This window comes from Erythranthe guttata, chromosome 10 (assembly GCF_056151865.1).
Source record: "Erythranthe guttata isolate IM_541 chromosome 10, IM_541, whole genome shotgun sequence".
In the NCBI taxonomy this organism is placed as follows: Eukaryota; Viridiplantae; Streptophyta; class Magnoliopsida; order Lamiales; family Phrymaceae; genus Erythranthe; species Erythranthe guttata.
The window spans coordinates 19,650,857-19,896,389 of NC_142542.1; the positions used below are offsets into that span (position 1 = coordinate 19,650,857).

At 35.8% G+C, this 245,533-nt stretch overlaps 44 protein-coding genes, 1 long non-coding RNA gene and 3 pseudogenes across 56 annotated transcripts; 32 read left to right on the plus strand and 16 right to left on the minus strand.

Moving 5' to 3' along the window:
* The first annotated feature begins 1,347 nt into the window (after positions 1-1,347).
* On the plus strand, positions 1,348-2,419 carry LOC105949379 (Integrase-type DNA-binding superfamily protein). The gene has a single exon (XM_012972679.2). It carries the CDS (start codon positions 1,459-1,461, stop codon positions 2,320-2,322), a length of 864 nt encoding a protein of 287 aa, XP_012828133.2. The 5' UTR covers positions 1,348-1,458; the 3' UTR covers positions 2,323-2,419.
* A 54-nt stretch (positions 2,420-2,473) lies between these two features.
* LOC105949378 (DNA-binding protein) lies at positions 2,474-9,025 on the minus strand. Its single transcript, XM_012972678.2, has 15 exons — positions 8,734-9,025; positions 8,403-8,507; positions 8,195-8,263; positions 7,530-7,619; positions 7,350-7,433; positions 6,529-6,693; positions 5,841-6,028; positions 5,542-5,614; positions 5,050-5,103; positions 4,649-4,906; positions 4,107-4,313; positions 3,566-3,669; positions 3,291-3,435; positions 3,044-3,178; positions 2,474-2,947 (listed from the first exon to the last, which is right to left on the minus strand). The coding sequence occupies exons 1-15, from the start codon at positions 8,836-8,838 to the stop codon at positions 2,771-2,773; spliced, it is 1,959 nt and encodes a 652-aa protein (XP_012828132.2). The 5' UTR covers positions 8,839-9,025; the 3' UTR covers positions 2,474-2,770.
* Positions 9,026-9,643: 618 nt separating this feature from the next.
* On the minus strand, positions 9,644-13,040 carry ADSS (adenylosuccinate synthase). The gene is made up of 4 exons (XM_012972743.2): positions 12,633-13,040; positions 11,066-11,758; positions 10,237-10,548; positions 9,644-10,149 (listed from the first exon to the last, which is right to left on the minus strand). The coding sequence occupies exons 1-4, from the start codon at positions 12,960-12,962 to the stop codon at positions 9,979-9,981; spliced, it is 1,506 nt and encodes a 501-aa protein (XP_012828197.2). The 5' UTR covers positions 12,963-13,040; the 3' UTR covers positions 9,644-9,978.
* A 3,724-nt stretch (positions 13,041-16,764) lies between these two features.
* Positions 16,765-22,050, minus strand: LOC105965601 (uncharacterized). Its single transcript, XM_088824469.1, has 15 exons — positions 21,888-22,050; positions 20,847-21,321; positions 20,664-20,757; positions 20,208-20,394; positions 19,850-20,105; positions 19,291-19,506; positions 19,122-19,208; positions 18,900-19,034; positions 18,668-18,781; positions 18,206-18,453; positions 18,036-18,116; positions 17,642-17,873; positions 17,442-17,540; positions 17,185-17,370; positions 16,765-17,071 (listed from the first exon to the last, which is right to left on the minus strand). The coding sequence occupies exons 2-15, from the start codon at positions 21,228-21,230 to the stop codon at positions 16,973-16,975; spliced, it is 2,418 nt and encodes an 805-aa protein (XP_088680595.1). The 5' UTR covers positions 21,231-21,321; positions 21,888-22,050; the 3' UTR covers positions 16,765-16,972.
* Positions 22,051-26,019: 3,969 nt separating this feature from the next.
* Positions 26,020-39,956, plus strand: LPAT2 (lysophosphatidyl acyltransferase 2). 2 transcript variants are annotated; one of them, XM_088824473.1, is made up of 12 exons: positions 26,020-26,158; positions 36,062-36,214; positions 36,534-36,656; positions 36,986-37,025; positions 37,124-37,197; positions 37,573-37,632; positions 38,263-38,340; positions 38,484-38,642; positions 38,753-38,878; positions 39,204-39,296; positions 39,390-39,473; positions 39,558-39,956. In XM_088824473.1, exons 2-12 carry the CDS (start codon positions 36,134-36,136, stop codon positions 39,786-39,788), a joined length of 1,149 nt encoding a protein of 382 aa, XP_088680599.1. In that variant the 5' UTR covers positions 26,020-26,158; positions 36,062-36,133; the 3' UTR covers positions 39,789-39,956. The 2 variants fall into 2 exon arrangements, with proteins under 2 accessions (XP_088680599.1, XP_088680598.1); XM_088824472.1 differs by lacking the exon at positions 26,020-26,158 and having other exon boundaries at positions 35,788-36,214.
* On the minus strand, positions 26,424-31,865 carry LOC148767777 (putative glycosyltransferase At5g20260). Of its 2 annotated transcripts, XM_088824470.1 has the most exons (15): positions 31,646-31,865; positions 30,577-31,095; positions 30,373-30,466; positions 29,703-29,889; positions 29,343-29,598; positions 28,785-29,000; positions 28,605-28,691; positions 28,395-28,529; positions 28,163-28,276; positions 27,675-27,922; positions 27,511-27,591; positions 27,181-27,412; positions 26,989-27,087; positions 26,718-26,903; positions 26,424-26,604 (listed from the first exon to the last, which is right to left on the minus strand). In XM_088824470.1, exons 2-15 carry the CDS (start codon positions 30,958-30,960, stop codon positions 26,506-26,508), a joined length of 2,418 nt encoding a protein of 805 aa, XP_088680596.1. In that variant the 5' UTR covers positions 30,961-31,095; positions 31,646-31,865; the 3' UTR covers positions 26,424-26,505. The 2 variants fall into 2 exon arrangements, with proteins under 2 accessions (XP_088680596.1, XP_088680597.1); XM_088824471.1 differs by lacking the exon at positions 31,646-31,865 and having other exon boundaries at positions 29,703-29,893; positions 30,577-30,718.
* Positions 39,957-40,486: 530 nt separating the features above from the next.
* Positions 40,487-43,049, plus strand: LOC105955193 (small nuclear ribonucleoprotein SmD3b). Its single transcript, XM_012978895.2, has 5 exons — positions 40,487-40,885; positions 42,242-42,294; positions 42,378-42,444; positions 42,542-42,598; positions 42,710-43,049. The coding sequence occupies exons 1-5, from the start codon at positions 40,727-40,729 to the stop codon at positions 42,773-42,775; spliced, it is 402 nt and encodes a 133-aa protein (XP_012834349.1). The 5' UTR covers positions 40,487-40,726; the 3' UTR covers positions 42,776-43,049.
* Positions 43,050-43,752: 703 nt separating this feature from the next.
* NRPA1 (nuclear RNA polymerase A1) lies at positions 43,753-55,156 on the plus strand. Its single transcript, XM_012978896.2, has 21 exons — positions 43,753-44,035; positions 44,182-44,363; positions 44,479-44,638; positions 44,727-45,080; positions 46,234-46,518; positions 46,643-46,822; positions 47,081-47,240; positions 47,872-48,062; positions 48,696-48,959; positions 49,122-49,210; positions 49,310-49,457; positions 49,574-49,792; positions 49,937-50,236; positions 50,332-50,470; positions 50,929-51,146; positions 51,430-51,632; positions 51,987-52,185; positions 52,287-52,630; positions 53,023-53,163; positions 53,284-54,058; positions 54,324-55,156. The coding sequence occupies exons 1-21, from the start codon at positions 44,033-44,035 to the stop codon at positions 54,927-54,929; spliced, it is 5,160 nt and encodes a 1,719-aa protein (XP_012834350.2). The 5' UTR covers positions 43,753-44,032; the 3' UTR covers positions 54,930-55,156.
* A 4,326-nt stretch (positions 55,157-59,482) lies between these two features.
* NAP57 (NAP57 homolog) lies at positions 59,483-61,636 on the plus strand. The gene has a single exon (XM_012978898.2). The coding sequence runs from the start codon at positions 59,634-59,636 to the stop codon at positions 61,404-61,406; it is 1,773 nt and encodes a 590-aa protein (XP_012834352.2). The 5' UTR covers positions 59,483-59,633; the 3' UTR covers positions 61,407-61,636.
* Positions 61,637-62,680: 1,044 nt separating this feature from the next.
* Positions 62,681-64,513, plus strand: LOC105955196 (uncharacterized; annotated as a pseudogene). Its single transcript, XR_016033976.1, has 2 exons — positions 62,681-63,055; positions 64,283-64,513. The product of XR_016033976.1 is annotated as an uncharacterized LOC105955196 (transcript).
* Positions 64,514-66,669: 2,156 nt separating this feature from the next.
* Positions 66,670-69,479, plus strand: NTT (C2H2-type zinc finger family protein). Its single transcript, XM_012978855.2, has 2 exons — positions 66,670-67,416; positions 68,922-69,479. Exons 1-2 carry the CDS (start codon positions 66,814-66,816, stop codon positions 69,360-69,362), a joined length of 1,044 nt encoding a protein of 347 aa, XP_012834309.2. The 5' UTR covers positions 66,670-66,813; the 3' UTR covers positions 69,363-69,479.
* Positions 69,480-74,362: 4,883 nt separating this feature from the next.
* LOC105955197 (carboxyl-terminal-processing peptidase 3, chloroplastic) lies at positions 74,363-77,804 on the plus strand. Its single transcript, XM_012978900.2, has 11 exons — positions 74,363-74,991; positions 75,091-75,172; positions 75,382-75,512; positions 75,627-75,713; positions 75,848-75,926; positions 76,051-76,139; positions 76,266-76,418; positions 76,524-76,610; positions 76,711-76,860; positions 77,146-77,253; positions 77,328-77,804. Exons 1-11 carry the CDS (start codon positions 74,449-74,451, stop codon positions 77,571-77,573), a joined length of 1,755 nt encoding a protein of 584 aa, XP_012834354.2. The 5' UTR covers positions 74,363-74,448; the 3' UTR covers positions 77,574-77,804.
* Positions 77,805-79,675: 1,871 nt separating this feature from the next.
* On the minus strand, positions 79,676-83,638 carry LOC105955198 (serine/threonine-protein kinase Nek6). Its single transcript, XM_012978902.2, has 14 exons — positions 82,986-83,638; positions 82,761-82,884; positions 82,232-82,298; positions 82,064-82,129; positions 81,944-81,990; positions 81,749-81,794; positions 81,577-81,657; positions 81,447-81,489; positions 81,327-81,376; positions 81,165-81,243; positions 81,020-81,069; positions 80,829-80,902; positions 80,700-80,751; positions 79,676-80,610 (listed from the first exon to the last, which is right to left on the minus strand). Exons 2-14 carry the CDS (start codon positions 82,880-82,882, stop codon positions 79,894-79,896), a joined length of 1,494 nt encoding a protein of 497 aa, XP_012834356.1. The 5' UTR covers positions 82,883-82,884; positions 82,986-83,638; the 3' UTR covers positions 79,676-79,893.
* A 1,819-nt stretch (positions 83,639-85,457) lies between these two features.
* LOC105955201 (chaperone protein dnaJ 6) lies at positions 85,458-88,448 on the minus strand. The gene is made up of 8 exons (XM_012978906.2): positions 88,131-88,448; positions 87,212-87,310; positions 87,014-87,115; positions 86,465-86,524; positions 86,269-86,375; positions 86,105-86,187; positions 85,944-86,034; positions 85,458-85,837 (listed from the first exon to the last, which is right to left on the minus strand). The coding sequence occupies exons 1-8, from the start codon at positions 88,257-88,259 to the stop codon at positions 85,642-85,644; spliced, it is 867 nt and encodes a 288-aa protein (XP_012834360.1). The 5' UTR covers positions 88,260-88,448; the 3' UTR covers positions 85,458-85,641.
* Positions 88,449-91,735: 3,287 nt separating this feature from the next.
* Positions 91,736-94,570, plus strand: LOC105955199 (Leucine-rich repeat receptor-like protein kinase family protein). Its single transcript, XM_012978903.2, has 2 exons — positions 91,736-94,072; positions 94,149-94,570. The coding sequence occupies exons 1-2, from the start codon at positions 91,792-91,794 to the stop codon at positions 94,466-94,468; spliced, it is 2,601 nt and encodes an 866-aa protein (XP_012834357.2). The 5' UTR covers positions 91,736-91,791; the 3' UTR covers positions 94,469-94,570.
* Positions 94,571-94,769: 199 nt separating this feature from the next.
* On the minus strand, positions 94,770-96,236 carry LOC105955200 (beta-D-glucosyl crocetin beta-1,6-glucosyltransferase). Its single transcript, XM_012978904.2, has one exon. The coding sequence runs from the start codon at positions 96,224-96,226 to the stop codon at positions 94,838-94,840; it is 1,389 nt and encodes a 462-aa protein (XP_012834358.2). The 5' UTR covers positions 96,227-96,236; the 3' UTR covers positions 94,770-94,837.
* Positions 96,237-97,478: 1,242 nt separating this feature from the next.
* Positions 97,479-101,950, minus strand: LOC105955202 (uncharacterized). The gene is made up of 8 exons (XM_012978907.2): positions 101,534-101,950; positions 99,595-100,554; positions 99,222-99,498; positions 98,893-99,102; positions 98,607-98,780; positions 98,315-98,497; positions 98,094-98,207; positions 97,479-97,990 (listed from the first exon to the last, which is right to left on the minus strand). The coding sequence occupies exons 2-8, from the start codon at positions 100,527-100,529 to the stop codon at positions 97,661-97,663; spliced, it is 2,223 nt and encodes a 740-aa protein (XP_012834361.2). The 5' UTR covers positions 100,530-100,554; positions 101,534-101,950; the 3' UTR covers positions 97,479-97,660.
* Positions 101,951-106,034: 4,084 nt separating this feature from the next.
* LOC105955203 (uncharacterized) lies at positions 106,035-106,675 on the minus strand. The gene has a single exon (XM_012978908.2). It carries the CDS (start codon positions 106,596-106,598, stop codon positions 106,248-106,250), a length of 351 nt encoding a protein of 116 aa, XP_012834362.2. The 5' UTR covers positions 106,599-106,675; the 3' UTR covers positions 106,035-106,247.
* Positions 106,676-107,144: 469 nt separating this feature from the next.
* LOC105955204 (Pectin lyase-like superfamily protein) lies at positions 107,145-109,285 on the minus strand. The gene is made up of 3 exons (XM_012978909.2): positions 108,578-109,285; positions 108,075-108,406; positions 107,145-107,820 (listed from the first exon to the last, which is right to left on the minus strand). Exons 1-3 carry the CDS (start codon positions 109,174-109,176, stop codon positions 107,306-107,308), a joined length of 1,446 nt encoding a protein of 481 aa, XP_012834363.2. The 5' UTR covers positions 109,177-109,285; the 3' UTR covers positions 107,145-107,305.
* Positions 109,286-109,863: 578 nt separating this feature from the next.
* On the minus strand, positions 109,864-112,861 carry LOC105955205 (transcription factor bHLH48). Of its 2 annotated transcripts, none has more exons than XM_088824475.1 (8): positions 112,484-112,861; positions 111,779-112,192; positions 111,564-111,695; positions 111,397-111,462; positions 110,676-110,744; positions 110,496-110,564; positions 110,188-110,398; positions 109,864-110,086 (listed from the first exon to the last, which is right to left on the minus strand). In XM_088824475.1, exons 2-8 carry the CDS (start codon positions 112,187-112,189, stop codon positions 110,049-110,051), a joined length of 996 nt encoding a protein of 331 aa, XP_088680601.1. In that variant the 5' UTR covers positions 112,190-112,192; positions 112,484-112,861; the 3' UTR covers positions 109,864-110,048. The 2 variants fall into 2 exon arrangements, with proteins under 2 accessions (XP_088680601.1, XP_088680600.1); XM_088824474.1 differs by having other exon boundaries at positions 112,509-112,596.
* Positions 112,862-115,198: 2,337 nt separating this feature from the next.
* On the plus strand, positions 115,199-117,398 carry LOC105955206 (transcription initiation factor IIE subunit beta). The gene is made up of 5 exons (XM_012978911.2): positions 115,199-115,347; positions 115,807-116,073; positions 116,306-116,437; positions 116,544-116,660; positions 116,744-117,398. Exons 2-5 carry the CDS (start codon positions 115,807-115,809, stop codon positions 117,089-117,091), a joined length of 864 nt encoding a protein of 287 aa, XP_012834365.2. The 5' UTR covers positions 115,199-115,347; the 3' UTR covers positions 117,092-117,398.
* Positions 117,399-117,611: 213 nt separating this feature from the next.
* LOC105955174 (uncharacterized) lies at positions 117,612-121,377 on the plus strand. Of its 2 annotated transcripts, none has more exons than XM_088824476.1 (13): positions 117,612-117,926; positions 118,236-118,340; positions 118,416-118,559; positions 118,736-118,852; positions 118,961-119,068; positions 119,162-119,224; positions 119,309-119,435; positions 119,529-119,611; positions 119,702-119,918; positions 120,054-120,181; positions 120,352-120,426; positions 120,549-120,669; positions 120,788-121,377. In XM_088824476.1, exons 1-13 carry the CDS (start codon positions 117,834-117,836, stop codon positions 120,892-120,894), a joined length of 1,488 nt encoding a protein of 495 aa, XP_088680602.1. In that variant the 5' UTR covers positions 117,612-117,833; the 3' UTR covers positions 120,895-121,377. The 2 variants fall into 2 exon arrangements, 1 of the variants encoding a protein (XP_088680602.1); XR_016033979.1 differs by having other exon boundaries at positions 117,681-117,926; positions 120,562-120,669.
* A 776-nt stretch (positions 121,378-122,153) lies between these two features.
* On the plus strand, positions 122,154-124,475 carry LOC105955207 (Leucine-rich repeat protein kinase family protein). The gene is made up of 2 exons (XM_012978912.2): positions 122,154-123,606; positions 123,787-124,475. Exons 1-2 carry the CDS (start codon positions 122,310-122,312, stop codon positions 124,386-124,388), a joined length of 1,899 nt encoding a protein of 632 aa, XP_012834366.1. The 5' UTR covers positions 122,154-122,309; the 3' UTR covers positions 124,389-124,475.
* Positions 124,476-126,286: 1,811 nt separating this feature from the next.
* On the plus strand, positions 126,287-128,681 carry LOC105955175 (transcription factor bHLH130). Of its 2 annotated transcripts, none has more exons than XR_016033980.1 (6): positions 126,287-127,001; positions 127,337-127,623; positions 127,704-127,880; positions 127,964-128,034; positions 128,114-128,182; positions 128,411-128,681. XR_016033980.1 is itself a non-coding variant. In XM_012978878.2 (6 exons), the coding sequence occupies exons 1-6, from the start codon at positions 126,611-126,613 to the stop codon at positions 128,480-128,482; spliced, it is 1,062 nt and encodes a 353-aa protein (XP_012834332.2). In that variant the 5' UTR covers positions 126,287-126,610; the 3' UTR covers positions 128,483-128,681. The 2 variants fall into 2 exon arrangements, 1 of the variants encoding a protein (XP_012834332.2); XM_012978878.2 differs by having other exon boundaries at positions 127,969-128,034.
* A 2,763-nt stretch (positions 128,682-131,444) lies between these two features.
* Positions 131,445-132,994, plus strand: LOC105955177 (ras-related protein RABA4d). The gene is made up of 2 exons (XM_012978879.2): positions 131,445-131,947; positions 132,350-132,994. Exons 1-2 carry the CDS (start codon positions 131,718-131,720, stop codon positions 132,795-132,797), a joined length of 678 nt encoding a protein of 225 aa, XP_012834333.1. The 5' UTR covers positions 131,445-131,717; the 3' UTR covers positions 132,798-132,994.
* A 371-nt stretch (positions 132,995-133,365) lies between these two features.
* On the plus strand, positions 133,366-135,019 carry LOC105955211 (protein POLYCHOME-like). 2 transcript variants are annotated; one of them, XM_088823980.1, is made up of 3 exons: positions 133,366-133,584; positions 133,858-134,269; positions 134,464-135,019. In XM_088823980.1, the coding sequence occupies exons 2-3, from the start codon at positions 133,883-133,885 to the stop codon at positions 134,758-134,760; spliced, it is 684 nt and encodes a 227-aa protein (XP_088680106.1). In that variant the 5' UTR covers positions 133,366-133,584; positions 133,858-133,882; the 3' UTR covers positions 134,761-135,019. The 2 variants fall into 2 exon arrangements, with proteins under 2 accessions (XP_088680106.1, XP_088680107.1); XM_088823981.1 differs by having other exon boundaries at positions 133,883-134,269.
* A 246-nt stretch (positions 135,020-135,265) lies between these two features.
* LOC105955155 (cytochrome P450 93A3) lies at positions 135,266-137,373 on the plus strand. The gene is made up of 2 exons (XM_012978857.2): positions 135,266-136,221; positions 136,747-137,373. Exons 1-2 carry the CDS (start codon positions 135,325-135,327, stop codon positions 137,371-137,373), a joined length of 1,524 nt encoding a protein of 507 aa, XP_012834311.2. The 5' UTR covers positions 135,266-135,324.
* A 633-nt stretch (positions 137,374-138,006) lies between these two features.
* On the plus strand, positions 138,007-138,996 carry LOC105955210 (polygalacturonase inhibitor). Its single transcript, XM_012978916.2, has one exon. It carries the CDS (start codon positions 138,007-138,009, stop codon positions 138,994-138,996), a length of 990 nt encoding a protein of 329 aa, XP_012834370.2.
* A 927-nt stretch (positions 138,997-139,923) lies between these two features.
* LOC105955209 (cytochrome P450 93A3) lies at positions 139,924-142,421 on the plus strand. Its single transcript, XM_012978915.2, has 2 exons — positions 139,924-140,864; positions 141,624-142,421. Exons 1-2 carry the CDS (start codon positions 139,968-139,970, stop codon positions 142,251-142,253), a joined length of 1,527 nt encoding a protein of 508 aa, XP_012834369.2. The 5' UTR covers positions 139,924-139,967; the 3' UTR covers positions 142,254-142,421.
* A 505-nt stretch (positions 142,422-142,926) lies between these two features.
* On the plus strand, positions 142,927-148,007 carry LOC105955212 (uncharacterized). The gene is made up of 12 exons (XM_088824480.1): positions 142,927-143,063; positions 143,757-144,044; positions 144,142-144,506; positions 144,775-145,008; positions 145,091-145,649; positions 145,903-146,002; positions 146,089-146,160; positions 146,825-146,890; positions 146,971-147,036; positions 147,097-147,236; positions 147,334-147,572; positions 147,658-148,007. Exons 2-12 carry the CDS (start codon positions 143,762-143,764, stop codon positions 147,820-147,822), a joined length of 2,289 nt encoding a protein of 762 aa, XP_088680606.1. The 5' UTR covers positions 142,927-143,063; positions 143,757-143,761; the 3' UTR covers positions 147,823-148,007.
* Positions 148,008-148,532: 525 nt separating this feature from the next.
* On the plus strand, positions 148,533-149,191 carry LOC148767778 (uncharacterized). Its single transcript, XR_016033981.1, has 4 exons — positions 148,533-148,632; positions 148,721-148,775; positions 148,853-148,938; positions 149,053-149,191. It is a non-coding gene; the product is annotated as an uncharacterized LOC148767778 (long non-coding RNA).
* A 5,212-nt stretch (positions 149,192-154,403) lies between these two features.
* Positions 154,404-157,034, minus strand: LOC148767779 (PKS-NRPS hybrid synthetase cheA-like). The gene is made up of 4 exons (XM_088824787.1): positions 156,835-157,034; positions 155,726-156,450; positions 155,130-155,636; positions 154,404-155,037 (listed from the first exon to the last, which is right to left on the minus strand). The coding sequence occupies exons 1-4, from the start codon at positions 156,859-156,861 to the stop codon at positions 154,404-154,406; spliced, it is 1,893 nt and encodes a 630-aa protein (XP_088680913.1). The 5' UTR covers positions 156,862-157,034.
* A 1,754-nt stretch (positions 157,035-158,788) lies between these two features.
* LOC105955156 (polygalacturonase inhibitor-like) lies at positions 158,789-159,969 on the plus strand. The gene has a single exon (XM_088824482.1). The coding sequence runs from the start codon at positions 158,838-158,840 to the stop codon at positions 159,831-159,833; it is 996 nt and encodes a 331-aa protein (XP_088680608.1). The 5' UTR covers positions 158,789-158,837; the 3' UTR covers positions 159,834-159,969.
* Positions 159,970-166,107: 6,138 nt separating this feature from the next.
* LOC105955213 (polygalacturonase inhibitor) lies at positions 166,108-167,277 on the plus strand. The gene is given in 2 exon segments (XM_012978919.2): positions 166,108-166,662; positions 166,664-167,277. Coding segments are annotated over 2 exon segments (1,002 nt in total). The 5' UTR covers positions 166,108-166,149; the 3' UTR covers positions 167,153-167,277.
* An 8,184-nt stretch (positions 167,278-175,461) lies between these two features.
* Positions 175,462-176,783, plus strand: LOC105955214 (polygalacturonase inhibitor). Its single transcript, XM_012978920.2, has one exon. The coding sequence runs from the start codon at positions 175,549-175,551 to the stop codon at positions 176,548-176,550; it is 1,002 nt and encodes a 333-aa protein (XP_012834374.2). The 5' UTR covers positions 175,462-175,548; the 3' UTR covers positions 176,551-176,783.
* A 1,062-nt stretch (positions 176,784-177,845) lies between these two features.
* On the plus strand, positions 177,846-178,920 carry LOC105955216 (polygalacturonase inhibitor pseudogene; annotated as a pseudogene). The gene has a single exon (XR_016033983.1). The product of XR_016033983.1 is annotated as a polygalacturonase inhibitor pseudogene (transcript).
* A 160-nt stretch (positions 178,921-179,080) lies between these two features.
* On the plus strand, positions 179,081-180,249 carry LOC105955178 (polygalacturonase inhibitor-like; annotated as a pseudogene).
* A 723-nt stretch (positions 180,250-180,972) lies between these two features.
* LOC105955158 (polygalacturonase inhibitor) lies at positions 180,973-182,060 on the plus strand. The gene has a single exon (XM_088824574.1). It carries the CDS (start codon positions 181,034-181,036, stop codon positions 182,018-182,020), a length of 987 nt encoding a protein of 328 aa, XP_088680700.1. The 5' UTR covers positions 180,973-181,033; the 3' UTR covers positions 182,021-182,060.
* A 1,190-nt stretch (positions 182,061-183,250) lies between these two features.
* On the minus strand, positions 183,251-188,225 carry TGA10 (bZIP transcription factor family protein). Its single transcript, XM_088824484.1, has 11 exons — positions 187,868-188,225; positions 187,650-187,750; positions 187,034-187,119; positions 186,777-186,914; positions 186,515-186,583; positions 186,283-186,342; positions 186,088-186,165; positions 185,868-185,949; positions 185,432-185,703; positions 184,675-184,914; positions 183,251-183,654 (listed from the first exon to the last, which is right to left on the minus strand). Exons 1-11 carry the CDS (start codon positions 188,035-188,037, stop codon positions 183,505-183,507), a joined length of 1,446 nt encoding a protein of 481 aa, XP_088680610.1. The 5' UTR covers positions 188,038-188,225; the 3' UTR covers positions 183,251-183,504.
* A 6,613-nt stretch (positions 188,226-194,838) lies between these two features.
* On the plus strand, positions 194,839-197,434 carry LOC105955218 (outer envelope pore protein 16-3, chloroplastic/mitochondrial). 2 transcript variants are annotated; one of them, XM_088824485.1, is made up of 4 exons: positions 194,875-194,960; positions 195,086-195,135; positions 195,810-196,172; positions 197,052-197,434. In XM_088824485.1, the coding sequence occupies exons 3-4, from the start codon at positions 195,833-195,835 to the stop codon at positions 197,195-197,197; spliced, it is 486 nt and encodes a 161-aa protein (XP_088680611.1). In that variant the 5' UTR covers positions 194,875-194,960; positions 195,086-195,135; positions 195,810-195,832; the 3' UTR covers positions 197,198-197,434. The 2 variants fall into 2 exon arrangements, with proteins under 2 accessions (XP_012834378.1, XP_088680611.1); XM_012978924.2 differs by lacking the exon at positions 195,086-195,135 and having other exon boundaries at positions 194,839-194,960.
* A 328-nt stretch (positions 197,435-197,762) lies between these two features.
* On the plus strand, positions 197,763-199,269 carry LOC105955220 (Rhodanese/Cell cycle control phosphatase superfamily protein). Its single transcript, XM_012978926.2, has 6 exons — positions 197,763-197,878; positions 198,007-198,251; positions 198,338-198,488; positions 198,633-198,718; positions 198,827-198,931; positions 199,022-199,269. Exons 1-6 carry the CDS (start codon positions 197,832-197,834, stop codon positions 199,090-199,092), a joined length of 705 nt encoding a protein of 234 aa, XP_012834380.1. The 5' UTR covers positions 197,763-197,831; the 3' UTR covers positions 199,093-199,269.
* On the minus strand, positions 199,103-203,636 carry LOC105955219 (uncharacterized). 2 transcript variants are annotated; one of them, XM_012978925.2, is made up of 9 exons: positions 202,863-203,636; positions 202,180-202,320; positions 201,691-202,071; positions 201,051-201,155; positions 200,661-200,801; positions 200,196-200,399; positions 199,876-199,968; positions 199,654-199,765; positions 199,103-199,515 (listed from the first exon to the last, which is right to left on the minus strand). In XM_012978925.2, the coding sequence occupies exons 1-9, from the start codon at positions 203,358-203,360 to the stop codon at positions 199,475-199,477; spliced, it is 1,716 nt and encodes a 571-aa protein (XP_012834379.2). In that variant the 5' UTR covers positions 203,361-203,636; the 3' UTR covers positions 199,103-199,474. The 2 variants fall into 2 exon arrangements, with proteins under 2 accessions (XP_012834379.2, XP_088680609.1); XM_088824483.1 differs by having other exon boundaries at positions 201,691-202,089; positions 202,863-203,469.
* A 629-nt stretch (positions 203,637-204,265) lies between these two features.
* Positions 204,266-207,702, plus strand: LOC105955222 (CDK5RAP3 protein homolog). The gene is made up of 10 exons (XM_012978928.2): positions 204,266-204,499; positions 204,632-204,766; positions 205,112-205,206; positions 205,319-205,413; positions 205,500-205,635; positions 205,732-205,884; positions 205,962-206,492; positions 206,649-206,857; positions 206,955-207,087; positions 207,333-207,702. Exons 1-10 carry the CDS (start codon positions 204,439-204,441, stop codon positions 207,462-207,464), a joined length of 1,680 nt encoding a protein of 559 aa, XP_012834382.2. The 5' UTR covers positions 204,266-204,438; the 3' UTR covers positions 207,465-207,702.
* On the minus strand, positions 205,535-212,351 carry SRF2 (STRUBBELIG-receptor family 2). 2 transcript variants are annotated; one of them, XM_088824487.1, is made up of 17 exons: positions 212,172-212,351; positions 211,531-211,681; positions 211,141-211,273; positions 210,982-211,053; positions 210,839-210,904; positions 210,675-210,746; positions 210,523-210,594; positions 210,215-210,286; positions 210,064-210,129; positions 209,918-209,983; positions 209,499-209,836; positions 209,126-209,394; positions 208,764-209,029; positions 208,515-208,662; positions 208,295-208,437; positions 208,002-208,158; positions 205,535-207,910 (listed from the first exon to the last, which is right to left on the minus strand). In XM_088824487.1, the coding sequence occupies exons 2-17, from the start codon at positions 211,616-211,618 to the stop codon at positions 207,740-207,742; spliced, it is 2,199 nt and encodes a 732-aa protein (XP_088680613.1). In that variant the 5' UTR covers positions 211,619-211,681; positions 212,172-212,351; the 3' UTR covers positions 205,535-207,739. The 2 variants fall into 2 exon arrangements, with proteins under 2 accessions (XP_088680613.1, XP_088680612.1); XM_088824486.1 differs by having other exon boundaries at positions 209,126-209,399; positions 209,498-209,836; positions 212,172-212,350.
* Positions 212,352-213,206: 855 nt separating this feature from the next.
* LOC148767780 (Tetratricopeptide repeat (TPR)-like superfamily protein) lies at positions 213,207-216,560 on the plus strand. Its single transcript, XM_088824488.1, has 2 exons — positions 213,207-213,825; positions 214,003-216,560. The coding sequence occupies exon 2, from the start codon at positions 214,092-214,094 to the stop codon at positions 216,378-216,380; it is 2,289 nt and encodes a 762-aa protein (XP_088680614.1). The 5' UTR covers positions 213,207-213,825; positions 214,003-214,091; the 3' UTR covers positions 216,381-216,560.
* Positions 216,561-216,951: 391 nt separating this feature from the next.
* Positions 216,952-218,797, plus strand: LOC105955226 (D111/G-patch domain-containing protein). The gene is made up of 4 exons (XM_012978932.2): positions 216,952-217,239; positions 217,458-218,000; positions 218,400-218,465; positions 218,591-218,797. The coding sequence occupies exons 1-4, from the start codon at positions 217,162-217,164 to the stop codon at positions 218,648-218,650; spliced, it is 747 nt and encodes a 248-aa protein (XP_012834386.2). The 5' UTR covers positions 216,952-217,161; the 3' UTR covers positions 218,651-218,797.
* Positions 218,798-219,098: 301 nt separating this feature from the next.
* Positions 219,099-221,451, minus strand: LOC105955225 (squamosa promoter-binding-like protein 17). Its single transcript, XM_012978931.2, has 3 exons — positions 221,007-221,451; positions 219,869-220,008; positions 219,099-219,751 (listed from the first exon to the last, which is right to left on the minus strand). Exons 1-3 carry the CDS (start codon positions 221,336-221,338, stop codon positions 219,189-219,191), a joined length of 1,035 nt encoding a protein of 344 aa, XP_012834385.2. The 5' UTR covers positions 221,339-221,451; the 3' UTR covers positions 219,099-219,188.
* A 3,652-nt stretch (positions 221,452-225,103) lies between these two features.
* On the plus strand, positions 225,104-232,447 carry LOC148767781 (uncharacterized). The gene is made up of 7 exons (XM_088824788.1): positions 225,104-225,116; positions 226,950-227,091; positions 227,208-227,219; positions 227,317-227,564; positions 229,107-230,760; positions 231,032-231,637; positions 232,117-232,447. The coding sequence occupies exons 1-7, from the start codon at positions 225,104-225,106 to the stop codon at positions 232,445-232,447; spliced, it is 3,006 nt and encodes a 1,001-aa protein (XP_088680914.1).
* The last annotated feature ends 13,086 nt before the right edge of the window (positions 232,448-245,533 follow it).

A 245,533-nucleotide genomic window follows, 5' to 3' on the forward strand; every position in this document is an offset into this window, starting at 1 on the left:
GGAATGTACACATGTATGAGATAAACATCTACTCTTGTACAATAGTTTGCAAATTAAAAAAATAAAAATAAAAATAAAGAAAATTGCATACTTGTTAAATAAAGATTAAGAAATTAGTATGTGATAAATGTTCATATAATTAATAATTGATAGGTTCAAATAGCTCATTGAGACTATTATATTCTTGGAAAAGGAATATCGTTATATAAATATATAAAAACAAAAAAAAAACATAAATAAATTGTTTATTTTTGCAAAATTAGAGGAGAGGATGCATGCATGGGATAAAGGTGATATAGTCCGTAGACGAACATGTGAAATAAACTCGTGAATCCTCTCTTCTTACAATTCTGTATACATAAAATTTATTTATATAGTCCAAAAACCAAATTCCATACTTGCAATTTGCAATTATTAATTACATATATCAATATTCTTAGTTCTACTGTGCCACTGGTAAAGGTATCCGAGGAGGTACTAATTATTAATACATATATACCTGTGATTCTGTGAATACATTTAACTTAAATTAATTTTGTTGCATTAATTAATTGTTAATTATGCAGTAATTAGAAGCTTAATTAAGAGACATAAGTTTACGTTAAAAACCTTGGATTCTTAATTATGATGTAATGAGTTAAGATTCATACTTGTCACGTGTTTGTATGGCTGCACTTGCACTATTCCATTTTGTGAACTAAGTTATTACATTGTCGCCTATACTAAGACCAAAAATATTGCATACAAACCTGAATTATAAAAAAAATTGTCTTCTTATTTTATTAATATTTTGAATTTTGATATTGCGGATAATTTACGAGTGGTGTGTATATCAATGAATTAAATAGAATACGAGACGAAATATACCATTCTACGACCGGTAATCTAAAATACTAAATAAGAAATATATAATCGAAAAGTTAGCTTCGATGTTCATATACCATTAAAGTTGTATCGGCCTTTTCTTTAGTTGAAAAGTTAGTGTCTGCAATTGTACACCATTTCATAAGGCTAATTCGAAAGGGAAAAAAAAAAGAAAGAAATGATATAACGATAATTTATCAATATATACATAAACTTAAAAAAAAATTAAACAAAAATTAAAAAATATTAAAAATATTAAAATTAAAAAAGAAAAAAATCCTAGTGAAAAAATATAGAAAGAAACATGTGAGTTGTTGCACTGTAGTGAACACTTGAGTATTAGTAGTAGTACTAGTAAGTAGTAAGTAACACTCAGTGAGCACAACGGTCACATGTAGCTTCAAAATCAATTTCTCCAAACGTGAACACATTTAAACCAATATAGGCTCACTGTGTGTTTTGTGTGTGTGTGTGTGTATACATAACCCGCGCCAATCACTCCAATCTGTAGCCCAAAAAAGAAAAAGAAAAACACCCTCAACAATTCTACCCCACCACAGTACACTAAAGACTGAAGGATACACACTAACTAACATGGAAAACTGCAGAAAATCACCACTCAAGCCCTGGAAAAAGGGACCCGCGAGAGGCAAAGGCGGGCCCCAAAACGCCACGTGTGAGTATCGTGGCGTTCGACAGAGGACGTGGGGGAAATGGGTGGCTGAGATCAGAGAACCCAAGAAACGGGCCAGGCTATGGCTCGGCTCTTTTGCTACCGCAGAAGAGGCGGCAATGGCCTACGATGAAGCGGCGAGAAGATTATATGGACCGGAGGCTTACCTTAATCTCCCTCATTTGAGGTCAAATTTCAACCCTTTGAACAAATCACACAAGTTCAAATGGTTCCCTTCAAATTCGAATACGAATTCGAATAACTTGGTCTCGATGTTCCCTACAACAGGCTTGCTCAATCTGAATGCTCAGCCTAGTGTGCATGTGATTCACCAGAGGCTGCAAGAACTCAAGAAAACGGGAGTTTTTGGCCTTGATTCTTCGTCTTCGTCCAGCTCAGTACCCAAAAAAGACGTGCAAAGTGTGGAAATTCTTGAAAAGGAGAAGAAAGACAACGAAATCACGTCTGGAGTTAAAGCGGTTACCTCCGAAGAGAAGCCTCAGATTGATCTGAACGAGTTCCTCCAGCAGCTAGGGGTGCTGAAAAGAGACGAGCATCAGACTTGTGTCAGTGATGTGTCGAAAAGTTTTACGGAAATAGAATCGTTGTCATCTTTCAGAGATGATGAAGATGGATTCTGCAATTACGCGGAAAAGAATTTTAATTGGGATACGCTGAGTGAAATAGGTGGAGCAGATATTCATGTCGGAGCAGAATCCAGTACTTACCAGGTACATGATAGTAATGAAGAGCTGATCTTTTCACCATCCATCTGGAACTTTTAAGGAGTCGAGAAATTTATCTAATCACAGGAGTCGATACCATACGAATGTATCGCTTACCCATTTACATAGATTAGTAAACGTAAACGCCATGTAATAACAGCTGCATTTTTGTTACTAGTGTAAGAAAAAAAACTCTACAAAAGAAGAATACTTGAAGTGAAATATTCCTTTCACCTTAAGTAGCAATCGAACTTGTATGCCTAAGTTGAGAGACAAAGACAAAGACTAATTATTGGCATTCAAGTCAATATGGTCAAAACAGGTAAAAGACAAGATAAATAATTATAGCTTGTTTCCATTACACATTAGAACAATGTCAAGTAATCAAGCAACATATGTTCCATGTATTTCGCAAGTGTCAAATCAAAGGATCTAATCATGAGATGAGAATCCTTGAGAAGATGATTCCAGTTCACAGAAGAGAACCTTATAGAAGAGAATTTCCGATTTACTCAGTGCCGTACTCTGAAGCGCTTAAATATTCACCATGTTCCTCAAAGTACTCAATCAAGCGCTTCAAGAATTTATCGCCAGTAACAGTCTCGGTGTCACAAATAATGCAACATTGTCTCCTTGCTCGTGTCACAGCAACATTCATTCTCCTACGATCACTTAAAAAGCCAACCTGAAAATGAAGCAGTTTCCTGAATTATAACCTTCGTGCCAATACGAAGCTCAACCAATCTTAAAATGATTTATTATTCAGTAAGAATATTAGTACCTCTTTCTTCGAATTCGACCGAACCATTGAAATGATAATTGCTTCTTTCTCCCGGCCTTGAAAACCATCAACTGTAGATATTTCCACATTTTTTAGCTTGTCTTCTTTGCTTCTTAACATTTTGAGTAGCACAACCTGAAAAATAGCATAGAGATTATTAATCTTCTGTCACAATATATTCATCATAAACTAGACACAGTTTCACGATTTCATGTGTGTGTGTGTGTGTGTGTGTGTGCATATGTACCTGTGCAGCATAAGGTGTAATAATTCCTATGTTGGCAGCTTGAACTCCACTTTCGACAAGTCTCTTAGCATGTGCTACAGCAACTGCAGCTTCACCCTCGTTTAGCGTGCTATCTTCTTCATCCTTCTTCTCTTCCATATCACAGCTGATAAAAATACTTACATCAATAACTAGGGTACCCACTCAAACTACAAACTCCAAGGGTAGGACTGTAGGACCATGTACATGCTTAAAAAAAATTTAAAAAAAATTAAAAATTAAAAATAAAATCATACCCAGCTATGTCAATGAGAAGGAGCGTCGCCTCCGTAGAAGAGGACTTCTTGACATCCTCAAGCTCGTATAAAGTATGGGCTGCAACACTTGAATGAGCTTTAACCTGTTATTCAAGGTGGAATAAACCAAGTCAATGATGGAGTTCGCGGCATACTCCAGATGTCTGAACTACGACTAAATGTGTGGGGTCTTTTTTTTCTTTTTTAATGTTTCAGGGTCCTTTAAGTATCCTAGAAAACCCTAGTTTAAGATGAACATTTTTGCATTTTTACAAAGATTTCAGCAAGAACCTGCAAATTCATGTTTCTAGGAAGGGCTTTTCTTCAAAATAACGAATGACTATTAGTAACAGTTTCTCTGGGAGGCCATCAACAAAGAATTTGTCCATACGAAACCTTAGAGAGTTAGGAATTAATTCTTCTATAATGGATTGTTCCAAACAGCTCTCAAGTTCAAATCAACCAAAATTAAGAAAATAAGAAAGAGATAATGCTATTAATTACAAGCGAGAGAGAGAGAGATATTAGAATATCTGAGCACCTTGCCATGGTAGAGTTCTTCGGATGACCAATTCATGATAAGTTCATGCATGCGGTATTGAACGGTGAGCATAGACATGACGTCATCTCCATACAACTCAGCAAGGCGTTCAAATAGGGTTCTTCCTAATCCTTTCTTCTCAGCTTCAACACTTTGAATAGTTGGGGGAAGCTGGAGGTGATCGCCTGCTAATATACATCTTGAACCCTAGTAAGGGAAAACCACATATTTTAGCAACAATCCGAAAATAAAACTATGTTTGGTAACTAATCGGAAGTCAGAACTTGTGAGGTCAGTTTATAACTCTCAGGGAGCAAACATGGCTCGTGAAAAATGAATTTTGCAGAAATCTCAGGGTGTAAAAGTGATTGATGCTACGAGAACACTACATCTTCTGGAGTTACTATATCAAATATATATTGTTAAATATCTATCTCACTAAAAACTGTATATAGATATATCCATGTTAAGTCCCATATGCTCCCACCACAACCAGAAAAATAGTGTAATATGACTTCATTCACGTATAATTCGATCATTACCTTCAAAAGAGCAATCCAGCATGCTATTTCTAATGCCTGGGCGGCTTCATCAATAATAACCAAATCGAATGTAAAGCCTTCCAACTTCCTAGTCAACACACCAGTCAAGGTTGTCAATACTACATCAGCATTCTTAATCACATCAGTCACTGCCAGCTGTTGCCTTTTACGCTCTTCTTTGGATAGAGTCCTAAGTTCCTTTCTAATATCTCTCTTAGTATTTCTATCTTTGGCTTTTAAAAGCTTAGCATTCAAAGCCTGCAGAAATTCATCAAAAATATTTAAAAAAAATAAATATTTCACCGAAATGATCAGTGCATGAAAATGCATTATTGTTGTAAACAGAATTTAGATGGATGTGAGGCTATGCCATGGTAACAGAAATTGTTCATAGCATGTACCTTCATCTCCTTGCGAATGTCATTTGCTAAGGAACTATTATCTCCACGCAGAACCTACAGGAAACTAACAAAACTATAACTGGGAACTCAATTAAATCAAATTACTATGTAAAATATGGAAAAAAAAAAAAAAAAAAAAAAAAAAGATCAGACAGTCTTACTGTCAAAAAAGAGATGAAACATGTCAGTAACACAGGAGAAAAATACAACCAACTGTTGAAAATTCATTAAGAGAAGAAAAGTGGCGTCATGGGCGGAATAAATGAATACAAACAAGAGGCTTAAGGATACAAGCTTTCTGACGTGGTTTTGAGTAGAGAAAGGGATGTAAACATAGGAAAAGGGATGAAAAAGAGACCGATAAAGATATGTACAAACAGCAAATCCCATCAAGGCACCACCTTAATTTGAGATAGTTAATGGCATTATAAGTTACAAGAGAATAACATACTAGAATCCAAAATTTTGACAGTGGTCAGTAGAAAAAGTTACCTGTGCATCTAAAGCACTGTCCAATATTTGAGGAAGTAAGCGTGCAGGATGCCCCACTCTTACCAGCTTAACTCTGTTACAACCCGAGAGCGGTTACAATGATGTGAAAAATGTAATCATAAGTGATCATTTAACCTAACTTTAAACAGTGATATTTTTTTCTTTAGAAACATGATTTGTAGAACCAAATGAAGGCCAATAGAGAAAATAGCTACACCCTTTACACTTATTTTATTCCTGAGGTTATATGTAAAGTACTTAATTGAACGTAAAATGTATAAGTTGAAAATTTTTTGTACCTGTGAGGTACAAGTTTTTCCACGATGTTATCAACTGCAATATTAGAAGCAGCACAAGCAAGGATTTTAGATCCACGCTTGACTTCTTGTAAGATGATTTCAACCACAGTAGTAGTCTTCCCAGTTCCAGGAGGTCCGTGCAGCAAAAAGAGGTCCTTTGATGAAAGAGCCTTTGAAATAGCATCTTTCTTGAAAAAAATAAGCGAACTGTTTTAGTTTTTTATCATGAAAATATTATAAATGTGGTACAGTAAAGAAACATGAAATTAAGAAAGTATTTCCCTATATACATCAATGATGGTAGCGTCAGTAGCAAATGTAATACACAGGTAACTAAATACAAATCAAAAGGACAAATTATGTATAATTATCCACATAAAGAAGGCCGTCTATGTTAAATATTTCAAAGAAAAATCAGTTGAAAGGGCAAATTACAATGACCAAAGCCAGGATTTGAAGTGAATCTACTCCTTTTGTGTCAAAACTTTTTTCCAATACACCTACCTATAGCCTTTTTGAATTTGATCGAATTTACTAAAAGAATAACAAAATTCATTTCAGGAAATTGTAGTGTCTCATGACATGATTATGAGAACTATAATGTTCAGGCAATAGTCATGAAGCACAGCTCAGACTCACAGAAAATGCAAACAGATGAATTAGGGACTAAGAATATTATTTGGGAGACCTGTGAATGATCAAGGTTGGAGTTTACAGGAGTGAACTTGATATCTTTCTTGGACACTGTTGGTAACCTCTCGCCAAATAAGACAGGAACCAGATCGGCAGCAGGACCTTTCTGCACACCTTTACTTAGCTGAATCAGTGTGTCTTTCATCCGACGATAAGTGACCTACAAATCAATCACAATTCTGAAAATTTTATTGTGATCAAAGTATTTAAAGTTGTGTCTGGATTTAAAAGTATGGTAAAACTTAGATTGAAGTCGCAGCGTCCCTCATTTTAAACCCCTTATTATGTGAAGGTTCAATAGGAGAACTGTTTACTAAGCATATTACAATGGATTCACCCCCTCCAAAAACACCAAAGACCTTTAATATCGTTAGAGATTTGGTGAGGCCAAAAAGTTTCTAGAACAATGGGAGTCTATTTAGGGAAGATTTTGAGTAAATAGGTTGTTACTTTCCGGAAATGGAGACACTTACAGTTCAAATTACTATGTATTGATTTGTACGAGAAGAATAACCCGGTTACTTGAGGCATAATGACTTATTTTAGTTAAAGCTAGAAAAGAGATCAACCATGCCCACTACAATACTTGATTCTCTTCTTATAGTTTCGGGACAAAAGGGTTTTCCTATATTATTTGCTCGAATATATGGGAAACTTCAAATACTGGTAGAAAGGTATTTTCATGCATGATATGATTGACAACCTACTCTTATAACAAACTCAAATAAAACCAATCAAACAATACAATTTGGAGATTAAGGAAAAGAGATCTTCTTATTCGTTGCAGAAACCACATTAGCGAAACAGGCAATGTACCTCATTTGCCAATTTTTCAAGGCGTAGGGGACTGTTCAGACCTTCTTCCGGTATATCGTCAAAAGCAACAGTAATAGATGAATCCTGCTCAATACAAAAGATATTTATCCAAGAATCAAGATAAAAATTATAGGTATGTTGCACAAATGCTACTATTTCAAAAAAGATACAGTATAGTACCTTTATTCTGTAAACAACACCCTGCCCGAGGGGAGGAGACCCCAAATCAGATTTGTTTGGTTTCAGAACCACAACATCATGAGTTCCAAACTGGATGCCATTAAAAAAACGTGAGAAAGAAGAAAGGACAACAGTATCAAAGAGGAAGATGAAATGAATTATGTGCAAATGAATAGGTTACGTTGTTCCCACTGGAAACAACACTTGGAGATCACCTATTTGTAAATGATATCATGAACAAAAGAAATTTAAGGTCTCAAACAAGACAAAAAAAAAACGTCACGTGTTAATGTGTTATTATGTAACCAGGTTTTGTGAAAGAGGTAGCAAAAACGAAAAAGAAACAAACACCATTGCATCTCGACTGAGTTGTGTAAAACACTTGACTGCAAACACCAAAATGGCCCGTAAAAGTAGTCCAAAATCTACTACATTGCGAAATTTCCTACTGCAGTGGCAATGTCAAAGACTCTTCTTAAACAGTTCAAAGTAACGGAAGCACTTAAATTAGGAGATCGAATCATTATCAGAATAACTTAACTAAATAATAAACTTAAGAGTAGCATACACTTTTATATTTCATTCCTAGCAACATAGTTTAGCCGCACAGAATACTGAAATTCAATTAGCTCTTTGAAAAGTAATGCAATGTAGAAATCGTTTACCCTGTGAGGAGGGAGCACGTCCCCTTTATTCGATTGAAACTCGAGAAGACTTTTCCCCATCAATCCTGTCTATAAAATGCACCTTCATAAGAAACCATCCAAACAATATGATATAAAAATAAATAAATAAACACACACACACACACACACACACACACACACACACACACACACACACACACACACACAAATTCAAACTCCATTTTACCTGAGCATCAACACACTTCAAATTCAGAATAGTGGAACCCTTCTTTTGAGCAATATCCAAGCTTCTTGTGGCACCAGAGCTCATCGAAAGTGATATTTCGGCTTCCTATGACAATCACATCACATAAATTTCATTTACACCACAGAAATTTAGAATAAATTACTTGCGAATCTTATTAATCCAAACAACTCTTAATTAATTATTCTATTCCAAATTTTCCTTCATTTGAAGTACTTCGATTAGCGTAAGGGTTACAGCAATTCGAACACGTAATCTCGAGAAAATTCAAAGTGAATAAAGAACAAAAAATTAACCATCCGTAAAAGCATACTTTCTCCATGTCGATGAGCGGCGCCATTATGGAGACGAACTGTTCGAGGGTGATTTTGTCATTCGGAGATTTCATTTTCATGCTGTTTCCTTTCCCTTTCTCCATCGCCGCCACAGCAGCCGCCGCGTTCACGCTTCCCACTCTCTGTCTGCGGGCGACCAGAGACGGGAATTAGACGGCGAGTTTGTGTAGACGACGGAAGACCAGAAAAGCGCTTTTCAATTCAACCCGATTTCGTTACATGCTGCTGAATTCTACACACGACATTAAAAAAAGGCAAATTATGAAAAAACCCCTGAACTTAGGCTAAATAACAAAAAAAAAACCCACATATCCGTAGTAACCAAAATCCCCCTCCGATTAACTGTTGATGGAGTTTTTTTATCATAAAATGTGTACAGTCTATTATATATTCTGTTAAATAGGAGAAAAATAAAAGAAAATACCTGAAATTATGTAAAGTTTATTCCCGGGAACAAAAAAAATCCGTGAAAAGTCGCATTGTAAGGGGTTGGTGTAAGACAGAAACAAAAGTCACGAATTTTTTGGTAATTACAAATAGGTGGGGTGTTTTTCATTATTTAGCCTAAGTTCAGTAGAGTTTCATAATTTACCCTAAAAAAATCTGAAATTTTAGCATGTGAATTTTGGTAATTTTATTACTTATTATTTGACTTGTACTCGAATATTACTTGGACAATATTTTATTGCAATTTTAATTTCCTTGTAGATGTAACCGAATTGAGTCGAACAAGTGTTATGGGGTCAGTTCGACAATATTGGGCCGAATTCCCCATACCTAAAAGTAATGAGTATTGGGCCAAGGCCCAATGAATAATAAGAACCGAGTCCACCGAGCCGAGGCGCAGTGACTTAGTAAGCACCGAGGATGACTAAAGTATTCGCCACGAAAAAGCCCAAACGGCAAAAAGGTCACCGATAGACAAACTCGCATATAAAGTTCGCTAACACACATCAGATCGCCTAAAACAAACAGGAATACATGTACAGTCTACACATCAGTGCAATCCGAATCTCCGATAGACAAACACGATTCCTTACATCATAGAAAATCGCTATTAGAGATCTACTTCTAGAGCAGTGTCGTTTTCGATTAAAATTCTGCTCAAAATGAAACCTCAAAACTGGTCACGATTTTTCATTTGATCACCAACCCCACGAAACAAAAAACATGAAAAATTCGTTAAGAAAATACTATTTTAGGAAACTCCACGAACATGTTACTTATTTGTATATAAGGGCGTCGCGTCCTGGTCCAATGCCAATGTAATGAATTGGTACACCAACAATTTCTTCTATTCTTTCTACATAGTTACGCGCAGCCTTCGGCGGCTTAGAGTACTCTCTAATAGAAGAAATATCACACTGCCACCCTGGCATAGTTTCATACTCAACCTAAACAAAATCCACAACCAAATTAATAACTTGTGCGTGTGTGCGTGTGCGTGTGAGAGAAGGAGAGAGAAGAAAGTTAAAGCTTGCCTCGATTTGCTCTAGAACACATAGGTCCGAAGGGAATGATTGAATCAGAGTGCCATCGGTTTGCTTGTAAGAAACGCCTAACTGGATTTCCGGTAATTCAGACAAAACATCGAGTTTAGTAAGATTTAGAGACGAGAATCCATTTATCTGACAGCAATATTTCAGAGCAACTATGTCGAGCCAGCCACATCTACGAGGGCGGCCTGTTGTTGTACCGAACTCCTGTCCAGCAAACCGAAGCAGATCACCGCCTGTCCCCAATATTTCTGTAGGGAAAGGACCCGAACCAACTCGTGTGGTGTAAGCTTTCACCTGCATGTATAATTTGTCGATTAAGAAAAGATTAAACTATGATCTACGCACATAATAATAGAAGACATAAATCAAGAACGCAATCTCTGGAGAAGTATAAGGTGTTTCTTCTAAACCATGCCAAAATCAAATGTAAAAAGTTGCTTCAAAATTTTTCATGCAGCTAGTAAATAGCACGTGCATTTGCCCGTTATTTATGTGACTTTCGTAACTTTTTAATAAATTAAAAAAAAAATATAAGAATCTAGACAATACAGATTATTCCAAACCTTCATAATGACAATTTTTTGGTGAGGAAAGGAAGAAAAAAAAAAAAAAAAAAACCAGAAGCGCACAATGAGTGGTATTAAAATGATGATAGAAAGATGAAGAGTAGTATATCGAACTTATTAACTGTGACATCAAACACATTTTACCTATTTAACAATAATTAATCCATATTTTAACTCGAGTAATTATAGATATCACAAAAAAGTCAAGAAACATAAGATATTTTCGAACTTTTAAAGCCACTTACCACCCCGACAAGATCACCAACAACTCTCGGAGCAATACCAAGACCAGTACATATACCTCCAGCAGATGGACTAGAAGAAGTTACAAACGGATAAGTTCCAAAGTCAGCATCCAACATAGTAGCCTGACCACCTTCAACCAAAATCTTTTGTTTCCGAGATATAGCATCGTTCATGTAATGAACCGTATCGGTAATAAAAGGCTCCAATCTCTCCGCAAATCTCTTGTACCGCTCGACTTCTTCCCTGAGCATGTGCGGCCCATAGTTAAAACCCCGAAATCTCGATGCAGCGTCCGATAGTAAAAGATCGAGCTTCTCAGGAAACGTGTCCATGTGCCTTAAATCACTTACTCTTATGCCGTTTCGAATAACCTTGCTCGAATAGCAAGGCCCAATGCCTCTCCTTGTAGTTCCGATGAACGATTTTGCCAGCTCAGCTTCTCTAAGCCCATCAATGGATTGATGGAAATCGAATAGTAAGTGGGCCCGATCGGATACCAAGATCCTTCCTTCGCACGAAACTCCGTTGGATTCGAGACCATCGACTTCGTTAAAGAATCCAGGTAAATGGATTACAACTCCATTGCCTATTACACATGTGGTTTCCTCATTGAGAATGCCTGATGGAACAAGGTGAAGGGCGAATTTCTTGCCTTCTGAGTTGTAAATGGTGTGGCCAGCATTTGCTCCACCCTGAAATTAAACAATGTTAAAGGTTTCATATAGGGATGTGATAAATGTCATTTCAGTTTTAATATTATTGTTTCAACTTCAAACGTGATTTCGACCATTTTTGGAGTTTGAATTTGGCAAAACTCAAAACACGGAATATGTAGTTCCTAAAGTTAGCTTTCTAATCCAACTTGAATCACCAAAATTCGATGTCGGGTGAGAAAGATATGCATGAATCAAACATGAGTTATCTAAAATTCAAAATGTAACTCTATTCATGCATAACTTTGTCACCCGACATCCAATATAGCTGATTCAAAAGTTGCCCAAACTAGACTAGAAAGGGTCAAAATCACGTTGGACGACAGAACGGAATTGGTAAACTTGAATACACACCTAACATTTCAGTTTCGTATATGAGCAACCTGCGGAAACAAGACGAGATCTCCTTCAACTCAATGCAACCATTGAAGTATTTTAGCAACCCATGCCACAATCTATTTTAAAACTGAATGATATGATATATTTACCAGTCAACAATCTGTGTCTTTTTCGGAATGAGTTCATAAAGGTGGCAGAAAAATGTTTGCATAACATGAGCTTATTTTACATGTACAGATGAAAGGAGGCAACAAATTCATAAGATACAATCCTTGACATAATTCATCAAGAGAAACTGTTGTTTTCCACATTAAAATCCAAGTGAAACCCTAAGTCAGAAATGAATCAATCCAATTTTAATTATATATTATCCTACTGATTTGAGCATCTACCTTATGAAGAAAAATCACACGTTCTGCATTTTATACCACAGCCCTAATAAACTGTCAATGAACAGCGTTTACACTTGCAGAAACAGAAGAAGATTCAATTTATATTTACAGAAACTACTCACCTGGCAACGAGCGACGATGTCGAAGTGTTTAGCGAGAATATCGACGAGTTTTCCTTTGCCCTCGTCTCCCCACTGGCATCCGAGCACGCCGGAGACTTGACTCAGCGAACCGATTCGACTAGGAGCCGATTCGAGACGGGTGGCCCCTTGCTCTATCACGGCGGCGCCACTATTCGCGGCGGCGGAGCAAGTAATCGTCTTCTGCTGCTGCTTGTTGTTGGGGAGGGAGAGGTGGGGGTAGGTTCCGGAAAGCTTCCCGGTGTGGGTCGTCCCACTCCCATTCGAGATGAATGACGTGGAGGAGATGGAGGTGGCGGAGGACAGGCTCATGGCGGCGTAAAAACTACAGGGGCGGAGAGAGATGAGTTTTATTACTTCTTAAAGTAAAAAGTAAAACCATCAATTTTCATTTGATTTTGTTTGAGTAATTTGGATAATTACAATCAACCTCTCAACTATAAATCTTCTTATATGTTCACTCTTTTCAAATTTAGTGGAATCTTTTAGATTATATGGAATATTCTTAATTTTGTACCCATTTTATCTCAATCGAGCTCCACATTTTGAAGCAAGATGATCACAAGATGTGTTTTTTGTCTTGTCTTTATCAGATTGTGGTGCATCAAAAACTGTATTTTTGCACAAAACGAGTACAAACTAGAGAACATTCTACATAAGCTAGATGATTATGTTGAATTTGGCACCATAAGGATGGAGATGTATGAAGATTCATAGTTGATGGTAAATGTAATTATCCAAACATAAGAGGTTTTTTTACAATTTGACCATACCTTAGGAGTGGTTGTAATTTACCCTTAAAAAATAAAATTAAACTGAGTGGAAATAATATTAATTTATTTAATAGCGGTTTATAATTGTTTCTAAATAACTATTAATTCATAATAGCACTTTAAAATTGTTTGAAATAAAAATTACAAATATTGCAAATAGGATTTAGTTTATCTTAATATAATTTTTGGCGAATGGCAAAAATGTCCATCCCATGTGACTTAAATGCATTTTAGTCCAAAAAAAAACGATCTCTCAATTAAACCCCATGTCTTTAGTCCAAAATACCCTCCATAATATAATTCTTATCAATTCTATCAATTATGCTCTAACTTCCTTAATATTACACATTGACCCCGGATTTAAACAAATATATCACATTAACCCCCAAAAAAAAAATTCAGAAAATAATTTTTTTTTCTGATTTTGTTTTTTCCCACCAGATTCCGGCGTTGACTTTTTTTTTTTATTAAAAAAAAATATTTTAATTAATATTACTGTCTTGGCTAGGGGTGGGAACGAGCCGAGCTCGGCTCTTTTGGCCATCTCGAGCTCGAGCTCGAGTCCATGTTCCTGAGCTCGAGCTCATCGAGCCAACTTTTTTTTGCTCGAGCTCGAGCTCAGGCTTATTTATTTTTTTTTTAATTATTATTTAATTTTTTTATTAAAATCATTTTATTTTTTATTAAAAATTAGGGGTAATATGCCTCACACCCCTCAAACCAAACTTAATTAGATATGAGTGACAAACTCAAATAAAATATTTTAACTACATCCCTATTTTAAAATAAAAATTGATACACATCCTTTGATTTTTATTTAACCCAAAAATACCCTTACAATACCTAATAAAAGTCACGGTGTCTCTTCTTTTTCTTATTTCTTTCTCTCTCTTCCCCTCTCTTTCTCACGCTGCTCAACCGCTCAACATATCACGTTCTGGTTCTCTCTCTCTCTCTCTCTCTCTCTCTCTCTCTCTCTCTCTCTCTCTCTCTCTCTCTCTCTCTCTCTCTCTCTCTCTCTCTCTCTCTCTCTCTCTCTCTCTCTCTCTCTCTCTCTCCTGATCTCTTCTCCTCTTCTCTCTCACACACGTCCCCCCCTCCTTTCCTCCTTTTTTTTCTTTTCAATTGATGGTGGTTATGGCAGATGGCAGCGGTATGATGGCGGCGGTTATGGTAGGCGACGACGATGGCTATGGCGACGCTCGGCATAGGGATTGCATCGGGAGGCTATGTGATGGCAGGCTCATTGTTTGCTTGCAACCCACATGGATGAATCGTGAAGGTGGGTCTGGGTGTGGGGGGTGGAGAGGGGGAGTAGTGGCGTGGTGGTGGCGGTGGATCGGATTTAGGGTTTGTTGGGAAAAAAATAATATTTTTCGATTTAGTTGTCTACAGATGTCTATGAGTGTCTATGGGTGTCTATGGTGTTTGACGGCTAGGGTTGAAAGGAGTTAGGGTTTCAAGATGTCTATGGGTTACTACGGATTACTAAAGGTTTCTACATAATTCTTTAGATGTCTACGGCAAAAAAAAAATTTAAAAATCATAATTTTCAATTTATTTTGAAAATAAGGGGAAAAAATAGATTTTATATAATGAAAAAATACGAAAAATGAAAATAAAAAAGAAAAAAGTAACCATAATTTTTAATTTTATGTAGAAAAGGGGAAAAATAGATTTTTATATAATGAAAAATATGAAAGAGAAAGAAAAAAAAACGTGTTCTACGAAAAATTAAAAAAAAAATGGTAGATGCAAATTTAAAAATGTTAAATAATACCATAGTTCATCATAGTATATTTATAATCTGTTGTAATGTTGAATTTGTGAGTAGAGGGGCATTTTTGGAATAAATTTAATAAAGGATGTGAAGCAAATTTTAATTAGACTTGTCATTTAGTTCTAATACGGTTTGTCACCAAGGACTTATATCTTAAGACCCCTAAAAATTATTCATAGGAAAATAAAAAAATTATAAAATAAATAATGAACTCTAGTTATATATATTTTTTTATTTTTTCTATTATTATTATAATATTTTATATTATTATGAATTATTTGAGTAATATAGATTTGTTTCTATTTAAATACTAGATATATTTATATATATATATATATATGTAAAAAAAAAAAAAATAGAAGGCAGATCGCGAGCCGGCTCGCGAGTTGTCGAACAACAAATTTTGGGCTCGAGCTCGAAAAACCCGAGCTCGAGTTCGAGCTTTTTTCGAGCCGGCTCGTCGAGTTCGCGAGCCGGCTCGGCTCGTTTACCACCTCTAGTCTTGGCTACTAAATTACTGTCTCAGACAGTAATATTACTATTTGGAACAGTAATATTATGAATATTATTTTCCCGAACAGTAATATTATTAATATTATTGTCTAAGACAGTTAAATTACTGTCGGAAACAGTAATTTAGCAGCCAAGGCAGTAAATATTAATTAAAATATTTTTTTTTAAGAAATTAAAAAAAAATCAATTAATAGTTAAATTACTGTCTTCGACAGTTAAATAACTGTTGGAGACAGTAATTTAACAACGAATACAATAATATTAATTAAAAATATTTTTTTAAGAATAAAAAAATCAATTAACAGTTAAATTACTGTCTCCGACAGTTAAATAACTGCTGGAGACAGTAATTTAGCAACGAATACAGTAATATTAATTAAAAATATTTTTTTTAAGAATAAAAAAGTCATTTAAAAGTTAAATTACTGTCTCCGACAGTTAAATAACTGCCGGAGACAGTAATTTAGCAACGAATACAGTAATATTAATTAAAATATTTTTGAATGAAAAAAAGAAAAAAAAAAAAAAAGTCAATTTACAGTTAATTTACCGTCTCCGACCGTTAAATAACTGCTGGAGACAGTAATTTAGCAGCCAAAATAGTAATATTAATGAAAATATTTTTTTTAAGAAAAAACAAAATTATAAAAAAGAAAAAAAAGAAAAAAAAAAAGTTAACGCCGGTCAACGGAGGTCTCCGGTGGTGGCGGGTCAAAATTGAAATTATGGTTAAAATTGGTTAATTGATGAAATTTGGCTAAATTGGGGTGTAAATCATGAAATTGGAGTTGAATTGGGTTTCAATGAATTGGGGGTAATTTTAGTATATATAAAGGGATTTTCCTTATTCGCAAATAAGTTTGAATGTGCTGGATTTATTTGAAAAACAAAAAAGTTGAATGTCCCTCTTTTAATTAAGTACCCTCATCATGGGCCTACTTGCCATTTGCTCTATAATTTTCCACTTATTCAATTTTTTATTTTAAATTGACCCTTATAATATGGCCTCACAACGCACGCGCACACACAATAAACGCAGCCGAAAGGATTTTTTTCATTTCCAAACACTATCAATTTATTCTTCACTGAATAAGTAAGAATTCTTCGTATACAAAAACAAACAACGAATCTTCGAGTCACCTATTGCTTCTCAAGCAGCAAAAAATCACCTCCTATGGTATATATAAAATGCCATAAAAAATAGTAAATAAATTATATATATATATTAAAAAAAAAAAAAAAAAATCATCCGTTCACTATGGAGTTATCAAACATTCTCGAGGCAAACCGAAGTCTTTCTTCTTCGGTACAGACTCTCTTCTCCACGGATCATTGTGCAGCTTGTAATGTAAAACCTGGTCAAGTAACATCAAAAATCGATTTCAGGTTTCTACTATAATTTTTCATAATTAGCATTCTCGTACGGTTGTACGTATATATTATGTACGTCAGAGGAGCATAAAATTACCTGTACTAGTGTTGCGAAGGCATCGTCGCCATCAAGTTCCGAGAATCTTTCAGCCCAACTATCAACGAGACCAATTGTTCTATTTTGTCTCTCAGCTTCTAGAAGGATGGAGTCTCTGTACAAGAATCTCTGCCAAATCTTTTTCACGTTTGCCAGTTTCAATTCTACTTCAGTCTCGTTTATACTCTGGCAGCAATAAATAAATTGCATTAAGTCGAGATTTCACTAGTAATATCAAGCAGTAAGTAAGCGCATACCCTCAGAATATGTATCAAATTCGGAATCTCATCCTCACGAATCCGAACAGCAAAGCTATCGTAGTTTAGAATATTCTCATACGGCAGGTATATTCCATCCTAAAACCGTGAAGAATAGAATTTATTGATAGTCATTCGATTTGATCTTATGATGTAATAAAATATATTGATATCATAAATTGAACGGCTTAATACGAAACCTGAATAACCACAGGAATGCAGCCCTGTAGTATACTATCCTCCATTCGACCACTCCACCCATCTCCAGGCATGACCCCACAAAAGGTAGAATTCGCTATTTCTTCGTGATAATCATTGGCACGGACAGGTGTCACAACCACGTCGTCTGCATGCTGTTTCCCTAGCTTTCCTTCCTTGTTAGGGGTTGATGCAAACTCCTCAGCCACTTTCTGCCTTATTCCCATGCTATAACTGTAAAAAATAGATATAACCATTGACCAATCAAATACAAGCCTTAAAAATATCATGCTCCCTTTATAAGCATCGTGTTTGTTAGAGATAGTAATAGTAGAATCTAATTAATCAAACAGCTTTTGCAATTTTTTTTAATATGTTAGGCTGAACATCACTCACGTGGCTTCAGGCCTTCCATGTTCGAAAGCTGGTCCTAATTTTCCGTTGAAATAGAACAGTGTCTTCCTTTCTTCACGAGGTCTGCACATTATTTATTTCGTGATTTTTTTTTTAATATTTTTTTTAAATAATAGGAAATGAGACAGTTTGTAGATGAGCAGATTGCGAACCTAGCCCAGAGTTTGGCATTTAGAGAACGTTCGTCTGGATGTTTCCAGGCAGGAAGTACGAGATCTTTTTCTGGGTCAAAACACGGGTGGTTTCCTCTTCTGTCTGAAGAAATAGTGTCCCAATTATCAGCCCAATAAGCTGTTGTCGAATGATTGTGCTTCGAATTTGTGTTGCCCCAGTGGACTAGCATCATACTGTTCCATATCTCCTTTGGAGCATAGCATGCTCCTTCATCCCATGAAAATGACTGGCTTCAGATACAGGGAAATTTTCATTAGTTTTCCTGTGTGTGTGTGTGTGTGTGTGTGTGTGTGTGTGTGTGTGTGTGTGTGTGTGTGTGTGTGTGTGTGTGTGTGTGTGTGAGAGAGAGAGAGAGAGAGAGAGAGAGAGAGAGAGAGAGGGGGGGGGGGGGGGGGGGGGAACAGTATTTGGAATTCTACGTAGGTAGTAACATGATATACCCATATGTGATCTTTTCCAGATGATTGATTCCAGTAAGGATATGCCACCGTAATATGCTCGTATGCCTTCTTATACAAATCCAGAGTCAATGAACTCCTCAATCCTCTGTGATCCTGAATTATCAAATACCATCTATATATATGAGATATGAGCATATCTATTGTATCTAGCCAAAAAACTAATCACCCACACAGAATGTTGAATATGTCGAGATACAGATGGCATATTTACATTCATGGTCAAGTGAGGAGCATCATCAGCACGAGTAATAATACAAGAATCGAGCACAGGAACAAAAAAATAGTCTGCTTCATCTCCATTTAATGTCCGGTATGGGCTTGCTAATATACTTTCATAGACCGCCATCTGTGGAGGAGGAACAATTTCAGTCGATTCTATGAGCTTAACAAGAGATTATTAATTTATATAATACAAGGATGGGGTATATAATACCTGTGCACCGTATAGTTGGTCAGTCCATATTGTAGCATTTCTGTGATCGTATATTCTGTTTACGCACTCGAACTTGAAATGTCGTCCCTATAAGTATTTATTATTTTAAATATGATTGTTTGTACCAAAAATGGGGGGTGGGATTAAGGTTGTTCGGAAGCTTAGTTACCTCAAGTAGATGACTATTGAAATCAGGGGGCAAATCATAAACATATATAAGAGGTCTTTTCTTCTGAACCACAGCATTGAGACTGACAAGATTTCCTGTCAGTCTCTTAGAATCAGGAACACTAATGTGTGCTGGTCTGAGCCACTTGGGCCACTCTGAAATGGACGATAAAACCGAAGGAATACTACAATCTACTCCATACCAGCCATTTTCACACTGCATATACACCATTACATACCACATTACACGCATGAAATTGTGTTAGAAAATTTCCCAGTTCTACGTAAAGGGACACATCGTAACAAATGAAGTGCTTCTATGAGTGGAAAAAAATGGATATTATATATATGCAAAAATCAAACACAAAAAACCCGTTTTTCTGTTTTAACAATTCACATGTTTCATGTAGATTACTGAAAAATGAAAATCCTTTCGCTTGGTGAAAACGAATTATCAACTTCTCAATAACTGAAGGGTATGTCACTTCATGATTTCTATCGAGCTTTCAAGTATAAGTAAAATTGGTAACTATTGAAGCGTAAGTGCAGTTGTATTGTACCTGACAGAAACCGCCACGACAATGTCCATGGCCAGAGCACTGATTAATACAAACACTCGACACGGGCGTCTCACAGAATCGGCCAACAAGGCCATCATACTTGCAATCACAGTCTTCTTTGAAAGTGACATTTGAGGCATATGCTTCAGCGGGGTCCACATTACACCATCCTCTTTTACTACCGTTTGTAGTGAAAATATCCTGATCAGCTGTTGACCAATCAGTCAAACGTGGAGCGCCAGGTTCAGAAGGTGGGCTAAAATATTTGCAATACAGTTAAAAGTGTTAAAACGGTTTATAAAGTGTTGAAAGGGATAATATAATAAAAGTGTGCTTTCAAGAATATATGTGCGCTTACTTTATTACAAATCCACATGACTCGGGAACAGGGCGATTTGGGTATTTTGTCCCTTCTCCACAGAAGCACATAGCTCTGGATGTATCGCAATAAGCAGCACAAATAGAGACAACCCAGCGTCCATATGGTTGTGTTTCTGATCCAGGATAGTTGCAGTTCAATTGCAGTCTTTCTGAACATGCTTCCCCTGTCTCCAAGCATAAGAAATAGCAGATGTGAATCGGAAATACCTTTGACGTATATTTTTAAAAACATTTTTTTCATTCAAAAACCATAATTTGAATGACCAGAAGACTTTCTCGACACAATACACTACCTAGGCATGTCATCATGGAAAGAACATAAAAAGATCCAGGCAGATTTAATGAAGGTACTCAACATGTAATGTGATGACAGTTAGAATTAATGCTGCAGAAACAGGTGAATATAAAAATAAATAGGGTCAAGAAAACACACCATTATATCCATGAAAGCAGCGGCATTGACCCAAATCACGATTACAAATGCCTTGACCACTACATTCATTTTTGCAGCTTTCCCCTCCAATTTTCTGGTATATAAAAGTGGAATTTAAAAATAAACATCCAATTGTTAACCACAAAAGGAACGTTCATATTAGATTGCTATACAGTTCGTTACCTCAACAATTTGAACAGCCGAAAAGTTCGAGTCACAGCCAGATAACCACGCCCCAATTTCCGCCTTCCATGGAGCACCACGGTAAGTCACGGCATTATGCAAATCTGCTGTGTATCGAACATTTAAATCAACTATCGGATGAACATTTTCTTTAGCATTATCTTTTGTTCCTTCATTTGAACCCGTTCTTGGAAAATATCTTTCACCGCCTTCTGTGGATCCGTTAACTGCGATACAAGAACTCTGTGCTTGCCTAAGGCTAACATAGTCCATAGAAGGAATTACGGGATATAGAAACAAATGAATCACCGAAATCAATGCTAAAATGGAGGCAATAGTTGCAGCAAGGGACCATGAGCACTTCCATTTCTGGAGAGAGAACATGATCCCCGAAAAAACTTCTCGGGAAATTCAATCTGAATCAGACCATTAAGAAATTAAACCTTCCAATCTTTTCTTCAGAGATCCAACATTCCTACAAAAAAATCCAACATGTTTAAAAAAATCACAATCTTATCAAATTTTGAAATTCGGCATCAACAATGAAATAGCTTGAGAAAAAATCGAAAAAATCATAGACGCATTAAGGGAAAACCCTCACGAAAATCGTGTGGTTTTTGCACCTATCAGTATATCAGAATAAGTATACAGTCACAGACTCACAACATCCAATTTGTTAGCAAATAACATTCATGAGACAACAATGAACCTTCACAAAGTCAACATGGAAAAAATATTAGGGGAAGAAAAATCAACTATAATTTTTTTTCCTTTTTTTTTTTTTGCCAGGCAACAAGAACACATACATCACCCACCTTCAAACTGAAGCTCAGCTATAACGGCAAAAAAAATTCAACAAAATTCAATCGAAACAAAAACGGGTCACATTACCCTGATCCGCAATAACTGTAATTTTAAGGAAGAAGAGTAAAAAAAAAACAGTACGATTGACAGAAACACATACAGAAGAACAAAATCAAGAGTAAATTTCGGGATTTTCAGAGACCTTTCGTGCCAGATATATAGAGAGAGAAAGCTTACCAACTGATCGTGGAGCGAATTCTCGCACAAACCAGATTCCGGATGGAAATTCGCCTCAAGTGCAATCAGAAAAATAGAAAAGGGGAAAATCCTTAATTCACTGTGTGTGTGTCAGTGTGTGTGTGTGTGTGTGTGAATGTGTGTGTTTTGCTATCTTATAGAAGCCGCCAAGGTTTTTGGGCTGGAAACGTTTGAACAGAAGATCAACGAACCAACAGTTGTAAATTTGACTATTATCGAGTGCATTTATTGTAATTAATTAAGATATTAAATTACATGAAATTAATTAAGAATAGTATAATGGAATTTTAATTAACATGTAGGAAAATGACTAAAGGAGTTTTTATGTTGCCAAATAAACTTTCTTTTTATTTAAAGAAATAAAAATTGACAGAGTTTCCATAGTAATATACTCTTAATTTTCACATTTCACCAATTACTTTTTCTTTTTCTTTTTTGGGTAAATTACGGCGACTTCCCTGAGTTGAGGTCAAATTATGAAAAAATCACTTTTGTTTGAGTAATTACAACCATCCCTTCAACTATGAATATTCTTACATGTTAGTCCTTATGGTGTCAGATTCAATATAATTTTCTTGATTCCGATGAATGTTCTCTAGTTTGCACTCGTTTTGTGCAAAAATGCAGTTTTTGATATTTACAAGTCAAGAGATACGTCTTGTGATCATTTTTGTTTCAAAATCTGGAGCTGGAATGGGATAAAACGGGTACAAACTGGAGAATATGCCACATAATTTAAAAGATTCCACAAAATTTGACACCGCAAGGGTGTACGTGTAAGAAAATTCAAAGTTGATGAGTGGTTGTAATTGCTCAACACAAGAGGGGTTTTTCGTAATTTAACATTAGCTCAGATAATGACTTGTAATTTACCCTTCTTTTTTATAGCATTTTACCAATTACTTCACAATGATTAAAAAACTAAATAAAATTCAATTTTGGAGCGGTTTTTTTATCGAACGAATAAAGGTAAACAAATTAAATCCTATAATTTATATTATTCAAAAATAAAACGCTAATTTATGATCAGGCGTTGACCCTGAAATTATGGTAAAAATAGCAGAGAACTTTCAAGAATGGAATTGGATCTGATATATGAGTATACAAATTTTTGTTTTTATTTAATTGATAATTAATAATGACTTAATGAGTTAGGTAGCAAAATTCCAGCTCCTAGGAGAATCAATCGTGAACAATTGAACATGGCATGACGCAGTTACTTCGTAATATTTCATATTCCACTTGTTAATTATGTAAATAATTATCCCCACTTGTTTTAATGCAGTTAAATTAAATTAAATCAATATATTTAAATACGTATATGTGATTTTTTTTTTCTCGAGGACCTTCAAATAATTAATTTGTGACATACCAAGCCCATAAACATAAATGTTCAATGAAAGTTTCAACTCCTTTTGAGTTGACATAATCTATTTAATTACTAATTGAGATGATGAAGTACACTATTAGTGGCTAGCAACTTATACAGTTTGGCAATAACTGAACCAAGAACTTTCAAATTAAGATAATTATAATCTTTTAATCTTGCCATTTGTTTTAAACGAAACAATTATGTTCCAAAAAAAGTTGGAAATCGAAAAAAAAAAATCATAATTGCACATTTTCCGATCGCAATATATTTACTTAGCTGCGTAAACAAAAATACATAATAATATTCATATTATGAGTGTAATTTTAAGAAGAAATGGACTTTTCAAAGTGTAAAATTAGATTGGAAATCATAAACCTAATATATATTCAAATTTCGTCATGAGTTAAACTTGTAACGTTCTAAAACAAAAGTTGAAACTTGTCAAGAAGTTGTAAAATTTCTAGGAGCACCATATAAACTCTAAATTATAATTATCTTCTAGATAGTAGCTAGAATATATTTCTCTATAAAACCACTCTTAACGGTATCTTTAAATCAAAGCATATCATCACTTTGGAGATGGAGTGATATATAGGAGTAAAATTTTATTTGTAAATCAATCAAGTAAATTACGCACACACAAAAATTCACACGTGTGCGTTCAAAATTGAAATAGCTGGCGTTGATAAATTTTGTGCAACCATCTTTTTTAGCAAAGTTGTTCTTCAACTGGTGCTTCTACATCGGTTGATCAACAACATGATATACAATATGTATGCTTTGTAGAATTGGGCAATATACTTGGAAGAATCATATAATTTTTCGACATTGGTATGTGCTCAAAATCAAAACAAGTGACATGAACCGATCCACTATGCTCCTCGTTTCTCTTTCAAATCTTATTTTTTCGTCTGATCATGGAACCCCATTTATTGTTCGTATATATGCTTATCGAATTACATTATGTATCAAATTACATTATGGTTACCAAGTAAATTGTCGAAAAGATGTTTAACAATGTATAAGGAAGGTTCGAGACCTCTATACCCATCAAATACACCAAAAAGTGAAACATCTAAACCAGTGGCGGTACCACTAAGGGGCGGGGGCAGTTGACCCAAAAAAAATAAAAAAAAATTAGCTATTTTGACCTAATATTTTTTAAACATTACTTTTGGCCCCCCAAATATTTTGTAAATATGTGTCTTAACCCTTAATTTTTTGTTTATTCTCCATAATTTTATATAAATTATAGATATATATCATATTATAGATATGTGTCGTAATTTTTTTCGCAGTATAAACCTATTTTTTCAATGTCTTGTGAACCTAAATTTTTTTTCGGGGCGCTGCCCCGAACCCAGAAATTTTAGTTAACACCCCCTATTTTCTAATCCTGGTTCCGCCCCTGATCTAAACCCGTCTCTATTTTTGTCCGGACTTCACGGCTGATTTGGAAAACTGAACGAAGAATATTTATGGCAAATAAAAATCCCAACCATGCTCTAGGCCTTTTAGATTGTGTTGAATGGATATTATGTTTATTGGAATAACAAATTTGTAGTTCCTCCACACGTTATCTTATTAAACTTTCTAGCATTTTGTTGGAAATTTTTGGAAAAAATAAGAATTGTTTTTGAAAATTCCAATTATATCCGAATTTGGAACAAGCAATTATAAGTTAATGCAACTTTCAAGAAAAATAAAATTCCACCTATTTCGAGTCATTTTAAAATAGTAATTGACTTTTGAGTTCCGATATTTTTAGATCGGAAATTGGAATCCATTTTTACTTCCGAAGAAAAAATTATTTCCGATATGTTCTGTCCGATTTTGACCATGTAGCCAATGATCCAAATTTCTAGTTCACTGTATATTTAAAGTAAGAAATTAATTGCATATTTTAAAATTAACTCGGGCTTATTTTTTCATTAATAATGTTGAGATTGAAAGATCGGGCTTATTTGGGCTTACTAATTTGGATCTATGTAGCTTGAACATACTAACGTGAGCTCGTTTGGGCGGCCCAGCCCATCAAATAACTAATCACGCTAAAGATATATATATATTGTTCTTGTACCCTCTTGTGCCAAATATTTGTTATATTCTTAGTTAGGATAAATTGCACTCAACCCCTGTAAAATTCCTGAATTTTCACTTTGCCCCCAAAAGACAAATTTGTTGGTGTGTTTTGTTAATTGGTGAAGCTATTTAATTGACTTGGGAAGAAAATATTGCTTACCCATCAACAACTATTTGGTAGGAAAACTATGCCCGAGGACAGTGTGTACTCTTACAGTGTCAAATTCAACATAATCTTCTAAATTTCGTAAAATATTCTCTAATGTGTACTCGTTTAGTGCAAAAATGCAATTTTGATGCACCACAATCTAATATTTGCAAGCCAAGAGATACATCTTATGATCATCTTATTTCAAAATGTGGAGCTCGAATGAGGTAAAACGGGTACAAACTGAAGAATATTCCACATAATACTAAATTTGATGCAAGGGTAAACGTGTTAGAAGATTCATACTTGAGGGGAGTGATTGTAATTTTCCAAATATAATAAGTTTTTTCCTAATTTGACCCTACTTCAGGGGTGACCGTAATTTACTGTTATTTACATTTGTAGTTATTTATAGAGTTAAATTAAATGATATTAATTCTTTAACACCTTATTAATAGAAGTCGCTGTTTTAAAAACGTTTATACCAGCTCTAAAATTTTAAACCACACTCTCTCTCTCTAAAATCTCTCTCTAGAATCTCTTCGACTACAAAATCATTTAATTAATCAATTAAATGCAGCTGCAGCTGCAATACTACCATGCTCTGATAACCAGAAATTAATTGTCTCCATAAATTTACATATATACGTACAGTTTTACAGTCATCATCTGCTCATGAATTGGAATTTTTGATATTGTTTGTTTCTGCACATTTTCCCAGATTTTTTATTACCCTATTTAATTTATTGCTGCAGTTCCCTCTTATTTCTTCCGCTCCACTCTCCTTGAAGTAGGCAATTTTCTAACAAACACCTGAATTTTCTGGAATATATACGTAGTAAGAATTCTTCGTATACAAAACAAAACAACGAATCTTCGAGACACCTATTGCTTCTCAAGCAGCAAAAAATCACCTCCTATGGTATATATAAAATGCCATAAAAAATAGTAAATAAATTATATATATTAAAAAAAAAAAAAAAATCATCCGTTCACTATGGAGTTATCAAACATTCTCGAGGCAAACCGAAGTCTTTCTTCTTCGGTACAGACTCTCTTCTCCACGGATCATTGTGCAGCTTGTAATGTAAAACCTGGTCAAGTAACATCAAAAATCGATGTCAGGTTTCTACTATAATTTTTCATAATTAGCATTCTCGTACGGTTGTACGTATATATTATGTACGTCAGAGGAGCACAAAATTACCTGTACTAGCGTTGCGAAGGCATCGTCGCCATCAAGTTCTGAGAATCTTTCAGCCCAACTTTCGACGAGACCAATTGTTCTGTTTTGTCTCTCAGCTTCTAGAAGGATGGAGTCTCGATACAAGAATCTCTGCCAGATCTTTTTCACGTTTGCCAGTTTCAGTTCTACTTCAGTCTCGTTTATACTCTGGCAGCAATAAAATAAAATAAATAAATAAATTGCCATAAGTCGAGATTTCACTAGTAATATAAAGCAGTAAGTAAGTACGTACCCTCAGAATACGTATCAAATTCGGAATCTCATCCTCACGAATCCGAACAGCAAAGCTGTCATAGTTTAGAACATTCTCATACGGCAGGTATATTCCATCCTAAAACCGTGAAGAATAGAATTTATTGATATAGTCGTTCGATTTGATCTTATGATGTATTGATCTCATAATTTAAACGGCTTAATACGAAACCTGAATAACCACAGGAATGCAGCCCTGTAGTATACTATCCTCCATTCGACCGCTCCACCCATCTCCAGGCATGACCCCGCAAAAGGTAGAATTTGCTATTTCTTCGGGATAATCATATGCACGGACAGGTGTCACAACCACGTCGTCTGCATGCTGTTTCCCTAGCTTTCCTTTCTTGTTAGGGGTTGATGCAAACTCCTTAGCCACTTTCTGCCTTATTCCCATGCTATACCTGTAAATAGGTATAAGTTATAACCATCGACCAATCAAAATACAAGTCTCAAATATTTGCACCCTTTATCAAATTGTTGAGAGGAAAGTTTTACTTACGTAGCTTCAGGCCTTCCAAGTTCGAAAGCTGGTCCTAAATTTCCGTTGAAATAGAACAATGTCTTCCTTTCTTCACGAGGCCTGCATGTCATTCATTTTGTCAACCAAAAAAAAATATTTATAATAGGAAATGAGACGGCTTTATAGATGAGAAGATTGTGAACCTAGCCCAGAGTTTGGAATCTAGAGGACGTTCGTCTGGTTTTTTCCATGCAGAAATTACGAGATCTTTGTCTGGGTCAAAACATGGGTGGTTTCCTCTTCTGTCTGAAGAAATAGAGTCCCAATTATCAGCCCAATAAGCTGTTGTCGAATGATTGTGCTTCGAATTTGTGTTGCCCCAGTGGACTAGCATCATACTGTTCCATATCTCCTTTGGAGCATAGCATGCTCCTTCATCCCATGTAAATGACTGGCTTCAGATACACTGAAATTTTCATTAGTTTTCATAATGCAAATATGCGTGTGTGTGTGTGTGTGTGTGTGTGTGAGAGAGAGAGAGAGAGAGAGAGAGAGAGAGAGAGAGAGAGAGAGAGAGAGAGAGAGAGAGAGAGAGAGAGAGAGAGAGAGAGAGAGAGAGAGAGAGAGAGAGAGAGAGAGAGAGAGAGGGGAACAGTATTTGGAATTCTACGTAGGTAGTAACATTATATACCCATATGTGATCTTTTCCAGATGATTGATTCCAGTAAGGATATTCCACCATAATATGCTCGTATGTCTTCTTATAGAAATCCAGAGTAAATGAACTCCTCAATCCTCTGTGATCCTGAATTATCGAATACCATCTATATATATGAGATATGAGCATATCTATTGTATCTAGCAAAAGAAATAATCACCCACACAAAATGTTGAATACGTCGAGATACAGATGGCTTATTTACCTGCATGCTCAAGTGAGGAGCATCATCAGCACGAGTGATAATGCAAGAATCGAGCACAGGAACAAAGAAATAGTCTGCTTCATCTCCATTTAATGTCCTGTATGGGCTTGCTAATATACTTTCATAGATTGCCATCTGTGGAGGAAGAACAGTTTCAGTCGATTCTATGTGCTTACAAATTTATATAATAAAAGGATGGGGTGTTAATACCTGTGCACCGTATAGTTGCTCAGTCCATATTGTACCATTTCTGTGATCGTATATTCTGTTTACGCACTCGAACTTGAAATGTCGTCCCTATAATTATTTTAAAGAAAAACAGAGAAAAAAAATGATTGTTTATACAACAAATAGAGAGGGAAAACTAATGCTGCTCGGAAGATTAGTTACCTCAAGGAGAAGACTGTTGAAATCAGGGGGCAAATCATAAACATATATAAGAGGTCTTTTCTTCTGAACCACGGCATCGAGACTGACAAGATTTCCTGTGTCTCTTTTAGAATCTGGAACACTAATGTGTGCTGGTCTGAGCCACTTGGGCCACTCTGTAATGGACGATAAAACCGAAGGAATACTACAATCTACTCCGTACCAGCCATTTTCACACTGCATATACATCATTAAATTTCACATTACATGCATGAAATTGTGTAAGAAGTTTTCCCAGTTCTACGAAAAGGGACACATCGTAACAAATGAAGTGCTTCTATGAGTGGAAAAAAAATGGATATTATATGCAAAATCCAAACACAAAAAACCCATTTTTCTGTTTTAACAATTCACGTGTTTCTTGTAGATTACTGAAAAATGAAAATCCTTCCGCTTGGTGAAAACGAATTATCAACTTCTCAAGAACTAAAGGGTGTGTTTCACTTCTTGATTTCTATCAAGCTTTCAAGTATAAGTGAAATTGGTAATCATTGAAACGTAAGTGCAGTTGTATTGTACCTGACAGAAACCGCCACGACAATATCCATGGCCAGAGCACTGATTAATACAAACACTCGACACGGTCGTCTCACAGAATCGGCCAAAAAGGCCATCATACTTGCAATCACAGTCCTCTTTGAAAGTGACATTTGAGGCATATGCTTCAGCGGGGTCGACATTACACCATCCTTCTTTACTACTGTTCGTAGTGAAAATATCCTGATCAGCTATTGCCCAATCAGTGAAACGTGGAGCGCCAGGTTCAGAAGGTGGGCTAAAATATTTGCAAGACAGTTAAAAGTGTTATAAACGGTTTATAAAGTGTTGAAGGGGATAATATAATATAAGTGTGTTTTTCAAGAATATATGTGAGCTTACTTTATTACAAATCCACATGACTCAGCAGCAGGGCGATTTGGATATTTTGTCCCTTCTCCACAAAAGCACATAGCTCTTGAGGTATCGCAATAAGCAGAACAAATAGAGACAACCCAGTGTCCGTATGGTTCTGTGTCTGATCCAGGATGGTTGCAGTTCAACTGCAGTCTTTCTGAACATGCTTCCCCTGTCTCCAAACATAAGAAATGGCAGATAGAGTGAATCGGAAATACCTTTGACGTATCATTTCAAAGACGTTTTTTTTTGTGCAAAAACCATAATTTAAATGACCAGAAGATTTTCTCGACACAATACACTAGCTAGGCATTGTCATCATGGAAAGAACAGAACAAATATTCGGGCAGATTCAGTGAAGGTACTCAACATGTGATGTGATGACAGTTGGAATTAATGCTGCAGAAATATTTACAATCCTGGCATGCAGATGGAGGAAACGATACTTCAGATGCTACATAAACAGCTGGCAATTTCGTCCTAGTTAAAACATGTATTATAAAATTTACATTCACAATAACGTTCAAGGTCATTCTGATGGCAATTCGTCTTTCATTTTAATGTGTCTTTATAAATATGAAACATGCACATAAACGAATAAAACAAGCACAAAAACAGGTGACTATAAAAATAAAATAGGGTCAAGAAGACACACCACTAAATCCGTGAAAGCAGCGGCATTGACCCAAATCACGATTACAAATGCCTTGACCACTACATTCATTTTCGCAGCTCTCCCCTCCAATTTTCTGGTACATAAAAAGTGGAATTTAAAAACAAACGTCCAATTGTTCCCAAGTGCAAAATCAGGTTAACCACAAAAAGGACGTCGGTATTAGATTGCTATACAGTTCGTTACCTCAACAATTTGAACAGCCGAAAAGTTCGAGTCACAGCCAGATAACCACCGCCCAATCTCCGCCTTCCATGGAGCACCACGGTAAGTCACAGCATTATGCAAATCTGCTGTATAACGAACATTTAAATCAACTACCCGATGAACATTTTCTTTAGCATTGTCTTTTGTTCCTTCATTTGAACCCGTTCTTGGAAAATATTTTTCACCGCCTTCTGTGGATCCGTTAACTGTGATACAAGAACTCTCCGCTTGCCTAAGGCTAAAATAGTCCATAGAAGGAATTACGGGATATAAAAACAAATGAACCACCGAAATCAATGCTAAAATGGAGGCAATAGTTGCAGCAAGGGACCATGAGCACTTCCATTTCTGGAGAGAGAACATGATCCCCAAAAAAATTCTCGAGAATTCAATTGGAATCAGTTTAATATAACAATATTTCCCTCTCACTCGGATAATTCTTGACAGACCATTAAGAAACTAAACCTTCCAATCTTTTCTTGCAGAGATCCAACGTTCCTACAAAAGTTCAACATGTTTAAAAATCACAATCCTATCAAATTTTGAAATTCAGCATGAACAATGAAATAGCTTGAGAAAAAATCGAAAACCCATAGACGCATTAAGGGAAAACCCTCACGAAAATCGTGTGGTTTTTGCACCTCAATATATCAGAATAAATATACAGTCACAACATCCAATTTGCTACCAATAACATTCACGAGACAACAATGAACCTTCACAAAGTCAACATGGAAAAATTATTCCGGGAAAAAAAAAAATCAACTGTACTTTTTTTATTGGTCATTTCAAGTTTTCGGTTTTCGGGCAACAAAAACACATATATCACCTACCTTCAAACCCCACCTCAGCTATAACAGCAAAAAAATCAACAAAATTTAATCGAAACAAAAACGAGTCACATTACCCTGATCCGCAATAACTGTAAATTTAAGGACGAATAGTAAAAAAAAAAAACAGTACGGCCGACAAAAACACACACAGAAGAACAAAATCAAGAGCAAATTTCGGGATTTTCGTGCCAGATTGATAGTGAGAGAAAGCTTACCAACTGATCGCGGAGCGAATTCTCTCCCAAACCAGATTCCAGATGGAAATTTACCTAAAATGCAATCAGGAAAAAAACAAAAAAGGGGAAAATCCTGAATTCACTGTATGTGTGTGTGAATGTGTGTGTATTCTTCTATCTTATAGAAGCCGCCAAGGTTTTTGGGGTGGAAACGTTTGAACAGAAGATCAACGAACGAACAGTTGTAAATTTGACTATTATCGAGTGCATTTATTGCAATTAATTAAGAAATTAAATTACATGAAATTAAGAATAGTATAAATGAATTTTGTACCAACTTAACATATATAGGAAAAAGGATAAAGGGGTTTTTAAGTTGCCAAATAAACTCTATTTAATTAAAGAAGAAAGAGAAAAAAGTTTTGACAGGGTTTCCATAGTTATAAAATAGATACTCTGAATTTTCACATTTTACCAATTACTTTTTCTTTTTCTTTTTTTTGGTAAATTACGATCCCGAGGTATCAAATTACGAACAAAAATCTTTTTTTTTGGTAATTACATCATCTTTCAACTATGAATCTTTTTAAACGTCCATTCTTATGATGTCAAATTCAATCTATTTTTTTAGGTTTCGTGGCATGTTCTCTTGTTTGTACTCGTTTTTGTGCGGAAATCCAGTTTTTGATGCACCACAGTCTGATATTTACAAGTCAGTAGACACGTCTTATGATCATCTTATTTCAAAACGCGGAGTTCAAATGTGATAAAACTAATAGAGAATATTCGCATAATCTAGAAGGTTCCACTAAGGCGGTGTTTGCAAATGATTATTTAAAAGCAGAAGTTAGTGATTGTGATTTAAGTTAGTTTTAAGTGCTTATTTCTAAAAGTTGGGGGTGTTTGTAAATATTTCGGAAAATGAACTAAAATTGAAAAAGCAGGGTTAGGGGTGCTTTTAGAAAAATAGCTTAAAGCAGATTATTTTAAGAGAAGCAAAAGCAAAAGTTGATTTTGCAAACACCTAAAAACAGATTATAAGCAAAAAAAAAAACCGCATAATCACTTTCAAAAAGCATTTGCAAACACCACCTAAATTTAACACCGAAAGAATAGACGTTTGTAAGAAGATTAATAATCGAAGGAATTGTTATAATTACACAACCATGATGGATTATCGTAATTTAACCTTACCTCGTGGGTGGATGTACCTTTTTTTATATAGCATTTTACCAATCACTTCACAGTGATTAAAAAAAACTAAATAAAATTCAATTATGGATTGATTTTTTTTATTATTATTAAAGATAAACAAATTAAATCATACTATTTATATGTTCAAAATTCAAATATAATAAGCTAATTTAAGATCAGGCGTTGACCCTGAAATCATGGTCAAAATAGCAGAGAACTTTGAAAATTGGATTTGGATCTGATCTATGGGTATACATATTTTTATTTTTATTTAATTAATAACGAGTTAGGTAGAAATATTCCAGCTTGGAAAATGAATCAAGGGAGAATCAATCATGAACATTGGCGTCACGGAATTACATAGTAATATAAATATTTCATTTTGGACTTGTTAATTGTATAAATAATTATCCCCACTTGTTTTAATGCAATTAAATTGAATTAAATAGATATATTTAAATACGAATATGTGAATGTTTCAATTATTAGAAACACACAAGCTTTTCTCAAGGACCTTATAATAATTAATTTGTGATAAATGTTTCAATGAAAGTTTCAACTCTCTTTGAGTTGACATAATCTATGTATTTAATTAATAATTGAGATGATGAGAAATAATTAATTTGTGATAAATGTTTCAATGAAAGTTTCAACTCTTTTTGAGTTGACATAATCTATATATTTAATTAATAATTGAGATGATGAGGTACACTACTAGTGACTAGCAACATAAATAGTTTGGCAACAATTGAACCAAAAACTTTCAAATTAAGATAATTATTATAATCTTTTAATATTGCCATTTGTTTTAAGCGAAACAATTATTTTCCAAAAAAATCAGAAATCGAAAAAAAAAAATCATAATGGCACATTTTTTGATTGCAATTGGCGAATTTTTTTTATATTTTTTTTAGCTGCGTGAACCAAAAAATACATAATAATGTTCATATTATAATTGTTCTCATAAAAAATGGATATTTCGAAGTGTCAGATTAGATCGGAAATCATAAACCTAATATATATTCAAATTTCGTCGTGAGTTAAACTTGTAATGTTCAAAAAATAAATTTGAAACTTGTTTCCAAGTTGTTCTAGGAGCACAATATAAACTCTAAATTATAATTATCTTCTAGATAGTAGTTAGAATATATTTCTCTATAAAACCACTCTTAACCGTATCTTTAAATTAAAGCATATCATCAATTTGGAGATGGAGTGCTATATATAGGAGTAAATTTTTTATTTGTAAATTAATCAAGTAAATTATGCACACACAAAAATTCAAAAATTCATATGTGTGCGTTCAAAATTGAAATAGTTGGCGTTTGATAAATTTTGTGCAACCATTTTTTTTATCAATGTTGTTCTTCACCTAGTGCTTCTACATCGGTAGATAAACAACATGATATACACTATGCATGGTTTGCAGAATTGACAATATACTTGGAAAGATCAAATAATTTTTCGACATTGATATATGCTCAAAACAAGCAACATGAACCGATCCACTATGCTCCTCATTTCTGTTTCAAATTATGTTTTCAGATGACCATGGAACCCCATTTCTTGTTCATACATACGCTTCTCGAATTACATTATGCTTAACAAGTAAATTTCTGAAAAGATGTTTAGCCATGTACAAGAAATGTTCCGGACCTCCATACCTATCAAATACACCTAAAAAAACAAACATTTAGACATATCTCTACTTTGGTCAAGAAAGGTCCGGGACCTCCATACCCATCAAATACACTTGAAAAAGCAAACATCTAGACATGTCTCTACTTTGGTCCGGACCTCCATGGCTGATTTGGAAAACTAAACGAGAATATTTCTGGTAAATAAAAATCCCAACGTGGTTATCAACTTGTATATGCTCTTCGTGTTTTGGATTGTGTTGAATGTGCGCAATAAGAATTGTTTTTGAAAATTTCAATTATATCCAAATTTGAACAAACAATTATAAGTTAATGCAACTTTCAAGAAAATGAAAAATGGCCGATTCCAAAATAGTAATTGACTTTTGAGTTCCAATATTTTAAGAATGGAAATTGGAACCCATTTTTAACTTCCAAAGAAAAAAATATTTCCAATCCGTTCCGTCTGATTTTTTACCTGTAAGTATAGTGAATGATCCAAATTTCTAGTTCATTGTAAATTTAAAGTAATGAATTAATAATGTACTAATGTGTCATTGCATATTTAAAACCTGAGATTTAAAGATCGGGCTTATTTGGGCTTACTAATTTGGATTGAACATTCTAACGTGAGTTTTGTTTGGGCGGGCCCAGCCCATCAAATAACTAATGACGTTAAAGATGTATATATTGTTCTTGTACCTTCTTGGGCCAAATATTTGTTGTATTTTTATTTAGGATAAATTGCACTTAACCCCTGTAAAATTCCTGAATTTGCACTTTCCCCCCAAAAAGGACAAATGTGTTGGTGTGGTTTTGTTAATTGGTGAAGCTATTTAACTGACTTGGGAAAATATTGGTTACCCATCAATAACTATTTGGTAGGAAAATTATGCTCGAATACCCTTACAGTGTCAAATATTACAGAATCTTCTGATTCCGTATAATATTTTGTAGTTCGTACTCGTTTTGTGCAAAAATATAACCACAATCTAATGTTTACAAGCCAAGAAACACATCTTATGACTATCTTATTTCAAAATGTGGCGCTCGAATGGAGTAAAATGGATACAAACATGAGAATATTCTACATAATACTAAATTTGACAACGTAAAGGTGAGCGTGTTAGAAGATTCATAGTTGAGGGGAGTGATTATAATTTTCTAAACATAAGAATTTTTTTCGTAATTTGACATTAGCTTAAGAGTGGCTGTAATTTACCCATACAGTTGTATTTTTAAATTTTTTTTATAGAGTTAAATTAAATGTTTTAATTCTTTAACACCTTACAAACCAAAATCATTTAATTAATAGAAGTCGCTGTTTTAAAAACGTTTTATACCAGCTCTAAAATTTTAAAACTCTCTCTCTCTCTCTAAAATCTCTCTCTAGAATCTCTTCGCCTACAAAATCATTTAATTAATAAATTAAATGGAGCTGCAGCTGCAATACTACCATGCTCTGATAACCAGAAATTAATTGTCTCCATAAATTTTATATATACGTACACATATACGTACAGTTTTATAGTCATCATCTGCTCATGAATTGGAATTTTTGATATTGTTTGTTTATGCACATTTCCCCAGATTTTTTATTACCCTATTTAATTTATTGCTGCAGTTCCCTCTTATTTCTTCCGCTCCACTCTCCTTGAAGCAGCAATTTTCTAACAAACACCTGAATTTACTCGCTATGGCGATTGCGGCGGCGTTAGTGGTTGTGCCGTTGGGCGTTCTCTTCTTCTTCTCCGGCCTCGTCATTAATTTTGTTCAGGTTTTTTGCTTTTTTTTTACAGCATATGGATGAAATTTATTGTGTGTGTGTGTGTGTGTGTGTGTGTGTGTGTGTGTGTGTGTGTGTGTGTGTGTGTGTGTGTGTGTGTGTGTGTGTGTGACTGTGTGTGGTGGTGGGTGGGAGGGGTTGATTGGTTATGGAGATTTGATTTAATTTCTTCAGTTGATTATGAGCTGAACTAGGTGTTGTTTAGTGCTTAGCTGCTGTTTATTGGTTTATGCCTTTTGGTTTTTTGTTAATTCAGGTACAAATGGTTTTTGCATTTCTACATTAATTTTTGTTTTTAATGAAATTGCAGGCAATATGTTGTGTGCTAATAAGACCGCTTTCGAAGAACACTTACAGAAGGATAAACAGGGTGTTGGTCGAAATTTTGTGGCTGGAGTTCGTGTGGCTCATCGATTGGTGGGCTGGCATTAAGGTGAATGATTGAAGTATATTATAATGTAATTAAAGAAATTAGCACACAATACAATGCAATATAAGATGTTTGTGTGCATTGCACTTCACTCCGTAAATTTCTATCTTTGTTGGCTTATGTATTTAACTATAGTGTGGGCAATGCTTAGAATTTACAGCTTTCTATAGTTTTAGGGTAACGGTGATCTTGATTAAAACCTGTCAAAGAAGGGATTGAGTTACAACTCACCATCATATTGTTATTTGTTACATCTTCGTAAATAATGTGTGTGTGAGCGCGTGTGTGTGCTGAATCATTTGTTTCATACTGAACTAGCAATTTGATTGCAGGTTGAGTTATACACTGATTCTGAAACCTTTAAACTGATGGGTAAGGCCAAAAGTTTTGTTTGTTAAATATTTTGTTTTCGTGAAACTTCTGATATTGCTTGAGTTGTTTATATTTGGTTATGCTGGTTATTTTTCCAGGTAAAGAACATGCACTTGTTATATGTAATCATAAAAGTGATATCGATTGGCTTGTTGGATGGGTTCTGGCTCAGGTTCGATTTTCTACTTGATAACGTCCATCCTTATTAGTTATTACATGTCACTATTTCAACACCGAGAAAAGATTATATCTGTTATGATTAAGCAGGAGCACCAACGTGTCTTGTTTCTTCGATTCTCGTAAGTAAATGAACATCAAACATTATTTTGAATTGGAATATCTGTATTAGATATTAGTGACATGCTAGATGAACACACTATGTTTTACATTTCTTGTGGGATTGAGTTAGGCATGTAGACGAATGCATAAACAGGTTAGTGGCAGTTGCACAAGCGATGCCCGCGTCAAACATAAGTTGCACTTACCCTTTCTTTTAGGTTACTCTTTGAAGTGTCTATTAACTGATTTCTTGATCTACTAATTACAGCGTTCAGGTTGCCTCGGTAGTTCATTCGCTGTTATGAAGAAATCGATGAAGGTCCTTCCTGTAAGTAGCAAACATTAACTTGTTATAGTATTATAGCTGAAGCCTTCACTTTTGTCTCGGATCCATCTTCCTTTTCATGGTTACGTGATGCATATTTCAAGTTTTGGTAACTTAAGTGATTTAAATTGTATTTCAATGTGCTGAGCAGTTGTGTATACAATGTAGAGAATTTGTCTTCTGCAAGTCAATTTGTATGCTTAATCTAATATTAGTTCTTTATCTATCTTCTGTTTGACCACTGACCACTAGCCTGGCAATGTTATAACTTATAATTGTGATATCGTTCAAAAAAACAAACAAGTGAAACTAATGCTTTGAATTGTCGACACTAATAGTAAGTGGGGTTTTATGTTAATGAAGTCTTGTTTACTGACGGCTCTCACTTTGGAACATATTATTCTTTTAAGGGTTTTTTTTTTGGCCCCCATCCTTCCTATTCCCGACTATCCTTTCTGTCTTTTATTTGATTGTTTAAGTAAATCTCGATTTACTTAAAAAATTTGACCCATCAAGGACTATTATGTTTACCTAGCTATCTGTACTGTTCTATAGTAGTTCCCTATTATGCTCGTAGTTAGCATGCAGTAAGATATAAGTCAACAAGTGAACTATTGTTATCAATTTGTGAAGGTGATAGGATGGGCCATGTGGTTTTCCGAGCATCTCTTTCTTGAAAGAAGCTGGGCAACTGATGAAAGCACCTTAAAGGTATTCAGTTGCTAGTTACTATCAAACTTCTCTTATTTTATTCTGCTTAGCATATATTATAATCTTTCTTTTGCTTTTGTCCGCGTCTTAGTTAGCTGTCCTAATTTGAATGCTAATGCTAACGTGGGTAAAATCTATTGCAGTCAGGACTTCAACGGCTGAAGGATTTCCCTCAACCATTTTGGCTAGCTCTTTTTGTTGAGGGCACTCGCTTCACACATGCAAAACTTTTAGCTGCTCAAGAATACGCATCCTCAGTCGGGCTACCTGTTCCTAGGAACGTTTTGATTCCTCGTACTAAGGTTCCAATTTGACTTTCTCTTCTTGTGCTGCAATAAATTTGTTTGTCAAGATCATGATATGTTATTCTACCCAATGTTCGCTTATAAAATAAAATTGCAAAAAATTTCAGGGTTTCGTTGCTGCAGTAAGTCATATGCGCTCGTTTGTTCCGGTCATCTATGATATAACTGTTGCTATTCCCAAAACTTCTCCTCAACCGACCATGCTAAGACTCTTTAAGGGGCAATCTTCTGTGGTAAGTAAGCCTGCAACATTTTACATTTTCATCGAGAACTTGGTATTAGTGTCAAAATTGTGGCGAATTATATGCAAAATTGAAGGTCTAATTTTTACGTTTCCCCGTACATTTTAAGTACATACTAGTTAGGGACAAGCATATATTTGTAGCTTATATAGCAGGCAATACACTTCATCTTTTCCGATGGGCTGCAATGAAAGTTATCAAATGGAAGAAATGCAGAGTGGAAATTTTTCTCCCTAGATATTGATATGATTATTTAATTCCATGGAATAACATAATCTTGACACACATAACAAATGCTGATAATTTGATTCTATAGGTGCATGTCCACCTTAAGCGACACTTAATGAAAGATCTGCCGGATACTGATAGTGCTGTCGCTCAGTGGTGCAAGGATGCGTTTGTTGCCAAGGTACAACAATCGTATATTCCGATCTTCAACAGAAAGAAAATCACTAACTAGTAATTATCTCATGTAATGATTGTGGTACGATTGCATATCCAGGATAAGTTATTGGACAAGCATATAGCGGATAATTCCTTTGACGAGCAACTGCAAGACACTGGTCGACCCGTAAAGTCCCTTGTGGTAAATTCACATCAAGAAGTTCTTGTGTTTGTTTAGATTGCCTATCGAACAAAATTTATGAATCTGCTGATGTTGCAATAACAGGTTGTCTGTTCGTTGGCGATTTTGCTTATCTTGGGGGCATTGAAAGTCATCCAGCGCTTCTCGCTTCTCTCTACGTGGACAGGTGTCACAATCTCAGCCGTTGCTTTGGGAGTCATCACCGTTCTTATGCAGATCTTGATTCAGTTCTCACAGTCGGAGCGGTCAACTCCTCCCAAGGTGGGGCCTACTACGCCTAGGAATGGAGTAGAGTCCTCGGTTACTACTAGATAAGATAAAACCGAAAAGAAAAAAATCTGAAGTTTTCGTTATGGAGTTTTTAGCAGTTGATGCTTGCCTTTTGAAAATCAATCATCATATTTCGAGTTACATATATATATGCCTTGTCCAAAGTGTAGAACAAGGAAAAAAAGAAAAAAATAAATAAATATGTTGCATAAATTGTTTGAAGCCCTAATTTAGCTTGCATGGTAGATGATTTGAAACATAATGTTATGAATTACATACATATATTTAAAAACAAAATATATATAAACTTACTCTTAAGTACTAATTGGTTGATTAAGATCCACTTCTCATATGATTAATTTATTTTTTCTTCGATTTATCAATACCAACCTATGTTGCACGGAAACGGAAACGGACGATACATGGAAACGTGGAAACGACACGTTCGAAAAATAGGGATACGGGAACTTGGACAAACATGTAAATATTAAAAGTATAGGGATAAAATGTTTTAACTTTTGGAAAATTGCAAAATGACCCATAATGTGTCTGACAGGTGTTATCGACTTATCGAGTTTCCGACACAAGTTGCAAAATTACCAACTACCTCAATTTTGAATGCACACAAATATTTCGTTGTACCAAATTTGAAAATTCACAAACTAAAGGGGTATTTCAACAATTAAGATAAATTCAAAATGGAACTTCGGGTATATTAAACGCACCCCACCCCGCCCATCTTCTTTTCTTTCTCTGTTACCCGTCTGCCCTAATCTCTGCGAAACTGAAGTGTGAAGAAAATCAGAAAAACCCCAATCTCAAAAAACCCTCCTCTCCCTCTCTCTCTCTCTCTCTCTCTCTCTCTCTCTCTCTCTCTCTCTCTCTCTCTCTCTCTCCGGTTCTTTTCGATTTATTTGTTCAAGTACATAGATATATATACGTAGGTTCGTAGATTGTAAGTATCTGTGAGAAAATATACGATAATGAGTCGGAGCTTAGGAATTCCGGTGAAGCTTCTGCACGAGGCTTCAGGGCACATCGTGACGGTGGAGCTGAAGAGCGGCGAAGTGTACCGGGGAAGCATGATTGAGTGCGAGGATAACTGGAATTGTCAGCTCGAAAATATCACTTACACTGCTAAGGTTATCTTAATTACTGAATTAATTTTGGTGTAATTCTCCCACATTAACTGTGATTATTTACTGAATTAGGCGTCCTCTTTTTTTCTTTGTGAGCTAGCTTGTAGTTGTTTTAATTTTGGCTGCCATGATTTGTTAAACCCTAGATAATTGTGCTGGTAGAAGATGTAAATTGGAGGTAATTTGGTGTGAGATGATTTTGTAATTGATTTGTTTGGTAGTTGATGCAATTGTAGTTCGATACGTTCCGTAAACCCTAGGTGAATTTTGAGCCCTAGAGAAAGTGTAAAAATTTTAACCTGTTCCTTTTCTAATGTCTGATTATTTGTTGGGAGATTTTCATTTTATTGTGTTTACTTATTAAGACGTACTCTGAGGATACATGTTACCTTCGAATTGAATTAGTTTTTGTTTGTCTCGTCTTTTCTTCTTCCTCGTGTATACATTGCATATGCGTAAATTTAACTGGAGGGTTCGGTTGGTCCTCTACTTATGGTATCTATATCTGAACTCTGGGTGGATCTTAACTTTAAACAGTAGAAAAGATTATTAAGAGGTCACGCATATTTACTTAGCTTACCTCCCGGGATTGTAACATTACTCAGTAGGAGATAATTTTGAATTGTTTAGGCTTCTTTTTAAATCTTACTTATCCTTTGCACGAGAAAATGAATGCACATCTTTTGGTTGGAATACCTGCTGAAAATCTTAATTCTATAAAGCTCTCTCACTTTGCTGCAATGTTTTTTGGGATTTCTAGCTGTCTTTTTGAATATGCCCTTGTTTAATTATGTTTATTACCATTCGTTGCCACTTCGCTAGTAATAATATAAACAGTGAAGGCAGTGGCGGAGCAGGATAGGGCCAAGAGGGGGCCTTGACCCCCCACATTTCTTAAATTTCTATTAGTTTATATAGAAATATGAAAAATTTCGTGTATAATAGCATTAACGCCCCCCCCCCCCCCCCCCCCCCCCCCCCCCCGGACTGTAAATCCTGGCTCCGCTAGTGAGTGGAGGAATATTTGCACTAATTCTTCTTGGCCTTTAAAGCAGTTGTAGTTTGTAACTTTTGCACATTCTCTTCCGTTCAAGATACATAAAAGACATTGCAATATAAACTTATGATTTTGATGACAATAAGAGTTAATAGTCAAAGTATATGCAAACAGTAAACGCCGGTGGTTAATTCTTTTTGACAGTGGAGGGGGTTCTTCGGAGCCTTTATTCAAGATAATGAGTATATAAATATCAGTAAACTCGATGCACCGAATTATACCTTCCTGGAGTATTCCTATCCTGCTTGCATTTTTGCTTTCATACATACTTCGAATTGCTAATCTGGTCAACTATATTACAGGATGGGAAGCTCTCACAACTCGAGCATGTTTTTATTAGAGGCAGCAAAGTGAGGTGTGTACTTATTTATTTCTCCTCGTGTTTCCTTGCTATTGCGTTAACTTATTTGGATTCTTACTAACGTACAATTTTACCAGGTTTATGGTGATTCCAGATATGCTTAAAAACGCTCCAATGTTTAAGCGTTTGGAAGCAAGGATCAAGGTACCATTCTCCACTCCATCATATTTATGATTTATCCAATTCGGCTTTTCACCGTATACATTTTTTTTCTCATCTATTTAATTTTCTACGTTCGAAGGGCAAGGGTTCATCACTTGGAGTTGGACGTGGGCGTGCTGTTGCCATGCGAGCTAGAGTAAGTTCTTCTTCCTCATATTCCATGTTCGAGGAATTGAAGATATATAGCTATCATATTTTTTTTATGCATGTAGTGAATTTTTCTGATTATTGAATTCCCTGCTGACAGGCTCAGGCTACTGGCCGTGGAGCTGCACCTGGTGGTAGGGGTGTTGTGCCACCTGTACGGAGATGATTATACGATTATATTACTCTGATCCATTCAACACTCTGTTTCTTTTTTCCCCTGCTTGCAGCAAGAATTTTAGTGTGTGTGATGACAACTTATTTCCAGTTATTACATATATACCTGGGAAGTGACTATTTTTTCTCGAACGGCTGTAACTGCAACTAGTATTAATATTTTGAATAGCTGAAGTATGCAATTTACAAAAAACTATGTACTACCTTATGCAGATTCAGTGGTGTTTTTCATCAGGGCATATTGAAAATCCCAGACCTCTTCAAAACATCTTCATCATTTTACTGCCAAAAGTTGTGTATATTTCATGTTTGCTGGATGAACTATTGCGTGATTAAATTAGAATTATAGTTTCAAAAAAAATAAGTTAGGTATTAACTAAATTTTAATTTTTTTAAAGTTATTTGTGTAGATCAATGGTGCATGATCGCCCAATGTGTTTCATCAGGCGTAACATCTCATAGACATAAATTAGTTAAAACCGAAATACTAAATACATTTCCTTTTGTTGAAAAATGTTGATAGGATTTACAAAATTGATAGGTAGGATTATATCGTTCATATTTTTCTTTGTATTGTGTAAAGTTTATAATTTATTAAGGGTAAATATCACTTAACTCCTCTTGGTTTGAGGTTTGTGCACATGACCCTCTTTTACTTTCAATATAAGTACATGACCCCCATAGTTTGAACTTTATACACATGACCCTCTTGTATTTTTAATATTAACACATAATCTCCTATGATATTTAACTTGGTAAATAATTCATTAGAAAGAACAAGTTTTTTAAAGTACAAGAGGGATTATGTGCTATATTAAAAGTACAAGGGGTATTGTGAAAAAAGTTCAAACCACAGGGGTTCAAGTGCTATTTACTCTTTTGGGCCTCAATTTTACACGCAACTGGGTTTTCTCACAAGCCGACCCAACAATAAACCGGGCCTTCGGTCCACTAAAAATTTACCGCGGCGCACATATCTTATCGTGCACCTCATAACACACTAATTCTCCCCCACTCCATAAACCCTGCACCCGCTTTGCTAATAAACCTCTCGTCCGCCACTCGAGCCACCTGCCGCCCCACTCACCTCTCCCCTCCCCCGCCGTTAGTCTTCCACCGTCGGCTGCTCTCATCTTACCGCCCTCCGCCCCAAGTATTTCATACACAGCCGCCACAACTTTTCAGCTGCCCGCGACGGTGTTCAGTCTCTCCTCCCAGCCAAAAAAAGCGATTCTGAAGACGCGCCAAAATGGTAACAATATCACGTTAATTGTCGAATTGAGACTATTTGAATTTGAACACATGATTACTTCCAACGAACTTGATTGGGTTTTGCAATTTCATTCTCCATGCAAGATAATTTAATTTTTCGTTTTTTTCCTTTTGCGTTTAATTTAGGGCTCGACTGAGTGCACGACTGAGGTAGTAGAGGCGGTGCGTTTTGGGTTTTTTACTGATGAAGAAGCCAGAAAGCATAGTCTTGTTAAGATTACAAACCCAAATTTGGTTGACATACTTGGAAAGCCGTGTCCCGGTGGATTATACGATCCGGCGATGGGATCCCTTGACGAAAGATCTATGTAAATATGCTGATATTTCAATAGTTGATATTCTGCTAGTGCTTGTATGTTGTTCGAGCTTTCTGTTTTTCGATGCTTATTTGATTGACTTGTTTTTAACTTGTTGTGTATGCAGTTGTGAATCGTGTGGGCAACGTGCGTATCTATGCAACGGTCACTGTGGGCACATTGAACTCGTTTCCGTAGCCTATAACCCGTTGCTATTTAATACTTTGAGCAATATCTTGAACAAAACCTGTTTGTATTGCTTGCAATTCATATCGAGTGCTGAAGAGGTGAGTCTGTCTTTCTTCGCCCACTGTAATCTTCTGCTTCCGTGACATTGCAAATTTGTGATTTTACGACTTTTTATTTTTGTTATAGACGGAGAACTTTGTTTCTCAATTAGAACTGATTAGAAAGGGAGACCTCGCTGGGGCAAAAAAGTTGGCTTTGGGAAGCAGCTTTAAAGGCAAGAAGAAAATGGTGTTTGTCTCAACGGATGATGATACGGATGAACGGGAGGATAGTCAAGGGAGTCATATGTCACATTCAGCAGTATTATCAGATGGCGAAAATCACTTCAAGGATGATGAACAAGCATCTTGGAGTTCTGCTCAGCTCGCTGAAGCTATTTCGGTTATGAATGAATATTTGAGGAGAAAAGGAAAGAAGTGCATGAATTGTGAGATGAGATGTCCAAAGATCAGTAAGCCAACTTTTGGATGGTTTCAAGTGGTATGTTTAATATAAAGTTCATATGTGTTTTATTCATTATGGATGCCTCAAGTTTGCCTGGATGTATTTTAGCAATAATCCTTTTATTCCTTATATTGCATTATATTTCTGTCTTCTCTAAATATCTCGACCGTCTCCTAGGTTCCTTTTTAAAAAAAAAATTGAAATTTGTCTATCAGAAATTCTGATCGAAGTTGCACGACAGAAGCATGACTTAATACAACCCTTTGATCCAAAATTTAGGCTTAACCATGCTGAAAACGGGAGGAGAGTGTAACTTGAAAACTGGTGCATCCAATATCAATCAATACATACAGAGGGGTGAGATGAAATTACTAAAGAGTTCTTAATCCTGAAAAGAACACTCTAATTAAACTTCTGACTCCCACTGCGGCTGCATGTGAGCTATTGTCTAAGGGCTCTAATTAAACTTATCAATTCTAAGATCAAAATAATATAACTACAGTAGTTGGCTTTAAGTTAAATGGCTTTAAAATCAAAATATAGTAATACACTTCACTTATTGAATTTCACGAACATAATTTTGAAAAATGTTGCGTGCAGAAACAACTGGCAAAGTAAACCTGAGTCTTAAATGTGAAATAGAGAATTCAGGTTGTTTCTGCATTTTAGACTCAGGTTGAAATAGAGAATTCAGGTTGCGTGCAGAAACAACTGGCAAAGTAAACCTGAGTCTAAACTTTTTATGTGTTGCCACTGAGTGAAACTATGAGTTTTCACTCCAAAGTGTTGGTTGCTCTGCTTGAATTCAACATTTAAACAATTGTGAAAACAGATGAATTTGTGAAAAGAAAATTAAAGACTTCATCTGGCCAAATTGCCTTCTCAATGAGTCCATTAACCCCTTGAACATGTATGATTTTATATTATATTGCCTTGATATTAGATCCGATTTGCATGGAAGATTTACTGTGTGATTTTTTAGTTTGGGATCTGTTTAGTTAGTTAGATATGTAGTAGTGGCTGAAGCAGGTTGAGCCAGAAGGGAGGGGATGGATGTTCCATTGGGAAGAAACAATCAAACTTGATTGGAGATTTATGTATTTTAAATATCCATGATGCAATGTATTTTGTTTATATGATTTTGATGTTCTATATTAACTTTTTTATTCTTCATTTACTATTTTATTAGGGTGGAGCCACCTCTGCTAAAGCAATCCGAGAGAATGTCATTCGAAGCCACAAGTTGGATGAGTCAGACAGCGATGGAGGTGAAGATAACTTTTCATCGGAGGTGGTAAATGCTGGTGATCATTCGATGAATGATGACTCCGAGACAGTTGAATCAAATTCATTTATAGCCACTTCCAATAGCACAAAAAAGTCCAAGAAAAAAGGTGTAAATCGAGCAAAAAAATTGAATCCGGGGTCTGGGGATCCAAATTTCTATTTGTCAGGACCCCTCTTACCATCACAGGTGCTTGTTTAGTCGTTAATCCTCAGTATTATTCGTTACCATTCTTGTCATTCTCATTAGCCTTATGATTTTGGTCTTCAGAAAGTTAATTTGGTCTTGAATTTTTGTCCGTCATTAATGACAGGTTAGAGATATTCTGAAGCTCCTGTGGGAGAAGGAAGCTTCTTTTTGCTCATACATAAGTGATATTCAGAGGCAGAAATGTAAACCTTTTGGAAATAAAACAGGCTACTCTATGTTTTTCCTAGAGACTGTTCTTGTACCCCCAATAAGATTTCGACCCCCAGCAAAAGGTGGTGATTCTGTAAGTATTAAGAAAATTTAGGTTGATCTTTGTTTCTCTTCTTTTGGTTTTTCGTAAGGTTAGATATTATTGGGGCATATAAAGCAAAATTTTGAAATATATGCCGTCTTTGTTTGAATCCGTGTAAGTATTTCTCATTGTTTAAGTTGGGAGGTGAAGCTATGAGATAATTAGTGATTATTTGGCATAATGCTTTTAATTATGCATGTACAATGCTGTCATTGTGCCAACAATCATTAACTATGTTTTTCCCTTCAGGTGATGGAGCATCCTCAAACTGTTCTACTGGGAAAGGTGCTCCAGTCAAACATTGCTTTAGGAAACGCTCATGTTAATGCTGAAAAATCGAAGATTATTAGTCGCTGGATGGAACTTCAGCAATCTATCAATGTGTATTTCGATAGCAAAACTGCTACTAGTGAGTCCATTCCTCTTGTTTTAAGCTAATGGTTGCTCATATCCTTCATAAACAATGTCTATTTCAGCCTATACTTTCATGTTGCTATTAAATTTTGTGTGCGCTTTTTGGCAGAGCACAAAGTCTTGATTTTTTTGATATATTTAACATAAAATGAGTATAGTCTCTATAGGAAAACCCAATAAACATGATGTATATTTTTTAAATGATGGCATCACTTACTTCCCCTGTTTCGTATTCCTCCACATGCCATAGAATGCTGCTGAAAGTGTAAATTTTATGTTCACTTCTCTGGTACTCTAGGTGGAACTAGGTTTTCAGTGGATGAAGTAAAAAAGGAATAACAAATGTACAATTCTGTATTTTATAACATTTTCCTTCGACAAAAACTTTGTTTACACTAAACTTGAAAAAAATTCCAAGTGATTTTTAAGATTTCTATTGTATTTTGTAAATAGTTATATACCTTGGTTGGTCAAAGCATTTAAGATTCAACTTGTTCTTTTGGATGCTTCACCTTTTCAACTGTTCGATCATAAATGCTTATGTAATCCGCTTCTATGGTTTTGATTTCAAAATCTATCAATTTTTATTTCCCTGAACAAGTTTTCTCGCTATAATTTAATTTCAGGTCTAGCTCAAAAAGATAGTATTGCTGGAATATGTCAGTTTCTTGAAAAGAAAGAGGGTATTTTCCGTCAGAAGATGATGGGCAAAAGAGTTAATTTTGCTTGCCGGTCTGTTATATCTCCTGATCCGTATTTGGCGGTCAATGAGATTGGAATTCCTCCATATTTTGCATTGAAATTAACCTATCCAGAGGTATATATGAGAAATTTCATTTTGTTTGCAGTATGTCAGAGTCAAGTTTCTCTTGTACCAGTGTGTGTAGAATAGATGGAATAATTAGGTTGTATTCATTTGGTTGTACTGGGATGCTGTATGTGCAAGTGTCCGCTATATCCACAGTTTGTGAACACACACTTCTGTAAATTTCTCACTAACAAGGTTAAAGGTTTACATAATTGAAATTTCTTTTTTCTTGCAAAACCCTTGGAATTTTTTATTCCCTAGACCAGAAATTCATTAGTGAAAACAGGTCGTAACCATGCATGCTTTCGAGGTAGTGACTTCAAGATCTTTTGAATTAGACTGGATTTTGAGGGTTAGCAATTGTCTGTGATACAGCATTATGTTTTTTTGCCATGCTCGGAAGCTCTTAATCTTATTATTATGCCATGTAATAACAACTTCAAAATTGAGAGCATTGTCATTAATGGCACAAAATAGAACCATGGCACAAAACAGTACCAATTATTAAAAAAATTGTGCTGCCTTCATTGTCAATGCATTTTGTTAGTTAACAAAAGTGATTGTATGCGTTCTGGTTCTCTTATCTGACCTAAATGTATTGATAATAAATTTTTATTCTTACTCTTATCCTATATGTCTCAGAGGGTTACTCCTTGGAATGCTGCAAAATTGAGGGGTGCCGTTGTTAATGGGCCCGACATCCATCCTGGAGCGACGACTTACGTTGATAGTGTTACTATTGTAAAACTTCCACCAAGCCAGAAAATGCGTGTAGCAATATCTAGAAAATTACCTTCTTCAAGAGGGGTAGTTACGCAGTCAGGGAAGTTCGATGATCTTGAGTTTGAGGGCAAGACCGTGCATCGCCACTTGCAGGATGGGGATATAGTGCTTGTTAATCGACAGGTACGTGAAATGGCCCATTTAAGAAAATTGTTGGTTTGTTCTGCTGCGTACTTGAGAATGTCAAAAGATTATTCTCTTTCGATTTAGAATTTAACTAATTGTTGTACAGTTACTGCATATGACTTTAGCTGGTATTTAATTCGATTCTTATTGTCAATGCAGCCTACACTCCACAAGCCAAGTATAATGGCTCATGTTGTTCGTGTATTGCATGGGGAAAGAACACTACGCATGCATTATGCAAATTGCAGGTTGGCTTTGTTATTTATTGTATATCTGTTAATACGATTTCCTTTGCATTGACAATCTATTGTCTGGTACTGACATTCTATTTTTGAAATTGGCTTCAGCTCCTATAATGCTGATTTTGATGGTGATGAGATTAATGTGCATTTTCCTCAAGATGAAATTTCTCGCGCGGAAGCTTACAACATCGTAAATGCAAACGAACAGTATATCGTTCCAACAAAGGGTGATACTGTCAGAGGCTTGATTCAGGTTTCATTATCAGTCCTGAATACCAATTTGTTCTCTACCATAAATTATTGGTGATTGTGTAATTACATTTCACTGCCCGGTTAACATTTTCTTTCGTCCTGATTTTGATAATCCAGGATCATATCGTGGGTGCTGTGCTTCTTACAATGAAGAATACATTTGTTAATCGAAGTGAATTCAATCAGCTGCTTTATGGATCTGGCGTGTTTGCAAGTGGGCCCGGTTCACTGCCTAAAAACAATTCCCGTAAGGTTACGTTAATAGATACCGAAGATGTGGTAGAGTCTGTCTTGCCTGCAATATGGAAGCCAGAGCCTCTTTGGACAGGGAAACAGGTCAAAAAATTTCAAAGGCTAATATCCATAATGATATCCATGATATAATTAATGAAATTCCTGGATTACAAATTATAATTATTAGCTCTGTTGAAGATGGTGATTGATGTACGAGACTAATCATTTTTTTGGGTGACTCTCTAGGTAATTACAGCACTGCTGAATCATATAACCCGAGGTTGTGCGCCTTTTACCGTTGAAAATCAGGGGAAGATCCCAAAGAATTATTTCTTTGGTAATAGTTATACAAGAGGAGAGGAAGATGAAGACCAAAATGCCGAACATAATTTGTTAGTTTGGAAGAATGAGCTTGTTCGCGGTGTTATTGACAAGGCTCAGTTTGGAAAGTTTGGTTTGGTACACACAGTGCAAGAGCTTTACGGGGCTAGTAGTGCTGGCATTTTTCTTTCGGCGTTGAGTCGAGTATTTACATTATTTTTGCAGGTACTTCTCATTTAATTATGTGTTTCACTGAAATATTTTTTTTGTTGGGAATCTGCTCTTATTGATCTAATTAATGCTCTCTGTACCTGCCACAGATTCATGGGTTCACATGTGGGGTAGATGACCTTATTATATTACCCGATTACGATGACCAAAGGAAGGAGAAACTTGAAGGGGAAGATGTGGGTGAATTAGTTCACTGTGATTTTGTGAAGTTCAAACCTGGGCAGATAGGTATAGTAACTTCTTTGTTTTATGTCAAGCCTTTTAATTATTTGTTTCCGAATTAGCCTTCAATTTGCTTTTAGATGGATCGGCTTTTGTACTTGTGCAATAGCTAACTGCTTAACTGTTTGATGTAGGCTGATATTTTGATTGCAGCCTTTTTCCATTTCCATGCATTATTGTGCTTGAATGTATAACACTCTTTTTTGGACATCTTACACTAAAATCATAGCATTCAAATATATTTTTTGGAACCTCAAATTGATAAATATATACATGCATATTCTTTTTTGTGGATTTCTTGCGCTCTGGATTTTGAGCTTTCTTTCTGGATGCCATTTCTGGCGTTGCATACTGTTATAGTATTTGTTGGCTATTTTTTTCTTCTTCTTTATCAATTTTGTTATTCGTTTATTTTGGTAGTGTGGACTTATTTTTTTTTTTTTTTGTTTTTTTGGTTATCTTAGGCCCTGACGAACTCCAGTTGGAAATTGAGAAAGTCATATGCACCGACAGAGAATCTGCCACTGCATCCTTGGACATGAAAATGAAAAATAAATTGAACAGTAAGCTAACTAGAGAAGGTTCTCAGATACTCAAACATTTGTTGACAGCTGGACTATTAAAACCGTTCCCAAAGAACTGCATCTCTGTTATGACAACAACAGGGGCAAAAGGAAGTACAGTAAGTTCTAATATTAATCATCGGTCATAAAATTTATACAATCTCCCTTTTTTTTATCCCCCTAGGACTGGCAAGTTATTGTCAATAATAAGTTAGCTTAACCTAAAATTCACAGGAATGCTTGTCTTGCTGCAAGTATATTTATTTGTCTTGACTTGGCACACTTTCATCCACATAAATATATAATTATATTTTTTGTCCATCCATTATTTTGTTTTTTTTTACCATCGTATATTTTTTCTGTTTTCATGCTTCACATACGTGTTCTCATTTGTTTGGATAGGTTAATTTCCAGCAAATATCTGCTTATCTCGGGCAACAAGAATTGGAAGGTAAAAGGGTGCCTCGAATGGTTTCTGGAAAGACTTTGCCCTCCTTTCCACCCTGGGATTTCACTTCTAGAGCTGGTGGCTTCATCACTGATCGTTTTCTTACGGGTCTTCGACCTCAAGAGTATTACTTCCATTGCATGGCTGGTCGTGAAGGGTAAAGCTCTCTCTCTCTCTCTCTGAAGTCTTTCTCTTTTTCTTCTTTCCCTTTCGAGGATCTCTTTTCTTAAGTTACTTTCCTAATCATCACGGTAACACAGTTATTTCTGTAACTTGATGACACCTGACACTCGTTCAGGTACATAACCATTGACATGTAATACAAACATCAAATATCCATTCTTAAGCCCTTTCTTCACTTATATAATTGTTCTTCTATTTCCTGTTATTGAAATATTTATTTCACATGATGTTGGGATTTTAATGTTCGTTCTCCTCTCTCAAGTTTAGTGCACGTTTTTGCTTGTATATGGCCTTCTCCAACTGTCAGCTTATGTACTACCTTTTGCAGGTTGGTCGACACTGCAGTGAAAACATCTCGCAGTGGATATCTGCAACGTTGTCTAGTGAAAAATCTCGAGAGCCTAAAAGTTTGCTACGATTATACTGTTCGCGATGCCGATGGTTCTATAGTTCAATTTTATTATGGAGAAGATGGCATTGATGTGCACCGGACAAGTTTTCTCAATAATTTCAAGGCACTACAAGATGTAAATACCTTCTGCTCTTTGAACTACTCTGTTCTCTTTGTTGTGGTCGAAACAATTTAAAAGAAAACATTTTTGTAACTGTCTCTCGGTATGGTTTTCAGAATCGAGAAACTATTTGCCAGAAGTTTCAACATAAGCGCGAGTTCAATAGTTACATCAAACAATTGCCCGAAGGGCTAGAAGAAGAAGCCAAGCGTTTTATCCAGGAGACGCAAAACAAGTCATTGGCAAAACAGAGTACAAGTGCAGGTGACCGCCCACATAGTAGCCGTAAGGCAAGAAAGAAGGAAAAACTATCAAAGAAAGAAAAGGCAGCTGCTGCAAATGAGCAAGACGCGTTTTTAGAGTTGGTGAAGCAAAAATATCTATCGAGCCTCGCGCAAGCAGGAGAACCAGTAGGCGTTATTGCCGCTCAGTCCGTAGGCGAACCATCAACTCAGATGACGTAAGCATCTTTTATCTGCTGTCTTAATAGATAATTGTTTTTCCTTTTTTCAGATCGGCCCAGCCCGAACTGTACATAGTCTATAGATAAGATCAGTTATTTCCTGCCATTATTTCTTACTCTATCACTAAATTTTATGTATTACTTTACTTTCGAGAAAACCTCTAAAATCTAGAATTTATAATATTTTCTCGTGGTTGCTTTGATATTATATGTAGTCCCAAAATAACCTTCAACATCTGTTTGGAAGCATTAAAGCTCGATTCTTGTTTTCACAATTGATTATATGCTCTCTAGGTTCTCGTCTGGAGGCTGTTACCATTTATAGTTGACAAAATGAATTTCCTTCATCCAATGCAACTTAACTAATTTTATACTTTAATTATTTACAGGCTCAATACTTTTCATCTTGCTGGTCGTGGAGAAATGAATGTCACACTTGGTATTCCTCGTCTCCAGGAGATTTTGATGTCTGCATCAGAAGTTATCAAAACTCCTCTTTTGACGTGTCCATTCTCGCAATGGAGATCCAAGTAAGTTGTTACAATTTTCACCTTTGCATTGTTAAAGATGCATGGTAAAGAACTTTTTGTTTTTGAACCATTTTTTCAACTGTTAAAACCATGGAATAATATTATTATATTCCATCGCAGGCGTGAAGTCGTATCTCTTGTTTCACACGTGAAGAAGGTCTCCGTAGCTGATTTGATAGAGAACATGGAAGTTCAGCTCTCAGTCAACCACAAAACCGCGGCTAGAGTTTACAAGTTGAAAATGACGTTAAAAGACACCGAGTTTGTGTCGTTGGAAAACGTGCACGAAACCCTCAAAACCACGTTTTTAGGAGAGTTGGAGGATGCAATCGAGAATCACGTCCTATATCTTTCAAGACTCAGTGGCATCAAAAACTTCGCATCTAATCCGAAACCAAAATCATCAAATGAAGCTGACGAGGATGAGTCTGGTGTGGGAACAGAAAATGCTGGTGTTAACGATGATGATGACGATGACGATGATGACAAGGGCGATGATCTCGGTTCGGATGTACAAAAGAGAAAGCAACAAGCGACGGATGATATGGATTACGAGGATGGATCGGATGGGGGCGCCGCTGAAGATGATGACTCCGATCTGGAGAAAGGGAAAAGTGATGTGGAAAATCTTGAGGAAGATGAAACGGAAAAAGATGAGGAATCCGAGCACACTGATGACAAGAATGAACCTTCTAATGTGCAAAATGAAGATGAGGCTATTTCGGAAGCTACTAAATCAAGTGGTGGGAGCAGCAAAAGAAGAACATCATTTGACAAGTCGAGCGTAGAATTGAAGGGTAAAAAAATACGCAGGGCCTTTTATATGGTAGTTAAAGGAACCAAGTTCGAAGTCCACTTCGAATTTCACGAAGAACCTCATATGTTGCTCGCACAGGTATTCTCTATTTCTTTTCCCACCTTAATTTAACACATTTTTTAATTATGTTTTGGCAGTTAAATCACCTCGATGTCTTTTTTGGAAAAAAAAAATGAAATTTCATTGTTATTCGTTTTTAATAAACGAACATCTTTGTTAATTCCTTTTGAACACCTCTGCTAAAGAGATATTTTGTTTCCACCTTTGTGTACCCAATAAAAAAGAGATTTTGGCAATTGGTACATGTTTTTTTATACCATGTGATTCTTTTTTTCGCATACAGCTTGCACAAAAAACCTCAAAGAAGGTGTACATCAGGAAATCTGGAAAAGTCAGCCAATGCAAAATGGTGTCATACGACCCGGATGAGAAAACCGTAATCTGGGACAACAGCAAGAAACCAAAGAGAGGAGAATCGAAGTCCGAAGAAGAAGACACGTCTTACTGGGCAGTAAAAGCATCGGGAGTTGATTTCAAGTCATTCTGGGAAATGCACGATGACCTAGATCTCAGCCGTTTGTACTCCAACAATATTCATGCTATGCTGACTACATACGGAGTGGAAGCAGCCAGAGCAACTATCATACGAGAGGTGAAGCACGTGTTCGATATTTATGGGGTGAAGATTGATTACCGTCATTTGAGCTTGATTGCAGACCACATGACACACACCGGTTCGTATTTGCCAATGAGCAGACATGGCAGCATTTCCGAGTCTTTGTCGCCATTTTTAAAGATGTCATTCGAGACTGCTTCAAAGTTTATTGTCGAAGCAGCTTCACATGGGCTTACCGACAAGCTGGACACACCTTCTTCGAGAATTTGTTTAGGCTTGCCTGTGAAGATGGGAACCGGTTCTTTTGACGTGATGCAGCAGTTGGATCTTTGATTTTGGAATTATTTTTTAAATTTTTTGTCGCCCATTGTTTTTGTTTAGCTTTGAGGAAAAAATATTCGTATATAGGTCATCGAAATATTTTCGTTTTTGTCATGTTTTATTAATTTAGAGCATGCATGTATATCGAGATGTCATCAATTACATGCATGAAACGGAAGTGAATTAACAGATAATGAGAAACTATATGTCATCTATTATATACTTTTCGATATTGCAAATTACTCAGTAGGGACACTCATCAACCAGATTCTACTTTTTCAAATTAATTTTTTTAATTTGAAGTATGAATTTTGATATATTATTAGCTCATACATTTGTTTTTCAGTAATTAATTATAATTATCATACGGTTGGTTTGATGTCACTATTAAGTCGTATCGACTTCGTAATTACTGGTTTGTATAACTGTAGCTTGCCGAGATTCAAATTAATGTAGTCGCGTAACGAAACTCGAAATTCACAATTATATGTGATGATGCTAAAGTTAGATTACCTTAGATAGTTGAAGTAGGATGAGCTGGAAGAACAGAGTGGATCACTGGCTCACGAGCTTGATGACCTTGAGATACCTGCGATCTTAGAACACGTGAACTAGGTCGAGGGTTGATCCGGTGGAAACCCCTCCGACGCTCAAGTTAGACGCGCTGATCATAGAAATAGTCTAGAGAATACATATTATAGTATTACTCAGATAATAGGACGTACCTTAAAGAATGAGTTCAAATGATTATTTATATCTTAGATGAGAGTTTAGATGACATTGTTGGGCCCAAACCTTATTTGAAGGTGATTGGGCCTCGGTGATAGTGGTCTTCAATATTGGGCTCGTGGCCCCGTAGGTAAATAAATTATAAGCCCATTGGGTTGGCCAAATTAGGCATATCATTAAGCCCCCCACTTTCGAGTCGATGTGGGGGCCATGTTGAAATGGATGACAGATCGTGTCGAGAGTAAAAATTGTAGTAGTCGCTTGTTGGCGTATGGCATGATGGTGTGCGAAAACGCGTTGGAGCGTGTGTCGGAGGGGTGTGCAGGCCCGTAGCGCGACCAAGTTGTCGCGATGTAAGTTACTCGAGTCGTCGGTTTTGCCCTGCGACGATGTGGTAGCACGGATCGAGCTATCTCCTCGTGGGAGTTGTTATTTATGGACGTTGTCGATGGTTTGACGCGTTGCTTGTATGTGTTTACATATAACATTGTGCATGATGTACTTGATGAGTAGATCAGGCTCTCAAGATATATATATTTTTTTTAATGGGGATCGTGCCCCTTGTTAGACCTCGTGGGTTGTAAGTATGTTTGGACCGTGGCCACGTTTTAATGAAGGACCCGTCGAATACAAGTAGAAAAATTTGATTAATCGAGCTGGCCCGGCTATATAGATTCCCATAATATCTCTAAGTGTTTCTAAGGTTGTAATCGTGCTAACTTGAGCTTGTGATTGTGTAGTGAATTGTGGGCGAGTTGTCTCCTCGAGAGAACTGTCTCGCAGCGAAGTTGTTGGGGGGTTGGATGATGCGCGACTAAGGAGCGTGCGGATTGAGGTCGCTTTGAGCGAGTTGGCTCCTCGTTGGAGTTGTCTCGCAACGAGTCTTATTGCAGAGCGAGGTGGCTCTTCATGGGAGTTGCCTTGCAATGGGTTCGTAGTGCCGAGCGATTTGGCTCCTTGTGGGAGTTGTCTTGTTGCGGGTTGGCAGTACCGAGCGAGTTGTCTCCTCGTGGGAGTTGTCTCCTCGTGGGAGTTGTCTCGCTGGGGGTTGGTAGTACCGAGCGAGTTGTCTCATCGTGGGAGTTGTCTCGCTGCGGGTTGGTAGTACCGAGCGAGTTGTCTCCTCGTGGAAGTTGTCTCGCTGCGGGTTGTAGGACCGAACGAGGTGTCTCGTCGTGGGAGTTGTCTCGCTGCGGGTTGTAGTACCGAGCGAGTTGGGTCCTCGTGGGCATTGTCTCGCGACGGGTTGTAGGACAGAGCGAGTGGTCTCCTCGTGTGAGTTATCTCGCTGTGGATTCGTAGACCCGAGGGAGTTGGCTCATCGTGGGAGTTGTCTCGAAACGGGTGTACTACCGGACGAGTTATCTCCTCGTGGGAGTTGTCTCGCTGCGGGTTCCTCGTGGGAGTTGTCTCACAACGGGTTGTAGGACCGAGCGAGTTGGCTCCTCGTGGGAGTTGTTTCGCAACGGGTTGTAGGACCGAGCGAGTGGTCTCCTCGTGGGCGTTATCTCGCAAGCCCCCCCCCCCCCCACTCTCGATTCGATATGGGTGTCAAGTCGAAAAGTGTACCGGATCGTGTCGAGGGTAGGTCGGTATAGTGAAGTACCGTTAATTGCTGGCGTGGTGTGGAGAAATAATAATTTTTATTTATTTATTGGAGAGCGCGCTCGATTTGGGGAGCGCATTGAAATTCGCGCGCGACTTGGTGAAACGCGTTGAAATTCTCGCGCGATTTGATGAAGCGCGTAAAAATCCGGGCGCAATTTGTTTGAGCGCGTAGAAATTCGTGCATGACTACATTGCCTTGGAGGCCGCGCGAATTAGAGCCGCGCGGCTTGAAGCCGCGTATATTTCTACGTGAGAGGAGCCGAATGGGTATGTGAGGGGAGCCGCGCACGGAGCCCAAGACGAGGAGAGAGAATGGGGCTGCAGGATTAAAAGTGTGATTTGACACTTGGGCAGTTTTGACAAGTGCGTGTCTTCACGCACCAGCGCGCGTTTACCGATGGGGTACGCGGCAACCGAGGCGCGCGGTGCCACGCGCTGGCAGCTACCCCTTTTTTTTTTTTTTTGGATAAAGGCGCGCGCGGGGCTTGTAGGGGGCGCGCGGCTTGGCTGCATTTTTTTTTTTTTATTTTTCTTCTTTTTTTTTATCGTTTTTTTTTCATCTTTTTTTTTCTTCTTCCTATTCTTCTTTTTTTTTCATCTTTTTTCTTTTTTTTTTTTTTCATCTTCTCCTTTTTTTTTTTTTTTTTTTTCTTTCTTCTCCCTTTTTTATTTTCTATTTTTTTATATATATATTTTTTTAGGTGACTGATGTTCACCCCTTTGGGATATTCTATTTTTTAAGTAGGGAGATTATACTCGTCTCTTGAGATGAGATGTGCACCCACTAGGGGTTGAAAGGTAAGGGGGATGCCAACCTTGGGATGGGATAGCCCCCCACTTTAGGATGAGGCACTCGAGACCTATGGTCTGAGGTGGACGCGCACGGTTGTGCCATTGCTTCAGTGGCAACACGAGTTGAAACTTTCGCGGTCGTACGCTGAAGGTCCTTATCGGTTATCTGAATTGTTAGAGGAGCAAGTAGAAGTTGATCTTGTTGAAGGTTCGGCGATCATACGCTGAAGGTCCTCTTCGGTCATGTGAACCGTTCGAGGGGGTATGGATGTAGGCCCTCATTGAGTCGATAACCCATGGCGAACGAAATGTTTTGGGGGCACTGTAAACCTCCAGGGAGTCGATAACCCTTGGCGAACGAAATATTTTGGGGGCAGATGTAAGCCCCAGGGAGTCGATAACCCCTGGTGAACGAAATATTTTGGGGGCAGATGTAAGCCCCCAGGGAGTCGATAACCCTTGCTAGCGTTGAAAGGCCTCCTCGGTTGTCTGAACCGATCGAGGGGCGGGAAGAAGTGGATCCTATTGAGGATCAAGTGGGACATCACGAGAGGATCTCGTGGTGGATCCCGAGCATGGGGAGGAGGAAGTGGCAAGCCAGAGCCTCCACGAGATGGGAGGTTGTTAACAGTGTCACACTCCCCTGAGCAGATGTCTCAAGGCCATCATGTGCGCTACGTGATTGTGTTTGCCTTTCCACAGACGGCGCCAAAATGATGATGCTAAAGTTAGATCACCTTAGATAGTTGAAGTAGGATGAGCTGGAAGAGCAGAGTGGATCACTGGCTCACGAGCTTGATGACCTTGAGATACCTGCGATCATAGAACACGTGAACTAGGCCGGAGGTTGATCTGGCGGAGACCCCTCCGACGCTCAAGTTAGACGTGCTGATCATAGAAATAGTCCAGAGAATACATATTATAGTATTACTCAGATAATAGGACGTACCTTAAGGAATGAGTTCAAATGATTATTTATAGCTTAGATGAGATTGTTGGCCCCAAACCTTATTTGTAGGTGATTGAGCCTCGGTGATAGTTGTCTTTAATATTGGGCTCGTGGCCCCGCAGATAAATAAATTGTAAGCACATTGAGTTGACCCAATTAAGCATATCAATAAAATCAATTATTAACTGACCAAACGATACCTAAACGATACCTAGTCTCTACTATTAAAGTAGATGTTATGGATTCGAATAAACCCTTCTTTAAGGGTTTGATTACTCAATTTTGTAGGTGATTATTACTAAAAAAATCTTCTCAAATTAAATTAGTAATATTATAAAAAAAGTATATATATATATATTTAATATCAAATTATACCAGAAGCAAATTGGGCCTGTATTTTCACCTAACCAGGGTTACACAAAATCTAACACATCAATTTACGGGCCTTATATCCAAATAATGGGCCCGGCCCATATATCTTACCATAAATCTCACCAGTCACAGTTTCTTCACCTCCATCAAAACCCTAAACCCTAGTTACCCTGCAACCTTCCGCCTCCTATAAACCTCAACTTTCCCCCATTTCCCTTTTTCTATTTTACCAGACAAACCCTAACCCTAAAACTCCCACCACCGCCATGGCCGGCCTTCAGCCACCTCACTCCGACAGTTCGAAGAAGAAGAAGAGCAACAAGTCCACCGGCGAAGACGAAGCCAAAGACGGCGGCGATTTCCTGATCAAGCCGCAGAGCTTCACCCCTTCCATCGACACCTCCCAATGGCCGATTCTGCTGAAAAACTACGACAAACTGAATGTCCGCACCGGCCACTACACCCCACTCCCCTGCGGCTACTCCCCCCTGAAACGCCCCATCGCCGAATACATCAAGTACGGCGTGATGAATCTCGACAAGCCGGCGAATCCTTCCTCCCACGAAGTCGTCGCCTGGATTAAGCGAATTCTCCGCGTCGAGAAAACCGGCCACTCCGGTACCCTCGACCCCAAAGTCACCGGCAACTTGATCGTCTGCATCGACAGAGCCACCCGTTTGGTGAAATCTCAGCAAGGCGCGGGGAAGGAGTACGTCTGCATTGCCCGCCTCCACTCGAAGGTTCCCGAAGTTTCGAAGGTTGCCAGAGCACTCGAAACCCTAACCGGTGCGGTTTTCCAGCGCCCTCCTCTGATTTCCGCCGTCAAGAGGCAGCTCAGGATCAGAACTATTTACGAAAGTAAGCTTCTCGAATACGATGCCGATAAGCATTTAGTTGTTTTCTGGATTTCGTGTGAGGCGGGTACTTATGTTAGGACAATGTGTGTGCATTTGGGGCTTCTGTTGGGCGTTGGGTCCCACATGCAGGAGCTTCGTAGGGTTCGATCGGGTATTTTGGGAGAGAAGGATAACATGGTTACTATGCATGATGTCATGGATGGGCAGTGGGTTTACGATAACTATAGGGACGAGACTTATCTGAGGAGGGTTATTATGCCGTTGGAGGTTATCTTGACTAGCTATAAACGGCTTGTGGTGAAAGATTCTGCGGTGAATGCTATCTGTTACGGTGCGAAGCTTATGATTCCTGGGTTGTTGAGGTTTGAGAATGATATTGAGGTTGGTGAGGAAGTGGTTCTGATGACTACAAAGGGGGAGGCGATTGCGCTCGGAATTGCGGAGATGACGACCGCGGTTATAGCCACTTGTGACCATGGTACCGTGGCGAAGATTAAGAGGGTTGTTATGGATAGGGACACTTATCCTAGGAAATGGGGGTTGGGTCCTAGAGCTTCGATGAAGAAGAAGCTTATTGCTGATGGGAAGTTGGATAAGCGTGGGAAACCGAACGAGGCTACACCGGCTGAGTGGTTGAGGAATGTGGTTTTGCCCACCGGAGGTGACTCTGTGGTTGCTAGTCTTGCAGCTTCTGTGGAGGTGCCGCCGCCGCCACCAGCTAGTGTTGAGAATGTGGAGGGTGCTTCTGTTGAGAAGAAGAAAAAGAAGAAAGATAAGAAAGAGAAGGAAACGGTGGAGGAAGTGGAGGGGCGAAAGCGTAAATTGGAGGTTGTTGATGGTGGCAGTCCTGCACCGGAGGCTGTTGGTAAGAAATCGAAGGTGGAGAAGGCTGAAGAAGTTGTGGAGCCAGAGAGCAAAGAGAAGAAAAAGAAGAAGAAGAAAGAGAGTGTTGAAGAAGATGCTGCTGCGGCTGCCGATGGTGAGAAATCATCGAAGAAGAAGGATAAGAAGAAAGAAGAAGCTGTGGCGGTACCCGATGAGGAGAAATCGGACAAGAAGAAGAAAAGCAAGAAGGATAAGAATGCAGAAAATGGCGACTCTGCTTTGCCGGTGGTCGAAAGTGACGACGGAGCAAAGAAAAGTGATAAGAAAAAGGATAAGAAAAAGAAGCAAAAAGAGTAGTCGATTTGTGCATGTTTGTTATCTGCATAATAGTGTAGAATCGAAGCTTCTTTCTGTACCTTCGGCTTTTCGTCTTCATGAACTTGGTTTAGAACAATATGTTAGTTTTCGATTTTGGTTTTTTTCTTTTTTACTTTTATGTTTGGTTATTATGTTTCTTAAGGTTTTGTACTTTATTATGATGATTCAAATGTTTCTGTTTGAAGTTCTAAGTAATATTAACTTATTTTTATTTATTTTCTCCTTGAAGTGTTTGATGCTAAGTGGTAAGTATTTATCCATATTTTCTTGTACACTTGATATTGATGATGATGACAATATGATTAAGGCTTGTCAAATGTTTCGTGTTTAATAATACATTCTTTAATCATGCTTATATAACATAATTTTATATCCAATTTCTGTAGTGATGCTTAAAAGAAAGTTTGATAGTTATTGACCAAGCTCTGAAACACAGTTTGACTTTGGGCTAAATGTTATTTACCCTTCAAAGTAATAAGCCTATCATCTAAGCAGCCTTATAATTAGGTATGTTAGTTTTAGGGTAAATTACGGTCATCTGGCGTAACGTCAAATTAAGGAAAAAACTTCTCCTATTTGGAACCACTCCATAACTATTAATCTTCTTACACGTCTGGGGATGTTCTAGATTCTCCCTCAATTATGAATTTTGTTACGTCCACCTTAGTAGTGCCAAAATTAGTGAAACCTTCTAGACTATGTATAATATTTTCCAATTTGTACCCGTTTTACCCCATTCAAGCTCCACATTTTGAAACAAGATAATCATAACATGTGTCTCTTGGCTAAATATCAGATTGTTGTGCATCAGAAATTGCATTTCTGCAGAAAACGAGTGCAAACTAGAGAACATTCCATGGAATCTAGAAGATTCTGTTGACACCATAAGGGTGGACGTGTAAGAAAATTCATAGTTAATGGGTGGATAATTACACAAACATGAGGGAGGTTTTCGTAATTTAATCTTACATCAGAGAGTGATCGTAATTTACCCTTAGTTTTATCCTCTAATCAACTATTCAAAGAGTAAGTTGCAAAAAAACAAAAAGAAAATGAAGAGTAATTTGAAAAATATATAACTTTTATTAAGAAATTATGTGGAAAATTACTGTCAAAATGCAATGTGGATTAAACTTGGAATTTATAAGTTTATTTACTATATAAAACAACTCTTTCTTTCAACTAAAGGCGTTGTGCGTAAACACGATTTCAGCTAAAGTTGCAATTAAAAGACCCGGAGAATCATATAACCCCTTTTCATTGCTAGGGTTTTTGCAGAAAGTGTAGAAGAAAAACGAGCGCAAGAAATTTTCAGCAAGCAGAGCCCCCATCAAAGCAGCGGCAGCCATGGCGAGCACGAAAGTCCAGAGGATTATGACCCAACCCATCAACCTGATCTTCAGGTTTCTTCAGAGCAAAGCTCGCATTCAGATATGGCTTTTCGAGCAGAAGGATGTCAGGATTGAAGGCCGAATTATTGGGTTCGACGAGTACATGAATTTGGTTTTGGACGAGGCAGAGGAGGTCAATGTCAAGAAGAACACCAGGAAGGAACTTGGCCGGATTTTGTTGAAAGGGGATAACATCACTCTCATGATGAATACTGGCAAGTGATGCTCGGGATTCAGGTACTGTAGATTGTTTCTCTCTTATTTTGTCGTGGATTTTGTTTTTTTTTTCTGTATCTTGAACTGAAAATTTGCTTGGGTTTATGGTTTTTCTTTTGTTTTTTTTTGGGATTTGATTTGGTATCTAAGCTGTTTGATGAAATGTCTCTGTGAAATACTGATATGCCTTTATTCAATGTGACTTTTTAGGGGATTTGATTTGGTATATAAACTGTTTGATGAAATGTCTCTGTGGAATACTGATATGCCTTTATTCAATGTGATTTTTTAGGGGATTTGATTTGGTATATAAACTGTTTGATGAAATGTCTCTGTGAAATACTGATATGCCTTTATTCAATGTGATTTTTTAGGGGATTTGATTTGGTATATAAACTGTTTGATGAAATGTCTCTGTGGAATACTGATATGCCTTTATATGCCTTTCCTTTTCTCTACTTTTTTGGGGATTTGGTTTGGTATCTAAACTGTTTGATGAAATGTCTCTGTGAAATACTGATATGTATTTATTCAATGTGATATGATTAACTGCAAAATAATTGGGGAGGAGGGCTTGGGATATGGGTTACTGGCGAATTCATTGCTATTATGAAGAAGCTTTCGGAGGTTATTATAAGATGCCTTCGATGCTTTGCAAGACTTTAATTTTTGTCTGAGCTATTTATAGGATTGTGAATATTGGTGTTGTATAAATGTAGTATAGTATGAAGGGTGATTTTAAATTCGGTGGGAAAGAAGTACCAAAGATTAATATGTTCCGTAGATACGCACACAACTGTAAGTTAAGGCCATTTATGGTTGTCAAACAGACTCCGGATTTTCACGTCTTTGCGTCTTTTACAAAATTTTGAGTGTCACAACAGGGGTTCATCTTCAGTCGTTAAATTAATCTGCTAGCATGAGTTTTTAATCCCCGAATGCTTCTCGACTGATCATTAGGGCCTCGTTTGGTTGGGGAGATTAACCATGATCAACTAAATATAGGACTTTGTTTGATGTTTGGTATCCCCAATAACTTGCCGGGTCGACTCGCAAATATTATGTTATCATGGCTTATCTTGCCTTCTAGGCATGTTGTTCATTGGATTATCGAAGATCCAATAATATAATTGGATTTCATTAGATTATTTAATCTTATCTTGGCAACCAAACGAGGCCTAACTGAATCTTGTCTAACATATCCCTGTCTGAAGATTTGACTTGGCTGCATTGTTGTTATTTTTGCAGGCTATAATTTTGTTGACTGAGTCAAGGATGAGGCTGGCTTCATCGTGGTTCTATCAAACTACTGGCAAGAATTCGTATAAATTCAACTCCTTTAGAATCTATTCTCTCTTAGACAGTCGTTTTCTATTCCGTTAATGTAATGTCTCCCCTTATCCTGCTTTTATTATGTATGCTAATGTTGTGTATGAAGAGTTCCTTCTGCTTGAAATCGGATATCAGGTAAATTAGAAATGGTTTTTTTTTCTCGTGGTCGTTTGAGACAGATAAATATATCGGGAGATTTGAATTTCTCTTTATTATATTAGAAAGAATTATCACGGTACTCTCGAATTAATCCGAGAGGAATTTGTTAGGGTTTCTGTGATGCATTTCTTTCTTCACGTTTGCAGGTACGAACGAACTAACACTAGCTCCTAAGTTTATGGCATGAAATTATTTTAGCTGCCTAACTGAAGAGTTAGGATTTACATCAATCATTAATTCAAACCAATCGTTTTCGCATGAAGAATTATGGGATGTTTGTCTGTTTACTACATAAATTCCGTAGTAAATGTTTTCCATATTGTTCGAAACATATCACATTTATTTAGAATAAATGAAATCATCACATCTTCGTTTTTAGCTCTAGCATCACATGACTTGTTTTGTTGATTCATAGTGTATTTATGGTCAAAGTGCTTCTTGTTTTGGATGCTTGTTATTGGTCAAAGTACGATTTTTTTTTTCTGGATCGAATTTGTGCTCGATATTCAACTCATATTCGTTCGAGGCTCGAAACTGGCGGAGCTATTATAGTGGTGAAAATTGCGATACTTGCTGCATTCGCAATTAAATGCTAATTAAGAATCGACTGCATTAATGAAAAAGATGTGTGTTTTTTCTGGGGTCTTCGTCTGTTTTGAAAATCATGCTAACTTTTGAATTTTTTTCTAGATAAATTTATTTATTTGGTAGAATACCTAATACCTAACAGACAAAGTCGTGTTGAAATGTACTCCCTCCGTTTTCTAAAGTCGTGTTTAAGGCCGATGCACACCAAAATAAGCTATTAAATAACCTTAATTTTAGGGGGATATTCTTAGGCTTTTTACTTCATTTACATGAAGGTAAAATTGAAAAAAAAAATGAAAAATCTTATACGATAATTTTTTTAATAAATAAAACGCCACTTAAAAAGAATCGGAGAAAGCGACGAGAGATATGTGAATGCAGTCGAGGGTTTACCCGAAAAGGAATATATGCAGGGGCGAGTCCACCCTTAGGCAAGGGTGGACTCAAGCCCACCCTCAATTTACAAAATCCCCCTATATTATACTATATATCTATTTAGCCCACCCAAATTTTATTAATTAGACCACCCAAAATTTCAATTAATGCAAAAGAAACCCCATTTTTTATTAATTAGCCCACTCAAAATCCAAATTAACTCAAAAAAAGTCATAAATTTTATTAATTAGCCCACCCAAAATCCAAATTAATGCAAAAAAAACTCTAAAATTTGTTTTTATTTTTATTTTTTTTTCGTTTCTTCTTTTCCTATTTTTTGATTTTATCAGCAAAAAATCGTAAAAAAAATTCGAGGGCGCTGCCCCCAAACCCCCAAAAATTTAAGCCCACCATCTACGCAATTCCTGGACTCGCCACTGAATATATGAATGCATTAATGGATTTGCGCCCGAAAAAATAAAAGATAGAAAAAGGGGTAATATTTACGAAAAATGAGTAATTGACTAAACCATATGTTATTACATTAAGGAATATAGTCAACTTAATTAGTCAAACATAACACTAATTCGTATACGTTTCCAAGGTAATAATTAAAAAGCAAAACTTTGAAAATTGAGTTATATGCAAAGTTTCTTTGAAAATCGAAAGTATATCTCAAATGAAGCAGATGCTTCATTCAGTTGACACAAGCATATTATATATGTACCTGAATAGATCATCACATTGCTTTATTATAATTATTACTCATAAATCGGAATGGAAAAAAATGTTCCAAATCGGAAAATTCTCGGATCAGAATCTAGAAAATTCAGAATTTCAATTCTTTTAGTTGCCAAAATATAAAATACATAAATAATAATATTATAAGTGTAATTTTCGTGACAAAATAAACAAAAGTCTTGAAATTAAAATCATTTTATTCTAATTTTATTCAAAAATTAGGACAATTTGAAGTGTCAATTTTGAAATGAAAAATATTAATAAAAAAATATTCGAATTGAAATCAACGAAATTCGAATATTTTGTTCCAATTTCCACACATATCCAAACCTCAAACTATATATGTACATATATATTATATATATATATATATATATATATATATATATATATATATACAAATTATCTCTATATTTCCTAGTATTTCTAGTTACTTAATCACTTCACACCTAGTCATCTCTCTCTCTCTCTCTCACACTTCACACCTAGTTCTCTCTCTCTCTCTCTCTCTCTACAAAGGCAAGTTTGAGCAATAGCCCACCATTTTCTACTCCCACCTTTTTTGTTTTTTCTTCACACAAAAAATGACTGATCCCCACTCAAATCATCATCATCATCATCAATGGTTCAAATCCAACAACTATCTCCACCACTTCTCCACCCCAACTCCACCCTACCACCACCACCACATGTACAGTCATCACCACAACATCAACATAAATTACCAAACTACCCCACCTTCTTCACCTCCACTAAAAGAAGCTCTCCCTCTCCTCAGACTAACTCCCTCAAAACAAGAACAAGAACCCTCTTGTTCAGACATGATGGATTACTTCCCCAACAAGAAAGAAAACAACAACAACAACAACAACAACAACGACGACGACGACAACTACGGCGGCGGCGGTGTTACGGTTGCTCTCCGTATAGGGCTACCAAACCCTAGCGCAGCTGATCTTGCTTCTTTACTATCTTCTTCTTCTTCTGCAGCTGATGATAAAGAAGATGAAGAAGATGAAGAAGAAGAAGAAGCTAATCTATTAGGTTTTATTAATAATAATAACCAAATCACAAAACTCAACAAAGGACAATATTGGATTCCGACACCTTCCCAGATTCTCATCGGCCCGACCCAGTTTTCTTGTCCGGTTTGCTGCAAAACCTTCAACAGATACAACAACATGCAGGTATATATATATATATATATATATATAATCTCACTAGCTAGATTTTCTTGAATTATTATTTTTTTTTTTTTTTTTTTTTTGAAATGACAAATTTTTCCATGGAAGAAGGGATTAATTGAGAAAAGGGCATGTGGGTTTTTTATTATTTATTTTTTTGAGGTCTAAAGATCTTACCTTTATTTTTTTTATTATAATATTTTTTTTTTCAAGATTGAATTTTTTTTTATTGCATGGGATGAGGTTCTGAGGTTTTGGATTATTATTCAGTCTGATCTGATCAGACTTTTTGGCTTTAGATAGTTTTTTTCACACATCATTTATGTGATGGAACAACTCAGCCAATGTTCCTTGTGCTTTTATTTATTTTTATTCAATTTAATTTTTTTTTTTGCCATTTTTGAAGTCTGTGCTCCATAAATTGGTAACTGTGTCTGAACTGAAACTTCAACAGTTGCTGCAGAATTCAGATTTATGCATCAAAATTCTTATAACTTCACTGTGTGTTTTGTGTGTGTGTAAAAATCTTTACCCTGAAAAAGCCCATACCTAAAATTTCTCTTTGGAAATTGCACCATTTTTTTCTTCCATTCTTGATTTTTTTTTTTTTTTTTTTTTTTTTTAAATCCATGAAACTAACAGATGACAAGACAAAATAGACAACAGTTGTGTGTGTAAAAAATGGGAGTTTAATTTAGTGAGAGTTCCAGTCATAAATCTTATCCCTTTGTCTGTTTTCTTTTTCTTAGTGAAGAACAAACTAAACATCACTCTAATCTAATAATATAATCAAATGCATTAAGAAAACAATTTTCAATATCAAAACGAATATTCTTTTATGTTACAACTATCCAACAATTATCTGATATATATGTATATATATAGTTACAAACAAAAGCATATATATGTATATATAAAAGAGTATACACTCAACTTGAACAACACTCTTCTTCCTTTCTCAATGGGCTATTACAATCACCTTTCTGATTTTTATTCCATATATTCTTTGCTCTGTGGGCTCAAGAGATTTTCCGATTTGATTCCCCGGCCCTTTTTCTTGATTCCGTTAGTCGAAAATAATGAATTCCCTTCATATATATACTTACTTGCACACATTTTCGTTTCGTATTCGTAAATCTCGATTAGTTCAAAACTAAGAATAAAAAATGGCATCAACGACGATATATCAACACTTGTCACCAAATTCTCGCATCTAATAGTTTCGTTTTGTAATATAAAACTTTAGTAACAACATTTTCCGTAATGATGTTATAATATGTGTCATCAATACTCATAAGATTATTTCGTGTCATATATATATACAGTAGAACCTCGATAAATTAATTTCCTCGCTTAAATAATAGTTTCTTTCGGTTACGATTCGGTAAAAACCTACTAAATTATTAGTTCGATAATTTAATATTTCACTAAATTAATAGAATTTTGCTAGACCCGACTGTACTAATTTATAGAAGTTTAACTGTATATGAATATATATGAATATTCAGATGCATATGTGGGGGCATGGATCACAATACAGAAGGGGGCCGGAATCTCTAAGAGGAACACAGCCAACAGGAATGCTAAGGCTCCCGTGCTACTGCTGTTCGCCAGGCTGTCGAAACAACATCGACCACCCTAGGGCGAAACCCTTGAAAGATTTCCGAACGCTCCAAACGCACTACAAACGAAAGCACGGGATAAAGCCGTTCATGTGCCGGAAATGCAGCAAAGCGTTTGCGGTTCGGGGCGATTGGAGAACGCACGAGAAGAATTGCGGTAAGCTTTGGTACTGCATTTGCGGCTCCGACTTCAAGCACAAGCGGTCGCTAAAGGATCACGTTAAAGCCTTCGGGCATGGACACGGAGCGTACGGTGGGGCCCACGCGGGGTTCGAAGAAGAAGACGAACCCGCATCAGAAGTTGAACAAGATATGAATGATCAATAATATTTATATATTAATTAATTAGTTAATTTTATATTTAAGCAGACTGATGATGTCTTTTAATTTTGTGAATCTTTCTTGATTTTAATTATTATGGCCATGATCATGATTTTATTTCAACCTCTTTTAACTGTTACTTGGTAAACCCTTTTGAGGTTGTGTTTTGATTAGTCCTAGAATAATATATCATAATTAAAAAAACACTTATATGTGATATGACAGCATTATATTATATATATAGTATTAATTTGATCACCTATGTATATATATGTATATATATGTATATATAAATAGGTATTAGAGCAAACAAACCAAAGTTTAGAGACAGTGAACATGGGAAACATAGTCACATAAAGTGCGGGAAATCAAGAATATGCAAAGCTGTCTGGCTATTATGATATCTGATCAATTAATTTATTATTTATATTTAGTTTTTTTTTTTTTTTTTTTCTCTTGATAAGTGTTTATATTTAGGTTTTGGAACTATATTATTTGCCCCATTATATAAAGTAGCTATATATTCATATGTATATATATGCTCAAATGTTGAATATTGAGTTCATTAATTTGTCACTTGATCTAGTAGTTTTATTTTACTAAAATACTGTTTTATTTTCTTATATTCAAACTGTTGGCGCCAGATTTTATTCAAAGAGATTTGAGAAAATATTCATTAAGAATTATGCTTCCGATTTTTTTCGATTGTGGAAGAAAAAATTTCATTCCAATTTCCGATTATTTGGAACAAACTTGAAATTGCATTTTCACTTTTGAAAAAAGTATTTAGAAATCTTCACTTCAAATCTGTCATATTTTAACCTAAAGAGAGAGAGCTATTGTTCTCTTTTCCCTTCAACAAGTAAGGCCATATATATATATATATATATATATATATATATATATATATATATATATATATATATATATATATATATATATATATAGTAGTCCAAGTGGATGATGGATGAACTTTTCCAGGTGTTTTTGTCTTTGAGTTATTCCAAGTTCTAGGGTCTTCTTCACCTATCCAAAAGAATCAAAGTGAGACCTATATATTTATATATATATATATATATATATATATATATATATATATATATATATATATATATATATATATATATATATATATATATATATATATATATATATATATATATATATATATATATATATATATATATATATATATATATATATATGATATTTGGGTGTTAATTGTAGAATAAATATGTATGTATATCTAATTAGTAGGTAGGCTTTACATCCTGCAACAAACACCAGCTTTTGGGGGTGCATATATATATATGAGTATATATTGATATCATATGCCCTTTTGCTTTGCCTATAGATAGTGGGAGATATTTTATATATATATATATATATATATATATATATAGGTCATGGATATAGAACATATATATATACCATATCAGATTCACACCTTTAAATAATAATTCAAACCTAATCATTAGCCAAGTCTATATATCATATGTATATGTAAGAATGAGATAATATGTATCATATCTACTTATAAGTAATTAGGTCTATATATATATATATTAATTATTTGTCATGAGCTAGAATATAACTTGAAATTATAATTATTGAATTATTAATATTATTACAAAATTTTGAAGACATTATATTGACATTAAATGGATGTTGGTGGAGGAGTTATGGGAGAAAGAATTGGAGGGATGGGAAACACTATTGCACCAATTCGCAAAGTCTCGTTTTTTTTTTTTTCTACTACGGGGCGAATTACGGTCACCCTCTCAAGTAAAGTCAAGTTGCGGGTTTATTATTATTATTTTTTTTTTTTGCCAAACGTTTGTATAGGTTGAAGGTTAATTAAATAGCTCAACAACAAAATACTGCTGTGTGTGCCCATACCATAATTACAATTTGCAATACCAATTCTCTACTACCAACTACTGTAGTTTGAAAGGACATTTCATTCACCCTTTATTTGACTGGTCCTCTCTCTCTCTCTCTCTCTCTCTCTCTCTCTCTCTCTCTCTCTCTCTCTCTCTCTCTCTCTCTCTCTCTCTCTCTCTCTCTCTCTCACACACACACACACACACTCAGAGTACAGTGTGAAGTAGTAATTAGGTCTTTATTAATTAGTCCAGACAAGAAGGACCTGTGGTGTAAATAAAAATTAAAACCCCTGACCTGTGTAGGGTTACTTAACCATAATCATCATATATCGCCCTCTTTAATTATATTTATTTATATTTTCCCTTCTGTTAATTACAATTATGTTTGTTAAAATAATAAATTACATACATATTAATACCAAAAGCGAATAAAAAACCATGATATATATATATATATATATATATATATATATATATATATATATATATATATATTGATCAAATATTCTAAAAAGCGTCCTATTCTTTTGTATATATTCTCTTGCTCTCCTAAAAAAATAATCTCAAGGTTCAGATTATGTATGTATATATATACACACACATACATATATGATATATGTATTATGTATGTATATGTATGTAATGCATGGGGGGTGGTGAGGGAGACCAAGAATCAGAACAAGAAGAAATTATGCGTACATGTTTTATCCCCTCTCTCTGTATTCATATTCTTATACACAGGAGACAACTTTGTTCCCCCCCCCCCCCCCCCCCCCCACAACACCCCCTCCAATCACTTTATTTCCAAAATTATTATTTTTAATTATATATATTTGAAACTACCCATACATTTTTTCAATCCCAAGATAAATTAAAGCTCACCCAATAGACACACACATACGTACGTGTGTATGTGTGTAGGATAGGTTTACTTTGGATACATCATTGATCACACACACACACGCACGAGTGTGTTCATTAATTCAATATGAAATTCAAATGTCCAAATGCTAGTTTACTATATTTACTTGACTTAGATATACTATGCACAATATTTAATTTTATTTTATTTGTATTTATATTCGTATTTATATTTCTATTTGTGGTGATGCATGGCCCTTAAAGAAGAAAAGATAAAGAGGTAAAGGGCGAAAAACCCATTTTTTTGACTCATGATCAATCACCTTTTGAAAAAGAGAGAAAATTAAATAATTGGCTATTTAATCAATTATTATTTACAAAAATACGAGAGAAAAAAGAAGCAAAAAAAATCACCTTTTGCACTTATCATTATCCATCAAATATGCATACACTTTGGATCGATAAAGCTATCTATGTATCCTCGGGTGTATTCGATGCTACAACTGGTTATTTATATCGAGTCAATTTCAATCTTAGATATGATTAAATAATAATCCGCGAATCACAAATGCGCATAAGTGTGTGTGAAATGATTATTTATAATTTACGTTTGAAATCCACTCAATATAGATAATCAGATGTAGCATCTAATTATCCATTTATCTTTGATGTATGGGAGATTCTCCAATTTAATTGGCACACACACACACACACACTATTATGGTATATATCTTTAATTTGTTAAAGGAATATTTGTGTAGATAAAATCTTCATAGTGAAGAAACGCACACACACAATGAGATACACAAAATCTAGGTTTTTCTTTGTGATATCCAATTATTATGAGAAGAAAGCTACATTTAGATAAGTTATGAGTACTTATGCACATTCTGCATTATCATACAACCCCGCAAGAAATGGTCTAGCAATTAGAGCAAGTGTGTGTATTAACTGATTCAAATTCGAATATTTTTGTCAACAGTCGTTGTGTGGAGTACGTCTGTAGCATGATTTGCAAGCTATTATAATACGAGACTGCACGTGTATGGTTGGCTACAGTTCTCGATTTCATTTGCTTCACGTTCTAATCGTAAAAAGGTTGTCCACATTTCTTTTGGCAAAATTAAATCTCTTAAAATTCCCATGCAGCGTGCCCATACTTCTAACATGGGAAATTATTTCATTTTTTCTGCAAATAATTCCTTTTGTCAGTTGGAATGCTTAGACACTTTCAGATACCATTTTCAATGCTAACATTCATACCTCTCAATAATTAGTTGTACGTGCTTACATACATACCTTTTAATGTGTGTGATCTAAGATTTAGGTAATTTGCTTTCTTTTTATTTCTATCTTTTGTTCAATATATAGCTTTCCAAAAGTTGAAATTAAAAAAAATGCACTTACCAATGTTTATACCTTTTCTTTTCTTACTAAAGGCAAAATGATGATGATTAATTAGTACAAAGTTCGAGAAATTAGATGTTACATCTGGTTATTTACACTGGGTGGGTTTGACGATGATTAATTAGTACGAAATGATAAAGAAATTAAGGGAAAATTACAACCGCCCCTGAGGTAAGGTCTATTTGCGAAAAAAACTCTAACGTTTGCATCATTACATCCATCCCCTATAATATGTAGATTTCTTACATTAACACCCATTTGTAGGGGGTGGATATGAGAAATTTAAAAACAACAAGGGGCTGGATGTAATTTCTTAAAATGGAGGGAGTCTGTCGTAGATAAACTTAACCTCAGGGAGGTGGTTGTAATTTAATAATGGTGTCAATTTTACTATCACCCAACTTCAGAACTAAACAATTGGGCCTACATTTTAGTGGGTGCTATCTCCTGTTGGGCTTACCGTAATTGAATATGCAGTCCTTCAAATACTAGATTATTAAGTGGGCCTTTAGATTCACTTCAAAATTAAACATTTTTCAATTATTTTTCTTTTTTTATTTTTTTTTCCCGAAGTAATAATTAATATCAATTTCGTTTAAAAAAGAAAACAAAAAAACCATTACAAATATCGGAAATCAAAATTCAATGTTTTAGTAACATTTACTAGTATTTCTCCAGTGCAATGCACGGGATAACATTTAAAAAATAGAAAAACTGATTATTTAAATAAATGAAAAAGAAATTATAATAAGAAAATATATTACAATTTTATCATAAAATTTATTAGTAAACTCGTAATATTTCAATTCCAATAAAAAACTGATTTTTTTTTTTAGAATTTTCAAAATTCAGAAAAAAAAAGAATAATATTTTATTATAAAATAAAATTTTTTAATTAGTGTCCAATTAGAAGAAATGAAAATCTGAAACCTCACAAAATGGTCACAGAAAACTCCAAAGAGCGGCCATGGTTGCTTTTCCACAAGAGATTCCCTCAGACACGCAACAAACTTATTCACCACATAGCTCAAGATTCATGTGGGCCCCTCTCTCCCTCCAATTCTCCCAATCTCCATAATAAAACATTCAAATTTCTTACTAGAAATCAAGCAGAAAACCCTAACTCTTGTGTTCTGAAAATGGAGTCCCTCAGCTCAAATCTCGATTCCGCCTTGTCGAATATCTCACTGCTCTCCAAAATTCACTCAAAACCCACCTCAAATCTCTTCTCTTCTTTCAGATTATCGAGTTTCAACAGCCGGAGAAGAAGCAAGAATCATCTTTGTCCGAACCTCGTTTTCTGTAATAAGAACAGCTCCCCACAAGCCGGTGATCAATTCCTTACAGCTGAAAATAAAGATTTAATTAAAAGGGTCGGCCGAGGTGTGCTCGGTTTCGCCGCCGCCGTGTCGTTGCTCTGTGATTCGCCGGCGTTTGCTGAATCACTGACGGTGGCTTTCCCTGTTTCTCACAACCGTGAGGTGACCAATTTTTTTTTTTAAATATTTATTTATTTATTGTTTCATTTCATATTAATAAATATTATTTTAATCAGATTTCTTAACTTTGTTTTGAAACAGGTGAATAGTGTGCAAAGAACACTTGTGGAGGCATGGGGTTTGATTAGAGAAACCTTTGTAGATCCAACTTTCAATCATCAGGGTAAGAAAGACCAAAATGCCCCTCGTCGAATTTCTTTCGTTTGATTAGTTTTTCAAGTATTGAAAATTGAAATGAATGTAGTTGTGTTCTTTGAATCAATAGTTGACAACATTAGGATGAGAGCTTCGTGTTTATTGTTTATCGGTTTTTTCCTTGTGTCCGAACCAAATCAATGAACTAATAATCCGAAGGGGACTTATGTTTTACAGATTGGGACTTAAAATTACAACAAACGATGGTCGAAATGTTTCCACTTAGATCAGAAGATGCTGCATATAACAAAATTAAAGGGATGCTTTCGACTCTTGGAGATCCTTTTACGCGCATAATCAGCCCTAAGGTATTTTTTTTCGTGTCTTAATTAATTAATTTTAATTAATGAAGTTCAACTTTACTTACGATCCATTTTCCGTACATTAATGGGCTGCATATATATGATTTTTTTTACATGCAGGAATATCAAAGTTTTAGAATAGGAAGTGACGGAAATTTGCAAGGCGTCGGCTTATTTATCAACGTTGAACCGCAGACCGGACACATGGTGGGTTGACTTTACGCATTTCCGTACTTTTTTTACAATATCGAATATTAATTTGCTTTATTTTTCTGGTTAGTTATGAAGTTTTTTTTTTTTTTCAAGATTGGCATGTAATTCTCGATTTTACTTTATTTCAGGTTGTTTTATCGTGCATAGAGAATAGCCCAGCTGCGCGTGCTGGTATACGCGAAGGAGACGAGCTAATGGAAATAAACGGTAATAATTTACACAAGTGCTAAATAAACTAGAAAAATAGTTTATTGATGAATAGTTTTAATAAAAAATATTTGACAAAATTTATAATAATCGGGTTGATGATTTTTTTTGTGGTGCACAATAGGTGAAAGACTCGACGGAGTGGCAAGTGAAGCAGCTGCACAAAAGCTGAGGGGACATGTCGGAACAACTGTTACAGTAAAAGTCCACAGTGTAAGATCACTTCATTTGCATTTAAACAATAAATACTTTTTGATGAATTTTTTTTCAAAGTATAATCGTAAATGTCGATTTTGATAGCTGGTTAATTAATTTTGAACTTCATTTATATTTATCCAGGTTGATGACTTTGGGAGTTCTTATATCAGAGAGGTTAATATACCTCGTGAAGTAATCAAGCTTTCGCCGATATCGAGTGCTATAATTCCTCACAAATTGCCAGACGGACATTTATCGAAGACGGGATATGTGAAATTGGCAACTTTTTCTCAGGTATTTAATTTTCTCGAGCATTTTTTCAACTCATTAAAATCGATAGAAATTAGCCGTATTATTGACGCACGAGGGTAAAAAGGTAATTTCGATTGTGTTGTATAGACTGCAGCATTGGAGATGGAGAATACGGTTCATGAGATGGAGAGTCAAGGTGTTCAATCATACATATTGGATCTTAGAAACAATCCAGTAAGTCTCTTCTTCGAGTTGTTTGAGCCGTAATTTTTTTTCTTTCTTATTTTACTTTTATATAGAAATACTAATTCCACACCATCTCTATCTCATGAAGGGCGGTTTGGTAAAAGCAGGACTCGATGTGGCTCAGATCTGGCTCGACGGAACCGAGACTTTAGTCAACACTATCGATAGAGACGGGAATATGTTACCAATAGACATGATCGATGGTCATGCTTTAACACGCGATCCACTAGTTGTCCTTGTAAGTTTGATTTCAATAAATATATATAGGTTTATTTCATTCAGCTCCTCCATATTTTCTCTAATTGCTAAAATAACTCCCCGTATTAGTTTAATAGCAAAAAGCCCCCTATGATTTTTTTTAGCAAACTGACCCCTAAAGACTCTCTATTTAGGGGGTTGTGTGCTAAAAAAATACATTATAAAGGGGTTTTTGCTAATGTTAATAACAATTCGATACAACACAGAGGTAGTGTGTGTGTGTGTGTGAGAGAGAGAGAGTAACTATTTTCCTTCTCGAAAAAAGGTGAATGAAGGGAGTGCAAGTGCAAGCGAAATTCTCGCAGGTGCACTCCACGACAACGGTCGAGCAATTCTCGTCGGGCATAGAACTTTCGGGAAAGGAAAAATACAGGTTTTTTTTGTACAAAATTTTTTTTTAAACAAAATTATGTACTTCATAAAATATTGAAAAAAATATTATTGCAGAGTGTGACGGAGCTACACGATGGATCGGCCCTTTTTATTACCGTGGCTAAATATTTGTCGCCGGCACTTCACGACATAGACCAGGTCGGCATAAATCCGGATGTACAGTGCACAACCGATTTCTTGAATTCTTCGCCAAAAGATTCCTTCGGATCAGCTTCTTCTTCTTCTTTAGAGAAAGATTCTTGTATTTTGGTGGCGGAGCATCAACTCGATGTTCAAGAATCGAAAGGCTCGGCTTCTTGATTATAGTGTGATTGTGTAATAAAATCGCATTTAGTTTCGGCTCCATAGAGAGAGCTGTGCAAGTTATTTTGTAAAAATTATATGTATAGTATAGCAGCTTGTTTAGATATATACTTTTGTGAATAATGTGATGTAGATTGTGAGTATGATGGTAGCAGAAGTTGCCAATTTGGTAAAGGATTTAATTTGTATCATAATTCATATGAAATTAATTAATATTGAGATTTGGGATATTAGCTCGGAAGGCAATTGAGGTAAAAAAAAATTATTCAAAAAAAAAAGACATAAATAGAGCCCCTGAATATGGCAAAAGTCACTTTCGAATTGAAGCAAATATTTGTTCAGATCTTCCTTCGTGTTTAGAAAGTTCAAAACTCACGTTTTGTTCGTTGTGCTGTAAAATTCAAACCTCTTAGGTCGTTGTATCTTGAGAGGACAATTGGCTAAGAACGTAACCACATATACGGGCCAATATTGTCTTACGGAGAAAGAATATAATCCTTGTCTCGACTTCTTTTTCCGTTCAAACGTTCTGTTCAAAAGCGCATTTGGAACTATATCTCGTAAATAACAAAGAAAGTGATCATCATTAAGCTTGCTCGACAATTTCACTTTTCCGGCGAAATAACTCGGGACATTTTTTAATCTAGGCCAAGTTGTATAGAAATAGGACAAATTTGGAATTATTTCATAATTACAATAAAGCGTTACTATAAGTCCCCGCATTTTACGAGGACGACATGTGTCCCATGGACCTATAGATTAGCAGTGGACAAGAAGTGCCATTTGGAATGACGGCTTTTCTGGAGCTGCCATGTCTCAGCCAAATTCAGCTTTATAATAATAATATAAAGGTAAATTACAACCACTCCTGATGTATAGTTAATTTACGAAAAAATTCTTCTTGTTTGGATAATTACATCTACCCCTTCAACTATGATTTTTTCTTACATCTTCACTTTTATGGTGTCAAATTCAACACAATCATCTAGAATTCGTGGAATGTGCTCTAGTTTGGACTCGTTTTGTGTAAAAATACAGTTTCTGATACACCACAATCTGATATATACAAGCCAAAAAACACATATCATGATCATCTTGCTTCGAAATGTGGAGTTCGAATGGGATAAAATAAAACGGGTACGAAAGTGATAATATTCCATGCAATTTCGAAGATTCCACTAAATTTGAATCCACAAAGATGGACGTGTAAAGATGTTATGTTTATCAATCAAATTGAAATGGCTAAATTACAACACCCTTGAAGTACGATCAAATTACGAAAAACTCTCTTTTTTGGGTAATTACAACCATCCATCAACTATAAACTTTCTTACACGTCCACCCTTGCGGTTTCAAATTTAGTGGAATCTTTTAGATTATATGGAATATTCTCAATTTTGTACCCGTTTTATTCCATTCGAACTCCACATTTTGAAGCTAGATGATCATAAGATGTGTTTTTTGGCTTGTATATATCAGATTGTGGTGCATCAGAAATTGTATTTTTGCACAATATGAGTACAAACTAGAGAACATTCCATGAAATCTAGATGATTATGTTGAATTGGGACACCATAAGGGTGGAGATGTAAGAAAATTCATAATTGAGGAGTAAATGTAATTATCCAAATAATATGAGTTTTTTCGTAATTTGACCATATCTCAGGGGTGGTTGTAATTTACCCAATTGAAATTAATTAGGAAGTTTCCCACATTGTGTGTGTGATTCTTGTTTTTTTAACAAAAATACGGTTAATTTGATGCCAATTTATAACTCAATAACATATAGAAACAGCAGAAAAATGTATGGATTAGAAAATGGTGAGAGGAAAAACCTTTGGATAACTTGTACATGTCAAGATTGGGACTTCTTTCCTATTGTTGCCCTGTTTTTTTCAAATTTTGGCAAATTGGTAAAACCTCAAATTCAAATATCTTTTTATTTGTGATGATTTTAATATTTAATAGTTCATCTAAGAAAACACATTTAGTGTTGATACCACATAATCACTGAATTATTACATTTTTTTTTGGCACTGTGATTTTTTTTTTAATTTCATAATCAAATTTGGTCAAAGTACCAAAATTAATGAAATAAATGAAAAATTAATGAAAATACATTTCATCCTCACACTTGGTTCCTTCATACATACTAGTTTCATTTCAAACTATCAAACTTGTTCTCCTCAAAAGAAAAAAGAAAAAAAAAATCCAAACCTAAAAAATCTCAAATGCATCTATTGACAAACAAATTATGCATCCACCCAAAAAAAAAAAAAACACCAATAATTTTTCTTTACAGTAAAACCTCAATAAACTACGATTTTTTCTCAAGATTTTGAGCATTATTCATTAGGCTTTTAGTCAACCAAATCGCAGTTTCTCTAGAAGAAACAGCATCGTCACCAAACGCCTTTAGCACACCGGACAACTCATCAAGCTTGTCTTGTTTGAACAATCTTGCACACACTTCAAGCAAAGACTCCAACGCATCAGCTCTTAATTGCCCCGGAATTTCCTTACTCTCCTCTCCACCAATCACGGAAGCAGCTTCTGCATTTACCAATTTACCCCTCGCCTCTCTCTCACTTCCCGTTGAGATAATACCCTCTTTGATTTTCACTGAACCCTTTTCACCATTGGTTGTTTTAACGTGCTTCTTGAGATTAGTTAAGATGCTCGGTTTAGGTGAATCTTCATTACTATTAAGAGATGATTTGGCAGAGTAGCTTGTGGGGTCCACCCTCTTGGTCTCGAGCTCTTCTTCTATCGAGACTTCACAGTCAAGTAAACTCGGATACTCTGTTTTAGTAATTTCTTGAAACAGAGGAAGCAGCTCCTTCTTCTGTTTTGGCTCCACATCTCTCTCTCTGTGGTTTCTTGAATTGCCGCCACTACTGCTAGGCGAGGGCTTTTTTGTCTTTTCACTTGAGTTGTTCGGGGAGGGCGACTTCACGGGGAGAAACACGGTGGATAGGTTGTGGCATCGAAGGAGAAACGGTTGTAAATGTGGGTGTCTTAACAGCTCTGCCGCCTAAGATGTGCGTTTTTTTACGACGTTAAAAGGACGATTTTACCCCTGCGAGTAATAAAAAAAGGATGGCGAAAAGTTTACGAACTTACTGTTGGCCTGTGCTCCGGGCTCTTCCTCAGCATGCTCTTTATAATCTGTTTTCTGAGATTAAATTTGTCATTTATAAACTGAATGTCATTTCATAATTTCGGTTTCGAATGAATTTCGAGAAGACTTACAAAGTGGAAGAGTATACGATAGGGAGTGGCGAGATCAAAGATCGGTTTATCTTGTTGATAAGTCCAGCCATATCCTAATTTAATTAACATTATAATAATTTTTAGCAATGTAGATTGCGAAAATGAGAGTGTGTTGATATATATGTTTGGATTCTGATAACTGCATAATAAAGCGAAAAGGTTGAACTTACGGGGGCTCTAAACGCTTGTTGGTGTGCAGCAATCTCAAACATACAACAACCTAGTAAATAGGAAAAACACGAGATTTTTTCAGAAACGAAAACATTTAAGAAAAAATGAATTTTGTAAATTCTTGTAATTTAAATTTAATATTACCTAGAGACCAAATGTCTGATTTATAACAATAAGGTTGTTCTGCAAGAAGCTCCGGGCACATATAGTTGGGGGACCCCACCTAATTCGAGGCACATAAATTATTCGTCAATATTTGTAGGAAAAAAAATATCAAAGTGGAATTATTTTTTAAATAAATCGTACTGTTGAGGCAAGGCCTTCTTCGCTGAGAATTTTTGCTAATCCAAAATCCCCTGTAAATAAACAAAGTGTAAAATAATTGAAAAATAATATATGAAAATACTGAATACGTTATTTTCTTACCGAGACGGATGTCATTTTCCTTTGTGACAAATATGTTAGATAACTGGAGAGAAAAAAAAATGATTCTATGTAAGAAAATTATCAAATTAAATTACGGAAATTAAATTCGATTACAAAACAAAGATCAAACCTTGAGATTGCCGTGAAGGATTCGATTCGAATGGAGATAGTCGATAGCTAGTAACAACTGAGTGAGCCATTTGCATACTTTCTGGGGAAGTATATATCGAACACTAAGTGTGAGTATAAGAGAGACTCCGATCCTAGCATATATTTTGTATAAGATTATCGAAATATATTACCTCCTCTGAAAAATATGCTCTTCTTGCCTTCTTTAATATTTCGAATCTGCAAATTGAAAATAAAAAGATAAATAAATATAAACAATTGCTATTTAGCCGATATTCAAAAATATTATTTCTCATCGTTTATCGTAAAGATACTCATGTATAAGTTACACATAGATGGTTAAGTTTGAGCTAAGTATAAGTACTTACATATTTCCAACTTCGCAGTAGTTGGTCACAATGCATATACAGTTTCCCTACAGAAAATATTCAGAAATTTAGAAAATCTTTCAAACACGAAAAATCAAGATTAACGAAACAATATAATACCTTGTCGACCCAAACATCTTTATATTCAACGATATACGGATGGCGTAGCTTTGGAATTAAACTCATCTGCAAACATAGACACGCATACATTAGAACTAACTCTCGGACAATCATTATTCATTGAACGTAATTCCGGAACACTCAAGAACGCAAGTATTTAAAAATAACCTCGTGGCACTCTTTGTTCTTGAAATTCTCTGTCTCCTTCGAGAGACGAATTTTCTTTAGAACATACCTGCAAGAGATGATTCAAAAAATTACTTAACCTCCACTCAAACTTCATGATAATTTATCGACAAGAAGCTTTCAGCTTCTTCAAAATTCGACGAGTCGAACAAGATGTTATGCCACATACTTATACTGTATAGGCTCTGATATAGATAAATGTGTGTTTGTGTGTGTGTGTGTGTGTGTGTGTGTGTGTGTGTGTGTGTGTAAAATACATGTTTCTTTTAAATAATTTAGGACCTGTAGTTTATGATTTTGATCAGATTAAATCTCAGCCCCTTTCAGATCAATTGTACTACCCAGTAATTACACATCTACCATGATTAAATCGATCCCCACACAAACAGACACCAAAATAAATAAATAAACAAACAAAAAATTTAAATAAATAAAAACTAAAAAGTGACATGTATATATATAATATATGCACGCGCAGCCATTGAAAGAGCTCGAAAAAGAAAATCCATACTTGTTATTCTCAGATTTATGGAGCACAAGAAATGCAGCACCAAAAGAACCTCTTCCAATCTGCTGTATTACTTCATAATCTTCAATTTTGGATACAGAATCGCCATTTTCTACCTCCGCCATCCCTTAAAAAGCAATAATCACCAGATGGGTCGGGTCAGCCTTAATTCAGAAAGAAAAAAAAATTTAATCTTTAAGCAAAAAATAAATCGATTTTCGAACTCACCGAGTTCCAATTTTGCGAGAAACTATGGATTATAATTTCTACAGAGTGCAGCCCCCACAAGCAACGAAGAAAAAAAAAGCAAATCTTGGTTGGGGCAATTCGTCAAACACAAGGACTGCTTCAAACTTTGCTTCTTCAATTTATTTGCAAGTAATTATGATTCCTCTGAGACGCCTTCAAAATTAATGTTGTAAAGTTATTACACCAACAGAGTGTGCGTGTGTGTATGTGAGAGAGAGAGAGAGAGAAGAGAGAGAGAGAGAGGTGATTTAGTTGTGTTAATCACAACTGAAAACAGCGAATTAGAGGTACAACTTTAGAGTATAAAGCAAACAGAAGATTGTTTATCTATATAAACCCAGTCTTGCCAGAATGTATAGAGAGGTTTTGTATACATAATTATATAAATATATATATAATTATGTATAATCCGATAAATTATCGAATATAATATAAAACAAAATATAAAAAAAATGCTTGAATTAAGAAAATATTAGAAGAGTGATAATCTTATCCTGAACGATAAAACAGAATTTTGGGGTTGTGGAAATTGAATGCGACTTCTCAAAGGACAACACCATATTATTATTTTTAATTGGTCAAACAAAAATTCTCATGTCGAAATTAATATTGGAAAATTAGATGCACGTATGTTTGACAGTCTACATCTCAACCACCCAATTATGTACATCTCAATTAATGCAATTTCAACTTTCTACTATTTATTTACCTTCAAATGTTTTTTTTCTTCTTTTGGTTTATTATGCTGCATCCAATATATTATTATTTATTCAAAAAAAGAAAAGAAAAACATTAATTAGATTATCATCACTCATCATCATCATCTATGTAGCACGAAATTTCAACTTTCGAACGTATTTGCGTATCGGGCAAGTTTGTGTCTGACACTCGAGGGCTGCCGAACATATTATGGGTCATTTTGCAATTTCTGACAAGTTAGAAACATTTTTTAACAACAAATTTTCAAATACTTTTGTTGATTCCCTAATTATTTACTAATTACATGATATATTGATCAATTGTCGAATGATAGTTGATACCTAAAAAAATCTTTATATATATATATATATATACTCTTATACTTTTAATATTTACACATTTCTCTCTAGTTTTCTCTCTAGTTCTCGTATCCTCATTTTTTTGACATGCCGTTTCCATGTGTCCATTTCCCCATTTCCGTGTCCATACTACAAAGTTCATCACTGATTCAATAATGTGAGCAGTAAGACCATGCTGCACATTTTTGTTTGCTGTCATATGATTTATTTAAGGTAAAAATAAAAATGTGACGAGTAGAGTGATAAGAACAGTTTGTTTTTTTGTTTAACACTGTTGATAAAATTGTCCTAATTTGTTTTAGTGGGGGGCACAACTAATTTATGGAAAAGCCCTCAAATGCTCGGTTGGTTTTTTCGTTGAATTTGAACTAGTCATTTCAGTTTTATCACAAGAAAAAAAAAACAAAAAAATCCTAGTCATTTCCATTGTTACAAGGTGTGGTATATGTTAGTCCTGTCCACATAACTAGAAAATTAAATTAAATTAAATTAAATTTTGATGCACTGTCGGTGGAATATGTCTCTACTCCTTTTTTTTTTATTTTTTTTAATAGAGCAATGCATTTTGCATCTTGCTTATGAATGAATTTTTAAAATAATATATATATATACACACACACGCATGGAGCATTCCATCGAATAGATAAAGGCCTCCTTTGGTTATAAAAAAAAAAAAACAAAAACCCTCAAATTACGATATGCACAAACTACGAAAAATTGTCTCATGTTTGGGTGAATACAACTACATTATGACCACACCCTTTAACTATATATTGTCTTACACATCCACCCTTACTGTGTCAAATTTACTTATTGAATTAAGGGTTTTTTCGTAAGACAATACATAGTTGAGAGGGAAGTTGTAATTAACCAAACATGATGGGATTTTTCGTAATTTAGACTTACCTCCACGGAGTGACAGTAATTTGCCCAAAAAACATTTAACAAAATAAGATTGGACTAATATCAAATATAACATAATCATGTAATTAGAGATAGATTATCTTAACAACCAACCAAATAAGACCTAAACCAATAAATTAGTTGTAAGAGTGTCTTAAAATCTGCCTATGTTAGGTAGAAACATGATGTTCATTTGGTAGGAAATATGTGAAAGTGGAGGCAATCATCTTATTTCAAATTTCTATTGTCAACACATTAGTATTATATACCAAATTGATTCCTAGGTTAATACAAACAAATGTGAATGGTCTTTTTGTTTATTACACATGTTGTAAGTCAACGATTCTGCAATTAGCAATAACACGTGCCTTTGCAAGCAATTAATACACTAGCAAACCTAAATGTGTCACACTTCTTCCATCCAAAAATTGAGAACCTAACTACCCAAGTGTCCAAAAATCGCATAATCTGACTTCAATCCGGGCATAAATTACGAAACAAGAATGAAAAATATACGCAACAGTTCTAAATATTCAGCCAGCATGATTTAGATTCAACAAAATTGCCTTGAACGACATTGTAAACGAAGAAGATCCATAATTTTACATTTATCATGCAGATGGAAAGCAGATAATTCAAATATTTTAAGAGTCGAAGTAGGAAGTAAAAGGGAGTTACTTTCGTTTTGAAGCTCTTCGCTTTTCAAGTTTCCTTTGAGCAGCTTCGAATTCTTCTTCACTTGGCTCTGGAGCTACTTCAGACCCACCGTATTTTTGAACTAGAGTAGAGAACATCGAATCAATCTTGCCCTTCCTCTCGGTTTGCCGTTGAGCTATTATTGCATACAAATCTTCCGAGTTTTTCTTCGATCTGCAAGACGTATTTCACAACCGTTTTATTATTCTGGGACTCGAGTCAAAAGTCAAAACTAGAAAATTTAGTCAATATTCCTGGGGAAAAAAGAAACATGACTTACTTCTTTCTGCGTCTCAATGGACTTGTAGGAGGTTTTGTTTTCGATACTTTCTTGGCCCATTTCTCATACGCTTTGGTTGACTTCAAATCTCCTACAATCAAAGTCAAAGATAAGCGAGGAAGCACACAAACTAAGCAAGAAAAGACAAAAACGGAGCTAACCTGCAGAAATAGCCTCATCAATGATATCCTTGTAGCGGTGTGAATCTAGCATAGGATCGGAGCAAAGCATGCAGCAGAAAAACCTGAAAATAAATGCAAATAGATAATGAATTGGTTTGTGCAAATAGTAGCCGCAAAACACACGATTGAGTATTGAGATATACTTTCCCATATCGCCCTTCAATTTTTTATACAGCTCGAGCAAATCTTTTTTCTCTGAATCAGAGCCTCTGTAGTTTGCTTCAAACTCTTCAATATCAACCTCCGTGACCTGCAAGTGAGTTCCAAGTACTTCATATGAAGAGTGAAGTACAAATCTACTAGTGATAGAGAGGGCTGCCAAATATACAGTAAAATAACCTTTTTAAACATGGCTCGGAAAAATGTCCGCAAGTTCTGGATGACATCTCCTGCTAGATCCTGTTCATCGGTGAAGAAAAATGAGTATTGAGATGTTGCTGGGAATATTCATTTTATAGCATTTTAAAAAACAATGATATTAACTCTTTTCTTAGCTGAGCATGCACAAAAGAAAATCGAGTATAACAATTCTAACCAGTCCAAACTAACAGAAGTTGTATGGTCCAAATCTTTTAGAAATAAAAAAGTTTTTCATTCTCTACAGTCTCTACAGATGCTGGACGGAGTTTTCATGTTGTTTATGAATATCAATTTGTCCTCAAATAGGAGTAAGCAAAAGCCAAACGGCAAGCAACTCGTATCCAATTTCTTCACCAGAATCACTCAACTATATGAAGATAGATTTTAAAACTTGAAATGTCACACAAAACATAGTAGTACATGTATAAAATTCATTTCTTTCCTAAGACCTCACTAATTTATGCAGGAAATATCACTACATCAAAAGTTTAAATTACAGTAGCAACAGGAGGGAGGGATAATGCTTACAGCATCATCAACACAACCAGTCTGGTCATATACTGCACGTTTCTCCTCGTCACCAAGAATTGATATAACCTGTTGTAACTGCTGAAATTTCTCCTTGGCCTCCTATATAGAGAAAATAAATGGTCAAAGTATTGTAGAAAACTATAATGCTTGTAGTACGAGAACCAAAAATGCAATATGCTTGAATTACATGATTACCTCATCATCAGGATTCTTATCTGGATGCAGGCGCAGAGCCAACTTGTGATAAGCTTTCTTTATTTCTTGCTGAGTTGCAGCTTTGTCTACGCCAAGAATCTAAAAACCACAAGCACAGTAAGTCACTATTTGCGGATCGTACCATATACAAAATGAATCTCAAATTCACATGAGAATTTCAGCTTCGACACGAGAAAGCACATATATTGTCTTTGGTACTCCGTACACAGTTATGAATCACTCAGATTTGATCAGTGTTGACATTGTAATGATAGAATGTGAGCATGAACTACCCCTGTGAGTTTTTAATCATGCATTGGTAGTGTTTCTCTGGATTTTTTAAATGTATGACAAATAAACGAGTCTGCATGAACATTGTTAACAAACTCCATTGGGACACTGATTCAGGAACAAACTCAAAGGGCAGTGATGCGTATATCAAGAATGCCGGACTCCATAAAAGAATTGACACTTTTATTGTTGGTTATTTAGAAGACCTTTTTATTCCGAATTTGCCTATACTTACAATATGTCTAATTCCTATGGTGAACATCTTCTCCCAAATCCCAGCTAGAATACTGATATCAATCTTCGTAATGTGAGTACAGTGTCTTTGAAGGTTCAAAGTTTTACATACTTGTCGAGAAAAGTCGCATTAGATTAAAACATGTATTCATGTCTAGCAGTGATTTCCACTGTATATTTAGTTCACATCATGTTCTAATCCGCGTCAACTAATTCACTAATCATCTGAGACTCAAACTCCTAAAAATCTTCATATGTCAGTAGAATATTCTGATATCGAAATTTCCACAGACAAAACCTAGGGCAAAATAGAGAAAAATGGAAACCTCGAAGCAATTTCTCAGAACCTACCGCATATGTGAAATTGAACTCTGAAAAAAAGAGTAATTTATACCTCGTACAAGCTTTTCTCATTTGAGGAAGAAGATCCGTTGAGATATTCCCGATCCTCCTCCTCTTCCATTTCTTCGTCTTCTTCCTCAATGTGCTCCTCCGAAACCCTAGATTTGCGTCTCTTCCCCATTTTTTTTTTTTTGGTAAAACCCTAACCCTGAGAGAGATGTAGATTTTTTAATTGATGCGAGCGGAAAATGAATGAACGAATTGGAGATAGATGAATTGAATGAGATGACGTATTTATAAACGCGAATTGGGGGTGATTCTTTCCCGCCACATCGCGCCTAATTTTTGCGTGTCCCTCTATTGAAGATTTGGAAAAAAAAGGAGAATGCTTTAACATATTAAATAAAAGAGTAAATAGCACTTAACCCCCTGTGGTTATGAGCTTTTGCAGATGAACCCCTTATACTTTTTATATCAGCACATAACCCCCTTGTGGTTGATGGGCTGGCTTCCGTTAATTTTTCCATCAAACTTTAACCCATTTGTCAAATTTCAAGGCTTCATATGCAAAAATGAAAGAAAAAATTAAATCACAATAGGATTATCTACAAAAAATTACACTGACCGTTGAATTTGACGGAAAAACTAACGAAAGTCACCTCCATCAACCACGAGGGTGTTATGTGCTAATATATAAAACATAAGGTAGTCATCTGCAAAAGTTTGTAATAACAGGGAGTTAAGTGCTATTATCCCTAAATAAAATCATATAAGCTAAAATATTTTCTCAGTTTACATTATTATTATATGATTTATATTTATTTTATTTAACTTTAACATGTTGTAGCGTAATAATATAAAATTATATAATCGATTTTTGTAATAAAATATATAGAGTAGGATAAATCGCTAGTTGGTTGTTTCAGATATTTAGTGATGCGTTATTAGTTGCATTTTTATTCAATTACGTCATTATTAGGCCATCTTCAATAGTTGTTTAAAAATCGGTTGTCTATATCTATAATTTAAGAGACGAACAGTGTTATGCAACACCACTTTTAACATCACACTCCAACAACATTATTTATATTTTACACAATTATCATATTTTATTATTTTACAAAAAAAATAGTTTTGAATTAATTTTAACAATTATAATTTTAATTTCAAATACATACATATATTTTATTTTAGGTTTTTACTCAGAAACTTGTTTGGAATTAAAATATATTGCAAAGGATAATTTAATGTTGGGTAAATTACAAACACCTCCCTGAGGTATGGTCAAATTACATAAACACTCCTCTTGTTTGAATAATTACAACCACCCCCCTCAACTCATCAAATTTAGTGGAATCTTCGAGATTATATGGAATATTATCACTTTTGTACCCGTTTTATCCCATTCAAACTCTACATTATGAAGCAAGATGATCATAATATGTGATTTTTAGCTTGTATATATCAGTTTGTGGTGCATCGGAAACTGTATTTTTTACACAAAAAGCATACAAACTAGATCACATTTCACGGAATCTAGATGACTATGTTGAATTTGGCACCATAGAGGTGGAGGTCTAAGAAAAAAACATAGTTGAGGGGGGTAGATGTAATTATCCAAACAAGAGGGGGATTTTTGTAATTTGACCATACCTCAGGGGGGTGTTTGTAATTTACCCTTTAATGTTATATATACATATATTAAAAAAAAAAACGAAACACTCTTTATTTTATAAATAAAAATCATACATGGAAACATATATGTGAATAATAGCAAAATAATTATTATATTTAATGTATAAAAAATAGCACTGATGGAATTTTTATTATTGTTTATTCTTACACAATTTGTCAGATTGTGGTTTTGGTTTCTCAAATTTAGATATGCAAAGTTAAAATGTAAAAAAATTTGCCTTTTCCCATTTTGTTGTTGGAGTTGTAACTTTTGGTTTAAAATATGTAAAAGATGTAAATTATAGACATACGTCATGTTGTTGGAGATGCTCTTACTCTCAACCAATTGAGATAAAACAAGTAGAAATATTAGAGAGTTAGTGCGAAAAGTAATCTTATAGTAATATTTTCAATAAGTCATGCATAATTTTTCGTTTTTTTTTTTTTTTTTTTTTTTTTTTTTATTTATTCAATATTGAGTTGTGATGGACCCATGCCCAAAGACCATACCAACAAGTTCATAGGGCACATAAATCAAATCCAAATCCACTAATTATACAAGTTCAAATTTGCTAAGTCCCAAACTGATATGATCTACGCAGTTAGGCCCAAGTCGGTCCATGTTAAGTGGCTTAAGTTCATGAGAATATATGTCTCCATATAAATACCCAGAAATCTCATAATCAAAGGTATGCAATTCATAACTCTCGAACAGTCTCTTGTATTCTCTGAATTTTTCTATCACAGTGTCAGAGGGCTTTCGTCGAGACCAATCCCCGCACCTTAACATTTTTTTGTAATGCAGGTAGTACCCACAAAAGAGATCAAGAAATGCGATGGAAGAATTGCAAAATATGACGTGAAATCGTACCGCATCAAGTTGGTTCTTACAAAAGTGATGAATTCTTTGGACACCCAAAAAGATTACACACTTTTTTAGGGTTGAATTTCAATGCCAAGTCCAATACATTGACATTGTTAACTTCATGTGATTTATGCATTGAAAATATCAATTAATATTTCATTTTAATTGTTCCAAGAAATGATTGGCAATTGTGCTCAAGAATCAAATCGGTCTAATAAAATACTTAAACATTCTATTTGACCATATGGTTAGTAAGATTAACCTCTCGAATAAAGAGCTTAAGTGGTGGATCACCAAATTTTATAAATATAATTAGAAAAAGCAATTGAAAATCGATCCCATTCTATGTCCAATTCAATTTTAAAAATAATGGCCAGGGCCCACGTGGAATAATGATTAAAAAAAAAATTATTACTAATTAATTAGGAGAAGAATTTTATGTTTGCCTTTTCTTTTTATTTTTTCATATACTTATGTTGCTAGTGTTGTAGCATATGATTGGTTCCACATGTTGTACAATTAAAAAAAAAAAAAAATTGGTAATAATAATTTTGCAAATTACCATGGCAAAAAAATGGTAATAATTATTCCTAAATGTGTAACTTATTTCAATGTTTTGAAAATATATTTTATGATTTAACAATTTAAAATATTGGCATTTTGCGTGACTAATTGATACCATCAAGTCTCGTGTCATCACATCAAACCGAGTCACGGGTCACAATATATAGGAATAATAAATAATTAAAAAAAAACTTTTGAAATTTGTTTTTGCTTTCAATTTGAAATAAATAATAATAATGTACAGTTAAACACATATAAAATAATAAAGTCGCAATTAAAAAAGTTCTCTTAATTTAGTGAATTATTAAATTATCGAGTTAATAATTTAACACATTTTCATCGAAATTGAAAAAAACTATTATTTTAAGATTATTAATTAGTCGAATTCTACTGTATATTAGTATGTTAAATTAGTAAATATTGTTTTTGTACTCATTAGTAATAAGTTTGCACTAGTCTTTGTTTCTTGTCATGTAATCATAGACTTTTTAACTTCTCTCAATTTGCAAAATAGCCCTTCTAAAATAAAGTATTAACACATTCTACCAAACACACACTGCTTCAAAAAACAACAATTCTAACATCCAAAAGCTCACACACTGCTTCTCCAATGGCTGCCACCTTACTGTTTCTCTCAACACTACTCTCAACACTTCTTGCCAGCTCAGCATTGTCCGAACCAGAAATCCTAATCCAGTTCAAGAACTCCATTGAAGACCCAACAAAAGCTCTCTCTGACTGGTCAAACACCACCTCAATCCACCATTGTAGCTGGACTGGAGTTTCTTGCACAAACCCTTTTCTTGTTTCTTCAATCAACCTTCAAAGTTTGAATCTTTCTGGTGAAATTTCATCTTCTCTCTGCAATCTTGTTAATCTCACTCATCTTAATCTTGCTGACAATTTCTTTAATCAGCCAATCCCACTTCATCTCTCTGAATGTATCTCTCTGGTCACTTTAAATCTAAGTAATAACCTAATTTGGGGTACATTACCAGATCAAATCTCTCAGTTTAAGAAAATGGAGTTTCTTGATTTTAGCAGGAACCATGTTGAGGGTAAAATCCCAGACAGCATTGGATCATTGCACCACCTTAAAGTTTTGAACTTTGGCAGCAATTTGCTCTCGGGTGAAATTTCACCAGGGGTTTTTGGTAATTTCACTGAGCTTGTGGTTCTTGATTTGTCTCATAACCCATTCTTGGTTAGTGAAATTCCTGCTGATTTTGGCAAACTGAGTAAACTTGAACAACTTTTATTGCAAAGCTCAGGTTTTTATGGGGGAATACCAGGTTTCTTTAATGGTCTGAAGAGTTTGAAAATTTTGGATTTGTCCCAGAATAATCTTACTGGTTATTTACCTAGGATTGAGTTGTTGTTTTTGTTGTCTCCCCCGAATTTGGTTTCTTTTGATGTTTCACAGAACAAGCTTTCCGGGCCATTTCCTAATGGGGTTTGTGAATCGAAAAGCCTAGTGCATTTGAGTCTTCACACAAATTTCTTTAACGGCTCGATTTCGAACGAATTCATCGTTAAATGCACGAATCTTGAGAAGTTTGAAGTTCAGAACAATGGGTTCGGTGGGAAATTCCCTTCTTGGCTTTGGTCATTGCCTAAAATCAAGCTCATCAGAGGCGAAAACAATAGATTTACGGGTGAAATACCCGATTCGATATCGGAAGCTGCTCAGTTAGAGCATGTGCAGATCGATAACAATAGTTTCACCACTAAATTTCCGTTGGGAGTTGGGAAATTGAGAAGCTTGTATAGATTCTCTACATCATTGAATGGCTTGTACGGTGAGCTTCCTCCGAATTTCTGCGATTCTCCCGTGATGAGTATTATCGATTTCTCGCACAATTTTCTCTCGGGAAATATTCCCGAGGTGAAAAATTGTCGAAAGCTAGTATCTTTATCTCTGGCGAATAATAGTTTTGTCGGTGAAATTCCGCAATCTTTGTCCGATTTGCCAGTTTTAACGTATCTCGATCTTTCTTGTAATAATCTCAGTGGGTCAATTCCTCAAGAACTCGAAAATTTGAAGCTTGCTCTATTTAATGTTTCGTTCAATCATCTTTCGGGTAGGGTTCCGTTGTCATTGATTTCCGGTCTTCCAGCTTCGTATTTGCAAGGAAATCCCGGTTTATGTGGGCCCGGTTTGCCGCATTCTTGTCTGAACGACAGCTCAGCGAGCAAATCTTTTAGCTTCGCTAAATTGACATTTGCCTTAGTTATTATAGCAATAGCTTTCGCGGTTTTTGTCTTTGCCTTCGGGTTTTACATGATACGTTCGTACAAGAAGAAGTCTCGGTTAGGCCTATGGAGATCGGTTTTCTTTTACCCTCTTAGAGTAACCGAGCAAGAATTGCTTATGTCGATGGATGAAAAATCGGTTAGAGGAAATGGTGGAAATTTTGGGAGAGTTTACGTAGTGAATTTACCAAGTGGCGAATTTGTGGTTGTGAAGAAGATGTTGAATTTTTCGAGCCAATCTTCGAAATCACTGAAAAACGAGGTGAAGATGCTAGCCAAAATCCGACACAAAAACGTTGTGAAAATCATGGGATTTTGTCATTCGGACGATTCGATATTTATGATATATGAATATCTACCAAAGGGAAGCTTAGGAGATTTTCTTGGAAAAACCGACTTCGATTTTTCGTGGAGTGTGAGATTGAAGATAGCTATTGGAATTGCTAGAGGGCTGGCTTATCTCCACAGGGATTATCTTCCACATTTGTTGAATCGAAACTTGAAATCGAACAATGTTCTTTTAGATGCCGATTTCGAACCGAAGTTGACCGATTTTGCGTTGGATCGAATTATTGGAGAAAATACATTTCAGTCCATAATTTCATCACAGTCTACATCTTCTTGCTATTTGGCACCAGGTATTATAGTAATTATAAAAAAAATTAGAACTTGATTTAGTCTCTTTTAATTAATTTTGCTTTTTCAATCTGACAGAATATGGACACATGAAGAAGGCGACTGAACAAAACGACACGTACAGCTTTGGTGTGGTTCTGTTGGAGCTATTGACGGGTCGAAAAGCAGAGGAAAACGAATCGGGCGGGGCTCCACTCGATGTTGTAAAATGGGTCCGGAGAAAGATTAATATAACCGATGGTGCTTCGAGAGTTCTTGATCCCAAGGTTTCGAGTTTGTTTAGACAACAAATGCTCGATGCACTGGAAATTGCTCTCCGTTGTACTAGTGTTGTATCCGAAAAACGGCCTTCGATGTACGAGGTTGTAAGATCACTCCAGTCTCTAGAAATTATGTAAGAACTTGTTTTTTTTTAAATTTTAATATCATTTACATGAAATTTTCTTTCATGTTTTTGTAACATGTTTAATATAGTCCTATGTATAATATGTTCTTACAAATTCTAAATTCTCAATCTTTAACAATATAATAGATAAATAAAATGAACAATATAATAAATAAAGAAATAAAAACTAGAAATAAATTTATATAAATACTAATTAACCATACTTTAACTGGGCTTCATAAAACCACAAGTTAATACAGTGTTTTGTTTTCCTGCATGAACAACTAAAGTCTATACCAAGACTAAAACAAATCATTCTACTGCATAATATATAACTAAAACTAAATTAAAAAAAAAAAAACAAATCAAGAAACAGCAGCAACTAATTTCTTGATTGAAACTCTTTCATTACAGCAAAGAGTTCTTCAACAACATCATCAATTTCTTGATCTTTCTTTGTCCTAAGATTCTCCTTCATTTCAGCAGCCCTTTTTCTGACAAACTCACCGCCATCTCCAACGACAACCTCGTTGATAACTGCAGCCAGTTTCTCCTTACGAAGCCTATTCTTCTCGTCCCTCACAACTTCAACACCTACACCAACTTCTTCGACAAGCCGAGCATTGATCGGCTGGTCAAGATGCATTGGAACTGCAATAATCGGGACCCCAAAATTCATGCTTTCAAGAACCGAATTCCAACCGCAATGACTCACAAACCCTCCGACGCTAGGATGTTCTAGAATCTTCGCCTGCGGGGCCCACCCCTGCAAAACCATACCCCTATCTCCAACCCTATCGAGAAACCCTCTAGGCAAGGTTTTCTCGAGCAACAACCCGTTAGAAAGCCCATTCGAACCACCTTTCGGAAACCTCACAACCCATATGAAGTTGAGTTTGCTCATTTCTAAACCATAAGCAATCTCATCTAGATCTCCCTTACTGAGAAAATACTCGCTCCCGAACGAGACAAAAACAGTCGATTTCTCCTCTTTCTTGTCTAGCCACGAGAGAATCTCGTCGCTAATTTCGTCGCCCTTTTCGTCGGGGGTTGGCTCCTGCACCAAGGGGCCCACCGGAACGAATTTTTTTCCAACCAACTCGGTCAAATAGTCAATATACTCACCTTCGATATCCCTAAACCCTTTGATCAGCACAATCTTCAGTGACCTCTCGAAACCCACAACCGCCTTAGTCCTCTCATCGAGGTTTCTCCCACAAGCCAACAACTTCTCCATCTTATCTGATTCGTAATCGCGAAAGCGAATCGTTTTCGATGGGAACTCCGTTTCCGGATTCTTGAAGTAGTGGAACATGAAGCAAGTCATGGTGGAGCTACTCGTGATGAATTGGACGGCCGGGATATTTTGCTCGTTGGCAACTAGTGGGGCCCACGGTTGGAGAAAATCGTAAATGAGCAAATCGGGCTTGATATCTGCAAGAATATTGGAGAACTCGTCGACCGACGAGTCGAGGGCTTCCTTGAGTTTTGGCATGAGATGGGGCGGGAGCCCGTTAGTGGTGTGGAGCTTACGTGGAAGGCCCGGTAAAACGGGCAAGAGGAGTGGGACTAGTTTGATGGAGTGGGAGAGTTTCGGAGTAATTTTTTCTTCGATGCAAGTGAGTGTGGCTATGGTGGAGCAAAGGTATATTTTGAAATTTCTGGTGGTGAGTTTCTTGGCTAACTCGAGGTAGGGTGTTATGTGGCCATAACCTAACCATGGGAACATCACAACCTTGATTATTGGGGTTTCGTTTCTAGTAGCTTCCATTATGAAAAACACACACTAACTCTGTATGTATGTATGTATGTATATATATCTCTCTCTGTAGCAAAAGACTGTAAGATTTTTCTTTTGTCTGGTTTTGAGGATGGGTTTGTGAGAGGTTTGCAGGGGGGGATGTATTTACGGTGGAGGTGATGATTTGCATGCATGGAAATTTCCATACGTGAAATAATGGAAATAAATCATTTTTTCCATAATTGATCGTTAAATAGGAGATTCTGCTTTCCTTATTCATCAATGCCTTTCCATTAATTCATTTCTTCATTATGTTAATGCTGAAAATAATATATAGATTACGGGAGTTTTTCTTTTTTAATAATTATTTATTACTTATTTTTATAAGTTATTCTGCACGGAATCTTTTTGTGGCCCATTTAATATGGTGAAGCCCAACTTATTAATTCACTTATACAGATTGGACCCTTTGTTTGGGCCCAGTCTTTATTATTATTAATTAATAATAATAATATAATAAATTCATTAAATTTTGCAAACTATTCTGAGCTGAAAATATGAATGAATCGTGGTAAAATCGTAATAAGATTCACTTGCATTCATATACTAAGATTTACTTGTATTATATCATATCTTGATTTAATATTGGTAGAATGAAGATGGATACAAGTTATTTGTATCCGGATATTTGGAATTGAATTTATGTTTGGATTTGGAATTTAATTCGAAATCAAAGACACAAATCCGATCCACCACGTCAGCAATCCTAATTTAGTACAACTGAAGCAATGATAGATTAGAGGTACTACACTTTTAAGGCTCACTAGGGTTATTATATGATTAACAATAGTTAATTAAAAAAAAAATAGTTAATTAAAAATTAAAACTTGGGCCAAACTAGTGGCCCACCACTGACCCGTTAAACATAAATATACTGCCAGCGGCCCAGCAGTATTTCTGTAGGCCCGAAAAAATAAATTCTTCATATATAATTATTAGGAAAATTACAGTTTTTCACCCCTCAAGTTTGCACTGATTACAGATTTGGCCCCTCATATTAAAAAAAAAACACATTTGATCCCTCATGTTTCAAAAATTCTACATTTTTTTCCGTTAAAACTAATGGAATCAAGCGTGTGCCCATCAACTACTTAACTGCAAACTAATGGTAAATTGACGGAAATGACAACAAATGCTAGATTATTGAAACATGAAGGACCAAATGTGTATTTTGTGAACACGAGGGACAAAATGGGAAATCGGTGCAAACTTGAGTGATGAATTTTTTTTCGTATGATTATTTATTATTATATATTTTTTGAGAAGAAATTCTTCATAATGTTGCTACAGTGAAATTGCGTTTTCTATATATTTTCAGAGTTTTTCTCTCCATATTTACCTTCTTTTCATAGAAAAAAAACCAAAAAAAAAAAGAAAAAGACAGTTGTTGCTAAGTATTCAGTCTTAAGTGGCTTGCCAGACCTCACGAAGAAGATCATACCTAGCGTTGGCTCCATCGTAACCCGCTTCTTTCCGATCGCCACTTCCAACAGCTGCTGCAGTGGGAGACAATGGCAATTTGTTCAGACAGCCCTCCAATTCATCCAGCTCTTCATCACTAGTGTATCCCTTTCTCTGCACGCATGATGCACTCTTCGAAAGCACAGCATTTGCATCCGCCTCCGCAACTTTTTCTGCCACGTCAGCAGAGGAAGGAGGCGTGTACACAATCGGCGCAGCACTGTAGGGAAAGCTACTGGAGGGGTTCCCCAACACCCTACGCTCTATAATGCACTGTCGATACGTACACGAACAAGGAATCAATGTATCAGTATCTATGCAAATGTTTCGCCACATAACTGCTTTTCGTATCTGTTAACAAGAAGATATAATATACCTCAGCATTTATAGCCTCTAAAACAGCACCTGCAACAGGATCAGGGCAGAACTCATCGGGAGAGAAATTGCACAGCACTCGCTTAACTAACGGAAGACTGATTGACGGGCACACCTATTAAAATTATAAAAAAAAAGAAAAACGACCCCGGGATGAATATGTATCTTTACACTAGAGAAAATACAATTCAATGAAAAATATAATTTTTCAAATTTTTGTACCTCCATTCTGATATTACGGTCCATGAGCATATCTTTGGGAAGCATTAGAAGGTCACTCAATGCATTAAGAAGTGTGAAGCTTTTCGGTTCTTCAGTACCCTCGAGACTTCTATTTTCGTCCTTTGCAGAACTATTAGCATCCGCGCCAAGAAATTCAGACAGCCATCTCGTCCAATTGCCAACCTGAGGGAGTACAATCAGCGTCTTTAGTTTGTAAGAATAAAATTCGTACAGTTGGGCAATCGTTCTAGAACAAGTATGTGTTTGAAGTTAATTTAGAGTGGGACGTTACGGAATTTTTTAGCTGTGCGCCAGACCCAAAACACAAATCTCCAGCAGGAATTGGCAAAACTTTGGAGTCCACAATTGGATCGGACACAGGGTCAGTAGGAATCTCGTGGGCCGATTCACGTAGAATAGCATTGAACATGGCAACGTCTAGCCTGTCAGTACATTGTTCCATCACCTATAATAAAATACACATATATTTGATCAGACAATACTATTGCAAATTGCAATTAGCCCACACCGCCAAATAATAAAATATATAAGAAAAGAAGAAGTAGCCTATTAATCACCTTCCTTGCCAAAACAGGCAAGCATCCACATCCATGCCCTCCCGCTCGAACAGGACAAAGTCTTTTGAGAGCATCGTGAAAGGCATTTTTCCAAAGGTTAATGGAGAAGTTTCCTTGTTTATGGTCACCGAGAGATGGACCAAGTAACCTTTCAGAACCTTTGTTCGTAGTGGAATCACCATCGGGTGATTGCATATTAGGTGTCAGAGTCTGAACCAAAAGAAATAGTAGTACAAAACACGGTTTACATGGAGTCTAATAGAATATCTGTGGCAATCAATTCATATTATTACCATAGAAACATATAGAACATAAAGTAATCAAATCACCTGCCACCATATAGACTCGACTATCCGTGAGAATATCCAAGACTCCACTTTCTCCAAGGCAGAAGTGAAAGTTCTCGTTTCTTGCCAGTCATCAATAAACTGCAAGAATCCCTGCTTATTCAGTTGTTTACTTGCACCACTATTCCTTCGTTTAGGTGGTGAAGACTTCTTTTCACTTCCATAGGACTCGAATACTTTTGCGGAGTTACAGGAACTCCCAAATGCTTGAGATAAAATCTCCCTCAGAACAACAATGTTTGACAACCAAAAAGTCAACCTAACAAAAAAGAAAACAGAGTAGATTTAAGAATTTCATCTAAATTAAATTATTAAAACTCTTGCATACTAGAAGAATCTGCAATTAATTACTAACCTGGAAACGTCATTACCACAGGACTTGGAAACTAAAACAATACCAGAAACGGTGTTTCTAGCAACAGTAGCTCGCTTGTCTTGCGACCAGTATTTGCATGCATGAATGTAGAGCCTAGAAAGGCGCCTCGCAGGTGTATGCACCTTGTGTGCAGAGCTGCCATGCTCGGGTACCACAGAATAAAGTGCAATTTCAAGAGCTGCAACTTCTCTTAGTTCACTTTCAAGACACTTAATCCTCGTTTCCATTTCCTCAATCCTTCGGTCTAATGCAGCCTGCTCTTCCTTGTCATTTTCCTCGGTATTAACCTCCTCGTCTCCACTACACACACTATGAGTAGCATTCGAAACCTCATCCAGTAAATCCACCCCTTCCGAAGAATCAGACAGAGGCTTTGGATGGACTTTCATGTTTTTCAAATTATCGGATGAACTCTTGGCATTTGAACCGGAAAGGCCATTTTCAGGTTGAGCCACTTTGTTTGGTTTTTCTTTCGATGCTTTCGTCTGTAGATTCTCGGTTTTGACAACCTTTTTGGGAGTCGTGACAACTTTTTCTGCTTTCTCCTCTTCAGCATTCGTTTGTGAGTCCCCTTGAGAAGAAACTGAATCAATACTAGTCTCGACATCAGATTCATCCACAACCTCCATATCACTAGAATTATTATCATTCACTTTAAGTGTTTTGGCGTTATGCAATGTTTCATCAGATCCGTTGGCATCTTCATTCACTTCCGAGGGCTGTGCGCCATTTTTTAAACTACTTACTAATGTGCCGTTGTTCTGTTCATTGGAAGAAGGTTTGACATCCATATCTTTAGCTTTCAAGTTTCTGCCACCTTTCTTTTCTTGCACTTTACGATCCTTAGTATCAGATCTCGCAGAACGACTTTTCTCTTTGATTGTTGGACCCCTTTTCTTGTCAGTTTCCTTCATGCTCAATATTTTTTCCCCTCTGTCACTGAATAACAACGAACAACCAACTAAGAAAACAAAAACAAAATATTTATTTCTGTTTCACTAAACAAAATCGACATCACTCAATTTAACCACAGTTTGATATTTCTGCTGTCGACTATCCTACCAATTCTACATAGAGTTCGATTCAAGAGGGTAAAATAATGGATGCTTCTGCAACTGTTTGTGAATTAACTTCAAATTCAATATTATAGAGATGCCGCAGAACAGAATTCTATTATGAACAGGAATTTCAGACAGATCTCGTGGGTTAAAACCATAGATTAGAAACGGAAACGGAAAAGGAAAGAGAAACGCATAAATACACAAATCTATGAACACAATTCAAACTAATTAAAGGAATGGGAAATAGATAACAGCCATAATTACAACATAATAAGAATTAAAATAAAAACTATCATAATGGCTGATCTCTGCCACGATAGAGAACCACAATGCAACAAATTAACGGATAAAAACGACGAGGAGATACAAGAAAACCTGATTGTTTTTTTTTTTTCTCAATCAATTCAGTTCAGCAAATGCACATAAAACTTCGTCCCTGAATATAGCAGAAAAATTACTGAAAAATAAGAAGCAGAATTTCATCAAAACTGCATCGGAAATCAGCGTTCGGATAAGAAACAGTACACCGCAAACTAAGGCGCGCAAATTAGTGATGAATGTAGACGGTTACATAAGCAGTGATGGCAACCGTCACACCAAAAACGCACGATTTCCGAATATAAATCCAACCGACACAGCCAAAAAAAAAAACTACTCCAAATATAATAATTTCAAAAAATAAAAATCACAATTTAGAAACTAAAAATGAAAAAAATAAATAAATTCCAAAAACGACAAGATCTAAGTATGGAGAACAAAAAAGTGCATCGGTAGTTGCGAAAGCGATTTTGTTTCAGAACCACAAAAAAAAAAAAATTCAAAAAAAAGTAGTGGAAAGGTGAATTCGAGAATTTTACCCAAGCTTTTCCGAAGTGCAGCATCGAAGTTGAAGAAGCTTCTGCCAAAATCAAAAATCCAAATCCTCTTTCTCTCTCTCTAAAAGCAGCTCAGAACGAGTAGTAGCTTCTCCTGTGTGTATAAACATGTATGTGAATATACATAGACACATATACGTACAGTGATGAGTGTATCTAATGGTGGTGGTGGGGGTGGGGTGTTTGTTACTGCTGGCGCTCTGGGTGCAATTATGGAATGTGGTGGTGGTACAAGAGTGCGGGAGAGAGATCCATTTTAAAAATCAATTTTTATTTTTTTAATATATATATTTCTTTTGTTTTATTTAAATTTAAATTTAATGTTTCTCTTCACAAATAAACGGAGCGGATTTGACCGGGTGCAGGGTGTCGGTGAGGGATAATGACCGGGAGATCCCGGTTCCGTTACGCGTCGATTAATTTATTTTGTAAATGGCAAAAATACAGTTTTTGTCCCTCGAGTTTGCACTGTTTTTACATTTGACCACTCATGTTCATAAAAAATACATTTAGTCCCTTATATTTCAAAAATTCGACACTTTAGTCATTTTAGTCAATTTTCCGTTAGAAATAACAGAATCAAGCGTGTGTTGCCATCACTGTCTTACCTAGCGAACTAACGGTAAATTGACGTAAATGACCGAAAGTGTTAAATTACTGATACATGAGGGACCAAATGTGTTTTTTGTTACAGATGGACTAAATGTGAAATCGGTGCGAATTTGAGGGATGAAAACTGTAAATTGTAAATTCTTTTTAGAATTTTGTAATTAATCAGTAATATATAAAAGAAATCAAACGAAAAATTATATTCCTTGATTATTTATTTTTTTGTGAGTATAATTTTAATATGAAAAAAAAAATGAATTGATTAATAAATAAATAAAGACCAATAAAATTTAATAAAAGAGAATAAAAATGAAAAAGACATCACAAGAAAGAGGAAGGCTAGTGGGAAGTCAAACAATGTAAGTGTCACCCACCTGTGACCCAATCGATTCCCACCGTCACCGTCACCGACAGCGACGTTTTCGCTACTCCACAGTCTAAATCGAAGCTGGCAGCAGCTTGCTTATGTAGGTTTTGCTAATAATTAGATGTATTGTAGGCCCTTTTAATTTCTTTTTATTCATATTTTTCTCATGCAAAAATCCAACAACTACTATTGAATTTTATTTCCTTTGTTGAAGGCCGTACGTCCACAATAATTTCTTTTGCCTATTCTTTTTTTATTTATTGAAAAGACCATTCAATTTGTATCATCCAATCTTTTTGTTTGGACACTAAGAAAAAAATAGGTGGTTGATTGAACTTAAAGGACTAAATTGACCTCTTTAGTCATGAAAGTTAATGTTTGAACAACGTTTAAATGGGAAGGGCAAATCGGTCCGCTGAGCAAGTTTTTTCTTCTTAAAAAAGAAGGATACTTACGAGTTTCTCGAATTCCTCAACTGTATCTCGAACTTATGACCAAATAGACCGTAGGCGCAAAATGTTTACCAATAGACTACCTTGTTTTGACAATCCGCTGAGTAAGATGTTACGCGATCTAGTTCATCATTTGGCGATCTGATTTAATACACAAGTGATGGTGGAATAGCTAAAAATCCGAAGATGTTATTGGTCTATAACCCACAAAGTGGGCCCAATCACGAGCTTTGGATAAATCACATTTTGTATTTTTATTTTTTTATTTTTTATTAAAAATAGAGAAAATAGGATTTATGGAATGGCATGATAGATTTATTCTAGTGTCATATAAAGAAAAATAAATAAATAAATAAAATCTAAAATTGTTTCAAATGGATGTGTTTGAAAGATGCATGAAATTTGAGATAAGTTGCCTTTAATTGTCTATATATTTTTTAATGTTTGGTTATATTTGAAAATTCTCTGCATTTCGACTCATCTACCAAAATAACAAAGTCCATCTATTGAAATAACTAGGTAGGATCCACTTACAAAGAATCCAATGCCAAGTCCATTTATACATATATAAAACACATGTATATATAGGTAATTACAGCCACCCTTGAGTAAAATCAAATTACGGAAAAACACTTCTTATTAGGGTAATTACAACCGCTCCCCTCAACTATATATTTTCTTACGAAAAAACCCCTCATATAGTGGGTAAATTCGACACCGTAGGGGTGGAAGTGTAAGACAATCCATAGTTGGGGGATGGTTATAATTACTCAAACAAGAGAATTTTTTCGTAATTTGGCCATATCTTAGGGGGTTAGCCGTAATTTGCCACATATATATAATTTGTTATTATTAGTATGACCCATGAAAAGTAATAACCAAATAAAAGAAAGTGAGAAGGAATCAATTAGGCACAGCACACTCGACCCCGCAATAAAATCAAAGGGATTTTTCTTGTCTGAATGTCAACAATGGTATTTCAAGTACTTGAGCATACCGTAGAAGAATATCATCAATGAATGTATAATTAATTATTATTATTATTATTATTATTATTATTATTATTATTGCATTAAAAGAAATGTAAACATGCAATAATTCTTCTCTACTTCAATTGTAGAGGAAGCTTCTGCATGTTGGCCTTTGTCCATGATCCTAGGAACATGCCAATTCATTATTCTGACAACTATATAGTAATCTTCAAAATCTCTCTCTCTCTCTCTCTCTCTGAAACACACAAACACACAGACACGAACTCGGATCAGTTACATACTATATGTTCGGAGAAACGTGTCTGCGTTTTTGTGCATAAACGAAAATGCATACTATAACATGTGTACTTTAACTAATGTAGTAGTACACCAAATGTAGGATTTGATTTCAAATGCCGTTAGAATTTCATGGTTCGATAAAAAAACGGAGAAATGTTCAATTGAATAATCCAGAGCCTCGAAAATCCAAACTACACCTTTCTAAACCTAATGTTAAGTAATTGCTAACTACATCTGTTTGAATCTAGATTGGACATCAGAACTTCTAATTTTCACTGGATATTGACACGAAAACGATAAATATCCAGACTATGATACTCGATATTCAGAACCTTTCGAGGTGTTGGACACAACACCAAATAGGAAAAGATCCGACGGGTGGCTTCAAGTCTATTCTATGCTAACTTTGGTGAGGTTCATCGGGTAATATATCGGTCTATTGTACACGTGTATATATGCATACATGTTTTACACACATCCACATGTGATGTGTGTGTAGATCAATTGTACTATTTTCAGTTCGACAAAAGCATCAGCAAAACTCTACGCCCTTTTGAAATCTACAACTGCTACTATGTTGATTGAAGATCGAATAACTAGTCTTGTTACTTAAAAGGATGAGGAGCAATGGCGAATACAAGGTTAAAGTTGTCAATTCATACCTCAATTTCCTTAAAAGATATCAGCCAAATACGAATTGAACTCAACCTTTACTTCAGGGGCCTCTTCCTTGCAAGCTTCTCCCCGAAAATGCTATGTGCTACACACAGTCAAGGTATATCTTCAAAACCCTCTTACGAGTGTTATAACTGTAGAATCTAGTTTATTTATTCTAAGTTGACGAGCAATGAGTAACCAGTTTACATTATCGATTATTCTCTCCACAGGCAGTGAAATTAAGGCTATCGGTAATCTTGGAATGCCAAAAAGATGGATATCCAAGGAAATGACGACTGTGTTTACAGAGTTTCTAGATTCATATGATGGACCGACAGTCTTATGTTCACATTCACATTGAAGACCAAAACTCACAGAAAAAAGGTCGGTCTACAAATATCTGCGACTGTAAATAACCGGTTGACCAAGGATGTTGCTCCATACAACTTTCAAATAAAAAAACCATATCGCCCACTTAACGATAGATAATTCTATTAGTTCCACTGGAATTACACTATTATCGAGAAAATGAAACATCTATGAAATGATAATCTAGATAAACCTCTCCAACTATTCATGAAAACACTTTCGATTTTTTCTTATCCGAGTTTCTTTTACAATCAGTCGATCCCCAACTGGAACTAACATTTACGAGCTAATACAATGATACTGAACCACTGAAAATGATGGATAGTTATCAACGGTAGCACATTGCAACAGTGAAAAAAAGCACACGTGCAAAATTACACCACAAATTGCCTTTATTACGCCTTTACTCAGCATTTGTCTATCTTAGAGCAGTTCGTACCGATTCTATATAGTGATCTGACAATCAAGATGGTTGAAAAAGTGCTCTCAAATCCTAAACCAAAACCTACACGTTACAGCATACGCGAATTGGGAGAACCAAATATTCTCGTGTGAAATAGAATGTCAAGGAACCCTATCATCGGATAATGCAATCCAACAGAAGGGAAATATAAAATATAATACACCATGCATTGTCGAAGAATCGTTTTAAACCCTGAAACTCAAAACTTACGAAATCACAAGAACTTAATCCAAAACTGAAAAGCAAATGCACTCCATTCGTCCAATGCACACAAAACATAACATTATTTCGAGCCGAAAATCACAGTATATTAATAGCATTCGAAGCAAAATTTGTCTAAATTAAAAAAACACGAAAAACAAAGTCAGCCAAGTACATTTATTTCTTCAAAACTAGACAAGATAACCCAAGACGATTCATCCGCTTAGTTTATAGCGTGAAGATACAATGAGCCGGGAAAAAAAAAACAAAAAAAACACCATACCCCAGTAAATAGTAGATACCTTCTTCAATCGGAATCAACGGCGGGCTGCGCGGCCTCCAATTCGAGCCGTTCGAGGGCTTTCTGGTGGGCCCAGGTCTCAATCGTGAGATCGGGCTTCGCGCTCAGGCCAACTCCAAGGATGACAATAGTAAGGAAGCTAGTGATGTAGCAGGGGAGCTCCCAATCCTCCCATTTACGCGACTCTCCCGGCGGCGGCGGCGTACGGCTGAAGGGCAAACCTTTGGGGTGATCCTCGTGACCTGGACTTGTCCACCGGCTAGGGCCGTGTCCGCCGCCACCACGTGTACGAAGGGATGGGCTGAGGCGAGACCGGAGAGTGTTCGCGGCGGCCGCGAATGGCTTCAACGACGGCATTTTTGGGTTGGAGAGAGTGAATCAGAGGTGATTGGGGGCGTATTTGATTTTTGGGGTTTCGCTTCTGAATCGGAGTTCGGGAGGGGTAATACGACGTCGTTTGGAAAGTTGAGTATTTGGATTTTGGTCCTTCTGGTTTCAGGTAGTGCAATTTAGTCCCCATGCATTTTGCACAAATAGCAATCTTGCCCCTTTACTTTTTTTAGCTATTCTAATCATACTATCAGAAACAAATTCTCGCATGTATACCCTGTTCAGATTAATCTGTGACAAGAAATCAAACCAAATTAATCGAGAACTCGGATTTAAGATGTTCGTCAAAATCTCAACTTGTTATTCTATCGAACCAAACTTGCACGCATATTTATGTTCAATAAGCAATATCATGAAGCTTTGCCTCGAGTTCGCTAGCTGGTTGAATCAACAATCGATTCGTTAATCAAACCATTGTCACTTAACCTAAACAAACATTTTTTTTTTTACCAATATTTATTGTAATGTTCTCTCATTACAATATATCCATAATAAGTATTCGTCAAATCGAGGTTTACTATCTCTTAAAGACTAATGAAAAAATCGAACAAATGTCGTCTTTCACATAACTTATACAGCAATTAGCAAGTGCCTGAAAAAAAATTGCTCCTTGCTTTTAGCAACTCAACAGAAATGTAACTTATAAGAAGTTGGAGTGAAAAATCGAGACGTTCTTAAAAATACTCAACATCTTTGTTTTTTCCTCTGTATAATCCAGAATAGAAATGGAGCAAAGAAACATTATTAACAGTTGAAGGCCGAAAATCGAGAGGAATATTCCACAATCCTGTTTTCTCTTCGGACCATCTCATATTCACATTTTCGAAAACCAATCCATCAATGTGCTCCATTACAAACCCTGCAGTGGTACTATGATTGACCAGACCTTGACAGCCTGGTCTGTAGTCAACAAGCCCATCGGTGTAGTTTGTCCATCTTTTGTAAGTTAAGTTCACATTAACAAACTTTAAATCGCTAAGGATTCCACCTTTCGAACCGGATAAGAAAACGCCGTTTTCGGAAACCGATGTGATGTTTATGAATTGGAGATTGGAGATGGACCCCGCTTTCGAATTGCTGTCTCGTGGGCATGTTGTGATGTAAATCGGCTCTGCTCTGCCCCACCATGATGGATTGTAGTATCTGGTTGTGATGTTGATGTTCGAAAAGGTGATGTCACTAACATTTCCTGCACATGTAACGAAAACACATTTCAAGACTTGATATCACCGAGGGGTTTGATTGCTAGTCTAACGAAAACATGCAATGAAATTCTTAAAGTTCACTAAGGCTCTGTTTGGATCGAGGAAAATATTAAGTAAAAAGACGAGATAAAATTTAGATTTCTTATGAACATATTTTGGGACTAAACCAAGGAAAATGCCTTTTCCTAAACCGATGATAAAAGAATCAAGAATGTGAAAGGAGATTTAGTCTATATACCTCCATCTCGAATTTGTAATCCGAGGCCTCTATGAGATTCTACGATGGTTATATTATCGAAAACCAAATGTTGGAAAGCATACGAGCTAGCACTCCCGAGCTTGATGGCCGACGACTTTGTTTTAATCCAGCAATCGGTGGCAGTTAGATTGTAGATGGGACCCGTGTATGTTTTCGGACATATAGCATCATCGCCCGTGTTTATAATGCATCTTGTTATGAGTGTATTGTTTGAGTCTTCGATATCTATGCCATCGTTGTTAGGAGAATTGAAATCCCCGTAGATCGAAACGTCGTGAATCGACGTGTTTTGACAACGAACTACGTGCAAGCTGCAATAATGTAATCGTAAAATCAAAAGAGAATCTAAAGAACACAAGTGAATAAATTCAAATTTATCGTAAATAAATTCATCTAAACCAACAAGTTGCCATAGATTTTTATCATTGATTTAAATATAAGAGGAAATGAATAATCAGGAAAATTAGTGATGCACAACGTACCACCAGTAAGCAGGTTCGTTGAAGCTGACATCCCAAACCCTAACGTTCCTGCACCCAATAAACCCCACCAGTCGCGGCCTGCACTCGTCTCCCAAACACGCGCCGGTCTCGTTCCAGCTCACCATCACGTTCTTCCTCTCGTCGAATCTCTTCACGAAATCCAAACCCTGGCCGTTGATCTCCCCGCCGCCGGTGATCCCCACATCCGCCGCATCCTCCGCCACCACCACGTACCATCTGTCCTGCTTCTCCGGATAGTCTTCCAGCCTGGTGCCGCCGAGGACGGTGGCGTTCTCCGAAATGTTCAGCGTGACGCCGGTTTTTAGGTATAGAGTGGCGGTTAGGTATTTGCCGGGGGGGAATTTGACCAGGCAGCGACGGCGGTGGAGGAAGAAGGCGGAGGAGCAGTCGTCTATGGCGGATTGGATCGAAACGGTGTCGTATTGGAGGCCGGTGCCCGTGGCGCCGTAGTCCTTGACGGAAAGGGAGAGGTGGGGATAGGAATGGATGATGGGGATTCGTGACGTGGCGTAATGTGATTGGAGAAGAGTTGTCGCTAGAAGAAGAAGGGATTGGATGTTTAAAAGTGCAGATTTCATGGCTACTCTGTTTCGTTTTGGAAAAAGCTTCAAATCTAACCGCAAGTTATGATAAATTATTGGTCATTTACAGCCCCTGAAATAAGATTAAATTACGAAAAATCCCCTTATGTTTGGGTAATTATAATTTTACCCATTAACTATGAACCTTTTTGCACGTCTACCCTTGCAGTGTCAAATTAAGTGGAATCTTCTAGATTATGTGGAATATTCTCCAGTTTGTACCCGTTTTTATCTCATTTGAGCTCTACATTTTGAAACAAAATGATCATAAGACGTGTCTTTAAACTTGTAAATATCAAATTACGGTACATCAGAAACTGTATTTTTGCACAAAATAAGTGCAAACTAGAGAAAAGTTCATGGAATCTATAAGATTATGTTGAATTTGGCACCATAAAAGTGGATGTGTAACAATGTAAGAAAATTCATAATTGAGGGGTAGTTGTAATTATCCGAACATGAGGGTTGTTTCATAATATGACCTTAGCTTAGGGGGTGGGCCATAATTAATCCTTTTCATACATGCAATCTTATCTATTGTGTGTGTTTTTTAAGAAAGAATCAAGTGGATTGATAAGAAAAGTTCTTGGACTTGATATATATTATAAAAATAATATAATAAAGGCTATGATGTATTACATTAAAAGAATAAATTAGAAAAAAGAACATTTTCACAACCTCATATAATTAAATAACTTGTGATAAATTTATAATGGATTTATAATAGCTCACTGCAATAGCATACATGGAGATCCAAGCTCAAACGATGCTTAAAAATAACCTCTTAATTTCCCAACTATCTAGTACTAGTATATATATATCAGATATACATACACGTATATATACACTAATAATAATTATGCCTTCATTCACAGCTCCATTTTCAGCTGACTCGAAAGCAGAGAGGCTGCACCGAAACAATAAAGGTAAAGTTAGTTTTGTATCTAAAAGCTCGTTTCGAGCATTTTCGAAAGTTATTCATGATTGAACTGTTCTTTTTTTTTTCACCTGGATTTGGCGAAGAGTCGTAAACTTGAACCGCATTTTCAGGTGCAATGAAATTAGAATTGTCTACTTCTCGGGGCCACAAAGGCTGATGAAATTCATCGCAATGCCATTGCTGTAAATATTGGGGTTGTTTGCTGTCGTTGATTTGTTCCTCGTGTGAGATGGACGGTGCAAACACGTCCATGTAGGCATTGTCAAATGAAGATCCACTCTAGATGAAAAACGAAATGTTAGTAATCAACTATTTTAGCTTTATTTGCAATACACATAGTAAAACGAATTTTTTTTACGAGTTCAATAATACTTACCGCAGCCAAGAGTGCGTCAAGGTTGAAATCGATTCCCGGGTTCACACTAGCAAGCCTTATGGATAAAAACTGGTTTAAAAAAAATTATTTCAATTTCCACATGATTTAACTTACTTAAACATAGACCAACAAATTGATGTTAAATTAAAATATAAAGGAAAATGTTGTGCCAAGTCCCACCTCCACTTGTCGTTGAAGTGATTGTACGTGATTAATTATCTCATCCAACACCATCGCAGTACCCGAAATCTGTTAGAAAGAAAAAAGAAAATTTTCTTGATTTCATATATCAGTGCATATCTGATTCTTCTATTAATTAATAATTAGCACAAGACATAGTTAAATTCTAAAATAAAAGTAACAAATTGTATTGAGATTAGCTAATCTCAATTTGCTTATATCGTGGGCCCGGTTTTGAAATAAGACCTAACTCCAACCAAACTCTTTAACTACCATTTTGACCTAACTCATTAAGTATCTATTCTAACTTCTAAAACCTGAAAACAGAAACAAACCCTTAGAATCAAAATTAAAGAGACGTCGTTCAACTATACTCGTTCACAACTATTTTTAGAGTGATTAAATGACATTCAATTAATATGGTTTAGTAGAAGACAACTGCCGTAGAAAGGACCGATAACAAACCCCAACTAAGAAGGCTGAAAAGTTAAGAAAAAAATGGTTCAAGAATTAAGAGAGGGACACTTCATTCATAGGCCCACCACCTTCTTGGTGCAAAAGCCATCAGCTTTTTTTTCTTTCTTTTCCCCGGTGAAACAATCGACAGCAACCCGTTATGTAATTATCAATATTTATTACGATTAAACAACAAATTACAAATAAAAATAAAAATTAATTCATGCTGGTTTAGTCAATAATTGACAGTGCTTTGACAGCTGACCTTGTTGCATCCCGGGACCAGCTCCTGTAATAACTTCATTCTGGCATTGATCTTTTCCCTTCTTGCCTGTATAAGAGTAATTACAAACTTAAATCCAAATTAAGGCTGCTAATCACGATTAAGGAGACGATTAAAGGTTAATTATGCAAGTCCAGATAGTTAATTACTCTCTCAGCTAAGCTGTGGCTGTTGGTGGCTTGGCCTCGGGGAGCTCTCATGTGAACGTACGGTAGTTTTTCGCCGCCTTCTTCAGAAGCTTCATTTGCTACTTCTTTGCTCTTTTTATTCGACTCTTTCACCTGAAAAAAAAAAATTATTACTCAAAATTGCCATTTTCAGTTGCGTACTTTAGAACCCTAGTGAGAAAGGGGTGTAAAATGACCTTTTTCTCCCTCTCCTTACGCTTGCCAGAATGTAGGCTTTGATTAGATACCGCCGGTGAAGAATATTCCGGTTGGGGATCTGTGTCTAACGGCTCTTGCTTCATAGGCCTTGAAACCGACAATACGGTATTGTTCTCCGGCGAATTATTATCAGCTAAATTAGCAAAGATTGAGAAGTTTGGTTCACTGTCAGTGAGGGTAAAACTGGAAGAGAAAAATGGCGGCAGTGGATTTTTGGCCGAAAAATCTTCGTTGACTAAGAGCTCCACCGCTTGTGGCGGAGGTAGTTCGAGAAGGGCCGTGAATGAGCTGCCGCCGGTCTGTGGAGCTGAGATTAGGGTTTGGATTTCGTCGAATCCGAACCCCATTTCTCCGGATCCAAATTCCCCCAATTCAGCTTTGGGTTCCATACACTAAGAAGAAGAAAAATCCCCAAAATTCAGGGCTTGTAATAAGCAAACACGAAAATTGATGATAATTAGGTTTAAAAGGAACTGAATTCAGCACAACGAAAATCACGCAACTGAAAAACGATGAAGAACAAACACAAAACGTGATCAACAAAGATGAAATTCGAAGAAATTGAACTTGAAATTAACTCCACCGGAGTAAGAAAACGAACTAATCTAAATTGCAGCTCAAAAAATAATACAAAGCGGAAATTAAATTCGAAGGAACCCAGATTGAATTCCACCACTGCTAACCAGTAAAAATAAGCTCAATACCCACTTGATTTTCCAGCCAATTGCAAACTTAGAAGAAGAAGATGAAAATTGGGGAGGGGTTGGAATCAGCTGGGTGATTGAAGTAATATTAAAAAATAATTATTAAAAAAAATTAAAAAAAAGTAAATTGATTGTAATCTATGGCTGAAAGAGAGGGGTTGGGTAAAGAGTGTGAAAGCTCCAATTTCAATGGCGGTCAAAATCTATTCCTCTGCCCACTTTCTCTCTCTGTAGAAAATGGATTGGCTTTTCTTCATTTTTTTTCTTTTTCCAGATATCCTAAACTGTACTGTACGCCTAAAGCTGCGGCTGCTTTGGTCCCTACTCCCACTCTGTTTTTTTTTTTTTTTTTTTTTTTTTTTTTTTTTTTTTTTTTTTTTTTTTTTTTTTTACAGTATACTATTGTAAATAAATATTTATATATTACTAAATGGGAAAATAAATTTTTGTTTCTCAACTTTGTACTGATTTCATATTTGGTACTTATGTTCACAAAAAACACATTTGATCCATCATGTTTGAAAATTCAATATTTTTAGTCTTTTCCATCAATTTCTCGTTAATACTAACGGAATCATGCGTGTTCCCATCACTCCCTTAACTGATGGACTCACGGTAAAATCTACAATTCCATATAACAACTAGCAAATTATACAAGAGACGTAAACCACACTAGGTTAATCATGTTAAAATATTAGATTTATTGTTTAGTTAATTAAATGTTTAATATTAGTTTAGTAAAATAATTAGTCAAAATAGTATCCCGAGATTGTAGGATACTTAGTTGTTAGTAGTGGGTTAGTGTTCCCTGAAATTAGGATAAGTTTGTTAATTAGTTTTCTATTTAAGTTGTAACATTATGCTTATGTTAAATGAAAAACACCATTTATCGGTTTTTTCCAACAAATCATGTATGACAAACTCGACCTAGCGACCGTTAGCGAGGGGATTCGAACTTGGGTCAATTGACATTGACATAAACCTACTTGCTCCAATAGCTAGGTCATCATTTACCGGACAAACACCACATCTTGGTGCAGTCAATAAGTTCCGAAATATTAATTTAATTATGGGCTGAAGGCCCACAAATAACTCTTGATTTAAAAACTTCTTATTGGGCCTTTGTAATTTTTAGTTTAGGCCCACATCAAATTTTCGTATGCTGTTGGGCACAAACGACGACGTATCTTTAAATATATATATATATATATATATATATATATATATATATATATATATATATATATATATATATATATATATATATATATATATATATGGGATCACTATTTCAAATACTAACTTTTGCTTACTTGAATACCAAAAAAATAAAAAATAAATAATTAATTGTAAATTACTTTAATGCCCTTAATGAAAATTAAAACCCAAAAAATATTACAAATATTATTTTTCTTTCTTAAATACCAAATAATCAAAAACCTAAAAAAAACATTTCCCTCCTCACTCACAAACCCCTCATCTCCTCCACCTCCTTCTTCTCCCTCCCCAAAAACCCTCCTAAAAAACCTCAAAACAAAAGAAATCAAAACCTTACACAACTTGCAAAATGGCGTCAAATGACAATAGAATAGTAGTTTACGAGCAAGGAGAACCCATTCAAGTATGTATTCACGTATTTTTTGAGCTAAATCATCGATTTTGATTTTTTTTTTTTTTTAAAACTCGCCATGTATTTTCGACACATACAGGTCGAAACTACCCTTATTTTTCGACATGTATGTGTCGAAAACATAACAATTCATATTTTATTAAGTTTCGACACCTAAGTGTCGAATTTTGATACAATTTTCGACACCTAAGTGTCGAAAATAAAAAAAATAAAAAAAAAATAAAAAATAAAAAATTTACACAGATCTAATTCGACAGGTAGCTGTCGAAAATTGGTTGAATATTCGACAGCTAGCTGTCGAAAACTCATTCAAATTTCGACAGCTATCTGTCGAATTATCAAAAATCCCATTTCAAGCTTTCACATTTTTCGACAACTATATGTCGATTTTTGATGAATTTTCGACATCAAGCTGTCGAAAATTCATCAAAAATCGACATATACAGGTCGAAAATTGTGAACGAAGAACCAACCCACGAATCTCAAATCAATGCTCAAATCGACTGAAATTAGATGCACCCATTACTAATTAACGATCATTTTTACCTAAAACAATCAAATCCTAATTACCCATATCAAACAATCAAATCCTAAGTAAATATTAAAGAAAAAAATTCGAAAAAAATTATTACTTGGATGAATGAAACCGGAATGAAGAAGCGGCGGCGGGTTGATAACAATGGACGAAGAAGCGGCGGCGGCGTACGGTGGCATTCGGCGGCGGCGGCGGCGGCGAGGGTTGGAGAGGGTTGGAGGTTTATTTTTTACAACAAAAGGATTTTTTTCTTTTTTTTTTATTTGGTTTTTGATTAGGTAATTTCTAATAAAATTTGATATAATTGATATTTTGTATGAAAGGGTGTTTTTGTAATTTTCTTTTTATTTTGGTATTAAAGTAAGAAAAAACTGATAAATATGTACTCAATTTGGTTTTAAACTTGGTAGTATTCAAGTAAGCAAAAGTTAGTATTTGAAATAGTTGCCCCCATATATATATATATATATGCATATGCATATTAAGGGTTTTTTTTTTTTTTTTTTTTTTTTATTATTATTATTAATGTGATTATCATTGATTGCAATTACATAATTTGTAGCCTATTTCTAGGGTTCTTGTTTCCCCCAATTTAGTTCGAACCCTCCTAGTCCTTACTCCACTTCGTTCCCGTTTCACTGATCAATTTCCACGGAAAACGGCGGCGTATCGTTGGCGGTAAGAATTTATTTTTGAGAATTCTCTGCGGGCGAGTTATTTTCTCTTATATTTGAGAAAGAAGAAGGGTTAATTTTGTTTGTTCTTTGAGGTAAATACACCCCTAGATGAAATCATGGAAGAAAAAAACTTTGACAAATTACTAAATGAACATGAAATTACGTTGCTGGATTTTATTGAAAATAGCAAGAAAAAAGATAAACCCTAATAGTGTTCACGGATTTAATTCACGCCAATTGCTCCTTTTTTTGCTGCGGAAAATTGATTCGTCGTAATCAGTTCAAATTTTCCAGAACCCACTTTGGAATTTAGTAAATATCATTTATTTCATGTTTTTTGATTTAGTAAATTGAATTTTTGAGTTTAATATTGTCAATGCTTTTATCGGTACTTCTGTGAATGATTTGATTCTTCTTACTGAGTTAACTGATTATATAATGAGCTCCAATTGTGTTTTAGATGGCATCACTTCAAGAAAGTTTGTCGAAATTCAAGAAACAGCAAGAGAAATGCCAGTCGACACTTACGAGCATCGCAGCGAAAGCAGAATCGTCTAGGGCCAGGTCTAAATCGATGTCCACAATCACCTCGGCTTCGGCAATTGCAAAGTCTCCTCCAACCCCAGTTAAATTCTCGAACGATACGGAACGGCTTCAGCACATTAATAGCATAAGAAAAGCTCCCGTCGGGGCTCAAATGAAACGTGTCATTGATTTGCTCTTTGAGGTATACTTCTACTTTTTCCTCGTTTCTTACATTCTGTTATACAACATATAAATTATTTCCTTTCAATGGTTTTTGTCCTTTAAGAAAACTCTTTCGTAAAAATATTTCTTTCCGTTTATTGCGCACACCGGAGGTCGTTAAATGATATGGTTAGAACCCCGATTATCGTAATGTAAGAAAAGTATCATGTAGTTGTTTGCGCGTGTAATAAAATGAAATTTCTAATCGACAGAAACGGCAAGCCTTAACTCCCGAGCAAATAAACGAAGCGTGCTACGTGGACATGATTGCGAACAAGGCTGTATTCGACAGTTTAAGGAACAATCCAAAAGTGAGATACGACGGAAAGCGACTCTCTTACAAGGTAATTTAGCTCCTTTGCGTATCTTTGGTGCATAACCCGTTTTCTTCTTCTTGTACATTGTCCGATGAAATATTTATTCTGGTTAATAAAAATAATCTATTCGCAGTCGAAACATGATTTGAAAGACAAGAGCCAACTTCTTGTTCTGATCCGGAAGTTTCCGGAAGGTATTGCTGTTATCGATCTCAAAGACTCGTACCCCACAGTCTTGGAGGATTTACAGGTACCGTTTTTCTCTCGTTACTCTAAAACACTACACTCGGAAAGTAATCTGTTGAATTAATTAATAAAAAAAATATTATGCAGACCTTGAAAGCTTCCGGACAAATTTGGCTTCTATCGAACTACGACTCACAAGAAGACGTAGCCTACCCGAACGATCCGAGGGCTGTGATTAAAGTAGACGATGATCTGAAGCAGTTATTTCGAGGGATTGAACTGCCACGAGATATGCTCGATATGGAGAGGGATTTACAGAAGAATGGGATGAAACCCGCCACCGACACTGCCAGGAGGAGGGCAATGGCGGATCTTCACGGCGTGCCACCTAAGCCGAAGACAAAGAAGAAGAAGAATGAGATTAGCAAGAGGACTAAGCTTACGAATTCTCACCTTCCGGAACTTTTCAAACACCTGAACGTGCCTGGTTCGTGAGGGCCGATGAAGCTGCATTTGTTTAAGAAATACGAGTTTAGGTTGGATTTAGATGTCGTAGTATTCGATTAGTTAAAGAGAACTTTGCTTTTAGGACTTACTTTTTGGGAGGTGGGATTGCTTTTTTTTTTTTTTTTTTTTTCCTCCATTGTTCTTGGTTCAGGAAATGTTATGTATTATGCTCTAGCCAACTGGTGTGCAATTATATTAGTGAAGAAATTGTCTTGTTTGGCTAGCAATTAGCATGTTGACTGTATTCCTATAGATTAATAATTTTCTTTTTAATAAGAAATTGAGTATTGTTAAATTATAGATGATGTTGAAAAATTACATTTTAGGTGAATGATAAACAAATTTTCTCAGTACATTAGAACCTCGATAAATTTATAATCTTCTGGACCCAACTCGGTAAAAATGTATTAAATTATTAGTTCGATAATTTTCGCTTACGTAATAATAATCTTCTGGTCCCAACTCGGTAAAAATGTATTAAATTATTAGTTCGATAATTTAATATTTCGTGAAATTAAAATAATTGTCAATGAGGATTAACTGTTTTAAAAATAACAAATAAAGAAAATAGAAAAATGAATAAATACTGAAATAGCAAGGTGAAATGGTCGAAGGAACAACACAATTAAGCGCCAATTGAAGCCTCTCTCTCTCTCTCTCTCTCTCTCTCTCTCTCTCTCTCTCTCTCTCTCTCTTCATTAAGGCAGTATTTCTTGTTTTCCCCATTTTAATGTTGAACAGCTCTGTGCTAAAGAGGGGGGAATTATGCCTGAAGATTGAATCTTGCCTTCCCAAACAAGACCTAAAAGGCCAATCGGTTGCTGTAAGTTACTCCCTTTTATACACTGTTCATTCCCAACTTTTTTTTTTTGTACTTAATTTTGATTTTTTTTTGTTTTGGAATAATGGGCAATTTTAGGGTTTCTTCAGCTGTTTCGATTTTAGGTCAAATGTCGCCCAAAAGCTCTAATTTTATATAATACTGGTTATTTTTGAATAGTGAACTACTGATCATTTCCCGCGTTTTCAAGGGCAATTGGTGGGAGATTCAATTTATTAATTCGAATGTTTATTTATGCGCAAAATAATTCATGATTAAATTTTTAATTGAAATCTGCTAATTACATTGTAGATTATAGGGTTGGGAAAATCTGGGATTTCTGCAGCAAAACTTGCTCTTGCTAGAGGTGCTTCAGTTGTAGCCCTTGACCAGAATGAAACATTAAGACCACTCGTGGTACGCATATTTAAATACGTCGATTTTTTTTTTTTTGCCTTTCTAGTTCTTGATGTCGGTGTACGCGTATTGCAGGACGACGTTTTAAATGGCAAAGATGGTAATTTAGAGACAATTTTAGGTTGCTTTGACAATGAGCTACTTTTAGTGGCAGATCAGATAGTCGTTTCGCCCGGAATTCCTCTTGAAAATTACGGTCTGGCATCTCTGTTACAATCTGTAAGTTCGAGTTTCATCGTCTCAATATATATATATATATATATATATATATATATATATATATATATATATATATATATATATATATATATATATATATATATATATATATATATTAAAATTCGGAAGGTCGTTTCGAATTAACGAATGTTGAAATTCGACCCACTTAAATTTAGGGAAAGCGTGTGGTTTCCGAGTTGGAGTTTGCTGCACAAGTTCTACCAGAGTGCACAAAGGTTTTAGCCGTCACTGGAACTAACGGAAAATCTACTGTAGTCACTTTCGCTGGACAGGTTTACCCTTTTCGTTTTTCTCTGGTTGTATATTTTTCGTGCGAAATATATTCTTTGTAGTAAAGTAATTCAATTTTTTATATTGTTATAAAATAACCCGGGATGTAGATACTCAGCCATTTGAACATCGAAACATTCGTCGGTGGAAACCTCGGTCTTCCTCTCTCAGAAGCCGCTCTCCAAAGCTTTGAATCGCCATCTCGAAAACCATTTCAGGCAAAACATATTCATCTTACTTTCATTAATTTCATAAGTGACTATTTTTTTGGAATTTGATGAATTTTGTACGGATTATTTGCATTTTGCTAGGTTGCTGTGGTGGAAGTAAGCAGTTATCAGCTAGAAATTCCGAGCATAAACTTCGTCCCTTCTGTAAGAAAACCTCATTTCGGTTTTTCAAACTTCTGTAATTATAATTATTACATTATAACCCGAGCATGACTTTGTTTCGTTTAGGTGGCTGTAATATTGAATCTCACCCCCGATCACCTTGAAAGACACAAGTCTATGACAAATTATGCCACGATCAAGTCCCGTATTTTTTCCCACATGACCGACAGAAAAATCGCCATTCTTCCCACAGGTATAAAATCAGTCCCGTTATTAGCCGTTTCACTTTCTAAACAATCCCAATATTTTTAATTTTTTTTTTTCGTAATGTAATATCCCTTTGTAGGAAATCCATTTCTAAACGAGGCAATTGCATGCCATGCAAACGAATGTAATTATGCTTGGATAGGTACTTATCCCGGTCTTCAAGTAAGACGACTTACATTTTTTGGTGCAGTTTTTGCATTTATGTAAATACGTATAATGATAATTTGCTCGTTTTCTTGACAAAACAAAAAGGTTGATTTGGAGGGGAAGATTGCCTACTTTAGAACTCCTACAATTGGGCTTGTCTCGGAATTACCATTGGGTGCATTGACTGCCATTGGAACACATAATTACTATAATGCCGCAATTGCAGCATTATCCGTTATCGGACTGGATATTGGAATCGATAGTGAAGCTGTCCGTTCAACTATTGATAAATTGAAAGCTCCACCTCACAGAATGCAAATCGGTGAGTAGCGTATAATCTTTTAAATACGCGTAATTATTACAGGTAATACCAAACTACGCCCTTTATCTTTAACTTTTTACTGATCGATTTTATAATTTTATTTTTTCATTAGTTTTAGTAATATCCGTGTTGCAGTTCACAAAGATAGTCGTGGAGTAACGTGGGTGGATGACAGCAAGGCAACTAATGTCGAAGCAACATATGCTGGACTTATGGGCATCAAAGAACAGAAGTCGATAGTTTTACTCGGTGGCCTCGCTAAGGTTAAATTACCATTTTGCCCCTCGTTAATATATTCTCTCGCATTACCATAATTTTTTTTAATAACCTCATAATAAGGATAAGCTCATAAAACTTGATTTTTTTTATAGCCTCAAAGAACAGAAGTCGAGGCCTGATTTTATTTAATGTTTTTAATTGCTAAATTTTATAGGTTTCGGAAATACAAGGTTGTAATGGTTTTGAGCAGCTGATAGAACCCTTGAAGTACCATAGAGGTGTTGTCACTGTAAGTAAATTGCTCGTGATTTTGAGAAACGCAATTTTTTTATTTTACGGGGTTTCATATTTCAATTTATTTTCTCCATCAAGAAAAAAAAAACTCACATGTTTTTTCATGATTATACGAAGTTCGGTTCTTCAGGTACGATGATTCAAGATACGCTATCGTCGCATGGTCTAAGTATACCTTGTTTACGGGCAAACAATCTGAAGGATGCCGTGAGATTAGCCACAAATATGGCAAAAACCGGTAAAATCAATAGTCGTAATTTTGATTAGTGTTATTTACTAATCGTTTAATTAGGAATTTGTACAATATATTCTAAATATTTGGAAGTATTTTATGTTTTTATTGTTTTCGAATGTAGGTGATGCCATTGTATTGAGTCCGGGGTGCGCTAGTTTCGACGAGTTCAAAAACTTCGAGCACAGAGGAAAGTTCTTCCAGGAGCTTGCTCTACAGAAACTTGGCTGAATTCCACTGGATTTTCTTTTATTTAATTATAAAATGATTTTAAAAAAATTGAATTTATTTTTTTAATTTTTTATTTATTGCTTTCAGCAAGTTTCTTTTTTGTTCATTACATTGTCCTTTCCGCTGGATTTTTTTGAATCTCTCTGAAGTTACCAAAACACCCCTGTAGGGTATAAGTGGATTCTGTGAAAAGCCGAATATTTAGCATGTGATCTTGGCTGCATCTTTTTCCGACACCATTTGTCCGGAAAGTTGACACATCTTTTCTATTTTGCAGACAGGTCCTCCCACTCTTCTTTAATTACCAAAAGGTCCAAGTAAAGAGTACTATTCATGGTGTGCTACATCCACAAGTCCAAAGGACAAAAACAAATTACCACCAATTATTTTTTATGTACTTATTATGTAGACAAGACTTCTCGTGTTTATATTGGCTTCTATTTGTTTGAATAAATTTAGTAATATTTTAAATTAATTACACTATACACTTGTTTTTTTTTTTTTAATATTCTTTTCAATTATTGCATTTTAAAAAGTTGAAATACTTTTATCATTTTTTTATTATACTATTTTAAATATTTGAATAAGTTGTAAGGGAGTAGTATGAAAGATAAATCACGACCACTCCCGATAATGTCAAATCACAAAAAAAGACCTTGTGCAACTGCAATAGAATCTTCTATAATTCGTGGAATATTCCCTAATGTGTACTCGTTTTGTGCAAAAATGTAGTTTCAGATGCACCACAATCTTATATTTACACATCAAGAGACACAATTTATGATCATTTTGTTTTAAAACGTGGAGCTATAATGAGGTAAAACGGGTACATGCTGGAGAATACTTCACGTAATCCAGACGATTTCACTAAATATGACATCGCAAGGGTGAATGTGTAAGAAAATTTATAGTTGAGGGGTAATTGTAAATACACAAATATGAAATATTTTTTTTTCGTAATTTTACCTTACCTCAGGGGCTGATCGTAATTTATCTTGAAATTTTGAAGAACAAAATCCAAATGTGTACTACTCTAATCTAATCACACGAGAAAATGACAGTGCTCTTGGTTTAAAGCCTGTTTCAGACAACAAATCAAAGATGCACATTTTATCCACATCTCCTCAACCTAAATAAAAAATAATAAAATATATTATTTAATACACATAGATTTATATTATTTTAAATATATAACAAAAAACAAAGAACCACATCCCAACAACATTAATAAATTCCACTCCCTCAAGTAAAATTACACTAGTCAAACAAAATTCAAACTCAACACCCCCAAATTAATTACACCACCACTTAATTAATAAATAAACCTCGAAAAACTCTTTAATTCAAATTGAAACACAAAAAATCTCTCTTCATCTTCACACACACACTCTTTCTGCAACTCATTTCTTCCTTGCATGCATTTGATAAAGATTGGATTTTTACTCACAAAAAACAAAAAAATGAACCACCGGAGCTTCGAATACGGTCTCATTCAGTTATTTTACTTCATTTCTCTCTCTTCGTCGCTGAATTTAGACGGTTTCTCTCTCTTAGCTCTCAAAGCATCCATTACAAAAGACCCAACCCAAGCTCTGATTTCCTGGTCCGACTCCGATTCAACTCCGTGCAGTTGGGCTGGAATCACCTGCGATCGCACCCACAGTAGTAGGGTCATCTCCATTTCACTCCCCAACAAGAATCTCACCGGCTACATCCCATCAGAAATTAGTGCGCTCGCTTTTCTCACTTCTCTTGATCTTTCACACAACTCTTTCGGTGGACCGCTGCCGCACCAGATCACCGCCCTCCAAACCCTAGTTCATCTAGATGTGTCTTCCAATAATCTCAACGGCTCACTCCCTGAAAGCTTAAGCAGTTTGACCCATTTGACCGGGACTCTGAATCTTTCGTTTAACGCATTTTCCGGCGAGATTCCGGCGAGTTTTGGCCGGTTTCCGGTGATGGTCAGCCTTGACCTCCGGTGTAATAACCTCACCGGAAAAATTCCTCAGGTGGAGTCGCTGTTGAACCAGGGGCCAACTGCATTTTCTGGGAACCCTTTTCTTTGTGGGTTTCCGTTAAGCAAAGTGTGTGAAGTTCAAGAAGATGAAAATCCAAGATTCTTGAATATTCCTCAAAAGCCTGTTAATGCAGGGGTGCCCTCAAATGGGGTTGTGGAGAATAATAAAAAAATAAATGGGGGTCCATTGACAATTTCTGTGATTTCAGGGGTTTGTTTGGTAATTGGGGTGATGTTTGTTTCGGTTTGGGTGATCAAGAAAAGATGGAAGATTGAAAAAAAGTTGGGTAAGGAAAATGTGAGCTCGGAGGAGGTGGTGGTGGTGGTGAGGAGTTGTGAGGAAGGGCAAAAGGGTAAATTTGTTGTTATGGATGAAGGGTTTGCTTTGGAGTTGGAGGATTTGTTGAGGGCGTCGGCTTATGTCGTCGGAAAAAGTAGGAGTGGGATAGTGTACAAGGTGGTGGTTGGTGGTGGTGGAAGGGCGGTGAGCGGTCCGGTGGTGGTTGCGGTGAGGCGGATGAGCGAGGGTGATGTGGCGTGGCGGCTTAAGGAGTTCGAGGCTGAGATGGAGGCCATCGGTAAGGTTCAACACCCCAACATTGTGAGGTTAAGGGCTTATTACTACGCTAGCGACGAAAAATTGGTGATTTCCGATTTCGTTCGGAACGGGAGCTTGTACAATGCATTGCATGGTAAGAATTTGCTTAATTTGTTCCCACCTTGTTAATTGGTTGATTTTCATTTTCATTTTCGTAATTTGTCTAATTATTATACGATGTTTAGAATTCGGCATCTAATTTCAAGAAGACGTTGTGCTTAAGAAGATTCTTTATAAGTTTTTTCGAGATTTAATTACTTGAGTGGTGGTGCAGGTGGACCGGGGAACACCTTGCCTTCATCACTATCATGGTCCGAAAGGCTAAAAATTGCTCAAGAAAGCGCAAAAGCCCTAACGCACATCCACGAGTGGGGCCCGAAAAAATACGTCCACGGGAAAATAAAATCGTCGAAAATCCTCCTCGACGACAACCTAAAACCCTACATCTCCGGTTTTGGACTATCCCGCCTTGATCCGAAGCAAATTCCGAACCAAGGTATCGTGGGCCCCACCAAAAGCTCACTCCTCGCCTACGTGGCGCCCGAAGCTCGAGCCGCGGGGTCGAGGCTCACACAGAAATGCGATGTCTATTCTTTTGGTATCTTGCTTCTAGAAATGCTCACCGGTCAACTCCCGGTCAACTACAAGAACGACGGTGGTGATTGTAAGGGGATCGAGGGATTGGTGAGGAAAGCGTTTAGTGAGAAAAGACCTTTGTCGGAGATTATAGACCCGTCTCTATTGCATGAAGCTCGTGCGAAGAAACAAGTTGTTGCTACGTTTTATGTTGCGTTGAATTGTACGGAATTCGATCCGGAATTGAGGCCGAAGATGAGGTCTGTTTCCGATAATCTTGATCGAATCAAACTGCAATGAACGAGCTAGCTAGGTATAATGAAAATGAATTAGATGTGTTATGTTGTTAATTTAGAAATAGAATCTATAAAATGGTGGGATTTGTAAGATTATGATTTTTTTTTTCTTTTTCTTTTTTCTCGAATAATTTCTATGATTTAATTTTAAAGAGCAATAAATTCGGAATGCGCAAATAAATTTGAAGAAAATTCAAAAACAAAAAATGAGTGTATATGGATAAAATCCCAATTGTAATTTCAACGAATTTGTTGGGTAAATTACAAACACCCCCCTGAGGTATGACCAAATTACAAAAACACCCCTCTTGTTTGGATAATTACAACCACCCCCCTCAACTCATCAAATTTAGTGGAATCTTCGAGATTATATGGAATATTATCACTTTTGTACCCGTTTTATCTCATTCAAACTTTACATTATGAAGCAAGATGACCATAATATGTGATTTTTAGCTTGTACATATCAGTTTGTGGTGCATCGAAAACTGTATTTTTTACACAAAGAGTACAAACTAGAGCACATTTCACGGAATCTAGATGACTATGTTGAATTTGGCACCATAAAGGTAAGAAAAAATCATAGTTGAGGGGGGTAAATGTAATTATCCAAACAAGAGGGGGTTTTTTGTAATTTAACCATACCTCAGGGGGTGTTTGTAATTTACCCCGAATTTGTTTTATTAAAAATTGAAAAATTTAATCAAAATAGAAAAAAATCAAAAAATTATCATAAATGAAAAGATGATAAGTTGTCTGCCTCCATATATTCGATCAACAAGAATTTATGTTTCCTTATCCAAATTACAATTATTGGGCATCTAATTCGAATTGTATAACTCTCAACTGTTACACGTTTCAATTTTATTTTATTTTAATTTTTTTCAATTTTAATTTTATTATTATCTTAGATTAGTATTTACATGAAAAAAAAAATGAAGAATATGGTATCAAATTCTAATCCAATAAAAAGCTTCAAGTACAAGCAATTGACATATAATTGTTCTGTCTCACTTATTACGTATGTCTCGATCGTACTTTGCACCAACTTACATTCTCGGAATAATTTTAATTTTATCCCTCCGATCCGGAGTTGTCCTAATACTATTCCAATTTAATGCCTTATCTACTTGAATTGAATCTCACCAGATTCGTAAATACTAATCCACATATTCTGCTAATTAATTCATGTTCTTTAATTATATTCTTTGTTCTATTTGTTCTCCAACCAATATTAAAATTCAATATCTTCTAAATAAATTGTCAATGCCATTTCTCTATTATTTGAATTATTCGAATAAATTGGCAAAATTGGGTGGAGTGAGTGATGTCATGGTCTGCAGTGGGGGACTGATTTCCACAGTGTTTGTGAATCTGATGCGCAGTTATATTATAATTATTTTCTTATTTTAAAAAAAAATTATTATTTTTTGTCGTGGCTGTTTTTTTTTTTCCGAAATTGTGGAAATGCTACACCGAGTCACATACACTGGGTAAGTTTTAACCATTGATGTGTTTAAATAACCATCACTAAGCACACATAGTGTGTTTGATTATGTGCCGATCAACAGTTAATTATTGTAAAAACAAAACCATATTTAATTCAAATATTACTAAGAAAAAACATTACCAAGTACAAAGAAAACCCTATTCTTTTTTTTACATTAAAGTGGGAATTTGAAGGAAAAAAATATATAAACTTTCATATAAATAATATGCACTTAATTTCTATATAGGTTCAATTTAATTCAAGAAACTTAATTCCCACTTGCATATAATATAAATCAAAATAAAAACGTGTAGCAACATCAGAAGTGTCACTCTGTACTTAGATATTTTTTGTTTATTAATAATCCTCTGAAATTTCCCTAAAATGGCAAATATTTTGTACCATACTTCCACCTCCCATAATACCTCAAAGAAGAAAAAAACTATAAAGTAAAAAAAGCCTGCAAATAAAACCTCATTTACCAATTTGCTTCCTAAATCAAAAAAAAAAAAAAAAAGAAAACCCTAGTGAGAGTAATCAAGAAAATTCTATCAAGACTCAGATCTTTTGTTTTTCTTGCTTCAAGAACAAGATTTCTTCAACCCCAACTGCTTAAATAACAAGCTTGTTTCCAGTTTCCTTGTCACAAAGACTTACCAAAAAAAAAAAAGTTTTTTTTTTTTTAATTTTTATTTATTTGAATTTATTCGGAAGCATTGTTATCAACTGTGAATTCGATGCCTAATAATATATTTGCCACCATAAATCCAAACCCTAGAGGAGAACACCACCACTTTCCATTAATGGAATCCCAAAATAATTCTGGGCTGCTGAGATTTAGGTCTGCTCCCACTTCTTTTCTTGCAGATTTGGCTGAAAAGAGTGCTCATGTAATGGATATTAATATTGATGATAATAATAGTTGTAATAAGGGTGTTTCTGGTAATTATACTAGATTTCCTGCTGCCATGAATTCACAGCTGCCACCTCAGTATCCAAGGCATCAAAGTGGCGGCGGCGGCGGTGGTGGTGAATTAGGGTCTTTGTCGGTGGGTGGTGGTGGTGGTGGTGGTGGATTTGGTCTTGTCAGGCAGAATAGCTCACCTGCTGGATTGCTCTCTCAAAATGGTATTTTTTTTATTGTTATTTTATTTAAAAAAAAAATCAATTTATTTGTAGTGATTAATTTGCCAACTTTTTTTTCTCAATTCAGTAGTGTAATAAATTTTGGTTCCCTTTTTAGTATGTGTCTATTGAATTCTGTAGTGATTCTTAGTTTTTGGCTATTTAATTTAATTTAATTATATTAGTTTGCTAGATTTTGTTCTTCCCCTATTTTATTTCTAAAGGAATATCAAGATGTTAAAAAAAAAATCAAGAAACTCTCTTTTTGTTTATCTTGATTTTTGAAACTTTGCGATTTCGAAATGTATTTCTTACGATAAATGATCGGCAAATTACAGGCTACGCCGGGGTAAGAAATCACACGAACTTCCCATCTGTGACGTCGTCGTCGTCATCTTCCTTGGGATTATTGTCTCGAATCAAAGAGGTCGAAAACGAACACGGCGGGCCCCACAGCCCACATTACACAAAGGTGGGAAATAGCGGTGGTGACAATTTATTTTCCACTACTTCTGGATTCCCATTTGCTTCTTGGAACGACTCTTCGTATTTTGCAGAAACGAACTTCACTAGTGGCATCAAAACGGAGGTGGATAACGATCCCAAGCCTATTTTTATTACCGAGGTAAAATAAATTATTTTTTAAATAATTAAATGTAATCTATGACATATTTATTGATTGGATTATTTGTGTTAAAAAAACAGAATGAAGAGCTTATAAGAAATAGGCCGTATAGTTTGTCGCACCACTTAAGCCTACCCAAGACTAATTCGTCGGAAATTGCGAATATGGAGAAGCTGTTAATGCTTCAAGATTCCGTTCCGTGCAAGATTCGCGCAAAGCGCGGCTGTGCTACTCATCCACGGAGTATTGCCGAGAGGGTAAAATCGTCAATTTAACTAGTTCGTAATTTTATTTTGAATAGCGAGGCAAGCACTACTAATTGGAATAGTTTATGGTATAGTACAGGTGAGAAGAACTAGAATCAGTGAAAGAATGAGGAAATTGCAGGAGCTTGTTCCAAACATGGATAAGGTATATATATATATATATATATAATAAAGAAATTTAAATGTTTCTTGAAAATTAAGGTTTATTGCTTTGGCATATGCAGCAAACCAACACAGCAGATATGTTAGATTTGGCTGTGGACTACATTAAAAGCCTACAAAAACAGTACAAGGTATGTATATAAGTGAACCTCGATAAATTAATATACTCGCTTAAATAATAATTTATGCCGGTCCCGAGTTAGTAAAAATGTATTAAATTACTAACTCGATAATTTAATATTTCGCTAAATTAATAGAATTTTGCTAGTCCCGACTGTATTAATTTATAGATGTTGGATTCTTTTTTTTATGTTTTTTGTGGAATTAATTGATTATTTTTCTCGTTAATGAAAACGCAGATACTTGGCGATAATCGAGCAAATTGCAAATGCTCGGCTTCTCAAAAGGCAATATTAAACCAAACACATTGATCGACTTCTCGCGCCCGTGATCGAGAAAATTCGAGGAGAAGAAGAAGAAGATATTAGTTACTTTAGGATATGTATATCCATCTGTATAGGGGGTGTGAACAATTAATTACATTTTCTTATTGTATGGAAGAATATAGTTCATAATTATTATTAATTAATTATATTATTATCTAGTTAAAAGACTACGTCGTATTTATAATATTTTTTGTTTTATTTTATTTTAGATATTTATTTGGGCCTACCTAAAATCATTATTTCACTTATACTGAGTTTTGAAATTGGCCCACCAAAGATGCTGATGTTTGGAATTTGTTATGTATCTTATATCGATATATATATATATATATATATATATATATATATATATATATATATATATATATATATATATATATATTAATATAATAATGTATATTTATAATATGTTGCCCATCATCTGTCACACCTCCCAACATCCTTTGATAACATTTATTACTATTTGTCTAGATCATGAAGAAAAAAAAAACAATTATTTATTAAATTATTCAGTAAACGAAATATACACTTAATATTTATTATTTAATTATTAATTTTATTAAATATAAATTGATAATTTTAAATTCGTAACATATAATACATATAATTTGTTTATCTATTTAAAGTGAAGGAAAAAGTGTGACAACTTGTTGAAAAAATGGCATGAGTGAAAATGATTTGGATTTACTCAAAAAAAAAAAAAAGATAAATGATTTGAGATAAATATAAAATAAAATAACAATAATAAATTGAAAAGGAGAATTGGTCAAAATAAAAATGATTATAGAGATGAAAAAAGTAGTGGTAGAGGAGAAAATTGGACCACTTTAATTGAATGAATTGGGCTTGTTAGTTAGTTACACGGGCTTCCTCATCTTACACGAGTGAGTTCACGTGCTTTCTACTCTTGCCCGAAAAATATCTATTACTAAACGACACCGTTTTAGATTTTGGTTACGAATTTACTCGTTAGTTATTAATTACTAGTTATATTATATATAACTACCTCTATTCAAATAGTCTCGATGTCATTTATATATCATTTCAGATTAAGATACTTATCAAAATGTAAATTTTAATAGGGGAAATTAGCTCCTATTCCCTTAGAAGTATTTTTTATAGCTAACAATACACGTGATTTTTTGTTATTTGTTGAAGGCTCTTATTAAGAGCTTACTTAAAGAGTGTAGACTAAGTATCACGAATAGAGCTTAGTTATAGAGTTTAGTGAGATCTTAGTTACTGAGCTTAGTTATGTTCAGTGGTCATATACCATGGAATAATTACCCATTTGCAATGATATATCTTTCAGATTTTGTATGTAACCAAATTGAATAAACAAAATACGATTTTTTAAACAACAATTGTGCGTGGATGTGATTATATGTGCATGTGTTAGTGTGTGAGTGCGCATGCGTTACTCTGTGTGGTGTGTGGCTGGCATGGAAGATCAATTTCGATGATGGCATCGACGAGATGGGGGAGTGGAGCATATATGTAGGTTGCGGGTAAAATGAATAGAATAATATAGTGGAGAGGCTATGGATAAAGAAATTTGAACAAAATGTCAAATTTCATTGTCCTAATTTAAAAGATTATTTGTGTCAATTTAACAAATTAACCATTTTAATAACCCATAAAATTATCTTATCAATGCTATGCTAATCTTTAATCTCTCATACAAGATTTCATTTTGATTTTTTAAATGTGTATTTAATAAGGTCAATTAAGAAAACATAATATTAAACTTGTAGTAGGGATCATTATTAATGAGCAGCCCGAAACTAGTTAATCAAACGGGACTCATGGCCCATGGGAGCCTGTTCTTCATTAGCCCACCCGTTCTCGAGCTATTTAAATTTATTTATTTATAACAATATAAAATAAAAGAAAAAAATACAGTTTTTGTCCCTCAAGTTTGCACCGATTTTACATTTGGTCCCTATATTCACAAAAAATACATGTAGTCCTTTATGTTGCAAAAGTTCAACACTTTTAGTCATTTCCATCAATTTCCGGATAAAAATAACAAAATCAAGCATGTGCCGACCACTGCCTTAACTAACGGACTAATGGTATATTGACGAAAATGACAAAAAAAAATATTAGGGTCCATTTGGATGGAGGGATTTGGGGAGGGATTTGATTTGGGGAATGGATTTGAAATGACTCCAATTTTGGAGTCATTTGAAATCCATCACTATTGCTCCAAAATCAACTAAAAATGAGGGGTGAGGATTTGAAATCCATCTCCAAATCCCTCAATCCAAACAAGTCGGAGGGATTTGTTATTATGGATTTGAAATCCCTCCCCCAAATCCCCCCATCCAAATGCACCCTTAAATTATTGGAACATGATAGACCAAATGTGGTTTTTGTGAAGATGAGGGACCAAATATGAAATTGGTGCAAACTTGAGAGAGGAAAATATAATTTCCTCTAAAATAAAAAATATATTTTTTTTGGAAAATTCTAAAATAAAATATTGTAATATCATAAATTCGGGGAAAATATAGTTTTCATCTCTCAAGTTTGCACAAATTTCATATTTGGTCCTCAATGTTCACAAAAAATACATTTAGTCCCACATATTACGATAACTTAACAATTTTGGTCATTTCCATCAATTTACCCTTAGACCGTCAGAGAAAGGCACGGGCTTGATTCCATTAGTGTTATCGGAAATTTGACTGAAAGGACTAAAAGTGTTGAACTTTTAAAACATGAAGGACCAAATGTGTTTCTTGTAAACATGGGAGACCAAATGTGAAATTGGTGCAAACTTGAGGGATGAAAACTGTATTTTTATAAATAGATATATGAAAAAAAGAGGAAAAAACAAATAAAATACTTTTCTCAACTGAAAAACCGTTAATGGGTCCCGCACTTACCGTTACCTCTGCTCCTTCCTTCTCTTCGTTCCAATTCACCGACATTCTTCTTTCACAAATTTCCCCAGATTGAAAATCTGATCCGAACCCTAATTCCAATTTCCAACCCAGATTTAGATTCTCTCTTCTTTCTGCCCAACAATTCATTCATGCATTTCCAGCTTTCTTCAATATGGATGAAATTTCTGCACAAGGGTCATTTCGCAGTCTGCAAATGATCCATTAATTAACAAGAAAAAAAAAATCATATTTTGGAAGATTTTATGCTGCAAAATTGGCGGATTTGAAGAAAATTAAAGAAAGAAGAGCGATTGGTTGCGAGTGACGAGATGTCTAATTTGTATGGTGGGGATTTCAATCAGAAGATCGATTATGTGTTTAAGGTCGTTTTAATCGGAGATTCTGCCGTCGGAAAATCCCAATTGCTCGCTAGGTTTGCTCGTAACGAATTCAGCCTCGAATCGAAGGCCACCATCGGTGTCGAATTTCAGACCAAAACTCTCCTCATTGATCACAAAACTGTCAAGGCTCAGATTTGGGACACTGCTGGTCAAGAAAGGTTTGACCGCCCCCCCCCCCCCCCCCCCCCCCCCCCCCCCCCTCCTTTTTTTCTCCATAATTACGATATTCGTTTTTTATTTCGTCGTTGTTTGTCGGTTTCAGCTAATGGATTTTGGGTGAATAAAAGTTTATCTCATGAGTTGATCAATCAATATGTTAGTATCTAGGGATCGAATTATCGAATATTTGAAGCTAATTTTCGAGTCGATGGTAATTTTGATTGGACAATGTACGAGTGTTCGAATACGCGTTTTCAATGTATATTTTGATTTGAAAAGGGTCATATTATCTGGATTATGGGTGAATGAATATATAAATATTATCTGCAGTTGCTTTCCCTGCAATTGCCTACAGTTCGACCTACACTTTCCAATTTTTTTTAATCTCGTTTTATTGGTAGGTACCGGGCGGTGACGAGTGCTTATTACAGAGGTGCAGTGGGTGCAATGTTGGTCTACGACATGACAAAGCGTCAGTCTTTCGACCACATGGCCAGGTGGCTAGAGGAGCTGAGAGGCCACGCAGACAAGAACATAGTCATAATGCTTATAGGCAACAAGTCCGATTTAGGTACGCTTAGAGCTGTTCCGACGGAAGATGCTCAAGAATTTGCCGAACGAGAAAATCTCTATTTCATGGAAACATCTGCGCTCCAGGCGACAAATGTCGAGAGTGCCTTTATGACAATCCTGACGGAAATTTATCGGATTGTGAGTAAGAAGACTTTAGTTGCGGGTGACGGGTCGGATTATTCGAAGTCCACTTCTCTTAAGGGTACGCGGATCATTGTTCCGGGTCAGGATTCTGACCCGAATGCTAAAAAGGGCGGGTGTTGCATAGGCTCGTGATTCTTAGTTTTTTTTTTTTTTTTTTTTTTATTTTTTATAATTAATTGTGAACTTCTTCACTTATGAATTCTACTCTGTTATATTATGTTTTGGACTGAATCTTGTGATTGTAGAAGTAGAGTAGTAATTTTTGTTATTATTTTATTTTGGAAAGCAATATATGAATGGGTGATTATGAAATGGTTTCTTGTAGCAAATGTAGGTAGTTCTGAATTAGGGTCTGCGAGATGCTGCACCCGATGAAATACTCTCGGGTGATTTTAAACCGTAGATCAGTAGATCTATGGTAAAAAATCACCGGATGCATATACGAAACCCTAAATTGGATTTGGCAGTTCTTTTTTTAATTATGGTAAGTAATCACTAATTGATAATTAGGAATGATTTAGGCCAGTTAAAAGAAAATCATGGGACTTCTTAGGTTAAGCTTAAAAGTAGAAAGAAAATTTTGTACTGAAAAGAGCAAAAGGGAAAGTAATGGGGAGAAAATAGTAATTATAATGAGAAGCATTATAAAAACGCTTTCTGTTAATTTTACGAATTTTTTGACAACTACAGTTACATTTCCAGAAAAGAAATTTCCGTTATTTAAGCATAAAAAATGCCGCCCAAAATTCCATTTCAAAATTAGCAATTCACCATTTAAATTTTAACCTAATTTCTTCTTGTTCTTCTTCACGCACACGCACTGATATACGCACAGAGCAGAATCAACTCCATGGTGATGCTGTAAACCGTTCTTCAATTCCACGACTGAAGTCGTCATCACTAGAATTAAATTCTCAAGGTAGCAATTTTGATTTTTCTCATTTTATTTGGGGAGTTTGAATTCGGGTTACATGTTGGCAATCCCTCGCCGGGAAATGACGTCATTTTATATGGGCTCTGAAAATTCTCAATTTGCTTTCTTTCTGTTCTTTTATTAACCGAGTGAAGTTGTTGAATCATCAATTTGTATAGTTAAATTATCATGAATTGTGTTTTGAATTTTTGTTAGTGTTAGTGTTGCATAATTACACTAACATATACTGATATACATTCTTTGTTTTTTAACATTTAGTTCAATTTAACACTTGTCTCGGAAGATGTTTGATAAAATGCCGGAGAGAAGAGACGGAATGCCGAGGCAAGAGGATGTTATAGCCACTTACAGTAACCGAAGGCCGATTTTGAGCAGTGGTGGCAGAGATTGTGGGAGGGTCAATTCATTGGGTCTTGTTCTAGAAGATGAACCCAAGGAGGGAGTAGCTACCGAAACTCCCTTCCGGTGGAGAGGCACAGGTACGGCGGCGACACCTGGACCAATTGGAATAGCTTCAGGGAGGGGTAGTATTGTAAATCCAAGAATTGGGATCACAGGGAAAGAAAACTTGTCACCTATGGTGGGAAGTGGCCGTGGTGGTGGTGGTGGTAGCATTTTGCCGCCTTGGTACCCGAGAAAACCTCTCCAGGACATCACTGCTGTAGTGAGGGTAATGTTGGAATTATTTATTTATTCCTACTTTTTTTTTTCGTTGAAGTTGTAGTCAAGGTAATGATTGAATCTATGTGTCGATCGATATATATAGTATTCTCGTCACTGAACAAGTAAAGCCAATTTGTGGTCATCAAGAAAGTCGTCTAGACTATGATATGTTTTAACCAATCTTGAGATGATTCTCTACAGGCAATCGAGAGGAGAAGAGCCCTTTGTGAAGAAAGTGAAGGCCTACAAAACGAGCACGATTTTTTGACGATTTCTCAAAACCCCAAAATTGGTAAAGTGCCAAAGATATTACTGCTAAATATCACAAATCAAGATGAAGGAGATTCAGTTTCGTTAACTCCTCAAAAGAAGCTCCTAAACGATATTGACACAGTCGAAAAAGTTGTGACGGAGGAGCTTCGTAAGCTGAAGAGAACTCCCACTGCTAAAAAAGCCGAACGGGATAAAAGAGTAAGGACTTTGTTGTCCATGCGCTAGTTAAATCTTGACCGTTCGTTTCAATCAAGGTTGAGATCGAAGGGTATCTATCTGAACTGTGCTTAGTATGGTTGATCATTTCTTGATGATTTAAATCTCAGTTGTATACTTGTATAGATCATCACTTGATGATCAAACTATAGTATAGTATGATTACTAGCTTTTATTACAAGAATTCGTTTTAGTTTCGTTTACTGTTTGGATCTTTTTGGAATAAAATGTGGTAAGAATCTATACTCTGCTGATTTATTTCTACGTATCTATTTTTTTTAGTCTAGTTAGACCGAGTCCCGAGTTTAACGAAGCCATACGACAACTACATAAAAGATCACAAACATGCCATGACAAAAGAATCATACATATAATTTCCGTCTCTTATGTAAGAAAACGGCATCATGCTATAGAAATTGCCGGCCGTGCTTCATTCTGTAATATTAAAATAAAATGCTATTCTATAAATCAAATTAATTAATCTTGAACGAATAATGTAGAGTTTACCAAGTCAATACTCCTTTCTATTAATCCTCCAAACACAATTCACACTTCCTCATAATTTGTAAAACCATGGCTGAATACAAAGAATATATCATCTTCTTCCTCATATGGCTAGTTCCCACTATTATAATCCGAACCCTAATCAAGAAACGATCTTCTAGAAGCCTTCCTCCGAGCCCTCCATCGTTGCCAATCATCGGTCATCTTCATCTTCTAGCTCCAATACCTCACCAAGCCCTAGCAAAGCTCTCGTATAAATACGGGCCCTTGATCCACATACACCTCGGTTCTTACCCTTGCTTAATCGCTTCGTCGCCCGAGATAGCGAAAGAGTTCCTCAAAACACACGAAAAATCTTTTTCAGACAGGCCTCAAACTGTTACTACAGACTACTTAACTTACGGCTCACAAGATTTCTCGTTCGCACCTTACGGGCCCTTTTGGAAGTTCATGAAGAAGCTATGCATGTCTCGGCTTCTTGGCGGGCCCACACTCGACCTGCTTCAGCCCGTTCGGGCCCACGAGATAAAGAGGCTCGTTCGATTCTTGGCGAAAAAGGCGAGAAATGGAGAAACGGTGGATATTGGAAATGAGCTTGTTAAAATGACGAATAACGTGATATCGAGTATGATAATGAGTCAACGGTGTTCGGGTGATGAAGAAAGTGAAGCTGAGGGGGTGAGGAAATTGGTTCAGGATATTGCGGAGATTACGGGAACGTTTAATGTTTCGGATTATATTTGGTTCTGTAAGAATTTGGATTTGCAGGGGATTGGTAAGAGGATGAAAGAGGTTCGTGACAGGTTCGATGAAATGATGGAGAGGATTATGAACGAGCATCATGTTCGAAGGAGGGAATCGAGCGAGGAATCTATGAAGGATCTTCTTGATATATTACTTGATATAGCTGAAGATTCAAGCTCTGAGATGAAGTTAACAAGAGAGAATATCAAGGCTTTTATCCTGGTAATAATTAATCTATAAATTTATTGGAAATTCATATATTCAAATGGTTACATTTAGGAGTAGAAAACTAGAAATCGAACGAATTGAATCGGAATTAGCACTTTTGGAAAAATTTCATTTTTCCGAAAGTGAAAAACTAATTCAATCCGGTTCCAAAAAGAATCCGAAAATTTCGAAATCAGAAGTTTGGAAATTGGAACGAAAAAACTCGTACCAAAATCAAAAAATTTCGGATCGGAATCGGTGGAATTTGAAAAATTCCAATTATCTTGTCACCTAAAGTATAAAATGCATAATAATAAAAATAAAAATGATATTATACGTGTAGTTTTTGGACAAAAATTGAAATTCCGGAAATTGAAATCTGATAGAATATTCCAATTCGGATTGAAAAACATTCGGAAATAGTCCAAATCGGAATGAAAAACATTGTTCCAAAATCCAAAACAAATCGGATCAAATCATTGTAAATCGGAAAATTTCGTTCCAATTTTCACCCCGAGTTTGTATTAATTGATGGTGCAGGACTTATTTATTGCTGGAACAGACACATCAGCAATCACAATACAATGGGCACTCTCAGAGCTGATCAATCACCCTGAAATAATGCAAAAAGCGGCTCAAGAAATCGACTCCCTAATAGGAAACAACGAAAGACTCGTCCAAGAATCGGACATTCCCAACTTACCCTACCTCCAAGCCATCGTAAAAGAAACACTAAGGCTCCACCCAACAGGCCCACTAATCGTAAGGCAGTCGAGTGAAGACTGCACAGTTGGCGGGTACCACATTCCCGCCAAAACTCGACTATTCGTGAACGTGTGGGCCATAGGCAGGGATCCTAATCATTGGGAAAACGCACTCGAGTTTATTCCAGATAGGTTTATTAACACGTCCGTGCCTGATTTGAGGGGGCAGCATTATCATTTCTTGCCGTTTGGCAGCGGTAGAAGAGGATGTCCCGGAATATCGTTGGCTCTGCAGGTTGTTCAGACAACCTTAGCTGCGATGATTCAGTGCTTCGAGTGGAAAGCCGACGGAGTTAGTACTCGTGTCGATATGGAAGAAGGGATCGGAATTACTTTGCCGAGGGCTAATCCTCTCATTTGCTCCCCTATTATCAGGCTCAACTCCATTCCATCTAGTATTTGATTTTAGTTCAATTGCTCAAACAAAAAAAAAATTTACGGCCACCCCTGCGATAAGGTCAAATTACAAAAAAAACCCTCTTGTTTGGTGAATGACAACCACCCCTTAATTATGAATTTTCTTACACTTCCACCCTTGCGCTGTCAAATTTAGTGGAATGTTTAGATTATGTGAAATATTCTTCAGTTTGTACCAGTTTTACCCCATTCGAACTCCACATATTGAAACGAATGATCATAAAATGTGGCTCTTGGACTGTATCAAATTGTGGTACATCAAAAACTGTATATTTGCACAAAACGAGTACAAAGTAGAGAACATTCCACATAATTTAGAAGATTTTGTTAAATTTAACACCATAAGGGTGATGTGTTAAAAAAATTATACTTGAAGATTGTGATTGTAATTACCAAATTATAAACAGATTTTTCGTAATTTAACATTAGCCAAGCGGTGACCGTAATTTATATATATGGGTATGTATATAGATTACACAGGCAATTGGCCATGTTACTCCACATTATTTATTACAACTTAGTATTTCATTTGACTACATTCTATCATAAAGTCAACTCTGTATTATCTCAACTCTCTCTATCAAATTGCATCAGCTCCAAATTAATTTACCATCGAGCCATGGTGGTTGCCTTCCATTGTTTCTTATTTGTGCTACTTTCTCTGTCTAAAACTGCATTTTCAGAAAGATGCCACCCAAATGACAAAAAAGCCCTCCTGAAAATCAAGAAAGACCTCAACTACCCCCACCACTTCATCTCGTGGGACGCAAAAACCGACTGCTGCATCGACTGGAAAGCGGTGGGGTGCGACGATAAAACCCACCGCATCACCCAATTCTACGCCGCATACGCCGATCTCAACCTCCCCATCCCGGCGGCGATCGGAGACCTCCCGTTTCTCGAGTACCTCAAGTTTCACAAATCCGGGGTCACCGGAGAAATCCCGGAATCCATAACAAAGCTTTCTCACCTTCAGTTTCTCGATCTCCGGTGGAATTATCTTACAGGCCCTGTTCCTTCATTCCTCGGCAAACTGAAGAAACTGACGTACATTGCGTTGTCGTTCAACAATCTCACCGGCTCGATTCCAGCTTCACTTTCCGAGATCCAGAACCTTGGAAGACTCCGTTTGGATCGGAACAAGCTCACCGGAGGAATCCCGGAGTCGTTTGCCGATTTCCGGCAGCAGGATTTCTCTCTCTACTTGTCCCATAATCAGCTGACGGGGAATATTCCGGCGAAGCTGGGATATGCTAATTTTACGTGGATCGATGTTTCTAGAAACAGGCTTCAAGGTGACGTGTCGTTCTTGTTCGGGAAGAACAAGAGTTTAGGAGTGGCTGATTTTTCGAGGAATATGTTGGAGTTCGATTTGTCCGAGGTGGAGTTTCCGGCGAGTTTGACGGATCTGGATTTGAATCATAACAGGATTACGGGCAGCCTGCCCGAGGGATTGGCGGAGTTGGGCAGCACTCTTAACTCGCTCAACGTGAGTTACAATCGGCTTTGCGGTAGGATTCCGGCGGGTGGCAGGTTGCCGGATTTTGATTATACGGCGTATTTTCATAACAGATGTCTGTGCGGTGCTCCTTTGCCAAAATGCAAATGATTTATTTCTGTATTCTGTTTGCAAATATTTTTAAATGGGTAAAATACAATTTTAGTCCCTCATATTTGCACTGATTTCACATTTGGTCCCTATGTTTACAAACAAAACACATTTGATCCCTTATGTTTCAAAACTTCAACACTTTTAGTCACTTCCGTTAATTTTTCGTTAAGACTAACGGAATCAAGCATGTGATCATCACTGCCTTAACTGACAGAGTATCGGTAAATTGAAGAAATCAAGAAAATGACAAAAAATGTTAAATTATTGAAACATGAGAGACTAAATGAGTTTGTTGTGAAAATGGAGACCAAATGTGAAATCAGTGCAAATATGAGGAACCAAACTATGATTTCCCCATTTTTTAATAGGGTAAATTATACGGTAAGGTAAAATTACAAGAAAAACCCTTCATGTTTGGGTAATTACAACCACCCCTCAATTATAAAATTTTCTTACATGTACACCCTTTTGGTGTCAAATTTAATAGAATATTCTAAATTCCGTGAAATATGCTCCACTTTGTAGTCGTTTTGTGCACAAATGCAGTTTAAGATACACCACAATTTGATATTTACACGTACACATCTTATGATCATCTTGCTTCAAAATGTGGAGCTCGAATGACGGCTACAAACGGAAGAATATTCCACTAAATTTGACACTATAGGACCAATGTGTAAGAACATTCATAATCGATAGATAATTGTAATTATCAAAAGATAAGAAATTTTTTCGTAATTCGAACTCACCTCGGCGCGGTGGTAATTTACCCTTTAAAGTTTAAACTAATATCTAGAAATAGATTCTTCACTATGAGTTGGAAGGAAAAAGACAAGAAGATGACCAAATACTAATATGCAATTAATCATTAAAATCTGTTTAATTAAAATTAATCATTGAAATCAGTGAGAGTTGACCAAGTGTATTAATCCTCCTCCAACACTTCCATTACTCAGAAATCAGAAACCATGGCTGAATACATCATCTTCTTCCTCATATGGCTAATCTCCACCATCATAATCCGAACCCTAATCAAGCAACGATCTTCTACTTCTAGAAGCCTTCCCCCAACGCCACGTGGCTTACCGATCATCGGCCATCTCCATCTTCTATCCCCAATACCCCACCAAGCCCTAGCGAAGCTCTCGTCCAAACACGGGCCGTTAATCCACATCCGCCTCGGATCTTACCCATGCCTCATCGTTTCATCGCCGGAGATCTCGAAAGAAATCCTCAAAACACACGAGAGCTCCTTCTCCAATCGCCCCCAAAACGCCGCCATCGATTACCTCACCTACGGCTCACAGGATTTCACCTTCGCACCTTACGGCCCGTACTGGAAGTTCATGAAGAAGCTCTGCATGTCCCGCCTCCTCGGCGGGCCCACCCTCGACCTCCTCCGGCCCGTTCGGGCCCGCGAGATCAATCGGCTCGTTCAGTTCGTGGCGAGCAAGGCGGGAAACGGCGAATCGGTGGATATTGGAGGTGAGTTTGTGAGAACGACGAATAATGTGATATCGAGTATGATCATGAGTCAACGGTGCTCCGGCGACGGAGAAGGTGGAGCTGAGGCGGTGAGGAAACTGGTTCAGGATATTGCGGAGCTCACGGGTAGGTTTAATGTGTCGGATTATATTTGGTTCTGTAAAAATTTGGATTTGCAGGGGTTTGGTAAGAGGATGAAAGATGTCCGCGACATGTTCGATGAAATGACTGAGAGAATTATCGACGAGCATCTAATTCGAAGAAGGAGGGAATATTCGCAGGAATCTGTGAAGGATCTTCTTCATATATTACTTGATATAGCTGAAGATTCAGCTTCTGAATTTAAGCTAACAAGACAGAATATCAAGGCTTTTATCCTGGTAATAATTAATCTTCTGTTTATTCATTCTTCTGTATTTTTGAACAATTATGGTTGCCTCCCTGCACTTTGATCTAATTACGAAAAACCCTCTTGTTTCAAAAATTACAATTACCCCCTCTGAGGTTAGAAGTTGCATAAAATTGATGTTAGTAGTAACGAAATCTTTGAGTTCCCATAAATAGTTTCTTATGAATTCCAAATTTAACCATACCATAGGGGTGTAATTGTAAGATTTTGTAGAAATATAAGGGACCAAATGTGTTTTTTGTGAACATGAGGAACCGAATGTATAATCAGTGCAAACTTGAAGGATTAAAATTGTTATTTTCCCCTTATTCTTCTCTATTTTTTAACAATTACGTTTACCTCCCCTGCGCTTTGATCTAATTACAAAAATTCTCTTGTTTCAAAAATTACAATTACCCCCGAGGTTAGTAGTTGCATAATTTGACCCCTTACGGTGTTAGTAGTAAAGAAATCTTTGAGTTCCCATGGATAGTCTCTTAAGTATTCCAAGTTTAACCATACCATAGAGGTGTAATTGTAAGATTTTATATTTAACAGGGGGCTAAATGCAACATTTTAATGGTTGTTCAATTAATTTTGTCTACAAAATAATTCAGATATATCTTTTAAATTTATACACAAAATAAACAAAAACATTTCGTAATTTATAAAACATGAGGGTCTTTTTGTAATTAGATCAAATCTGAGTGGATTTAAACGTAATTTACTCTGATTTGTATGATCTTGCCAGGACTTATTTACTGCTGGAACAGATACATCAGCAATCACACTACAATGGGCTTTATCAGAGCTAATAAATCACCCTGAAATAATGCAAAAAGCGGCTCAAGAAATCGACTCCCTAATAGGAAACAACGAAAGACTCGTCCAAGAATCGGATATTCCCAATTTGCCCTACCTTCAAGCCATCGTAAAAGAAACACTAAGGCTCCACCCCACGGCCCCACTAATCGGTAGACAGTCGAGCGAAGACTGCATTATTGCAGGGTACCGTATTCCGGCCGAGACTCGATTATTCGTGAACGTGTGGGCCATAGGAAGAAACCCCGATTATTGGGAAAACGCACTCGAGTTTATTCCAGATAGGTTTATTTCGTCTGAGTTGGATTTGAGGGGGCAGCATTATAATTTCTTGCCGTTTGGGAGCGGTAGAAGAGGCTGTCCTGGAATATCGTTGGCTTTGCAGGTTGTTCAGACAACCTTAGCTGCCATGATTCAGTGCTTCGAGTGGAAAGCCGACGGAGTTAGTACTCGTGTCGATATGGAAGAAGGGATCGGAATGACATTGCCGAGGGCTAATCCTCTCGTTTGTTCTCCGGTTTTGAGGCTCAATTCCATTCCATCTAATATTTTTTTTTAGTTCATATATATATATATATAATTTTTTTTTTTTTTTTTTGAGTACCTCAATTAGTTTCACAAATCCAGAGTCACAGGAGAAATCCCGGAGTCCATAAAATGTTGAAGCTAGCTTGTTATATATATTTATCGAGATTTTAAAATTATATTTGAACTTGGTAATGATTAACAACCAACTTGAGCTCCAACAAGCTTAAATCGAGTCGAATAAGAACCGTGCTCGAGCACTTTCAATTTTTTGTTCGTATTTTTTCTAATTAAATTGGAGCTCGAACTTAATGCGAACAAAAATAGATCGTCATGCTTGGTTCGTGAGTTTGACAAATTGAACTTAAACGAAACTTTTAAAGAATAACCTCGAATCGAATAATCGCCTATCGGGTAAATTAGTTTAATTTTCGTGTCAGCCCCCTAACTAGTGGATACAATGTTAATTTTAGTTTTGTTACACATAAAATAAATCAACTTGATATTCAAAATCATCTATGTTTACTTATATTTTCTATCTATATAATATGATTGTAAATAAATAAAAAACAAAACAAAACGAAAAAAACAATATTGAGTAATTGTCACGTGTACCGTTATATAGTTTGTTTTAGTGCACACCTGCTTATTCTCATAGGCTCAACCACACCGGATTACAGCCCAATTGAACTTCTCCAACTATAAAACCGTCCCGCTCACAGAGCAAAGCATGTTTCTTCTATTGCGTTTTTCATTCTCAGATTTTTTATTCTCTCTGTGAAATCTAACCGCCTCTTTCTCATTCAAAAATTCAGCTCGTATCTGCGTTCTCTGCCGTTACAAGGTATGATTAGATTATTCGCTATATGTATACATTGTACGTATATACCATTGTATGCGTAGTTACTGTGTGAGAAAGTGTGTTCGCGAGGGAAAATCAATTACGCCTTTGAGGAATTTAGGGCTATCGGACCAGCTGTTTTTTACTGTTTAAGCGTGTAGTTGTATGTGTTTTGAAAACGGAAATGAAAATTAGCTGCTGAAATTTCATGTTTGTGCGTGTAATTGTATGTGTTCTGAGAACGAAAATGAAAATTAGCTGCTGGAATTTCATGTTTGTGCGTGAAATTTTGTGTGTGTTCTGAGAACGAAAATGAAAATTAGCTGCTGGAATTTCATGTTTGTGCGTGAAATTGTATGTGTTCTGAGAACGAAAATGAAAATTAGCTGCTGGAATTTCATGTTTGTACGTGAAATTGTGTGTGTTCTGAGAACGAAAATGAGAATTAGCTGCTGAAATTCCATGTTTGTACGTGAAATTGTGTGTGTTCTGAGAACGAAAATGAAAATTACCAGCTGAAATTTCATGTTTGTACGTGAAATTGTGTGTGTTCTGAGAACGAAAATGAGAATTAGCTGCTGAAATTTCACGTTTGTGCGTGAAATTGTGTGTGTTCTGAGAAGGAAAATGAAATTTCATGTTCGTGCGCCTTTGTGTGCGTGTGTGTAATGTGATTTTTCTTCTCTTATTTTGAAGCAACAATGGTCAATTGGCTTCGAAAGTTTTTAGTCTGCTTGGGTAAAGCCCATGATGCCAATGCCGGTGCCCGTGCCGAGGACTATCCGGAGAATATATGGTCGGAGGACCTTGTGAGGCACTCGTCCGGAGAATGCTCTATGGCGATGGTTAGAGGGAACAAACATGTAGAGGACCGTTGCCATGTAGTGGTCACCCCAGCCGGTACATTCTTTGGTGTTTACGACGGCCATGGTGGCTCCGCCGCCTCTCAATTCGTGCTTGAGCATTTACATACTAATTTCACAAGTAGCGTATTTCTCCCCCCTCCCTTTTTTTTTATTAAACGTTGTTTAATTAGACGCGATTTTAAAAAAACGTTGTTTCTTGTTTTTTTTGGTGGTAGGGATTTTACAAGAAGCAGGGGGGGTTATGTCTGATGAAGTCTTGCGGAATGCATTTTCTGAAACAGAAAATGAGTTCATCGAGTTGATTCGAAAACAATTTAGCCTAATGCCAGCAATCGCAGCCATTGGATCATGCGTTTTAGTTGGGGTGCTTTGGGGGAAGGATCTCTATTTGGCCAACTTAGGTGACTGTCGAGCAGTGATGGGTGGTTTAATGGAAGGACAAATTTGGAGGGAACGTGCGATGACTGTTGACCATAATGCTAGGTCTTCAGATATAAGAAAAGAATTACAAGAAGCGCACCCTGATGTTCCGGACGTTGTTCTTAAGAGAGGCGTTTGGCGGGTCAAGGGCAACCTTCAGGTAGGCGATGAATTTAGTTTTTTTAATTTCTTGTTCTTTTAGCTAATCTAATTTGCTTGAATATTATTTCTGTGTTTCTTGCTTCTTGGACTTTTGCAAGTGACTTTATTAAGATTTGTAGTTATTTTTACATTCTTTATGAAAGGTACATATTTGAATTGTTAACCAGATGAATTCTATTAAAACTATTATCCATTGGGGATGCTTACCTCAAATTTCCGGAATTTGACGAACGAGTGATAATATTTTGTTTTTTTGGTGAAATTAGGTGACGAGATCCATTGGGGATGCTTACCTCAAATTTCCGGAATTCTCCTTGAACACTATTTCAAGATATAAGATCAAGAAGCCTATTGTTCGACCAGTGGTGAGAGCTGATCCAGAGATAACGAAGACAGTTTTACACAAAGATGATAGATTTATTGTCTTCGCGACTGACGGGCTGTGGGATGAATTATCCAATACAGCGGTGGATCTGATAGTTAGAGGGGAGCCTCGACCGGTATGTGATCGTATTTGAATACCAATACTAATTATGAATATTATAATTACTTGTTTGGTTTTTTTTTAATTGGTGTTTTAAGGGGATTGCAAGGACACTCATCAGAAGGGCACTAGAAGTAGCAGCGACCAAGAATAAGATGACGTACGAGCAGTTAAAGAGGCTGGACGAGGGCCAGCGTGACAGAAGACCAATCCACGATGACATGACCGTCATCGTGGTGTTTTTCGATCAAGCAGCACCGGGTGAGGAACCCATGGTAAGCTATACCTTGGGTAATGCTGGACCATCAAGCAACCCCGGTGCTGGACCATCTAGCAGCTCCACTGGAGCATCAAGCAGCTCCAATGCTGGACCGTCAAGCAACCCCGGTGCTGGAGCATCAAGCAGCTCCAATGCTGGAGCATCAAGCAGCTCCAATGCTGGACCATCAAGCAACCCCGGTGCTGGAGCATCAAGCAGCTCCAATGCTGGAGCATCAAGCAGCTTCAATGCTGGAGCATCAAGCAGCTCTAATGCTGGAGCATCAAGCAGCTCCAATGCTGGACCATCAAGCAACCCCGGTGCTGGACCATCAAGCAGCTCCAATGCTGGAGCATCAAGCAGCTCCAATGCTGGAGCATCAAGCAGCTCCAATGCTGGTATAGTTCTTTATTATCACTAATAAGCTTATCCCAATTATGCTAATTTTCTTTGCATCACTATTATGGTTACAACCTGATGAAACTGAGTGTAAACTCTGACGTTGATTACTATGATTGGCACTTTTTTTTCAGAAAAAAAAATCTTGTTAATTAGTAGACATTTTGAAATTTGAATTACATTAAGTGCAGCCTGTTGATTTAGTCCAAAAGAAAGAACTAATATACAACAAATTCAATTTTGTATTTGCAGTTCAAGCTGTTCGTGGTATCTACAGGGCCGAGCAGCTGGTACACTGGAAACCCGAAGCTTGGATCGGAGTTCAGTGCTTCAAATCATCCATAATCAACCTGTAATTTCTTGGTTATTTTATTTCATATTATAAATTCATTTCTTAAACTAAGAGCAATATTCACAGTCAACCTCTTCCTTTTTCAGTCAACTTCACGGGCTGGAGCTCACTGGAAATCTTGGGTATCAGCTGTCCAATCTAAAAACTTTGAAGCATATGTAAGAAATTGTGGTTTATGTAATTTTTTTTATTAATTCATTAGTATTTTGATAATGTTCTTGTGACCGATTTTGTGTAAACTTCATTTTGACCGGGACCTTAGTTCAAATAACATTGAAGGCTCAATCCCGTATTGTTTACCTCCAAACCTCACACACTTGTAAGGACACTACTCCACTTAGCTTGTTGCCTTTTAGAATTAATAATTCTAACTTCACATGCTTTTGCAAGAATTAGCTATTCTAAGTCGTACTGTACTTATTGCCTTGTGGATCTAAAAGGAATGTAATCTAAATCAGTAAACCATATTCCTTATTTAGTAGGCATTATTTTTACTGATGATTCACATATGCAGTTTTACTGCTTGTCAACTTATCATTAATGGTTGAAGATGAATAGGATTTCAGCTCTTGATTTGCCCCTTTATCTGCTTATTATGCTCCTCTTTTGGATCAAAGACTCAACCAAGTTTTCTTGGCTTTTTTTTTTTCCCATTTTCACCATTGCTGAGAATACAATCTCAATCGCCTTTCATCAGGGATTTGTCGTTTAATAACTTCACTCGAGATCTGCCCACCTCATTCAGATCACTGACAAACCTTACAGGCTTGTGAGTTTTCGTCTTCTTCTTCAACATCCAATGACAAGAGTTATAATTTTCAGGTTTATGCAGCGCAATCAACTCACTGGATCAGTGTTTTTCTTATCCAATCTCTCGCTTACTGACTTGTACGTCTTCTCCAATAAAATTTCATAATTTATTCCAATCTAGTTCAGTTGTTCATGTACTCACCTACTCCGATTTTCAGGAATATCGAAGACAACCATTTCAGTGATGTTATTCCTGAAAACTTTCAAGCTATAGCCGCCTTGAGGTAATCCATTTATAAGCTTCTTCATTCCCCTCATAAATTTGAAACATTATATTTATTCAGGATTGGTGGGGTCGCTCTCGTTGCATCATTTTTGGCTATTGCACTTGTGGTGCAAAAACATCGCTCACGTGGGAAAACACTCGGCAGCTTGGAGAGCAGTGAAAATTCAGTGAGATCTCTACCAATCGGCACAGTCCAAGGTGAAACACATGTCGTTTTAGCAAAACATAAAACCAACTGATTAAAATGTCTTGTGGATATTTATTTATATTCTTCTGAAAACTGTACACAATATAGCAGAGCTTCAAATAACAACAAACAGCTTGGGTGAAGAAAACTTCCTCTGTGAGGGTTCCCTTGGTTCTGTTTGCAGAGCAGAGTTTCTAGATGCATATCAATTGTTGACGAGATGGGCTTCATCGAAACCTCATGACAGCACATCATTAGGACAGATGGTTGATCCAGCAGCTATTATAAGAACAATCTCCTCCAAATCTGCCTCTCGTTTCGCTGACATCATATCTCCGTGTATACAGGTACCTCAAAAAAAACGCCATTAAGTAGGATTACCATATTGTTTCATTACATAAAATTTTACTGTCTGAAAATGCACCATCACAGCCTGAGCAAGAATTCAAGCCCACCATGTCTGAAGTTGCCGAGTCTTTGATGCAAAAGCCGATTGCCCCAGATGGCCCTGAAGTTGCTGACTCTTTCGATCGATCTCTTAGGTCAACCAATACCCGTTTCTGTGGATCACCTACTCTAAGCTGCTACTCTGTTTAAGAGTCAGTTGTAAAATTAGGGTACAAGTGTTAATAACACATTGGAATGTAAAACGGCATTTCTAAGTAAATAGACAAACACTTTGTCACACCCAATTCTTTAGGTGGAGATAATGCAGATGTTGATTGATAATGTCTCATTCAGTAACATACAAAAACAAAAGTTTAATGCAAATGTTGAAACAATTTTGTTTGCTATTGTTCAGTACAAGGAACGTCGATCTAGTTATACATTTAAGCCACTACTGAGCAATGAGTTATTGATATAGGTCTTCCATCGAACAGTTTCGAAAGTCTCTTCAACTCTCTCGTTTTTCACTAGGGCTGCTTACTGCAAAATTGAAATTTTCTTAGAAAGTCAACTTTGAAAGTCAAACCCTAATATAGATTCCACTTTCGTAACTTAACATAAGATGAAATCACTTGTTTCGGGGCTTCGGAAGACAATGAATTTTGCAGCTCCACACGTTTATTATGTATATGTCTTTTAACTTCACCTCAGTGTGCTTGTTTTCTTGTGATATGGGCTTTAGCATGAAAGAGAACCTCAGTAAAAATAAACGTAATAAAGTAAGTTCACCTCTTAACTGCAGGGAGCCATTTCTTTTTTTCTTTTTTTCTTTTTTTATTACTAGGGTTTTTGGTAATTCATTTGCTCATTGTTTAATTCTGCACTGCAGTAGAGGAGGAGGAGGAGGAGGATGGTATATCAAGAAGGATGCAGTTTAATTGGTTGAAAAAACTAATGGCGCGAAAATCAACAACAACGAGGATCTCACATCCCAACAACGAGGATAACAAAACTCTGCAGGTTTGTTATATGTTATGAATCTTGATATTAAATTTTATATGTGAAACTGCATCATGCTCTTGTATTATATTGGATTTACAGTTCTAAGGGAAATTAGGGGTTTTTTTGAAATGAGTACAAAACAAAACTCTGTGCTTCTGCAGGTATATATATGTTATGGATCTTGATATTAAATTTTATATATGAAACTGCATGATGTTGTATTATATTGGATTTACAGTTCAAAGGGTTTTTTTTCGAAATGAATACAAAACAAAACTTGAACTCCAAGAAAGATTAAAGCTAAGCGTCTTATTCTGATACAAGGTACCTCCGCCTCCACTTAATTATGTTGCTAATTAATCACATCACCTATTCCATCACTTAATCAGTACGTAATTTATAGTACGCAATTTTGATGTATTTCATTACTTAACTCAGGAATTTCTAGAGAAAGAGGATCGACGATGTCGGACGGTATTCGAAAACGGAAAAGGGGTTTATGAATGTTGTTGGAGAAACGTAACTTTCAACGATAATCCTCAAATTACAGAAATGGAAATCGTTATACATTGCTAGTCTGGGGTGGGGGACTCAGGAGCATATCGAGAACCGGACTAATAAAATTATGGCATTAATTGCAGATTACGTACGGAAGACTACGACCAATTCAAGGTCATCAGATATGTTCCCTGTTATATTTTCAAAATTTCTCTTTGAATTTGTTATAAAATTCATACATACATACACCTAATGTTATAATATATTAGGTGTATGTATGTATGTATGTATGAATGAATGAATGAATGAATACAAGGATCTATCGGTGATGCATAGCTGAAGCATTACGAATTCTACGTACTGATGTCAAGATTGGTTTGTCACAGAACGACAAATTCATCATATTCGCATCCGACGGATTTTGGGAATTCTTGTGCATTCAAGTTGCTGTTGAGATTGTCCACAAAAGCCCAACACTGCTAATTTTACAATGATGAGGGCATAGGTGCCCCAAAATAATTTTAAAATTTAATTTTAGCCCTAAAATAGTATTTTCTGTTACATGTGAACAGCGGATACTTGATGGAGGAGACCATAAGTGAAATCGGACGGACGAAAAAGTGTAATTCTCCCTAGTTTTTAGAATTCGAAATAAAAACAATGTTAAAAAGTTGGAATTTTCAAAATGGGAATCGACAGAAATCGAAAATTCAATTCAAGTTTAATTTCCACATGTGTGGCACACAAAATAACAATGTTATTTTGCGTTTCAGAAACGTTTCGTATCGAAAACCCGAAAGCACCTGCCGGACACCTTATGGGTTATTTTGCAATTTTTAAAAAGTTAGAAACATGTTTGAATAGCTAATTTTCAAATATTTTTGTTGCTTCTCAAATTATTTACATCGATTTAATGACCAGTTGCAAAATAATAGTTTATAGTAAAATTTATTTTCAATATATTTTTATAAAAATATATATATAAAAACTTATATATGTTTATAAAGAATATTTATAAATACACCCCTATACTTTTAATATTTACACGTTTTCCCTAAGTTCACGTATCCCCATTTTTGAAAAACCCTGTTTCCCCGTATCGCCGTTTCTGTGTCCGTAATACATAAAGAGTCCATATGCCACTACAACATTTATGGCTTTATGCGATGGTAAAAAACCGTCGGTAAAAGTAGAAAAACCGTTGGGAGCATTATTCTTGACGGTTTTCAACCGTCAAGAAAAAGGCCGTCGTATATACTTCCACGTGTAAAAATACCGTCGGGAATAATGTTTCTCGACGCTTTGAGAACCGTCGTAAATACTCATACATATTTTGAAAACCGTCAAGAATACATTTCTCGACAGTTGAAAACCGTCATAAATACTATTAAACAATGTAACCGCATGCCAAAAATTATTATAATTTCCAACACGAACATATACAAATGCCAAAAATCACTAGGATTCCCCAAATACAAGAATTCTTGTTTTCCAAAAGTATGCAAAACCAAACTTCACGAAAATTATCTTTAAAACAACACTTACATTCACTTCTAAAGTCTATACATCTCAGTTTAACAAAAACAACACAAGCTAATAACTTTGAATTTAATTAAATTTGGTTAATTAGTGGCATGCGTGTCCTTGATCCCATGCTCCCATGTACAATGTGTTCCTGTACAATCCAGAGAAAAAAACAAATTATTCCATCTCCAGAAAATATATCTACTGGTAGATAACAGTAAAAAAACATCAAATTGTATTATATTATGAAGAAGGTATAAAACCTCATAAACATGTGAAAATCAAGAAAAGTTGCATAGCTTAGTTTAGTATATAAAGAAAGATATTAAAAATCATGAAAAAATCACAAAACATAAAAGATGAAAGTTTAATGAACATAAGAGAATTAGAGCAACGATGGCGATAACTATGAGCTGGTTTAGTGCAGGGTAATTTCAACACTGCCCTGTATTATGGGTAATTACAATCACCCCCTTTGGAATATTTATATTTACAATTTTATTTTTGCTATAACACAGATAAAAGTGTTATATGCTATTAGCGTTTTTGTTATTAGTTTAGTAAATAACGTTTTCTCTTTTACACATGTAAATACATGTATATAAACCAACTCTTTGTTACCGTTGGTTAATTAATTCACTTTTATAAAAAATAGTTTCTCTTTCTCTCTCTGTAGCAAACTCTCCCTCCTTCTGCAACAATGGAGTTTTCTATCTCCTTGTAAAATTCTTCAATTTAACACCCCTCAACTATAAACCTTTTTACACGTTCACCCTTGTGGTTTCAAATTTAGTGGATTTTTCGAGATTATATGAAATATTATCACTTTTGTACTTATTTTATCCCATTCGAACTCTACATTTTGAAGCAAGATTATCATAATATATGTTTTTTTGGCTTGTATATATCAGATTGTGATGCATCAGAAACTGTATTTTTACACAAAACGAGTACAAACTAGAGCACATTACACGAAATCTAGATGATTATGTTGAATTTGACACCATAAGGGTGGAGATGTAAGAAAAAATCATAGTTGAGGAGTAGATGTAATTAACCAAATAAGAGGATTTTTTTCATAAATTGATCATACCTCATGGATGTTTGTAATTTACCCCATTTTTTTTATATATATATCTACAACAACTTATTTTATCCCACAAAAACCTCTCAATTGATTTACTGACGACACTTCACTTTTTTTTTTCTTTTTTTCTTTTTTTAATAATCATTATTTTTATTAATAATGAAGAAGTATAATAATTATACCTTCTAATTATCAGAATCGGACCGGACCGGCTGGTCCGACCGGTTCGACCGCGACCCGCCAAAAATACGGTCTGGTTCGACCACAGAAACCGGAAAATTCATTAACCGGGGTCAGTACGTCTAAAACCCGGTTCGACCGGAAAACTCGGTAGACCCGGGAACCATTTAAAGAACCGGGTTTTAGGCTAAAACGATTGTAGATGGCCGAATTTGCGCGGAGGATCACCGGGCTGGGTGGATCTGGGCGGGGGATTGCTTTGGACGGTCGGATCTAGGTCGGAGTTGTGAATGGCTATATCTGTGGGCTGAAGAAAAAACCAAACCGAGCAAAAAAGATGAAGAATTGAAGCGTAAAGATGGAGAAAAAATAAAGAGAAACATGAGTAGATGAAGAAGGTGATGTTTTCTCTGCACAGAGAGAAAAACAAAAAAGAAAAAGAAGAAAAAGAAAAGGGATTGGGGCCTGGAGGTTGCAGAACGCAGAACGAAGAACGAAGAAGAGGAATGAAAAATTGGGAGTGAGGTAGGTAAGTGAAGAGGTAAGAGGGGAAACTAAATTAAAAATGATATATTAAAATTGAATTAGAAATATTGGAGTAAAAGTGTAATAATCATGAGGAATACATAAAAAACATAGGGAATAATATTTTTATAATTATAAAAATAATTAAATAATTAAAAAATAAAAATAATAAGAAACCCGGGTTGACCCCGGTTGAACCGATCCAACCGTGATCCGAATCCTTATCCGTTCTGATAACATTGACTTTCATTGACGACATCTTTAGAATTATTTTTTATGTTTTTTTTTTCTCTATTAATTCTTTAATCTTTCACTTTGAAACGTTATTTTATGCATAGTCCCGGAAAAAATGCTAGTAATTGGAGACCCAATACATACATAAGCCAAATTTAATAATGGGCCCATCAAATATCTAATCTCATGTATATAAATTCCCATAATTAAATGTAAACATTTGTAACTTTTGACTATTAGTCATATTTATGTATTTTTTCCGAATATGACTGTAGTCATATTTGAATGTGACTATTGTTGAATATGATTGTAGTCATATTCAAATATGTTCTATCTTCTCGTTTCAAGTTGACTTAAATAACAAGATTCAAATTGTGATTTTTTGTGTGAATGTTGATTGTATTGTTCCCTAAACAATAGGGAATCTTAGTTGTTTTATATAATTTGGTAAACATGACTCTACAACACTATATAATCGGAATTTTGAAGCTAAAAATGTAAAAAAGTGCAATATAAAGAAAGAATACGACTACAATTGATATATAGTCACATATAGTCATATTCAACTATAGTAATATTCGGCGTTGTAAACTGTCCAAAAAAAATCATTTTTTTGTTAAAAAAAACAGTTAAAAAAAATTATTAAAAAAATATTAAAAAAATTAAAAAATAAAAAATAAATACAAAATGACTAAATAAAATCCGAAAATAATAAAAAATAAAAAATAAAAAATATATATATTTTTTTTTAATTTGGTAGCATTTTTTAAGAATTTGGAAACATATTTTTAGGAATTAAATTATTATTATGCAAAGAGAGAAAATAGGAATAATTGGGAGAAATTATGCTAATTGATATAAGGGTAGAATTGGGAATACAATTTCTAGGGGTTTGTCACAAAAAAAGATTTAAGGGGTGGACATATCACCATTTATTAACTATATGAGGGGTTTTCTTTCATTTTTTTATATTCCGCCTAATCATATTTTTTTGGTAAATTACAACTATTCCTGAGGTATGGTTAAATTACAAAAAACACCCTCTTGTTTGGGTACTTACAACCACCCTCAACTCTAAATCTTCTTACACGTCCACCCATGCGATTTCAAATTTAGTGGAATCTTCGAGATTATATGGAATATTATCACTTTTGTACCCGTTTTATCATATTCGAACTCCACATTATGAAGCAAAATGATCATAATATGTGTTTTTGGCTTGTATATATCAGATTGTAGTGTATCAGAAACTGTATTTTTACACAAAACGAGTACAAATTAAATTAGAGATTTCACGGAATTTAAATGATTATGTTGAATTTGACACCATAAGGATGGAGGTGTAAGAAAAAATCATAGTTCAGGGGTAGATGTAATTATCCAAACAAGAGGGTTTTGTTCGTAAATTGAGTATACCTCGGGGGTGTTTGTAATTTACCCTATTTTTTTATATATATATATATCTACAACTTCTTATTTTATCCCACAAAAATCTCTCAATTAATTTACTAACACTTCACTTTTTTTTTTTTTATAATAATCATTATTTTCATTAATAACGAAGAAGTATAATAACTATACTTTCTTTGACATCATTATCATTATTATTTTTTATGTTTTTTTTTTCTCTATTAATTCTTTAATCTTTCAGTTTGAAACGTTATTTTATGCATAGTCCCGGAAAAAATGCTAGTAATTGGAGACCCAATACATACATAAGCCAAATTTAATAATGGGCCCATCACATATCTAATCTCATACATAAGTACCTCTTCATCGAGTTATTCTTAGGTCGTCCCTTGGCCTTCACAAATGTCGGCTCTTGTAAATGCGTTGAAGAAGGATTATTTAGGTCCCATAAATAGTCGGCCGCATTTTTTTGGGACATGTAATCTTTGTTTGATAACTTCTCGAACTCATCGAGAAGAACTTTCTTAATTGCAACTGTGCGATCAAACGGTTCCTCCTCATCCTCCCATGGATCCGACTTTGGCTCGACAACCAACGTTCTCCAGAATGGATGTAACTGTTGCGGATAAAAAGTATCTCCCTCAGCAATTTTAACTGCAATCATACACGCACACGGGAGTCCGTGGGTTCGACTTAGGTAACAGTTGCAACTATCCGGATTATTTTCTAATTTTTCGTACTCTTTATCCAACAGGTCCAGTGCTTTGTGTGATACGTTACATACCAAAGCACCGAAGCACGACAGTGAAGTACTGTACATCCTGACTGTTCTACTGCTTTCATTTTCCACCTTCAATTCATTAATTTGAAGGTCAACTTGCGCATCTAGTGCATTTTGAACTGTATCCATAGCTCCAGTCGATGTTTGGATCCAACGCTTCGATGCACGATGTGCACTCTCTACTCTGTTTCGAGAAAACACTCAAATAATGAATAAATGTAACATGTGTATAAAAGATTGTACGTAACGAGTTTATAGTAAAATCAATTTATATACCTGTTAGTCGTCGTGTTACCGAAATGAACGATGTTGTTGGTCCAACACTTAACAAATCTCTCCTTATAAATCAACCACGTTTCATTGATGTAAGTTATCAGCTTCGGATATTGCCCGTACAAACTAACTATCTCTCTATAGTTGCATTCGTATTCTTCCTCAGTCTCAGATTCGACTAACTTTGCCCACACCGTCCTCCGGAACAGTACACCCAACTTGGTGTTACCCAAGAATTTTGACGCGTTTGCCTCAACGTTTCTGTTTATGTGATATAAACATAACATGTGATGCGAATGTGGAAACACGTTTGGCAATGCTTTCAGTAGGCCCAGCTCACGATCTGTCAGTATCACTTCTGGTTCTATCCCGATTGGTAATATGTCTCGCAAACATCGCAATGTCCATGCATAAGTGTCCCCATCTTCACGTGACATAAAAGCAACGGCAATAGTGAAGTTCCTTCCCACGGGAGTAACCCCAATGATCTCCAAAAGAGGCATTTCATATCTACATATATATATATATATATATATATATATATATATATATATATATATATATATAATAAATGTAATACACATTTAAATAATTATTACCTGTTAGTCTTGTACGTGCAATCCATCAGGATGACGTATGGAAATAACTGCAAAAGCTTTATTGAATCAGGGTGCGCAAACATAACGTCTTGCACTGTATCACCAGCTGGATTTGTTCGATGCCATTTGCTGTATCCACTCTCACTTAGTTCGTGCCACAGATGTTGTATAACTGTTTTTCCTTTCATTTCCTCTCGTCTAATTTTCTGTGATTCATTGTACACTTCTCTCAAGGACGCAGCCGTATCCGGATTCATCTGCCTCAGATGATGCAAAATTTCCTTCGGCTTCACATGGCTCTTTTTCAGTATCTTTGTCACTTCTCGTTGCTCTTCAGTCAGGCGACTTAGCGAACGTAGTCCTTGTGGATATTTATGAGGATTATGATTGTGCTTGCCATTTTTGATGGTAAGGCGCCATAATCCATCACGACCCTCTTTACCCCATAGCGCAAAAGGGCATTTACACTTTATTGAACCGGACTTCCGGCTTGTTTCGACCTCTGCATTTTTTCCTCGACTCTTATAGGCTCTTTTGCAAGTTAAATACTGTCGGCCTTCGTGGTAAGACTGTCGCCTAATCTCATGTCCATGACTGATGGCCATATTCATCGCCCACTCGACTAGTGCATCTTTACTATCAAATGCAGTCGAAATTGTGAAAAATTCACTGAAATCATGTAGCTCGAATGTTTCAATATCTTCATCCACATCTATGTATACTTCCTGTTTTTATATTAATGTAATTAGCAAATTATAAAACTAAAGGATAAAACTAAAAAAAAATAAAAAAAAAAAAAAAAAAAAAAAAAAATTGTGGTGCTCGTGTGATTTCACACGAACAGAGAGGTTCTGCTCGTGTGATTTCACACGAGCAAACCTCCTCTGCTCGTGTGAAATCACACGAGCTAATTAAAAAAAAAAAAAAAATTTATTCTTGAGCTCGTGTGAATTTACGCGAGCACTTGCCAAGTGCTCGCGTAAATTCACACGAGCTCAAGAATAAAAAAATTGTTCTTGAGCTCGTGTGAATTTACGCGAGCACTTGGCAAGTGCTCACGTAAATTCACACGAGTAGATGAATTTTCGGGAAAAAAACGAAAAACTTACATTCGGGTCTAAGTTGTTTGGATCCATCGCAAAAATTGTTGAATATCTGAAATTTTTCACTTTGAATGTTGAGTTTTCTTTTTTTATAGGATTTGGTAGGAATAGTACAAAAGGTAAATAGTTATGGTAAAAAGGTAAAAAACCATGGTAAAAAAGTGCCTGAATGTTTAATTTGGCCTGCGTATATCACCACCCTTCCCATAATTAAATGTAAACATTTGTAACTTTGACTATTAGTCTTCTTAAAATAGAAACACTTTGACTAGTGAAAGCAAAAAGATATTTTTATCAAAATTTATTTGGACCATACATTCTCAATCCACGTGAATTGCATAAAATGAGTGGGGCAATATATCTGCATGCTTCACTGATTGAAAATATTATTTTTTTATTCTTTCCACGTGACATATTTTTATGTACATCAAATTCAAATTCAAATTCGAATTGGAAATGGGGTCACACATTTGGCAACACAAACCAAAAGTAGGATAAGATCAATTTGCAATTTGCATAGTGGCTAGTCCATATATTTATTTATTTCTATGTTACACCCGATAAAGACTACATTGAGTGTCTTTTAATTTATCGTTGATTTACATATACTAATACGAGTGTGTGATTTCTGGAAATCTCAGAGGGTTCTCAGATGAATTACCTTGTGCAATAGGAGCTTTCCCATTACTTCCATTGACTGCTTTCACCAGTTCTCCAACTAATTTGGTCAGATCTTCAATTTTTTGATTAGTCTCTACTCTGTTTCTAGTCATTTATGTGTGAAAATTTGACAGCATCTCTCCTATTTCACTCTGTATCTTTTTGTTGAATGCTAATTGCTCATCCAGATAGGCTTCTGCATCAGATCTAGTGTTGTCTCCAGATCTCATTCTGACATGACTCCTTGTTATCATTCCTAGTTCCTCGCCATAAACGATGGCTCTAGATACCAATTGTTATGATTCCTTCCTCTTGGTGAATCTTGAAGCTTGAAAATTACCTGCAAATGTGAAATATGATGGATAGGGTGAGAATAATGATACTGACGGCGGTTCTTTAGGTTTAGGTAGAGATTTCTAGCTAAAGAAACTAAACTATATTAACCTAAAAGTTACCAGCAAATTGACGAAAAAATGGCAGGCTCCTCTCTTGTCTTTTTATACTGCAAAAGCAGGTGAGAAGAGAGGGGTTCAGGAGTGCTCCTCCTCATGCAAAGTTGGTGGGTTGCCTCGGTGTATGAAACGGTGCCGTTTCACCCTTATTCAAGCTGAAGTAATAAAACGTGAAATAATACAAAACGTGTCCACGCTTCTATGAGTTGAACGACGTCGTTTATTCCTGCGGTAATTCAAAATACCGTTTATTCTGTTACAGCGTGTTATTCTGATACAAGGTACCTCAAGAGGCGCCAGTAATGTCGTGAATTGTCATTGGATGAGGATCATACATACATTATAGGCAGGTTGAAATCGGTCGAAATGCTGCCTTTGTCGGAATCTACGGCACCGCCGCATCCACTTAATATATTACGTTGCTAATTAATCACCTATTCCACCACTTAATCAGTACGTAATTCATAGTACGCAATTTTGATGTATTTCATTACTTAACTCAGGAATTTCTAGAGAAAGATGTCGGACGATATTCGAAAACAGAAAAGGGGTTTATGAATCTTGTTGGAGAAACGTAACTTTCAAAGACAATCCTCAAATTATTTACGTCGATTTAATGACCAGTTGCAAATTAATAGTTGATAGTAAAATTTATTTTCAATATATTTGTATAAAAATATATAAAAAGAATTTATATATACATAAAAATTTATAAATGTTTATACAGAATATTTACACGTTTACCCTAAGTTCACGTATCCCCATTTTCGAAAAACCCCGTTTCCCCGTATCACCGTTTCTATGTCCGCACTAGATAGACAGTCCATATCCTACCCCTTATATAAACCTCAACTAGTGGCATGCATTATAAACTCATCTCTCTTTTATCCAAAAATCATGGCCACTATCTCCGGCCATTCTCTCATAATTTTGCTAATTCTCTTCTTCTCCTTCAACTCTTTGGCATTTTCAAAGAAATGCCATCCAAATGACAAAAAAGCCCTCCTACAAATCAAGAAAGACCTCAACAATCCCTACGATTTAATCTCATGGGATCCGACCACCGACTGCTGCACCTGGTCCACGGTGGACTGCGACGACAAAACCAACCGCATCACCCGATTCGACACCTCCGACGCCAATTTCGGCCTCCCCATTCCGGCGGCCATCGGAGACCTCAAGTATCTCGAAAGCCTCGCTTTCCACAAAGTCAACGTCACCGGTCAAATCCCGGAATCCATAACCAAGCTCACCAACCTCAAATCTCTCGATCTCCAGTGGAACTCTCTCACCGGCCCTGTTCCGTGGTTCCTCAGCAAACTCAAGAAGCTGACGTACATTGGGCTGTCGTTCAACAGCTTCTCCGGCACGATTCCGGCGTCGCTCTCCCAGCTCCCGAACCTCGGCGGCCTCGGTTTGGACCGGAACAAACTCACCGGCTCAATCCCGGAATCTTTCGCCGATTTCCGGCAGCAGGATTTCTACCTCTACCTCTCGCACAATCAGCTGACGGGGAATATTCCGGCGAGATTGGGGCACGCCAACTTCACGTGGATAGACGTATCAAGAAACAGGCTTGAAGGTGAGATATCGTTCTTGTTCGGGAAGAACAAGAGCTTAAACACCGCCGATTTTTCGAGGAACATGTTTCAGTTCGATTTCTCCAAGGTTGAGTTTTCGGAGAGCTTGAGGAACCTGGATCTGAACCACAACAAGATTACGGGGAGATTGCCGGAGGGATTGGCTAAGATGGGTGATCTTATTTCTCTGAACGTGAGTTACAATCGGCTTTGCGGTAAGATTCCGGTGGGCGGGAGTTTGCAGAGGTTTGAAACGACGTCGTATTTCCACAACAAGTGCTTGTGTGGTGCGCCGTTGCCGAAATGCAAGTGATTTTATTATTATGGAATATTCCCTGCAAATTTGTATTACATTGCAGATGCATTTGCGGCGCTTAAATTATTAATTAATTGTAATCTTCATAACATGTTATGAATTTAAAATAAATTTTAAGCGCTTAAATTATTAATTGTAAGGGTTAATTACAAACAACCCCCTGAGGTATGGTCAATTTACAAAAAAACCCCTCTTGTTTGGATAATTACATCTATCCCTCAACTATGATTTTTTCTTACACCACCACCCTTATGTCGTCAAATTCAACATAATCATCTAGATTTCGTGGAATGTGTTGTAGTTTGTAGTCATTTTGTATAAAAATACATACAGTTCTAATGCACAACAATCTGATATATACAAGCCAAAAAGCACATATTATGATAATCTTTCTTCAAAATGTAGAGTTCGAACAAGTACAAAAGTGATGATATTCCAAACAAGAAGGGGGTTTTCGTAATTTGACCATGTGGTTGTAATTTACCCTAAAAATTTTGTATGTATTGCATTAGGTGGCCGTTATATGCAAGCCCATTTTTTTATTAGTTCAAGACCTCTAACATGAAAATACTAAATTACTCTTAATGAAATTCAAAAGTAAATAAAAAACACAAAATATTAAAAAATAAAAAATATATTTCCTTTGTGCAAGACCAAATAAAATACATAACCCTAGAAATCTCCTTTCATTATTTCACGACTTAAAAATCTCCTCCTTCTTCTTCACAAAGCCACCAAGAAACCCTACATGTCGAAATTATCAAATACACATTTTGAAATGAAAAATCGGTGCTAGAGAGACCCTACATGTCGAAATTATCAAATACACATTTTCAAACACAAAATATCAAAAACAGTCATATACCGGTGCTAGAGAACCGATTTTGAAATGAAAAATCGGTTCTAGAAAACCGATTTCTCTTTGCAAAATCGGTTCTCTAGCACCGATATTTTTCTGTTTTTCCAAAATTAAAAAAAAAAAGTTGTAAATCGGTACAGGAAAACAAAATTTTATCAAGAATCTATGCTCGATTGATGTTTTCGTATGTACAAACAAAAGTTTCATAAGAGGGCCTTACTTGTTGGTGGTGGTGGTGATGGTGCGGTGGAGATGGTTTGGTGGTGGTGATGGTGCGGTGGTGGTGGCTTGCTGATCGTCGCCGGCGGTCTGGTGGTGGTCGTGCGGCAGTCTTGGGCGGTGGTCGTGCGGTGGTCTTCTGCGGTAGACGTGCGGCGGTCTTCTGCCAAGGTCGTGCGGCCGTTTTGTTTTTACGTATTCTTTTTTTTTTTTAATTTCTTTTGAGTTTTTTATTTTTTGGTTTTGTACAAATAAAAAAGTAGGGTTAATTTGTATTTAGGTATTATTTAAGGATAAGGGTATATTCGTCCTCTTTGGTTTTGCTATAATAAAATTAAATTAATTTATGGGTTTGAACTAATAAATCTCTTAATATGAGTTTGAACTAATAAAAAAATGGGCTTGCATATAACGGCCGCCATTGCATTATGGCACGTGAAACTAAAGCCTCTAAAAAATATTCTATCATTTTTTTTATATTCCATCAAATCATTTTTTTTTATATATATCTACAGCAACTTATTTTATCCCACAAAAATCTCTCAACTAATTTACTAACACTCACTTTTTTTTTAAATAATTATTATGTTTATTAATAATGAAGAAGTATAATAATTACACTTTCTTTGACGACATCTTTAGAATTATTATTTTTGTATGTTTTTTTTTTTCTATTAATTCTCTAATTTTTCACTTTGGAACGCTATTTTATGCATCGTCCCCGGAGACCCAATACATAAGCCAAATTTAATAATGGGGCCCATCAAATATCTAATCTCATGTATATAAATTCGCACAATTAAATGTAAACATGTTGTAACTTTGACTATTAGTCCTCTTAAAATAGAAACACTTTGACTAGTGAAAGCAAAAAGATATTTTTATCAAAATTTATTTGGACCATACATTCTCAATCCACGTGAATTGCATAATGTTTCTTTTTTTCTCAATTGATGAGTGGGCCAATATATCTGTCATGCTTCACTAATTGAAAATATTCCTTTTTTATTTTTTTCACGTGACATATTTTTATGTAGATTAAATTCGGGAATTGCTATTTGCGGTTTGAAAATTACTATTTGCGGTTTATAATAAAATTCCCTAAAAAACACTTTATCTCTTTAAAACTCAAGATTTTCCAAAAAAATCCAAAAACCCCCTCAAAACGCGTAAAAGCCCAACTTGGGCGTCCATTCATGCAGTGCACGCCCAAGTTGGGCGTGCAAGCTGCATTTGGGCGCCCGAGTTGGGCGTCCAGTGCATTTTTTTTTCTTTTTTTAATTGAACGCCCAAGGCGTGTACGAACGCCCGGAACATCCATACATTTGGCCATACATTATCTTATCATATCATTTTTTTTTCTTTTTGTGACCGTAAATAGCAAATTCAAATTCAAAGTATGGGGCCATACAATATTTGGCAAACAAACCAAAGTAGGATAAGATCAATTTGCATAATGGCCGGTCCATATAGACCCCGTTATTTCTATGTTACATCCTACGAAGACTATACTGGTTGTCTTTTTATCGTTGATCTACACACACTAATATGAGAGTGTGTATATGAATGGTAAATACATATATAAATTATATATATATATTTAGCATTTCATCTTATTTTAACTAATCTTATATTGACAATCAAAAGAGGTCTAAAAGTACTACAATTATGTACTAAAACTAGTATTCTAAAAATCGGTCTTTGGGTGATTAACGTATGTAACAACCTTGGATAGAACCAAAATAGTAATTAAAGATAGATGTAATTAAGGCCATTTAATAATGGGCCATAGTCATAAGCAAAGTAACTTTCAATGCTGTAAATAGACCAAACACTGTCGGCCTCACACTTTATTTCTCAATTATTGAGTGGAGCAATATATACACCACGTGCTTGAAGTTGATGGTTCACTATATCATTCTTTATTTATTTATTTATTTCACATCACATATTTTTTTTGTACATCAAAACTCAAAGTCCAAATATAGATTTGGATAAGATAATTAATTTGCAATTTTCATATTAAATGCTTGATAACACTGTTACTATAATATTAAATTATATATATGGGGCTATATGCCAAACACCCTTTGTTATGATTCTAATTCTTGATAAATCATTTATGTATAAATGATATTTGAGATAAATCAAATGAGCCTGAAAAACTATATGCATGCCCTCACTAATTAGTATAACTAGTACTTCACCCGTGCGATGCACGGTGATCAATTTTAAAATCAAATATGCTTAATGTGGAAAATCGACAAACTTAAAAATGTCGAGAATGTAAATTGAATGTGAATCGAACAAAATATAACAAATTTTTATCTTAATTTATCAATAAGCAGTCTACATAAATATAAACTAAAATGTTCTTATATACTAATATTGATATACTAATAATACTAATACTAATACTAATACTAATACTAATACTAATACTAATACTTAAGGTTATTGAAATCTTACGATTAAACTTTAATTATAAATAGTTAATGTGATTATTACGTTACTGTCAACACTTTATCCCCTGAAATATTATTAAAGAAAGTATATACAAAAAGAAAATCACAATATATAGTATTACTTTACTTCTTTCATCATCTATTGTTGCAATATAAAGTAGGAAAATCAATTAGAATTAGTACAATTCTATTTTTTCTAAATAAATAATATTTTATTTTAATTAGTTCTTAAGAGACATTTGTATGTTTACTCGAATTTCTCACACTCTACCAATGTTAACACCATAACTGAGCTTGTATTAGGTCATTTATTTATTTATATTTAATACAATTCTTTGTATTCTTAAAGATACAACTTCTATAGTTTGACTTTATAAATTTTAAAAGACATATATTTTTTATAACATTGTACAATCTTTAAAATATTTATATATAATTATTATCTATATTATTTTTGAAAGAATTACAAATCTTACGATTTATGATTCGATTCAAATCGATTTTCGATTTGATTTACGATTTAACAATCATGCTAATATTAATACTCATGTTGATATTAATACTAATACTAATATTAATATCTTATATATAAAAGAAAGAAACGCTAGGGAACCTAAGATTCCCTAATGGCATATTTGTAAAAACAAATTAATTTATGTATCTGAAATGCTAAATCCCACACTATTTTTACCAAATCATGCACATAACTAAAATTATTTATCTCTCTAAAATATTCTTTCTCCTTCCCCATCCTTCTTCTTTTTCCCTAACTTTTTCATAAAATCACACAATAAAAACATCCTTAGCATTCCAAGTTCGAATTTGACAAAAATCTTCACATGTTCAAACTAAAATAAAGTTGGAATTTGAGGGAAAAAAAATCAAATTCATATGAATTTGAATAATTAAAAATGCTTAATGAAATTGAATAAATATTAAACAAAACTGAACTCATTTTTGTATGATTATTCACGTAAAAAAATAATGAATTTTGAGTGACTTGGATAAAATCATTTTATAGAGAAGTTAGAGAAAATTTGAGTACAGAGAGAATGTTTTTTTAATTTATGTGTGGGATTTAGTAAATTTTAGTATGGGATTTAGCACGCCCATTTATGTATATATAAATTTGTACCCCTATTTTGCAGCCAATTTTTTTCTAATTACTTTAACACCAAATCCCGGCTAGTACTATCATAATCTACTACATCTATATTTTTTTTAATTATTATTATTATTATTATTATTATTATTATTATTATTATTATTATTATTATTATTATTATTATTATTATTATTATTATTATTATTATTATTATTATTATTATTATTATATCTCCTATTTTCCAGCCTATTTTTCTCTAAAAATAATTTGCTTCATTTATTTAATGATCAATTTCATATGATAACAATTAAGTTTTTATAGTTTTTTTTTAATGAGTTTGTATTATTGAATTCGTAGTAATAGTGATGTTGTTATCAATATCACTAATAGATTTTATTAAAATTGTTATTATCATGTATTAAATTAAGGGTAAAATACACTTTACCCCCTCGTATTCTGCATGAGAATCACTTTACCCCTTCGTACTCTCAATTTCATCGATTTACCCCCTTGTACTTGTATAATTTCCCAATACAGCCATTTCCTTCAACTTTTGACAATTTTGACTCTGACGCCGATTGGTCAACTCTGTAAATTACAAAATTGCCACTAACAGCCAACTCTGTAAATTACAAAATTGCCACTGCCTATAACGCGTCGTTTCTCCTCCGTCAATATTGTCATTTCTTCTTCTCCCACCACTTTCCCTTCCAAGATATCCCCAAATTGAACCCTAACTTAGTAAAAATCAAGACCCAAAAATTGATCGATTCCACACAGTGCAAAGAAAAAAAATATACGAATGTGTGAAACTTTCTCTTTTCTAATCTCGAGAGTCAAAATCGAAAAAAATCAATATTTACGTCAATATTTTGACTCTTGACCAAATGGCGTCATAGTCAAAATGGAAAAAAGTTGACGAATAGGGTTGTATTGGAAAATTATACAAGTACAAGGGGGTAAATCGACGAAATTATCAGGGTATAGCTAAGAGGCTTATGGAATCAGCTGCGCGAAAATAGTATTTTCCGTTAGATGTGAACGGCGGATACTTGATGGAGGGGACCAAAAGTGGAATTGGGCGGATGAAAAAGTGTAATACTCCCTAGTTTTCAGAATTCGAAATAAAAACATTGTTGAAAAGTTGGAATTTTCAAATGGGAATCCACATAATTCGAAAATTCAGTTCAAGTTTAATTTCCACCTATGTTTTACAAAGACTCCAACTTCTCAATGTTTTTCCGCATTTCGGAAACATTTCGTGCCGAAAACTCGAAAACACCTGTCGAACACCTTATGGGTTATTTTACAATTTTAAAAAAGTTAGAAACATATTTGAATAGCTAATTTTCAAATATTTTTATTGCTTCTCAAATTATTTACATCGATTTAATGACCAGTTGCAAATTAATACTTGATAATAAAATTTATTTTCAATATGTTTGTATAAAAACATTTATATATGTTTATAAAGAATATTTATAAATACACCCCTGTACTTTTAATATTTACACGTTTCCCCTAAGTTTACGTATTTCTATTTTCGAAAAACCTCGTATCGCCGTTTCTGTGTCCGTACTACATAGACAGTCCATATCCTACCCCTTATATAAACCTCAACTAGTGGCATGCATTATACACTCATCTCTCTTCTATCCAAAAATCATGGCCACTATCTCCGGCCATTGTCTCATACTTTTGCTAATTCTCTTCTTCTTCTCCTTCAACTCTTTGGCATTTTCAAAGAAATGCCATGCAAATGACAAAAAAGCCCTCCTACAAATCAAGAAAGACCTCAACAACCCCTACGAGTTAATCTCATGGAATCCGACCACCGACTGCTGCACCTGGTCCATGGTGGACTGCGACGAAAAAACCAACCGCATCACCCGATTCGACACCTCCGACGCCAATTTCGGCCTCCCCATTCCGGCGGCCATCGGAGACCTCAAGTATCTCGAAAACCTCGCCTTCCACAAAGTCAACGCCACCGGTCAAATCCCGGAATCCATAACCAAACTCACCAACCTCAAATTTCTCGATCTCCGGTGGAACTCTCTCACCGGCCCTGTTCCGTCGTTCCTCAGCAAACTCAAGAAGCTGACGTACATTGGGCTGTCGTTCAACAGCTTCTCCGGCACGATTCCGGCGTCGCTCTCCCAGCTCCCGAACCTCGGCGCGCGGCCTCCGTTTAGACCGGAACAAACTCACCGGCTCAATCCCGGAATCTTTCGCCGATTTCCGGCAGCAGGATTTCTATCTCTACCTCTCACATAATCAGCTGACGGGGAATATTCCGGCGAGATTGGGGCACGCCAACTTTACGTGGATCGACGTATCAAGAAACAGGCTTGAAGGTGACATATCGTTCTTGTTCGGGAAGAACAAGAGCTTAAACACCGCCGATTTTTCGAGGAACATGTTTCAGTTCGATTTCTCCAAGGTGGAGTTTTCGGAGAGCTTGAGGAACCTGGATCTAAACCACAACAGGATTACGGGGAGATTGCCGGAGGGATTGGCTAAGATGGGTGATCTTATTTCGCTGAACGTGAGTTACAATCGGCTCTGCGGTAAGATTCCGGTGGGCAGGAGTTTGCAGGATTTCAAAACGACGTCGTATTTCCACAACAAGTGCTTGTGTGGTGCGCCGTTGCCGAAATGCAAGTGATTTATGGAATATTCCCTGCAAATTTGTATTTGCAGATGCATTTGCCGCGCTTAAATTATTAATTAATTGTAATCTTCATAACATGTTATGAATTTGAAATAAATTTTAAGCGCTTAAATTATTAATTGCAGTCTTAATAGTGATATGTGATCAATCTAAATTAAATTTAAAGTACACGTGAAATAATAAAAAAATTTGCATGTATTATTGCATTATGGCACGTGAAACTAACCCTAATGATATTTTTGTAAAATTATTTTAAAAAAGTTTTTCTTTCATTTTTTTATATTCCGCCTAATCATATTTTTTTGGTAAATTACAACTATTCATGAGGTATGGTTAAAGTATAAAAAACACCCTCTTGTTTGGGTACTTACAATCACCCTCAACTCTAAATCTTCTTACACGTCCACCCCAGCGGTTTCAAAATTTAGTGGAATTTTCGAGATTATATGGAATATTATCACTTTTGTACCCGTTTTATCATATTCGAACTCCACATTATGAAGCAAAATAATCATAATATGTATTTTTTGGCTTGTATATATCAGATTGTGGTGTATCAGAAACTGTATTTTTACACAAAACGAGTACAAATTAGATATTCCACGGAAACTAAATGATTATGTTGAATACACCATAAGGATGGAGGTGTAAGAAAAAATCATAGTTGGGTAGATGTAATTATCCAAACAAGAGGGTTTTTTTCGTAAATTGACCATACCTCGGGGGTGTTTGTAATTTACCCTATTTTTTATATATATATATATATATATATATCTACAACTTCTTATTTTATCCCACAAAAATCTCTCAATTAATTTACTAACACTTCACTTTTTTTTTTAATTATCATTATTTTCATTAATAACGAAGAAGTATAATAAGTATACTTTCTTAGACATCATTATCATTATTATTTTTTATGTTTTTTTTTCTCTATTATTCTTTAATCTTTCACTTTGAAACGTTATTTTATGCATAGTCCCGGAAAAAATGCTAGTAATTGGAGACCCAATACATACATAAGCCAAATTTAATAATGGGCCCATCAAATATTTCATGTATATAAATTCCCATAATTAAATGTAAACATTTGTAACTTTGACTATTAGTCTTCTTAAAATAGAAACACTTTGACTAGTGAAAGCAAAAAGATATTTTTATCAAAAATTATTTGGACCATACATTCTCAATCCCACGTGAATTGCATAAAGTTTCTTTCTTGTACCCAATTAATGAGTGGGGCCAATATGTCTGCATGCTTCACTAATTGAAAATATTCTTTTTTTCATTCTTTCACGTGACATATTTTTATGTACATCAATTTCAAATTCAAATTCAAATTCAAATTCAAATTGGAAATGGGGTCACACATTTGACAACACAAACCAAAGTAGGATAAGATCAAGGGTAAATTTCACATTACCCTCGTACTCTCCCTGAGAATCACTTTATACCCTCGTACTCTCAATTTTATCGATTTTTCCCTTTGTACTTGTACAATTTCACAATATAGCCCTTTCCTTCAACTTTTGTCAATTTTGACTCTAACGCCGTTTGGTCAACACTGTAAATTACAAAATTGCCACTGCCTATAACGCGTCGTTTCTCCTCCGTCAATATTGTCATTTCTTCTTCTCCCACCACTTCCCCTTTCCAAGATATCCCCAAATTGAACACCTAACTTAGTAAAAAGCAAGACCCAAAAATTGATCGATTCCACCTAGTGCAAAGAAAAAAATATATGAATGTGTGAAACTTTCTCTTCTCTAATCTCGAGAGTCAAAATCGAAAAAAATCAATATTTACGTCAATATTTTGACTCTTGACCAAATGGCGTCAGAGTCAAAATCGAAAAAAGTTGACGAAGAGGGTTGTATTGGAAAATTGTACAAGTACAAGGGGGTAAGTTGACGAAATTAAGAATACGAGGGGTAAAGTGGTTCTTGGGCAGAGTACAAAGGGGTAAAGTGGAATTTACCCTAAGATCAATTTGCAATTTGCATAGTGGCTGGTCCAAATTGACCCTAGTTATTTCTATACTACATCCGATGACGGCTATACTGGTTTTTTTTTTTATCGTTGATCTACACACACTAATATAGGTGTGTGTTTGTGTGTATATGAACGGTAAATCCATATACAAATTATATATATATATATATATATATATATATATATATATATATATATATATATATATCATTTCATCTCATATAAAATTTAAAAGTGTTTTCATTATTATTTGCCCAACCAAGGGTGCGACCGGTGCTATAATTAAAGGCAATCACGCCAAACCCTAATGTGCATAAAAGTTTAGTAACATTTTTTTCTTATATTTTCCTATATAAATTTATAAGTATTGACGGTCCTAAATCTCAAGGCTTCGTTTAGTTGCGAAAATTAGTCATGACTAACTAAATAATTCGACTTTGTTTGATGTTTAGTATTCTCGATAACTGTTCGGGTCGACCCGCGAATATTATCTTATCATGACTTATTTTTTCTTGTCTTACTCTTTAGGGAACTTTTTTTGTTGGTCCTCTCAAGTTCGATATAATAACTGGATATTCATTAGATTATTTAATCTTATTTTAACTAATATTATATTGGCAACAAACGAGGTCTAAAAGTACTACAATTATGTACTAAAACAAGTATTTTAAAAATCGGTCGAGACGGCCGATTAATCGGTCTATGGAGCGGAGGCGGTCTGAAACCTTTATTATTTTCGTGTAAAGTTTTGAAAACTTGCTTTTTACATGTAAGACAGTTTTAGACGGTCCGAGGTGGTCTGAGGCGGGTTGAGGTGGTCAAACCTTGGAGGCGAGTCAAACTTTGGTGGCAAAAATGAGTCAATATCGTTTTTTCTTTAAATGAAAAAAACACTAGGCTTTTAATAAAAAAAATAACTTTATATTTTTCTTTAATTTTGTTAGTGTTAATTTTAGCTCTAAAGGACCTAATGCTATATGCTTGCAATGTTCGAGTATAATTTTAGATGCACAAGATTTTTGTTTTATTTTTATTTTGTAAGGATTTCTAATATATTATGATCTTATTATTATCAAAAATTTATTATGTAATTATGATATATAAATAATCAGAATAAATAATGTTTAAATATATTTTTACATATCGTTTGAAGTATTTACAAATAATATTTATAATTATATTACATTATATTTAAAAGACCAATTTATTTTCCGATTTATCGTCGATTAATCACCGTTGCATAGATTAATCATTAGAAGCGATGCCTAACCGACTCGGTTCCGATTCTTTTTTTTACTGCATTGCCTAGAACCACAATAGTAATTAAAGATAGATCTAAGGTAGTCCATCAAATATCTTGTCTCGAGTATATTTGGACCATAAGCAAAGTAACCTTTCAATGCTGTAAACAGACCAAACACTGTCGGCCTCACACTTTATTTCTCAAATATATACACCATGTGCTTGAAGTTGATGGATCACTAATTGATTCTTTATTTATTTATTTCACATCACATATTTTTTTGTACATCAAAACTCGAAATCGTAATATAGATTTGGATAAGATAATTAATTTGCAATTTTCATATTAAATGCATGATAACACTTAGGGCTGTGAAAGAGCCCAGCTTGTCTCTTTTGGCATGAAAAAACTCGAGTTCGAGCCCGACTTTTTTTTTTTTTATAAATATTTTTGTAATTATTATTAAAAATTATTTAAAAAATTACAAAATAAAAAATAAATTGTAATTATATATGTTTTTAATATTTATATTTTATTTTTATAATATTTTATATTATTATAAATTATTTAAATAAAAAATAATGTACAAAAAAAATAATAATAATAAATATAAGGCTCACGAGCTTGTTCGTGAGCTCATGATCAACTAAAAACAGGCTCGAGCTCATCTCATCAAAAAACTCGAACTCGAAAAACTCGAGTCCGCGTTTGAGCTTTTTTCGAGCCGGCTCATCGAACTCACCAGTCGGCTCGGCTCGTTTACCACATCTAATAACACTATTACTATAATATTAAATCATATGTTATAAAATATAACTTATAGATTATATAGAAAATAAACTGAAGATAATTATGTATAAGTATATATGCTGAAGAATTAAAATATAAAAGAAAATTGTAGTAGAAGAAGAAAGTAGAATTGTGCTAATGAAAGCTACGATATATTATTTCCATTTTGTGTGTCATCTATTTATATATATATATGGACTATCATTAGTCATAATGAATTACAGAAGGTGATATAGACTACTTCGTCCGGCCTAAGTGACTCTGGGATCGGTTCGAATTTTCTGGTCCAGATCGAGGAACTAGCTCGAAGTTCGGCCTAACACGGATGTGGCAATCCATACCTCGGTATATAGCTATTTAGGAGGAGCACGCATCGAGATAAGGAAAGAACAAATTGCGTCTACTAAAGCATATTTTTACGAGCTGGGCTAGGCCCCGTGGTTTTTTCTCTCCTAATTTGGGAGGGTTTCCACGTTAAAAAAACTTCTATTGTTCATTCCTTAGCCATCACAATATCGAACAAACGAGTCGTTAAATCGAGCTATATATATGAGTCGTTAAATCGAGTCAGTCAAACGAGTTGAGATATACAAAACGAGTCGTTAAATTGAGCCAGATAAACTAATTGAGATATACAAGACGAGTCATTAAATCGAGCTATGAGTCGTTAAATCGAGCCAGATAAACAAGTTTAGATATACAAAACGAGTCGTTAAATCGAGCTACACACATGAGTCGTTAAATCGAGCCAATCAAATGAGTTGAGATATACAAAAAGAGTCGTTAAATCGAGCTATATAAATGAGTCGTTAAATCGAGCCAAGCAAACAATTTGAAGTATACAAACGAGTCGATTAAATTGAGCTGAACAGATAAATCAAGTGGTGCAAATGAAGTTGCTACATACATCCATAAGTCCGTAAGTCCATATATGTGAACATGTTATCTATACTAAATATAAAGCGAAGGTAATCATCTTTGTCAGATTGAAACTGATGATTAACGGTAACAGCCGAAGAGAAGAAATGGCGAGCCAAGTTGGACGCTTCTCGGGAGAATGTGGTAGAGCGCCAAATTAAAGGCGATAGAAGAACCGCCGCACAAACTCCTGCATGAAGTGAAAACTCTTAGACGATCCCGGGAGGAGCCAATGTCCCTCTTTCACGCCCTCGTTAAAATTAGAAGAACCTGCAGCCCCGCTTCAAAGAGTTCATTGGTGAGTACTTTCAACTTCTCTTCGAGCTCAGCATTTTGGGACGACAGTGAGTCTTTCTCGGCCTGGAGGATCTTCTTTTCTTCTTGCTCTCGCATCACGTCAGCGAACAACGCAATCTTTGAGGACTCACCTAATGCCAAGCTCTCTTTAAGAACTCGGACCTCCTTTCGGAGTTGGACTATTTCCTTTTTCTGGTTCTCGTAAGCCTCACGAGAGACGTCGTCCCAACCCGAGGGACCAAAAAAAGCAATAGCAAATTGCTACAAAAAAAAAGAAAAAAAAAAGGGGGATAGGAGAAGCTAAGTCAAAAAATTATGCAATGGGGAAAAATAAGCGAGGTTAGGAAACTTGAGTTACCTGGGTTATGTTATGCATCAATAGTTCCAAACGATCGCCTTTGCTCATCTGGCGGTAGAAAGCCAGATCTTGGGGAAAGGCAATAGCTCGGCATGTGGTAATCGCATTCTCAGCATTCTGACACAAATGCAGTGCAAAGTCAAGCAGAGGATGAGGGCCCACTGGGACAAGGGCCTGCTCGGTCCTCCTTTTCTTCGAAGAAGGCCCTTTCCCTGGACCTCGTCAGTGGCGAGCGGAGGTGGGGAGGAAGCTACCACTAAGGCAGTTGAAGAAGGAGTGGAAAAAGTTGAGTCATCTATACGGACCCCACCTCGTGGACGGACGACCCCAGAAGCCTTCTTAGAAGCTTTGGGTTTAGTGGTGACTTCTTCCAAGGTTTTCTCCCGGAGTCGGCCGCCAAGGGACGCTAGAAGTTAGAAGAATGAAAGCCCGGCTCATGTCCGGTAGGGCGAGTTGCGGGTTTGTTACCTCTGAACATCCTCTTGATTCTTAAATTTGTCAATAAAAAGTAAGACTATCAATGGAATAATCACCACAAGGCAATGATAAAAAAAAGGGGGAAGGAGAGGAGAACAGAAAAAAGAAAAGTATATGTAGATCGCTAAAATGAGGTATATGTGACAATAACGAACAAACAACACCTATACCCACCTAGATCTGCCCGAGTTAATGGGCGCGTCCCGTTGTCATGGAAATTGAAATGACGAAGTATCGGCAGAAAACTCGTAAGAGTATCATGGAGGTCGTAGCTCGGCTGAAAATGAGTAATCATTTTCAATAACCAATCATCAACAGGGAGGGGTTTACTTTTCTTTTTCTCGGGGAGAGTGACGACCCAAGGATGTAGATAAGGGGCATCAACAAGGTTTCTAACAAAAAAATAATGCCCCTGCCATCCATCTGTTTTGTTCGGAGGCATTGGGACTTTGTAGCTCGGACGAGCCGAGATCGAGACATGAAAAGGGCGGAGTTCTTGAGAACCATAACACTCTTAAAATGAGATGGGTTAGGAACTATACCCGCCCAAGCACAAAGCGTGCGAAAACCGGTCATAATAATTATGGCATGGGGATGGAATTGGTTCAAAGACACATCACAGATTTGGGCTATCTCGGAAAACCAAGGAGAAATGGGGAAGGATAAACCGAAGTAAAATTGCTCTGAAAACCAAATTGCTCTGAAAACCAAGTGCTAAAGCCCGGAGGAGGGTTGAGAGGTTGGTCGTTCCTATAGGGGAAAATTAGTTCAATATCGCAAGGCAAACCTATGTCACGAACTAAGTTAGAGAGGTATGCTTGGCTAAGAGTACTAGCTCCCCATTGATCATCAGGGTCTCGCCCCTCAGACGGTATGGGAGAACCACTCTTAGCCGGAATTGACACATTTTCCACAGATATTTTCTTATTTACCACAATCCGAGTTTTTTTAGAAGAGGAGAACCGCGGTCCTTCCTCCGAAGATGACGGGATCGGCATAATCTCGCTAGATGAGATAGCAGTAGCGGAACTCTCGTCATCTCCTTCGGAAGATTGGCAAGGAGGTAATTTTTGCCCAAAAGGTTCGGAAGAATGAGAAGACATGTGCAAAAATGGCAAAAAAAGGAAACAGAAGGGAGAAATACCTTTTTTCGGTGAATTGAATTTTTGGGCAAGTAAAGCTCCTTCAAAAAGGCAAATCGTCAAGAATATTAGCAAGAGAAAGGGGGCGTAAAAAAAGAAAGAATTTTTTTTTGAAACTTTGTAAAGGGGAAGTATTTATAGATAAAGAGAAAAACATATAATCAATCATGACCGCCCAAACGAGCGGCTGAGATCTAGCTCGAATGCCTCGATCCTATCAAAAAAGAACCCGTTGAGGTGTTGTAATAATGACATCAAGCATGTCAATCGTCTATGTGTGCCGTGGGGGACCGTCAATGCAAGCATGACATGTGTACAAGAAAAGATGAAATGACTAAAGTATTTATACTCCATACTCTAAAACGATGAAAAACAACAAGTTTGTTTTACAAGTAGGGAGTAAGGGGGAGTAGTTGATATAGACTACTTCGTCCGGCCTAAGTGACTCTGGGACCGGTTCGGATTTTCTGGTCCAGACCGAGGAACTAGCTCGAAGCTCGGCCTAATAGGGATGCGGCAATCCATACCTCGGTATACAGGTATTTAGGAGGAGCACACATCGAGATAAGGAAAAAACGAACTGCGTCTATTAGATATTTTCAGAAGGCCCAACTATAAACTTTGGGCCCAAGAATCCATTGAGGAAAAAACCCTAATAAGGAAATCTTGGAGTTCTAAGTAGGGGATTTGGACATCTATAAAAAGGAGTCATTTTTTTCTCTTAAAATCTAATGAACATAGACGATAATATACACATAAAGAAAAACCATCATTACCCTCAACTGACTTGATCCTCGGAGTTTTCCCGCCGAGAACCCTTCCCGGCGTTGCAGGTACTTTGGCCGTTCGCATTTCCGGCGTTGAAGAGGAGATCCATTGGCATTTCATAGAAGCAAGCACGAAGGGACAAAAATCAGAATGCATAACCAATTTAAATTACAATTAAGACACTATCTCTTATCCATGCATGCAAGGGTGGAGGAAAGTCCACGTACACATGCAAAGCTGAAACATATCACAAAAATACTTGGTGGAGTTAAGTTCATGTATTTACAATACCATCCACATATTTTTTTCTTTTTGATAATAATATCCTCTACATATTTTATTTATATAAATACACGTGTGATGATGTGAATGCAAGAAAGAATCTGAAATTCAAAATTATCCAGCCATGGCCGCCGTCAACTTCATAATATCGATTCTCTTTTTTCTCTCTTTTCACACCGACACTGCATTTTCACAGAGATGCCACCCAAATGACAAAAAAGCCCTCCTAGAAATCAGGAAATACCTCAACAGTCCTCCAAACAGCAACCTCATCTCCGCGTGGGACCCACGAACCGACTGCTGCGACTGGAATCAAGTGGTCCAGTGCGACGGCGCCACCAACCGCATCACCATCTTCAACCTCCTCCTCGCCGATCTCAACCGTCCGATTCCGGCCGCCGTCTTCGACCTCGTATTCCTCGAAGAACTCTACTTCCACGAAACTAATCTCACCGGCGGAATCCCACGCGCCATCACGCAACTCTCTCGGCTCAAATATCTAGATCTGAGCTTGAACCATCTTTCCGGCACGATCCCTTCATTCCTCGGCCAACTCAAAAACCTCGTATCCATCGATTTATCGTACAACAGATTCACCGGCTCGATTCCGGCGTCGCTGTCACAGATCCCCAACCTCAATACTCTTTTCCTGGACCGGAACAATCTCACCGGAGGAATTCCGGCGACATTTTCCGATTTCCGGCAGGGGGAGTTCTTTCTCTACGCGTCGCGTAATCATCTCTCCGGCGAGATTCCGAGGAAACTCGGAAAAGTGAACTTTAAGTTGATCGATGTTTCTAGAAACATGCTCGAAGGAGACATATCTTTCTTGTTTGGGAAGAATAAGAGTTTGATTTACGCCGATTTTTCGAGTAATTTGCTGCGGTTCGATTTCTCGACGGTGGAGTATTTTCCGACGAGCTTGGGTACGTTGGATTTGAGCCATAACAGGATTACGGGCAGCCTGCCCGTGGGGTTGGTTGACTTGAATCTTGACCGTCTGAACGTGAGTTACAACAGGCTGTGCGGTCAGATTCCGGTGGGCGGGCAGCTGCAGGGGTTTGAAACGACGTCGTATTTGCATAACAAGTGCTTGTGTGGTGCACCATTGATCAAGTGTAAATGATTCGAATTACGTCTACATGCTGTATTAGTTTCAAATAGGGTAAATTCCACTTTATCCTCTTGTACCCTGTCCGAGAATCACTTTACCTCATCGTACTCTCAATTTTATCAATTTACCTCCATGTACTTGTTCAATTTCCCAATAAAGCCCTCTCCGTCAACTTTTTTCGATTTTGACTATGACGCCGTTTGGTCAAGAGTCAAAATATTGAGGTAAATATTGATTTTTTTCGATTTTGACTCTCGAGATTAGAAAAGATAAAGTTTCACACATTCATGTATTTTTTTCTTTGCACTGGGTGGAATCGATCAATTTTGGGTCTTGATTTTTGCTAAGTTAGGGCTTCAATTTGGGGATATCTTGGAAAGTGAAGTGGTGGGAGAAGAAAAAACGACAATATTGATGGAGACGAAACGACGCGGTATATGCTGTGGCAATTTTGTAATTTACAGAGTTGACCAAACGACATCAGAGTCAAAATCGACAAAAGTTGAAGGAGAGGATTGTATTGGAAAATTGTACAAGTACAAAGGGGTAAATCGATAAAATTGAGAGTACGAGGGGTAAAGTGATTCTCGGGCCGAGTACGAGGGGTATAGTGGAAATTACCCTTTCAAATAAATCACAATAAAGAAAAAAATCAAGGTTGAAGGGGTTTAGATGCAATTAAATTTAACTTAGAATAATGACTGTGTACCACCTATAAATAAATATTTCCTTAAAAAAGATAAAATTATTATTTATTGAGTTTACCATAGGTTATATTTAATTTCAAAGGACATGCAAAGAGTTTATCATGCAACTTGGGAAATGTATAAATATTAAAAGTATAAAAGTATATTTATAAATATGCTATATAAACATATATAAGTTTTTATTTACGTATAACTTTTTTAATATATTATATATATTTCCATATAAATATACTCACAAATCACAATAGATATTATTATCAACGTTCAATTGATTATCAATTGATCATTAATTAGGGAAACAATGAAAATATTTGGAAATTTGCTGTTCAAATAAGTTTCTATCTTTCTACAATTTGAAAAAAAACCCATAAGATATCCGGTAAATATTTTGAGTGATCGATACAAAACGAGTCTGAAACGCTGAACAATGATACATTAATAAATTAAAGTTTTCGTTTTATATGTTGACTTTTAGACCGCTGGAATTCTCAAGTCACGTGAATTGTAGTATTTGAGTTGACTTTCCTAAATAACAATATTATCATCCTTCACCATAATTTATTTAACATTCCATCTCAATTTCCATTTTATAAAAAAAAAAAAAAAATCCAAATTATTCAGCCATGGCCATGAACTACTTCCATTGTTCCATATTCATCCTCTTTTTTCTCTCCAACACTGCATTTTCAGAGAGGTGCCATCCAAATGACAAAAAAGCCCTCCTACAAATCAAGTAAGACCTCAACACTCCTCCAAACAGCAACCTCATCTCGTCGTGGGACTGGGACCCACTCGTCGACTGCTGCGACTGGGACAACATCGTCCGATGCGGCGGCGCCGCCAACCGGATCATCCTCTTCAACCTAATACTCGCCGATCTCAACCACCTTCGGATTCCGTCCGCCGTTTCCAACCTCGAATACCTGGAAGAACTGTACCTCCACTCGACGAATCTCACCGGAGAAATCCCGAAAGAGATCACCAAACTCTCTCATCTCAAATATCTCGACCTGAGGTTCAATCATCTCTCCGGCAACATCCCTTCGTTCCTCAGCCGCCTCCAAACCCTAACATCGCTCGACTTGTCGAACAACGATTTCACCGGCTCAATCCCGGCGTCGCTGTCGCAGCTTCCGAACCTCGATACTCTCTTCTTGAACCGGAACAAACTCACCGGAGAAATCCCGGGATTTTTCTCCGATTTCCGGCAGCCGAAATTCTATATCGACTTGTCCGGTAATCGGCTCGCCGGAGAAATCCCGAGTAGATTGGGAAATGTGGATTTTCAGGTGATCGATGTTTCTAGAAACAGGCTTGTAGGGGATGTTTCTTTCTTGTTTGGGAAGAATAAGAGTTTGATATATGCCGATTTTTCGAGGAATTTGTTGGAGTTCGATTTCTCGAAAGTGGAGTATTTTCCGATGAGCTTGAGTACGTTGGATTTGAGCCATAATAGGGTTACGGGCAGGCTGCCCGAGGCGTTGGTTGAGTCGAATATCGGTCGTTTGAATGTGAGTTACAACAGGCTGTGCGGTCAGATTCCGGTGGGCGGGCAGCTGCAGGAGTTTGAAACTACGTCGTTTTTTCATAACATGTGTTTGTGTGGTCCACCGTTGCTGAAAAAATGCAAATGAATATTCAATTTAATTAATTAATTACCTTGCAAAATTTGAATTACATGATTCTTGTCTTTCAATTTTTTTATGTCAAGTGCTTTGTACACACACACTGCATATATATAGCTCCAAACTGCCTGCCCAATTGGCCATCTCTCTCTCTCTCTCTCTCTCTCTCTCTCTCTCTCTCTCTCTCTCTCTCTCTCTCTCTCTCTCTCTCTCTCTCTCTCTCTCTCATCTTTCTATATTCAAAGCTCCAAATTATATTGCAGACATGGCCACAACAATGCAGTACGGTTTCATATTTGTGCTCATCTTCTTTATCCTCTCCAATATGGCAATTTCGGAGAGGTGCCACCAAAATGACAAAAGAGCCCTCCTCAATATTGTAACAGATCTCAGTAGTCCTGACCACATGATCTACGGGGACCCGAACACCGACTGCTGCGACTGGAACTTCGTCGCGACATGTGACGACGTAACCGACCGCGTCACCATCCTCGTTTTGCAAATAGCTGATTTCAACCGTCCGATCCCGGCCGCGGTTTTCGACCTCGTATTCCTCCAAGAACTAATCTTACATTTCACGGCCGAATCCCACAAGCCATTACCAATCTCTCTCATCTCAAGATTCTCGATCTGAGCTGGAATCGTCTCTCCGGCAACATCCCTCCGTTCCTCAGCCAACTCAGCAAACTCGAACTCATCGAACTATCGTTCAACAATTTCACCGGTTCGATTCCGACCTCGCTTTCGCAGCTCCAGAACCTCACCGGCCTTTTCTTAGGCCGGAACAAACTCACCGGACAAATCCCGGAGACGTTTGCCGATTTCCGGCAGCGGGATTTCTACCTCCACATGTCGCATAATCAGCTCTCCGGCGAGATTCCGAAAAAAATGGGGCATGCGAACATTACTGATATCAATGTTTCTCGAAACAGGCTGGAAGGGGATATTTCCTTCCTGTTTGGGAAGAACACGAGTTTGATTTACGCCGATTTTTCGAGGAATTTGTTCCGGTTCGATTTTTCGAAAGTGGAGTATTTTTCAAAGAGCTTGAGAGGGGTCTGGATTTGAACCATAACATGATCACGGGCAGCCTGCCCGTCGGGTTGGTTGACTTGAGTCTTGACCGGCTGAATGTGAGCTACAATCGGATGTGCGGTCGGATTCCGGTAGGTGGGAGGCTGCAAGAGTTTGAAACTACGTCGTATTTTCACAACCGGTGCTTGTGCGGTTCGCCGCTGCTTGAATGTAAATGATTTTTTCGATTGTTACGAATCTACGGTTAAACCTCTCTATAAATTAACAGTCTGGACTAGAGAAATTCTATTAATTTAGTGAATTATTAAATTATCGAGTTAATAATTTAACACGCTTTCATCGAATTGGGATCGAGGGAAACTATTATTGAATCGAGTTTATTAATCTGTCGCGTATTAATTTGTGGAGGTTTTAGTGTAATTAATTAAATCCGGTAATTTGAATTCGAAACTCTTGTTGACGATATATAAAACACAGGAAAAGATAAAATCATGTCGAAGTTGAAATGGGCTGGGCAGAGCTTTGTTACCAATTTTGGCCATATTGTCTTGAATTAATATTAAATAATACATTAACTAACAATTTAATTTTTTTTTTTTAAATGGCCACTCAATATTTTTCCGACTCTATTTTTCGGATATTTACAGTTTTTATCCCTCAAATTTGAATCAATTTCACATTTGGTCCTCCATATTTAATAAAAATACATTTAGTCCCTCACAAATTCAAAAATTCAACACTTTTAGTCATTGCCAATTTTCTATTAAAACTAACGGAATCAAATATGTGTCCATCACTACCATAAGTAACAAACTAAGGATAAATTGAACGAAATGACCAAAAGTATCAAATTATTGAAACACGAAGGATCAAATATGGTTTTTTGTAATATGAGGGACCAAATATAAAATCATTGCAAACTTAGGATACAAACTGTAAATTTCCCCTTTATTCCAAAACAATTGCAATTTCTTATAAATTAATCCAGTGCTTCGTATACAGACATTAATACATATAGCTCCAAAGTGCATGCAATTGGCCATGTTACTACACAATACACATTATTACATTATATGGCTATAAATTCTCTCTCTCTCTCTCTCTCTCTCTCTCTCTCTCTCCCTCTAAATGAATTTTCAATACAGTTTCATAGTTGTGCTCTTCGTTTTGCTCTCCAATTTGGCAAATTCAGAGAGGTGCCACCCAAATGACAAAAAAGCCCTCCTGAAAATAAAAACAGACCTCAACAGTCCTAACCACATGGTTTCATGGAACCCCGCCACCGACTGCTGCGAATGGAACTTCGTGTCGAAGTGCGACGACGAAACCAACCGCATCACCGTCTTCGTTCTACAAATCGCCGATCTCAACCGTCCGATTCCGTCCGCCGTTTTCGACCTCGTATTCCTCGAAACCCTAATCTTACACAAAACCAATTTCACCGGCCAAATCCCGCACTCCATAACCAATCTCTCTCACCTCAAATTTCTCGATCTCAGCTGGAATCATCTCTCCGGCGACATTCCGTCGTTCCTCAGCCAACTCAACAACCTCGAAACCATCGAATTATCGTTCAACAATTTCACCGGTTCGATTCCGGCATCGCTTTCACAGCTCCAAAACCTCTCCGGCCTGTTCTTAGGCCGGAATAAACTCACCGGAGAAATCCCGGAGTCGTTCGCCGATTTCCGGCAGCAGGATTTCTATCTCCGGATGTCGCATAATCAGCTCTCCGGTGAGATTCCGAGAAAAATGGAACATGCGAATTTCATTGTGATCGATGTTTCTAGAAACATGCTTGATGGTGATATATCGTTCTTCTTTGGGAAGAATAAGAGTTTGATTTACGCCGATTTTTCGAGGAATCTGTTGCGGTTCGATTTTTCGAAGGTGGAGTACTTTTCGAAGCGATTGAGGACTCTGGATTTGAACCATAACAGGATTACGGGCAGCCTGCCCGTCGGGTTGGTTGACTTGAATCTTGACCGGTTGAATGTTAGCTACAATCGGATGTGCGGCCGGATTCCGGTGGGTGGGAGGCTGCAGGAGCTTGAAACGACGTCGTATTTTCACAACCGGTGCTTGTGCGGTGCGCCGCTGCATGAATGTAAATGATTTTTTTCAAATTTTTACGAATTTAATTAATTAAATTCGGTAATTACTAATTTGAATGGTAATTCGAAACTTTTGTTGACGATATATAAAAGCTTTGCACGAAAAGATAAAATCGTAGGTTCGAAATGGGCCGGGCTGAGCTTTGTTACCAATTTGGGCCACATATAAAATCGTGTGTTTGAAATGGGCCGGGCTGGCCATATTTTGTGAACCAATTTTGGTGTTCACAGGCCCAACGGACTCAAAATAAAATCTTACAGGCAAAATACAGTTTTGGTCCCTCATATTTGCACTGATTTTACATTTAGTCCCCCATGTTCACAAAAAAACAATTTTAGTTACTTCTGTCAATTTTTCGTTAGAACTAACGGAATCAAGGGTGTGCCCATCCCTGCGTTAACTGACGGAGTAACGGTAAAGTGACGAAAATGACCAAAAATGTTAAATTATTGAAACATGAGGGACCAAATGTGAAATTGGTGCAAACTTGAGGGATGAAAACTGTAATTACCCCAAAATCTTACCATTAAAAAAAACAATAATAAAATAGGGAAAAAGGAAATCAAAATAAATGTTCATTTTGTTAAGTAGTAGCTTCAGTAATCTTCAAAATTAGAATATGAAGAAGATAAAATCGAAGGGCATAATAACGATATTGAAGCTTTGCACGTGGAATTTTTTGAACGGGGGGCAGCGAGATGCAAACACAACATTTTTTTATTTCATACGATTACAATTCGATTTATCTTAAAGTTTAAACTGTTAGTGAAGTGAATCGTTTGATATTGTATCTCCAATATACGGGAACAAACCTCGAGATAAAATAATTTGTCATGTAATTAAAAATATATATGCGAAGTAGTTGAATTTAGGCGAGGATGTGTAATAATAAGAGAGGGGTGGTTGGAAGGAAGAAAAGAAACAAATAAAACTAAACGAATATTCCTTGAATTTAGTACACCTAACTACCAACTACATACATCTTGAAACATTTCCACACGTGATTTTTTATTTCGAGGTTATTGAGATGCTACACCTGATCATAGAATAAGTTTTAATCGGTGAAATATCAATCCACTAAACACACATACACATGCGTATGTCACGCGCGTGTATGTGATTGTGTGCAGATCAACGATTAATAATCACCTGATATATCTCATCAGGTGTAGCATCATATAAAAATTGTTGCAAATCAATCATTTCTTCTGACGATTTCAAGCACACATGAAAGAAAATAAAGAGGCATACCGACATACTTAAAAATATAGAGACAAAAGAAAATTCTAATTAGTTCTACTTCTACCACCTTAAATTTTTAGACTTCTTTTTCGTCTATCTATACATATCTTAAATTAACAGACATAACATTAAAAAAAAATCCGAAAAAACGAAACTTTTCTTTTTTAAATTGATGAAAATATCTAGATTTATATGTGAAGGCGTTGGCTAGGGTTTTTTTTCTCTCTTTCCCTTTCTACCCCTCATTCTTGGCGTGGCCGCGCCAACCAGAGGGAGCTGAGTGCGCGGAGGCGGTGGAAGTACTCAGCGATCGCCAGAAAACACCTTGCCGCTTGACGGGTCGTCAGAATTTGGTGCATCCGGTGTAGGGTTTGCAGCCTCAGATTATCTCCCTGTAAGTATCAAAATTTAATTAATTTTCTTCAATCAATTTCATTAAGTAATTATATTACAACTCATCATATTTAATTTGCACAATATCGTTTTTGTTTATAATTATACTAAATGATAAATATAGGCATGGAACATTATTAATTCATCAAAGCACTTATTTTTTTTATCATTTATTTACTATTAATTAAGCTTATTGATATATTATAAATTAAACGACACGTTTCATAAAAACAAAATCGACAAGGTACGTACGTGGCGAAAAAAATCGACTCGACTATGACCACGTAATATACAACCAAATGCATCTCTCGACAAGCGTCTACCATGCAAAATAAATATGCTCGCACGCACTCGGTAACTAATAATTAATATATTTCGTTTCATGATATCCGGAAAAAAAATACTTTTAAATTTAATTTTCATGGAATTAATAAATACTTTATATCCTAAATGAAACAATATATGATTAAAATAAATAGAAAATTCTAATTTCATAAAGAAAATATAATTATTAAATCATATGAGAAATCATGGAGTTGATGTGTTAAGTCAAAACGGTTAAGAAAATGACATCATTCACATGATGGGGCTTATATATATATATATATATATATATATATATATATTCTTTGTCCTAGCTTTCTTTTTTCTGGATTGTCACTGTTATGTTGGAGTTAGAGCACATATGACTTTCTTCTTTACAGAAATTCATGCAACATGCATGTTTTTCTGTGTGGGGAAAATGACATTATTTTTTTAATTTTTTTTATCAATTTATTTTATACTTAGTTCCAATTTTAATATTTTGATAAACTTATAAATTACACGAAATATATATTACGTTCGTTTATTTCATCATAGCTCTAACTCTTGACATTCCTAGCTGTAACAATCGTAGAGGTCTTAATCGATACTTTCCTACGTACGCTTAAACCAACAAGTAGTTCAAAATAAAAGTTATGCATGCATAAACGAAAGATTAATATAATATTTTTTTTGTACACGTAAGTACTATGTACCTGTCGAACGAAGCCTTCGAGGGTGGAGAGTTGGTTAATAGCAAGAGCCATTTGAGACATGTAGTTGTTCATGTTAGGTGTAATTGTGAGTGAATCGGAAGTTATCGTTTCCGAGAGCGAACTGTTTAGCGCTTCGAGCCCTTGCGATAACGCTTCTTCTGCTTCGTGTGTCGACTGTTGCAGCCCACATATTCCCATCAGTTGCTGCTCTGTCAATGGCTCTATTTGGCTCAATATTATCTGCATGCAATTAATAATTCAAGAAAATAAAAAATAAAACAATTATTATTATTAATTATTTGTTAGAGACTTCAAAAATAATTATACCTAAAAACACTATATATATATCGTCACACACACAGAGTGTGTGGGAGTCCAAAAAACGTGTAACAGAAATGCGCTTTATTGTCTGGTTGGAATAAAACCTAATAATGCCCTAAAACAGGCAAAACCTACCCATGATGCATATGAAAATCAAGACTCTTTCTTACATTTGCGTAGACAATTTCTTGTCACTGTCCATGCAGTTATGTTATATATATCTTTACGAAAATCGATATACGGCATATTTTTAAGATTCAATCCGAACCCTCGATTCAGAATCTGCTACGATTGTGATTTTTCGAATTTTCTTGAAAAAAAAAAACACTATATCTAATTAGGGTTTTTGTCTGAATTTTACCTTGATGAGCATAAAAATGATTAGGGTGATTAGGGTTTTTGGATAGAGAAGCAATTAATTAATTAATTAAACGACCTTGATGAGCTCGGATGGCCGGAAACCGCCCATCCACATGAAGCAACGCTCGGCCGGGGTTTTCCAACCGCCGGAGAAGAGGTGGAACACGTCGGATTTTGCGATAATGCTCTTGAGGTTCATCACTTGGTCGTAGTGGCCCAAGCAGTTGTCCACGAAAATTCGGAGCTCGTTTTCCGGTAGGTGTTCGTGGACGGCGTTCCGGAGCTCCACCATTAGGCGGTGGTGCTCCTCCTGCCACCTGGCGTACTCTAAATCAAACATGGCGGCATCTAGAAGAGAAACAAGTTTTGTCTTGTTTAATTAGTTGTTGAAAGTTGGAGGAATAATAATTTGTATTTTTTAATTAACCAAAAATTATTATAAGTAGTTGACTTTAATTATAATAAATTATGATTATTTATATATAGATACATATATAATATATACGGTATACCTGCACTCATGTTCCCCATAGCAGCTGGATTAAGGCCTCCTTGTTCTCCTGGTAAAATAGCATTACCTCCTAAATAGAACCCCTAACAGAAGGACACAATTATTGGAAAAAAAATATTAATTTAATAATTATATTAAATAATTATAATTCAATTATTAGAATTAAAAAAATAAATAATAATGGATTAAATTGGTGGGGAAAAAAAGATCAAGATTCCCACCTGGGATCTTGCTCTTTGTAATTCTTGCTCCAATTGAGTAAGCCTCACCCTACTTGACTCTAATTGCTGAACATAAGCCTGCAATTAACATTTAATCAAGATTAATATTAATTAATTAACTAATTAGTTATTAATTAATTAATTAAGTTTTTTTTTTTTTTTTGAAAAAATTAATTAAGTTTTTAGTACACTTGCCTTTTTCCTCAGCCTGCTTTTCCTAGCTGCCTCTCTATTCTGAGCAAGCCTCCTCAAAGTCTGTAAATGGTGAATGCAAATTTTAACACACAAAACCCTAAAAAAACACACACACACACACCCGCATGTGTGTGTGTGTATGGAGAAGAGAGACATGCTGGTGTGGGAAATAATTAATTTTTTTCTAAAAAAAGCAAAAAATTAATAAAAATAAAATAAAATAAAATAATACTTTCGGGTCCGGTGTTTTCGGTCCTTCGTGCTCCGAACTTGACGTAGGCCCTTTTCGGTTTCCCTCACGCTGCCACGGCAAAGAAAGCAACAAGCACAGAAATAAAATAAAAACAATTTATTTATTTTAATTAAACAAGAAAATCTTAGTTAGCGAGAATCTTCGTATTTATTTAAAGAGACAGATAATATAGACGACGTATATAATATTATTGAATGCCGTAACTAATTGATGTAATAATAATAATATTTAATGTCCAAACCTTAACTGCTTTGGTTTGTTGAGGAGCAGAAGCAACATCTTTTCTAGGGTTAGAATTAGATAGCTCCATCGACGGCTCGGATGATCTCTTCGATCCACTGCTAGCCGGAGACGAAACCAATCCACTCCCACTTGCAGGCTTACCAAACACAAATTCATTTTAACAAAACCCCATTATTTTAATTAATTAATTATCTTTAATTCTTACATAATTTATATAAAAAGAAAATTAAATAAAAAAAAATCAAGAAAGTTTACCTTTGATGATGTTGTTGCAGATGGCTCTACATGCATGGGCTGTGATGGGAAAATGTTCAGTGTGTGTGGCCTCATCCCTGAATTTTCTGCAATTATTATTATTCACAAAATCAAATATATAAATTTAAAAAAAAAACCCATTAATAAAAAATAATAATAATAATAATAATAAATTAAAAGAAGCTCTCTCTCTCTCTCTAGATCTTTTTTTCCTGACATGATAATAACAGTGGGGAAAAAAGCTGAAACAAGAACCAATCTTATGTTTCGTACGCTAATCTTTTACATAGTACAATCAGATTTTTTTCTCCCAGGAAAATTCATGTATCATAAGTTTGTTACATGTCGTGGGCCTCAAATAATTATTTTTCAGAAGATTATTATTTTTTTTTTAGTTTTTCAAGAAATTAAATGAGAAAAAAAATCTGGTCAAAGTAAAGTACAACCAGTGATTTTTTTTGATCTGTTCTTCCAACATACTTTCCTCATGACCTAAAAACAAATATTCCCCAAGAGAATATAATCTCATCGATCAACACAGTTCATCACTTAAAAAAACAATTAATTAAATATAGATCAAGATTATTATTAATTAATTAAGTAATTAATTAATTACGTCGATGTTCTTGAGCTGAGTGATGATGATCTTGACCATCAAGATACAGAAAAAGAGCTTGATCCAGCTCCCCCAAGTCGTACGCCCCTCCGTCGTTGCTTCTGTTGCGCGCGTATTATTTCATCGAAAATAAAATAATTAAAAAAATTCAATTAATTATCAAAAATTTATAATATAGTACTTAAAAAGGAAAAATAATAAGAGGTGCTACTTCTTACATGTTGAAGGTTCCGGGATTAATGGCGGATGAAGACGACGACGAAGACAAGTGCATCATAGTCCCGAACGAAATCTGATTATTATTATTATTACTATTCTGGTGATGATGGATTTGATTTTGTTGCGACGACAATTCTTTGTTACCGATACTGCCTTTATTGGAATCCATGAAAAATTAAATCAAGAAGCTTCGTTCTTGAATTTCTTGGTGATCCGATGTGTATGAATTATTGTTGGCAAAACCCATATAGTAGTACTAGTGCCATTTAATGCACCCCTCGAACTGCTTTCTGCATATTTTTCCTCACTTTATTTTTTTAAAAATAAAATTAAATATCATATCACCATATATATATATATATATATATAATCAATACATACATACAAAAGATAGAGAGAGAAAGTAAAGAGAGAGAGAGAGGGGGTTCAGTCGGTAGGGATTTGAGGGGAGAAGATAGAAATGAGAGAATTGAATGCTAAAGAAGCAAAAGACAAAGACTATGTTGTTAAGGTTCCCATCTTTCTCTTCGAAACAAGACGACTTTTTTTTTTTTTTCCACACAAAGAAAATAAAAATGAAAAACTATTTATTTATTTATTTTATTTTATTAATTTTTTTTTAATTTTTTTTTTGGTTTGGGTGGGTGGTGTAGATAAAGGGGTGTTAAAAAATCCAAGAAGTACAACAATTTTTATTTGTTTTCTCTTTCTCTCTCTCTCTTAAAATGTACACATAATTGGGATGTGTTTCTCTCTCTAAAACGGCTCCACTATAGGAATCCATTGAAGAGTTAGAGAGAGAGAGAGAGAAAACAACAAAGAAATTAAATTAAGCAGCTACCATATTCATACGAGAGAGGGTTTGATTTCCTGTCCGAACCGGTTATGGATGGTTTTGTTGAATTGACCAAAAAGACCCTCCATGTTGACATTTTCCATGCAGCTTTGTCTAGCTTCATTCTTAGGTTGTACTTTTGGATTAAAAGTTTTGGAGTGAACAACTTCGAATTTGTCATAACGATTCAATCATATTGTGCTCCAACTCGTTTTGATGAATTGATATATTTACAATGAATTAATTCAAATTCATTAACAAAAAAAGTGCTTAATTGGATCTTTAGTTAACGAGGATGTACTAAACTTATTTTAAACAATTGATATAATCTCTAACGTTTGATAAGTTGTTTTAGGAACTCATGAGTTACGTCTTATTTTTTGAATTGATTTTTTTGAAGTGTTTGGATTGTGAGTTTATAAGCTATCTATCAACTCGTATTAAGATCTTAAATAAAATGGTAGATTACGACCACCTCCTGAAGTAAGATTAAATTACGAAACCCCCCCCCCCCCCCCCCCCCCCCCCACATAGTTTGTTTGGGTAATTACAACCACCCTTCAACTATGAATCTTCGTACATGTGTACTCTTATCGTGTCAAATTTAGTGGAATCTATTAGATCATGTGGAATATTGTCCAGTTTGTATCCATTTTACCCCATTCGAACTCCACATATTGAAACAAGATGATTATAAGATGTGTCTCTTGACTTGTAAATATCAGATTGTGGTACATAAAAAACTGTATTTTTGCACGAAACGAGTACAAACTAAAGAACATTTCATGGAATCAAGAAGATTCTATTAAATTTGACACCATATGTGCAAGAAAATTCGTAGTTGAGGGGGCTAATTGTAATTACCCAAACATAAGGATTTTTTCGTAATTTAACCTTACATCTAGGGGTGGCCGTATGCGGTAATTTACCATAAATAAAAAGGTGTGGTGTGTGTACTTCAAAAAAATTCTTAAAAGCTCTTTAAGAGCTTATTTTTTGATTTTTTTTTTTTTAAATTTTTTTAAAAGAAAACTATCAAATATTTTGAAAGAGTTTATAAATTCTTAAACAACTTATAAATTATATTTAACAGCTTATAAGCTTAGCTAAATACTTTCCGAATCCCTCTTTAATTAATTTCCGGATAGACTTTATGATAATAAAAATTTAAAACAATTATGTTGAAAAGACATGGATTAGGTAGGTAATTAAATCAGCACGCACCTTCAAAAACATTAAACACCTATTTATTATTTTTCGATTTTGATTGTTTAGGTCATCAAATTAAAAGGCAAATCAAACATCTACTATTTCCACCCACCCCATTTCTTTCAATAAATATTTTTGAACATAATATGTTTCTTATATAAATATGATAATTTTTAATTTATTATATTTTATTTACAGGAGCTGTATGGTGTCATGAAATCAATCTGGAAAGTGTTTATATTAGCCCGAAATGAATTTTGTAAATACATTTTTTTTTATTTAAACCAATTAATTAATAAATAGTGATTACAACCATTCCACCCGAAAATAATTATGTGGTAAGAAAATAAGTTTTTAAAAATTCGTATTTAGGGTAAATAACACTTAACCCCTTGTGGTTTGAGATTTGTGCACATGACCTTCTTGTACTTTCAATATAAGCACATTACACCCTCTGGCGGAGCTTCTAAGGGGCACAGCCCCCCCAAGATTTTTTTTTTTTTTTAGCTATTTTGACCTAATATTTTTTGAATATTACTTGTTACCCCCCAAAGATTTTGTAAATATGTTTCTTAACCCTTACTTTTTTGTTTATTCTCCATAATTTTATATAAATTATAGATATATATTATATTATAGATATGTGTCGTAATTTTTTTCGCAGTATAAACCTATTTCAATGTCTTGTGAACCTAAAATTTTTTTCAGGGCGCTGCCCCGAATCCCGAAATTTTAGTTAGCCACCCCCTACTTTCTAATCCTGGTTCCGCCCCTGATTACACCCCTTTAGTTTGATTTTTGTGCGCATGACCCCCTTGTACTTTTAATATAAGTACATGACTCTCTTATAATTTGAACTTTGTGCACATGATCCCTTATAATTTTAATATAAGCACATAACCTCCATATCATTGTAAATAATCATGTTTATTAAGAAGAAGAAAATTCTGAAAAGTACAAGGAGTTTAATGCACAAAGCTCAAACTACAAGGGACTTCAGTGCTATTTACCCTTGTATTTAACATCTTATTGCGTATAGTATTCCCTCCGAAAATGTAGCTTTCAATAGTTGCATAATATTAAATTACATAACTAAAAAAAAAAAGTAGTGGTTTATTCCAATTTGATGTATTTAGGTTACCGAATCTTGTATTTATTTAAAGAAACTCTCTCTTTAATACCACTCAACGATTTATTTATTTATTTATTTTATAATGGTATATTATTAGTCAAATATAATCAATCAATTATTTTGGAGAATAATCCATATTGTGTGTATTCAACAATTTTAATTTTAAACAAATGTAAATTAGGTACACACTCTTTTTAATTTTAAAATACACAATTTTTCAAAGTTTAAGGATTTATTTTCAAAACTGAAATGATTAGCAGACCGACCAATAACCAGTTCGATTCACTGAATCAAACTTCTGCCTTCAAAATGTTTTCTGCACGTCATTATTTTAAGGGTAAATTACGAAAACCCCCTAAACTTAGGCTAAATTATGAACAACACCTTGAATTATTTGTAATCATCAAAATCCCCCGAATGTTTGTTTATGTTTTACGCCGACCCTTTTTGCGGTATGATTTTTCATGGGATCTTTTTATTCTAGGCAATTCTATATTTGCAGATGCGACATTTCTTTATGTTACATTTTAACGTCAAAAATTACCATCAGATGGGTAATGATAATACTAAAAAAATTGTAAATGTATTATTCAAGAACACTAAATATTCCGTGTAAAGGTACTCCTAATGATAGTTTTTGTCTTTGAAAAGTAGCACAAAGAAATGATACCTCTACAGGGGTAGAACCGACATTTTTTCGAGGAATATTCCCTTGACTCACAATGATTCCGTGAAAAATCATACCATAAAGGGTTCGATGTAAGACACATAAACAAATATCAGGGGTTTTGGTAATTACGGATAGGTTGTGGTGTTTTTTATAGTTTGACCTAAGTTCAGGGAGTTTTTCGTAATTCACCCTTATTTTTTAATTTCACTAATCTTTTTTATTAGAAAGACCGACCGATTTATATATTTTTTTGGTAATCTAATTATTGTTATTTGTCAACCACTGACACAATTACTTGTACAACAAATAATTAATTCCCTTAATGGAAGTATTTCTGGTCTTGATACATATTTTCATGTATATATACAAATATTATATATAGTGGAGAATAAATTACATATCTATGTACTTGAAATCCCGGATATACAAAATATATATATATATATATATATATATATATATATATATATATATATATATATATATATATATATATATATATATATATATATATATATATATATATATTATTAATTGAATTGAGTGTGACACATAATTGCTCAAAGTTGTCTCAATTTTGTCAACGGCGAAAAAATGTGTTTTAATTACTTATTTTAATTGGAGTTCATTCATATATATACAAGTCGAACTCAAATATATTTGCAATCAATGTTGCATAAAATATATATATAGAGTGTGAATTAATTATAAATTTCCATTGATTCTCAACGCTACATACTAATAGTTCTAATTTTGACTTGATCAACGGTTCAAATCATACCTAACACTACCTAGGTGGTCTTCGGTTCACTATAATTTAGTCCATAAAAAAAAAGTTAGTATTTATTGGCGAATTCCCAATTTTGCCCCTTGACCCCTGATGTGGCAAATCAACTTGTCTATTGTGCTTATGTGGATAATTACCTCCTAAATGAACTATGATGGAATATCAGGTATATTATATGGTACTTCAGGTGGAATACATTCGATAGATTTTTACCATTTATATATACACAAACACACACATCCATATTGGTGTGTGTAGATCAACGATAAAAAAAATCACTCAATATAGTTTTCATCAGGTGTAGCATAGAAATAATCGGAAATATCATATCCCTCAAGAATTAATCGGATGAAACATCGACATTTAAGTTATTAATATTAACAATTAAAAAAGTACACAAGATAAGTTCGAAGAAAACCAGCTCGGCATCGATGTTGGCTAAAGCTATCATAATTTCCATTTAAAGGCAAATTTTGTGAGCTAAATTTGTTGGAGTGTCAAAGTAAAATTAATGTAATGGCAAAAAAGTGTTTTAGACTATGTAATTAAATAGTAACCTTGAATGTAATTGTGCTTATCTTCAAGGAATGGGGAGCCATTAGTTTTTCAATTTTGTAAGGAATGTTATTTATGATCATGTAAAAAGTCTTCATTTTGATTTGACGGATTTTAATCGAATCGAACATTAATTCTACATTTTTTGTCATTTTTTCAATCGAGCTGCAACTCGAGCCAAACTTCATAACTTATAGAACAAAGATATGTAACTAGATTGCGTTCCTTAAGTAAACAAATCGAGCTTTTAACTATTAGAATCAAGTTTGTTCTAATTTTCAACCCTAAAGGGAATTCATGGAAGGTGATATTTTTAAAGAGAAGCATTTTTCTTTTGGTGGGGGTGATGTTTTGATCTAAATTTAGGAAAATAAAATAATATATATATATATATATATATATATATATATATATATATATGATTGAAATTAATGGTTATATGGGGTTCAAATTGTTAATGGTATGAGGGACCCGAGCAAAGCATGGGCTTCAAAATTTAATTTCACTAACAATGTAACACAATTTCATAAAGTTCCCAAAGTGGGGTCAATGAGCCCTCTCTTTCTAATTTCTAATTATAGAAAATATTGAAATTATTGAAAGAGCTTTTGCCCACGGGGAAAGATTTCTTGTTTCAAGCTCACTAATTAATTCTGCTTTTCTTTTTTAGATTTGACAATGACCACTCTTTTCTTTTTATAAATGAACTTATAACACGTATATACGTGCACTGTGTAAATTTTATATTTGTAGTGATGGAGCATAACTTGCAGTTTCAAGACTCTTCTTCGAATTCTACACACTCAGCCGTTAGAAATGCTCACCTATTGCCGAGTTTATAGCAGCCGAGATGAACAAAACAACGAAAAGATCGTAGATAGAAAGTATAAAATGTGTTATTGATTGTATGTGCGTAACCCCAATAGGGTTTGTTACATTTGTTTATATATATAACGAATCATATATGGCTATTTCCTCTAATTTGGGAGTTTTTTTGGCTATGTTTGGTAAGCTTTTGGGCTTCCATTTCCGTTTTATTCTGGAGAAAGATGTTTTGGGAGAAGAATTTGAAAATAAAATAAAGTTTGTTTGTGTTTTGAGAGGAGACAATTTGTACTGTAGCAAGTCAAATCATGTCTAAAAGGTATTGAAAAAAGGTATTTTGGAAGAAGAATTTGAATGATAAAGTGATTTTAGTTTGTAATTTAGTGAAGACAATTTTCACTGTAGCAGTCAAATCATGTATGTTGGAGAGAGAAAAATTTGAATTCTTTTTAGGGAAAGTTTTTGAAAATATTTCGGAACGATAATTTTATTTTGGGGAAAGAATGAAAAGAATTTGAGAATCTTACAAAACATAGCCTTTATTTGCCAGAGATTTATAATCAATCAATCATTGATCTTAATTTACATGTTTTACTATTCGGTTACCGAGAATTATCATTCAATCTTCTCTATGCAACGGATGTCTCCGAGCTCGTCATCTACCCCTCTTCCTCTCTTACGAGCTGATAAATATACTTGCGGCCTCCTTATTACCGCGCTCCTCTCTAACGACCACTTCGATCGAACTCGCTTTATGTGGTCCATATTGGCCTTGGGCTCCGTCTTCCTTACTTATTGTTCAATTCGCCCACCATGCAAATTCCAGTTCGGCCCGCTTTTGCTATGCCACGTGTTTAAATTATATCAAATGGGCTTTTATAAAAAGCCCAATTCAATACTTGATATTAATTGAGTTTATAAACAAATTCGGGCTTCCCAAATTAAAGCCCGACAAAGGCCCAACACAGTTCTTATCGAAAATCTCTCCAATTTAAATTTTTTTTTTTTAAACTGGAGTCTCTTTCTTTGTCTGCGTCTTTCTAAATCAGGCAACATTCAACAGATCTCGCCCAAATCAGGTGACCTTCTTCTCTCTATTTCTCCTTCGCGTACGCAGGAACACAATCATCGAACGAAATGGATGTTTGTTGATGAACCGTTTATTATTTTCTTGTTAGTTTATTATTAAATTTGTTGATTCTAGGGTTTGAACATTACAACTGCGGGAATTTTCGATAAAGGATTGGAATTTAGGTATTTTGCAGCTGCCATTGTTGTTTATTTTGTAGCTCGTAATATAATTGATGGGTTTTTTTCGCGATTGACTTTAGAACACTTTGATCACAGCGTTGATTCATATGTATAAGTACGGAGATAGTTTTCTGATTTTATGGTTTAAATAATAATTACTTTGGGAAATTCTTTATTGTGTATTCCAATTGTCGATGCTGTAAAGGTCGAGTCTTCTAAACTCTTCTACATAGAATCGTTTTTTTTTTGTTCGAGGGTAAGTGGTAAAGATTATTAAATCGTAAAATGTGCTACTTGGTTTCGATTTAATTTTTTATACAATGTGAATTTATTCGTGTCCGCCTCGCCTTAAAGTGTGAGTTAGAGTGACGTAGTTGTTATCTGCATATGGTGCTGTGTTATTCGAGTTTTTATCGTATTTTCTTTTTCTTTGATATCCGGTGATCATGAAAGCTCGTTTCTTTGAGCTTCTTTTTCCTGCATCCTTCTTTGCTCAAAATCTCACGTATGTAATAGATGCATTTGCCTTTAGTTGTTTGTTACGATACTTTTGAAATCGATCCTTCGTCTTATTGAGTTTCTATTTTCATTTTGTTGAAATATTGTCAAAAACAAGAAAGCATAAATGTAATGAAGACTGATTTTCACTTTTGTCGTGTCCACCATTCGATGTACAGCTGTTTGTTCTACACATTGAAAGATGGCTAAAATGGATGTCGAGGAGCTAAGGCAAATGGAAGATGACGAGACTCCTACGATGAAAACTATCAAGGGGGCAACAACTGGACTTGTAGCTGGCACTGTTTGGGGTACAGTCGTTGCCACCTGGCACGATGTGCCTCGTGTTGAGAGGCGAGTCGCACTTCCGGGTCTGATCAGGACACTTAAGATGATGGGCAATTATGGAGTCACGTGTGCTGCCATAGGTGGAATCTACATCGGGGTCGAGCAGATAGTGCAGAAATACAGGATGAAAAGAGACTTAATTAATGGAGCTGTTGGTGGATTTGCTGCTGGTTCCACTGTTTTGGGTTACAGAGGTAATAAATTTTCTCCTTTTTTTGCAAGTTTGATTTGCATGTTCTTGAGACTCTTGACATCGATATTCCGAAGCTTTTGCTCTTATATATCCTAAATTATTGAATAATGACGAGGTACTAGTTCAAGGAATCTGATGTTTTCTGTTGATTGTCTTGTATTTAATGCGTTTTACGAGTCAAATTAACAAGCAAAAACTCGTTTAAATGGTTGAATAAAATATATACGTCGGCAGTCCGAAATCTGAAATGTGAAAACGCATAGTCGTATATTGTTTAGGACTCGTTTTGGTTCACAAGATAAGATTATGCAATCTTATAAGAACCTAATTATACAATCCCCCAATTAAGATACGCTAAGGCTTCGTTTGGTTGGGGAGATTAACCATGATTAACTAAATAATTGGAATTTGTTTGATGTTTGGTATCCCCAATAACTTGCCGGGTCGACCCGCAAATATGATGTTATCATGCCTTATCTTGCTTTTTAGTCATGTTTTTTTTTATTGGATCTTCCAAGGTCCAATAAAACAATTCGGTTTCATTAGATTATTTAGTCTTATCTTGGCTAATCTTATCTTGGCAACCAAACGAGGCCTAAGATAAGATCTCAATTTTCGATAATTGTGGGTTGGCCCGAAAAGTTATTGCACTTGTTAAACATCAAATAATACCTAATCATTGAATTCATGGCTTATCTTAACAGCCAAACGAGGCCTAAAACTGAGTTGTCAAGATTTCTTATCTCTCTACACATTACCTTGTATTTCAAATTATCCTTCATACAAGACCTATTATGCTTGAGATAATTGTCGGTATTTTGCTGTGAGACTTAAAAGTTTATCTAATCGATGTTCGATTAATTTACTGTAATTTATGCAGCAAAGAGTGTTTCGACTGCCATGGCAGCAGGAGCTGCACTTGCATTCACCTCAGGCTTCATCGATTCGGGAGGTCAGGCTAGGAGAGTTGATACCGGCAAGGAATATTATCCTTACACCACTCAGAAAAGGCCTAATGTTAACTAACTTGTTCAAAGTGTCGGCGAACTATGGTTGCTTCGTTTTTCGTACCTTCACATATGTTGAATGGATGGGCTCAATAAATTTTCTGTGTACTTTCTTTAGGGTTCACTAAGATGCCTGCGATGATACGGTTAAAACCGGTTGGCATGTAAAGTTGATGTTTTTTGAAGCAATTTTATTTGAATTGCAGTGAGATTATATTATTGTTGTTGAAAATATGAATAATTGCTTGTTGCTCAATGGTTTGCCTGTACCCTTTTTTTTTTTTTTTTTTTTTTTAAATTATATTTTAATTTCTTGAGCATATTCTTTGTTACTACTTACTAGGAGTAATTCTTTCCCATTTCTTGAAATTAAATAAAAAAATATTTAAATAAATATATTATAGCCATTGCATCTGCAGCTAATATTTCCACTGATTATACGCGAAGCAAAAGAATATGCCAATTAATTAAAAAGGAGAAATCCAAATAAAGATATCCAATCCTATTACATTCTCCCTATTTCCACGTGGCAAGAACCCATTCACGCTCTTAAATTTCATTGGACCCTTGATTGCAACTCTAAGCAAAGAAACATATCATATCTGCTCCTAGAGAGAGACATTTTTTTTGAAACTTTAGAGAGAGAGAGAGATATGGCAGGGATAGCTTGCTGTTGCCCTTCAACACTCTCCTCCAGAAGGTAATTACCATTGCTAACTATTTTACAATGTCACTATATATATGTGTGTGTGTGTGTGTGTGTATATATATATATATGTAGATGATGGTCATATAAATAATTAAGATGAAATAGGAATGTGGTTACAGAAATGTGGCAACAACATGTTGGCTGGTTTCACAAGGAAGAAAGCTGACAGGGAAACAATTTAAGACAAGAAGTTTGGCAATAAGAGCAGAAGTCGATTTCGTCGATTCTGAAGAAGCTAAGAAACTTATTGCGGTTGAAGGATACGCAGTTGTCGATGTTCGAGATAGAATTCAGTTCGAGAGATCCCACATTAAGGACTGCTATCACGTTCCCCTCTTCATCGAAAACAAAGACAACGATTTCGGTAACTAAGCTACCTAATATTCACATACTTATTCGTCCGAGTTTCGACAACTTAACTAATTCAATTGTTATTTTTTGGCCTAACAGGAACAATAATATATCGGCAGCTGCACAACAATTTCTCCGGTTTGTTCTACGGTTTGCCTTTCACTAAACCTAATCCGGAGTTTGTCGAATCTCTCAAGGGCAAGTTTTCGCCCGACACCAAGTTGTTGCTTGTTTGCCAGGAGGGTCTCAGGTGATCTTCTTGATTCATCGATTAACAATGTCGAGTTCGAATTATCGATTTTAAATTTTTATGTCCAAATTTTAGTTATTTCTCTTGATTTTATATTCTAATATTTATGAAAACTGAATTTTGTTGTTTTGAACCAATTTTAAGGTCTGCTGCTGCTGCTAACAAGTTAGAGCAAGCTGGTTATGAAAATATAGCCTGTATAACTTCTGGGCTCCAATCTGTACAACCTGGTGATTGTTTTTTATTTATTTTTTTATTTTTATTATTATTTACGTAAATAATCCATTTTTTAAGGTGTGAGTATTGATATAACGACGGGGGAAAAATCTCGACTGCAGGAACATTCGATTGTGTCGGTTCGACGGAGCTGCAAAATGCAGGAAAAGCTGGTTTAGTTCAAATACAAGGCAAAATTTCAGTCGTACTAGGGACTGTTCTCATCAGTAAGTCGTAAAACAAAAACTCAAACGTCCGATTTTCTGTCTGTTCATAAATACATTTCATTTATCGTTGATTGTTCGATCATTTTTCAGGTGCATTTCTATTCATTACTTTCTTCCCAGACCAAGCAGAGAAGATAATTCAGCTCTTTCCTTCAACCTAAGACTTCGATATTTTCCATGTAAAACGAGAGGATATTATTAGATTTTTGTTGAACGAAAAAAGTCGAAATATCTTGCTGTCCTGATGAGAGTACAATATTTGAACACCACAAGGGGAAAAGAAAAAAAAAGGATGTTGTACATATTAGAAATCTCGAAATAACGTTGTTTCTCGAGAACTACGGCATCATTCATTAGCAAACTCGAAGTACAGATTTACTAGATCACAGCTCATATATTTGAACGAATTTGGCGTAGCTAACACGGCAGCTTTGAAGTCCCAGCATTGAAAAAAAATGGCAGGAAAGGATGTTGAAACTGATTGAATATTCAAGTAAAACTTCGTTTCTCTATTTTTTTCTGTTCCGCGTACAGCATATGCACTTATTCGTGTAAGCAATAAAGCTGCCGTACATTTCCTGATGCTGTCCATTTATATTTATAAAAAAAAAAAAAAGTGAGTGCCATATTCAATAGGTATTCATTTACGAAACAGAAAACATACAAAAGCTAAGCGTAAAACAATTTCACTGAGGTAGCATTAACAAATTTAGAGGCATTACCGTATAACCAGTCCTTAAAACACGCATGAAGAGCACCCGATAATTCTCGTTTCCTGCTCTCTTCAAGTTGAGTTTCCCTCAGAATTTGCTTAACTTCTTCCAAGTTTTTGTGCTGAGGGTTTAAGAACAAAAGAATCAATAAACTCATATGATACTCGAGTCAAAGAAAAAGAATAGCTCAAACAAATAATGAGGCCCGGAATAGAAAATACTTCAACGTACATTTTTCTGTTGCGATGCAAGGTAAGGATCAGGTAAAGTGAAGGGGTTATCTTTCGTGGAACCAGCCTGCTCACTTTCCGACCAATTAGGAATCTGATGATTAAAATGAATATTAGTATATTCCAAAATTTACTTAATGCAAAATAGAGCCTGGATAAATATGGCCATGGCCATACATAAAACCAGAATCACACTGAAATGATTCAAGGTTTTGAGACCATTTGAACAATAATTACTGAAAACCAGTATAAAAATAAGCAACAACACGAATCCATTGTAATATAACATCAGATAAACAGGCCACCGAATAAAGCACTTACCACAAAATTGGTATAATGATCTGGATCCAGACGCGTGGCTGATTCGGCTTGAACATCCGAGACCCCAGCAGAATGGGACAATGAATCATGTGGATCGAGCACTCCTAGTGCTACAGATTCATCCCACTTGTTGATATTAGGGTTAATGTTAACTTGGTTCATGTGCTCCTCCAGTTGCGAGTAGAATGTGTTAAAAGGAGCCACCTATTGAGTATTAAATCAAACAGTAAAAAGATGAACGAAAAAAAATAAATACCGAGTGTGAAAGCTCAAAGGAATATGATGGGAATCACGAAGTCAGTAATTATATTGAGGGTTAAGACGATATAGGTAGTTTTAGCACTCGGTATTTATTACACAAACTCATTATAATTACCACTTATTAACAAACTCATTAATTCATATATGCATGAATCCATAAATGAAACAGAGGAGCATTGCACATAAACATGAAATAAAACTCACCTGTAATTTATGATTATCACCAACAATGAGGGGTTTCTGGTTAACCCCCAAGAAGAATACGCATTCGCGGCAGTTGGCAATGCAGATACGTTTGGCTGCAGTGATCAGATGAACACGTTCACAATGTTCAATTCTAACAGCCTGCATGAGACAATTATTTAGGCATATGTAAGTTCTACTTTCACCACAGGAAAATCTAAACTATGTCACACTAAAGAGAACGGATCGAGAACTATTTCGAAAGGAATGACCACTTTCTATGTGGATAGTTAATCATAATCTTATTAGCTCAGCATGCATCAATAGTTATATGACCATATTAATAATAAAAATATTAATTATCCGAATATTACAAATGGAATCGCATTGCTGTTTTAACCATATGACTACCTTGCCAACAGCTCCAAGGACAATAGTCGCATCAGAGCATCCATAGACTGTTGCATATCTAAGTGGTGCCAAGATGTAAATCACCGACTCATTGCAGTTTACAACCTGAGCAAAAAATTGAAAGAGGTGAGAAAATTCCTGGTGCGAATTTCGATATGAATTCAGATGTATCAAAAACGTAATAAAACTACGGAAAAGCACCAAAAGCTATCCAATAAGTAGTTTAGCAGCGGGAGCCAGATTTTTGAAATGCAATGGCGAGAGGGTAAGGCTTAAAAGGGGATACATCATCAATTAACCATTTAACTACCATCTCATGGTAAGTAAAAGTGGAAGATCTCATTCTGACAGGAACACGTACTCTATCGCGCATACAAGTAAAGCTCAGCTCAGTTCATTATATCTACCTCTCAGATAATAAAATTCTGTCCCTAGCTTTGCAATAGAATTCACGGTTCACATAACTTTGTTCATTAAATAAATTAACCGCCTTTTAATGGGACCCTGAAGATAACTCAAGTGAACACCGTGTTCATGCAAACTATTTTCGCAAATTTCTAGCTGAAGTTTCAAAATAGTAAGAAAAAAAAAGAAGAAACAAGATAGAAGAGTATATCTAGGGATATAGAACAGTTTGCACCTTTACAGATGTGCCCTTAAGATCAGACGCTTGCTTTACGTATGAAGATTTGGAGATTCCCTCGATCAAACTTGGACCTCTGGGACTGGTTGAGGACTTGGCAGAACTTGTGCCAACATCAGCCATTGTGATATCCTGATCAGAAGAATTACTTGGCCCATTTTCCTTTAGAGAAACTCTATCAGCTATATTTTCCAATGTAGAAGATATATTTTGGAGAAGCCAATCGAGAACTTGTGATGCAGGAACTGGAGCAGCGGGCATGTCGGGATCCGAATTTGCGAAAAACGGAGTATTCTGGCTCAAGGGAATCCTCGGAGATCCCCTTTCCCCAAAATAAATCAGTAATCCAAGATGTTCGAATTTGTCCATGGATAAAACCTGAAATGAAGAATCAATCTACATTATAAATAAAAAAACGAACTCACCCCATCTGATTACATAAACCAGTTCTAAAAGAATGCAGAACGAGACATCAATTTTACATACCATAGATTCATCACCTTCCCCTTCTGCAATGTCTGCCAAGAGAGATACAATATTGCCTATGTGTTTCTGAAGATACGATAGCTGATGAGCCTCTTCGTCAGCTTGAGACGGCATAAACCTACGACTGTTGCTTCGCACTAACTGCAACAGGTATATCCATACTTGTTAGATTTGCTCGTAGAGTAAAACCATTAATGGACAACATTAAGGAACTAATAACTTAATTGCCATCTATCACACATTTTGGAATCCAACTTAAGCAGAAATTTGGAACTAATTACACGGAAGTCGGAAGACTTCCCAAAAACAAAACATTTATGAATCCACTTTGAATATATCTCGTGTCTATGCAATGAGGTACATCCTACAAAGATGGTATATAGTGAACTAAAAATAAACTCGTTCCTTTCGTATTTCGATGCAAAACGCGCAGTCAGTTCTCACATATAAGTTATAAGTTATAACACATGGCGTAACATGCTAACAAACACTTGGAAGAACCAACTAATTTAGCAAAACAATAAATATAAAAATACAAACTAGCCCAATTCGCACACTCACAACCCTAATTGACCCCCATCCCACCACCCCCAACCAAAAAACAAAAACCACCATTCAGTAAGCAAGTCCAACCAAACCCGACGGAAACACCGAAAAATCTACAAATTAGCAAAAGTCATCACCTGTAAAGGCGACAGCACAGATAAAAACCCATCAAAAGCGGAAGTAGACGGCCAAACATCGGCCACAGCAGCAGAATCCTTATGTCCTTTTGGCAACAACCTCTTGTAACTCTGTATACACAAAAACACAAGCAAATCGAACACATTAACCCCAATTGCATCTACTTCTTCCGAAGTACTCGCCGTCACCAAAGGATCGGAATCGTCATACAAAACCGAGGATAGGGTTTCGATCACAAGGCGGGAATGTTCGATGGGGATTTGAAGAACTCCGGCTAGATTTTCCGAGCTGACTCGGTGATTGGAATTCGATGCGAGGAGAGTGGATTTGAGACCGGAAAGGGTCTGTACGCCGTCGTTGAAAATGAGTTTGGGGATGGGGAGAAGGCCGTGCTCGAAGGGCTCTCGACGGGGGTGGAGCTGGAAAGCGGCGGCGGCGGGTGTGGATGGTTGTGGGGGCGGTTCTGGATGTTGGTCGGCGGCGGCGGAATCTGTCATCGCGGCGGCGCGTGAATCTGGCGGAGCGAAACTGAGTGTTATCTTTGCTGGAGAATTGAAATTGAGCGTAAAGTAAGTGGGGTTGCTATTTTCTAAAATTGGAAAAATAATTCTGGGCGAAGTAAGTGATATACGGGTTCGGGTCGACCCGGGTTACTTATATCGGGTCCCCGCGCAAATGGAATGACAAGGACGGGGTTTTGGCCCCCAAATATCATCAAAACAATTTCAAAACTATCACTGAAATAGCGACTTTCGTCTTATTCTGGCAAAAAATACATAAAAAACGTGTTTCCAACTATAATAGATAACAAGTTTGTGGGGATATATGTGAATAGTAAATACCAAATTTACAATTAGATACACATTTTGTAGATGTTACACCCAAATCAAAAAAATTATAAGATTAAATAGAAAAGGAGAAAAAGAGTTGAATACGGATTTAGTTTGCTTTCAATTAAATTAGCACTTGCATACAAAAAGTTTATTTTCTTCGGTGAAAAACTAATTCCAAATTTATTTCTATTTTGTTAAGAAATTAGAATATTCAGAACTTAATTAAAGAAAAATACTCGGATCGAAATCGAATTGGAAATTCAATTTTTTTTCTTCAAAGATAAATATACCTTATAATATCGACGTTATAAACATTTTGGTGGGAAAAATCGAAAATTTCATAATTATTTTTTCTAGGTTTAAAATTTTACAAAATGATCAAAATACAGAATGTGCAGATCACTCGCAAGATATTGAATTTGATGAAAGCAATATTAAAATGCCTGAAATTAAATAATTTGAATTTATTGGGCTAGATAGATGGTTGTACAATTTGGATTAAAAAAAAAGAAAAATAATAATAAAACCTTATATTGGGCTTCTATTTGTGAAGCCCATTTTGATTTCTCGATGAACACTAAATCAAATCTAAGTTGGGCTTTGTAATAATTTGTAAACGCATATACATTAAGCAACTGAAGTGAATGCCTGAAATTCGAGCAGTATATATAAATTACGAAGAAGCTGATAATTTGCAGTGATTTTGTGCTTAAAAAAACCAGAAAATTTCCAATTAGAAGAAATGCAAAATCAAGACGAAATTCGGAACCTGCCGATCGACATCGCATACGCTCGCCTTGGAGGTAAGTTCATCAGCTCCCATTCACACAACTTCACTTCAATTTTTTTTTTTTTTTAATTTTTTTTTTTTAATCAGAATTTGGAAATTTGTGAAATGGAGAAGAAATTGATGTTTAGTTTTGGTTGAATTGAAGAATGGCTGGTGGATCGGAAGAGAATTCCGGTGGATTGGAGGAAGCGTATGGCGGCTGTGAGGGCGAAGATCGCCGCCTCTTTTGCTTCTCTGCCCAAAGACATTGATCCTTTCTTTCAAACTCTCGACCCCGAAGGTTTTTTTTATTTCATGTTCATTTTTTCCTATAAATCTCAAATTTTTTTTTTTATCCTTTTTAAATCAACTACTTAATTAACTCGATTAACTACTAATTTTTTTAGGAATGAAATTTTAACTATTTGTGCGTCTGGGAGAAAAATGGTTTGTGTTATGCAAAAGGCAGATTAGCTTATTCTTCCCGAAATTACCTTCGAAAAATTCAGAGCTGAAACTGTTTTTATTATTTTTTTTAGTCAATAATTTGTAGATATGATTTTGATAGGTTTTAAAATTATAATTATGAGGAATTACTTCTGTGGTGGTGACTTTATCTCTTTTTTCTAATTGTAAAATACTTCAGGGATTAGCTACCTGGAAGCAAAACAAATTTATGAAATTCTTGTAAAGTCAACCCCGGAAAGCCGTAATCTCTTTGGCCGGCTTTCAGGTGCTGCTGTAAGATCTCCAGAAACTCTCTCTCTCTCACACACACACACGCATCATAACATCTTTCTCGAGTTTAAACAGTTTATTTATACTTTATAGTTATGTTTCCCATATTTTACAGGGTGATTGGGAGACAATTGTGCGTGCATATGACAAAGATCATATATTTCTTGGCGAGGCTGCTCAGATAATGGTCCAAAATGTGAACTACGAAATGTAAGAAAACTTATATAAACATTGCTTTAGAGGCGAACTTACTTTATTACGTCTATGTTTATTGAGGGTTCTCTTTCATGCTAAAGCCCGTATCAGAAGAAGCAAGTCAACAAGAGTCAACAACAGCTTGCAGAATTAGAACGAAGGGAAGCTGATATAAAAAGAAACGCAGCTCTTTCAGCAGCCAAATTTTTAGAGGCTTGTCAAGAGCTAGGGTTGCAGGTTTTGATTTTGCTTTACGACTGTCTATTTTTCACCATTTCCATTTGTATTTGCTCTTTCTGCTATCGACTCACCGCACGAATCTGGTCTCTACAGGGTATTAATGTCAGGTCAGAGTTGTTAGAAACAGCTGTAACATCTCTTCCCAGCACTTTCAGTCAGATATTAGAGCTATTGAACACTGATTCTGTTTCAAAGGCCATCGAGTTCTATTCTACATTTGTTAAAGATGCTCATACAGACAAGGATGTAAGAAACTTTTCGAATTCGTTCCTTGTTCTTACCTGAGTTGCCTCCTGTTTCTCAAACCTATTATACGTTTGCAGAAAACACCTGGCTCTGTTTTGTCAAGCTTGATTTATGTTCGTGAAAATCGCCCTTCTCTTAATGTTTCTGTGAGCTCTGAAGTTTCTGATGCTGTTAATGTTCAAGTATGCGCTGATGAACCTGCACTCATAACCGAGGAAGCTGACTTTGCAGCCGAAAACATTGACTGGGATATTACTATGGACAGCTCCCAGATTGATTGGGATATTGGTACCGTTGAAACAGAAGATAATGGCAATGGATTGGGTCCATATGAAATTGTAAATGCTAGTGATATTGAGACTCATCAGATTTCTGATAGCATAGAAGAACCTGTAATTCCAGATGTCTCTGTGTCGGAGATTTCTTGGGATATAAGTGTTGATAATCCACAGATTGATGGCCTTGGAGACGCTGAATCGTTAATCGTTCCCACAGGATCTGATTCAACCTTCCAATATTCTAATCCTGAAGCAATAGGAAGTAACTATGATAGGAGTCAGCTTTTGGAGACAGACTACAGAAACAAGATTCTGGATGACTTATTCGAGGTATCCTCTTTTCTTTACTTTTTTTTTTGCCCCGATCTAACCTTTTTATTAAAACGGGAGGAAATTTGTTAGCGTAGCACAGCCTCTTCTGTCTTTTTGTTAGTCTACTGATTTTCTTCTTATCTTATGATTGACTTGTGATATTTATACCATTAGGCGAAAGCATTTCTGAATCAGAGGTTCCTCGAATTGACAAATGAAGAAACCTTATCTTTACAACATCAAGTCCAAGCAGTAGCTCCCTTTGTGCTTCAACAATACTCTCCTGAAGCAATTCAGACAATGCTGTCTGATATCTCTCAAGCCATCTCGAAATTATCGGATAGAAAAACTCGGGACCTGATCATGATACTCAATTCCAAAAGGTATCGTTATTCATTACACTAGCCTGGGCATAGATAATGCTTTCTTGCGTTACTGTATATTCGCTTAGGTTCATTATGTTAATTGTCTGAATTTCAGATTTTTGGATCGTTTGGTAAGTACACTGGAGGAAAAGAAGCACCACGAGGTGAAGTTAAAAGAAGGGTTAAAAGACATTTATAACAAACGTGTGGAGCTGCAAAATTCGCTGTCTTCTTCATGGCCGAAACAAGTGAGTTCATCTTATATAGTGCAATTCGGTGTTTAATGGGCTGGGTTGAAAGAGATATAGTTTACTCTCTAATGTTAGGTTACGGAAGTGGAATCGATGTTAGCTTATTTAGGTTTTAAAGTTTACTTTCTGAGAATACTTTGATTTAATAGTTGGATTCAGTGGGTAGTTTTGTAGTCTAAAAATAGATACTCTGGGAAAGACAAGTGAATGGCTACTAAAATTCGTAAACTATTATTTTGCAGGAAGCAGCTCTTGTGAAAACGAGAGAGTTGAAGAGACTTTGTGAGAGTACCCTTTCGAAACTGTTCGATGGAAGACCTGTCAATATCATTGGAGAGATTAACTCATTGCTCAGTAGTGGCTTAAATGTATAACTTCCCCATGCAACCAGATGTTCGTCGTACCGAACAAGAGCAAACGAAATGGTTTCGACATTTGCATAAAACTTTTGTTCCTGCTAACATTAGTAGCTGACCTTTTGTATGTTACTGAATTACATATTGTTAGTACTGTTTTTTTTTTTTTTGAAACTGCTGCATTGTCTTAACCTAAAGAATTGGGTGCGACACAGTTTGTGTATTTTTAGTTTTATGCTACATTATTTCACATCAATGTGATCAGGAGATCAAAATGTATGTTATATTGACTCTTACACGGAGTAGCAGCTTAGAGTAGGTGATCCACAGAAACGGGTATTGGTTGACCTAAAAGATCGATCGAAAGAGTCGGGTTCAAGGCCATCTGGGGCAATTGGCTTTTGCAGCAGAAGCATCAAAGACTTGGCAACTTCAGACATGGTGGGCCTGAATTCTTGCTCAGGCTGCGATGATGCATTTTCAGACGGTATAATTTTATGTAATAATAGAATATGGTATTTTTACTTGATGGCGTTTTTTGAGGTTTTTACGTACCTGTATACATGGGGATATGATGTCAGCGAAGCGAGAGGCAGATTTGGAGGAGATTGTTCTTATAATAGCTGGATCAACCATCTGTCCTAATGATGTGCTGTCATGAAGTTTCGATGAAGCCCATCTCGTCAACGATTGCTCTGCTTTTGGTCTTGAACTACACATTATATTTTATAGACAAAACAAAAAAAAATGAGATATTTTTCTCTTTTTCGACTTATGCAAATTAAAAAAAAAAAAAAAAAAAAAAAACATCGAAAAAGTAAAACCGTAGTAGAATAAGATGCTTATACTTATCGAAAGGCTCCCTTCCTGTCAAAAGCTCCAAAAGCAGCACTCCAAAGGCATAAACATCAGCCTTTGTGTTACCACCAAAACCAGGTTGAGAATGTTCTGGTGCAATGTATCCACTGTCAGCAATTGCCATTTCAGAAGCCTGTTTATTAATTCATATTCATCACTTACATCACTACGAGACGTAAATAAAGAAATAAAATAAATAAAAACATGTACCTTGAGTTTTACTTTATTGCTGGAAAGAGGTCTCAAGATAGACAGCCCACAGTCAGAAAGATGGGGCATAAGCTCTTCATCAAGTAAGATATTTGCAGCCTTCAAGTTGCTATGTGCAAATGGTGGCACACAGAACGAATGCATGTATCTGAGAATATGAGAAAAAAAATATATTATAAATTTCTACCAGAAAATAAGTGATGGTATATTATTTGGAAACTGGAAACACAGATATCACACAATACTTACTCCAACGCTCTTGCTATGCCAAGAGCAATCCTTAGGCGTAGGCCCCACGATAGTGGCTTGTATGCAACAGAATGCAAAGCCTCATCGAGAGTCGCGTTCCTGATGAATTCGTATACGAGGAGATGCTGGTCCTGCTCCATGCAATATCCAAGAAGTGTCACGATATTAGGGTGCCTCAAACGGGATGCATTTCTAATCACATCGAAGAATTGTTGTTCTTCAATGATGGACAGAGGTACTGTTTTTATGTTCTTCACAGCCAAAATCTGTCAAAAAAGAAAAAAAACATGTCAAAAAAAATCCTATAAATTGAGTCAAATAGATCATTATTCATATTTCATAATATAAATGTATTGTACTACCTTGCCATCTGGAAAATCTGCCCTGTAAACAGAACCAAGGGAACCCTCACCGATGAAGTTCTCTTCACCAAAGCTGTTTGTTGCCATTTGAAGCTCTGCTATTGTGTACAGTTTTGCACCAATTATCATTTTACTCCTGCCGAAATTTTTTCTCTTCGATGATTTTACCGTTCTAGTCTGAATAGGTGGCAAACGAGAAGGGGTGATCATTGGGGAAGAGCTGAATGCTGACGAACGCGGGCTGTCCCGTGTGGCCATTGATAGATAATCTATGCATGAATAAAACCAAAAAAAAGGCAAAGGAAATATATGAATATCCATAAGACATCTCAATCATTGGTTTTATGTTTTGCTAAAACGACATGTGTTTCACCTCGGACTCTTCCGATTGGTAGAGATCTCATTGAGTCTTCACTGCTCTCCAAACTACCGAGTATTTTTCCATGTGAGCGGCGTTTGCGGACCACAAGTGCAATGGCTGCAAATGCTGCAACGAGAGCGATCCCACCAATGACTAGAACTACAGATGCTGCATGTGATTTTTTTGTCTTCTTGTGAACTCCTCCTGTTAACACTTGAGAAGGATGGCTTTCGATTGCACTTAAATTCGTTGATGGTGGACTGGTGATATTCTGCTCCTTTGGCATAATGTTGGAAGGAAATCTCCATGGTGGATAGTGTATTCCTCTGTCGAATTTATTGCCCCCAAACCTGAACAAATAATTGCAGAAATTAGTATGTGATAAGTTTCAAACTTATGAGGGGAATGCAGAAGCTTATAAAATGGATAACCTCAAGTTGGCTATAGTTTGAAACTTTTCTGGAATAACACCACTAAAATGGTTGTCCTCAATATTCCTGAAAAACGGAGTAGGTGAGAACATGAACAACTGTACTAGATTGGAATAAATTTTGAACTTTTAATGGAGAAGACGTACAAGTCAGTAAGCGATAGATTTGATAAGAAAAACACTGATCCAGTGAGTTGATTGCTCTGCATAAACCTGAAAATTATAACTCTTGTCATTTGATTGCATTTATTGATAATGTCCCATGATAATGAGGATATAGAAGGAAAAGAAAACTCACAAGCCTGTGAGGTTTGTCAATGATCTGAATGAGGTGGGCAGATCTCCAGTGAAGTTATTGAACGACAAATCCCTGATGAAAGACGATTGAGATTGTGTTATTTTAGCCAAAGATGAGCATAATAAGCAGGTAAAGGGGCTTCAAGTCAAGCAAAATTTATCGAGCAAATCAAGAGATGAAAATCAATTCATCTATCAACCTAGTTGATAAGTTGTGGATTTATACTAATGATCCCAATAAGAAATATGGCATACTGATATGCTCACTATAACTTCAAATGTGAGTAAAACGAAAAAAATATAACTTACATTTCTCTAAGATTCACAAGGCCATTAAACAGATCTCCTAGGGGTCCAACTAAAATGTTGTGGCTCACGTTCCTGCAAGAAGTACAATATGAGTTGGATTAAGAAATACAGATCATTAATACAAAAACTGATTGAAGTTGAAGGCTACTTACAGATGTCGAAGGTGTTTCATCTCCTCCAACGAGAACGGAATGCTTCCACTAAACTTATTCATAGCAAAGTTTCTGCATCAATTGTAGAAACAGGAAAAAAAAGATTATTTATTCTTGAAAAAACATATGAAGTTGCAACAAGCTAAGTGGACTGGTTTCCTTACAGGTGTGTGAGGTTCGGTGGTAAACTATACGGGATTGAGCCTTCAATGTTATTTGAACTAAGGTCCCTGTGAAAATGAAGTCCACACAGTGATAAAAAAAGGTTACAAGAATATATATAAACTACTGAACCTCAATTTCTTACATATGCTTCAAACTTTTTAGATTGGACAGCTGATACCCAAGATTTCCAGTGAGCTCCAGCCCGTGAAGTTGACTGAAAAAGGAAGAGGTTGATTATGAATATTGCACTTAGTCTAAGACATGAACTTACAACATGAAATAAAAATAACAAAGAAATTACAGGTTGATTATGGATGATTCGAAGCACTGAACTCCGATCCAATCTTCGTCACAAGGGTCTCCACCTTCGGATTTCCAATGTACCAGCTGCTCGGACCTGTTCAGGGATCTGTACAGATCCCGAAGAGCTTGAACTGCATAATGCAAAAATTGAAGTTGTTGTACATTCAAATTAGGCTGCACTTTATGTAGTTTTTAAAAGGATGAAATCCAAAATGTCTACTAATTAACAAAAAAAAAATTCTGAAAAAAGTGCTAATGATCATAGTAATCAATGTCAGAGTTTAGACTCAGTTACTCATAATTGGGATAAGCAATCATTAACAGTGAACAGGAATACGAGATTGAAATAAAAATCTTTATTAATTAGTGATGATAAAGAACTAATTACCATCCGATTCATCGGTGATTGCCCAAGAATTTAGTCCCATGATTGCGCAGCAGAGAGTTACAATCAGCCAAAACAAGTGCTTAGTCATTTTTCTTCTTCCCCAAAAAAACACACTAAGAAATTATATGCCTCCAGAATTCCCCAGAATCACCTAAAACCACAGAAAAAAAAAAGGGGGAAAATCATCAACACAGTTAAATAAAGGTGAAATTTAAGTTTACAATTGTTAAAGCATAAAACAATGGGGGGAAGCTTCGTATAATGGCAAATGTAAAACTGAAGAAAAGTATTTCCAAAATCGATTCTGCTTCATCAAACTTCAGTCGGAATTCAAATTCAATCACACGCACAAACCCTAACAAATACCACATTACTTTTCCCTCATTACTCTGCGTGTGTGTGTTCTCGCGCAAAACACACACACACGCACACACAAAAATATGAAACGCCACAAGCAAATGTATACATTTCCAGAAATACATACAATAGCACTGTTAAACCTCAGAAAAAAAAATCATTCAATCACCTGAAATTTCAAAGACGGAATTAAATTTTCCTCTGCGAAACACACATATACGCACACAGTACTGCGTGTACGATCGTATATATGTAACATATGTACGTATAGCTACGATATATACCTTGAGTAACAGCAGAGAAGCAGATACGAGCTGCCTTTAAGAGAGAGAAAGAGGCGGTTAGTTTTTTAGAGAGAGAAGAAAAGAAGCTGAGAAGGAAGTAAGTAAGAAGAAGAAGAAACTTGCTTTGCTCAGTGAGGGAGAGCTGTAAACGGTTATGCATTTGCAGAACGCGTGCAGTTCACTGAGCTCAGTTGGGCTATAATCAGGTGTAGTTGCGCCTACAATAAACATATTAAATATGCAAATTAGTATTAATTAGACTTTGGCGAATATAAAATTAAGGGTTAAATACAGAAACACCCCTGTACTATGGAGTTTGTATCAAATACCCCCCTGTACTACACATAAATACAAAAACCCCCCTTACATTACATTTTTTTCAAAATATGACGAAAATACCCCTACTCAAGCATTTATATATATATATATATATATATATATATATATATATATATATATATATATATATATATATATATAAAGGTTTGTTTGAGCCATTTTCAGTCAATTTTACGTGCGAAGTTTTGGTATTTATATTTTTTTCTCCAAAACATCTAATTGCTTATATTTTTTTAATTTTATGATAAAAACCTTTTATTTTTGTCATTTTGCAATCCTATGATTGTTGAGAATTTGAACTACCGGAAGAAAATAAAAGGTTTATTGAGAAAGAAAAACTAAGTAATTTAATGTTTTGGAGAAAAAAATATAAATATCAAAATTTCCCAAGTAAAATTGATCGAAAATATTAAAAATATATTGGAAAATGACTCAAACAAACCATTTAATTTATAGGCTAAGCAGGGGTATTCTAGTCATATTTTGAAAAAAATGTAATGTGAGGGGGGTTTTTGTATTTATGTGTAGTACAGGGGGGTATTTGATACAAACTCCATAGTACAGGGGTGTTTTTGTATTTAACCCTAAAATTAATTTATAGAATAGAAGACAAATAATTGATAACCAAATTAATAATTGTACAATGACCAAAGTAGCCCCAGGGGCATATATACGTAATACTACATATCACTCAGAACTCCCGCGCAGACAGTTACTCCATGAACTCCAAATAAACAAAATAGCCGTTGAGATTTTAACCAAACTTTACTCACGTGTCATCATCTTCTTTGTTTAGATCTTCAAATTTTCTTGATCTCTCAATAAATTTACTGTTTTTACTTTTATTGGTCGTCTTGTCAAGAATCCATATGAAAGAAAAGTCGAGCTTTATTATTTGCATGCTACGTGTTCGACGAATTGCCCAGGTGGGAATCACTTCTCATAAATGGTGTTGAACAAATATAAAATCTCTAACTGGCTGTTGCTGATGCTTTTTTCTGTTAAAATCTCATGTTAGTTTCACCTCTCAGTTGTGAAGTAAGTATTTGAAACCTCGGTCGGGTGATTAGTTCCGGTTTTAATGGGCTGAGAGAAAAAAAGATAAAAAAATGATATTCCTTCATTTTAGTTGTTTATTATTTTCATCAAATAGATCCAACTGTCGATTGCAACTATCAACTATGGGGAGATCGAAGGAGGATGGGACAAATAACTGAAAAGTTAAATTATACAAGATGAGCTTCACATAGCTTGTAAAGAGTTCCATAGAGGTGTGATTGCTCGAATCGAAACTACGAGATGCTAATTACATAATGTAAGTTGCCTCCACTTTCTTGATTTTGGCATATACTGTGTGAAGTACTAATTTGAGCACATATTTTCTTCTCTCGAGCAAACGTTTTAGGTTGAACGTAAAATTCATTTCCATCATTTCTGTATTGTTGAAAAATTTATTGCCTGATTCACGATTTACTTGCTTAATACAATGTAGGAGTGGTTGGAATCTGCAGCTGATTTTAAGAGTTTGTATACTGTGAGGCATATGGACTTTTGGAAATATCTGCATTTTTCCTCAAAAAAATGATTAAAATTTTGCAGCCTACGCTAAAATATTCCTGTAGCCATGTCATCACCCGTGGCCTCCAAAATATCGCAAATCCTATTTTCGAGAATAGACAATCAATTAACGCTGACTTAAAATCCCTCTGCAAGCAAAAACATTTCAAAGACGCCCTTCGGCTATACGATGTTATAGAAAAGAGTGGTGATTGTATGGTAGATGCAAGCACCTTTACTCATTTGATCTCCGCATGCTCGTTTTTAAGATCAAGAGAATATGGAAGAAAAATCCACAACCATATTATGAAATCCAACTTGCTGCCAGATATGATTCTCGAGAACCATATTGTCAATATGTACGGAAAATGTGGGTCGACAAATGATGCTAGGAAAGTGTTCGAAAATATGCCTGAAAGAAATGTGGTGACGTGGACTTCGTTAATTGCTGGATACTCACAGAACGGTAGGGATATCGAAGCCTTAAAATTGTATGTGCAAATGCAGCAGTCTGGTTTTACGCCAGATCACTTTACATTTGGAAGTGTGATTAAAGCTTGTTCGAGTATTGCAGATGCTGGTTTGGGTGGGCAGTTGCATGGACAGGTAATCAAATCTGAATTTGGATCCCACCTAATAGCTCAAAACGCTCTTATTGCAATGTACACCAAGTTTGCTCTGATCAATGAGGCGTGCGATGTTTTCTCGTGCATCGAGAAAAAAGATTTGATTTCATGGAGTTCGATGATTTCCGGGTTTTCAAAACTCAGTTATGAGTTAGAAGCTCTAAACTGTTTCAAGAAAATGCTCTCTCAGGGTAGCTACATTCCCAACGAGTTCATTTTCGGAAGTGTTTTCAGTGCTTGTGGCTCTCTCGTTCAGCCAGAATATGGGAGGCAGATACACGCGATAAGTATAAAATACGGGTTTGAAGGCGATGCTTTTGCAGGTTGCTCATTGACCGATATGTATGCAAAATGTGGCTTTTGGTATTCGGCAAAAACATCTTTCCAACTTATAGAAAATCCCGATATAGTGTCCTGGAATGCCGTTATATCCGGCTTTGCATATGGCGGTGATGCAAATCAAGCCATGGCATTATTTTCTCGAATGAGGCGTTTCGCCACGTCAGCACCAGATGACATCACAGTCCGTTCTTTGCTCTGTGGGTTCACTGAACCATGTACCCTCTCCCAAGGGAAACAGGTCCACTCGTATATTATAAAGAGCGGACTAAATCTAGACATTCCAGTGTCTAATACTTTACTTACAATGTATGCTAATTGCTCAGGCTATATAGATGCATATAAAATGTTCGACGAAATTCAAAGCAACGCAGATTTAGTCTCTTGGAATGCTATTATCACTACATGCATGCACCAAAATCTGGTTACAGAAGTTTTCTCGTTATTTAAAATGATGCTGCTATTACACGGAAGACCGGATTTTATTACTTTAAGTAATATACTAGGGGCTTGTGGAAAAGTTTCCTCTTTAGGAATGGGCGATCAAGTTTATTGCTGTGCGATGAAAAACGGGCTCGACAAGGACATAATGGTCACAAATGGATTAATTGATATGTATGTAAAGTGTGGATCAATCGAAAGAGCGAGAAAGCTCTTCGACTGTACAAGAAATACCGATGTTATCTCGTGGAGTAGTTTAATTATGGGGTATGCACAATTTGGTTATGGAGAAGAAGCGTTGAGTCTCTTTAAGAGAATGAAAGGTCATGGTATAAAACCGAACCAGGTAACTTTTGTCGGAGTTTTGACAGCTTGCAGCCATGTTGGACTTGTGGAAGAAGGGATGGAGCTGTTTGAGTCAATGGAACAAGAAAGCGGTGTGGGCCCCACAAGAGAGCATTTCTCGTGTGTGGTCGATTTGCTCGCTCGGGCGGGGAGAATTGAAGCAGCAGAAGCTTTTATTGGTCGGATGGGAATTTACGAGCCTGATATTGTGATGTGGAAGACTCTATTGGCTGCATGCAGAAATCGAGGGAATCTTGAAGTTGGAAAACGGGCGGCGGAGAATATTCTGAGAATCGATCCGTTTAATTCGACCGCTCATGTGCTGCTTTGTGGGATATACGCTTCGGCTGGTGAGTGGAGTGATGTGGCGGCTTTGAGAAGTTCGATGAGAGAGAAAGGTGTCCGGAAGGTTCCGGGGCGGAGCTGGATTGAAATCGAGGATCGAATACATGTTTTCTCTGCAGAAGATGGATTGCATTTTGAGAGGGGTAAGATATTTGAAGTGGTGGAGGAGCTTTGGTTGCAGATTCTTGATTATGGTTTTATCCCATTTTTGGATTAGAGGATATTTTGTAAGGTGTATGTATATAATGTTTTTTTGCCCCAAGTCATTTAGCTGTTGACTTATTGCCATTTTTGGCAATTTGTTCAAACTCAATGAATTGTTTTTTCTTTTCTTTTTTATAATTATTTTGTAGTCAGAACCAAAAGATTTAAATTTAATGAATTATGATATTCTCCATATTTTTCTTACGGGTCAAATATAAGGAACGGTATTAATTCATATTCTTTTGGGGGCAGCAATCCCCATTATTTCTCTTAGTTACCTCCGCATGCAGCATTGTACATTAAAATCTCGACAAATTAATAATATTGCTTAAATAATTATATTTTTCGGTTCCGAGTTGGTAAAAATGTATAATATTATTAACTCGATAATTTAATATTTCGCTAAATTAATAGAATTTTGCTTGTTCCGACCGTATTAATTTATAGATGTTTAACTGTATTTTGAGTCCGATTTGGGTGTATTTTGAGTCCGATTTGGGTGGCCGATGATTGCTAAACTTCGATTATGATAAAATATATATATATTTATTTATAACTCAATGTTAACAAAATAGTTTAACCTCGACCGCATGTTATCTACTCTCAGTTTAGTATTTGATTAGTTTATTGTTATATTCAAAAAAAATTGTCGCATAATTAAATATTTAAATTAAATAATTAATTGGAGTGAAATACCTTAAACCGATTTAAATTTAATACATATTTTTAAAATTAAATTTCAATGAATTAATAGAACAACAAAATTGAGATAGTGGTCGGAAGCAAGAAATTTAATGGCGGGAGAAGAAGAAGAGGATTACATGGGCGACCTCTCTCAGTTTGTAGCCGTTTCTCAATCTTCTTCAAAGAAGGTACATTTAATTTTCATAACTCATTCAATCATTCAATTACTCCTTAAATCCCTAATTCCAGAAATTTCTGCGAAACCCTAGACCCTAATAATTCAATTAACCGGGGTTTTCATGTTTTTTATCCTGAATTCTATTGCTTTTATGGAAGTTATTAGCTTCTGGTGTTGATTTTGTTTGTTTATTTAATTAAAAAAAAATCATTCATTGCCTTTAATCAGGGTTCTGCAAGTGATGTAGTAGCGTCGAATTCATCGGGGAAGAAATCGAAAGCACCCAAAAATTGGCACGAGCAGAAAAGGCTGAAAAGGGAGCGCAAGCAAATAGAAGAGGATAAGCAAACATTGGCGAATTTAGGTTCGGCAATTCCGCAATCGAATATCGGTTTCAAAATGCTTAAACAAATGGGGTATACTCCTGGCTCGGCGTTGGGGAAGGAAGGTTCGGGAAGGGCTGAGCCGGTTATAATGGAGATAAAAAGAGGTCGGGGCGGAATAGGTAAAGAGGATCCGGTGATAGAGAAGATTAGGAGAGAGAAAGAAAACGATGAGAGAGAAAAGAGAAACGTGGAGGAGTTGATGCAAGATTTCGGGAGCCGTCAGAAGGAGCGGTGGAAGAGTAAGAGGATTGTGGTCAATTTTCGGAAAGCAGAGGCGGCGCTTGCGCAGCTGGAAAATCGGGATATTGTTGAGGTGGAGAAGAAGGAAGACGAGGACGAAGAAAAGGAAGAGGAGGTGGAAGAAGAAGAAGAAATTACCGAAGAGGTGATTTTGTTTATGAATTGCAATAGTTCTGAATTTCTTGCTTTCGTTTGTGAAATCTTTTGCTGGAATTTGGAAGTTCGTACGATGCGTGGGAACTATTATTGTGGGTTAATTGAGTTTAATACGATCTGCTAGTTTATAGTTTATTAGATTGATTGTGGTTTGTTGAAATGATCTACTTCCGATATTGATTCAGCCAATTTAAAAGCCGACGATAGGTTAGAACGATATTGAATCACTTCTTATACTTGCTCTTGAAATACGAATACCTACAAGAATCTTGTGAATGGAATCTAGTAGATGCTTTCTTTGCAGTTGTGACGTACAATAGGGAGGCTAACTTTCGGCATACTTGGCTGTATATCTGGAATTATAATCGTATTTTTTTTTCTGACGCAGGATTTGCTAAATATATTGCTGAAGCTAAGAGATGAGTTTCGTTACTGCCTCTTCTGTGGGTGTCAGGTAAACGAGAGATCGCATTCACAAAACAGTAATTCGTGTTTTAAACTCGAAACACGGAATATTTTATATGACAATATCGATCTTCTAGAATTTTGTTCTAATTCGTTGATCTGGTACATTTTCAGTACGAGACCATGGAGGCGCTCATGTCCGACTGCCCGGGAATAGATGAAGATGACCACTAGAAAAACGGGGTTTTGATTCCTCGGAGGTTACGTATTATATATTGATTCATGCTAAATTGCTAGGTAATTATGTCCTTCTTAGACAGTACGATGTTGTGTGAAAAACATGGGGTTAACGCCCGGTAATAAAAGTTCTCGAGTTCTTTACTTTGGTTGCATTTTAGCCCTTCAAATTATTCTTCAAATCATGGAAAGGTACTACCAATCTTGTTTGTCAGTCAAAGAGAAGCACGTTTAGTACGGCAGATCCCGAAATTCGAAGACAAATAGCAGTTGAATGCTTATTATGGCGATGAACTACTTCAGACAAAGCAGTTTCAAGAGTTCAAAGGCTGAATGCACCTGCCTATTGGTTCAACATTACAAAAGACAAACACGAACACAAACACAAACACAAACACAAACACAAACACAAACACAAACACAAACACAAACACAAACACAAACACAAACACGAACACAAACACAAACACAAACACAAACACAAGTCCGTCTCTTCTAAAGAGACATACGTGAAAGTTGTTAGGTACTTGGAAGTTCAAAGCGACCAATGCATATGCTGGACTGAAGAATCATAGCCCCTCGAGTAATCAAGCTCATGGAACTGCGCCTCGTTTGGCTGACCCAAACCGAGCTCCCCAGTGTAGTGACTGTTACCTGTGTGAGAAGTTTGTCCTAAAACCAGATCAGGTGGCATCTCGTGCAAAGTGCTGTTATTACCAACTTGGTTGTCCTTGAAACCCCACGAGGAGGAACAAGGGAACTGACCAATGGCTGCAGCACCGGGATCGAGAAAATTGTTTGCCCCGAGGCTCAAGGATCGACCTCTTGAAGATCCCCAGGGCTGATTTGACAGAAGAGAGAGAGCACTGCTGGAGCCCGACGAGGCTCCACCGTAACAGCCGTGTTCCGTAGGTACACCGGAGTGAACACCGGAGTAACGGGGCCCGCTTGTTGAGCCTTGAACAAGACCGGATAGAGAGTTGTTCTGCCATGACGGGAGCTGATGTTTTCCACCAATGGCAGCTTGATTTCCAGATCCAGCGAGGCTCGAGTAATTGGTGAAGTCCATCACAATTCCTCCGCTTTTGCTATGGTTATCTACAAAGAGGGAAAATTAAAAAAAAAAAAAAAAAAGTTCAGCAGAAAGTAGTGTAAAAAGCAAGATTAGTTCTTGAAAATAGAGAGATTTGAGACAAAGGATGTCTGAAGTCTGACCAAACATGGAAGGACAAGGACTTCCATAGCGAGGGGAGAACAAAGTGCCAGGTGGCGGCTTCCTCCGACGCTCGTTATGGCCAGCAAGGCGTCTGCGGCAGCTTCGCTTGTCTTGGTCAAATTCGGGCAATTGATGAAATCTGGAAGAAACTATTTATTACAAGAATAAGTGGAGGCCACAGTTCGCTATTGAAGGTACATCAGAATTTGGTACTTATTACAGCTACATTTGGTATTTAGGGATCACTGTCACTTAGATTTAGCCATCATACAAAAGTAGACAATTCTCACAAACTTCATCAGACAACTAATCGTTACGAAATATGTCACACTAGTTCTAAGTATATAATTTATCTTCAAATTGATGCATTCACCAAATATTAAATCTGTTTCTCAAGTTCCTACGTCGACTACCATTCTATGAATTTACAATATCTATTTGATTTTTTCCGTCCGCTCGTCAATTCCGATATTTGTTTCTTACATGTACTATGCCTACGAAATACTACATAGTACAGTTGGACACACTACATGAGTTTCTCAGACAAAGCCCCTTGACCTAATCCACGCAACCCCTTCAAAATACAGAGTATTACTCCTTTGTAAATCTATGCGGCTTCAAATATTAGGATCTTTTCAATATTTTAGCAAGCACTCCTGAGAAATAGGTGACGACATTTCGGGGATTCACAGGTTAACAGAAACATGTAGTCTGAATTGACTTTTGGTCAAGACGAACAAGGATACAGAATAGATACACTTGTAGTAAATATTGGTGGATGTGTGACCACCGGTGAGAACCGGAAATAATTCCCCGAATAGAATGTTCCGAAAATTCTGGTCGTTAGATTAACAATCAAAGATACTTTTCTTGTTCCTCAAATAGCCCCAAGACAGACACTTTCTAGTTTCTACCACTTGACACAGTTTGCACAAACAAATTAGGGGTATAAGTGTCCAAATTCTTGATTCAAGAACCATAGGACAATAGATTTATACTACCTTGTACACTACCTTAAGACAAGAATGAACTAACAGTAAAAACAGTCATTCAGCAAGCAATTAACCCATTTTTTTAATTACTGAAATTAAAAATAAAAAAATAGGTGGGGGTGGGGGTGGGGGGGTGGAAACTGACCTGCTACACTGCTGGCAAAACCTCTGCTCAAGACCAGCAACAATGACCTTAGGAGACTTAGAATGGAAGCCACAAACTTTGTGCCTAGAATAGTAAGCCTTAGCATCACTCAGATCTAACTTACACCCCTCCACCTGGCACCTTGGTGTTGTCTGACCACCCTGCGCCGCCGCACTCCTCACTTTCTTCGCCGGAGACTTCGGACCCCCGCCGTGCTGCTTCCCAGAACCCACACCCTCAAAGTAGATTTTCTTGCCGAATTTCAAGCCGTCGTCCGCCGCCCCACCAACGGCGGCAGCAGCAGCAGCAGCTGAAGAAGAACCCTTTTCCATTCTTGATATCTACAAGTAGTACCCATTCATTTTTTTCCTGCTGCTGTTTTCTAAATCAGATTGAACCCCACATGCATTATTCTATAGTGCGCAAAAGATAGAGTGAGAGAGAGAACATAAGCTATATATAACTTATTTATTAATATATATATGTATATATATATGTAAGTAAATCAATAAAGATGGGTTCTTTTCTTTTCTTTTCTTTTGAAAAAAAGGGGCTAAAAGGAACAGAAAACAGACATTACTTTATAGTTTATAACGCTTTCTTCTTAGTTTTAGAGCTTCTTAACAAGTTGATTTTTGCAGTAAATCCATTACACTGTGTGTGTGTGTGTGTGTGTGTGTGTGTTTAGTAGAGGAGTTGATAGTGGTGGTTAGTATAAAGTAACAAAAAATACCTGACAAATGGGCCACAATGCCAGCTTGGGGTTTGTGTATCTCTGAATACAGTGTGGTGAAGAGACTATTGTCAAAATAATGGAGCTCTTTTTTAGAGAGAGAAAGAAAGAGATTTAAGAGAGAGAGAGTGAGTGTGTCAGCTACTTTATGACACTACATTTTTTTAGGTCCACTTTTAACTCAACTGTCGCTTTTTTAGTAAAATATATGACTGAAGTATCTAATTATTGTGTTTCCTTTTATTTTAATTTTCTTTTTTTTTATATATATTTTTATATTACCTTAGATTTCAAATATGATTTCGATCATTTTATACTTCAAAATTTCCAAAACCCGAAATATAAAATTTGTAGTTTTTTGAGTTAGCTTTTTAATCCAACTTGAATTACTAAAATTGGATGTCGGATGAGAAATATATACATTAATAAATAAACATTGCCCATGACTTTGATATATACACGACATCCAATCTAACTGATTTAACTTGGATTAAAAAAGATAGCCCAAATGACTACATTTTCATGTTTTGATTTTTTTTTAAAATCAAAATAGAAATATGTCAAAATCATGTTCGAAGTCAAAATAGTATTACTAAAATTGAAAGGATATTTAACATTTCAGCCATTAAAATCACGACATATAAATATAGTTCTTTTTATTTGCTACAAAAATTATGGATAGCGGCAAGCAAATATTGCAAATTGCAATTCACAATAGGGACTACATTGCAAATTGCAATTAACTATGGGGACTTGCAGTAAAAAAATAATAGTATCCTTATATATAGTAATATAATATTATCGTGATAGATTTTAACGAATTTTGTAACATGAAAAAGGTAATATATAGTTGTAGAAATATAATTTCAACTTTTATAAGGTGTTTTATTGGTACAATGTATTTTTCTTTGGAAAGGAAATTAAATCATTTCTTCTAAACATGGCAAATATTCAAAGCCAATTTAAACATAAAAGTTGTACTTACAAACCAATCATTGAATCAGTCTATCCTAATATGGCCAATTTTCTCTAGGACAACTTATTATCATTAAATAAATATGATTTTATTTTACCCATTAGAATATTTAATTTTGAGGATTGGTTTTACTAATTATATTTTTTTAATTTTTTTTTTAATGAACCAACAACCAACCATATATGTGCACCGTAAACCTATATTTTCGTATAATATCTTGCAAATCATACGAGAATCGTAAACCACACTAGGCTAACCATGTGTGAGAAACTAAACCATATATATTTGATTAATATCTTAGAAATTTACATTTAAAGTATTGATAGCATTATTTTTTTTAAGAAATAAACAATGAAAAATAGAGTTCATGCATCGTTAATTAGTATAGACTATATAGAATATCTCAGATGCAAAAGTGAGTAAGCATGACACAAGAAATCTTTAATTGCAATTTAAATATTGGAACTTTTGAATTAATTTGGTTTAAATAGTAAATAAATAAATAAATAGAAATAAAGAATGGGAATCTTTCTTTTTAAAGAAATATGACCACTTACCTTAACGATCACTATTTAAGTATTATCAGGTTGGCAAGTTGCTTATTAAGAAAATAAATATTAGTTTAAAAATGAAATAAATATATTATATATATCTTTCTCGTATGGGAATGTGCAGTGCAGTATTTTTTTATTAATTTACGTTTTATGAAATAAATAGTAATTTTTAATTCACACTCATTGATTTGCATAGAAAAAAATGCATTACTTTAGGTTAATTTTTTTTTATTATGTTTTAGTAATCTAACTACTTACTTATACATCATTTAAATTTCTCACAACATATTTGCATCCATACTTGATGTATTTTAAAATAACATTGTTATTGTAATTGATTTAATAAGCCATTTGCAAAATAAATGTTACGTTTGAATATGACCAAAAAACAAAATATATATATTGTCAATTCATCAATAAAGAATACAAGAATTTCGCATAATTTTTTTTTTAAAATACAAATTTCAGTATACATGTTGTATGAAGTTGCCAAGTTTTTGATGCTTCTGCTGCAAAAGCCGATCATTGCCCGAGATGGCCAGTGATCGGGCGTAAAACCAGATTGCTGCATTTGCACGTACAATTTTAAGGCTTCGCCTACCGTTCTGTGAGTATCCAGCAATTAACGAAGTCCACGTCACCACATTTCTTTCAGTCATATTGTCGAACACTTTCCAAGCATCATTTGTCGACCCACATTTTCCGTACATATCGACAATACGTTTCTCGAGAATCATATCTTTTCTGTAACATCGTATAGCCGAAGGGCGTCTTTGATTGTTTATTCTCGAAAATAGGATTCCAGTTAGAGATTTTCTATATCTGCTCAACGCCATTTATGAGAACTGAGAAGTGATTCCCTCCTGGGCAATTCGTCGAACACGTAGCATGCAAATAATAAAGCTCGACTTTTCTTTCATATGGATTCTTGGCAGACACATGAGTAAAGTTTGAATATAACGGTGCTGCGCGGGAGTTTTGAGTGAAATGTAGTATTACGTATATATGCCCCTGGGGCTACTTTGGTCATTTTACATAATAAATAGAAGGTTTCTATTATTAATTTGGTTATCAATTATTTCTCTTCTATGTTATAAATTAATTTATATTCAAGCCATTTTATTCTAAAAGAAGAAGAAAAAAAAATTATTCGCAAGTACAAAACTAATTTCAATTCCATAAAAAAGAATCCAAGAAATCGAAACGTAAATTAAAAAAGCTAATTTTTAACCTTATTCGTAATTAAAAAAAAAAAATCATAACGAGGTTACATGACCTATACCAAACTCTTCGGCTAACTCATCCCACACCAAAAGAAGAGTCATCACAACAAGTACAAGTGCCGAAACGAAAACTGCTTTACGCGCCAAATTCAAACCTTTGTTACATCGAAAAAAAAACGCAACAAATACTTTCATTGAGTTAGTAGAAACTGAATATGCATTTGCATAATTAATTCAACAAAATTTCATTGAGTTAAACATGTTCTGCAGATTCTAACTAAGATACAGATAATATGTACATAAGAGAGAAGTTCAGAAGGCTCGCAACACAAGTAATAAAAAAATAAAAATAAAACCGATTTTATACCTGATCGTAAAATACCAAAATATTCTACTAAGAAATCAAGCTAATTAAAATCAAAAGCTACCCTTGCTATATTGCAAACGATTGATGGCGATTTTCACAAGTGGATGAGCCCAAATACATCATTATAAACTAATATTCATATTTATTTCCTGTCAATTTTCCCGCCGATTCCAAATGTATATGGATAAAATCACTAACAAAATTAAAACCAAAAGAAGATTAGGGCAACGGAGAAATTACGGTCATGGTTTCGCCTGGTGAGAAAGAACAACGTCGCTGCTGATGTCGACAAATGACCGTGGGGCCCCACGGATATTGGAGAAAGCCGGAAAAAAACTAAATGGAAAAGAAAAACAGTTGACGCACAACAAGGGAAAGTACGGAAACGACGTCGTTTAATAGAAGGGATTTTTGAGAAAAAAGGGAAAATAAATACGCATACAAATATCATCGAATCATACACATTAGATTAAGTATTTAATATCTTGTTAATATAGGCGCATCCGCACCCGATTATAACCCAATCCCGCATGCTTTCGTAACTAAACTATATATATATATATGATAGGATTATTTGCCAAAACCCCCTGGTTACACATGTGCAGTTACCATGTGTCCAAAAAGAATTTTATATTTTAAGATAAATTTAAAATATTTTTAACTAATAAAAATTAGGGTAAATTACAAACACCCCCCTAAGGTATGGTCAAATTACAAAAACCCCCTCTTGTTTGGATAATTACATCTACCCCCCTCAACTATGATTTTTTCTTAGACCTCCACCTTTATGGTGCCAAATTCAACATAGTCATCTAGATTCCTTGAAATGTGCTCTAGTTTGTACTCTTTTTGTGTAAAAAATACAGTTTCCGATGCACCACAAACTGATATATACAAGCTAAAAATCACATATTATGGTCATCTTGCTTCATAATGTAGAGTTTGAACGGGATAAAACGGGTACAAAAGTGATAATATTCCATATAATCTCGAAGATTCCACTAAATTTGATGAGTTGAGGGGGTGGTTGTAATTATCCAAACAAGAGGGGTGTTTTTGTAATTTGGCCATACCTCAGGGGGGTGTTTGTAATTTACCCTAATTCTATGTACAAAGTGGTTTTTATGTTGACATAGTTGTTATACAGATTGGTTTTCAAGCTTATATACTTATTATACATAGTGATTTTCATGTTATATAGTTGTTATAGAGAGTAGTTTTCGTGTTTATATAGTTGTTTATACATAGTGGTTTTCATGTTTATATAGAGTGGTTTTTATTTAAAAAAAATTGGAAAGAAAATAAAAAAATACCATTTAAAAAAAATCGAACTTAAGAAAAAAGAAAAACCATGAAAAAGCGAAATTAAAAATAAAACCATTTTTTAAAATTAAAATAAAAAACATGAAAAATATAAATATGAAAAAAAAAATTAAAATAAAAAACCGAAAAAAAATAAAAGAAAAATACAAAATTTTCTTTTAAATCGAAATAAAAGAAAACCATGAAACAAAATAAAAAAGAAAAGGGAAAAAAACTTTATTGGCGTGATGTGGGGAATAATTTTTTTAGAAGATTTGGGTGTAGATTATGGGGTATAATTTTTTTTTAATTAAATAATTATATGAATTAATAATTAGTGGGGGCATATATGATTTTTCAGGTCCATTGGATTTATCTCAAATATCATTTATAAATAAAGAATTTATCAAGAATTAAAATCCCAATGAAGGGTGTTTGGCATATAGCCCCTATATATATATATATATATATATATATATATATATATATATATATATATATATATATATATATATATATATATATATATCAGCAAAACGACTTCCATCTTCTTCCGTTTTTCACAATTCAAATCTAACTGTTTCATTCTCTCTCTAAAAAAGAAAAACCCGTCCATTTCTCTATCTCTACGTTTATTTCGTTAGGTTGGTCCGTGAAGATGAATTTGGATTCCGATCAATCGAATTTTGGTTGGAATTATTTTTTATTGATTTAATTTGTACTTTTTCCATGATACCAAGCTTTCCCCAGTATTTACACTTTTTTAATTTCATTTTTAATTATTTCAGGCCGTTGTTTGATGAGTAGAATGGATGTCGTTGTAAAGAAAATGGCAGATGCCGCCGCGAAGAGAATGGAGGCTCGAAAGTTCATGATGGCTGCAGCTGGGAAGAAAATGGAAGATTGGAAGAGATCATTGGATATTTGCAAGTTTGATGAAACGAGTTGGAATTTAACTTTTTTATTTAATTTAATTCGTATATCTTCCATTATAGGAAGATTTCCCTATTATTTATCCTTTTAAAATTTCATTTTTATTTCTTCAGGCAGCTCGATAAGTAATATGGATCTATTAATTGGGAAGGAAAAACATGCTTGAGACTTATTCATTGATATAATAAAGATATGGATCATTATATATCTGCCGCAAATTAGTCCTGAAGCTTTGGCGGCAACTGAGAGTATCGCCGTAGTTGCTGCTACATTCTTTTTATGCCTGCCCAAAGAATTAAATGAGGGAGAGTGCATCAATTGGACCAGGAGAACAGAAGTCGGTGGTGATAACGGTGGTGGAATGGACAATGTCCAACTTCTGGCGGTGCCGGAGCCAGTGACGGTGCCAACGCCTGGGCCAATCCAGTTGACGCTATTTTCTTTTCAATTGGGATTCGAACTGTGCTTTGGTCCATTTGCTTTCTCCTTCCCAGCTGGGGCCATACCCATTGGAATTCACTATATGAGACTTGTAGTAAAATCTAAAAACATAATAGTGTCCTTATATATAATAATAAAATTTTATTGTGAGAAATTATAACGAATTTTTTATTTAACATGAAACAGGTTATATATATATATATATATATATATATATATATATATATATATATATATATATATATATATATATATATATATATATATATATATATATATATAGATCAAAAATATGTATAAGATAAATAAAATTTATAATAATATTGAATATTATAAATAATATAATTATCAAAGACGATGGTACACGGTTTATTTTGGGCACCACATTTTGCATATCACAATTATTCTTCTTCATAATCATAAATGCATTTGATTACATAAACATAAATGCATTTGATTACTTACAGATAAGGTTCACGCTAAGTATTCAAAAGCGTTTGAGGAAATAGTTGTACAATTTCATGTTCACGATGTTTTTAAACCATGACGACTAAGGTTCACGTTAATGGTCTAAATACATTTGAGGAAATAATTGTACCATTTGATATTCATCATGTATTTTATTTTTTATACACATTTTGCATAACACGTTATTCTTTTTCCATAATTATAAATGTATTTCATTTATTACAATGAAAAAGTTATATATATAAAAAAAGATCAAAAATATATATAAGACAAATAAAATTTATAATAATATTGAATATTATAAATAATATAATTATCAAAGACGATGGTAATTGGTACACGGTTTATTTTGGGCACCACATTTTGCATATCACAATTATTCTTCTTCATAATTGTTAGAATCCGAGAGGATTCTAATTTCGGTATTTCAGCACGTTTGTGAAAAACGTGTATAAAATTATTGAGGATTTTATTTTTGAGAATAAACGTTTGTGAATCCGAGAGGATTTTATTTTTGAGAGAAAAATTATTTTCTGCTCTTACGTTGCTGCTCCAGACCTTTCGATCTAAATTCGAAAAGAAAAATACAGAAAAAGGATTTTCTTCTTTCACCGAAAAGAAGATCGGTTCTTCGGGAGGAGAACTCAGAAGATCTCGGGAGGAGGTCGATCCGCCGACTGAGGGACTCAGCGTTGAAGGAATTTCAACCGTGCGGAACAAGGACGTGCTGCAAAGTGAAGATTGATAATTCAGCGTAGTATACAAGAACGGCGTCGACAAAGAGGGAGTCTTTGCATTTCGATTAAGTCCTATTATTGTATTAGTAAAACTAAAGATTAGTAAATTTCATTTGCAGGTCCCCGTGGATGTAGGGTACAATTGTATCCGAACCACTTTAAAATTTGTGTCTTTTTATTACTGTTTCATTAACTGTTGCAACTCTTCGTAAAACAGTAAAACGGTATTTAAAACTGAATCTGGAATTCATCGGACACAAATATATAATTAATTTGCACGAAATAATTCTAACAATTGGCATCAAGAATCTATCACTAAATACATCTAGTGAGATTTTGGGAACTAATTACTTTTATTTTGTGCAGATATGAATACCCAACGAGAAGGAGCTTCAACTACTCGTCCACCTCTTCTAATCGGCTCCAACTACTCATACTGGAAATCAAAAATGAAGATGTTTATCAAATCCATAGATGAGAGAGCATGGCGCGCCATCATAACTGGTTGGACACCTCCCATGATCAAAGGGGAAGATAAAGTGGAAGTATTCAAACCAGAAGCAGATTGGAGTGATGGAGAGATACTACTCGCAAACTATAACTCAAGGGCCCTAAACGCGATCTTTAGTGGTGTGGATGATAACCAATTCAAACTCATAGCATCATGTGAATCCGCAAAAAGAGCTTGGGAAATCCTTCAAGTTACATACGAAGGAACGTCAACTGTAAGGACATCCAAGTTACAGATGCTGGCCACCAAATTTGAAAGTTTAAAGATGGAGGAAAATGAGACGATCACTGACTTCCATGCTAAACTATGCGATATCTCCAACGAATCATACGCACTCGGTGAACCTTACTCAGAAAGCAAATTAGTGAGAAAAGCAATGCGCTCATTACCCGAAAGATTTGCTTACCGAATTGCTGCGATTGAAGAAGTCAGAGATGTTGACACGCTCAAACTAGACGAACTCATTGGAAAACTTCTAGCTCAAGAACTCAATCATGGTGAAAATCATCGTGAAAAGCCTAGAGATAAGAAGATAGCCTTTCAAGCAGAAGCGTCGTATGGAACATCCCAGAGTTCTTCAGCTCAAGAAGATGAGCAGACGGTTGAAGAATCCTTGGCACTATTATCGAAAAACTTTGGGAAATTTCTCAAAAAGATCGGAAAAAGGGGAAATCCTTCCAACGCAGGGAAACCTGTGAATTTTCAAAATCTCAGGAGAAATTCAAATCAAGATAACCCAGAGGAGTCAAAACCGAGAATAATACAATGCCGAGAGTGCGAAGGCTTTGGTCACATTCAATCAGAATGCGCAAACACCTTGAAGAAAAAGAAAAGAATGTCACTTACTACTGTTTGGAGTGATGAAGAAGACTCTGATGATGACCAAGGAAACAACGATCAAGTCACTAATTTTGTAGCATTCAGCAGCAAGGTTCCTCTGAACAGTTCAGAAACAACTGTTGCAACAGACTGTGAAACAGAATCCAGGTATGAAAATGTGTGTTCTGATAATGATAAAAATCTAAACACAAATTCCTTTTTTGCAGAGGATCTGGACAGCAGCAGTGATGAGGAAGAACCAACCTTGGAGGAAGTAAATGAGGTATATGAGAAAATGTATCAAAAATGGCTTGACGTTGTTAAGACAAATGACTTCCTTGAAAAGGAGAAGTTTGTGCTTATAGAGGAGAACAAGACATTAAAGGTAAGAATCTCTACTCTTGAGGAAAGGGTCCTATCTAGTGATCAAGAGAAAAATCAGTTGCAGGCTAAACTTACTCAAACTCAAGAAGCAATTGCAAAATTGAACATGGGTAAAGGTAATTTAGATGAACTTCTAAATAACAATAAGCCGAACTATAATCGTCTTGGCATAGGAGCAAGTCAGCTGCCCAAAGTTGATCTAAAACAAAAAGAAGATCAAAACAGAAAAATCAACTTTGTTAAACAAACTTCTGTCGCACAAAAAGTTGCAACTGTTGAAGCAACGACGCTCAATTCGAAGAAAAGGTTTATTCCCATTTGTTTTTTCTGTCAAAATCCAGGTCACATACGCCCTAGATGTTTCAAATACTTGAAGCTTGTGAAAAAAACTAGTGGCTCGTTCTCTATACTCTGCTAGGGCTGATCACTTTCCTGCACCCTCTCAAAAACCCAAAAATAAAATTGATATCTCAAATAGGCCTCAGCAAAAAATTTGGGTGAAAAAGTCCACGTTTAAATGTTTATCTGCCATTACTTCTTTAAAAGCAAGTACTGCTAATGATTGGTATTTTGACAGAGGCTGTTCACGACATATGACCGGCGTTAAAGAACTTCTGAAAAAATATCAACAAATCACCGGTGGAGCTGTTACCTTTGGAAACGGAAAAAAGGGTGAAGTGCTAGGGAAAGGATCGCTAAATCATGAGAATCTGCCAAAGCTGAAGAATGTACTACTTGTAGAAGGACTCACGTCAAATCTGATAAGCATCAGCCAGTTATGTGATCAAGATCTTGAAGTCAGATTCAACAAATTCGCATGTCGAGTCTTAGACAAAGACGAGAATTGTGTTATTCAAGGAACTCGATCATCTGACAACTGCTATATTCTTGTATCTGCTGGTATGAACTGTTTCAACAGTCTGTCAGACTCTACAGTGCTTTGGCACAAAAGGTTAGGACATCTGAACTTTGATAATCTCATAAAAATTTCCAGCAGTGAGTATGTTAAAGGTCTTCCCAAACTCACTAAAGAAGTAGGAAGAATATGTGGTGATTGCAAAATGGGTAAACAAATCAAAAGTTCACACAGGGCTTTAGCTAATGTGAGAACCAGTAGAAACCTAGAACTCCTACACATGGACCTTATGGGACCAATGCAAGTAGAAAGTATAGGTGGAAAAAGGTACATATTTGTGTGTGTAGATGATTTTTCAAGATTTACTTGGGTAGAATTTATTAGGGAAAATCTGATTCTTTTGATGTGTTTAAAAAACTGTGCAAAAAGGTGAGTGTTGAGAAACAGCGTGACATTGTGAGAATTAGGAGCGATCATGGGAGAGAATTTGAAAATTCTTTATTTACTAACTTTTGTGAAAAATATGGAATATCTCATGAATTCTCCGCACCTAAAACACCTCAACAAAATGGAGTGGTTGAACGCAAAAATCGCACTCTGCAAGAAATGGCCAGGGTCATGATGAACGCAAAGGAGATCGCTCCTCGTTTTTGGGCTGAAGCAGTTAACACTGCATGTCATATTATAAATCGAGTCTATCTTCGACCAGGTACCACTAAAACTCCCTACGAAATTTGGAAAGGTAAAAAACCTCAACTCAACTATCTTCGTACTTTTGGTTGTACTTGTTATATTTTGAATGACAGAGAACAGCTTGGGAAATTCGATGCTAGAAGTGATCAAGGAATATTCTTAGGCTACTCTCGAAATAGCCATGCGTATAGAATATTCAATCTTAGAACAAAATCTGTGATGGAATCTGCATATGTTCAATTTGATGATTTTAACAATAATGCAGGACCACTGGAAGAGGAACCAACAAAGGAATCAGACAACAGCTCCAGTGTCACACCAACAGTTCCAACAGTTGATGTAGCCTCTACCATTTCAGAAGAAAATGACGTTAATTCTGAAACAGGAGATGAAGCTGAAGTCAGCCCTCTCGAATTGGATGACCAAACTCACAAGGAACCCTAAAAAAGAGTCAAGAAGAATCATCCAGTGGATCAAGTCATTGGTCCGGTAGAAGAAGGAATTCAAACCACAGGTAAACCCAAGGTGAACTACAAGGAAATGGCAAGGTATGTTTGTTTCACTTCGACTATAGAACCCAAAAACATCAAAGAAGCCTTATTAGATAAATATTGGATTCAAGCCATGCATGAGGAACTGGAACAATTCGTTAGAAATAACGTTTGGGTCTTGGTTCCTAGGCCTGACAATGTCAATATAATAGGTACAAAATGGGTCTTTAAAAATAAGTCTGATGAACATGGAAATATCGTTCGTAACAAAGCTAGATTAGTTGCTCAAGGCTATAGTCAAATCGAAGGCATTGACTTCGATGAAACTTTTGCTCCTGTTGCTAGACTAGAATCTGTTCGATTACTCCTAGCCATTGCTTGTTTTCTAAAAATCAAACTTTTTCAAATGGATGTCAAAAGCGCCTTCTTAAATGGTATTTTAAAAGAAGAAGTTTATGTTGAACAACCCAAATGATTTCAAGATCCACATCATCCCAAGCATGTTTTCAAATTAAACAAAGCCATGTATGGTCTTAAACAAGCGCCTCGAGCTTGGTATGAGCGTCTTACAGAATTTTTATCGCACAAGGGATACACTAGGGGTAGCGTTGATCGAACTATATTCTTTAAAAAATCAAAGGGAGACATCCTGATTGCTCAAATTTATGTTGACGATATCGTTTTTGGATCTACCTCTCAAACAAAAATTGAAGAATTTGTTAAACAAATGTCTAGTGAATTTGAAATGAGCATGGTTGGGGAATTCACGTATTTTTTAGGTCTTCAAGTTAAACAAATGAGTGATGGAATTTTCATAACTCAATCCAAGTATGCAAAAAACCTTGTCAAACGTTTTGGTTTGGAATCTGCAAAAACTGTTAGAACTCCTATTGTTGGGTTTCGGGCACGCGTACGCAGCGGAAAACAAAAATTTTATGCGAATTAAACGAGTTTAAAACACATAAGCACATGCCCGATAATATAAATCAATTAATTGCGTACCTTTGCGCTTCCAGCGAAATTAAAAACAACATACATGCTAAATAATTTAACCGAATTTAAATCAATTAACATGCTCGCGTTTAAATCAAATAATCATGCTTACAATGATTTAATCGATTACACATAATCACATAAAATCATACAAACACAAGCATGAAATCATAGTTTAAATTAAACCCTAAACGAAACTAGGGTTTCGTATATTTACCTCTTGACGCGTGAGGTAGGAGCGATTAGCACTTCGTGATTACTACGGAAACCAATCCGTAGAATCGGGGCAGCAGCGGTGCAACGGCAGCAGCGGCGCGTGAGGTCACGGCGGCGCGTGTGGTGTACGCGCGGCTTCGGGGCGGCGCGTGGGGCAGCGTGCGGCTTCGGCTCGTGCGTTGCTCCTCGATTCTTCGATCTACGATCTTCCTCCTCTCGGATTTCACCTCGTATACTTCGATCTACTAAAACGTGGCACTAGACACGAAGTAGTTAGAATAAAACGGAAGAAAAAGAAAGGAGAAAGAATACCGAACAAGGAACGACCGACGAACGGCCGTTTCCGACGACGGAGCGGCGACGGTGGTGCGGTGGTGGCCGCGCGGGAGAGATGGCGAGAGAGAGAGGGTCGGCCGCTTTAGGGTTAGGGTTTCATGTTTTTGTGTAAGGGCTATAAGTCATGTATTTATAGTCCCTTGCATATAACCCTAGCGGGCTTAAGTTGGACTGGGCCCAACAGCTTAAGCTCGTTAGTTCCTTTACTTGCTCGTATCTCTCAATTCAATGACCGAAAAATTGCAACGATTACATTTTCGGAATCATTATAACTTCCTCGTCATTACGAGTGTTTGGAAACTTCTCGATTTAGAAAGTTCACTAACATGTTTGCCTATTCTTTTCCTTTTCTTATTCTCATTCGTAATTCCAAATTACGAATGTTGGATTCAATCATATTGACTTCCAATCATGCAAAGATAAACTATTTTATCTCTGACCGTTTATTCAAAGATCTCATGTGCACGAGCAGTGTGACCCTCGTCGGGTTCAGGTGTAAGCTAGCCGTGGGCCCACAACCCTTTGTGGTCAAAACTCGTCCCCTTCGAGTTACGATTAAGATGAAGCTCGTTTCACCTTAATCACCCAACGAATCAAGATTGGCGTCTAGCAACTACGCGTCATGATTCCCTAGATACAAATGAAGTGCCTGCAAGAACCTTCAGATATAGTTAACGTACAGTACGGTCCCTTCGATACATATGTCCCGATCGAACTAGAGGCATTGGTTCATCGAGACCTCTCTATATGTTCGATGACGGTGCGATCGTTCTAAGTGTTGTAATCCTTACGTGCATGACTTAGAGAATCAAATTCTCTAATCATCACTTAGTCAGCTCTGGCCAGAGACTTAGAATGATTACAAACTTTCAGAACACACAGGACATCCAAGACTATTCTAGCGATCGAATCCCCGACTACAATGCACAGACCTCCCACTAGATTTCGGACTGCACGAACACTGGCCCTTGGGATGGTCCTCGGTGGAACTCAGGGACAGGTCACGATACAGCTGGTCCTCTAGTGAAGTCACGGTGATGTCTAGGTCATAAGGACTAATGGTGTACAACTATACCATAGATATCTCTACTCGATTATTGGGAACCACTTAGAGATTTCTAGGGTGAGGGAGTTCAGTGAACTCGTCAACTTACGAGCACCCACTTATGTATGCCGATATCACAATACCGTTTACTGATGAGATGCAGTACACATACACTAAGTGCTAGTCTTCTAATGGGAAAGGCCGATATCCTCATTGGTGGCGTAACCCTTCGACTAGGAACACGTTTAACAGTTATAATACTTAAGTAAATATCTCACGATCCTAACGATCAATTACTAGTACTTGTAATAACTGTAAGGACTATATCTATGCTTGTGACAAAGGGACAAAGATATAGAATGCCAAGGTGTTTTATCATTAATACGAATAAAGGTTCGTTTATTACAATAATAAATACGAAAGACCACAGCCACATGTTGGCTTGTTGGTCACCTACTCTAACACCTATGGGAACGAACGACAAACTGTCGCGACAGTTGGATGCAACCTCTGTAGATCCCACACTATATCGAAGCATGATAGGTAGTCTTTTGTATCTTACTTCTAGCCGACCAGATATATGCTATAGTGTTGGAGTTTGTGCCAGGTATCAATCAAATCCCAAGGAATGCCACCTAAGTGCTGTCAAAAGAATCATTCGCTACGTAAGTGGAACAATTGATTTCGGTATTTGGTATTCTATGGATACTAACACAACACTTGCAGGCTTTAGCGATGTTGTTTGGGCAGGTGATGCAGATGATCGAAAAAGCACAACTGGAGGATGCTTCTATCTTGGAAACAATCTCGTGTCCTGGTACAGCAAAAAACAGAATAGTATCTCGCTTTCCACTGCCGAGTCAGAATATATCGCCGCAGGTAGTTGTTGTGCCCAACTCTTATGGATGAAACAAATGGTATGTGATTATGGTATTAGTCAAGATTTATTGCATATTTATTGTGACAATATGAGTGCGATTAATATTTCCAAGAATCCAGTACAGCACTCTCGATAAGCATATTGAAATCCGTTACCATTTCATTAGAAATCTGGTAGAGGAAGGAACTGTCTCATTACAGTATGTCACAACAGAAAAACAACTTGCTGGCATCTTTACTAAACCCCTAGATGCACATAGGTTCGATTCCTTGCGAAATTCGCTTGGAATCTGTATTGTTTGACCTGTGCAGTTGCATAAACTGTTGCAACAGTCTGTGTCCAGACTTGCAACTTTTAAGTTTTTGGGGACACATCACACATACTGCATTTTATTCATCTAGGTTATGCATTAGTCATACTGCATGTGATGAAAACTCTTGTGTATTGGATACTATCTGTACTTTCAAACTTTGTGAGGTAAAACTTCATCAATCCCCGAATGATAGCTATAGAGACTTTAGCTTATTTACTACTCTTCACAATCTCGTCATGGTTTAACACTTTCATAAGGAAAAGCTGCCCCTCCAAATGAGTGAAAGCTACTCTTGAATTTTTGTTTAACTATATATAATCAATTGGTATGTGAATAGTTCGAAGCCTTTTTGAGTTGAGTCAGTAAATCACGTGGCCGAAAGCTCGCTACAGGCCTCAATTAGAAAGCCAGGGGACTACACATTGCACGACCATTGTAAACTTTTTATACGGTCAGTGAATAGTTCGAAGCCTTTTTGAGTCGAGCCGGTAAACCACATGACCGAACACTCACTACACGACTCAATTAGAAAGCCCAGGGCTCTACACATTGCACGACCACAACTATCTCGCTATTTAAAGTACTCTGCCCTTCATGAAAAAGCTACCATTAGTAGGGTGTGTATGCTACCTAATAAGAGCGTTTTTGTGCTGATTTGAGGGTACTAAATTTATTGTTAGTCTCTTTAGTTTGTCTTTTGGAGCTTGCTTTTTGTTAAAATTGAAGATAAACCCCATGGGTTTGATAGTCCTAATAGTATCATATTCACTCGTTTTACTCACTCATATTTTTTTCGTTTACTCACGTTTTTTTTTCGTCCTAGTAATTCAATTCTGCATGTTAGGCATTATATTATTAAAAAAAAAAAAAAAAAAAAAAAAAAAAAAAAAACGGGATGGGTTCGTATTTTTGGCGGTAATGAATTTTTCCGGGGTAACCAACTTTTCTGAGCATTTTTTTTCTTCTCGAAGTTTTCTTGAACTGTTTTGGGCTTCATATGTGAAGGTTGAGAGTTGCTATATCTGAATTTAGTTTTCATTAATTGAACTCATTGTTGGCAGAATAATATTTGCAATTTTTCACTATACTCTTCCTAAATTGCTAAAATACCCATGAGAAGACCAACAGTCATCCATGTATTCTGCCCCTTCACGTTTTTCTTTCAAATTTTTCTTCCCTACTGCTCTGTTGCTTCCTCTTCTTCCTTTGCAGCAAACCCACCCACAAATCTGCACTCAAATCAAAGGAAATCAAGAGGATAGTTATGGGGAAACGAAAATGCACCGGTGGATCGTCTTCTTCGTCCAAACGACGACCCTCTCGATCAGCGACCACATCGCCGGCGACTTCAGTGCCGCCTCGCCGTTCTGGTCACGGATCTGCATTCGGGGAGCCGTCGGATGCCGTGCCTCTCGCCTTTTGGGAGCCCCCACTCCTCCTCACGGCCGCCTCCGCTGAATATTTTGGCAATCTGCCAATTGTTTTGGCTCCTAGGGTTTCTCCACCGCCGTCGCCGCCAGTGACGCCGCCGTCACCATTCACCTATTCTCCACCTTCTCCTCCGCTGCCACACCCGCCGGTTTCTCAATCGTCTCCACCACCAGTTGAACCGCCATCAACGCCACAATCACCAACCGCACCGGCCTCACCCCCACCGCCGCCATCCTCGTCGGTCAACAAAGGCAAGGGCCCTGCCACGACACCACCGCCACCCCGTCGCTCCCGTCGCCACCCTACTTCCTCTGCCTCGCCTTCCGTTACTCCCACCACCGCTGATAACTCTGCACCGGCTACTGCGGTGCCTATCTCTGTTGTCGATGCTTTCAATTCTCGGTTTTTTCTCCGAGCGCATCAAATCCGGTGGCGTCTGGTAAGTCAACGAGCTCTTGTCTCCGAACGTCCCTTAGGTCCCTCGTTTGATGATTTTGGTATTTCTGATTTACTCCGTCGTGCTGGTATTTTTGCCACTGTGACTCGAATATCTCACTTTGAAAGTCAAGTGGTTCATGATTTTTATGCCAACCTAACTAGTGGAGTCTCTGATAGTCGAAGTCGTTTTTACGAACGGGTTTATGTTTTTAATCGAGTCTACGAGTTGAATCCTACTCGTATTGCATCTCTCTTTGATCTGTCAACAGTTGGAACTGTGGCTCCGACAGTTGCTGACTCTGACCTGATATCCACTCTTACTGGAGGCAAGCTGAGCACATGGCCTCTCAAGACGACTGATCTTACCATGAAGTACCGTCTCTTATTTAGTATTGGAACTACAAATTGGTTTCCCACTGCTCACCACGGTACTCTGACTCGAAGAATGGGACTTCCACTGTACTACATTGGCAGTGGAATCCCATGTGATCTCGCGCAATTTATTTTTGAAGAGATCGTGGCCGAAGCCGACTCTCAGTCTACCGCCTACTCTCTCCCGTTTTCTTCATTGATCTACCGTTTGCTGAGTGACCAAGGCTACGTCAGAAATCGGAAGCACGCAGTTCCATCTCTCCCACTTCCTCTCTCTGTCTCTTCAAAGATAGTGGACCCTCAGTCCGATTCTCACCGTGTGCCCCACGTGGATGACTTGTCGTGCCGTCCATCTCCTTCTTCCGATTGCCAGGATGCTCATTCCGCTACCACTCCTTTACTGTCGGATTTTATCTCCCACCTCTCATCTGAATATGAGGCTGCGGTAGCTCGTACAGCAGAACTGAAGAAAAAACTCGACTATTTTATTGCCATTGCTCAGAAAGGGGGAGATTTTTCAGGGAGAGTTGGCAACGAATCCCCACATCAGTCCTGAAGCTTTGGCGGCAGCTGAGAGTATCGCGGTAGTTGCTGCTACATTCTTTCTATGTCTGCTCAAAGAATTAAATGACGGAGAGTGCATCAATTGGACCAGGAGAACAGAAATCGATGGTGATAACGGTGGTGGAATGGACAATGTCCAACTTCTGGCGGTGCCGGAGCCAGTGACGGTGCCAACGCCTGGGCCAATCCAGTTGACGCTATTTTCTTTTCAATTGGGATACGAACTGTGTTTTGGTCCATTTGCTTTCTCCTTCCCAGCTGGGGCCATACCCATTGGAATTCACTATATGAGACTTGTAGTAAAATCTAAAAACATAATAGTGTCCTTATATATAATAATAAAATTTTATTGTGAGAAATTATAACGAATTTTTTATTTAACATGAAACAGGTTATATATATATATATATATATATATATATATATATATATATATATATATATATATATATATATATATATATATATATATATATATATAAAGATCAAAAATATGTATAAGATAAATAAAATTTATAATAATATTGAATATTATAAATAATATAATTATCAAAGACGATGGTACACGGTGTTTATTTTGGGCACCACATTTTGCATATCACAATATTCTTCTTCATAATCATAAATGCATTTGATTACATAAACATAAATGCATTTGATTACTTACAGATAAGATTCACGCTAAGTATTCAAAACCGTTTGAGGAAATAGTTGTACAATTTCATGTTCACGACGTTTTTAAACCATGACGACTAAGGTTCACGTTAATGGTCTAAATACATTTGAGGAAATAATTGTACCATTTGATATTCATCATGTATTTTATTTTTTATACACATTTTGCATAACACGTTATTCTTTTTCCATAATTATAAATGTATTTCATTTATTACAATGAAAAAAGTTATATATATAAAAAAAGATCAAAAATATATATAAGACAAATAAAATTTATAATAATATTGAATATTATAAATAATATAATTATCAAAGACGATGGTAATTGGTACACGGTTTATTTTGGGCACCACATTTTGCATATCACAATTATTCTTCTTCATAATTGTTAGAATCCGAGAGGATTCTAATTTCGATTTTTCAGCACGTTTGTGAAAAACGTGTATAAAAACTAGGGAAGTTTCCTTAGTTCTTTAAACTCTTATTTTGTCATTAATTTATTTAATTGCCTAAGTGTTTTGTTAACAAGGAATTTTCTTGACAAAGACTTTCCTTGTTACACAATTCCTTTTTTCCTTACGTAAGATTAAAACTAACCTAATGGGCTCTAATCTTGTGTAGGGCTCTACTATTCAACTAAGGAAATATAAAAAGAAGAGCATCAACGTGTGTGAAGGCTGTCCCTTTTATTTTTGAGAGAAAAATTATTTTCTGCTCTTACGTTGCTGCTCCAGACCTTTCGATCTAAATTCGAAAAGAAAAATACAGAAAAAAGGATTTGCTTCTTTCACCGAAAAGAAGATCGGTTCTTCGGGAGGAGAACTCAGAAGATCTTGGGAGGAGGTCGATCAGCCGACTGAGGGACTCAGCGTTGAAGGAATTTCAACCGTGCGGAACAAGGACGTGCTGCAAAGTGAAGATTGATAATTCAGCGTAGTATACAAGAACGGCGTCGACAAAGAGGGAGTCTTTGCATTTCGATTAAGTCCTATTATTGTATTCGTAAAACTAAAGATTAGTAAATTTCATTTGCAGGTCCCCGTGGATGTAGGGTACAATTGTATCCGAACCACTTTAAAATTTGTGTCTTTTTATTACTGTTTCATTAACTGTTGCAACTCTTCATAAAACAGTAAAACGGTATTTAAAACTGAATCTGGAATTCATCGGACACAAATATATAATTAATTTGCACGAAATAATTCAACAATAATCATAAATGCCTTTGATTACATAAACATAAATGCATTTGATTACTTTCAACTAAGGTTCACGCTAAGTATTCAAAAGCGTTTGAGGAAATAGTTGCACCATTTGATGTTCACGATGTTCTTAAACCATGACGACTGAAGTAAGAAATACAGGCCATTGGATGAGTTTTTCTGCGTATATATAGCAGTGGTGTGGTGGTATTAATTAATTACGTTTATTCTATTTCCCCGTATTTACAGTACTAATTTGTTAATTCTATTTCATTTTTGGTTCATCAGGAAAATTGATGAGATTGGGGATAAACCCAAGTTTGTCAAGGATACTGTCTAGCTCGTTAAGGATGCTGCGACCAAAACATTGCTTGATACGTTGACACGTACGATGATATGACTCTTTATATTGAAAGAGCATGTGTTTAACTTTGCCGCCAGGATTCCTACCGACTGGTAAAAGTGTGGCCGTCATTTTAAGCACTTTCTTCCCACACATACTGAAAGTTATGAACGACGAACAGATCAAATTGTTGACCATACCTCAGCTCCCGGCGCCGCCCTACCGTCGCCGCCGCTATCTCTCGGATACGGACTCCTGTTTGGTCCTCTATCCCTATCTTTCTCTATTCCTCTTGGGCCAGTACCTTTGGCACTTGCAGGTTTAGGTCTTTCGCTTTCACAGGTGTATAATCTCGTGAAGCCAACGCTGCCACCGACACCGACGGCAAATGCTCAAGGAAGTTTGCTTGCTCTATCTGCTAGGATGGCATTGGGTTGTGGTCTACGTATTGGTTATGTAAGATTGCCGCCTATAATGGAGAAAAAAGTACTAGTGCTCTTAATTTATTTATTTTTAATTTATTTTTTTGAAGAATTTATTAATTAGTATAATATGTTAACTTGTTATTTTATTGTAAAAGAAGCTAGAAGATGTGGACATGATGACAAGGACTATCTGATTTAGTTGAAGACATGCTGACAAGGACAATCGGATTTAGCTGAGAACACGTGGTCTTTTTTTTTCGAGATTAAAGTTTTGGGCTAAATACACTTTGCACCCCTGAAGTATAGCTCATGTAATACTTACCCCCTTAAAGTATCATTTGTAACACTTACCCCCTCAACATCAATTATTTTATATTTTAAAATTTTAAAATAATAAACATAACAATCTAATAATTAACGGTTCATAGAAAATTGAAAAGTAACTAAAATTAATTGTTGAAAAAAAATTTAAAAAGTAATATGTATTGAGTAATAATGAATGAAAATATATTTAAAAAAATTAATGAACTAAAATAAATTTAAATACTTAATATTTATATTAGTTATGTATTGATTTCTTAAAGTTAATCGATAGAGTATTTTTGATTAGTTGGTCCAACAACAATTAGATGTAATTTATTGAATAAGTATCCAACGCAAGATAATATTTTTAAATTTTTAAATATTGTATTTTTCAACAGATATTTTTAGTTGTATAATTTAATTATTCTTTTAGTTATTCCTTTCAATAAAACAATTTTTTAAGGTATTAACATTTAAAATACAAATTAAATTGTATTAACATTTCAACAGAGGGTATACTTTAGGGGTGCAAACTGTATTTAACCCTAAAGTTTTAAACGTGGATTTTTTAATTGGATATTGGTATGCATGTTAACCTCTTTTTGTATTCTTCTCTTGCTTCGATGCCCTCTATTGTTTTCCATGTTTCTTTTATTTTTGTTTTTTTTGTTTCTTCAAATCAAAATTGCATTTTACTTATAACGAATAGAATAAAAAAACTATATAGGCATAAATAATTAAATAAATACATAACATTGCTTCAAATGCATTCTAAAAAGTTCAATTTTATTTATTAAACATAAATAGAGTTAATTACAAATAACACAATCTCTATTATTTCTAATTGTCAAATATCCCTATCAATAGAAGAGAACTTTCTCTCCGAGTTACAATAGAAAATAGGGCAAATGGCAAATAGGCCAATGACAAGGGCATTTAATTAAAAGAGGGACATTCAACTTTTTTGTATTTCAAATAAATCCAGTTAATTCAAACTTATTTGTAAATAAGGATAACCCTTTTATATATACCAAAATTACCCTCAATTCATTGAAACCCAATTCAACTCCAATTTCATGATTTACGTCCCAATTTAGCCCAATTTCATCAATTAACCAATTTTAACCATAATTTCCAATTTTGACCCGCCACCACTAGAGACCGCCGGTCTCCGGCGTTGACTTTTTTTTTCTTTTTTTTTTCAGCAACAGTAGCATCAATCTCTGTTGATGGGTCAAATTTATCTCGAGGCATGAAAAGTCTTTGAAAATTAGATTTGGACAATTTGTTATATTGTATTTTCTGTTTTGGTTTCACTGTGATGTGTATTTGTTATTGATTTGAACCAATTGTTCTTTATCATTCAAGTATATTACAAATTGATAATTATGTTTAAATTGTATTCTTAATATTTTTTTTTCGATAACTTAACTTTTATATGTTTTTGTCATATACCTACTGTTAATCAATTCAATCACCCCTGTTGTAAGAAAGGTAATTTTTTATTCAATTCTAGTTATCTATTAGCATGGTTTACTGCATAACAATTGTGTGTTTTTGGTAATGCACAGTGATTAACGTTGCTGATTAACATCTGTAGCATTTTGTTTTCAGTATATGGTCAACTGAAAGTCTTTAATATTACTGTCTTGGTTACTAAAATACCGTCTCCAATAGTTATTTAACTGCCGGACAGTAATTTAACTGTTATTTGACTTTTCCTTTTCTTCAAAAATATTTTAATTAATATTACTGTCTTGGCTGCTGTAATACCCCATACTTTCAAAACCCCAAACTACGAACTTAAATTTTCCTCGAAAATTTTTACGTGAATTAAATTGATAACTTGCATAAATATTTTAGGTGCTTTGACGTGCTAGATTTGGTACCTTTATTATGTGTTTAACGAATATGTGATTTTGTGATTTCGTGAAATATATGATTTAGGTATTTGATAGTTTAATTAAAGTAATAATCAAAATTTGCATTTTCTACTATATGTGCATGCATATACATATATCATGCATACATATATACGTACTATACATATATTTATATATATATGATTATATTTTTATGTGTGTGCTTTATATATACATACATACACATATATATGGCTCGGATGATATGTGTGAGTAAAAAGAGGTGTTTAAAATAAATAAATAAAATTAGTAATATTTTGCATGACTTAACACTTGGCATTTTCTAATCATTTCTCTTAATCCACACTCAAGAGATTTGAAGAGACACTCTTCTACCTTTTCCTTACAACACCTAACCTCTCTACTTGGCTTCCTCCCCTCATTTCCACCGAGACATCACCACCACCATTGTTGTTCGGCTTCTTCCACATCACCACTCATTTTACAAGAAAAATCAAAAACCACCATGAAAATCCCCTATTTAACCATGGCTCTAGAGTATGCAAAAAACACCATAAAAACTACTTGTCCATTCACCGGAGAAAACAACACATCCATTTTGGAAGCACACACTATATCTTTCACCATAAAAGTGGCTTGGTTCGAAGTTGGGCATCAACCCTTGAAGTTTCTCTATTTTGCTTGTTCTTCATTTTCCTTTTGGTGATTTAGGTAAGAAATTTCGAGTTTCTTGCTGCAATTAGAAGATATCATATTATTTTAAAAGAGTTTTCAAGATTACCTAAAAGACTTTTAAGTATTTCGAAATTTAGGGCTTTTTGGGGAAAAATGGAAAAGAGGTGTTTAGTGTTAATTTCTTGTTCTTGCATGCATCATCTATGTTGGTAGTGGGTAGATACAAGTTTTATTGGCCAAAAACATCAACAATTTCAGATTTCAAAAAGGGGATTTCAAGAAAATGAATTTTGAACTTTTATGGGGTTGCATGTCTAGATCTTAATAAGTTTTGGGCCAAATCTGTAATTTTTGAGAAGTCCGGCCTAAATGTGTTTTCAAAACTGTTTTCCAGCATTTATTGAACAACAATTTCGGATTTAAAGAAGTTTTGCAAGAAAAAGTGGTTTTTGAACTCTTAGTGGTATTGCATGTGAAGATCTAGAGATTTTGGGGTAAATTATGTAATTTTCGAAATTTCTGCATAAAGTGACTTTTCAACTTCGATTTCTGCATCTAATAAAATAGAATTTCAGATTTGTTAAGGGTTTTTCATGAAAAAGTGGATTTTGAACTTCTAGTGTGGTTGCATGTGTAAATTTTGAAACTTTGGGGTCAAAACTGCAATTTCTGAAAAATCTCTCATTTCTTGATTTTGAATCTGTTTTCCAGCAAGTATTAAATACGAAAAAGTTTTCTTTACAAAAGTTTTCAAAATATTAAAGTCATATTGGAGTTTTGGATTTTTTTAAAATTACAAAGGGTTTTATATTTCCTTTAGTTTTTAATTTCTAGAAAATTCGAAACTTTGTGAAAACTTGAATAAATTTCAGAATCTGAAATTTGGATTAGTTAGGAGTTCTAGGATTTAATTTGAGAATTTTTGAAGATCTTTTACTATTA

Excerpts from the sequence above, each read along its gene's own strand:
- LOC105949379 (XM_012972679.2), top strand. The coding sequence starts at position 1,459 with ATGGAAAACTGCAGAAAATCACCACTCAAGCCCTGGAAAAAGGGACCC.
- LOC105949378 (XM_012972678.2), bottom strand. The coding sequence starts at position 8,838 with ATGGAGAAAGGGAAAGGAAACAGCATGAAAATGAAATCTCCGAATGAC. Across the intron at positions 5,615-5,840 it reads GAAAAACTTGTACCTCACAG|AGTTAAGCTGGTAAGAGTGG; the intron begins GTACAAAAAATT and ends GGGTTGTAACAG. Across the intron at positions 3,179-3,290 it reads TTACACCTTATGCTGCACAG|GTTGTGCTACTCAAAATGTT; the intron begins GTACATATGCAC and ends GCTATTTTTCAG.
- ADSS (XM_012972743.2), bottom strand. The coding sequence starts at position 12,962 with ATGAGCCTGTCCTCCGCCACCTCCATCTCCTCCACGTCATTCATCTCG. Across the intron at positions 10,549-11,065 it reads TTGGTGATCTTGTCGGGGTG|GTGAAAGCTTACACCACACG; the intron begins GTAAGTGGCTTT and ends TTATACATGCAG. Across the intron at positions 10,150-10,236 it reads GTGTTCTAGAGCAAATCGAG|GTTGAGTATGAAACTATGCC; the intron begins GCAAGCTTTAAC and ends GATTTTGTTTAG.
- LOC105965601 (XM_088824469.1), bottom strand. The coding sequence starts at position 21,230 with ATGTTCTCTCTCCAGAAATGGAAGTGCTCATGGTCCCTTGCTGCAACT. Across the intron at positions 20,395-20,663 it reads CTGCTTTCATGGATATAATG|GGGAAGCATGTTCAGAAAGA; the intron begins GTGTGTTTTCTT and ends GCTTGGAGACAG. Across the intron at positions 19,507-19,849 it reads GTCGTGGCGGTTTCTGTCAG|TGTGAAAATGGCTGGTATGG; the intron begins GTACAATACAAC and ends GTGTATATGCAG.
- LOC148767777 (XM_088824470.1), bottom strand. The coding sequence starts at position 30,960 with ATGTTCTCTCTCCAGAAATGGAAGTGCTCATGGTCCCTTGCTGCAACT. Across the intron at positions 28,277-28,394 it reads CTCCTCACTTGAGCATGCAG|GATCACAGAGGATTGAGGAG; the intron begins GTAAATAAGCCA and ends TCGATAATTCAG. Across the intron at positions 27,592-27,674 it reads GATTCCAAACTCTGGGCTAG|GCCTCGTGAAGAAAGGAAGA; the intron begins GTTCACAATCTT and ends AATGACATGCAG.
- LPAT2 (XM_088824473.1), top strand. The coding sequence starts at position 36,134 with ATGGCGATTGCGGCGGCGTTAGTGGTTGTGCCGTTGGGCGTTCTCTTC. Across the intron at positions 37,026-37,123 it reads TGAAACCTTTAAACTGATGG|GTAAAGAACATGCACTTGTT; the intron begins GTAAGGCCAAAA and ends TTATTTTTCCAG. Across the intron at positions 37,633-38,262 it reads AATCGATGAAGGTCCTTCCT|GTGATAGGATGGGCCATGTG; the intron begins GTAAGTAGCAAA and ends CAATTTGTGAAG.
- LOC105955193 (XM_012978895.2), top strand. The coding sequence starts at position 40,727 with ATGAGTCGGAGCTTAGGAATTCCGGTGAAGCTTCTGCACGAGGCTTCA. Across the intron at positions 40,886-42,241 it reads ATATCACTTACACTGCTAAG|GATGGGAAGCTCTCACAACT; the intron begins GTTATCTTAATT and ends ACTATATTACAG. Across the intron at positions 42,445-42,541 it reads GTTTGGAAGCAAGGATCAAG|GGCAAGGGTTCATCACTTGG; the intron begins GTACCATTCTCC and ends CTACGTTCGAAG.
- NRPA1 (XM_012978896.2), top strand. Across the intron at positions 45,081-46,233 it reads CTTTTGGATGGTTTCAAGTG|GGTGGAGCCACCTCTGCTAA; the intron begins GTATGTTTAATA and ends CTATTTTATTAG. Across the intron at positions 46,519-46,642 it reads GACCCCTCTTACCATCACAG|GTTAGAGATATTCTGAAGCT; the intron begins GTGCTTGTTTAG and ends CATTAATGACAG.
- NAP57 (XM_012978898.2), top strand. The coding sequence starts at position 59,634 with ATGGCCGGCCTTCAGCCACCTCACTCCGACAGTTCGAAGAAGAAGAAG.
- NTT (XM_012978855.2), top strand. The coding sequence starts at position 66,814 with ATGACTGATCCCCACTCAAATCATCATCATCATCATCAATGGTTCAAA. Across the intron at positions 67,417-68,921 it reads ACAGATACAACAACATGCAG|ATGCATATGTGGGGGCATGG; the intron begins GTATATATATAT and ends ATGAATATTCAG.
- LOC105955197 (XM_012978900.2), top strand. The coding sequence starts at position 74,449 with ATGGTCACAGAAAACTCCAAAGAGCGGCCATGGTTGCTTTTCCACAAG. Across the intron at positions 75,173-75,381 it reads TCCAACTTTCAATCATCAGG|ATTGGGACTTAAAATTACAA; the intron begins GTAAGAAAGACC and ends TATGTTTTACAG. Across the intron at positions 75,927-76,050 it reads CGAGCTAATGGAAATAAACG|GTGAAAGACTCGACGGAGTG; the intron begins GTAATAATTTAC and ends GGTGCACAATAG.
- LOC105955198 (XM_012978902.2), bottom strand. The coding sequence starts at position 82,882 with ATGGCGGAGGTAGAAAATGGCGATTCTGTATCCAAAATTGAAGATTAT. Across the intron at positions 81,658-81,748 it reads GAGCATATTTTTCAGAGGAG|AAAGTATGCAAATGGCTCAC; the intron begins GTAATATATTTC and ends ATACTTCCCCAG. Across the intron at positions 80,903-81,019 it reads AACAAGCGTTTAGAGCCCCC|GATATGGCTGGACTTATCAA; the intron begins GTAAGTTCAACC and ends TAATTAAATTAG.
- LOC105955201 (XM_012978906.2), bottom strand. The coding sequence starts at position 88,259 with ATGGGGAAGAGACGCAAATCTAGGGTTTCGGAGGAGCACATTGAGGAA. Across the intron at positions 86,525-87,013 it reads CTGGTTGTGTTGATGATGCT|GATCTAGCAGGAGATGTCAT; the intron begins GTAAGCATTATC and ends ACCGATGAACAG. Across the intron at positions 86,376-86,464 it reads TCCGAGCCATGTTTAAAAAG|GTCACGGAGGTTGATATTGA; the intron begins GTTATTTTACTG and ends ACTCACTTGCAG.
- LOC105955199 (XM_012978903.2), top strand. The coding sequence starts at position 91,792 with ATGGCTGCCACCTTACTGTTTCTCTCAACACTACTCTCAACACTTCTT. Across the intron at positions 94,073-94,148 it reads TTCTTGCTATTTGGCACCAG|AATATGGACACATGAAGAAG; the intron begins GTATTATAGTAA and ends TCAATCTGACAG.
- LOC105955200 (XM_012978904.2), bottom strand. The coding sequence starts at position 96,226 with ATGGAAGCTACTAGAAACGAAACCCCAATAATCAAGGTTGTGATGTTC.
- LOC105955202 (XM_012978907.2), bottom strand. The coding sequence starts at position 100,529 with ATGAAGGAAACTGACAAGAAAAGGGGTCCAACAATCAAAGAGAAAAGT. Across the intron at positions 99,499-99,594 it reads TGTGGTAATGACGTTTCCAG|GTTGACTTTTTGGTTGTCAA; the intron begins GTTAGTAATTAA and ends CTTTTTTGTTAG. Across the intron at positions 99,103-99,221 it reads TCGAGTCTATATGGTGGCAG|ACTCTGACACCTAATATGCA; the intron begins GTGATTTGATTA and ends CTTTTGGTTCAG.
- LOC105955203 (XM_012978908.2), bottom strand. The coding sequence starts at position 106,598 with ATGCCGTCGTTGAAGCCATTCGCGGCCGCCGCGAACACTCTCCGGTCT.
- LOC105955204 (XM_012978909.2), bottom strand. The coding sequence starts at position 109,176 with ATGAAATCTGCACTTTTAAACATCCAATCCCTTCTTCTTCTAGCGACA. Across the intron at positions 108,407-108,577 it reads AACGAACCTGCTTACTGGTG|CTTGCACGTAGTTCGTTGTC; the intron begins GTACGTTGTGCA and ends ACATTATTGCAG. Across the intron at positions 107,821-108,074 it reads ATTACAAATTCGAGATGGAG|GAAATGTTAGTGACATCACC; the intron begins GTATATAGACTA and ends TTACATGTGCAG.
- LOC105955205 (XM_088824475.1), bottom strand. The coding sequence starts at position 112,189 with ATGGAACCCAAAGCTGAATTGGGGGAATTTGGATCCGGAGAAATGGGG. Across the intron at positions 110,745-111,396 it reads TGGTCCCGGGATGCAACAAG|ATTTCGGGTACTGCGATGGT; the intron begins GTCAGCTGTCAA and ends TCTTTCTAACAG. Across the intron at positions 110,565-110,675 it reads CACTTCAACGACAAGTGGAG|TTTTTATCCATAAGGCTTGC; the intron begins GTGGGACTTGGC and ends TTTTTAAACCAG.
- LOC105955206 (XM_012978911.2), top strand. The coding sequence starts at position 115,807 with ATGGCATCACTTCAAGAAAGTTTGTCGAAATTCAAGAAACAGCAAGAG. Across the intron at positions 116,074-116,305 it reads TCATTGATTTGCTCTTTGAG|AAACGGCAAGCCTTAACTCC; the intron begins GTATACTTCTAC and ends TCTAATCGACAG. Across the intron at positions 116,661-116,743 it reads CAGTCTTGGAGGATTTACAG|ACCTTGAAAGCTTCCGGACA; the intron begins GTACCGTTTTTC and ends AATATTATGCAG.
- LOC105955174 (XM_088824476.1), top strand. The coding sequence starts at position 117,834 with ATGTTGAACAGCTCTGTGCTAAAGAGGGGGGAATTATGCCTGAAGATT. Across the intron at positions 117,927-118,235 it reads TAAAAGGCCAATCGGTTGCT|ATTATAGGGTTGGGAAAATC; the intron begins GTAAGTTACTCC and ends ATTACATTGTAG. Across the intron at positions 120,670-120,787 it reads CACAAATATGGCAAAAACCG|GTGATGCCATTGTATTGAGT; the intron begins GTAAAATCAATA and ends TTTCGAATGTAG.
- LOC105955207 (XM_012978912.2), top strand. The coding sequence starts at position 122,310 with ATGCATTTGATAAAGATTGGATTTTTACTCACAAAAAACAAAAAAATG. Across the intron at positions 123,607-123,786 it reads CTTGTACAATGCATTGCATG|GTGGACCGGGGAACACCTTG; the intron begins GTAAGAATTTGC and ends GTGGTGGTGCAG.
- LOC105955175 (XM_012978878.2), top strand. The coding sequence starts at position 126,611 with ATGCCTAATAATATATTTGCCACCATAAATCCAAACCCTAGAGGAGAA. Across the intron at positions 127,002-127,336 it reads TGGATTGCTCTCTCAAAATG|GCTACGCCGGGGTAAGAAAT; the intron begins GTATTTTTTTTA and ends GGCAAATTACAG. Across the intron at positions 128,035-128,113 it reads TTGTTCCAAACATGGATAAG|CAAACCAACACAGCAGATAT; the intron begins GTATATATATAT and ends TGGCATATGCAG.
- LOC105955177 (XM_012978879.2), top strand. The coding sequence starts at position 131,718 with ATGTCTAATTTGTATGGTGGGGATTTCAATCAGAAGATCGATTATGTG. Across the intron at positions 131,948-132,349 it reads GACACTGCTGGTCAAGAAAG|GTACCGGGCGGTGACGAGTG; the intron begins GTTTGACCGCCC and ends TTTTATTGGTAG.
- LOC105955211 (XM_088823980.1), top strand. The coding sequence starts at position 133,883 with ATGTTTGATAAAATGCCGGAGAGAAGAGACGGAATGCCGAGGCAAGAG. Across the intron at positions 134,270-134,463 it reads ACATCACTGCTGTAGTGAGG|GCAATCGAGAGGAGAAGAGC; the intron begins GTAATGTTGGAA and ends GATTCTCTACAG.
- LOC105955155 (XM_012978857.2), top strand. The coding sequence starts at position 135,325 with ATGGCTGAATACAAAGAATATATCATCTTCTTCCTCATATGGCTAGTT. Across the intron at positions 136,222-136,746 it reads ATATCAAGGCTTTTATCCTG|GACTTATTTATTGCTGGAAC; the intron begins GTAATAATTAAT and ends TTGATGGTGCAG.
- LOC105955210 (XM_012978916.2), top strand. The coding sequence starts at position 138,007 with ATGGTGGTTGCCTTCCATTGTTTCTTATTTGTGCTACTTTCTCTGTCT.
- LOC105955209 (XM_012978915.2), top strand. The coding sequence starts at position 139,968 with ATGGCTGAATACATCATCTTCTTCCTCATATGGCTAATCTCCACCATC. Across the intron at positions 140,865-141,623 it reads ATATCAAGGCTTTTATCCTG|GACTTATTTACTGCTGGAAC; the intron begins GTAATAATTAAT and ends TGATCTTGCCAG.
- LOC105955212 (XM_088824480.1), top strand. The coding sequence starts at position 143,762 with ATGGTCAATTGGCTTCGAAAGTTTTTAGTCTGCTTGGGTAAAGCCCAT. Across the intron at positions 144,507-144,774 it reads GGGTCAAGGGCAACCTTCAG|GTGACGAGATCCATTGGGGA; the intron begins GTAGGCGATGAA and ends TGGTGAAATTAG. Across the intron at positions 145,650-145,902 it reads ATCAAGCAGCTCCAATGCTG|TTCAAGCTGTTCGTGGTATC; the intron begins GTATAGTTCTTT and ends TTGTATTTGCAG.
- LOC148767779 (XM_088824787.1), bottom strand. The coding sequence starts at position 156,861 with ATGGATCCAAACAACTTAGACCCGAAT. Across the intron at positions 156,451-156,834 it reads CAAACAACTTAGACCCGAAT|GAAGTATACATAGATGTGGA; the intron begins GTAAGTTTTTCG and ends ATATAAAAACAG. Across the intron at positions 155,637-155,725 it reads TGCACGTACAAGACTAACAG|ATATGAAATGCCTCTTTTGG; the intron begins GTAATAATTATT and ends ATATATATGTAG.
- LOC105955156 (XM_088824482.1), top strand. The coding sequence starts at position 158,838 with ATGGCCACTATCTCCGGCCATTCTCTCATAATTTTGCTAATTCTCTTC.
- LOC105955214 (XM_012978920.2), top strand. The coding sequence starts at position 175,549 with ATGGCCGCCGTCAACTTCATAATATCGATTCTCTTTTTTCTCTCTTTT.
- LOC105955158 (XM_088824574.1), top strand. The coding sequence starts at position 181,034 with ATGAATTTTCAATACAGTTTCATAGTTGTGCTCTTCGTTTTGCTCTCC.
- TGA10 (XM_088824484.1), bottom strand. The coding sequence starts at position 188,037 with ATGGATTCCAATAAAGGCAGTATCGGTAACAAAGAATTGTCGTCGCAA. Across the intron at positions 186,915-187,033 it reads CTGCAACAACATCATCAAAG|CCTGCAAGTGGGAGTGGATT; the intron begins GTAAACTTTCTT and ends GTGTTTGGTAAG. Across the intron at positions 185,950-186,087 it reads TACAAAGAGCAAGATCCCAG|GGGTTCTATTTAGGAGGTAA; the intron begins GTGGGAATCTTG and ends TCCTTCTGTTAG.
- LOC105955218 (XM_012978924.2), top strand. The coding sequence starts at position 195,833 with ATGGCTAAAATGGATGTCGAGGAGCTAAGGCAAATGGAAGATGACGAG. Across the intron at positions 196,173-197,051 it reads CACTGTTTTGGGTTACAGAG|CAAAGAGTGTTTCGACTGCC; the intron begins GTAATAAATTTT and ends TAATTTATGCAG.
- LOC105955220 (XM_012978926.2), top strand. The coding sequence starts at position 197,832 with ATGGCAGGGATAGCTTGCTGTTGCCCTTCAACACTCTCCTCCAGAAG. Across the intron at positions 198,252-198,337 it reads AAACAAAGACAACGATTTCG|GAACAATAATATATCGGCAG; the intron begins GTAACTAAGCTA and ends TTGGCCTAACAG. Across the intron at positions 198,932-199,021 it reads ACTAGGGACTGTTCTCATCA|GTGCATTTCTATTCATTACT; the intron begins GTAAGTCGTAAA and ends ATCATTTTTCAG.
- LOC105955219 (XM_088824483.1), bottom strand. The coding sequence starts at position 203,360 with ATGACAGATTCCGCCGCCGCCGACCAACATCCAGAACCGCCCCCACAA. Across the intron at positions 201,156-201,690 it reads TTAAGGGCACATCTGTAAAG|GTTGTAAACTGCAATGAGTC; the intron begins GTGCAAACTGTT and ends TTTTTTGCTCAG. Across the intron at positions 199,766-199,875 it reads TTGCATCGCAACAGAAAAAT|CACAAAAACTTGGAAGAAGT; the intron begins GTACGTTGAAGT and ends TTAAACCCTCAG.
- LOC105955222 (XM_012978928.2), top strand. The coding sequence starts at position 204,439 with ATGCAAAATCAAGACGAAATTCGGAACCTGCCGATCGACATCGCATAC. Across the intron at positions 206,858-206,954 it reads ATGATACTCAATTCCAAAAG|ATTTTTGGATCGTTTGGTAA; the intron begins GTATCGTTATTC and ends TCTGAATTTCAG. Across the intron at positions 207,088-207,332 it reads CTTCTTCATGGCCGAAACAA|GAAGCAGCTCTTGTGAAAAC; the intron begins GTGAGTTCATCT and ends ATTATTTTGCAG.
- SRF2 (XM_088824486.1), bottom strand. The coding sequence starts at position 211,618 with ATGACTAAGCACTTGTTTTGGCTGATTGTAACTCTCTGCTGCGCAATC. Across the intron at positions 210,747-210,838 it reads CCACCGAACCTCACACACCT|AAACTTTGCTATGAATAAGT; the intron begins GTAAGGAAACCA and ends CAATTGATGCAG. Across the intron at positions 210,287-210,522 it reads CTTGTGAATCTTAGAGAAAT|GGATTTGTCGTTCAATAACT; the intron begins GTAAGTTATATT and ends GTCTTTCATCAG.
- LOC148767780 (XM_088824488.1), top strand. The coding sequence starts at position 214,092 with ATGATTAAAATTTTGCAGCCTACGCTAAAATATTCCTGTAGCCATGTC.
- LOC105955226 (XM_012978932.2), top strand. The coding sequence starts at position 217,162 with ATGGCGGGAGAAGAAGAAGAGGATTACATGGGCGACCTCTCTCAGTTT. Across the intron at positions 217,240-217,457 it reads CTCAATCTTCTTCAAAGAAG|GGTTCTGCAAGTGATGTAGT; the intron begins GTACATTTAATT and ends GCCTTTAATCAG. Across the intron at positions 218,466-218,590 it reads GCCTCTTCTGTGGGTGTCAG|TACGAGACCATGGAGGCGCT; the intron begins GTAAACGAGAGA and ends GTACATTTTCAG.
- LOC105955225 (XM_012978931.2), bottom strand. The coding sequence starts at position 221,338 with ATGGAAAAGGGTTCTTCTTCAGCTGCTGCTGCTGCTGCCGCCGTTGGT. Across the intron at positions 220,009-221,006 it reads TTTTGCCAGCAGTGTAGCAG|ATTTCATCAATTGCCCGAAT; the intron begins GTCAGTTTCCAC and ends AGTTTCTTCCAG. Across the intron at positions 219,752-219,868 it reads TCCTTGTCCTTCCATGTTTG|ATAACCATAGCAAAAGCGGA; the intron begins GTCAGACTTCAG and ends CCCTCTTTGTAG.
- LOC148767781 (XM_088824788.1), top strand. Across the intron at positions 227,565-229,106 it reads GGGATTCGAACTGTGCTTTG|ATATGAATACCCAACGAGAA; the intron begins GTCCATTTGCTT and ends TATTTTGTGCAG. Across the intron at positions 231,638-232,116 it reads GAAAGTATAGGTGGAAAAAG|AGAACAGCTTGGGAAATTCG; the intron begins GTACATATTTGT and ends TTTGAATGACAG.